This window comes from Xenopus laevis, chromosome 6S, assembly GCF_017654675.1.
Source record: "Xenopus laevis strain J_2021 chromosome 6S, Xenopus_laevis_v10.1, whole genome shotgun sequence".
Lineage (NCBI taxonomy): Eukaryota > Metazoa > Chordata > Amphibia > Anura > Pipidae > Xenopus > Xenopus laevis.
The window spans coordinates 119,660,110-119,948,467 of NC_054382.1; the positions used below are offsets into that span (position 1 = coordinate 119,660,110).

Consider the following 288,358-nt stretch of genomic DNA (forward strand, 5'->3'; position numbering starts at 1 on the left):
AAGGGAAGAATTTTTTACTTCCTTGTTTTGTGACAAAAAGTCATGTGATTTCATATGCAAATTAGGATCCGGATTCGGTTCAGCCAGGCAGAAGGATTCGGCCGAATCCTGCTGAAAAAGGCCGAATCCTGGATTCAGTGCATCCCTAGAAAATAGCTCATAGTCATGTCTTTTTTCAACCTAACTTACTATGTTAGTATGTTTCTTACAAGTCTAATCATTATAGCAACCAATGCGTAGCATTTTTACTTAAAAACAAGAATTTTACTGGATGCTCCGGTTACATAAAAATCCCAATATTTGTATAGAGGAAGTAAAATTAAGTTTGGACCGGACTTTAAAAACATTGCTTACATTTGTATGTTTCTGTTTGGATAATTTCATAACAACTTAAAAGAAGAATATAAACCTAGATAACAAAAATAAATCTTAATTTAATGTGTGAAGAACAAGCTTTAACATTGTGTAAAAGAATACATTTAATAGCTGTGTGTTGTTAAACGAGGGTATCAAGAATGGTACTCATTTGCTCACAAATTATACTTCATATACATTGCTCTGGCAAAAAGTATAGGTGAGTAACAAACTAAGTGAAAATGTAGGTACTGACGTCTACTCATCTACTACAGCTTATTAAATGCAAGTGGCTATGCATTTGATACAATTTTCTTTTAACGTAGCCATTCCATATTTGAATAGTACAATGAATATTAATCTTATTAAAGATTTATGATACTTTCACAATAACAAGTTTGCAGATGTTTTCTGTCAATAAGCATTGTCCTCAATATCATTTGTAACTTGTTCTGACGGTATACAGAAAAAATAAGAAACCTTGTGTAAGCGGAAACTAAAAAATCTTCATTGATTCTGAAATCTTCATTGATTCCGAAATCATTATTTCTGAATAGTGAAAGAATGCGGTTGCCCAAGAAATGTAAGAATAAGAATAAGAATAATCTGCAAACAAAATAGTCTTTAAACAAACCTTTGGGTCTTCTGATGAAGAGGCTCTCGGGAGCTGCATCACACTGATATCTTAATATTACTTTGTAACTACTATATTCATATCTACAGAGTTTGTTATTAAAATTGCTCCACTGATATTAGTATCAGGAGAAGTCTGAAAAGTTTGTTTCCGCATCAGCAATCCTAAAAGTGCAGTTTATTTGTCCTCAAAAATTCTTGAAACTATTATTCAGTTGTATTTCTTAAAAATGACGTATACTGATGCCTTGCTCCAAGTCCACAAAATTCATCTGAGAGTAGAAAACAAATGTTTATGTGTTTCTGGTCATCAGTTATAGTGATGTTATAATCAGGAGTGACTGGCTGGTTCTCGCTGAATTAGAACTCCAAGGGCCGGATCATCATTGTTGTTGCACGTAAGGAGTAACTAGGGCCTTTGAAGTAATGCCACTTTATTCCATTCAACTTTCCGTGATTCTGCCCTGCGGTGTAGTACATCCCATTCAGGTTTGAAGGACCACAGGCATCAAACCACCAACCTGCATTGACACAAATGTATTATATTAATAATAATGGTAAACGCTAATAGAAATAAAAGTGTGACATTTACACACAATTTTTAAAGAAAGCAAGTTATTTGTTATTTGTGTCTTTACGCATAACATTTCATAATGCAAAGGTATATATGCAATTTGTAATACTGAAGAATAGTAATATAACACTCATTCAACTGCCCAATTCCCTTTGGTTTTATATTCTTTGTATCCTTTATAGAATTCAAGCTCTTTAGATAGACAACTCATTAGTGCTGTATCATAAATCATCACAAGTAGTGATGGGGGAATTTATTCAGCAGGCGCGGATTCGCCGTGAACTCCCGCGATTCGCTGACGGCGAATAAATTTGCGAAACCGCCGCCAAAATTTTGCCAATTTCGCCAAAAATGGACGCCGGCGTCCAAAAAAATGGACGCCGGTGTCAAAAACGTTGTTGTTTCGTGAGTTTTTTGACATTTCGCGGGAAATTCGCAGATTTTTCTATGAAGCGAAACGCCCCAAATTCGCCCATCACTTATCACAAGTTAACTTTTCTTTTTATTGATTTTGAACTCCAGTGCATATAATATCCAATTCCTTTTGTAAAAAAGTGGTTGATTCACTAAACAAAATATCTCCTGTGCTTAAATGGGATTATTGAACTAGAGAGGGCCCAGAGAAGGGCAACTAAGCTGCTAAAAGTTATGGAAAATCTCAGCTATGAGGAAAGACTGGCCAAATTGGGGTTGCTCACAATGGAGAAGAGGCGCTTAAGGGGGTTATGATAACTATGTATAAATATATAAGGGGATCATATAATAACCTCTCTTATGCTTTATTTACCAGTAGGTCTTTCCAGCTGACACAAGGTCACCCATTCCGATTAGAAGAAAAGAGGTTCCACCTAAATATTGGGAAGGGGTTTGTTACAGTGAGAGCTGTAAAGATGTGGAATTGTCTCCCTGAATCAGTGGTACAGGCTGATACATTAGATAGCTTTAAGAAGGGGTTGGATGGTGTTTAGCAAGTGAGGGAATACAGGGTTATGGGAGATAGTTCATAGTACAAGTTGATCCAGGGACTAGTCCCATTGCCATTTTGGAGTCAGGAAGGAATTTTTTCCCCCTCTGAAGCAAATTGGAGAGTCTTCAGAAGGGGGGTTTGCCTTCCTAAAGGAGTGCAAAAATGCAAAGAGGCAAATACTTCCTCAGTAAACTAGAAGTTAATTGGACATATGGCATCTGTGACTAAATGAGTGGCATGTGGGTGGGAAATGAATGCATGCTTATGTGACCTTCCGTTCTTTAGAATTGTAGATCATTGTTGTGTGTAGCTATTATAACAAGCCTACACTGTGTCGCGTCCATCAGTTATTCTTTAATGGATTTATATTTTGCCACTCACAATAGTACCCACACATATTAAACTCATCATTAAAGTTTAATATGTTTGATAATACTTTTACAGCAAACTAAATATTAATTTGTTTATGGTTTTGTGTTTAATATATTTTATGTTATAACATTTGGAAAAAAAAGTATAATGCCTATATTTTAGCAAATACAACAATAACATGGAAGAAAAACATTATGCAACATTCTACTTTAAAGCTACCCCTTAAATGATGTTCCATACTATGTTAAACCAAATAGTTACTATTATGAACTTAAGTACCAAACCTCAGTTCACAGCTACTTCTCCTGGATTAGTGTTTCTATGCAATTTATTTAAAGTGACAGCCTATTATTCATCTCCTGGGAGACCGAGAAAAACATTTTGAAACACAACAGGATGCTATTGAAATGAAATAATACGCTTATTGAATGGTAACACTGTCCACTTTATGCTGTAAAAATAATTCTGACATTATTTCATAGATATTTTGGATAATCCACTTTGTGTTCTATTTATCCAAAGCAACATTTTACAAAACAGGAAAAAATGATGGCAGAGATTTTTGTCTTGTTACTTTAATTGATAAGCCTGTAAAAAAATTGGACCAATAATCAGTGAAATACACTAGAGGGCACATTTACTATGGGTCGAATATCAAGGGTTAATTAACCCTCGATATTCGACCATCAAAGTAAAATCCTTCGACTTCGAATATGGAAGTCGAAGGATTTACCGCATTTAGTTTGATCGAACGATCGAAGGAAAAATCGTTCGATCGAACGATTAAATCCTTCGAATCAAACTATTCGAAAGATGTTAATCCATCGATCGAACGATTTTCCTTCGATCAGAAATTACTTAGAAAGCCTATGGGGAAGGTCCCCATAGGCTAACATTGGTGCTCGGTACGTTTTAGGTGGCGAAGTAGGTAGTCAAAGTCTTTTTTAGAGACAGTACTTCGACTATCGAATGGTCAAATAGTCGAACGATTTTTAGTTCGAATCGTTCGATTCGAAGTCGTAGTCGAAGGTCGAAGTAGCCAATTCGATGGTCGAAGTAGCCAATTATTTCATAAATGGCATTGATTCATACAATGACTGTGGAAAAAAATGCACACATTGTCACCATTCAATAAAGGCACTCGCATCTTGCAAATGCACCTCATAAATAAGTCCAAAAGTATATAGTCCAAAATACTAAATAAAATATGCCTTCTGTGTCTTTGCCAGAAATATGTGGATCTCCCAATATCCTAAACGTTACACCAATGATAGAAAATCCTAGTGCTCTTAGCTGCAAGAGAGCAATACAAGTATATTGTGCAGTATTTAGTGTTTCCATTATACACCATATATATGCAGGGCAGCTAGTTCTAGGAACACAGACAATATACAGTACATACAGTACAAACAGCAGGAGAAGCTTAGAAATTCACAGGAGCATATGGAAAAAAAACCATGGGGCAGATTTACTAAAGAGAGAAGTGGCCGTCGCTAGAGAAACTTCGCCAGAAATCTCATCTGCACGGACATCTTCAATTTACTAACAGGCGTAGACGACAATTTTCTAGTGAAAGAGATTGTCATTAGTGCACTTTCATGTCGCCAGGCACATTTTCAATCATGAGAACGATCGTTACACCACAAATTCACTAAAGTGCGAATTTTACAGATCGTTACCTTTGCAACCTTAGACCTAGTGAACTGATAAGCTGAAGCTTAAAAGCTTAAAAGTCAAATGCTGGCATTTTTTCATTCATTTTAAAGCTGGATTGCCTTCAAAAGTCCTAACTATTAAAGATTTTTGTGTTAAAATTTTTTTAAAAATTTGAGGGGCAAGCTACATTTATTTTAGGGTGGGCTCATGTCTAGGGGATTAGATGATCTCTTTTGTCTTTTTTTTGCTTCCTTGGACATTTGTAATAAAAAGTGGCCACTTCAAAGATTTGCACCAACATCTCTATTAAAGACGTCCCTACTACATATATGTACCCGCCCTATTCAAATTGACCTAAGCATAAGAGTAGTGATTTCTCCCAAAATTTGCGAAAAATTCACGAAAAAATCAATAAGCGACATGAAAAAAATGTGAAAATCGGAAATTTTCATGGAAAAATCGTGAAAATTGGAAATTGACGAAAAAGTCATTTTTTCAAATTGAAAAAACTTAGACATTCAAACTCAAAAAGACCAACCTAAATGAAGTTTAAGTTTTTTTTGGTCGAATAGGTCAGTTCTCGATCAAACAGGTCTGTATTCGGCCGAATTCGAATACTACGAATCGAAGGAATAGCACATTCAATCAAATTCGATTCAAAGTTTTTGCCAAAAAAACCTTTGATATTTCAAAGTCCACCAATTGACTCCAAATATGTTCTAGGAGGTCCCCCATAGGCTAAAACAGCAATTCGGCAGGTTTTAGATGGCGAATGGTCGAAGTCGAATTTTTAAAGAGACAGTACATGATAAATTTTGATATTCTAATTTTTGCATCTTTTTCAAATTTGAATCGAATTTGGACTATTTCCTAGTCGAAGTACACAAAAAATAGCTCTAAATTATATTTTTTTCATTCAAAAATTTACCTTGACCTTTGATAAATCTGCCCCTTAGTGTGGCAAATTGTTTGTTGGTAAAAATTCGCCCTTTAGTGAATTTGCCCCTATGAGTTTTGTTTAAAAAGTTTGTGTGTCAAAAAAAAAAAATTAGTCATCGAGTCTCAGCTTCAAATATATAACAAATAATGTCTACCGCCAATCAGGGTTATTTTGACCTCCAACATTTTTCTTTCCATGAAATTTCTATTACTACATTTAAAAAAAAATTACTTAGATAAAAATACTGCTAAGCTGCTAAAAACTCAACATTTATACAATTCTATATGTGCTTGTTTAGTTCAAATATTTGATTGCCAAAATGTGACTCAATAATTATATCTACAAAAGTAACATATTACATCATTACAGCCATTTTATTCTTTTGAGGTTAAAATACATGAAAGGGATTTCTGGTGAGTGTCATTATATTCCTTAATGTGAAATGACAGCCCTGTAGTCTATCCTTCAGTAACTTCACTGATATTTTTTGTTTTGCTTATGGAAAAAATTCCATGTTGTACAGTAATTGCAAGTCGTTGTTCAATGTAATGTAACAATGCAAGTAATAACTAACTCATAATGAAGCTACATAACATTTAAAATGAAAAAAACTCACTAACCCTTCCATTTTTTTAAGCCCTGGTGATTTTTTTTTTAAATAACATTCATCCAAGACATAATTGACCCTAACTCCCAACCTTTATGTAATGTCTTCTAATTTTTAAAGCTAGTGGGAGAACAAAAAGTGGATGCACTCAGTGGGCTAATTTATCAGAAGCTGAGACAAAATGTAGTTAAATCTTTTTTCCTTTTGTCTTCTTAAAAACCAAACAATGGCACTTCAGCATTTGTTTGAATGGAAATCTAGTTTTGTATCTTCTCAAGAAAATGATTTAATAAAATGTCATATTTTATGCACAATGCATGAAGCTTTAAAAATTATTTTAAAACTTTGATAAATGTGCTCTTTAGTGTTTTTATTGATGAAAACTAATTAACAGATTTATTTTTCTAACTACTGCTATAAGTATGGGACCTGTTCTCCAAAATGTTCAGGATCTGGAGTTTTCTAGATAAGGGGCCTTTCCAAAATTAAACTAAAAATCTTTTAAACATATGTTAAACCTAATAAGATTGTCTCCAATAAGGATAAATTTTAAGTTAGTTGGTAAAGGTATGTGATCCGTTATCCGGAAAACCCGTTATATAAAAAAAACTCCAAGTTACGGAAAATAAAACAGTACATTGCACTTGATCCAAACTAAGATATAATTAATCCTTATTGGAAGCAAAACCAGCCTATTGGGTTTATTTCATGTTTACATGATTTTCTAGTAGGCTTAAAGTGGACCTGTCACCCAGACATAAAAATCTGTATAATAAAAGTCCTTTTCAAATTAAACATGAAAAACAATTTCTATTTTTTATTAAAGCATTCATAGCTGCTGTAAGCTCATTTAAAAATCTCAGCTGTCAATCAAATATTGTCTGCCCCTCCTCTATGCCTGTGGCATAGAGGCGTGGCAGACAATTACTTTCACTTTCCATTCAGCACTTCCTAGATGTCACTGCTCTCTACATATTCCCCTGTTCTCTTCACCATTTAATTGTGTAGCCAGTGCATGGGGATGGACATCAGGTCCCCCATTCTGGTGCACAAACAAGATTCGGAGATGATGCAGGGCTTGTCTTAATAACAGTGTCCACAAAATGGCTCCTGCCTGCTTGCCATAATTATGAATTCCCAGACTGAAGGAAACATTATTCAAATAATTTATATAGTTTAATTAAAGTTCATTTTGCTTGACTAATGTGATAAAATAGGATTTTGAATAATTTTTTTGGGTGACGGGTCCCATTTAAGGTACAAATATCCAAATTATGGATCTTTGTACCTTTATGGATCCAGGTCCTGGGCATTCTGGATAACAGGTCCCATACCTATTCCATTTTACTACAGAGAAAAAGAAAATAATTTTTAAAAACTACAATTATTTGATTAAAGTGGAGTCCATGGAGTTTTCTGGATAACAGGTTACCAGATAATAGATCACATACCTGTACAGATTATCAACCAACTCATAGCGTCCAGTCTTGCACCATCTCATTTTGTATGGGGCCTTTACAAAATATATATTTCCAAACTTTAAGAAGCTTGAAATTATAGGATAAGCTTAGCGCTTTCCATGGTGGGTCCAGGAGGAGTACGTCACAGAAATGTAATTTTAGGCAGGCACTAATCTGGAACACCATACAGTAGAATCCAAAATTTAGATAATACAAAAAGTTTTTATTTTACTTTATGTTGAAAAAGCCTTAAGCATTTCGTGTCACCCAAGGGCACTTAATTATAGGCCTATGAATAAGTGTCCTTGGGTGACAAAAAACGTGTAAGGCTTTTTTAACATAATGTAAAATAAAACCTTTTTGTATTATCTAAACTTTGGATTCTACTGTATGGTGTTCCAGATTAGTGCCTGCCCACAATTCAATATCCTTTACAAGATAACTCCGTGTTCTTTTCACTTTAAAAACAAAATAGCCAGATTTTAAGAAATTTCCTAAAGACTTTGATAATATTTGTAATATTTTCTGGAACACAATGAAAGGATATTGGAGTTATTTAAGTACCTGTTTTTAAAAGGATTTATAAGAAAATCTATTTAGTTGAGTGCTATTTTCAGATCTAAGAAGCTTTGTTGGTTGACAGAGTGTTACGCTCTCTGAGCTGCATGTTTATGTGAATACTATAAAATGTCTTAGAGTAGAGCTTCATTAGAATTAGCTTTATTGATAACAGGGAAGATGTTTCATTGCCGTGGTTAAATTTTCTGTCTTTTTTATCATTCCAGCAGCAAGTGCGTGTTTCAGTTGATGGTAATTAGGCAGGGATGTGGAAACTGTGGAAATGCTTCTCAGATAAGGGTGATGGTGTTTTAAATTACATTTATTTATATACTGTAGTAAGTAGGTGCCACTTGCCATGTGTTTCACAAAAACAGATGTCTTATGCAAGTAAAAATATGACAATATCTTGGTCACATGTACTTGTGGCAAACAGTATATGGGCAGAACTTACAGATCCCTCAAAGAACGCGCAAGAGAACATCTTACACCAATTGAAATGGAAAAATTGGAGCAGGACAACCTAAGAAATAATAGAAAAATTTCTACTATTGGGAAACACGTTATGTATGAACATGGTGGAGACGTTAACTCAAGGCACTGAAAGTGTTAAAGTGGGAGTAAGGGGAGGAGATATACATAGACACACTGACCAAAGGGAGGTTTTTTGGATATTTACCCTTAAAAGCATGGTATCCACAAGGATTAAACAGTGATTGGGAAGTATCCTGCTTTTTTTAACAAATATTTATAACAATTATAATGTAAAGTATAGATTATATTATCTATCCCATGAAAAAATGCCTTGGGAAATATAATATAGTATTGCTTGTCACAATATGACCTGTTTGTATGCAAATTTGATTTTAAGGAACTGCTGCATGGACATACTCCTTAACAAACTTAGCTAAACCTTTATGCAGACTAATTACAGCAAAAAGATAAATATTATTGTGTTTGGGGGAAAAAACTGCATACAAAAAGTAGAGTTGCAGTTTTTTGCTGAAATTAAAACAAATCGTCAAAACGAATGACTGCTTTATAACAACACTAACAAATAAAATAAAAAAAAACTTCTTCACCAAAATCTTGCATATTGTATATCTCTCTAAATTGTGCGATGGGAACATACACTTTTATAGGCCTTTCACTACAGCCATCTGCAACATATCAAACCATAGCTATATTTTATCTTGTAAAGTAAAAACCATACACTTCAACTCAAACAAATATTGTTTGCAGCTTAATGCTTTATGGTTCGGGGAGGTCTGTTGTTCAGTTAGGGCTGAAATGTATAGAGCATGCCTAGTTGGTGTCCTAGATGCACCTGGAATTCCAGCCTTATAATCAAAAATGGTGGACATTTGGGGGCAGATTTAAATAAACCCTCGAATTCAACCCTCGAAGTTAAATCCTTCGAGGGAATATCGAATTCCAAGGATTTAGTGCCAATGCTTCGATCAAACGATTGAATAAAAATCATTTGGTCGAACGATAAAATTCTTTAAATCAAAAGATTTGAACAATTTTAAGCGATCGATCGAAGGATTTTTATTCGATTATAAAAAGCTTAAGGTCCCCATAGGCTAACATTACACCTCGGTAGTTTTAAAGCGGCAAAGTATGAAATCAAAGTATTTTTTAAAAAGACAGTATCAAATGGTTGAATAGTCGAACGATTTTTACTTCAAATCGTTCGAATCGATCGATTCGATCGAATTTAACCAATTCGATGGTCAAAGTACCCAAAAAAATACTTAGAAATTCGAATTTTTTACCATTCAAATTCTTCACTCGAGTTTAGTAATTCTGCCCCTTAGTGTAGTCCTAGATATTCTTGGAGGTAGTTGTTTGATCCCTTATTCGGAAACCCATTATATAGAAAGCTCTAGATAACAGAAAGACCAATTTCCATGGAGTCCATTTTAAGCAAATAATTGCAATATTAAAAAAATTTCTCTCTAATAATAAAACAATAGCTTGAACTTGGTCCTAACTAAGCTGAATAAATCCATACTAGTGGCAAAACAATCCATTTGCTTTATTTAATGTGTTAAAACAGATTAATCAGAATACAGAATACAGAATAACCCAGGTCCCAAGCATTATTGATAAAATATCCTATACCTGTAATGTCTATAATTTCTTGTGAGCTAAAAAGAGGTCCTACTCCCGACCAAATACTGGACCAGAAGAAAAACTTGAAAGTTCAGCAACAGAACACAGAAAAATGCTCAGGGCTTGTGTACTTTGACCTTGCTGCTGTTCTTCTTTCATAAATCCAAACAAGTTGCAAACAAGTTCATAAAGAACCAAGAAAAATTACTATTGCCATATTTTTACTTGCACAAGACAAAAACCTGTTATTTCTCCATCTGTTTTTGTACTTTATTGGTGAAACACATCACAAGTGGCACCTACTTACTACAGTATATAAATAAATGTAATTTAAAACACCATCACCCTTATCTGAGAAGCATGTCCACAGTTTCCACATCCCTGCCTAATTACCATCAACTGAAACACCTATTTGCTGCTGGAATGATAAAAAAGACTTTTGACCACAGCAATGAAACATCTTCCCTGTTATCAATAAAGCTAATACTAATGAAGCTCTACTCTAAGATATTTTATAGCATTCACATAAACATGCAGCTCAGAGAGCGTAACACTCTGTCAACCAACAAAGCTTCTTAGATCTGAAAATAGCACTCAACTAAATAGATTTTCTAATAATTCCTTTTAAAAGCAGATACTTAAATAACTCCAATATCCTTTCATTTTGTTCCAGAAAATATTACACTATCAAAGTCTTTAGGAAATTCCTTAAAATCAGGCTATTTTGTTTTTAAAGAGAAAAGAACACAGAGCTATCTTGTAAAGGAATTAGAATTGTGGGCAGGCACTAATCTGGAACACCATACAGTAGAATCCAAAGTTTAGATAATACAAAAAGTTTTTATTTTACATTATGTTAAAAAAGCCTTATGCGTTTTGTGTCACCCAAGGACACTTATTCATAGGCCTATGATTAAGTGTCCTTGGGTGACACGAAACTCTTAAGGCTTTTTCAACATAATGTAAAATAAAAACTGTTTGTATTATCTAAACTTTGGGCTCCTGGATTCTACTGTATGGTGTTACGGATTAGTGCCTGCCTAAAATTACATTTCTGTGACGTACTCCCCCTTGCTGAAGGTCTGGGGCATGAGCACCCAGACCCACCATGGTAAGCGCTAAGCTTATCCTATAATTTCAAAGAATCAAGCTTCTTATAGTTTGGAAATATATATATTTTGTAAAGGCCCTAACTCATAATGAGATGTGCATGGTGCAAGACTGGACGCTATGAGTTGGTCCAATAGAATGACATGAGAGGGTAATGGATAATCTGAAAACAGAAAAATGTTTTTTAAAACCTGTGAGCAATTTCTTACTGAAAATCAGAGAGCTACTAATAAAATAAATATATATGCTACAGCTTGGTTATTATGGGACCTGTAAATGATATCCTTATAAATGGCATCTTCTGAATTTCTCTAGTAGTTATGTGGCTGTACTATATGGCCACATAAATCCTCTGTGACCTCTATCTATATAAATACAGTTGGTGGTACAGTATTTTATTATTATTGTTATTATTTGGTTATTTTGGTCACTACATTTTGCCCTTTCTGTAGTTACTAAGACATTGAACTTTGCATATGATTAAATAAATATTTTTAATTTATTTTCCAAAGACCCGTGAGCACAGAAACCTATTTTTCTTGCACCATGGCAGCTGGTTTTTTTTAGAGTGCACCTCCGAATATAAAAGACAAGAGCGAATAAAAATGTGGAACAAATCCAAATAAGAATGCAAAAACTTCAAAATCCTCTTTTATTCTTTGTGCATTTAAAAGCAAAGAAGACCTTTTGAAAAAACTAAAATGCTGATATAACAAAATATTTAACAATTGGCTAAGGACAGCTCCTATTGGCTCCAATATGAAGTTTTACATTAGTGTTTTTGTGGTTTTTACACTAATAAATATCAAAAATTTCATATCTTAAAACCATTCTTCACATGTACGATTTTTAGCGCTAAATAATTTGAATTGTGAAAAAAAAACAAGGCTTATAAATAAAGATTGATATGATGTCACTGTTGATACCATGCTCACTGTTCCTTTCATTTATACTGTATGTGGGGCAATTTATATTCTAAAAGCACCCTGCCTGGAAGACAAAAAGTCTGGAGGAAAAACACTGCAGAATTGAAAACAAACTAAAAGATGGAGAAACTTTATATAGGTATTTGGCTAGAAATCAAAGGTATCTTAGTTATCTGAGATTTGCATTTTGTGGACTTTCTTTTGTCAGTTTCAATTATTTTTGCTTATTTTATTAAATGCAATGCAGTCCACGTATGATCTTTATTTTGCAGTTCTAGGTTTTTATTTCGATGAATTCTGAAAAATTAACTAAACGTACCTCCCGTCAGCATGAGAGCACATTTGCACATACAGTTGTCATTGTCTGCATCTTTTGTACTGAAGTCTGCACCATGCAAGATTAGGCTGCTTTGCTTCCCTGCTGTCCCACTGTGACCCTTTAAATACAATCTGCAAAAAGATAACAAACATGAATCAGTTATTATGAACCTGTAATGGAAATAATCCTTTGCAAATATTTGACAAGTAACATTCTAGATGTCTCTTGAGCATTCAAAATAAAATTACTATTACATAGTAAGTGGCCTTAAAACTAAAGCTTTGTCAGACTAAAATATGTTAAGGCTTTATGATGGTATTTGAAATTTTTGCCTTCAACTAGTGATGGGCAAATGTGTTCCATTTCGCGTCCATTTCACGTTCTGTGGTTAAACCCTAAAAATTAATATAGTTAATATGCCATATTTTATATACTGAATTTATTGCATCAGCCTAAAGTTTCAGCTTGTCAATAGCAGCAATGATCCAGGACTTCAAACTTGTCACAGGGGGTCACCATCTTGGAAAGTGTCTGCGACACTCACATGCTCAGTGGGCTCTGAGCAGCTGTTGAGAAGCTAAGCTTAGGGGTCATTGCAAATTTACAAGCAGAAAATTTATTTTTACTTTTATATAAGCTGATGCTACAAGGTTGATGCTAACTGCACTGGTTTCTGTGCTGCCTTGTACTAATTATGTGTATTAATTACTAATCAGCCTTATATTGCAACATTTCTATTCTAGGGGGCACATTTACTAAGCTCGAGTGAAGGAATAGAATAAAAAATACTTCGAATTTCAAAGTATTTTTTTGGCTATTTCGACCATCGAATTGGCTACTTTGACCTTCGACTAAGACTTCGACTTAGAATCAACCGATTCGAGCTAAAAATTGTTCGACTATTCAACCATTCGATAGTCGAAGTACTGTCTCTTTAAAAAAAACTTTGACTACCTACTTCGCCACCTAATTAACCCTCGATATTCGACCAATAATAAATGCGCCCGAAGTGTACTGTATATTGTTAAATTGGTCCCTAAGCTCACTGTTAATTACACATGTCCAGGGACCCTTAATAAAGACAACAGAGTTGTTATAATGCCCTACACATGAGCCCACTGTATAGTTAATGTTCCATATGTTAGAAATATATGGAGGAAACCGGTTACCCAAAAAAAACTTTTAAGGACTTTTGCAGGCTATCTCTCTGAAAAAAGGTAAAGGAAGGAAGAGTTTTTTGAACTTTGATCCTTTTTCCACTACAGAATATGATGTAAGTAACAGAAGAATAATGAAGTCCTATGCACTCCAGTGCACTTCACCTGGTCTGAGCTGGTCTTTAGTCTGGCTAAAGAGGTAACGTTCAGTAAAATCCGCATTTTAGTGAATTTGCAGAGTAACGTCCATTCATTAGAGCAAATTGTCACCTGTCGATAGAGTGCGAATGAAAGCTAGCGCCTATCTCTTTCACTAGCGAATTGGCAATGATCCGAAAAATCTGCGATGTCCCTGTGGCCGGTAACACTGGAGAATTGTCGTCAGCGTTTGCCACTTCGCCATTTAGTAAATATGCCCCTTATAGTTTTACTGCCTTTATTATGTAATGGCATATTTTATGGAAATATATTCAGTATGTTTATCTACATTGATCACGGATAGTGATGGGAGAATTTATTCGACAGGCGCAAATTCACAGCGAATTCCCATGATTTGCCGCCGGCGAATAAATTCGCAAAAAACGCCATGAAAATTCGCCAGAGAAAATTTGCGGGCGTCATTGCCTGTTTTTTTGGACGCCGGCGAAATTTTGTCAAATACGGATACCGGCGTCATTTCGAAAAATTTTCGCCGTTTCGTGAATTTTTCGCTGGAAATTCACAAATTTTTCGGAGAAGTGAAAACACCCCAAATTCGCCCATCACTAATCACGGAAATAGCAGTGGTTAATGTAACATTGTGTTTTCAGTACAGATATAGCTCAGCATAAATCTGTTAAAAGGGATTATAACTAGGAACAAGGCAGAATATTTTTGTAGCCAGGGGAGAAAAACATCCTCCTCAGAGAGCTGAAAGCTCGCTTTACTTTCTATAAAGTTATTATATATTTTATTAATTACGATAATAAATTTATAATTAGATAATGGTTATGATTATAATTATACTGCACTAATATGTTTCATAAGAAATATAGTTGCTGATTGTGCAAACAAATGATCTATGTATACTTATGTTGTGGTTTATTAGAAACTCCAATGAAAATGGTAAAAAAGAAAGAAATATGAAAAAATAATTGTTAATGGTAAAAGTCATACTGATAGAATCAGAGATTGTGATTGGAAATTGGGATTTTTTTTCTTTTAAATGTTCACAAAAACACAGTAAAAACCCCAAATTGTGAGACGTCTTATTCAATATTAGTCACAATTTTATTTAAACAATGTACCACAATTTTTATAAAACCCTTCGTGCAAGATGTTGTCTAGTATTATGGAAATATTTATATCTGAAGAATTAAGTTGTTTCCTTCCTTGTGTCACTGGATGCAGCACAGTAATGACTGATATCAGTTTCATTTGCTAAGTTGTAAAATAACAGCTTAGGAACTGTCATTTCTAACTGAGGACAAAATAAACATTTTTCATTGGTGTTGATGGAAATAAGATTTTCTTTAAATACTAGATTTAAACAGCAAAATCCCATAGTGCTATATCATCAATCCAGCTATAAATGTAACATACGGTAGAAAATTACTGTGAATTCTTTGCAGTTTGAATATTTCATTTGTTTCTTAAATTAAATGTATTTCCATAATACTGTCTCTCTATCTTTTGCTATGCACTTAACACTAAGGGGGTTATTTAATAAACTCCGAATGCAAAAATCATGAAAAATTCATGATTTTTTTATATAAAATCTGACTTTTAAAAAATCACACATTTTTCAGAATTTATTAAACCCCAAGGATGGAAAAGTCAGAATCTGAAAATCCGGCATCTCCGACCTGTCAAGGTTGCATATAAGTCAATGGGAGAAGTCCCAATGATTTTTTGATGTGCGCTGGGTTTCGTGCAATACCCCAAGTTTTTGGAGTTTTTGGTTAAAATTCTGAAAAAATTGAGAAAATCAGATGGAAAAATTCAAAAAAGTCATGAAAATCGTATTTGTTTCCGCAAAGAAATTTTTGGGAAAATGTAATAAATAAGAGTAAAAAACCAGAGCAGATTTGATCGTTTGTTTGTAGCAGAAAATATTGAGATACATTGTACTTTGATAAATAACCCCCTAAGGTCACAAAGCAGAGTCTTATTGTTAGTAGAAAGTATTAAGTCCCACAACTTTTGAGAAGCAATTTAATTTAAATGTCCTAGGGAATAAGAAAAAGATCTGAAAAATATTTTAGTTCCTTTAAAGTTTTTATACTTAAAGTGCATGTAAAGTCTAAAATAGAATAAGGCCAGAAATGCTGTATTTTGTATACTAAATATGAAACTTTATGCCTATTGGGCACTTACTCATAGGCTAATGAGCCTATGAGTAAGTGCCCCTATAGGCACGAAATGTGTAAGGCCTTTACCTGTATGTCCTAATAAATCGTTTGAACTTTTTATAATATTTTGGTTATTATTTTTGAAGAGATACTCACAACCTTTTTGGTTTTGCTTTAGTAAATGTTCCCTTAGTATCTAACTATCCACTATGGTTTATTGAAGGTGTTTACTATTATGACATTTCCTCTTTTAGCAAAATATACAGACAGGTTAATTGACTTCAGATAAAAATGTACCTTAAGGTGGCCATACACGGGCCGATAAAAGCTGCCGACAGACCGTGTCGGCAGCTTATTGGCCCGTGTATGGGGGCCCCCGACGGGCTTCCCCGATCGAGATCTGGCCGAAAGTCGGCCAGATCTCGATCGGATGGGATTAAAAATCCCGTTGGATCGTGGCCGCATCTGTTCGTTGATGCGGTCCCGCGATCCGACCGCCCGTTTGGCGAACGCTAGGATCCGATCGTTGGGCCCTAGGGCCCACGATCGGATCAGCCCGATATTGCCCACCTCAAGGTGGGCATATCGGAGGGAGATCCGCTCGTTTGGCGACATCGCCAAACGAGCGGATCTATCCGTGTATGGCCACCTTTAAGGTGTTTAAATATAATAGGCACCTTAGATTGTAAGCTCCACTGGGGCAGGGACTGATGAGCAATCTCTGTAAAGGGCTACATAAAAACCCACATGGAGAGCAACAATATATTCAGAGATTAAACATATACATCACAATTACTGGAATCTACAACATGGTTGATGCTAATACTGATGAAGCTAATATTGAGCAAAACATTTGGGAAAGAGAATATTAGGCTACTTAGTAAAATCAAAATCTACAAAGTGGTGAAAAATGATGGGTAAAGTGAGGGGAGTGCTGACATGGCTATTAGCGGAGATTTGGGTTGATAGGTAACATACCATGTTTTGACATGAGCAGTAAGATGCTAATCATATGTATTACAGAAGTGTTGGCTAATCCCAAATGTTTACGGAAGACTGTGCAGTAGTAGGTTGAAGGGAACATGTTTTTACTGCCTTTCATTTGAAACTATCAATTTATTTTTACAGACATAGGCAGTAATACAATTTCAGCTATAAATGAGCCATGTATTAAGTCCTTGGTTACAACAAAAATAATCATCAGCTCATGAACCTCCTAGACAAAATAATTCACACTGTCAGTTCGATAATAAGCACTCTCGGTTATTATTAGCCTTCCTTTTTAATTTTCTAAATTTTGCTTTTATGTTGAAATATACCAGCTCCGTATTTTAAATAGTAACATTATACCTTATATATTGGAAATCATTCTGTCTTATTTATTAAGACAAATAATTACCTATAACTATAACTAATGGGGATGAGTGATTTTATTTAGCTGATACAGATTAAGGCTCAATTCACTTTGAGCCTCAATGGAGACATTTGCTCTAGAAATTAAGGAAAATAATTATAGTGCCAGCGTAATGTCCTGATAAGGTTCCCATTTCATAATAAAAAATGTAAACACTTTAAAAAACTACAAAAAAATTATAAGCTACCATGTCTTATCATATTGCATCTGCTTCACTTGAATAAAAAATAAGTGAATAAGAAAATAAATCTGCTATTTTTGGTTTATAAAAACTGAATTTGTCTGACAATCCAGGTCATATACATTATGGGAGTTATTTACTAAAGTTTGATTTTTTTTTCTGGTCGGAGTTTTAAAGGGGAAAATCATTTTTTTTAGAGGAAAAAAGCTAGATGGTATTAGAAATCTGAATAAAAAAGTACTCCAACTCAGATCTGACAAGGTCATGTACAATAATCCGAAGATTTTGTGGTTTTCTTGCAATAATCCAAAACAGTCTTAGTTTTCAGGCGTAAAATCTGAAAACAATTGTACAATTCAGATTTTTAGGATTTCATAAAGTATTTTTTTTTTTTGTGATTGATAGTGTAAGATGTGCCGGGAGATTCCGGCGTTCTATTACCTCCCGTCTCTTCAAAGAACTCTGTGCGCAGGCGTGCACTTCTGGGTTTGCCGGCACTTTCACGTCAAGCGGCATGACGCACGTGTCACAGCGCCAAGATTTGATTTTTGGTGCCAAATCAGCTTTAAAGTGCCAAGCTAGGCTTCAGTTTATCTGTTCCTGCTCAAGCTTTTTCCTTTTTATTAACTTCCTGATTTTGACTTTTGCCTGATCTTTTGACTATGACTATTGCCGTCTGACTTGAAGTCATCGTCTGACCCCGACTATGCTTTCTCATGATCCCTGCCGGTACCTCGTTTACGTTGTTGCTACGCACTTCCTTGTTGGCTTCCGCAGCAGAAAGCCCGGGCCCCAAAAGGTGTCGGTGAACACTGGAACCCACAGGGTTCCCCTGTGCACCCAAAGGTACCGTTCACTACACTAGGTTCCTAATAACGAGCTCATTACGGATAGATACGGTAAAAAAAAGTCTGCGGGAATTAGGTCAGAGAGGTTTTAACGAAATAGTGAGAAGTTTTTGGACTTTGATTAATAATCCCCCTATGTGTTTGTCTGAACTACATTACCATTAAGCATGCAAAACTTCCCATACCAGAAAACTCTTTAACTGCGTAAATCTTGAACTTTCTGATTTATTTTTGTGTAATTATATTTTTTTGCATTTCTCCAGTGTATTTTGGCTGCTGTGCAGATTCCAAACCATTTATAAGAGTTTTGAATCAGTATCCATATATTTTGAAGATGATTTAAACAATAATTGAGCAATCGGGTCTTGATAAGGAGTGTGTATACAATTCTTGTTGAAACACTGGAAATCTGTTCCAGAAATGTATTTTTCTTATAATATATCTGTCAGTTGCCTTCCAAAGTCTGCAAAGTTGCAGGCCAATGTCTTAGTTTACAAAAATACACTGAATTCATTTACTGTAGCAATAAAGTGTCCATCTTTGCACTTTCCAGTGCTACTGGGGGCTGTTGAGATGATACTTGGAAGGGTATCGGCTGGCCAATTATTCTCTACTATAGATTCCAACATTTTATGACCATGATATGTTGCCATCTGTTATTTCTACTCTACTTTGTAGTTACAATAGTTTTTTAATCATATGATTGTATGCCTTTCGGGTTCGTTTATTTAACCAAATTAAGAGAAGTGCAATTATTTTGGAAAGTTTAGTGACTATAATAAAATTATATTGTTTTCAACAAATCCATTCAAATGCCTATCCAATGCTTTCATTTGCATTTCTTTTCCAGGCTCTACCTCCTTCCCATTAATTCATGTCATTGGCATCTATAAACAGCACCTCAGGTAGCTGTCAATTTATAAAGATGACAGTTAGCAATTCTCTTTGTTAACCAGCCCATTCATGTGTGCACCCACATTTCCATAACATTGGTCTTCAAAACAGTAAGGTGCAATTTCCGTGGCTTGTATAAAAAGATAATCGTCTTACTCGTGCAATGCAGTAGCCATGATATAAGGCACAGATTCTATTTTTATCTCAGTGCACAGTCCTCGTAGATCTATCTCTAACCAATAGAGATGTCGCGAACTGTTCGCCGGCGAACTTGTTCGCGCGAACATCGGGTGTTCGCGCTCGCCGGAAGTTCGCGAACGTCGCGCGACGTTCGCCATTTTGGGTTCGCCATTGTTGGCGCTTTTTTTTGCCCTCTCACCCCAGACCAGCAGGTACATGGCAGCCAATCAGGAAGCTCTCCCCTGGACCACTCCCCTTCCCTATAAAAACCGAAGCCCTGCAGCGTTTTTTCACTCTGCCTGTGTGTGCTGAAGAGATAGTGTAGGGAGAGAGCTGCTGCCTGTTAGTGATTTCAGGGACAGTTGAAAGTTTGCTGGCTAGTAATCGTTTTGATACTGCTCTGTTATTGGAGGGACAGAAGTCTGCAGGGGTTTGAGGGACATTTAAGCTTAGGTAGCTTTGCTGGCTAGTAATCTACCTTCTACTGCAGTGCTCTGTATGTAGCTGCAGTGGGCAGCTGTCCTGCTTCTGATCTCATCTGCTGACTGCTGCAATAACAGTAGTCCTTGTAAGGACTGCTTTTATTTATTTTTTTGTTGTTTTACTACTACTACTACTACTACTACTACTATAAGAGCCCAGTGCTATTAGTCTAGCAGTGTTGGGGAGTGGGACTGGTGTGCTAATCTGCTGCTCCTAGTAGTTCAGCAGCACCAACTTTAATTTTTTTTTTAATATTCATTTTTTTTTTATTTTACTTTTTTTTATTTTACTACCGCTGTAGTAGTGTATAAGTTGACCTTTTAGGCATTATTTGCCCTGTAGGCATTATTTGCACACTGTTTTCTTCAACCCGCCATCGAGCTGTGTGACCTTGTTCACATTCTGTCTAAATATCCATAATATTACCGTCTCCAGAAAAAACACCGGAGTCACTTTTTTCAAGCAGCCATAATATATTTTACGTAATCCGTATCCACCGCTGTAGTAGTGTATACGTTGGCCTTGTAGGCATTATTTGCACACTGTTTTCTTCAACCCGCCATCGAGCTGTGTGACCTTGTTCACATTCTGTCTAAATATCCATAATATTACCGTCTCCAGAAAAAACACCGGAGTCACTTTTTTCAAGCAGCCATAATATATTTTACGTAATTCGTATCCACCGCTGTAGTAGTGTATACGTTGGCCTTGTAGGCATTATTTGCACACTGTTTTCTTCAACCGCCATCGAGCTGTGTGACCTTGTTCCCATTCTGTCTAAATATCCATAATATTACCGTCTCCAGAAAAAAACACCGGAGTCACTTTTTTCAAGCAGCATTCATATATTTTACGTAATCCGTATCCACCGCTGTAGTAGTGTATACGTTGGCCTTGTAGGCATTATTTGCACACTGTTTTCTTCAACCCGCCATCGAGCTGTGTGACCTTGTTCACATTCTGTCTAAATATCCATAATATTACCGTCTCCAGAAAAAACACCGGAGTCACTTTTTTCAAGCAGCCATAATATATTTTACGTAATCCGTATCCACCGCTGTAGTAGTGTATACGTTGGCCTTGTAGGCATTATTTGCACACTGTTTTCTTCAACCCGCCATCGAGCTGTGTGACCTTGTTCCCATTCTGTCTAAATATCCATAATATTACCGTCTCCAGAAAAAACACCGGAGTCACTTTTTTCAAGCAGCATTCATATATTTTACGTAATCCGTATCCACCGCTGTAGTAGTGTATACGTTGGCCTTGTAGGCATTATTTGCACACTGTTTTCTTCAACCCGCCATCGAGCTGTGTGACCTTGTTCACATTCTGTCTAAATATCCATAATATTACCGTCTCCAGAAAAAACACCGGAGTCACTTTTTTCAAGCAGCATTCATATATTTTACGTAATCCGTATCCACCGCTGTAGTAGTGTATACGTTGGCCTTGTAGGCATTATTTGCACACTGTTTTCTTCAACCCGCCATCGAGCTGTGTGACCTTGTTCACATTCTGTCTAAATATCCATAATATTACCGTCTCCAGAAAAAACACCGGAGTCACTTTTTTCAAGCAGCCATAATATATTTTACGTAATCCGTATCCACCGCTGTAGTAGTGTATACGTTGACCTTGTAGGCATTATTTGCACACTGTTTTCTTCAACCCGCCATCGAGCTGTGTGACCTTGTTCACATTTTGTCTAAATATTGATAATATTATCGTCTCTAGAAAAACCACTTGAGTTACTTTTTTTCAAGCAGCATTCATATATTTTACGTAATCCGTATCCACCGCTGTAGTAGTGTATACGTTGGCCTTGTAGGCATTATTTGCACACTGTTTTCTTCAACCCGCCATCGAGCTGTGTGACCTTGTTCACATTCTGTCTAAATATCCATAATATTACCGTCTCCAGAAAAAACACCGGAGTCACTTTTTTCAAGCAGCATTCATATATTTTACGTAATCCGTATCCACCGCTGTAGTAGTGTATACGTTGGCCTTGTAGGCATTATTTGCACACTGTTTTCTTCAACCCGCCATCGAGCTGTGTGACCTTGTTCACATTCTGTCTAAATATCCATAATATTACCGTCTCCAGAAAAAACACCGGAGTCACTTTTTTCAAGCAGCCATAATATATTTTACGTAATCCGTATCCACCGCTGTAGTAGTGTATACGTTGACCTTGTAGGCATTATTTGCACACTGTTTTCTTCAACCCGCCATCGAGCTGTGTGACCTTGTTCACATTTTGTCTAAATATTGATAATATTATCGTCTCTAGAAAAACCACTTGAGTTACTTTTTTTCAAGCAGCATTCATATATTTTACGTAATCCGTATCCACCGCTGTAGTAGTGTATACGTTGACCTTGTAGGCATTATTTGCACAGTGTTTTCTTCAACCCGCCATCGAGCTGTGTGAGCTTGTTCACATTTTGTCTAAATATTGATAATATTATCGTCTCTAGAAAAACCACTTGAGTTACTTTTTTCAAGCAGCATTCATATATTTTACGTAATCCGTATCCACCGCTGTAGTAGTGTATACGTTGACCTTGTAGGCATTATTTGCACACTGTTTTCTTCAACCCGCCATCGAGCTGTGTGAGCTTGTTCACATTTTGTCTAAATATTGATAATATTATCGTCTCTAGAAAAACCACTTGAGTTACTTTTTTTCAAGCAGCATTCATATATTTTACGTAATCCGTATCCACCGCTGTAGTAGTGTATACGTTGACCTTGTAGGCATTATTTGCACAGTGTTTTCTTCAACCCGCCATCGAGCTGTGTGAGCTTGTTCACATTTTGTCTAAATATTGATAATATTATCGTCTCTAGAAAAACCACTTGAGTTACTTTTTTTCAAGCAGCATTCATATATTTTACGTAATCCGTATCCACCGCTGTAGTAGTGTATACGTTGACCTTGTAGGCATTATTTGCACAGTGTTTTCTTCAACCCGCCATCGAGCTGTGTGACCTTGTTCACATTTTGTCTAAATATTGATAATATTATCGTCTCTAGAAAAACCACTTGAGTTACTTTTTTTCAAGCAGCATTCATATATTTTACGTAATCCGTATCCACCGCTGTAGTAGTGTATACGTTGACTTTGTAGGCATTATTTGCACAGTGTTTTCTTCAACCCGCCATCTAGCTGTGTGTATTATCGTTTCCAGAAAAACCAACTGAGTTTTTGTTGTTGTTGTTGTTTTTTTAAAAATAATGCCAGGCAAAGGCAGGCCGCCACGCAGAGGCCGTGCTAGGGGCCGTGCTGCTATGCAATCCTGTGGCCCTAGCAAATTGCCCAGTTTTAAAAAGCCAATGACCCTGAACTCCCAAAATGCTGAAGAGGTAGTTGACTGGCTTACACAGCACACCCCATCCTCTACCGTTTCTAACTTTACCACAACATCCTCCTCATCCTCCACTGCTATGGCCACCCCACGTAACACTTCCTCCACCACCGGTGCCCCTTCTTCACTGGGGTCAGAGGAGTTATTTTCCCATGAGTTTCTTGAACTGAGTAATGCGCAACCATTATTGCCAGAAGAAGATGAAGGAGATGAGGACCTTACACCAGATTTAATTCTGGCAGAGAACACGATAGAGATGGACATAATGAGTGATGAGGAGGAGGTCCCCGCTGCTGCTTCCTTCTGTGATGTGTCAGAAGAAATTGATGCATCTGAGGAGAATGATGATGAGGAGATTGATGTTTTGTGGGTGCCTAGTAGAAGAGAGCAAGAGGAGGGTAGTTCAGATGGAGAGACGGAGAGTCAGAGAGGCAGTAGGAGAATAAGACTTAGAAGAAGCAGGGAGGACAGCCCGCAGGGATCAGTAGGGCAACAACATGTATCGGCACCTGTGTTCAGCCGGCCAACGCACCCGCCATTGCCGCCAATACCGCCAACTCCGCCAACTTCTACTGTTACCGCCAGATCGCACACTTCCAAAAAGTCAGCAGTGTGGGATTTTTTTAATGTGTGTGCCTCTGACAAAAGCATTGTAATTTGCAATGAGTGCAGTCAGAAACTGAGCCTTGGTAAGCCCAACAGCCACATAGGTACAACTTCTATGCGAAGGCACATGAGCGGCAAGCACAAAGCACTTTGGGAGCAACACCTCAAAGGCAACAGGCAAACTAAAAGCCACACTCCTTCTGGTCCAGCATCTTACTGCTCTACCTCTGCTCTCCTTGACCCGTCTGAACCACCCTCCACTCCGCCTTCCACCTTGACCACCTGTTCCCATTCCCAGTCATCTGCCACCAGCCAAGTTTCTGTGAAGGCCATGTTTGAGCGTAAGAAGCCAATGTCTGACTGTCACCCCCTTGCCCGGCGTCCGACAGCTGGCTTGTCTGCACTCTTAGCCCGCCAGCTTTTACCATACCAGCTGGTGGACTCTGAGGCCTTCCGCAAATTTGTAGCAATTGGGACACCGCAGTGGAAGGTACCCAGCCGCAATTTTTTTTCTAAAAAGGGAATACCACACCTGTACCAACATGTGCAGAGCCAAGTTACCGCATCTCTGTCACTTAGTGTTGGGCCAAAGGTCCATATGACTACTGACGCATGGTCCTCCAAGCATGGTCAGGGCAGGTATGTCACCTACACTGCCCACTGGGTGAACTTGGTAATGGCTGGGAAGCAGGGAATGGGTAGCTCAACAACAACAGTGGAGTTGGTGTCACCGCCACGGATTGCACGCGGTTCTGCCACCACCTCTACTCCTCCATCGCTCTCTACCTCGTCTTCTTCTTCTTCTTACTCTGCTGCTGGGTCCTCCTTCTCCTCCTCCACACCTGTGCACCCCCAGCTCCCCCTAGGCTATTCGACGTGCCAGGTACGCCGTTGTCACGCTGTCTTGGGGATGACGTGCCTGGAAAGCAAAAACCATACCGGATCTGTACTCCTGTCATCTCTGCAGTCACAGGCCGATCGGTGGCTGACCCCACACCAACTGCAGATCGGAAAAGTGGTGTGTGACAATGGAAGCAATCTGTTGGCAGCGTTGAGACTAGGCAATTTAACACATGTGCCCTGCATGGCACATGTGTTAAATTTAATAGTCCAACGTTTTGTCTCCAAGTACCCAGGATTCCAGGACGTTCTCACCCAGTCCAGAAAGGTGTCGGCCCATTTCAGACGTTCCTACACAGCCATGGCACGCCTTGCTGACATTCAGCAGCGCTACAACATGCCAGTCAGGCGTTTGATTTCTGACAGCCAGACTCGCTGGAATTCAACGCTCCTTATGTTGGAACGTCTGCTGCAACAACAAAGGGCCGTCAACGAGTACCTTTTTGAACTGGGTGGTAGGACTGGATCTGCACAGCTGGGGATTTTTTTCCCCCGTTACTGGGTGCTTATGCGCGATGCCTGCAGGCTCATGCGACCTTTTGAAGAGGTGACAAATATGGTCAGTCGCACCGAAGGCACCATCAGCGACCTAATACCCTTCGCTTTATTCCTGGAGCGTGCCGTGCGACGAGTGACAGATGAGGCTGTAGACCAGCGTGACGAGGAGCTGGAAGCGCACGATTTCTGGTCGGAATCACCAGAACGAACCCAGGCACATGCTGCAACGCAGGGAGAGGTGCCAGAAGTGGAGTCAGAGGAGGAAGGTGGCTTTGTGGAGGAGGAGGAGGAGGACCAACAGGAGCAGGCTTCCCAGGGGGCTAGTGGTGACCTTTTGGGGACCCCTGGTCTTGTACGTGGCTGGGGGGAGGAGACCGTGGATGATGCAGTCCTTGATAATGAGGAAGCGGAGATGGATAGCTCTGCATCCAACCTTGTGAGAATGGGGTCTTTCATGCTGTCATGCCTGTTGAAGGACCCCCGTATCAAGAGGCTTAAGGAGAAGGACCTGTACTGGGTCGCAACGCTACTAGACCCTCGGTACAAGCATAAAGTGTCAGAAATGTTACCAACATACCACAAGTCCGAAAAGATGCGGCATTTACAAACCAGCCTGCAAAACATGTTGTACAATGCTTTTAAGGGTGATGTCACTTCAGGAACTCATCAACATTCCAGGGGCAGAGGTGCCAGTAATCCTGCCACGAGCACACCTGCAAGGACAAAGCCCTTTGGCCAGTCTGTAACGTCAGACATGCAAATGTTTTTCTGTCCAAGGCAGCGCCACAACCCTTCTGGATCCACCCTCAAAGAACGCCTCGACCGGCAGGTAGCGGACTACCTGGCATTAACTGCAGATATCGACACTCTGAGGAGCGATGAACCCCTGGACTACTGGGTGCGCAGGCTTGATCTGTGGCCAGAGCTGTCACAATTTGCCATGAACCTCTTGTCTTGCCCAGCCTCAAGTGTGCTCTCAGAAAGGACCTTCAGTGCAGCAGGAGGGATTGTAACTGAGAAGAGAACTCGCCTAGGTCACAAAAGTGTCGATTACCTGACCTTTATTAAAATGAATGAGGGGTGGATCTCGGAGGGTTACTGCACGCCGGAAGACTTGTTCTGACTTCTATGCAGCTGTCCTTCTCTTCAAGCCTCATGACTCCACACACAGCTGTCCTTTAGCGTCCTCCTCCTCCCTCCGCCACCGTTACAAACTAGGGTGCAAACCCTACTGGTTTAATTTTTTCTGGCCTCTGTGCTTCAGTGGCTGCGACCAAAAAAATGCCTATTTTCTGCATTTATATGACATAATTTTTCTGGCCTCTGTGCTTCAGTGGCTGCAACCAAAAAAATTTATATTTTCAGCATTTATATGGCATAATTTTTCTGTCAACTGTGCTTCAGTGGCTGCGATCAAAAAATGCATATTTTCTGCATTTATATGGCATAATTTTTCTGGCCTCTGTGCTTCAGTGGCTGCAACCAAAAAAATTACTATTTTCAGCATTTATATGGCATAATTTTTCTGGCAACTGTGCTTCAGTGGCTGCGACCAAAAAAATGCATATTTTCTGCATTTATATGGCATAATTTTTCTGGCCTCTGTGCTTCAGTGGCTGCAACCAAAAAAATTTATATTTTCAGCATTTATATGGCATAATTTTTCTGTCAACTGTGCTTCAGTGGCTGCGACCAAAAAAATGCATATTTTCTGCATTTATATGGCATAATTTTTCTGGCCTCTGTGCTTCAGTGGCTGCAACCAAAAAAATTTATATTTTCAGCATTTATATGGCATAATTTTTCTGGCAACTGTGCTTCAGTGGCTGCGACCAAAAAAATGACTATTTTCAGCATTTATATGGCATATTTTTTCTGGCCTCTGTGCTTCAGTGGCTGTGGCCAAAAAAACTGGGCAAACAATGCCTACAAGGTCAACGACGTTGACCTTGTAGGCATTGTTTGCCCAGTTTTTTTGGCCACAGCCACTGAAGCACAGAGGCCAGAAAAAATATGCCATATAAATGCTGAAAATAGTCATTTTTTGCCATACGTTGACTCAACGTATATGGCAAAAAATGACTATTTTCAGCATTTATGTGGCATATTTTTTCTGGCAACTGTGCTTCAGTGGCTGCAACCAAAAAAACTGGGCAAACAATGTCTACAAGGTCAACGTATGGCGAAAAATTACTATTTTCAGCATTTATATGGCATATTTTTTCTGGCAACTGTGCTTCAGTGGCTGCGTCCAAAAAAACTGGGCAAACAATGTCTACAAGGTCAACGTATGGCGAAAAATGACTATTTTCAGCATTTATATGGCATATTTTTTCTGGCAACTGTGCTTCAGTGGCTGCGTCCAAAAAAACTGGGCAAACAATGCCTACAAGGTCAACGTATGGCAGTTGTTTAAAGAGAACAGTAGATTACTAGCCAGCAAAGCTACCTAAGCTAAAATGTCCCTCAAATCCCTGCAGACTTCTGTCCCTTCAATACAGAGCAGTATCAAGCAGATTACTAGCCAGCAAACTTACTATCATCTGTCCCTGAAATCACTAACAGCTCTCCCCCTACACTATCTCTTCCAAGCACACACAGGCAGATTTTTCAGATACATTTTTGCCCTTGATCCCCCTCTGGCATGCCACTGTCCAGGTCGTTGCACCCTTTAAACAACTTTAAAATCATTTTTCTGGCCAGAAATGTCTTTTCTAGATGTTAAAGTTCGCCTTCCCATTGAAGTCTATGGGGTTCGCGAACCGTTCGCGAACCGCTCGCATTTTTGCGCAAGTTCGCGAATATGTTCGCGAACTTTTTTTCCGACGTTCGCTACATCCCTACTAACCAATTATGTACATCATTGCAAAATGTAGAGCCCTTAACAAGGTGATAGCTACGTATAGTATATTTAAGAAAGAAAGCAATGCTACAGAATAAGGCTACAGATTTTTCTAGCAATAGAAAACTGCAAAATACTAATTTGAAGAGCATGAAAATGTAATATGTATTATAAAAAAGGAATAGTTATAGGATGATGGCATCTCTTTAAATCACTAAAACATTGTTTTCCAGCCCTTTCTTATTTCTTGTGGTCAAGAACATGTGCAGTACATACAGTCCATTTCTACTAAAATAACCTTTTGTTAACATGTCATCCATGAAATAAGAAACACATCAAGTAGTTATTTGTCTTTGGTGGATTTATATAATACTTGAGAAGAAAAACATTAAAGCAAAAATAATAAAATAAATCTATGTAACCAGGGTTCATATTCTGGCAGTTTAGGGATGTATTATTTTCACCTTATTCTGTACCTCTCCAGAGTGCCTAGATATTCTAAATACATATATATGATAACATTAAATTGAGAGTGATGTGATCCACTGTTCCCTGCAATGAAATAATTAATCTTATTCTGGATTGTAACACTGAAATGAGAGCATAGTCCTAAAATATATTTCTCATATCCATTGCTGGATACTGTATTAGGGGATATTCTGGAGTGCACAGTAGGGCAATGACAGGTCAGTACAGTTGCACAGTGGTTTGCACCACTGCCTTAGGCCACTTGCATCTTGATTTCATCACAACCCAAAATGCTGTCTGTGTGGTTTTAGACTGTCTTACCCATATCTGAATTAGTTTCCACTGGGGAATTGTAACCTTCACTCCAACAGGCCCTCTGTGGTTACCAAAAAATCCTCTATGGTTGCCCTCTTAAAGTGTAGGTGGTTATATTACTTGCTAGAAGGCTTTCCCAAGGAAGTCTATGGTGGCATCAGCCCATGCTTTCCTAGGTTTTCCTATAAAGTATGTTTTATGTAGAGTATAATGGATTCAAACTAACCTATTTTGTAAAGCTGTACATTGGAAAGAACAATTAATGCACAATTTGGATTGACGATCAATTTTGTCTTGACTTTTTATCAAACCAATATTTTTGAGAAGTTTTAATGGCAAATTAAGGGGATTCAGGTTTGGGAGTTTGGTTGAAGTTTGAGTTTTAGTAAATAACCCCATTATTGTAGTTATAATTTGGAATCTATTGTAGGCTAATCCAAAACAAAAAACCCTGCATCTTTTGGTTAAAGGAGTTGTTCATCTTCAAACACTTTTTCCAGTTTAGTTGTTTTCAGATAGTTGACCAGAAAAATAAGACATTTTCCAGTTACTTTCTATTTTCTATTTGTGATCGTTTTTCTAATACGGGAGCGTACATTTTAATTTTTCACCATCTAAATCAGCTCTGTGAGGGGAGGGTCTCCGATTCTTTAACTGTTTTAAATGAATACATTTAGTTGATACCTTTTTGTATCTTTGTCCCTGCTGAACAGAATCCCTGAGTTTCATTAAAGGCAGCCTTTAGAATTGATACAATTGATGCTGCTGATAAATGTATCAGCTCATGTAGTCACGAAGGGGGTAATTAATCAAAATCCCAAAAAAAAAATGTATTTCTGAAATATACTCCGACCAAATCCGCAAGGGTTATTTCCCCAGGTTAAAAACTCAAAAAATCGTGAAAAATTTGGATTGTACAAGATTCTTTTTGATTTTTGCCTGAAAACCACAAAATCTTTAGATTATTGCATGAAACCTGCATAGATCAGGATATTTTTGGGACTTCTCCCATTGACTTATATACAACCTTGGTAGGTATTTTCCCATCCTTGGGGTATAATAAATCCCAAAAATGTTTTGTTTTTGCTATTTGGACTTTAATAAATAACCCCCTAAATGTATCCAATTGTAACAGTTTAGAATCTGCACCTGGATCACTGAGCTGCCAGATTGAAACATCAGAGACACAAACATTGAATTTTAGACTTCAGTTTTGGAAAAATTATAAAAAATACAAAATGGGAAGCGATTGAAAAAAGTCTTTATTTCTGGTGAACAATCTGAAAACAACTGAACAGAAAAAGTGTTTGGAAGGTGAACAACTACTTTAAGATTTCAATCTGATATACAGGTTTCCCTCTCATTCATCTTAGTATAATGATACACCACTGAAATGTCGGAAAAGTAATTTCTGTTTGGCTCTGTCTTGGTTTTCCTTGTTTTTATTTAAAGGCATCCATCTGTTATTCGATATTTCCTTAGATAGCTGCTAGGAAATTGTGGCTTGTTGTGAATTTTATTCTAAGATAACATAACAGCTACTATCACTGTATATCAGGATCTTTCTTATGTTCATGGTTTATGTATGTGGTTCCACTTATAGTTAACTTTATTGTGTGAGTCCCCAGCAGGTGGTCATGGGGTTTAGTAACAGGATTTTTAGAATGGCAGCATATACTATTGGATTCCTTTATAAACCATGACAGTTTGAGGTGGATTATACTCTTTCAGATTGTAAAATTGTCTTGTGGTTAAAGTAAAGTTGTCTTGAAATTGTAGCAATTACCTACATAGTTGGTGTTTTACTGAATTTGCAAGTACATTTATCTCACATCTGCACGTCAGCTAAAATGTTATTTTTAGAGTTCTGTAGCTTCACTATACACAGACTAGTTGTTTTGCAGTCATTTGATCACAGTACACATACTGTATATCGTACACTGTTGAGACACACAAAAATGGATAAATGTAAGATATTGCTTAAAGATTCACTGAAACACACTAGGCACATGGATCACACTATAGAAAATGCCATAGAAGGGGTGTTTGACTGCCTCAGCTGGATCATACATGACAAAAAAAAAAATCAAACTGACTGATTAACTTTTCCTGTTCAAACTTGTTTTTACTTTCCCCTTTAGGGTCCATCACAGGGGCACCACAGCCATGTTTGCTGACACATTTAGATTTATTTCATACAATGGCATCCTTGACATTTCTGTGCTTTCTACTTACTGGTAGCAGCATATGGAATGAATTTGCTAAGATAAGAGTGGAAGGGCTTGACTAAATTGCACATCAACCCAACCGAACAACTTTCAGATGAAATAATATTACAATACAAAAAAACCATGCCTGATTCTCAACTTTAGTGCTCAACCTCACTTAAGCTCTTGTGGCTGAATGGAAGAAAATCCCCCCCCCCAAAAAAATTCCAAGACCGAGAACAAAGCTTTTCCAGAAGATTAAAGGATGTAATACCAGCAAACGGACAGTTCCATATTAATACCCTTCCTTTGGGAATGGGATGTTGGAGAGGCAGATTTCCACATTTTTTTGCCTCACAGGGTATAAGTAACAACAGGGGAAGACCAAGCCGACCGGGCGTCCAAGGCAACCCGGGAGGCCATCTTGCTCCCTCGGGTGACGAGCAGAATAGACTGAGAGTGGCGAACCTTAGCACCAGCACGTAAACCTTGACTAATGGTAGGCAGAGGCTCTTCAACTGCCCAGCACCCCCTCATTGTGGTGTGCTAGGCAGGTGCCTCTTGTTTCTATTAGTGATGAGCGAATATATCTCATTTCGCTTCACCGACAAATTCGTAAAATGTCGAAAAAGTAGCCAAACGCATTGAAGTCAATTGGTGCCAATTTTTTAGGCGCGCTGCAATTTTTTCTCACTCCAAATGCATTAAAGTCAATGGGCATTTTTTTCTCATGGCGACCTTTTTGTCAAAGCATCGATTTTGTCACGGCAATTGTTTTGTTGTGCTGAAATAAAGTGCAGAATTTCAAAGTGAATCCATGCTTGGGGAATAAATTCGCTCATCACTACAGCCTATTCCTAGTTTAGGCCCTGAGTAACAGTCACCTTACAGAGCTTCAGGAATATACACTATATGAAATTATCATCTGCCTCCTTAAAGAGTGACAAATTATAACAACGATTTGGGTACCGGCCTGTTACCCAGTTCTCATTAGCTGTATGAACACTGTGTGCATAAAAATATGCTAAATATTGCTTGGCCTGCTATACTTTTGTTATTCATTGTCTTTTTCTACTAATGTTACTTAAGTGATCAATAAACCAAGCCATTTGCTAGTGTGTGTTTAGTAATGATGAATGAATTTTATTGCTAGGCATGGATGTGCAGTGAAATTCTGCATTTCACTATCTGAGATTTTTTTGCAAAACTGCTACAAAAGTCTGCTGCAAAAATCATTGCAGCAACCATAAAGTTGCCAAGACAAAAAGTATTCTTAATAATAAGAAAAAACTCCCATTTGACTTTAATATATTTGAACAAAAAAGTTGTGGAGACAAAAAAGTCGCCACAAGAAAAACGGCCATTGGACTTTAATACATTGCGAATCTGTCCCAGCAAAGAATTTGCAAAACGCGTTGAAGACAATAGGCATCAAAACTTTTTTTTACGCACAACAATTTTTTTACGCTCAACAATTTTTCTCACTCCAAGTATATTACAATTATATTACATATAATGCCAGCAACTGCCAATTTCCCTTACAATATCATTGTCTACATTATGCGTTAATTGTATTTAGGTGATGTTAAGGTTGGCACAAATGAATTTAACAGTAAACTGTGTATCCAGATATAATCAGTAAATCGCATGGAACTCTAGTGCTTAAAGGGCATGTAAAGTGTAAAATAGAATAAGGCTAGAAATGCTGTATTTTGTATACTAAATATAAACATGAACTTACTGCATCACAAGCCTAATCAAACAAATAATTTATGCTTTCAAAGTTGGCTACAGGGGTTCACCATCTTGTAACTTTGTTAAACATCTTTGCAAGACTAAGACTGTGCACATGCTCAGTGTGGTCTGGGCTGCTTAGGGATCGTCATAAACAAAGCTGCTTGAGTTCTGCATGGCTGGGAAGTAAGGCGGGGGCTCCCCCTGCTGTTCATAAGTATGATTGTTTCCCTGCTCAGCAGTTAGGGACCATCTGACAATTCCTATCCACAGCAGTAAATGAAGGGAGAATTTCACAGCATACAGTCAGGTTTCTTATAAAAACAGTACATATTTTTTAATTAAAGCATATTGGAGATAGGTTTCTTTTTCTTTAAAGAAAGTAAAAATGGGATTTTATTATTTTGGCTTTTACGTATATGCCCTTTAAACTGAACAACATTTCAGTTCCAATCCCAGTAGCAAACTGTGACTATTTCCTCTGCTTATGAACATCTTGGGAGAGGGATCTGTTTCAAATGACTGAAATTTCAGTCCTCCCTTGAGTACTCTAACCATTTGCCTTGATACTGTTGTGTATTTCCTCTTTTACTGTAAATGTGTTTACTGTTTACCACAGGGGAGTTGTGATGCCATAACATTTATTTGCAGCTGATTTAAAAGGAGAGCAAAGAATAAAAATCTAGAAATTCCAGTTTTCCTAGGGCTTCAGGCTATCCTTGTACAATGCATAAGCCGTTACTTCCTTGAATTTGTGGATACTTTGCAATACGATCTTTTGAAGACATTCCCCCATATGTAATAAAAGGCATTAAGTTTGCCCAGGAGCAGTAACCCATAGCAACCAATAAGATGTTAGCTTTTAAACAGGTGACCAGTAAACGCTACCTGCTGATTGGTTGCTATGAGTTATTGCCCTTGGGCAAACTTAGTGCCATTTATTGCATAACCCCAATTATGTATTTAAGCATAGCTCCTGCTTAATATGTTTGGTGACAAGTGGAATAATCTGTTAGTTTTGCAGAAGATATTAAAAATGTTTTTGCTCCCATCTGCCTTTTCTAAACCTCACTGTATGCCGGTCATTCTGAGAAAGAAACTTCAGTTCTGTCAACTTAATATCCAGAAGAAATTGTTTTAATTCATTAACACCAACTCTTGAGTTTAGCAAATGGTTATAGCAGTTTCCTATCTCACTGTGTCAACGTTTCATTCTACACGGTAGCAAAAACATAGTAGACTGGAAAATGAAGCCTTTTGGGCTTTTTGAAGGAATCTAGGGTGTTTATACTAAAACCCTAGGCATACCAAATGGGTGCTAATCCGTTTATAACACAAGTTGGTTTTATTGCAGCCACAGTAATTGAGTTTTTCTTATATATCAAATTTTACACTACGGGGCAGATTTATCAAGGGTTGAATTTCGAAGTTGAAAATACTTCGAAATTTGACCATATAATTTAAATACTTCGATTTCGAATATCGAATTCGAAGTTTTTTCAGCAAATTTAGCAATCGATCTATCGAATTAAAATCATTAGATCGAATGATTAAATCCTTCAAATCAAACGATTAGAACGATTTCAGCGGTTGATCAAAGGATTTTAATTCGATGTGTACAAAAGTTTGTAGAAGGTCCCCATAGGCTAACATAGCAATTTGGCAGGTTTAATTTCTCGAAGTATTGAAGTCGAAGTTTTTTTAAATAGACAGTACTTCGAATATTCAAACTATTTTACTTCTAATCGAATTCGAAGTAAATTCGAAGTCATAGTATCCTATTCGATGGTTGAAGTATCCAAAAAATTACTTTGAATTTCTTTATTCCCTTGAATTCACTTCGACCCTTGATAAATCTGCCCCTATGGGTATCAGGTAAGACATGAAGGAAAGAAGTACAAAAGCACTAAGGGGGGCAAGAATGTACTTCTCAGTGATGATACATGGAGCACATCTTCTGGTACATCTGTGGTCTGCACCTCAAACTGAATTAAAAAAAATCTGGTGTGGGGTGTAGTGATGAACAATATATTTTTACAAAATTTTGCTGCAAAAAAACATCCATAGACTACAATGTATTGTGTGCTGAAAAAATCACAGCAGAAAAGTTTGTCACACATTAGAAAAAGTTGCTGTGAAAAAAAATGCTTTAACTTCTATGCAGTTTGTAAATATTGTCTGTTTCACGAATGTTTCAGTGAAAGGGGACAGATTTGCCCACCACTGGTGAGGTGTGAAGTGCTGGGCTGGTGGTAATGAAAAGGTTCTTTGCAGACTGCGGCTTCTGCCATTACTAACTTGTGTATCTGAATGATTCACAAGATAGCTGCAGGTAGCGGGCAAGAGGGAGATGGCTACTCCCCAACCCAACACTCTTGAACAGAGTGCTTTCAAATCCAGACAGATCCCAATTCCATGAGCCACATGTAACTAGATAAATAAATAGAGAAGCAGCAATGCAGACAGCCCAAAACACCAGGTCTCTGGTTCAAATCTGAGCAGAATATTACACCATGGGCCTTTCTGCTCCAAAACAAAGTGCAAAGACCTGCAATAGCACAGCAGTGTTTGAAAGTGCAAAAAAATGGGAAATTGTAGGCTTTTTTTCAGTTTTGCACACTGCCTTCTCTGCTGTAAATTACCCATTATGGTTACGAAAATAAATATTGAAATGAACATTACGATATACTATGTGGAAATGTATGTGTTTTGCCTTTTATATTGTAAGCCAATTGCACTGGTTGTTCATAATGAGCAAGACTTTTAGCAATCAGATTAAAAAATCAATACTCTCTAGTTATTAGGACAAAATTTGTTATAGTTGCACTAAATTCAATTTACATTTCTTTAAAGGGTATATCAAAATAATTTTAGTTATATGAAAAAAAATATTTTGTTTTCTATATCAGTTTCTATAAACAGCACTAGGGGGCAGATTTACTAAGGGTCGAAGTGAATTTGAGGGAATTTCTGAAGTAAAAAAATTCAAAGTAATTTTTTGGATACTTTGACCATCAAATAGGGCCCATTTACTTAGCTCAAGTGAAGGAATAGAGTAAAAAAACTTCAAATTTCGAATGTTTTTTTTGGCTACTTCGACCATCGAATGGGCTACTTCAACCTTCGAATTCGACCTTCGACTTCGAATCGAACGATTCGAACTAAAAATCATTTGACTATTCGTCCATTCGATAGTCGAAGTACTGTCTCTTTAAGAAAAAACTTCAACCCCCTAGTTCGCCACCTAAAAGCTACCGAAGTCAATGTTAGCCTATGGGGAAGGTCCCCATGGCTTTGCTATCTTTTTTTGGTCAAACAAAAATCGTTCGATCGATGGATTAAAATCCTTCGAATCGAAGGATTTAATCGTTCAATCGATATTCGAAGTCAAAGGATTTAACTTCGACAGTCGAATATTGAGGGTTAATTAACCCTTGATATTCGACCTTAAGTAAATTTGCCACTACGACTTTGAATTTACTTCGACCTTGATTCGAAGTAAAAATCGTTTGAATATTTGACCATTCGATAATCGAAGTACTGTCTCTTTAAAAAAACTTTGACTTCAATACTTCGCCAAAGTAAACCTGCCAAAGTGCTATATTAGCCTATGGGGACCTTCTACAACATTTTTCTAAGTCTTTACACATCGAATAAAAATCCTTTGATCAATCGCTAAAATCTTTCGAATCGAATCGATTCAAACGATTTTTATTCTAAATTTGTTGAAAAAACTTAGAATTCGATATTGAATTCGACGTTTTTTACTTCGATGGTCGAATTTCGAAGTTTTTTGTACTTCGAAATTGGACCCTTGATAAATCTGCCCCTAGGTGTCTCTGGTATGTCGGAAACAGCATATAAACAACTGAGCTGCCAGCTACATTAGTAAGCACCCTTTGAATATGCCTGTGTTTAGATTTGGCAAAAACATTGTAAGTGCCACCTGGGAATTCACTGCATAAATTATAGAGCCCAGACTGAGAGGGTTCCAACCGGCATTGAGTATACAATTGGCAAGGACTCAATTCAGAGAACAGTTATTAAAGATGAATTCTACAGCTGGATAATAGCTGTAAGTAGATTACTCCTGGGTTATGCTCATTAAAGCGCTGGAACCTGGTTCTGATAATCAAACACTACTTACGTTATTTTGGTTATTCTGGAGTTTATTCACTAGAACAGCCAAATCATTTATAATTCATTTTGATCTGGACAAATGTTACCTTTGAAACCATTAAATCCTAATGAAGCACAGATGAAAATGAAAAAGAATAGGAGCTTTAGTAACCAAGATGGGCTCATTATGCCTTGAAAGAAGCCAACAGGCCCTTTGGCCATTAATACCTGAAATCATTTTTGCACCACTATTTTGTTGCAGACCTCTGTATTAAATATATTACAAGCTAAGAATATTAGTTCACTGATTCTCTTTAAGTGTAAATATAAATAAACCTTCTACTTTGAGAAGGAGTGCTTGGTAACTACATCACAAATAGAACATAGTCCAAAAGCCAAAACTTGCAGAAGGCAACCGTGCCAAGAAAGACAAGTGTATAACATTATAACGATACACCAGTTTCTTTTCTAACTTTGAACTCCTTCCAAAATAGCCATCAGGAAACCTAGGCACATTTATTTAGGTTCTGAATAGGTATATCCATATAAGCAAAATACCAGCCATATACTGTAGAAACAAATAACGTCCAGATGCTGAGACGTGATTAATACAGTGAATTAATGCACATGATGTGATTGAATTTTCTTAATCTTGTCAGACGTTTTGTGAAGACATTTTGATCTTTTAGTTACAGTCTAAAGGTGGCCATACACAATAAGATCTGCTCGTTTGGCAAGGTCGTTTGTTTGATCGATCGGATTACAACGAGGCGAATGGGCGCCGATGGGTTGTAGGACCGCATCAACTAGCTGATGCGGTCATCGATCGCAAGAAAAATCAGACCTGCCCGGTCAATATCAGCCTGATTTTTGGCCAGATATCGATCGGATAGAAAAAAGAAAGATCCATTCTTTACATCTATGGCCAGCTTTAGTCTTGCAAAGATGTATAACAAAGTTACAAGATGGTGACCCCCTGTAGCCAACTTTGAAAGCATAAATCATTTGTTTGATTAGGCTTGTGGTGCAGTAAGTTCATGTTTATATTTAGTATACAAAATACAGCATTTCTAGCCTTATTCTATTTTAGACTTCACATGCCATTTAAGGTATAAAGTTCCAAATTACAGAAAGATCCATTATCTGGAAAACCACAGGCCCCGAGTATTCTGGATAGTATTCACTTGTGATTCACAAGCTTTGTCTTTATTGTTAGTATTATTGTTTTTGTCTTACATGCAAGTGAAACCTCACTCCTACAAACTTATGCAAACTCAATCATGATCTGTATAAAGCCAAATGCCAGGCCAGACTCATAATCAGAAAGTGTGAGCAGCTATTAAGGCAAATACAAACAGCACTGAACGTCCACTTTAATACTGTCGCATTCTGGACATATTCAAACATATAGCTCTGAGTGTCACAAACTATTCTTCCAAGTAAAAGCAAATTATATTTCAGAGGTTGTGGGAAAGTCCACAAAGAAACTCTGACATGATACAGAGGAAGTAATGAGCCAGGATTAGGGGTGTAGGTCATGAATGGTAGGGGCTAAATGGAGAGGGTGTTTTGACAGTGTTTGAAACAAAATCTGCTTTCAAATGTGCTTCAGATTAAATCAGAATTGCTTCTAAGCACATGACAAGCAGAAATCACATCAGTACAACACTCCACCCCCCCAATAATATATCTTCAAAAACCCTGAATAATATGAAATAAATACTTTTGTTTATACCTTAGGTTTTCTTTATTCAAACTTGCTCACGTCGGTAACTGAAAAACTTTGGCGCTGGCTACATATGAGTAAAGATGAAACCGTATCCATGAAAATAGCATCCAAGATACTATATGCCTACACAGAGATTCAATTTATATTGCCCTTGTAACCAAATAGCTTGTTACATAATTTCTCAGTGCCCTTGAGATAGCTGACAGTTGTGAATGTGCCAGCCCTTGACCATAAATGCCCCCTGCAAGGTCTTCCAAGTCTAGTGTACGCTTGATTTCAATTCCGTACTTCAGTTCTATTTATTTGCAAACAGAGTGGGTGTTTATTTGTTCCATCAAACTGTTTATCTATATTCCGAAATGTTTTTAAAACGACGAGAATGGAAGATTTCGGGGCTAGTGCCGCTTTGACTCTATTTTAGAATACATATGCTTTCATGCAATCTCTTTCTGCTAAAGCACATGCCAAAATGAATTATGTGGAACTTAGTTCTACAAAATAAAACACAAACAGACTGTTAAGCATATTTCAACTCCCCCGGCATCACTTGTTACTGATAAACAAATAATCTAATTGAGTGATTTGCTATTTGCCACCCATTTTGCAAGCCAGGTGGTTTCTTTTTTCTTCAATTCTAGACGAAATTCTAGACGAAATTCTAGACGAAATTCTAGACGAAAAATGAAGGTTTCTCTTTTCTGAAACCACACAGTATTATATACCATGTGTATTTAAACCTTGATGGAATCTCAGGCTCTTGTATGAAATCTTAGGGACTTGATTGATAAAAAAAACCCCAGAATTTCCATGATATTTTTGATTTTTCATGCTGCCAGCTGATAATAAAGGCAGCACAGAATGAACGTGAGGGATTTATAGGACATGGGAAGATAATACAACTTAGCAAAGAATCTTTTCGGTAAAACCTATGACTTTGCAGGTTTTGCCATAATTTTGCTAAACATTTTGTTTTGCAAAAAATAATTGAGGTTTTTTAGCTGGAGAAAAATTATTTGGCATGTGAAAAAAACACCCATTGACTCAATGCATTTGGCAAGAATAAATGTGACAAAAATATTGTTGATGAATCCAATGCATTTGGCATGATAGAAAATGCATGAAAAAACACCCAATGACTCCAATGCATTTGGCCTAAGAGAAAAAAAAATCCATTGACAATGCACTTGGCGAATTTGATGATTTTTTTCAAAGTTTCGCTCACCCCTGGACTTTGATTTTAAGCATTATGCCATTATGCCATTCAATCATTTGAAAATGGTTCAAATGTATTTATTATTATTTTCCAACATCAAATATTTTTATCCTTTGCAAACGATAACTGACTTCCTTATTCTAAACTCAATAACCCATTCAAAAGCAATTTTCTTTTGCTATATGCTACTGGAGCAGGACAAACTGGGCCATTATACTACAGAATCACAATAAAAATCATGAATTTGTTAATGATTGTAGTGATGGGCGAATTTATTCGGCAGGCGCAAATTCGCGGGGAATTTGCGCGATTCGCGAAACGCCCGCAAAAATTCGGCGGCAAAAAATCACAGGCGTCAAAAAAAAAATTCCGCAGGCGTTGAAAAAAAACTCCCGCTGTTTCGCAAATTTTTTGCCGTTTCGAAAATTTGGCGCGAAATTCGCCCATCGCTATTAATGATCTTAGAATTACAGCCTACATTTACAAGCATGTTAGATTGCAGTCACTTGTGTTCAGGCATGCACTTGTACAGTATATGTGCACGTAAATGTAGTAACAGAGTATAGACACACTGTATAGCTACATAAAGTTTATAATTTAGAACAAAGCTATATGCAAAGTATCTCTGGGGACTAATATACTTACAAATGTACTACATTTCACAAATGCAGTTGGGCACAGCAACTAGTAAGGTATTTTCTTTAAAGGAGAATTAAAGCTTAACTAAAGAAGTAGCTAGAAATGTTGTACATTATGTTTTGTGCTTCTGTACCAGCCCAAGGCAACCACAGCCCTTTAGCAATAAATATCTGTGTATCCAAAGATGCCCCAGTAGCTCCCCATCTTCTTTTCTGCTGATTCACTGCACATGCTCTGTGCTGCTGTCACTTACTGAGCTTAGGGACCCACTCACAATATACAGTACACATAGAATAGAAATGTCACAATATAAGGCTGATTACTAATTAATACAGATAATTACTACATGGCAGCACAGAAACCAGTACAATTAGCATCAGAATTTAATAATCAGCCCTGTAGCATCAGCTTATATTACAGACCAACCTCATTTTCTGATGGATAATTAGTGACAAGCCCTAAGCTTAGCTTCTCAACAGCTGCTCAGAGCCCACTGAGCATGTGAGTGTCACAGACACTTTCCAAGATGGTGACCCCTGTGACAAGTTTGAAGTCCTGGATCATTGCTGCTATTGACAAGCTGAAACTTTAAACTGTCATAAGTTCAGTATATAAATTATGGCATTTTTAACCATATTCATTTTTAGGGTTTAGTTCTCCTTTGTGCAACTGCAGATGCACCTATAGGCAGTCTTTAACATGCCCTTCAATAATGTCTGCTTTGGTCAGTCCATTCCTGCTCTAATCAATTAAGAAAATCAGGTATTTATGTTTGCAGGTATAAAGAACCAGAGGTTTCCTCTAGTAAATATGGAGTAAATATGGAGTTTGTGTAGTACAGTACAACAAAGCAACAGTGGAAAAGGTTTCTTCTTCTTAAACAGTGGTTCCAAAATGCATCACCGTACACCATTGGTTACAACTAGTGATGGGCGAATTTATTCGCCAGGCGCGAATTCGCGGCGAATTTGCGCGCCGAGCGAATAAATTCGCGAAACGCCCGCGAAAATTCGTGGTAAAAATTCGCCGGCGTCAAAAAAAACGGGCGCCGGCGTCAAAAACGGGTGCCGGCGTCAAAAACTAGACGCCGGCGCCGTTTCGCGAATTTTTCGCCGTTTCGCGAATTTCGCAAATTTTTCGGCGAAGCGAAACGGCGCAAATTCGCCCATCACTAGTTACAACTCATATTATATAAATGGGATATCTACTCGAGACCCAGGGGCTGGATCAGAACAAATCTTAGGGGCCCATGTCAAGTAATAACATGTTGTACATTGTATACTGAAAATCCAGCCTACTGTGTGAGTATATCCATGAGAACAAATGGAGCAATCTTTATCCAGACAGTTCAGATGGCTCACCATGTCCCATTAACATGCCCTTTCCATTTAAATAAATGATGTAACTTGCTGATTCACGTGTCATGGTGCATTGTGGGAGCTATGTCATTTTTGCTCTGTCCTAAGCTTTATAATTAATTGATGCTTAAAACCATATTTTATCCACTGTTAGATATATGTAAAATGTTAAAATATGTATTTTGTGTTTTATTTGCTTCCATTGCTCATAGTAACATAGTAAGTTAGGTTGAAAAAAGACACACATCCATCAAGTTCAACTTTTCAACTCTATTTTAACCTGCCTAACTGCCAGTTGATCCAGAGGAAGGCAAAAAAAACCCCATCTGAAGCCTCTCCAATTTGCCTCAGAGGGGGAAAAAATTCCTTCCTGGCTCCAAAATGGCAATCGGACTAGTCCCTGGATTGAGTGAAGACAGTGGATTTCATCTCCTGACCATATACATCTGGCTCACGTGCATACATATTGTTGTGTTTATCAAAGTCACTTTAAGTTATTATTATTAAGTCAGATTTGGTGCCTAGACACTGATTAGCCATTCAGACTCTACATGACTTTTAACAGAGAAAGCTCCATTGACTGTCACATCAATTAATGATTGATCCAAGGAGTACAAGCTAATCAAAAGCCTTTGGCAGTGCAGTTTCTCCCTAGAGTAATTTAGCCCTTCCATTTAACTGTCACATCCAACTCAAAAGACAGAGTTCAGAATTATGTCACATTTACCTTTTTTCAGAAGTTTTGTCCTTAAAATTGTTAGTTTTCTGACATATTCTGGGAAGAAGACAGTCATCAATGTTTTTCTACAGAACTATCTACAGAACTGAATTAACCTCTGTAATCACTGTGTAGCAATTTTATCTATTTATATTTTCAAGCGTGGTGTGCAGCCTAATACAAACAAGTACTATTTATTCTTCCACTGTACAGGACACTGGTAAGGCCCTATCTAGGATATACCACACAGTTTTGGTCTCCAGTGCTCATCCTGGACATTATTGAATTAGAAAGGGTCCAGAGAAGGGCAACTAATCTGAGAAAAGTTATTGAAAATCTAGGACAGGTTGGGGTTGTTTACGCTGGAGAAGAGACACTTAAAGGGATACTGTCATGGGAAAACATGTTTTTTTTCAAAACGTATCAGTTAATAGTGCTGCTCCAGCAGAATTCTGTGCTGAAATCCGTTTTTCAAAAGAGCAAACAGATTTTTTCATATTCAATTTTGAAATCTGACATGGGGCTAGACATATTGTCAGTTTTTCAGCTGCCCCCAGTCATGTGCTCTGATAAACTTCAATCACTCTTTACTGCTGTACTGCAAGTTGGAGTGATATCACCCCCTCCCCCCCAGCAGCCAAACAAAAGAACAATGGGAAGGCAACCAGATAGCAGCTCCCTAACACAAGCTGCTGCCTGGTAGATCTAAAAACCATAGTAGCACTATTAACTGATGCGTTTTGAATAAAACATGTTTTCCTATGACAGTATCCCTTTAAGGGGTGATATAATAACTATTTAGAAACTATTTAGAAATATATAAAGGCATCAAACAATAACCTCTATAATGCTTTATTTACTAGTAGGTCTTTCCAGCTGACACAAGGTCATCCATTCTGATTAAAAAAACGGAAGTTCAGACGAAAGAAAGGATTTTCCATCTATAGTGAAAGCGCATTGTACAAGTTGATCCAGGAACTAGTTCGCCATCAAGAAGTCAGGAAGGATTTTTTTTTTAGCAGATAAGCAGGTTACACTGTATATAGATATAAACGGTTCATGGACTTGATGGATCTAACTTACTATGTTACTAACTTACTATGTTACTATGTAGCACTTTTCCAAGCTAGACCAAAAGCCTGTTCCAAATCTCCTTACATGGACTGTGTTATAAAGTTGTTTTTTTTTGGGGGGGGGTTTGTAACATACAATCAAATACAAGAGTCCTCTGCACTCAACCCATTATCAATATATTTAAGACAGCGACATTTTGTGCATACTGCTACTAAAAAATGCCTTACCCTTTAAACAAAACAGGGATTGTTTGTCCATATATTGCAATATATTTTAAAAAATAGTGGTGAGCACAACTTTCCCTTGTTTGTTATAGTTTATACAGGAGCAGTGACCAGCTCTATGTTGTAGCTCCCACCCTTCCCAGCTATAGTCAGGTGATCCCACTGGTGTCTAATAAAAGGGCAGCCAAGTATGGAGGTTTACTTTGAAAGCAGCAAGTTAAGTTGCAGGTAATACCTAGTCCCTTTGTAAAATGTATAATGAAGCAATAGAATTCTTAATGAATCAGATAAAATTGAGCATAGGACTGGCCAGATATGGGATGACTTTGACGTAGTTGGCCAGCTTAAATATATTGCAATATATGGACAAACAATCCCTGTTTTGTTTAAAGGGTAAGGCATTTTTTAGTAGCAGTATGCACAAAATGTCGCTGTCTTAAATATATTGATAATGGGTTGAGTGCAGAGGACTCTTGTATTTGACTATATGTATTTTGTGGTCACAGCCTCATTGCACCCCCGCCTAATGGTTTTAAAAAATAGTGGTGAGCACAACTTTCCCTTGTTTGTTATAGTTTGTAACATACAAGCCATACCTTTATGTTCAGCCATAGTGTACACTGAATATATAAGAGCAAGGACATGCCCTTCTCTGTCTCAAGGGTCCCAAAAAGGCCAGTTCTAGTTTCATTTGTGTTTAAAATTGGCCTCAAACTGACAAATACTGATTGTTAAGTTTTGCCAATTGTAGGCGAACTGACTGGAAATTAAGGAACTTCCCTAATGGAAATTAGTCATGTTGGTAAATCCATTTAAATGACAGATGAGCCTCTCTGTGTCAATCAGTTGACTAAACAGACCTCCACACACAAACATGTGGAGTCATCAAATGATCCAGGCTTTGATAACCCAGTTAACTATGATAAGGATATATATTTGAGTCTCAATACTGATATGATGGTATATTGCTACTACTAATGTTATAGAAGGTAACACATCTCCAACTGGAAATTACATATTGAATAATGTAGTCCCTATTGTATAATGTATGGATATTATAAGCCACTGAGGAGTTTCAAGACCATTTAAAGGAACTTGGCCTGAAGACCCAAAGCTTTAATACAGGTCATGAAACTCTGAGGTTAGATCCCAAAGCAGCACTGATTACTACGGATGACATCACTAAACATCATTTATAAGGATACAATTGGCATGATATTTGTGACTCATGTGGATTAATAAGTTATAATTGGGCAAAAAAGGTTATACATTAGCTTTGTGCCTTTATATGGTCATGAAACTACATTATCTTTATAATGTACAGTAGATTGTGCATTATCCTATATGTTCTAGGACTAATTTATATTACAACTAAAATATTTTAAAAGACTGGGTTCATGAAGAAACTTTTTGAAATAGTTTATACATATTTTTGTTATAATGTAGCCTTAATTTTGTATTGTAAATGACCAAAACAGAGAGAGAGAGTCACTGGAAGTGCTTTGGCAGTATGTCCAAAATAAACAGACTTCTGCGTCATAATTTACATTATTGCACATGGTGGAATGATAGTTGCTGGCAGTGAAAGTTATAATTTTATGTTATTCATCAATTACTATGTGTGTAAATCCTATATTGTCTCTATAATGTGGAGGTCTGAACAACTGTATGTATTTATCAGTGTAAGCATTTTTTTGTCAAACATATTTAACCTCAGGACAATGACACATTGCTTGATTTTAGAGCCATTTTAGTAGCCTAAACACACGGGGCCCAAGTGTTCAAAATGGCCTTCAAAAAATGTCTGAATGTGCTAGCAATAACATTTTCAGTAAAGTGTTGATAAATGGTAAAAAGATCAAACTGCTGGGAATTCTTCTGATATATCTGTCTTTTTCTTTGTTTTAGCATCTTTTTTTCCATATTCTATAGGTTAGCTTTTGTTTCTGTTTTTGCGTGTAAATTTACATTACATGAAAATATCCTTTCACAATTTTAAAACTGCTTAATAAATATATGATTTTAATTGAGTTTCCCAAGTATCACCACTTACAGAGGCACAGAATAAAGTGCAATAATTAAAAGCAATTGGCATTTCATTGTCTATTAAGTTCCAAATAAACAGAAAGGTTAAACATAAAAGACAGTCTGGAGTGGGCACATATTCAGAAATGCTTCAGCTTTTCAACTCTCTTTGCACCATTTTCAGATTCTTTAAAAGTTTCTTAGATACCAGCTTGGAAAAAAATCTAGTTCAAGGGCAAAAGGCTTTTTCTTCAATTTTACATCCCAGTCTTCTAGTCCATGTTTTCTCAAGCTATTTCTGTAAGCATTAGCAATTCTGACATGAGAAAAAGACAAGATCTGCTTGTTCTTTGAGGCTTGAGACTTTGGTTCCCTATAGTAACCTCTCATGGTGCAAAGTAATTTTTTAGTAATAGAAAAGGGGTTTAAAATGCATGTTCTTTAAACAGAACTTTATTAAAAGCAAGATGTGAAGCGTTAAACCTGAAAGTGGCTTATTGAGTTTCTAAAAAATACTACTCGATACCATGGAGAGAGGAAGAGCATAGCATTAGATTAAAGAGGTTACATTAAAGAAAGACTGGTAAACATGACTGCTGGGCTATTTCAAGTTTTGATTGATTTAGAGGTTGCAGACACCACGAGGAAGCTTTGCAAAGTGATAATATAAAGAGGAGTCCGGTCAGGTATCATGAATGTTCTAATGGATTTTTGTATCTGTTTCTAACTTTAAACTTTGCCTTGAACATTTCAAACTCTGCTGATTAATATTGAGCCATATGATGTGTGGCCTACACACTGTTTCCTTTTCTTAAACCAGTTGATGAATTTAGATTTATTTACTAATGATTCATTTAAGTTGCATGAATGGTCAGTTAAATGGACTTGTAAATGAACGGGTGGTCTGCAATGAAACTAGTAAAGTAAAATCTGGACTAAAATCAAAGTAGGCCTTATAAGTAAAAATTATGATTTTCAACAGGGCACATTAAAACATGACCCCCAGTATGATGGCAAGTAATATATTCAGTAGTTTGCTTTGTAAAATTATAGCAACCTATTTATTTATAAATACTGTGCATTTACTATTAATTATTAAATGACCAAGGAGTGTCCATGACCATGTAAAGTACAAAAAGGATAGACTTTTTAGGTCTGTTTCTGTTGACATATTATTCTTTATAATTACTGAAAGGGGGAATGTTTTATTTCATGATACACAAAACTGTTATCATTATTATCTGACATTTATGCACCACTTTACAGAGATTATGCATCATTCACATGACTCCCTGTCCCAGCTGAGTGTACAATCTAAGGCATGATTAGTGATGAGCAAACTTTTTTGTTCCAGGTTTATCCCCTAAAAGACTTCCATAGGCTCCAATGGGTAAAGAAAATTGTTGCACCTCAAAAACAAATTGTCACGCTTCAAGAAGAATTTGTCACACTTTTTAGCAAAATTTTGTCATCCATAGACTTCAATCATTTGGCAAATCTTTTGCCTTTTCACAAATTTTCAGAGAAAATAAATGTCCCTTTAATGAGGTAAAATATAGTATATTACACTTGTCGTAACAGACATGTTTATTGAATGACAGACAAAGATTCATCATCCGCAGTGATGGGTAAATTTTGCAAATTATCTGACATTTATGCACCCCTTTACAGAGACTATGCATCATCAAGTCCCTGTCCCTGCTGAATGTACAATCGAAGGCATGATTAGAGATGAGCGAAATTTTTTGCCAAGTTTCTCCACCAAAAATTACTACATTGCAAGGTATATCTAATCAATTTGCCTTCTCCCACAATTACTCCAAGAGGTAGGATCATATGTAAATATCAGTTATCTTTAGTTTGTTGATAGTCTATATAATAAAACCCTTTTTTTAATTAAACAATTGACAATATACAGTATTTCCAACACCGTTTCTGTTTCTATCTGGCTCTTGTTTAAGATATTCATTTTGCACCATAATGGTATTAAAGTATTTAACTCGAGAAAATAGTTTTAAAATATATTATTTTGAAAACAATTATCTCCAATTCTTCTGTACAGTTGTGCTGTAAGATGATATTCTGAACTCATTTTATGAACACTTTTCCTTTTTTTTATAATTTGGTTAGTACTTTATTTTAAAGCTACTATAATTAGGGATGTAGCGAACTGTTCGCCGGCGAACTAGTTCGCGCGAACTTCGACTGTTCGCGTCCGCCGAATGTTCGCGAACGTCGCGCGACGTTCGCCAATAGGCGTTCGCGTCAAAAATCGTTCGACCATTCGACCATTCGATTCCTTCGATCGCTAAAATCGAAGGATTTTCGTTCGAATCGAACGATCGAAGCCATTGGATTGAATGAAATCATTCGATCGAATGGCTTCGATCGTTCGATTCGAACAAAAATCCTTCGATCGAACGATTAAAATCCTTCGATCGTTCGAATCGAACGATTTTCGGATGTTCGAAGTTCGAGAACAGTTCGCGAACTGTTCGCATTTTTTGCCGGTGTTCGCGAACGGCGTTCGCGAACACATAAACGGCAGTTCGCTACATCCCTAACTATAATTATGTTTGAGCTTGGATACTAGCAGGAGGATCTTCTGTATATAAAAGACATACTTTGGGAAGATGTTGAAAATACATTATTGTTTCACTCAGATACAGCCCCTTGTGTTTCTTTCTGTTGTTAGAAGCCCTCCTGTGTCAATTTCCTCTATAAATTAAACCATCCAATCCTTTGGGATGACATGAAAGGCTTATGTACTTCTGAAACACTGATCTTATATCTGGAATGTGACTGCAGGTTGTAGCAGCTGCTCCTTTCTTTTGCTGGATATATACGGCTTCCTTACAGCCTATAAAAGATAACTAAGTACATGAGCAGAAGTTTAGAAACCTTAAAATGCATCACAGATTGAAACCTGGACTATTCTGTAACCAACATATTAGATTAGGCTCCTTTCTACAAGTGCAAAGAGCTTCACTTCAGGGCACAACCAGTGTTGCAAAAAAAAACCAGTAGAAATGTTTTCTGTATATAAATCAATGCTAAATAAATTGTCACATTTGCTATTTTATAATATGAGGTTGTGGAATGCACTGCCGGGTGATGTTGTGATGCTGATTCAGTTAATGACTATAAGAATGACTTGGATGATTTCTTGGACAGACATAATGTCAAAGGCTATTGTGATACTAAACTCTATAGTTAGTATAGGTATGGGTATATAGAATTTAATTAAAAGTAGGGAGGGGTGTATGTATGGATGCTGGGTTTTCATTTGGAGGGGTTGAACTTGATGCACTTTGTCTTTTTTCAACCCAATTTAACTATGTAACATTTTAACTGAGGATGAGTAAATATGAGTGACCACAAATGTCTTTTAAATATTTATACTATAGTTGAATTTGAGTTTAAAATCCAGATGCATTTCATTCAATGAGGTTTGGAACATTCACTTGCCCCAACTATAAACTGTTGGAAGGATGGGTGTATTTTCAATGGATAGATAAGATGACAGTGTCCCTTTATGTATGTGTAACATAAGCATGTGTGCTTCATTACTGACTACAAACAGGTTCAAACTGCCAAAGCTGATTAAATACACAACATATTTTGAGAGTTTGTCAAAATTAGACTATGACTTCATATATCTTACCTGTAGTTCTGCTTTTCATTTCCTATGTGAAACCGGTCATACTGGGAATGTGCATGATTTCCTTCCCAGTCCGTTAAATCAATTCTCAGAGTGTACTGCCTTTGGCTGGTTAGTGCAAAAATAAACTCATTCCCCAGCCAAAATTCACCAGATGGGCTCCCAAACCCCTAGGGGAAAGTCAGCAGAACAAAATATATTTAGCATTGTTACAGACTCTAATCATTTTACAGGGTCATTCTGATTTCTTAGATTCATATAAATAGAAAAGTGATTGTTCATTAAATCATATAGGTATAGCTAATTCTGTACATGGGAGTCTGGTTCATATTTGTATGTATTTATCCAAAGACACAAATGAAACAGCAGCCTCCTGGTGCAAAACTGTCAAGAAAATTGGTTGAATTCTTTTTGGCCAAGTTGAGTAATACAAGCTTTTTTATGTACATTTTCAATTGTATGATATGGAGCAGGACATCGAAAGTGTGTCTTAAAAAGCTATTTTTTTCATGGCCAATGCCCTGAATATACATAAACTATACAAAGAAAACTGTGTAGACAAAGAAATAGTTAAGGGCCAAAGTGGAGACTATAGGACAAGATAGAGACAGAAACACAGTGTTGGTTGATGAGTGATATTCCTGCAGGTAACAAAACCATGAACAATATTATGTTTATTTTACAGTTTATATGCAGATCACCATTGGGGCTCATCAGCCCTGTTATTGCTCAATAAGTCACAGGAGGTTCTAAATATCCAAAAACAGTGGTCTTGTGGTTTCCCTATATATATATATATATGGATAGTAACATTATTTAATCCTTTATGAGATCCAACCAATTGGCCTATAGTCTCCCAGTATGTTAAGTGATTAATACTAGCAGCCAATTATAAAAAAGTAAGTGTGTCTATCTATTCACACAGTGCTGCCTTAGACCTTTCATCATAGTGGAACTTAAAGCACTTTATCCTCCCCTGAGTTACTTGTATAGATACTTGAATGGTGACTAAATTAGCTCTATGTTTCACTCACTATGACAGCTGTAAAATACTAATAAAGATTATGATAGGTAAGCTCAAGATGGTTTCACGGCTCCTGATAGATACAAGCTTTTGTTTTTAGAACATTTTTTAATAACCGTAAAAACAATAGTGCATATGACTATCCCTTAAAAGAATGAGGACTCCCGAGTTTCATTAGAATTTCTTTATTTGTATTAGGCCAAAAATTGTGACGTCTGCCACCTGTTCCTGACAAGTAATATTTTCATTAAGCAAAACTAAGTCCGGGTTCTCAGAAGAGGGAGGAACAGAATATTCCTTTGTATATTTTTATATAATGAATTTTAAATGAATTCTGGAAAACGAAGAAGATCTGGCATCTGCTGTAGTTAAGTTAGAAAAAAACAGAAAATGGAGTATAATAAAGAGACAAGAAGTGGTAACAACATTTCTATGGTGCTAGAGGTGAAAACTAGTGTAACTAAAGAGATCGAAAGCAACAATACATTCCGGGGCAAATTTACTCAAGGTTGAATATCGAGGGTTAATTAACCCTTGATATTCGACTGACGAATTGAAATCCTTCGACTTCGAATTTCAAAGTCGAAGGATTTACCGCAATTCGTTCAATCGAACGATTAAATCCTTCGAATCGTTCGATTCGAAGGATTTTAATCCATCGATCTAATGATTTTTCTTCGAGCTAAAAAAGATAGCAAAGCCTATGGGGACCTTCCCAGTAGGCTAACATTGACTTCGGTAGCTTTTAGGTGGCGAACAAGGGGGTCGAAGTTTATTTTGAAAGAGACAGTACTTCGACTATCGAATGGTCGAATAGTCGAACGATTTTTAGTTTGAATCGTTCTATTCGAAGTCGAAGGTTGAAGTAGCCCATTCAATGGTCGAAGTAGTCAAAAAACCATTCGAAATGCGAAGTTTTTTTTCCCCTCTATTCCTTCACTCGAGCTACGTAAATGGGCCCCTCCATGTTAATTTAAGTAGTGTAATATTTTCTTATAAAACAGAAGAGTTCTGGATATTCATTAAAGGAAAGCCTTTTATTCAATCACTTCTCAACTAATAGTGTGTCTACCTGATCGCTGAAAAAACTTTTTAAAAAATGCTCCACTCTCCCATAGTGCTGTCTTGACATTGCCAATATCTTTCTATATTTGCAGCTGCCACGTTCTTATCAATGACACAATAAAGATGGTGCAGGTAAACGAAGCGGTCATTCGGCAAAGTCAGTTTATTATTGGATTAGTGGAATTTCTATTCTAGAAGTTAGCGGGGTTTTTTTGTTTTTTTTTTAAACGCTTCTGATCACACAAACGGCAGAAAAATTAGCAGCCTCAAATGACAGTATCATATGAGCCGAGGTATCTCTTATAGAAGTTATATTCTTAATTGCACTTTTCTTTTACTTTAATCATATCCTTATAATCAGTGCTTAGTGGCGTAATTTGTGTCACCTGATCATCTGAAACTTGTGTGTTATAGAACAAAAATGTGCCCCCTGATGGAAATAGTTCTATACGGTTATAAAGCTCCGTAGTGGCTTCTAACAGCCATATAGATAAGGCCATATAAAAGCCTTATATTTTACAGTAGTGGTGCCATTCCCAATATAGAAGGGGCTTAGTGAAGCCACATAACTCACTAAGGCTGAGTTGTCTAAATCTATTCAGATGGTAAAACACTTTTTTTAATGTTTAATGTTTTTAGTAGCCTTGTGCCATGGTGTTCCTCAGTATAGAAGGATGTGGGAAACCCTAGATCCCATACCTGTAACAGGAATTTCAGTATTCATGGTATATACCTGTACATACATCTCCATCTGAGGAGTGAGCCATGATGGGAACCATCTAATGTTTTGAAGAAAGTGACCTCAGAAAAAATTCAATGAAAGCTTAAAGTTTGGTATGTAAAGACAGTCCGTTCAGGAAAGCCCTGGAACTTTAATCATCACAAGGAATCCAAATGACCAGCAGCCAGATCATACTGGTCTAGGTTAGAGATGGGCAGAATCACATGTAGCTGTGTTTAGGTGAGAATGAATGAATTAAGGCAGGAGATAGCCAAGCCTAGTGGAGGAGAAAGAGATGAATGTGATGACAGTGGAAAAAGCAGTTCCCTTCCTCATAGTCTGCACATGTGGGAACATCCCACCTACCCTCCGCCAGTATGTATATTGTTTTGTGAACTGTCAGGAGTTTTCTTCTTCATGTTTTCATATTATCTATAAATAACTCTTGTGGATATTTCCTTGAATGTGCTGTTACATTGTGATTTCTGTATCTTTTTACAGTATAATTGTGAGAGTCTGCATTGTATTAATTTAGGTTAAATGAATGCCAAATGCGTGATCCAGGAAAAGTTTGGAATTGGGCTCAGGAAGGAATTTTTTTTATCTCTTGAGGCATAATTGGCACTGGCTTCAGGCTGGGTTTTTTTTGCCTTCCTCTGGATCAAAACATATCAGTGCACATATGATATTATATTTTAAGTTTTATTTGTCCCAGCAGCAGCAGGGCCTTGCCAGAGTACTGCACAGGTAAGAAGAGAAGAGGGAGAAAGGAGGTTCTCTCCTGGGACCACGTCGTGATTGATACAGATGCTACTACTTCTTGTTAGTGATGGGCAAATTTATTCGCCAGGCGCGAATTCTCTGCGAATTTGCACGATTCGCCGCTGGTGACTAAATTCATGAAACGTGCGCAAAAATTCGTTGGCGTCAAAAAAAAATTGACGCCGCCATCAAAAACGGATGACAGTGTAAAAACCGATATGCTGGCACCGTTTTGCAAATTTTTCGCCGTTTCGCGAATTTGCGAAATTCACCCATCACTACTGCTTGTGCTAGGTGACAGCCTGCTTGGATTTCCTATCTTTGAGACACTGCAGATGCAGGTCTGGCAGCAGGGCTGCTGAACTTCTCTCATGCTGGCGGCAGAGCAGAATAATGATCTTGTTAAATTTTGGCTTCTGCTCGGGTTAGGCTGGCAAGGTCCTACTTATTTTATAAAATGTGAATATGTGCTGTGGCAATTTTACACACGTCTCTGTTTCCTGGATTCACTAAGGTATATAATAATGGGGTTCAGTGAGATGGCTCAAGGCGAATGGTCAAATTGAGGCGTCCCCTTGTTATGTTTGCTCCTATACACTAGGTCAGCCTTTCACTGGATTAAGAACAATACTTATCAGCTTAAACTTCTATCTCTTATCAAAGTCTGAATATCATCCCCTACTAATAACCCCTTTCCCAGCACTAATTGACTTTTAAGCACACAGAAACGCTTAACGTGTTTACTCAGGCAATTACTTTTTGTGTTTTATCATGTTCAAGGCAGATGCAATCCAGACTTCTCGGATTATAGCACTTTAGATAAGGAGACCTCCTATTAACTGGACTTAGCACATTACTGGAAATCAATGGTTGTGATCAAATATTCCCGTAAAAAAATCCCACCATTCCAAAAAAAGCTAAAAACAAAGTAGTTCACTATGCCAACTCCTAAGGGATGCGTACAACTAATTTACAGGAACATTATACTGTCCAACTCTGCTTTTAGAATAGGACACAGTATAGTCTGTCTCTGTAAAAATGCAACTTAGCCTATGGGGGACCTTCTAGAACCTATTTGGAGTCAACTGGTGGACTTTGCAAAATCGAATTTTTTTTGGAAAATGCTTCGATTGGAATACAGACCTATTCGATTGAAAACTGACCTATTCGGCCAAAAAAAACTTTGACTTAATTTCGGTTGGTCTTTTTGAGTTCGAATTTCTAACCTGTGGTGATCAATAATGTGAAATATACTCCTGTATAGAACAAATATCGATGGGGCCTATTAATTAAGATTTGGGTTACCTTTTTTTTAATTTAGCATTTTTTCTCTAAAAATTTTTTTTTTATTTCTCTGAAATGCAAAAGTCTTTAGATTTATTTAATGTAAACACCATGAAAAATTCTAATATAAAACTTCTCCAGAAGTCAGTGGAAGCTGTGATGATCCTATTGGATCTTTTCTAGCCATAGACTTCAGACTTTTAGAGGTTTTTGGATTTTTTTTGATTGCAAGTCTGAAAAACTTGAATTTTTAGAGGTTTTAGCGATATTTGAGCTTATTGTATTCCATTTGAGCGTATACGAGTATACACACACAAATGTATCTCTGAAGAAGTAGAGGAGAAGTCCAAGACTGTGTGTACCGTGGCATTCTAGCAAATTAAATGCTGTACAAAAAGTAATAGCGGCTCACAATGCAAATAGTTTTTCTCAATGACAACTTTTATTGGGTGCCTCCATTTGTACTTTAGGTTTAGTGTTGCTCTAAAGGTTTTACCAATTGGCCACACATGGTATGACTACAGTAAGTTGGACCATTCATGTTGCTGACCTTTTGTTAGTCCCATTTTGCAGTTATGACCCAGTTAGTGCAACTATAAAATAACTTGATGACTTGATGACTTGGATGCAGATAGCAACAAAGTTTTGTAGTGTCCCATTTAATCAGCCCATGGAAAAGCTGAGAATTGCTACCACATTTGGGTAAAACAGGGGTTTATATTTAAGGGTAAATATAAATGTTTATACACAATTACTTTGGTAATTTATATCCAGAATTTGGACCTATATAAAGACTGTTACCTGGATCCAAATATTTATTAGGGCTGTTTAGTATAGGTGGTCCCAATACTATGGCAGATGACACTATTAGTGTATTTTGGATTTCTTACATGTACAGTCCTAGGTGGAGGTTGATTTTGGGTAGACAGGGGGTCCAAGAGACAGAATCACAGGGTTGGTGAAGAAAAAATGTAATTACAAGTAAGAAATTACAAGTAATATTACAAAATGCCCTCCTTAAAATTGAGGCTTGTGTTGCTTTCATTTAAATAACTGGAAATTATAATTAAAAAAAAAGACTTTCAAAATCTGTTTCACAGAAGAAAACCAGACCAAATAAAATTGAATTGACGACAATTAATCAGAGAGAGATGCAGCACTTTGAGCAGACATTGCATGATAACTTACAATGAATTTAAAGGGAGTTACTGTGCAATGTATGGAATGCAATGTATGCTTTACAGAGGCAGTTAAAAGTCACATAAATAAGAGTATAGAATGGGGAATAGAGACTCAGCATAGAAAAGTGTGCAATTTGTGAAACAAAGTATGTTTACAAAGTAGCATAAATTGTTGTTTAAATAGGAACAGGACATATATTATAACGTATATGGAGCAACTACATGTGATGCAAAAGAAGGATGTCAGAAGCTTTAAAAGGTATTAGTCAGTAGATGTAACAGTTCTTTTCGTTGTCACTAGATCAACTTACAGGTGATCATTTCTTAAATCATGTATGTCACAGTCAGGACGACATGAACAATACATTGACCAATACAATTGGGTCAAAGGGTGGTGGCACAAGGGGAGATTTAATCACCTGTGATAAATCTTCGCTACTACGGCACCAAATCTCCCCAAAATGCCTTCCCATCTGCAAGAATGTAAATCGCTGGTGGGATAGCATAATCGTTGATGCTGTTTTCCGAAGTCGTCCGAAGTTGCCTCACAAGGAAACTTTGAGCTATTTCGGAAAATGAAGCAATGCGCATGCCATTCCACCGGAGAAGCATATTCTCGTTACTGCTTAGTAAAATTAACCAATCTATAACAAATGTAACATTTGAGATAAGTACTTCTATATTTTTACAGTAACAAGTGTCACCAGTAAATTACAAATGGCTCATGGCACAACAACCATTGGAGGTTCAACCAAGTATTCTAACAAACTTCTTGTAGCACCAAAATTTTAGTCCCAACAAAGGGCAGTGACATGCGGTATGATTCAGGGAGAATTAGTCGCCTAACGACAAATCGCCTCTACTTCGTGCGACTAATCTCCCTGAAAAGCCTTCCAGCCGGCTAGAATCTAAATCGTTGGCAGGATGGCACTTGGGAGGCTTTTCGGAGAGATTAGTCGCCCGAAGAATAGGCGATTTGTCACCAGATGACTAAATCTCCACGAATCCTAGCGTGTGTCACCACCATAAAGAGTCAGTAACAATAAAAAGACTAGCATTGATATATACAATTTTATTTGCATCAGTGGAGGGTGCAATGTAGGGTGCTGTATGGATATAAGGTCTACAGGTTATATAGCATATAACAAACACTTTAGAATTGATGATAATAGTGTCAAGTATATTTTAAGACTTAAATGGAGGCTTGTAATAGAAGTTGGTAAAGGAAAAACTATTTGCAATGTGAAAATTGTTGCCTTTGCGCCAACAAATTTTCTTCTGCTTGAATTTTATATAGCTTTTGTGAACCCAGAAACTGTTTAGCGACCACTTAAAACAGTGGAAGGACGATTACAAATTTTATAGTTTGCGGGGTGCACAATTTGGTGACACCTTCAAGCACTTTTTAATATGCAATTAAAATTCTCAGGAAGAATATTACATTGCAAAATTTTATTCTTATTTCTCTTTGTGACTTTTATTACATTTTCCCTAATATATATTCATGGCAACATTTTATTAGAAACTCTTTTATTTGCAAAGACTTGTATGATTCACAACTGTTTAGGTTAGTGGCAATTACTAGGGGATAGGTTTGCAATAGAAGGTGTCCATTTTCATCAAGAAATTTTGGAGGAATTGGAGCAGCTTGTAAAAAAAATCAAAAGCCATGTTACAAGAAATTGTTCTGCCAGTACCTGAATAATTTACATAATTTGCCCTCGTATGCTACCCTGCTGCTAATACAGAATGCATTAAAATGAAAAAAACTAAACACACCAGTGTACAATACGTAATTTTTGCAAAGAAATAATAAATAGGGATTTTGTTTTATCATCTAACTGGTGCATCAGAAAATGATTGTTTAATGGCTTGGCTAGCATTCATCTTCGGTGCAAGCTGAACTTGACATTATCAGAAAAGATCATTGCTAAAGTTAAGTCATCTTTCACCCTATCTTTGGCCAGATTCTTGACAGAAATCATAAAGCACTTCACTGATTGGTAAAATCAGCTGACATTATTAATTTATCTCATACAAGTGACCTTAATGCAATATAGAATTTCTGTATTTGGTTCAAGTAACAAACACTGATAAGAGCTGCAAAGTGCCAAGATCCACACACGATTTTCTTGTGATTACTTTTTGTTTATGGCTTCTCTCCAAAATTTTGTGTTGCCAAAATAATGTCATTTGTAGTTGTCTCAAAACAAAAGGTCTCTTTTGTACTTACCATTTTGTAATCCTTCCAGCCTCTCTGAAAATCAACACTCCCATCTTCTCTATGCTGAATTACTGTCCAGCCACCACCTGCAGTGTCCATATTGCAGTAAACCTTGAGTGAATGTAAATAATTTATGAATTCACAAGGAAAAAGTAATGTCTCACATTGATGATCAGTATTGAAATTAAGGTTTATAAATCTTTAGCCTAGGCTCACCATTCTAAGAGTGTTCAATGGGTTATTGCACATCAAGTATTTACTGATTGAAACTCAAGATTCTGGACATCTTTGGTGCTATAAGGCCTTTCCTCATTGTCATGTTTTTCCTTAGAAGGAAAGTTGTGTTTGGTGTCCCAGGATTTCTAAGTTGATGTCTAGGCATGCTTATTACTGTTGTGTCTTATAGACAGTGCTGCATTGCTTTAGCCTTGACCATCAGTAGTCTTGGTTCCTTAACTTTAAGATGACCTTCTAGTACTTAAAGGACATGTAAAGTCTAAAATAGAATAAGGCTAGAAATGCTGTATTTTGTATACTAAATATAAACATGAACTTACTGCACCACAAGCCTAATCAAACAAATACTTTATGCTTTCAAAGTTGGCAACAGGGGGTCACCATCTTGTAACTTTGTTATACATCTTTGCAAGACTAAGACTGTGCACATGCTCAGTGTGGTCTGAGCTGCTTAGGGATCGTCATAAACAAAGCTGCTTGAGTTCTGCATGACTTGGAAGTAAGGCGGGGGCTCCCCCTGCTGTTCATAAGTATGATTGTTTCCCTGCTCAGCAGTTAGGGACCATCTGACAATTCCTATCCACAGCAGTAAATGAAGGGAGAATTTCACTGCATACAGTCAGGTTTCTTATAAAAACGGTGCACATTTTTTAATTAAAGTATATTGGAGATAGGTTTCTTTTTCATTAAAGAAAGTAAAAATGAGATTTTATTTTTTTGCCTTTACATGCCCTTTAAGGATTGCTTACTATCACTGTATAGACTTGCTACAGTCTTGGAGGTGTGGGCCATACTATACCTAGAGTTGATATACAGTATGATGACTAAGGGTCAGAGCTATCTAATATCTGCAGTTTGTATTTTATCTTGGGAATTTATAAAACAGTTGAAAGCTCATTTAATGGGTTTGATAAATTATACTAAGCTGGATGTTCCTTAATTCTGGCAACTTTCAAGATGTGATTTGAGATATTTAACCTTATATCAACCTCAGTAATAAGATGAGGTTCTGATATTATTTCATGGCTAAAGTACATTGATCAAAATTGGTCTTTGTGTTAATCAGCTGGATCATTACTTAGTTTGGGTGTATGCAGCTCCAGGCTGATTGCTGATCACATCCATCTGCTTAAGTAGCTCATTGGTCCACTTGCATTTTGATTTTGGCAACTTATTGGTTCATCTGATGATTCAAGAGCCCTACACAGGCACATCTTTGCAGTTTTCTGTGCATATGGCAATCTTATTGAAAATCAATAATCAATTTTTTTTTAATTTACATTTACATTCCCTGTTTACCAATACCATTCTTCTAACTTTCCCATAATTTTGACAAAGTCACATAATTCCTTTTTTTAAAACAGTTTCCGAAACTTTTAGACATGATTTTTCTGGTTTATAATAAAAGTCAATTTGGGCTGATCTACAAAACATAGATTCATGCAGAATTTTTGGATTGTGTGTACTAAACCGTTAAGTAGCTACTGTATACATTTTACACACAACAGTTTTTTAAGTTCTGGATACTTTCCAACTGAAAAAGAAGTTGACATCAGCGGTTGCTCATAAATAAGGAGAAGAACTGACAGAGTTGGACGTTCTGTAGGATGACTTTTAGGCTTTTTTTTTCCCTAGTAGAAATGCATTCAACACATCTGTAATTGTATAATTTGGTGTGATTTACAATCTGTGCAAAACATGACTATTAAGCATTTTACATTAAATGCAGCTGCAGACAAAATTTAAATGCGAGCATCCACCATGCATACATTTACCTTGAACTTTGTGGTCAAGGACACATTCTCAGGTTCTTCTAAATAAGTCTTAAATGTGCAATAAAACATAGTTTCTCAGGAGGTGGTGCACAGAAATCTCAATAGTAACAGGGAATCTGGCTCACCAACTATTTATTAAAAGCAGCTTAAACTCTATACTTCAAGGTTATAAATCTGCCAATCATACAAATAACACGTTGTTTGTGGAACATAAATGAGACTGATTTGGAAATAGGTCAAAGAGCACTCAGGGGCAAATATGTGTCTGCTATTGATGAATTTAATTGCCAGAAAGTACAGTATTCATATTTTAAACATTGCTATGGCTAAAGTACTATAAAATTCGTAAAAATGTTCGCTTTGTCGAATAAATAGAAGATATAAATATATTCCTTTTCCACCTAGTTTCTTTTAAGTGTTAAGCGACTGTCACTCACACTGACTAGAAACAACCATCATATAAATTCCTACAGGCCTCCTATTGTATTATCATTCGCTTTCAAAGAGCCAGGAGATGGCTTGGTCTATAAAACCTTGTGTAGCACCAGTACCAGTATGCTGGAAAGACAAATGGCTACAAATGAACGTTTTAGGGCTCTTACATTTTTTCCAATGGGGCTGTACTCACACAGGCGCGTGTAGGCGCCGAATGCAGGAAAAATGCAGCATGTTGCGTCTCAACCTGCATTCGGCGCCTACACGCATCTGTGTGAGTACAGCCCCATTGGAAAAAATGTAATGCGTCTATTCCTGCGCTCCCCTGCGGCTGAAGGCAGAAAAACGGAACGCAGGGGAGCGCAGGTAAAAACGCTTGTCTGTAAGAGCCCTCATACCAGCATCATCTTATATAATATGCTTCAGGCAGCAATATAGAAATCCAGTGAATTAACAGCAGGATGATAGTTTTATGGTTTTCAGAAGGAAAGTGAAAATTGAATATTTACAGCTAAAGTCTCCTTAGGAAGACACAACTGCTAAAGAGCAATTTGCTTTTCTTTTTAGAACTGATTAGTTGTTATTGAAGGAAGTGCACTTTAAATGTGGCCATACAAGCCCGATGTGGTCTAGAAGTTTGCAACATTTTGAGTCTTCTACACAGTCATCAGGGACAGGACTGCCATCAGAAATCAAAGACCCCCATACTATTAGGTTATAAGGGCCCTCACCCAATCAGGGGGCTCCAATTATTAACCCATTGGTCACTAAGGCCTATGGGCAAAGAGTCCTGCCAGCAAGAAGAATGGGGATGGTGTAAAAAGCAATACCAGTGCACTAATGTTGTTCATGATCCACCCCTTCATTGCCCATACATCACATTTTTAAATCTCTTGGGACCCCTTCTGCCATTGGGTCCCTGACTGCAATATCCCTTGTACCCCCATGGTGGCAGATGTAAGTCACATTGAAAGGGTCTTTATCACTTACATCTGCTTATTTGGGCCTAATAAATAGACCATAAGCAATCGGACATTAAACAATAACAAGGCGTCTACATGTAAAGCCTTTTGTTCTGCTGAATTTTTTAGATGAGCAATATTAACCCAATCCCAATAAGATATATAAAGTTACTCCTTACCTTTTTAGATTCTGATACATTATTTATGTATACGGTGTATACGCCACTCTTGTTAAATCCAGCGTGGAAGAGATCCGAGCAGTCTCTGAATGGCTTCTCCTCTTCCTTTTTAACATTCTTTACGGTTACTGCAAAACAGTTAAATACCAGTTTCACTAATAAATATATTACGGGTATAAGAACCTAATGCAAAGATATCTTTTGTGCATGTGTATGGCATGCTAAAAGTTTGAGATTCTAAAAGCCTGAGAATGCATCAGTTTGGCTTGCCTCTCAATTGTTAGTATATATTGATATGTTAATCAGGCCCTTTCTTAGCAGCACAATAAATCTTTATTCTTCAAGCGCAATGCTAATTTTACACAGACGTTTTGTGACACAGCAAACCTCTGCTATGCAGTACTCAGAATCTATTTGTAGCTCTTGAAGTACAAGATGACTTGCTCAAGATGCCAAGGAACTGACACGGGAATAAAACCCATGCTTTCCAGAATTCTATTCTAAGGCAACACACTCAAAAGGGCCAAGCAAAGCCTGACAAAGGATTAGGCCAAAGATGCAGAATTGGTGGATCAGAAACTATAATGCAAACACATAGCTGCACGTCAAACATCCAGATTGCATACAAATACAGACAAATACAGAAGGTAAAGAGGGTCTTGCTCTTTAGAACTACTGAGGCACCACTAAGTAAATTGGTAAACAAGTTAAAAGATGTTGGGTTGTTCCATAAATGAATATCTTAAAATGAGATGTTCAGATGGTTGCATGGTCTAAAATCGGAACTTCCAGGCAAAAACACATAGGCTGTGAGCTTGACCTACCCTTCAGAATTCTTAGTATTTATTATATGCAAATGTATGCATACCTCTCTTTTAGATCATCTTTGCAGTGTGCTAAGCTATTCCATAAATATGACTAACTTGAGAAGCAGTTTTAATCACTGGGTCTTTAATTACTGGGTCTCAATACTATGAATAAAGATTGGCTTCTGTAAGAGAATGCTGCTGACCAATGTATGGCGTCTTTTTTTCAGTTTAATAAAGACAGAAAATGGTGGTCAACTGATATCAATGTGTTATAGTGTTATCTTCTGATGCACCATGTAGGCCAGTGCACTGGAAGATAAGGGAGCTGAAACTTCTCTTCACTTCCGCTCGTTCAAGCACATGAAACCAATGGCTGCACAAATGCACTTCCATGTAGTTTTTTGCTTCTCCGAAAAAATTACGAAACTGATAAAAATGTTGAGAAACAAAGAAAGAAAAATTCTAACTCAATGCATTAATAATAAGGGGAAGATTTATCAAGGGTCAAAGTGAATTCGAGGGAATTTTCAAAGTAAACAAATTTGAAATTCGAAGTAATTTTTTGGATACTTCGACCATCGAATAGGATACTATGACGAATATTCGATAATCGCAGTACTGTCTCTTTAAAAAAACTTTGACTTCAATAGTTCGCCAAATTAATCCTTTCAAATTGCTATGTTAGCCTATGGGGACCTTCTACAAACTTTTTCCAAGTCTTTACACATCGAATAAAAATTCTTCGATAGATCACTGAAATCCTTCGAATCGATCGAACGATTTTTATTCGATCTCAGGATTGCCAAATTTGTTGAAAAAACTTTGAATTCGATATTTGAATTCGAAGTATTTAAATTCGATGGTCGAATTTCGAAGTATTTTCAACTTTGAAATTCGACCCTTGATAAATCTGCCCTAAATGTATAAATTTGAATTTTCAAATTTTTTGGTCAAGACTCACAAATTTTAATTTAAAACTAGCAACTCAAATTCGAATGTGAGATTTATCACATCTCGACCCTGGAAACAGGGTTGACTTTTGAAGCTCAAAAGTCAAGGGTTTTTTTGGAGGAAAAATTGATTCAAATTCGATTTTAGACGTTCAGATTTTTTCATAAATAACATACCATCGAATTGTGAATAAAATCTAATTGAATTGTGAATAAAATCTAATTGGAGTTTAAAAAAAATTCACATTACTCTAAAATTCGACCTTTAATCAATAACCCCAAATTTTTCCCAAATTGGGTTAACTCATTGTAACTTGACAACATGACTTGCACTGAATTTCCATTTCTAATCAAATAAGGAGCACTCCTGGTGATTTCCTATCCTGTGGTCAAGGGGATTATTTTGAATAAGTTCACTTCCTACATTTAATGCCTACTTATTACTGCCTAACACATTATGGTAATTATGGTGGAACTGCAAATTTATTTGGTAAAATACGCCACATATGGTATTCTAAAGCTTTTACAGGATACAATTGAAATATCTGTGCAGCTAAACCTGTAATAAGAAATGCACATGGCCATTTAAATTGCAGAGAAAAGAAAATATCCACAAGAGGAGTTCGGAATATATGGCAGGCGGTGGATTTTCTTTATTATAGGGTAACCCTATACCTTATGTTACTGCCATTATGTGTTATTTTATGCGTGCACATGCACAATACATATTTTGGCCCAATTTACTTAAAGTAAAAATAGTCATTGAGTAGCTAAGAAGTCTGTTTATCTCACTGCTGAACACGAACAATCATTTTAAAGGGGAAGTGAAGTCTAAAATAGAATAAGGCTAGAAATGCTGTATTTTGTATACTAAATATAAACATGAACTTACTGCACCACAAGCCTAATCAAACAAATGATTTATGCTTTCAAAGTTGGTCACAGGGGGTCACCATCTTGTAACTTTGTTAAACATCTTTGCAAGACCAAGACTGTGCACATGCTCAGTGTAGTCTGGGCTTTTTAGGGATCATCATAAATTATCAAAAGAGCACAAAGACTGGTTAATAATCAGAATATACAGACTGCACTGGGTCCTGTGTTGTCATGTAATCTAATGAGGATTTTATAGTTTTTGTATTGTTTAATACAAACTTTCTCCAACTCTGCAGAACCAGTGGCTGCAGCAAATGAATCCCCCAAATAGAATTCCAGTTCATCTGTTTAAATCTGGTTTAAATCTTGATAGATCTAATTTTCAACTTATTTCATATAATTAGTGAGGCGCGAATTCACGTTGAATTAGTGCGATTCACCGCCAGCGAATAAATTCTCTAAACCCCCGTGAAAATTCGCCGGCGTCAAAAAATTTTTTTGCGGGCGTCGAAAAAACAGACGGCATCAAAAACGGCCACTGGCGTCAAAAACAAGACGCCAGCGCCGTTTCGTGAATTTTTCGCCGTTTCACGAATTTCGCAAATTTTTCAGCGAAGTGAAATGGCGCAAATTCGCCCATCACTACATATAATTGAACTTTGCTGACTGTATGAAGGTCTCAATGTTATAGTTTCCTATTGGTCAGCATCTGTGGTACCAAAGGGATTACTTTAACCCACCCCCACCTTCAACATGTGGTTTGAGAAAGTATGTCAGTAAAGGTATAGGATACATTATCCAGAAACGCTTTATCCAAAAAGCTCCAAATTATGGAAAGGTCATCTCCTATAGACTCCATTATATGCAAATAATCATAATTTTTAAAAATGATTTCCTTTTTCCCTGAACTGCCTCCCCGCCTGCTAGAATCTAAATCAATGATGCGGAGCGATTCATTTTCCGAAGTCGCCTAAAGTTTCCTCGTGAGGCAACTTCGGCGACTTAGGAAAACTAAGCGCTCTAAGTGCCATCCCGCCAGCTATTTAGATTCTAGCCGACGGGAAGGCAGTTTGTGGATATTTGTAGCCTGAAGAAGAGGCGATTTGTCACCGGCAACTAATGTCCCTGCATCTCTACGTGTTTCTGCCCTTAAGAGTCAGAGTCAGCAGAGCAGACTAACAACAAACAAACACTACTTTAAATTGCAACTACATTCATAAATAACAATTTTTTGTATACATAAAATGAACTAATGGTTTATGTTACTAATAGGCTGATGGGACCATTATTCTGTTGCATGAGTAAAGCACAACATGTAGAAACCAATAATGCAAAGTGCATTGACCACAAACCATACAGCAATAGCAGGTTCTGGCTCATTTCAGATGAAGCAGTAATTGAAAGAAAATACCTTTGTAATAAGGAGCAGATTTCTGAAAATCTCCAGAAGAATGTTGGTTAAAAAAAATTCATTGTTTACAAAAACAGAATGTGCTGACAAAGCTCAAGATGTCATTCATTTAGGCTAATGCTATTTAATGGCTGCAAAGTCTCTGTCTCCAGCTGTGCTTACAGGTATTTTCGTCAAGCCTAAGATCTGTGCCAGATGGAAATAATGCAGATACTTAGAGGCATTCTATCAACCTAAGACAAAATGCACAAATAAACATGCTATGGTACCTATAGCTGTTAAATAGGTGCAAATATTACAGTATAATAATCATATTTAACCACTATTATTTTGAATAGAAAAATGTGTTCCCCACCCCCCAAATCTAATTTGAATCGAAATTGATTCAACTCCAAATTGATCACAGGAGGTCCCCCAAAGGCTAAAACAGCAATTCGGCAGGTTAAAGGTGGCAAATAGTCAAATTCAAATTTTTAGATGGCCTGTGTATGATAAATTTCGAAAATCAAATTCAAGTTTTTTTAAAAACTCGAATCAAATCTTAATTATTATCTAGTCGAATTTCACAAAAAACTTAAAAAAGTCAAAATTCAAATTTTCACTTTGACCCTTGATAAATCTGCCCTTAAAAAAAATTCTATTATTCTGATTGTGTATTAAGCTACTCATGCTTTGGGGACCAGATATTAGGACTTCAGGTTGGGCATTCTAATGTTCAGGGTTTTTGAAAAAAAGAGTGGGCTGCCAAATTCAAAAAAATTTTATTATTCCATAATCATAACATTTATTTATAGAGTGCTAAAATATTTTATAGACGCCAACATATAGTGAAAACATAGAGTTCTAACATTTTAGGACAAATGATCACCATGACAGTTATTTGTGAAGTGCCAACATATTTTATAGATGCCAACTTATACTGGAAATATATTGCTAGAGTTCCAACAAATCAGGATAAATTATAAGTATATTTATTTATAAACGGCCAATATATTCTGTATTTCAGGGCTACAAGGCTGCCAGAACCAGGAACTGAAAACTTTGGAGGAAACTGAGTGCTGGGGAATGCAAATTGTCCAATTTTGTGGAACGTAAAGGTCAGGGCAGGCAGTGATAAAGAGAAGTCAGGAAGTCAATAAAAGTAGACCAACAGTCTAGTAAGACACTGTCAGAAAAGTGATGTTTAAATTCATAATAAGGACCTGGACATTGGGGTCACTGAATAATAACAGCTCAGGCACCAAAATATAGGGGTAATGAGGTAATTTACACAGCAGTACAAGATAGTTACATAGTTAGATTGGGTTGGACCATAGTCCATCATGTTCATCCCCTCCAAATGAAACCCAGCAGAATCACCATGACCTGAGGTAATCTTGGATAAATGAGACAAAAGTATGTAACTATGTTGGAAGATTTATAATGTACTATAGATATAGTCAAAGGGCCAGTTTAAGTCAACCAGAGGAAATAACAGAATTACAGGTTGCATTAAATTGCTGAATGTTTATAAGGAAAATGCTTATGCTAATAAACAATACTATTATATTTAAATTAAAGAGCAATGCAGGTATAGAATCTGGAATGCTTGGGACTTGGGGTTTCCAGATAAGGGATCTTTCCATAACTTGGATCACCATACCTTAAATCTGCTAAAACATTTAAACATTAAATAAATCAAAAATAATTATATTGCCATAAATATGGATTTGTGCAGCTTAGTTGGGATCAAGTAGAAAGTTCTGTTTTATTATTACTGAGAAAAAGGAAACATATTTTTTTACATTTTAATTGTGTTTCTCTGGATTTCGGGTAAACCAGAGCTTTGTAGATGATGGGTTTCTAGATAGATCTCATACCCATAGTAGAATCTAATCAACAATGAAGCATAGTTTCAAATCTGCCGCCATTTGGAATGTTCACTCACCAGAAACCACCAAAAGGCATCTACATGCCATTGCTTACCTCCCATGTAAGGGATAGGTGGACAAGCAAGAGCAGGCAACCAGAATACATACCTACGGAGACCCTTGGCTGAGGACATTATCCTTGAAACATTAGTGCTTAGGTCATAGACCACACCATAACTTATTATTTCGCTCAAGCTGGGACAAATAGCTCTGACTTCAACTGGGCCCAGTCACCACCCATTCTGGGCAGCTGTGATACTGCTCATTCCCTGGTTTTACCACCAAAAGAGCCTGCTATTTCCTTTCCAACACTCCTTATCCCTTATTGACACCTTGTCTTGACCTTGACTTTTTTCACCCCTGCCACACTAGCTGTTAACCCTGCATTAACCTTCCTCTGACCAGTTCCTCGCAGAACTCTTCCCTTGAATTCCTTTAGTTAGAGCCCCATTCAAGTTGCTCAGGTGTACATTTTCAAATTCAGAATGACTCAAAGTGATTTCCATTGATGTCAAGACTTGGTTATCCAAATATACAACGTGACATAGCTTTAAAGAGGTTGAGTGCATAGACCTGCCCTCAAAGACCAGAATTAGTTTCTGGGAGGGCTTAAAACTATGCAAGTTCAGTTGCTTAGGGGTATGAGTTCAGCAGCTCTTTCCTAATGTCTGACAAGTCAGTGTAACAAAGAGTTGCTGTAGATAAAATATGACACTGACATTTGCCTCAGAATAAATTTCAGGGGAGAAACTGAACACAGTGCTAATTTATGACAGTTTCTGAGGACACACCGCTATGCCCCCTCCATTTGAGAATGGTTCAGTAATTGAATCAGTCTATACATTTTGTCCTCGCAGTCTCCAAACATCTGGTTTATATTGATATATTTTTAAACACATGTCCTATCTCATTTGTATCTTCCTATGGGGATTTAACATCTATCTGTTACTCACTTGGAAATGATAACCAGGTGTCAGTAGATCATTGCGAACACACAGACGGCACCTACAGCCAAGCAGTTTTATGTCCAGACACATTACCTACCACATGCTAAGTCATTTTATAGATCTGCACAAAGCTATATTTAATGAACTCCTGTAAAACGAGACTACCCCTTCATTTATGCAGCATTGTTTCGGTTCCAGCTTTGGCATTAGAACACAAGATGTTGAAAAGCAATATGAATGTATGTACAGGTGGGGTTTAAAAGATGTGTTGATTTAATGGATTTATTATACTCTTACAATGTTTACAGTAAGGGAATACCAGATTTATATTATATGACTATATGACTCTTCAAAAAGACCTTCTGTATGAGAAAATTAAGAAAATGTACCGATGACACAAAGCTCTGAAGAGCAATTCATTTTCATGATGTGTCATCCTTGTAGAAAGATCGGGATATAATGGAGATCTGGTCAGCCAAGAGGCAGGTAAAGATATATACTTGGGATGTAAAGCAAGCCTTGAGGAGCGATTCTGGGATCTGCCTCCTGAAGCTGCAGCCCCAATGCCACCAAAACATCAGCATCGGAGCAGGTCAAAGGGTGGCGGCATCTCTAATGCAATTAGCGCAATAGCTCTTTCTACACTAGCAGAGCCAAATTTCTGGGTTAAAACACGTTACAAGAGGCCTCTTTTTGCCACCTCTTGAGGCAAGATTCTCACCTGGGGGTACTAGTGGATAATATAGCTAGCTGTAGCAACCAATGCCAGTCAGTGATAGGAAGAGCCAACAAGTTATTGTCTTTTATTAAATAGGGCATCGATGCACTGGAGGAGTGGGTCATTCTTCTCTTTTGCTAAGCACAGTTAAAGACCCTTCAAGAATATCCAGAGCAGTTTTGGTCTGCATTTCTCAAAAACATTTAAGTTATGAAGAAAGGCTAGATGGGATTGTTTACACTAGAGAAGAGGTGTTTAAGGATAACCTACAATAACATCTCTCATGCTTAATTCAAAAAGTGATAATGTAATCCATTTATACAACAAGAAATGCTACCAGTATATTTTAAGGTACGGGTATGGGACCTGTTATCCAAAATGCTCAGGACCTGGTATTTACTGGATAAGGGCTCTGAAGACTCAGAGGGGTTCTAGGAGGTCCCCCATAGGCTGAACAGCAATTCGGCAGGTTTAAGGTGGCGAAGTGTCGAAGTCGAAGTTTTTTTAAAGAGACAGTACTTCGATTTTTTTGGTCGAATTTGTGAATTTTTTTTCAATTCAAATTGAATTTTGGCCTATTCGATGGTCGTACCCAAAAATTACTTTGAAATTTGAAGTTTTTGAATTCGAAAATTCACTTTGACCCTTAGTAAATGGGCCCCTTAGTCTACTAGAAAATCATGGAAACATTAAATAAACCCAATAGGCTGGTTTTGTTTCCAATAAGGATTAATTATATCATAGTTGGAATAAAGTACAAGGCACTGTTTTATGATTACAGCAAAAATAAGAATCATTTTAAAAAATATGGATAAAATTAAGTCTACTTTCCATAATTTCGAGCTTTCTGGACAACAGGTTTCCAGATAATAAAACCCATACCTGTATATTTAAAACATTATTTAAAATATCTTACACCAGCAAACTATGGGAAAATGTTATTGTATCTACACTGTACCATTATTTTACTTGTAACCCACTGATACCAATGGGAAAATTCTGAGTAAAAAGTGATGCTTAAAAAGTGTAAAATATACCTTAAAGGAGAAGGAAACCCCCTGGGTGCAAAACCCCTCCCCACTCCCCTGTGTTGCCCCCCCTCCCTCCTCCCCCCTGGCCTACCTGTCCCCCTGGACAAATGCCCCTAACTTGTTACTCACCCCTCTGCGCAGGTCCTGTCCACGGAGTTCACAGGCGCCATCTTCTTCCACGCGATCTTCTTCCTGCTTTGACCGGCGTCTTCTGGCACATGCGCAGTAGGAACATTTACAGGTACGGATCTACTGCGCATGCGCCGAATGTCACAAAGTTTTCCGATTTCACTTTGTGACATTCGGCGCATGCACAGTAGATCCGTACTTGTAAATGTTCCTACTGCACATGTGCCAGAAGACGCCGGTCAAAGCAGGAAGAAGACTGTGTGGAAGAAGATGGCGCCTGTGAACTCCGTGGACAGGACCTGCGCAGAGGGGTGAGTAACAAGTTAGGGTCATTTGCCCAGGGGGAAAGGTAGGCCAGGGGGGAGGAGGGAGGGGGGCAACACAGGGGAGGGGTTTTGCGCCCAGGGGGTTTCCTTCTCCTTTAACATGTTTTCTATTGTTTTTTTTCCGGGGCAACAAATGTTTATGCCACAGAGTGTTTCACCCATATATTGTGAAAGATTTACAATACAATTATTATGTTGATTATTATTATGATATTAAAATTAAAATATTAAAATTATCTTTTATGTTCCTATGCCACAAATCTGGTTCTTATTTTGCATTTTATGCTATGTGAAAGCAAATCTAAAGATGGGTAAACTAAAGATGGGTGTATTTTTTTACATTGTGCTCAAAGTACTCAAATCTTCTGTGATTATCCTAAGTATTCAACATGCCAGTACTTATTAGAAACAGTGCATTCTTTACTGCATCTTTCTTTTGTGTTGCTTATTTATTTCTGTTTTTGAAGATCTGGGGAATGTCCACACACTTCTCCTGAGAGAGAAACTAACATAGGCCAAATGGGATATCATTATTGTTAGCATCAGTCCTTTAATAGATTATTCACGGGTCTGGTGGGGGATAAGAGAGACAACACCTGAAAAACAACCAATAAGCAGAGAATTACACTTGTTCTTTCATGGCTGCAATGACTGCCCACACGTGACACTTGCTATTATAGTTTGTCCTGAAATGGCCTTTGCTTTCAGGCATTATTTTCACACCACTTCAACTGTATTTAGCAACTAACAATGGGTGGCGTTTCTCCCATTTTATCATTTTTTCAAGGAAAATCCACCAGGGCCTTTTAATTTGTGTTTCTTTTTTATTGTTTTTACTTGTCTTGAGCTGTCATTCCTTTGTTTAGTGTTATGAAGTGTTATTCTATAAAATCATATATTTTTTCTTTTTATTAAAACACTGAAAATCTCACATTTTGTTGTGCAACGTTAAAACATATTTGTGGTAACAAGTCTATCTAGCTAAGGGTTATTCCTTTTCCAGCTTTCCAGCATCTAAGCAATTGCAGCTCACAGCATCTAAGCATTAGACAAAGTCAGAGTGATACAGTAGAGTAAGTGACAGTGATTATAGGCAAACAAAGGGATGTCCAGCCTATAAGTCATCTGATTTTTCCCAAGAGCTGTTGGCTATATATATCAAGAGCTGGGCTATGCTTTAGGTAATACTTGTTGGATTGTTTCCATGTAGTAGACTGATTACCTGATACACAAGAACACATGTTCCTGGCCCAAATTATATTAAAATGTTGATGTCATACATGGAAGACCATGGGAAGCCAAAAACACAACACCAGTTGGACAATCTTGCTTCGTATTTCAAATGGATGTATTGCGAACATTTCAAACCTGCACCTGTTTATGATCCTCAATTCCTGGTACATCCCAGAGGCAAAATAAAACGTATAATGTACAAGTAGCAGGGCTACCTCAACAAAGCTTGTTCTATTCTATAGATCAGAGCTTTTCATATTATTTTGTTAAAGCCCTACATTGTATTTCAATAAACCCTCATGTAAGACTACACGTGTATTATAACCACACACATACACACACACACACTTCAATTACCACAATTCAATAGAGGAAAAATAGTTAGAATTTAGAATGTTTTTTTTGGCTACTTCGACCATCGAATGGGCTACTTCGACCTTCGACTACGACCTTTGACTTCGAATCGAACGATTCAAACTAAAAATCATTTGACTATTAGACCATTCGATTGTCGAAGTAGTGTCTCTTTAAAAAATTCTTCGACCCCCTAGTTCCACCTAAAACCTACCGAGGCCAATGTTAGCCTATGGGGAAGGTCCCCATAGGCTTCCTAACAATTTTCTGATCGAAGGAATATCCTTCAATCGATGGATTAAAATCGTTCGATATTCAAAGTCGAAGGATTTTACTTTGACGGTCGAATATCGAGGGTTAATTAACCCTCGGTATTCGACCCTAGGTAAATCTGCCCCATACTGTCTGCTCAAACCCAGCTAAATGCAGTCAGATTGATTGGGAGGCATTTCATAATACAGATGGACAATGACCCAAAACATACAGCCAAAGCAACCCAGGAGTTTATTAAACCATATAAGTGGAATATTCTTGAATGGCCAAGTCAGTCACCTGATCTGAACCCAATTGAGCTGCATTTCACTTGTTATAGACTAAATTTGGGACAGAAAGGCCCACAAACAAACAGCAACTGAAAGCCGCTGCAGTAAAGGCATTAATGACAGAGCATTAAAAAGGAGGAAACCCAGAATCTGGTGATGTCCATGAGTTCAACACTTCAGGCTGTCACTGCCAGCACAGGGTTTTCAGCCAAGTATTAGAAATGAACATTTTATTTTTGAGCCCATGAAATGAAGTGATTGTGTTACAAAAAGGCTTTAGGTCCTGCAATCTTTTTGTTTAACCCACTGAATAAAAGATGAAAGTCTGCAGTTCAACTTGCATCTGAGTTGTTTCATTTAAAATTCATTGTGGTCATGTACAGAACCAAAATAAGAAAAAAAGTTGTCTCTGTCCAAATTTTTATGGACCTAACTGTATATATACTGTGTATATATATATATATATATATATATATATATATATATATATATATATATATATATATATATATATATATATATATATATATATATATTTTTTTTTTTTTTCTGTTACCTATGGGTGATAAAGTTTACAGTTTAATCTACCAACAAAGCAGGATATGGATTCACTTACACTTTAAGAGCAATTCTCGCTGCTTCCGTCCGGTGAAGATATATAATGGAGTCCAAGTAATTGTCAAATTCAATATTAATTCTGTAAATTCAGGGTGTTTTTATTTCCACACTACATGTTTTGAGCAACAGCTCTTTTTCAAGTCTAACAACAATTACTTGGACTGAAAGCCTACAGTATGTAAATGTCACACTAAACACATACAGTATTTTACTTTGGTTCAGCAATACTGTGAAACCTAGCTCTCTAAATGATTTGCTGAGGTGAATTGGAGTTGTAAAAGTGATGCCCCATAAATACTTGTGGGGTGTTAGGGCCTTTTCTTGATTGAATAAATGCATTACAGTGAGAGAATGAATTGAGCTCTTCGCTTTTATCAAGCGCAATGCAAACCACATAAAAATCCTTCCATAAGCACTTTGGACTTTTTCTTGGAACAAAAGATGTCAATGAATGAGCTAGGCGGTGACCCAGGAATTTATTTTTAACATATAAAGCAGGAAAATATACTTATACTTATGTTTCTTTTAGATAAGAATAAATACAGATTTGTGATTTTTACCTTAAAGGGCATGTAAAGTCTAAAATAGAATAAGGCTAAAAATGCTGTATTTTGTATACTAAATATAAACATGAACTTACTGCACCACAAGCCTAATCAAACAAATAATTTATGCTTTCAAAGTTGGCTACAGGGGGTCACCATCTTGTAACTTTGTTATACATCTTTGCAAGACTAAGACTGTGCACATGCTCAGTGTGGTCTGGGCTGCTTAGGGATCATCATAAACAAAACTGCTTGAGTTCTGCATGGCTGGGAAGTAAGGCGGGGGCTCCCCCTGCTGTTCATAAGTATGATTGTTTCCCTGCTCAGCAGTTAGGGACCATCTGACAATTCCTATCCACAGCAGTAAATGAAGGGAGAATTTCACTGCATACAGTCAGGTTTCTTATAAAAACAGTAAACATTTTTTAATTAAAGTATATTGGAGATAGGTTTCTTTTTCATTAAAGAAAGTAAAAATGGGATTTTATTTTTTTTGCCTTTACATGCCCTTTAATTTGTTCCAATGTGTTAAACATCTAAACTCAAATGAGCAGAATTAATGTATACTGACTAAAACAGATGGGGTACAGTGATTTGCAAGGTGTACAAAAATACAACGAGGGTCATTTATGACAACAGGGTTGGACTGGATTGGGAGGACACAGAGAAAAACCCAGACCTGATCCACATGGCATGGGCCCCATAGGGGATGTGGGGGCCTTGGTGGACCTTGCCCACCCAAGTCCTACCCTGTATAACAGTGCAATAATGGGCACTAGCTATAATTTGTTTTTGCACTTTGCGCACTACCTTCCAACATAAATTAATTGCTCCAGGTCTCCGTTTTAGAGCAAAGAAACCTGCAGTTGCCCCCATGGAAACAACAGTGATTGGATTCAACAACACTTTACTCATGACAGACAGAAGGGGGGGGGCAAATGGAAATGTCCTATACTGCCAACGTCTGTATGTCTCTTGTCTCACACAGTATGAACTGAATGAATGTTTGCAATTCTGTAGTATTTAGTAGTATAGTAACTGTAAATGTAATAATTGCAAAGCAAAATCTAAGATTTACAGAGCAGCTACTAGGACCCAAGTCTAGACAATTCTTTCCATTAAACAGTTACAACTATTTCCATTTAACAAGTATTTTCCCAGGTATGGTGCAATTTTATTTCTGAGTATTCAATCACCAGTAATCAGTGTTTGAAGTTACAGGTCATTACAAATAATCCTATGAGGTGTTGCAGGTAAGAACCAGACCAAGCAGCCTGTGTGTTCTTTCTCTGAGCAAATAAAAACTATCCTTCTATTTCTCACTTGCTTCCTACAATGAAAACACTCTGCTTGATGAAAGATCTTCCAATGCATGGGAACAGGGACTTAAGTTTGCCTTTAGTTTTCTCTGCACACCAGAATTTATGGTAATCTCTACTTTGGCAAGTAGCAAGCTCTTAAATGCAAGTAAGAAACCAAACTATGGTCCTTGGCTAGTGGCACAAATAAATATTTGATTCACTTATCGGAGTGCTGCTGGATTTTATGTTATACAAAGTATGGTCCTTGATACCTCAATTACAAGTGAAAAAATTTTAATTACTGCAGGATTGGGAGAGAAGCCACTTACAGGCAAATCTGTACTATTGGCTATTGAACTATTTGGCTGCTCAGACAGTGGGAAAAAAAGGGTTTGTGAAAACCCAAATCTGGACCCATATCATCCATAGGAATCAGGGGCTCCCTTTGGCAAATGATCATATACACATGCAAGTTACTGACATATCTGAGAACATTCTAAATTCCTAGCAGACTCCGATTTCAATGCAAACCACATGGGCAGATGTTGCCTAGTTTGGTTAAAAACAGATACATTATTAGACCAATTTATCTGCACATTGGTACATGATGGGTGCAGATAATTATGGCTATAGCTGCATAATCAGGGGGCTTAATAGGAATAGGTCAGTTTGGGACCCTATCAAATATACCAATAGATCATTAAGGGGCAAATTCACCAAGGGTCAAATATCGAGGGTTAATTAACCCTTGATATTCGACTGGGAATTAAAATCCTTCAACTTAGAATATCGAAGTCGAAGGATTTTAGCGCAAATCGTTCGATCGAACGATTCGAAGGATTTTAATCCAACGATCGAAGGATTATCCTTTGACCAAAAAAATGTAGGCAAGCCTATGGGGACCTTCCCCATAGGCTAACATTGATTTCGGTAGATTTTAGATGGCGAACTAGGGGGGGTCAAAGTTTTTCTTAAAGAGACAGTACTTCGACTATCGAATGGTCGAATAGTCGAACGATTTTTAGTTTGAATCCTTCGATTCGAAGTCGTAGTCGAAGGTCGAAGTAGCCCATTCGATGGTCAAAGTAGCCCAAAAAACACTTCGAAATTCGAAGTTTTTTTACTTCGAATCCTTCACTCGAGCTTGGTGAATTGGCCCCTTTATGTGCAATTTCTTTTTGAGTTCTTATTTAGTTTGAATTATATTGAGGTTGGCGAAGGAAAGGTCAGGTTTGCTAATAATTAAATATTTTAATGTATTTAGTAGCAATTTATTTTAGTAAACAATACTTTAGTCAAAATTAAAAAGGCCTTGTTGATGGAAACGTGAACAAGCCTGAGTATGGGAGCTATGTAGGAGTCTGAGCTTTCTGTAACCCTCCTACCACCTACACACAGACCCTCTCACATTAACCTTAATGACAATATCATGCTTGATTTAAAGCCACCACTTTCTCCCAATTTGGAGCTTGGAAATCAGAGGCATTCGATGACATGCTAGATCCCTATCAAGGTTTGAATAGACTGCAGTTACAATGAGTGACAATGATAAATTATGGTGCTCCAGAAAGGTTCACTGCATGTTTATAATTATCCATTTCAAAGAAACACTTACCCACCGTCATATATTCACTCACTTTAGTAAAGGAACATCTTTAGGTTTAACATGTTAATGATTAATCTCTCTTCCCTAATGAAATATCCAACAGAGTGAGAAAGGGGAAAAAAATGCATTAATGCTTTAAAAATGATTCAAATAAGAAAAAAATCTTAAACTCAAAAATCTCAAATGCTTATTTAAGAACTCAAAACTCGAAAACTCATCGAGAAAAACAACTAGAATGCAGTAAAATCCCAATCTAACCTTCACTGACTTAATATTGAAAACTCCAATTGAAATATAGTTTGACATTTCAAAATAAAACTCCTACTGACTCCCAATGGACTTGCTAGCTTTTGAATGCTGAATTATTTCTTTATTTTTGAGTTTTTCGATTCTTTCGTGCTTAATAAATAGTCAAAATCAAGTTTTTGAAATCTTGAATCACGGTAAAAACTCAAATTTGAATTTTGATAAATCTGTCCAATAGAAAGATATGTTTTTTTAAGCAGATCTAGATTGTAAAGTTGCGCAATGGACATTGCACTTCACCTCCAGCTACGAGTTTAGGGAGATGCACCCGGGCCACTCAATGTAATCCGTGAGTGCGCTCCCTTTTTCAAGATACAGGTATGGGACCTGTTATCCAGAATGCTTGGGACCTGGGGTTTTCCGGATAATGGATCTTTCCGTAATTTGTGTCTTCATGGCTTTAGTCTACTAGAAATTATTTAAACATTAAATAAACTCAATAGGCTGGTTTTGGTTTCAATAAGGATTAATTATATCTTAGTTTGGCTCAAGTACAAGCTACTGTTTTATTATTAATGAGAAAAAGGATATCATTTTTAAAAATTTGGATTATTTGGATAAAATGGAGTCTATGGGAGACAGCCATTCCGTAATTTGGAGCTTTCTGGATATCGGGTTTCTGGATAAGGGATAGTATACCTGTATATTGAACTTTTTAAACCTCTGCAAACACACAAGCGTGGGGCCTTGGGTATATACAGCCAGGTCAGAAAGTCCATAGGGTGAGCGATTTATATTATTAAGGAGATTATTGATACATAAATGGAATTGAAAGTTTTACATACTTGAGTTTAGAAGTGATCCATGAGTTATAGACATTTGTTTTGAACTTAGCCATATTCATTGTTATAATATATGACAGAGATAAGAGACAGAGAGAGAAAGAGAGACAGACAGAAATGAGAGAGAGAGATAGAGAGAGATCCATAGCCATACAAAGAGGATATAGACATAACTTGACTTTGAATTAGGCTGGTTCCCTAGTGAAAGTGCATTACAGCATTTTCTCTATTTCCTGAGCTGCACTGAGCAATAAAATAAATGGAAACCAAAGAGAAAGTGCTAAAGGAATTTAACCATTTTCAGGAACAGATTTATTTTGGATGAATGAAAGTTAAATTAATGTAACCGTGATTTTTACTTTGTGTGAGAGTTGCCTTGCATTTGACATTTCCTAACTTTTCCTAACAATCATGAGAAGTGTTTAAGTAGAGTATATTCTTTCCAACCTGTCAAGTCTTGTCTGGGCATTCCTTAAAACATTCCATAGGGATTTAAAAGCTAAAGAGAGATCAACTTGAAATATTTGTTCACAGTTATTTTCATACAATTTTAAAACTGTTTCTTGGTGCTCCAGTGCAGGTATACTATGCATAGTGGTGAACACTAGGGGAACTCAGATAAGCAGTTTTATCCTTGTATGTTTTCTTACTAAACTTGCCTTGAATTCCTGCTATCAAATGGAGCAAAGAAGTGTTGCTGACAGAATTGTAACAATATGCCCAGAGCAGCATTATATGTGAGAGATTACACGTCAAGACCCTTTCCCATGGACACATTGAAAGAAATCTGCTTAGTGATCAGTCACCTCAAAGACAATAGCCAGTTAAAGTTGCCTCTTAAGCTAATGAACTTAACTGGTAGCCTTGTTCTAATGATTAGTTGTTCAATGAGATTTTTTAACCTCCTAGAAAATAAGTACTGATGTCCACCCAGGGCAGCCATCAGGGGGGGGACAGGGGGGAGAGTTGTAGGGGGGCCCGGCCATGTCACACTTACTTGATTATCCGGGCCCCCCATCTTTCTGAGAGCTGCTGACTTTGGGATGGCATGGACGTTTAAGGGGCCCTGGCCACCAATTTTCTCATAATGTCGAGGGGGGGCGGGGGCCCTGGCCACCAATTTTTTTTCTCATGTGGGGTCCTAGCCACTAATATTTTTTAATGGGGGACCCTGGCCACAAATGTTTTTTTATGGGGGGCCCTGACCACCAATATCTTATTTTTTATTAACATGTGGGAACCCTAGCCACCAATATTTTTTTGTTTTTATACTGTGTGGTGGGGGGGGCGGACCTGTGGGGAGGGGAGGGCAGACCTGTAGGTGGGGCTTGCGGTGGGTGCAGCCCAGGGGGGCCCAGGAAATTTTGTCGTATGGGGCCCTGCGATTTCTGATGGCGGTTCTGTGTCCACCGTTAGTTAGGTCTCAAATCTATTGCCTAATTTTTTTTTTCTTTATTGCAGTAGCTGTGGCATTTATACTAAAGCCCCTCAAAAAAAACTAAAGCCCAAATCTATCTACTTATCTATATAAGACTAGGACTATCCTTATAGGTTATTTGATGTGCTAACATTTGGTGGATGTCAGCCATCTAAAAGAAGTTACAATAATAAATACTACTTCAGTCTTTCTTTCTTGTTGAAGGGTAAAGTCACTCACATGCAAATCTGTTTTTTTGGCAGTCACCCAAAAGATTCATGGCAACCAAGGGCTCCCTTTGGCTAATGATCATATACACGTGCAAGTAACTGACATATCTGTATCTGAGAGCTTAAAATGCATAGCAGATTCTGATTTCACTGCAAACGCATGGACATATATTGCCTAGTTTACCTAATTTGATGTGCCAACATTTTGTGGATGTCAGATGTATCAAATGCCACTACTAAGAGAACTTAAAGGGCATGTAAAGGCAAAAAAATGAAATCCCATATTTACTTTCTTTAATGAAAAAGAAACCTATCTCCAATATACTTTGATTAAAGAATGTGTACCGTTTTTATAAGAAACCTGACTGTATGCAGTGATATTCTCCCTTCATTTACTGCTGTGGATAGGAATTGTCAGATGGTCCCTAACTGCTGAGCAGGGAAACAATCATACTTATGTACAGCAGGGGGAGCCCCCGCCTTACTTCCCAGCCATGCAGAACTCAAGCAGCTTTGTTTATGACGATCCCTAAGCAGCCCAGACCACACTGAGCATGTGCACAGTTTTAGGGGCACATTTACTAAGGGTCGAATATCGAGGGTTAATTAACCCTCAATATTCGACCATCGAAGTACAATCCTTCGACTTCAAATATCGAAGTCAAAGGATTTGCCGCATTTACTTCGATCGAACAATCGAAGGAAAAATCGTTCGTTTGATCGAATGATAAATCCTTCAAATCGAACGATTCGAAGGATTTTAATCCATTGATCGAACGATTTTCCTTCGATCAGAAATTGCTTAGAAAGCTTATGGGGAAGGTCTCCATAGGCTAACGTTGGTACTCGGTAGGTTTTAAGTGGCAAAGTAGGTAGTCTAAGTTTTTTTTTTTAAGAGACAGTACTTCGACTATCGAATGGTCGAATAGTCGAGCGATTTTTAGTTTGAATCGTTTGATCTGAAGTTGAAGTCGTAGTCGAAGGTCGAAGTAGCCTATTCGATGGTCGAAGTACCCACAAAAAAACTTAAAAATTCAACATTTTTTTACTTCGAAACCTTCACTCGAGCTAAGTAAATGTGCCCCTTAGTCTTGCAAAGGTGTTTAACAAAGTTACAAGATGGTGACCCCCTGTAGACAACTTTGAAAGCATAAATTATTAGTTGGATTAGGCTTGTGGTGCAGTAAGTTCATGTTTATATTTAGTATACAAAATATTTTAGACTTTACATGCCTTTTAACAGCACTACTGAACATAGAACATTAGTGTTATGAAAATCTTATAACAAGAGACATGGTAGATGTTTAATGACAAAATGTAATTTCTAAGGAGTTTCCTTTTCCTCTTAAATGACACCATGTGTATTAAATCTGCATGCTTAGTACATTTAATAATTTTCAAAATATAAGGCCAAATTCAATTAGACGAGAAAATCTGCTAATTTGATTGCAGATTTTCTCATTATGCCCAATACTGTACAATTCAATGAGGAAAAATTAACTCACTGTTTATCACATGAAAACTCTATTTAAGTCTATGGGGGAAACTGGAAATGAATAAAGAGAATTGAATCTCAGACATATGTTTTTACTGGGTACACAACAAAATAGCTTAACTGAGCATTGCAAACACCTGCCTGAATGTTTTTAAGCGAACGTAAAAACCTTTTTATTGAGAAGTTTTATTACATACACTGTGCAAACTATAAAATTCTAAATCGCTACCCTACTGTTGCGTGAGGGACAAAGTGTTTGTAAAGGCAAAATTCACATTAATTGTGATGATTTTTACATTAGCGACCAATATTACATTCCCACCCCAGCATCATCCCCAAAAGCATTGGAATAACGTTACCCTCTAGTCAAACCAGTCAGATTTCTAAACTTACTTACCTCCTTCCTTGGAACAGAGCTTAACAAGGTTATGCACTGTATCCATGAGCTCAAGCTGCTGTTTCTGCAAGATGCTGTTGTTACTTGTTGCCTTATTCAATTGCTTCTCCAGCTCCTGGATTATGTAAATCTGACGGGACACTAGATTTTGCAAAGATTCCTTTTCTGTTTTTAGGGTATTCAGTTCATCCTTGTGTCTTTCTTCCATCTCCACCATTTTGTTTTCTAGTAAACTGTGCATAATGAGAAATATGAAAATGATAGTTTAGCACTAAGACAGAGTGCTAATTTTTCAGAGATTTTATGGGCATTGTTTGAATTTAATCAAAGATTCTAAATATAAATCTGTTTAACTGCCATTCATATTTGCTGAATTGTATTGGTCCCTGATGTTGCAGAATAGTTTAAAGGGATACTGTCATGGGAAAAAAATTCTTTTTCAAAATGAATCAGTTAATAGTGCTGCTCCAGCAGAATTCTGCACTGAAATCCATTTCTCAAAAGAGCAAACAGATTTTTTTTATATTCAATTTTTAAATCTGACACGGGGTTAGACATATTGTCAATTTCCCAGCTGCCCCAAGTCATGTGACTTGTGCTCTGATAAACTTCAATCACTCTTTACTGCTGTACTGCAAGTTGGAGTGATATCACCCCCTCCCTTTTTCCCCCCAGCAGCCAAACAAAAGAACAATGGGAAGGTAACCAGATAGCAGCTCCCTAACACAAGATAACAGCTGCCTGGTAGATCTAAGAACAACACTCAATTGTAAAAACCGATGTCTCACTGAGACACATTCAGTTACATTGAGAAGGAAAAACAGCAGCCTGCCAGAAAGCATTTCTCTCCTAAAGTGCAGGCACAAATCACATGACCAGGGGCAGCTGGGAAATTGACAAAATGTCTAGCCCCATGTCAGATTTCAAAATTGAATATAAAAAAATCTGTTTGCACTTTTGAGAAATGGATTTCAGTGCAGAATTCTGCTGGAGCAGCACTATTAACTGATTAATTTTGAAAAATGTTTTTTTCCCATAACAGTATCCCTTTAAGGTACACTAGAGGGCAGATTTACTATATGGTGTAAAAAAATGGCAGAATAATTCACCACACATCACCAGGTATCACCATATAAAACAGCGTAAATATGGCATCATGTCCACACGTGTCATGGTATATACAGTATAGAATATGATAATAATATATAACATCCTAACTGCAAAAGACTTTACTGGAAACACTGATAACACCAATAGATAGCTAGATGCAGACTAATCAGCATGTTGAACCATCACTAGCTGATGGCTTGCATTTTAGTCTTTCAGTGCTGGAGAACTTATGGTGTCTGTCCACTGACAATATTGTATTTATGCTCTTCAGGGCCTAATTCATAACATTCTTTGTGTTCTTGGGCTTACTCCTACTATCCCTTTTATAAACATATAGATATATACATATATTACCGGAATGTAACTCTGACTTGTTTCAAAAGAATTCTTGGCCGGCTTATTGAAATTGGAGCTAAAATTGCTTCTATAGGTTTCTTACAAAAAAAAATGAATAAATAAAAGAAACACAGTTGGTAATCGGCGAGACACAATACTATTTCGATCACCTTCCAGGATGTGGCATCCTTGCAACATGATCTTGACAAACTGGCAATCTGGGCAGCTAAGTGGCAAATGAGATTCAATGTTGATAAATGTAAAGTCATGCACCTGGGATGTAAAAATATCCAAGCCACTTATACCCTTAATGGGACTGCACTAGGCAAATCCATTATGGAAAAGGACCTTGGAGTCCTTGTAGATGATAAACTTGGCTGTAGCAAGCAATGCCAGTCAGCAGCATCAAGGGCAAATAAGGTCTTGAGCTGTATTAAAAGGGGCATAGATTTACGGGGAGGAGGGGGTCATTGTTCCACTGTATAGAGCACTTGTAAGGCCCCATCTAGAATATGCCGTACAGTTTTGGTCTCCATCACTCAAACAGGACATTATTGTATTAGAGAGCGTATAGAGAAGGGCAACTAAGCTGGTAAAAGGTATTGAAAATCTTAGCTACTGTATGAGGAAAGACTGGCCAAATTGGAGATGTTTCCGCTGGAGAAGAGGCGCTTAAGGGGTGATATGATGACTATGTTTAAATATATAAGGGGATCATATAATAATCTCTCTAATGCTTTATTTACCAGTAGGTCTTTCCAGCTGACACGAGGTCACCCATTCCGATTAGAAGAAAAGAGGTTCCGCCTAAATATTCGGAAGGGGTTTTTTACAGTGAGAGCTGTGAAGATGTGGAATTCTCTCCCTGAATCAGTGGTACAGGCTGATACATTAGATAGCTTTAAGAAGGGGTTGGATGGTGTTTAGCAAGTGAGGGAATACAGGGTTGTGGGAAATAGCTCATAGTCCAAGTTGATCCAGGGACTAGTCCGATTGCCATTTTGGAGTCAGGAAGGAATTTTTCCCCCTCTAAGGCAAATTGGAGAGGCTTCAGATGGGTTTTTGCCTTCCTCTGGATCAACTGGCAGATAGGTAGTTAAAAAAAAAAAAAAGTTGAACTCGATGGACGTGTCTTTTTTCTACCTTACTTACTATGTTACTATGTTACCTTTGCTCCTGTTTCTTTACATACCAGCTATACCACTGACTGTGCTAACTGGTTTCCCATACATTACGAATCATCTCTTTGCATGAATTTCCCAGACCAATTTCTTTTAATTAGATGAAGTCACTATAAATCATAATCGTCATGATACCTTTAAGTTTCTTTATGCCCTTAATTAAATCCATCTCCACAATTCAAAATCACATGTAGGACTCAGCTATGAAGGACAAGGGTTGTGTCTCAAAACAATCCCAGTTTTGTTCAAAGGGGAGAGCTTTTGTAGTAGCTTAAAGGAAAACTATACTGCCTGAACAATGTAGGTCTCTATAAAAATATATTGCATAAAACAGCTTATATGAAAAACCCTGCTTCATGTAAATAATCCGTTTTCAAAATAATATACTTTTATAGTAGTATGTGTCATTGGGTAATCATAAAAAAAGTAAAAAATGCCCTTTTAAATAATAAGGGCCGCCCCTGGGATCCTAGGATTCACGGTGCACACAAACAAGCCATACATGTTAGGTCACATGAGCCAATTAACAGACAGAGTTGTGTCTTTTGCTTCCACACTTCTTCCTGTTACAGTTAGAGCTGCAGTATTTCTGGTCAGGTGATCTCTGAGGCAGCACACAGACCATCACTAAATGGTGGGTCAAGGCAAGAGATGTAAAAGGGAAATATTTACTTAAATATATACACCAGTTTGTGAAGATTCTTTAATATGCCAATTAATTTGATATAAACTATCTTAGGTATTCATTTTGGGGGTATATTTTTCCTTTAAGGCACAATGTCCGAATAAATTTGTGAAACTGCTGCGAAAATTCATCGGCGTCGCCGGCATCCAAAACGAGACACTGGTGGTGTTTCGCAAATCTTTCGCTTTTCCGCGAATTTCCTGTGAATTTTGCGGTGAAACGGGACAAATTCGCCTATCCCTAGAGATGAATTCACTGACCTTTTTTTCTGTACATTTACAACTGTATAACTATTTATAACTATGAATGAATGAAAACACTCATGAAGACCACAATGGTTTACGCATGTTCTACGGACAGCTATAGCAACAACACTTTTTGTTTAGGACTTCAGCTGAGCGATAGCTATTTTAAAAATCATCCAAAACCACCTTATTGTTTTTCTTTACGGAGATCACAATGAATCTATTTTATGGGCACCTTGGGAAGCTTTGGCTGCTCACTAATTTTTCTTGGTGTCTAAAATAGATAAACGATAAGAGATATGTTCTAAAGTTTCAGCCACATATCGTATCATACTAGCGTAATTTGTTATTATACCTGTAAATGGGACATCAATGTCCTGGAAGCTGACAACACAATCCCCCATTTGGCCAAGACCTTCACCTTAAGGGGCTGATTCACTAAGGGTCGAATATCGAGGGTTAATGAACCCTCGATATTCAACTAGGAATTGAAATCCTTCGACTTCGAATATCGAAGTCGAAGGATTTAGCGCAGATAGTTTGATCGAAGGATTATTCCTTCGATCGAACGATTAAATACTTCGAATCGAACGATTCGAAGGATTTTAATCCAACGATTGAAAGAATATCCTTCGATCAAAAAAAGTTAGCCAGGCCTATGGGGACCTTCCCCATAGGCTAACATTGACTTCGGTAGCTTTTAGATGCCGAACTAGGGGGTCGAAGTTTTTTTAAAGAGACAGTACTTCGACTATCGAATGGTCGAATAGTCGAACGATTTTTACTACAAATCCTTCGATTCGAAGTCATAGTCGTAGTCGAAGGTCGAAGTAGCCCATTCGATGGTCGAAGTAGCCCAAAAAAACCTTCGAAATTCAAAGTTTTTTTACTTCGAATCCTTCACTCGAAGTTAGTGAATCGGCCCCTAATTGCAAAGATTCTAATTTAGGAGATGACAAATTATTAACACACACACATATATAATTTTTTTACTCTACAAATTGCAAATTGTTGTGTGTTATATTTTAGAGCCCCAAAATCGTTGTACATTTAATATATTTTACCATAATTTCTTTAAATAAACCACTTGGAAAATTATATTTTCTTAGTCCCTTAATACACTTTCAGCCAAATTGCTGTCTATATTATTGCCTTGTTGCTGGAAGCAGATGAAAGCTGTTCATTCAAGTAATTTGTGATAATCGGAATGCATATTGCTCATAAGAAAACCACTGTGTTTGTATTGGCTCCATGGTTCAAACTCCTTTAAAGATGAGTTGCAACAAATGAGGGTATTCTATGAAATGATGATATAATCGTAAGGCAGTAAAACTAACTGTGGTTGTAATAAAAAGTGTATACAGATATTTCAAAAACAGACTACAGTATTTTAGTGATGTACTATATATCTAGATTCATATTATGTTCCCTCTACATGCAATTTGACCTAGTCATTAATTTTCCATATATTTTCTCATTGTAAACTAACTACTTTTGTGCCTGGCACAGTTTAGGAAATGCTCCCACCAATGTGGACTTTGACTTTATTCCCATAAACCCCTTTGACCCAGGCAGCTATTTCATATCACTAACAAGTGGAGAATGACACAGAGAAAGACTTATTTACTGAATTCTGAGGCAATGCAATTAATCTCTGCATTCTGATTCTTTATTTGGTATTTTCAAAATATTATTATTGATCAATACTTTTCCCAAAAGATAAAGGTGGTTACTGCTCAATAAAAAATACTAAGGATTTCAGATTTAACAAATCCTTCTAGCATGAACAAAAACTAAAATTCTAACTATAAAATTAAAATGTCCACATGAAATTTGTATTGGGGTTTAACTATTCAGAGACATAGAGCAAAATGGTGACAGCAAATTTATAAATATATTAAATTTGTCAGATTGATTTTTTTAAACAATATTATAAACTGTTATCCACAATAAACTACTGACATGTGATACATCATTTTGCTCATCTCTCTTTTATACATTATGGGGCAGATTTATCAAGGCTTGAATAGTAAATTCCAAATTCAAATTTTCTAGGGGCACATTTACCTAGGGTCGAATATCGAGGGTTAATTAACCCTCGATATTCGACCGTCGAAGTAAAATCCTTCATCTTCGAATATCAAAGTCGAAGGATTTAGCGAAATTTGTTCGATCGAACGATCGAAGGAATAATCATTCGATCGAACGATTAAGTCCTTCGAATCGAACGATTCGAAAGATTTTAATCTATCGATCGAAGGACATTCCTTCGATCAGAAAATTGTTAGGAAGACTATGGGGACCTTCCCCATAGGCTAACATTGGCCCCGGTAGGTTTTAGGTGGCAGACTAGGGGGTCAAAGTATTTTTTAAAGAGACAGTACTTCGAATATCGAATGGTCAAATAGTCGAACGATTTTTACTTCGAATTGTTCGATTCGAAGTCGAAGGTCGTAGTCAAAGGTCGAAGTAGCCCATTCGATGGTCGAAGTAGCCAAAAAATAACATTCGAAATTCAAACTATTTTTCCTCTATTCCTTCACTCGAGCTAAGTAAATGGGCCCCCAAGTGTTAGAATCCACACATTCAAATTTACTCCCCTATTCAAATGTTAATTCGAATGTAAGATGTAACAGACCTTGACCATGGAAACAGTCCTAATTTGAATATTTGCAACCTAAAACCTGTACAAGTAAAGGGAAGAGGTCTGTTGAGCCATTTGAGATGTTAATAGCCTTCCTGACATTCAAGTTTTGATTTGTGCGAATTGAATACGATTCAAATACAATTCGAATTTTCGGGCCACAACTATTCAATTGAATATTTAAGATTCATATTTTTTTCTTAAATAACCTCCCAGTCAAATTGTGAGTATATTAGAGTTAAAAAATTCACATGAATTAGAAAATGTTGTCAAGGCTTTTTCTCCGAATTCGAGTTTGGTTGAATTTTTTTTTATAATAGAGTGAGAAAACGTCAATTTTAATAGACCTCAAAGTATAGAAACAAGACATATTTTTTCTTATAGAAGTTCCAGTCATAGCCAGATTGGAAAATTCAATAGGCCTGAATAAATGTATCACTGGACATTTTGGGGCCGATTCACTAAGGGTCGAATATCGAGGGTTAATTAACCCTCGATATTCGACTAGGAATTAAAATCCTTCGACTTCGAATATCGAAGTCGAAGGATTTAGAGCAGATAGTACGATCGAACGATCGAAGGATTATTCCTTCGATCGAACGATTAAATCCTTCGAATCGAACGATTCAAAGGATTTTAATCCAACGATCGAAGGAATATCCTTCGATCAAAAAAAGTTAGCCAAGCCTATGGGGACCTTCCCCATAGGCTAACATTGACTTTGGTAGCTTTTAGATGCCGAACTAGGGGGTCGAAGTTTTTTTTAAAGAGACAGTACTTCGACTAGCGAATGGTCGAATAGTCGAGCGATTTTTACTTCGAATCCTTCTATTCAAAGTCGTAGTCGTAGTCGAAGGTCGAAATAGCCCATTCGATGGTCGAAGTAGCCCAAAAAAACTTCGAAATTCGAAGTTTTTTAACTTCGAATCCTTCACTCGAAGTTAGTGAATCGGCCCCTTATTGTAATGTGTATAGAATCTCATGGGTATTGATTGCTATTAAAACATAAGTGCCTATTTGTTGGGAATATATCCTTACAGCTCATTATTTTATCTGGGTGCTTTCTGACTAATTAACTGGTTCTACAAAGCAAGAAAATAAAAGGCATAGGGGATGAAGTGCCACATTTTCATGTGAGGAATAGTGAATTTATTCCTTTGATCATTTTCCCTTAGATTTTCAGCCTGCAAACGTGGGGCTGAAACAAAACACCCAATGTGTCCAGCTGTCAACTCTGCATTTCCTTTCGTTTTCCCTGACAGAGTGCTAGTCGTGCTCGGTCTGACAGTAAGCCTTTTGATATTTATGGGACATGCAAAATATGATTTCAACTAAGAAAAACATTTTGATGATGAATAATAGAATTATAATAAATATCGCTTGACTCACAGGGGAAGCAACAAATATTTTAGTTTTGACAGAAGCAAAAAAGGACAAATCTCCCAAGATGCTGAATTATTCAAAATAATTTAAAGTGATGGACAAAGTGAGAAATAAAACATATTTCTCAATATTTTGACCACAATGCACCTTATATCTCTATCATTTTACCTTAATTGAGCCACAATCTAGAGACTCAAGGATTTGTGCATGAAACTAAGTAAAGCAAATTGTGTTTATTTGTTGTAAAAGAGCTTATATGTGCAACATGCTAAGATAGCACTCACACACGGGCAAGCCCATTTGTAAACATTTTAATTTTACTGGTTTTATAGTTTTTTTTTTTAAATTACAACTAAACTCTATTTCTCTAAAATCACAAATGTCCTGTAATTTAATTAAGTATCCAAACATCATAAACCTCTAAAATTCTGCATGGCTAAAAAAAGGTCCAATAGGATCAGTGTAGTGCCCAATGACTTCTATAGGACCTTAAATGCTTTTACTTACCAAAATTGTGTATTAGAGTTTTTGCTTGTTTTTTACACTTAAAGGGCATGTAAAGTCTAAAATAGAATAAGGCTAGAAATTCTGTATTTTGTATACTAAATATAAACATTAAATTACTGCACCACAAGCCTAATCAAACAAATAGTGTATGCTTTCAAAGTTGGCTACAGGGGGTCACCATCTTGTAACTTTGTTAAACATCTTTGCAAGACTAAGACTGTGCACATGCTCAGTGTGGTCTGGGCTGCTTAGGGATCATCATAAACAAAGCTGCTTGAGTTCTGCATGGCTGGGAAGTAAGGCGGGGGCTCCCCCTGCTGTTCATAAGTATGATTGTTTCCCTGCTCAGCAGTTAGGGACCGTCTGACAATTCCCATCCACAGCAGTAAATGAAGGGAGAATTTCACTGCATACAGTCAGGTTTCTTATTAAAACTGTACACATTTTTTAATTAAAGTATATTGGAGATAGGTTTCTTTTTCATTAATGAAAGTAAAAATTAGATTTAATTTTTTTGCCTTTACATGCCCTTTAACCTGCATCCGGCCCTAATTTGCATTGCAGGATCTGAACCTCACCCATACTCACATCTTCTAGTTCTCTATAGTAATGGGTGAATGTATTTGCCAGGCATGGATTTGCAGCAAATTTTCTCGCTTCGCCACCCGTGAATGCTAAATAGAAAAATATGGGGCAAGATATTTTTTAAGCTAAACTCCACTTAAAATTAGCTGCGGAAATTTTGCTGAAACAAAAAACATTGGTGAGCATAAAAAGTGGCAAAAAGCAAAATTATTAGGACACCCATTGACTTTAATGCATTTGGACAAAATAGTCTTGCGGATAAAAATTGTCGCTCGCATCAAAATTGTAATAAAAGTAGCAACAAGCAAATCAGAATTGGGCAAACTTAAAAAATATCTTGCCCCATATTTTTCTATTTAGACATTTGATAGGCTTTAGACCTACATTACAATGTTAGCTTCATGACAAACCTCCCAGTAGATAAGTAAGACTCATTGCTATGCATTGATTTATGAACAGCTTGCCATGATAATGAAGAAGATCTAGATTTCCGATGAAAGAAGAGTCCCACTACACAATCCTTGAAATGGACTTACTATGGAAAAAAAAACTATTTACTGTATTTTTAACCACATTCTTAATTTGATCCTTATTGTCTTAAAATACATATGTTGTTAGTATTAGATTTTGGTTTGATAGAACAGCGCAGGCATCATCATTATAATCTTTCATTCAATTAGTATGTGGTTTCTCATAACATTGTTTCCTCATAAGAAATATTTTCAAAATACATTATTACTTCCATTAACCTAGAAATAGGACTATATATCATAACAGTTATATTTATTGAGCGAATCCTGCATTTGTCTTTCTCAGTAAGCTGTGTTGTTTTAAAATAATGGGTTTTCTTTTGGGAGCATAAAGTTAAGTGTCTGTGAGATATCTATGGATTTATTCCAAACTAAGTAACCAGAAAAAAAAAGTAGCTAAAATAAAACAATGTTTATTTAAAAATTCCTCTTTAGATGCTGGGGGCAACTGTTAACTTTCAAACTAGACAGCACATATATAGTATGAGTTGATAAGGCTAGTGATGGGGGAATTTGCGCTGTTTCGCTTCGCCGAAAAATTCGCGAATTTCACGCGAAATTCGCGAAACGGCGAGAAATTCGCGAAACGGCGCTGGCGTCCGTTTTTGACGCCGGCGTCCGTTTTTTTCGGAAAAAAAAATTTTGACGCCGGCAAATTTTTTACGCGATTTTCGCGGGCGTTTCACGAATTTATTTGCCTGCCACAAATCGCGCAAATTCGCCGCGAATTTGCGCCTGGCAAATAAATTCGCCCATCACTAGTTAAGGCTATTCTCTCTCTATGAGAGCAAAAAAAAAAACAGGTGCAAAGATAGCACTATATTTTTTGCTCACTATGCACTAGTCCCCAACTTGCACCTACTATTAAGGGGTGCAAAAAGTTGCCCCAAACTCCCTATAAAGTATTGCTTGCATAGTTGAGGCATAGCTCATGAGCAAAAGGTGGAGGTCTCTTTGCATGATTCTTCCTTAAATGCTTTAGTTGCATTGGCCTCTCTTTCTGTGCTGCGTTGTTTGTTTGGTCATTGATTGGCCAGATGTAACAAAAAACTTAGGGGCAGATTTATCAAGGGTTGAAGTGAATTCGAGGCAATTTTCAAAGTAAAAAAATTTGAATTAATTTCGACCAACTAATAGGATACAACAACTTCGAATTTACTTCGACTTCGATTTGAAGTAAAATCGTTCGAATATTTGACCATTCGATAATCGAAGTACTTTCTCTTTAAAAAAAACTTCGACTTCAATAGTTCGCCAAATTAAACCTTCCAAAGTGCTATGTTAGCCTATGGGGACCTTCTAATGCATTTTTCTAAATTTTTTGTTGTCAAAGTAAAATCGTTCGGTCAATCACTGAAATGGTTCGAATCGATTGATCAGAACGATTTAATCGTACGATTTTACTTCGACCACAAAACTGTCAAATTCGATTTAATAGAACGATTTTACTTAGACCGCAAAACGGTCAAATTCGTTAAAAAAAACTTCAACTTCGATATTCGAAGTCGAAGTATAGCCATTCGATGGACGAATTTCGAGGTATATTTCACTTCGCAATACGACCTATGATAAATCTGCCCCTTAGTCTTTTCCTGTTGTGAAAGCAAATGTATGTATCAAATATGAGTAACCTTGAATTATGTGGCCTAAAATCCATTTCAAAAAACATGCATTCATTTTCCCTGATGTTTAGTTATCAGAGATGAAACACTCTCCGTTAATTGAGTTAACTGTGAGCACATTCCCTGCTGGGCTAAAGCTTAGTGCAAGTTTTAGGGATCACAGAATTTGTCAGCACCTTGTTTTAACACCATCAGAAATCTTCATCGGGAGGCTGAAAATTCGTTTTCTTTAACATCTCAACTGTTATGGTTTACATTAACTTACCAGTGAATTTATAAAGGTTCTTAGAAAGTTCTGTTTTTCCAAGTACAATACTTAACATTCCGTTTAAAAAATATATATATATACTAAAATGTAAGCAGTTTCCAGATAAAAAAACACAGAATACATATATTCTCATTTACAAAGAATGGAATAGAAATAATATTTTTTTTTATCAAATCATAACATAAAAATAAAATAAAAATGAGATTGTAAAAGAAATAATACATTTTACAAAATAAACAAAATACATTTAAAAAAGAATACATAGAAGAGATTGTAATGCCATACATTGTTCATTTATGTTTAAATTTATGTCGTCCTTACCTGTTTTTTTCTTGGATTTTTACAATTTCATTTGTTTGTTGAATGAGCTGTTTTTCCAATTTGTAAGTGGACAGTGAGTTTTCCAGCAGCTGAATTTCAAGTCGTGACGTCTGATTAAGAACCTAGTGAGGAATAGAGACATCAGTGATAGCAGAATAAGATAACACCGAGTAGTCTGTTTCCCTGGTCATTGCAAAAAAGTCTAAACAGAAGAGTGTATCGTTATTCTGAGATGATTAATGAATTACCCCCACCTTAATGAGTTACCAAGTCATGGCAATGGTGATCAGTCACTGTCACAGAAGGCAAACAGTAATGTACATTCTATACCAGTATGATGAGCTATAGAATTACTTAAAAAAGACAATGGAAGACACTCTTGATAGGTCTTTAAAGTTATTTTATTCTTTTGGTTGTGGCAAAGGTCTGACCAAAGGTCAGTATAGTAAGTTTCACAAGATAAAAAGAGAAGACAAAGAACCCTGCCTAATTGGATTGGGCAGGGTTCTTTGTCTTCTTTTTTTATCGAGTTATAGAATGAAATGATGAAAATGTATATCTCAAGCCCCATGACACACACATGTAGGTACTGCAATGGGTCACCACCCTTAAGAACCAGTTATTTTTTTTATTTCTGGGCTATTGTGGCAGAAGAATAAAATAAATTCACTGTTTGTATTCCCCTTAGCAGAATCTGGTTTTACACATAACAGTCGGTGAGACCACATTGTGCACGTCAGCTGACACATGCTGTTTTACTGGTGTCATTATGTGCAGCCACACATTGATAGATCCTAATATTTTATACAAGAAAAACACACAAAGATCAGACATTTTTTTTTTATAACAGCCTGAGATGTTTTAGGTACATAGGAATGTTAAGGTTTATGCATGATATTGGCTCCACCCCTGGGCTCCTAGGAAAATGTATGTGGTTCTGATCAGGAGGTGAACTGCCATAATATAATAAAAAAATAATCCTTGGGTGTTATATTTCCTTTACAAAAGCAACTTCTTTTAACAGTACAGCAGTAAAGGCCAGCCAAAAACAATGCATTTAATTCTCTGAACCATAATCAAATATTATTATAGTCCTTTATTTAAATACGACATATACATGGTGGTCTAACATGGAATAAATTTTGATGAGCTGGTAACTTTCTCTTAAATATAAAAACTTGAACAGACATTTTCTTTCACATAAGGAAGCAAGAAGCCCATTGAGTGGTCAATGTCATAAGCTTTAAAGGGCATGTAAAGGCAAAAAAATAAAATCCCATTTTTACTTTCTTTTATGAAAAAGAAACCTATCTCCAATATACTTTAATTAAAAAATGTGTACCGTTTTTATAAGAAACCCGACTGTATGCAGTTAAATTCTCCCTTCATTTACATGCCATGCCATGCAGAACTCAAGCAGCTTTGTTTATGACGATCCCTAAGCAGCCCAGACCACACTGAGCATGTGCACAGCCTTAGTCTTGCAAAGATGTATAACAAAGTTACAAGATGGTGACCCCCTGTAGCCAACTTTGAAAGCATAAATTATTTGTTTGATTAGGCTTGTGGTGCAGTAAGTTCATGTTTATATTTAGTATACAAAATACAGCATTTCTAGCCTTATTCTATTTTAGACTTTACATGCCCTTTAAGAGTGTTTTCATTTGTGGACTATCTCAAGCTTCTCCGGGAACGAAATGAGAGGGTTTTGCTATGTGACCTGTATAAGAGTAGTTAGCTGTAGCCTAATGGAATATCCTTGACAAAGGATTTTATTAGCCACCAGTTTTGTAACTAGGTGGGGCGGGCCCGGGTGCGGGCTGTGCAGCCAAGCCCCCCTCCGTACCCCCTGCTCCCCCAGTAGTTATGCCACTATTAGCCACAACATTACCTGAAGAAGGGGGAGACCCATTTTTTTGTTGCATCATCAATGCAACACACTAAAAAGACTGAGCTGATTGCAAATGAATTTCAATGCAATCAGTGCAGCCCTGCAATATAGATTAATTAGACAGGTTCTTACATATTCCAATGATCTGGTAACGCTTATTTATGGCACCTACGGGAGGTAAAACATTTTCACATAAAACAAGATTGTTGCTGCCAACAAATCTTTAAAATTTGCAAACAGAAAAACTTCCATGCACACACACACATACACACACACACACACACATATTCAGTTTAAAATGTCTGTTTATTCCACTAAGTAAAATAAATGTGAATTATAAAATAAAAATTATGCCACAAGATGTTAGATGGCATGCTGCCTTTAGTAGGCTACTTATTCAATTTTAAGTAATTTCTGAGATTCATCATTGAGATTTCTCAAAAAATAAAAAAAATCTCAAAAAATTCGAATGAAGCTAAAACCTGGTGAGCTCCTGTATAAGTAAATGGGAGATGTAATTTCAGTATTGAAACTATTTTAGTTTTTTTAAACAAACACATTTGTAAAACTGATTAGAATAATTCGATTATTGTTGCAAATTTTTTTTAGGTGGGTCTGTTAATTATCCTCAATATTCCAAAGATTTAGTAACACAGGTATGGGACCTGTTATCCAGAATGCTCAGGACTTTAGGATTTCCGGATTAGAGATTTTGCCGTACATTAAGGGGCACATTTACTAATGGTCGAATATCGAGGGTTAATTAACCCTCGATATTCGACCGTTGAAGTAAAATCCTTCGACTTCGAATATCGAAGTCGAAGGATTTACCGCATTTCTTGCGAACGAACGATCGAAGGAAAAACCCGATTCAAAGGATTTTAATCCATCGATCGAACGATTTTCGTTCAATCAGAAATTTGTTAGAAAGCCTATGGGGACCTTCCCCATAGGCTAACATTGATGTTCGGTAGGTTTTAGGTGGCAAAGTAGTTGGTCAAAGTTTTTTTTAAAGAGACAGTACTTCAACTATTGAATGGTCGAATAGTCGAACGATTTTTAGTTCGAATCGTTCGATTCGAAGTCGTAGTCGAAGGTCGAAGTAGCCAATTCGATGGTCGAAGTAGCCAAAAAAAACATTCGAAATTCGAAGTATTTTTTCTTCTATTCCTTCACTCGAGCTAAGTAAATGTGCCCCTAAGTCTGCTAAAGCTAAAAACCATTTAGACATTAAATTATCTCAATAGTATTGTTTTGCCTGCAGTAAGGATAAATTATATCATAGATGGGAACAAGTACAAGGTACTGTTTCATTGCCATAGATAAAAAGGAATTATTTTTACTAATCTGATTATAATGGAGTATATTGGAGATTGCCATTTTACAATTTGGAACTTTCTGGATAATGTGTTTCTGGATAATGAGTTTCTGGATAATGGAACCTATACCTGTAGTGGTTTCATTTTAACATAGCTATAAACTGACAAGAAAGCTAGATAAATATATGAAAAATAGCAGCGGTACTGATATACTTTATATTTAGATGACAAGCGCTTCCCTTATGAAACTGAGTAATCCAGCAATATTTAAAATTTTAGAAATCCATTAGAAATGCAATTTCTATAGAAAGATACTGTAGATAGATGACAGTATTCATTTAAACTAAGTATAAAAAAGCTCCTGCAGTGAAGTTTGTACTTTTATTCAATCTTTCTGGGTGGTTCCACGTTGGCACTGGGCAGCGCGACTTTGATAGAAGGAGAAGATTTTTGTCAAATTTTCTTTTTTCTCTGCATTTTAGTTAAGTGACCCAGTAAAAGCATTTCTGGAGCATGTCTTTGAGAGATTTTTTTATAGCCTTTTTCTCAGAGTGTCTGTGGTTTCGACCTTGCATAAGCAGACCTGTAGTTTTTCTGATCAGTGTCCAGGAATCTGTCTTTACGTCCTCATTGTGCAAGCATGGTCTGTCAGATGGGGGTGGGATTTGGGAACACAACCTCGCCAAAACTAAAGACTGCACATTCAGAACGTAAGTATAATTTGCTCATACAAAGGGAAGTTTTACCCTGCCAAAAGCTAATAGCACGGCCACGTGGAATCAGCCGAGAGTGGTGCTAGAAACAGCCTTACCTTGCCACAGACAACAACCATGCAAAAGAATTGCTTAATAAAAACCTTGATCAGATTTTGCTAATTGCATTTCCATTCTATGGTTTTTTTTTTTGTTCTCGTGCTTTAGTAACATAATTCTTTCCATTCTGCTTTTGTAGTGTCCACAGCAAGCCCAAGCATACAATTATACAATTCTGTAAATTCCATTTATTTTGTTTCAATTTCATTCTAAGCAACACCTGGGGGTTATTTATCAAGGTCCGAATTTATCTCAATATCGGCTGCTACAAACCCTGATCTAACCCGCTCGGGTTTTTAACACTTATTTATTATTACATTTTCCCAAAAATTTGCTTTGCGGGAGAAGCTCTGATTTTTTCGTGAATATTTCCCGAAACCTTCGAATTTTTCGGAGTTTTCACCCGAAAGCTCCGGAAACATTGTGAAATTGCCCAAAACCCCGACACATCCAAAAATCAATGGAGGGTTATTTACTAAGCTCCCAATACCCGAAATATGAAAAATTCATGATTTGTTTTATATAATCACACTTTTTAAAAAGATCACAATTTTTTCGGAATTTATTAAACCCAGAAGGGCTAAAAAGCCTGAATATAAAAACACGGCATCTCAAACCTGTCGAAGTTGCATAAAAGTCAATGGGAACAGTCCCATTGATTTTTGGTTGTGTCGGGGGTTAAGGGCAATTTCACAATATTTTCAGAGCTTTTGGGTGAAAACTCAGAAAAATTCGGAGGTTTCGGAGAAAATTCACAAAAAAATAGTGAAAATTGGAGCTTTTCCCACAAAGCAAATTTTCGGGAAAATGTAATAATAAATAAGCGTTAAAAACGCTGTTGGACGGAGTTTGTAGCAGCCGATATTGAGATAAATTCAGACCTTGATAAATAACCCCCTGGGACTGTTCCCATTGACTTTTATGCAACCTCGACAGGTTTGAGATGCCGTGTTTTTATATTCTGGCTTTTTAGCCCTCGGGGTTTAATAAATTCCGAAAGATTAGTGATTTTTTTTAAAAGTCCGATTTTATTAAAAAAATCAAGAATTTTTCGGATTTCGGGGGAATTTCGAGTATTCGGAGCTTAGTAAATAACGCCCCTGGAGTTCTAAAAATACAATAATGAGACAGAAAAATAGTTAAGAATTATTGCTAGGAAATTATACTTAATATATATATATATATATATATATACACACACACATACACACACATGCAATCGCACCAAGCAATATAAATGTACAAGTATATATATATCATTCTCTAACATCAGAGAAGAATTACAACCTAAGCTAAATACTTTATAAAATGAAAACACTACAACATGGGACACATTCATGACTGAAGCAGAATGAGGGTGCAAAGCCAGGTAATACCAAATAAAAAATGTGTTGATAAGCCAAAAGAAACTACAGGGTTTAATTCAACATGTCTTTATATGTGTGTATAAGAATATTGGACTATACACTAGACACAGTTATCCAAATGTTTATGATTATACTCTCCATTTACTGGTCACAATGGCCTATTTTCCTGTTTTACTGTTTTACTCATTGGCTTAAACCAGCTGCATGTCTCCAGCCCTCATAACTGTAATGTAATGCTACAATGAACAAGCAATGCTTTTCATTACTGTGAGATCAATACTAATACTCTGAAATATTAAAAGGTTTAGTATGAATTTAAATATAATGCACTATTATCCTGAATTGATTTGCATGTTTGGTTCAGAAACAGTTTACATTTACAGTTTATTTCATAAAGCCACTGTGTAGCCATTGAGGCATTACTCATTGTGATATAAAGCTGTAGGGCACAATTTATAAAACAAATAATAGACAAGCTGTGTCGAATACAAAGGTTTAGCTCTTACAGATTAAGACAAACCTTCGTGAATAGTGATGAGTGAATTTTTTTGCCAGGAATGGATTTGCAAAAGAATTCCACATGTCGGAGAGACAAAAAAGTCACCATAAGAAAAAAGTCATGTGTATAAAAAATTGTTGCAACGAAAAAAATGTTGTCATCTAGTGACATCAATGCATTTTGCAAATGTTTCGCCATTTTGCAAATTTTTTGGCAAATCGATATGGGACAGTTTTGCTCATCACTATTTATGGCTGTCAAATATGGAGGCCCATTTATAAAAGGTCACATTTTTTTGGTATTAGAGCTTTTAGAAACCATGATTAAACTCTATTTCTTTAAAATCTTGAACATTGTGAAAGTCATTAAAAGAAAAAAAAAAAGGTTGATCTTTGCAAGTAAAGAAAAAAACTTTCATTAACTTCTACATGACCTTGACAACTTTTACTTGCCGTACTTTTGTATTCATGGATTTTGTGGCTTTTACACTTGATAAATGATGGAAAAAAAATTGTGGATTGAGTAATTACACAAATAAATTGTTCATTTGCACTAAAAAATAAGATTCAGAGAAGCAAATTCTCTCTGAATTTTCATAAATCAACCCCATGGTGTCTATACAAAAATTGGTCCATAGTAAAAACAGATCACATAAGGCAGGGGTGCCCAGGACATTGATTGTGGTCTACCAGGAGAACCTGGAAATGTTTCTGGTAGACTGCAACCTGGTGCTTGGCGTCGGGAGTGAACGAGGGAGGGCTGGCTGGGCTGGGCAACACAAAGAGTTAACAGAAAACACAAACGAAGGGAGAAACGAAGGGAGCGTGGGACATAGGGCGGGATAAGCAGCAACAGCAAGCACGAAGGAAGGAAGGAAGGGAGAGCAGGCTAAGCAACAGTAAGTACAAACGGAGGGAGAGTACGCTAAGCAGCAACAGCAAATACAAAGGAAGCAAAGGAGAGCGGGTTAAGCAGCAGTAAGCACAAACTAGGGAGGGCAGGCTAAGCAGCAACAGCAAGCACGAAGAGAGGGAGGGATGGAGGGAAGGCTAAGCAGCAAGCAAGCACAAACAGAGGGAGGGAAGGCTAAGCAGCAAGCACAAACAGAGGGAGGGCGCGCTAAGCATCAAGCACAAACAGAAGGATGGAGGGCAGGCTAAGCAGCAGCAAGCACAAACAAATGGATGAAGGACAGGCTAAGCAGCAAGCAAGCACAAACAGAGGGAGGGCAGGCTAAGCAGCAAGCTCAACCAGACAGAGGGCAGGCTAAGCAGCAAGCACAAACAGAGGGAGGACACACTAAGCATCAAGCACAAACAGAGGGATGGAGGGCAGGCTAAGCAGCAGCAAGCACAAACTAAGGGATGAAGGACAGGCTAAGCAGCAAGCAAGCATGAATGAATGAATGAATAAAGGAAGGGAGGGAAGGAAGGAAGGAAGGAAGGAAGGAAGGAAGGAAGGAAGGGAGGGAGGGAAGGAAGGAAGGAAGGAAGGAAGGAAGGAAGGAAGGAAGGAAGGAAGGAAGGAAGGGAGGGAGGGAGGGAGGAAGGAAGGAAGGAAGGAAGGGCTGACAGGGCTGAGCACAGAGGGCAGATCCCCCCAGAAATGATAAGGGCAGCAGTACTACAGTAAGCAGTATATATTACTTGCACTTACCCCCCTACCCCCATTTTTTAAGTTTGAACTTTTTATATTCAGACTTTTTAATCACTTTCATTGCATTCGTGGTTTTAGAGAAATGGGAAAAAATATAATTAAAATCACAAGCGTTACTTGACTTTACATTTTTGTAGATGTTAGTGCTACTTGCAATGAAAAAATTACAAAAAAATTACATTGTGCAGTAGCAATAAGGTTAGCGTTAACACCTGCTCTGGAGTTTTGTTAATTATTTTGTCTCAAAAATGCTTTGTGATTGCAAATGTGAATTACATACAATGCTAATGTTTGCAAAAGTAACTTCCTTTGTGAGGAAGTCGTTGAGGTCTGTATTCACTCACAAAGGATGCAAAAAAGATTGCTAATATTCACAACAGGGTTTGCAAATGTTTTTTGCGCTAATGAAATATATTACATTCCCCCCATGCAAGGACGTAGCCTTCGTTTGGAATTTATCTTACATGTTATTATTAGCAATAAACTTTTAACAAATTAAAATTGATTTTTTTTTCTCTTTATATGGTAAAGTTCTTTAGTTATAGGTAACAGTATGCCAATAAGCATTTTCTGGAATCACCAATTACATGAAATTTATACATTTCTGCTGGGATGCTTCTGCTGGGTTGCTACTCTCTCACACAAATAGAAATAGACTTTCTTAATGTATAAGCTGTAAAAGTGCCCCAGGTATAATTATTTTTCATTAGTAAGAAAATAAATAGTTGGTACTCACTGCATGGGAATCTAATAATGTCGTACAAAGCTGAGCTAATAGACCAAACCTGTTTATTTATACTGACACATTTATCACTTACAGCTAATAGCTACTCTGTTTATTTAAATGTATGTTTTGTTTGGTTTTCTGTCTGACCTTCACCCACAAATGACTGGAGCCTTCAAAATATCCGATAAATAATAACTGGTAGCAAAGAATATTTAGTACCACAATACAGGCCCAACTTATTCTAGAATGGGTATAGTTAGTCCATTAATGCATTTTAAAAACTCTTATTGGACACACCTGGGATCAGCTGAAGTGCACCTTGTGGGTTTGGGTGGAATTTTTTAAATGCATTTATCTCCTGGTGGTCTTGGATATGTAAGACTGAGTGGTTTAGCCCAGCCGTATAGACAAGCACTACAAGTAAATTAATTCAGATCACCTACATCAATGATATTTAAACTTTAGTTTTAAATATAACCTCCTGAGACCACGGCCAGTTCAACCGTCTGCCGTTTGATTTGGGTCTCCAGAATTAAAGAGACTGTAGCAATGTGCATCTACTCTGCAATTCATATGACTTTTTAATGTCAAAAGAACCATACACCAAGGCTTAATGCATCTTTCTTATTTGAAGAAGAAATATAGTTTCCAAATATATACTAAGTATATAGCCAGTCAAATATATTTTTGACAGCCTACAGAAGATAATGTGTGTACTTAAAGAGCATTGATCACCTAAAAGTAGTTTCCTAATTTTCTAATTTTCCTTATTTTCTAGCATAAACATTTTCTGCAAATATATATGCAGAACTATATTCTACTTGATGCATATTCACAGCTTAGATAACTTTCAGGTTTTTCTGTGGAGTACTCTCAGGGACACCATCAGGGGGGGACAGGGGGGAACTGTTGTCCCAGGCCCGGATGGTTTGGGGAGTTAAGGGGGGTCCGGCCGTGCTGCACTTACTTGCGCTTACTTGTACAGCCGGGTCCCTGCATCGGAGCTCCGATGACTGCCTCTTGTGTTCTGATTCGTCATGAAATGTAAGTCCCGGTAAAGCCACATGCGGATTGGTTGGGAGACGTTTGAACCTCCCCTCTACTTTTTCCAATCACCATGTGGCTTTACCGGGACTTACAGTTCACTGACGAATCAGAGCACAGGAAACTGAAGATACCGGCATCTGAACTCCCTGGCTAAGGTACGTGCAGTTTTTTTTTCTTTTAACTTGTGGGAGCCCTGACCAATTGTTTTTTTTTTTAAATGTGTGGGGGCCCTGGCTGATATATATTTTTTTTTAAATGTGTGGGGGCCCTTTGCTAGTTTTTTTTTTTTTTAAAGATGTGTGTGGGCCCTGGCTAATTGTTGTTTTTTTTTTTAAAAAAAGTGTGGTGGCCCTGGGTAATTGTTTTTTTCTAAAAAATGTGTGGGGGCCCTGGCTCATTGTTTTTTTTTTAAATGTGTGGGGGCCCTTTGCTAGTTTTTTTGTTTTTTTAAAAAGATGTGTGGAGGCCCTGGCTAATTGTTGTTTTTTAAAAAAAATGTGTGGTGGCCCTGGCTAATTTTTTTTTTTTTTTAAATGTGTGGGGGCCCTGGCTTTATACTGAGGGAGGGGTGGCGTGCGGGGCCCCGTGATTTCTGATGGCAGCCCTGAGTACACTATACAATCGACCTTTGTGAATTAACTTCAGTGAATACGCTGCACATACCTGCGTTTCAACATCTGTCAGCTTTCTTGTCTGCTCGGCAGTTTGGCTCAGCAAATTTGTCCCTATCTCCAGCATGGTGGCTGTATGGTTCTGAACTGCGTGCTGCTGCATCTGGGCCATCTCATACTTCATGTTATCCACAATGTAGTTCTCCAGCTAATTAATAAAGAGAAAGGGACAGAAGTCAGTGGTAAAAATATATTTTTTAATGATTTTAACATGGGCTAATTTATACATTTTGGGGGTTATTTGCTAAAACTTTACTTTTTCTCACTCTGTTTAAAAAAAAAAAAATCTGACCAAACTTCCAAACCCCAATCCCTTTAATTTTTTAATTTTTACATTTTTTAAAATGTAATATTTTTTTTCGAAAAAAAAACAGTGCAAAAAACGTTGGAGCGTCAATTCGGATCATGCAACTTTTTGGAATTGGTGCTCCAAAAACTTGAATAATTCTCAAATGGCAACCACAGCAAACAGCCATCGAGAAACCTGAAGGTAAAAAAACATGTTTCAATTCAGTTAAAGGGACCATCTGCCATTGTCTTCTACATTATTTTGGCAAGTTTTAGCTGGAGTATTTTTAGATTTGGACTTTTTCAGCTTTGGAGCAGAAAATATTTAGAAAAAAGGAAAAAGGTGGATTTTTCCTCTAGAAATTCAGATTTTTTCCCCTTTGAAACTCTACCAGAACATTTTGAGGCTTCATAAATAGGCCCCAAAGAGTTTGCACTGATATGGTAACATGGAGCAACCAGTCAGCAATTAGTTTTATAGAATATTATAGTTTTAAGACTACAAGTTTGATACTCAAATCAAGTTTGATAAATCAAAACTATTGTGTGACTGACTGCTATGGATTGAAAAATTCTCCAACCATAGTAAATGAGCATACAACAGAGATGACATTCAGAAATGTGACCAAAAAGACAATAATACAAATTTTAAGTGTTTTTTTCTTGATATTGAAGTTGTGAATATCCACAGAGATTGCATTTTAAACATCTTGTTTTCTTGATAACTGGGACTTCATTTTTTTTATTTGGTTTCAACAAATTAATTCTAATCTGTTTATCCTGGAAATGATTAATGTTTGCTGGAGCAATATCTTCTGCTCAGGAATTCATTATGGCAATCTTCATTACTCATCTGCATGAATATGCTGACCTTTTTTGGTTTACTATCTCTTTTCTGATAACACACTGCCCTGCATATTTTCAGGATGATGTTTTCGGCATTTTGAGTACTCTTTAAAAAGATAAATGAGCTAATCTCAAGAGGAGATGATGAAGATGAGTCTCTTTATCATAGGTTTCCAAATGTGGCTATGAATACATTATTGAAAATAGCATTATAGAGGCAATTTAGAAGAGTATTATTCTCTTTTGCCACGTCCCATGTTTCTATAATTGCATAATTTAGACCCAATTAAACTTCTTATTCTTTATCCACACAATACCATTTGATTCAGAAAGTATGTTATTTCCACTTTATTTTCCATGCTTTGTTTGTGTATTAGAGCAAATAATTCCATTATTTTTTGTATAGAACATAGAACATGGTTTTCAAGTGATTAAAACACACAGCATTAACCTCAGGGTGACCTGTATGGCCTGGTTTTACGCAAATCTATCTCCTTCTAAATAACAAGCCTGTATCCATGCTGTGAAGATAGTGGCCACTGTGACACCAAAATGTTTGAAAATAAACAAAAGTCTTTGAAAATAAATCCTGGAATGCCCTGTTTTACGTAGTCCATCACCTCGGTAATAAGAGCTGTATATTGATGGAAAGAGATGAGTGAATGCCGGTCTTGCATGCAAATGTGCTATAATAAATGCAATCTTTAGATAAAGCCTTAAGATACTCAGGCCCGGATTTGTGGAAAGACCACCTAGGGCGGCAGGATTTTAGGGGGGCGGCATGCTGCCCACCCCACATTGGTTCAAAAACACTGAGGATGCGCTGGAGATACATTAATTTTTTTAATTTCCCATGCGCCAATCCCCATTGCTCCAGTCCAGATGATGAAAATTTGCACAAATACAGGGGAGGGGACGGGGAACGTCAGTGGGCCTAGGGGCGACCACTATGTAAATCCATCCCTGAAGATACTGCATATTTCTATAGTTTAAATGAGAACTAAAGCTTAACTATAGAAGTAGCTAGAAATGTTGTATATTATGATTTGGGCTTCTATACTGTACCAGCCCAAGGCAACCATAGCCCTTTAGCAGGGAAGATCTGATGCCCCAGTGGCTCCCCATCTTCTTTTCTGCTGATTCTTTGCACATTCTCTGTACTACTGTCACTTACTGAGCTCCCCATCTTCTTTCTGCTGATTCACTACTTCACTTCACTGAGCTTAGGGACCCGCTCACAATATACAGTACACATAGATATAAATGTCACAATATAAGGCTGATTAGTAATTAATACAGATAATTACTACATGGCAGCACAGAAACCAGTGCAATTAGCATCAGAATTTAATAATCAGCAAACCTGTAGCATCAGCTTATATTACAGCCAGGGAAGCTCATTTTCTGCTGGATAATTAGTGACGAGCCCTAAGCTTAGCTTCTCAACAGCTGCTCAGAGCCCACTGAGCATGTGAGTGTCAGACACTTTCCAAGATGGTGACCCCCTGTGACAAGTTTGAAGTCTTGGATCATTGCTGCAATTTTGAAGCTGAAACTTTAGTTTTATAAACATGCAGTTTGTTTTAGGTCAGTCTTGCACTTTTTGGTATTATTTTCAAAGAATTCTTAAAGAAAAATAAACAAGTATAAACATTACCTATAGCACAGCTGTTAAATTGCATGACATTTCTGAGAAATGTGCTTTAAACTTTCTCAGCAAAGAGTTAAATAATAAGTAAAAGAATCTCTCCTGGGAAATATCAAAAATAATAAAACATTTCCCAAAATCTCCCTTTTGAGGAGACAACGCACCTTTTCATAAATGCAGCACTTCTTATACACTGATTGATATTTTGCGTTGCTTAAATCTTACCTGTCGGCTATTTTTTAACACAATTACCCAACTACAGCATCTCCACATTTGGTATTTCTCTTCTTTGAAAATAAATTGAGGCAATGAAAAACCCACTTACAAAGGTAAAACTTCAAAGCAGAATGTCAAGTGGCTGAACAAGTGGAATGTTTCACATGTCAGATAAGCATCATATAATACTTTGTTCCTGTGTTTTATTAAATATGTAAAAAAATACAGCACTGAATTCATATTGAAGCAATTTTGTCAGGATAAGTAATGCTTTCTTTTTAAATAATTAAATCATCTGAGTTATCAGAGGATTACTCATGATGGGTTTCATGGTAAATGAATATTCATATTATAATGAATTACTAGCTTGATGTTGACAGTAATATTCTAAAATATTGTACTTTTTCGGTTAAATATGTAACATTTTTGTTCATCAAAAATAAAAATAATAATTATATGTGTGGGGCACATTTATCAAGGGTCGAATTTGACCCTCCAATTTAAATCCTTCGAATTCGAAGGATTTAGCGCAAATCCTGCGATTGATCGATCGAAGTAAAAATTGTACGATCGAACGATAAAATCCTTCCAACGATTTTAAGCGATTGATCGAAGGATTTTTCTTTGATCATAAAAAACTGCTGGGGAAGGTCCCCATAGGCTAACATTGAACTCGGTAGGTTTAAACTGCCGAAGTAGGTAGTCAAACAATTTTTTAAAGAGACAGTACTTCGACTATTGAATGGTTGAATAGTCAAACGATTTTTAGTTTGAATCAAAGTCGAAGGTCGTAGTTCCCTATTCGATGGTCGAAGTACCCCAAAAATAACTTCGAAATTCTACGTTTTTTCATTCGAATCCTTCACTCGAGCTTAGTAAATGTGCCCCTGTGTGTGTATACTATATATATATATATATATATATATATATATATATATATATATATATATATATATATATATATTCACCTTTTCTCCAATGTATAAAAATAAATTTCCATTAATGTTTAGGTTTGGTCCAACATTCATAGTGCGCACATTTTCTAAGTAAATATTTTGAACGCAGCCTGCAATTCACACAGCCAGTACATTTGTAGCAACCTAACTTGCGTTGTGAGTTAAGCCAATCAGTCCCCATAGTATTATCGCCCACAAAGTCAGTTTTTACGAACGAGTCTCTTAAACTCTTGTTGTGTCTGTACCAAACATTGGGGTTTGGTATAATGACAAAGTCTCATCCATACGTGATCAATTGCGGTCCACACAATGTTTAAAGTTTTTGGATGCTGGGGTAATTGTGGTGGTAAGAATCAGTGGTGATTGGTTCTGTTGTCGGTTAGGGCTCTCTGCAGCTGTTGTTCTAGATTGGCCTCATTGTACTTTTTTTTTCTCTGGAAGGTCCTCATAGGCCAGGGGTAGGCAACCCGCGGCTCCGGATCCTCATCCGGCTCTTCATCCTGCTTGTTGTGGCTCAGTCTTGCGGCATTGCCTGTCACATCGTCTATAGAGCCCTCGCACCTGCTGGTGGCTTCTTGAGTGTTTGAACAATTAGCAACAATGCCGCCAGCAGGTGCAAGGCCTGTATAGACATCCCTGGCAAGACCGTGCTGCAGCAAGAGGATTCATTATGGTCCTTACCGCGGTCGCACACTCAAAACAAGAGAGAAGCCTCCAGAGTCCAGCTTCAGCAGGTGCGAGGGCTATAGACGTGGATGTGACACATATTTTAATGACGTCTATAGCCCTAATCTTTAAACAGATGAGAACATTAGTATTTAATAGTGTTTAATTTATTTCAAAGTAGGCCTACACATGCACACTGCATATTTGTTTGTTGTATTCTGTTGTTGTAACAGTTACAAAAAAACTTTTAAAAGTTTATAAACTGTGTTATGTTTTGCGGCTCCAGACTATTTTTCTTTAGTGGAAGAAGGGGCAAAATGGCTCTTTTGATAGTAAAGGTTGCTGACCCCTGCCATAGGCTAACATAGCACTTCAGCAGGTTTAAGTTGGCGAAGTATTGAAGTCGAAGTTTTTTAAAGAGACAGTACTTTGATTATCGAATGGTTGAATAGTCGAACGATTTTACTTGGAATCGAAGTCGAAGTAAATTCGAAGTCGTAGTATTCGATGGTCGAAGTATTCAAAAAATTACTTCGAATTTCGTTTTTTTTTTTTTAGAAAATTCCCTCAAATTCACTTCGACCCTTGATAAATCTGCCCCTATGACAATGAAATGCTTGCAATTAATTGCATATGACTTTCGGGAGTGTTAGTTTTGATGTCTGAAGGTCTATATTATTGTAACATCAACCAACATAATTGTTTGAATAATACTGATCACTAGAAAATGTTATAATCTTGTACAACTATACGAATAAATAGAATACAAAGAACATAAAAAGAATATAAATATAATAATGATCTAGTTTAGTTAAACCAGCCTTCATGGACATTGAAAAGGGCATTAAAAAAAACTATGGCAAGGAAATCTTGTTTTAGATGAAGTACGAAAATAGTTTTTTTTTACAAATAACTGTAAAATGGCAAAGTCAAGCTCAATGGAACTGAATGTTCTTATTCATCACACTATCATTACTTATTTCAGAGTTAATTCCAAGTTGCTGTTTTTGTGAGAATGAAAATAACGATGAAACATTTAAAAACATCGGCCCCATGTTAAATAGTAGTTGTAAAATGAGTTACTATTGTATTGTACAGCTGCTTTACTAGGTAACCTTCTCATAAGATTAGGAACATACATGGATTTGGGATAGTAATTCCAAAAGTTTTGTTTATTGAGTACAACTACATTAACATCTTCTAGTCTAAAATTATTGTTAATATATTTGTAATTTTCCCACCTAATTCTAATTTAGGCTTACCAAGAGTTTAAAAATCATGACTGGGCACTTCATTTCCCATTACGATGTGAGTAAAACAAAGGATTTGAGTGAAACACCATCCTAACTGGGAGTACCACATTGATCATCATGCTTGAAATGATTAGCAGCTTCCCATTCTACTTAAAGGGCATGTAAAGTCTAAAATAGAATAAGGCTAGAAATGCTGTATTTTGTATACTAAATATAAACATGAACTTACTGCACCACAAGCCTAATCAAACAAATAATTTATGCTTTCAAAGTTGGCTACAGGGGGTCACCATCTTGTAACTTTGTTAAACATCTTTGCAAGACTAAGACTGTGCACATGCTCAGTGTGGTCTGGGCTGCTTAGGGATCATCATAAACAAAGCTGCTTGAGTTCTGCATGGCTGGGAAGTAAGGCGGGGGCTCCCCCTGCTGTTCATAAGTATGATTGTTTCCCTGCTCAGCAGTTAGGGACCATCTGACAATTCCTATCCACAGCAGTAAATGAAGGGAGAATTTCACTGCATACAGTCAGGTTTCTTAGAAAAACGGTACACATTTTTTAATTAAAGCATATTGGAGATAGGTTTCTTTTTCATTAAAGAAAGTAAAAATGGGATTTTATTTTTTTTTGCTTTTACATTCCTTTTAATGGCAATTAGGCTGCCCATTGAAAATGACATGAAGGTCTCAGTTGGCGATACGGAGTTGCATTGGCAATGTGATTCCCATGCATCGATTCAAAGCATCTTCCAGTGACCTTGGTATTTTCATTACTACATTTCTTTCTGTAACGAACACCAGGGTTTCGTGTGACCTTAAATTATATATATATATATATATATATATATATATATATATATATATATATATATATATATATATATATATATATATATATATGTGAATATCTATTTTTTATTAGATTATTATTCCATTATACTAAATAATTTAAATGTGTCTTTTATCTTTGTCATGCAGATGTTGAAATATTTGGCTTCTCTAGTAGAATTGGGAACAATGATTAATGGCCTCAGCAAAGGTGATTACAAGACTAAGCTCCAGTATTGGTTTCTACGCACCTTTCAGTTTCACATTTAAAAAAAAAAAAAGGAAATCAGCACTTAAAACGTATAGAAAAATAATACATGTTTGGCACGAGACATTTCTCCATGTTACTATTCTATTAATCAGATTTACAGTTGTCTGCCAGGTATGGTCAGAGTAAGCTACATTTTACGATTGTATCTATTTTCACAGGGTTTTATGTTTCGACAATTTTTGAACAATGTCAGCAGCATAGCACATCTCACCCATGAAGTTATAAATGACACATAAAACATTATCTTCAGTAAACTATACTCTTTAGTTTCACGTCCCATTTGTCTTGTTATTCGTTTCTAATGCTTTCAATTATACAGACTCCAGCTAGCAATCATTGTTAAAATTCCTCTGGAGTTTTCAACAGTATTTGATCACACATTATAACCTCTGTGATTAAAGGCCTTACCAAAATATTTCTGTCAAATGTTTCAAAAATATATTTTGAAGGATATTCCCAGGGGCGTAACTACAGAGGAAGCAGACCCTGCGGGTGCAGGGGGGCCCAAGAGGTATAAGGGACCCCATGAGGCCCTAATTAATGAGAAATTTCAACACTAATTGGAAAAACAGGACAACCTCTGAATTTGTTGGGGCCCTAAAATGTTTTTGCTGTGGGGCCCAGAAACATCTAGTTCCGCCACTGGATATTCCATATTTTAGTCTGCTGAAACATTTCCATTCGGGACAAGAGATGTTTACTGGTCGGGTTTTATGGCAAACACTGTGGGGCAGATTTACATAGGGTCGAATATTAACCCTCGATATTCGACTGCCGAATGTAAATCCTTCGAATATCGAAGTCGAAGGATTTAGCGCTAATCCTACGATCGAACGATCGAAAGAATAATCGTTCAATCGAACAATTACATCCTTCGAATCGAACTTTTCGAAGGATTTTAATCCATATATCGAAGGATTTTCCTTCAATCAGAAAATTGATAGGAAGCCTATGGGGACCTTCCCCATAGGCTAACATTGGCCTCGTTAGGTTTTAGGTGGCGAACTAGGGGGTCGAATTATTTTTTAAAGAGACAGTATTTCGACTATCGAATGGTTGAATAGTCGAATGATCTTTAGTTCGAATCGTTCGAAGTCGTAGTCGAAGGTCGAAGTAGCCTATTCGATGTTCGAAGTAGCCATATTCGACCATTCAAAATTCGAAGTAGCTTTTCTTCTATTCCTTCACTCGAGCTAAGTAAATGGGCCCCTCTGCGTACAAATCATTGAATAAATCTGTCATTAAATAATATATAAATAGGTTAAAACTGTGAATCTGTAAATTACGATGCAATATAAATTTTTCAGAAAACAACTTTTTCCTTCTGAAACAAAATGCATGGTGAAAACGTATATTTTGTTGACTTTCTGTATTTGGCAAAAAAATTTGCTGAGACATTTGTTTAGACATTTGTGTGAGATTCCAAGTATAGAATGTTCTGCAGTAAAGAAAAAGCAAGTTTGATTCTAAATTCTGAAGTCTACCGGGGTTATTTACTAAAATGTGAAAATGTCTCAATATTTCAAAACCACTTCAACCAAACTCCCATCCACATTTTTACAATATTTATAAATAAAAAATCTGGTGCGGGAAAAGACTTGATAAAATCGTGAAATATATCAGTATCATTATGATTTCAGATTTGACGCACCAAAAACTATGATTTTTCCGGATTATCACCCTAAAACCAAAAATTGAACAGATTATTATACAAAACCGAGTGTAGATCTTCCAATTGTAAATTGGACATCTGCCATTGGCTTCTACATGACCTTGGCAGGTTTGATATGGAGTACTTTTTTATTTGGACTTTTAACAGCCTTTGGGTTTATTAAATCATGAATCATTTGAGTTTTTTTCTCTCTGATAAAATGGTGTTTTTCCCTTTAAAAGAAAAAAAATTGACTTTAGTAAATAAACCTGAGTAAATATAACTCAAGATTGTACAAAACATTGTAATAATGCAAATTTACAATACATGGAGATGTGTTGTGATAGATTTAAACAACTACTGTTTAAAGTAAAGGTTTAGTCCCCAGAAGAGCTAAAGGATTAGAAAAACAACTCAGAATCACATATATTATTTCCACCTAAAGGAAGCAAAAAGTTTGTATACCGACATGTTCATCTAACAATACAGGCATGTGACCTGTTATTCAGAATGCTCGGGACCTGGGGTTTTCTGGATAATGGATCTTTCTCTAATTTGGATCTTTATATCTTAAGTCTACTAGAAAATCATGTAATCATTAAACAGTGATGTAACTAGGGTGCTTGGTGCCCTGGTGCAGGCCATGCAGCTGGGCCCCCTGCCCCCACTCCAGAAATTTTTTACCGGTGGATTCACATTCACACAAAATGCCGGCAGGCCTGAGGGGGTGCGGACCCTGGTGTGATTGCACCCCCTGACCCCCGGTATTAAATAATTATATATTAGTTTGGATCAAGTACAATGTTCTGTTTTATTATTACAGAGAAAAAAATATTTTTTTAAAATTTTGATTATAAAGGAGTCTATGGGAGATGTATTTTCTGTAATTTGGAGCTTTCTGGATAATGTTTCCAAATAACAGATCCCATACCTGTAAAATCGAAAACCAATACTCATTCGCAAAGAGAATTAGAATACAAATTCAGTCTAAATTAGTGTGAATATTTCGGCTTTAAACTGCTTTTTCACATATCTTGACTAGATAGTACAGACAGTTGTACTTTACCTCCATACAAGCTGCATATAAGAGACAACTTTTACCAAGAAGGGCATAAGTGTAAATTCAGTAAATATAAATAGATGTTGAGTTAATTATTCTTCTGGTGTATTTTTGGATGAGGTCTCTAATTCCAATGATAACTATACCTTAGTAACTTTTAAAGACCAGGGGGCCCATTTACTTAGCTCGAGTGAAGGAATAGAGGAAAAAAAAGGTTTAATTTTGTTGGCTACTTCGAAAATTGATTGGGCTACTTCGACTTTCGACTACGACTTTGAATCGAACGATTCGAACTAAAAATTATTCGACTATTCGACCATTAGTCGAAGTACTGTCTCTTTAAGAAAAAACTTCAACCCCCTAGTTTGCCACCTAAAAGCTACCAAAGTAAATGTTAGCCTATGGGGAAGGTCCCCATAGGTAAAACATGTGTTTTTATTAACTATGTAATTATTTCTTTCTGTAGAAATATGTAAAGGTGTGGGACAAATCCAAGGCAGCAACTGGACTGCAAAACTTCTTTATTGGGGATAGAGGTACACAACATGTTTCGGGCAGCGCCCTTTGTCAAGTGTGAGGTATTTAAGTTTATTGTGGAAATTGCCACATTTCACATCCTGATGACGGTCCCGTGAGGTACCGAAACGCGTAGATGTTCATATGATTAGTAAAGGACTTTCAAGAAAATCTTCCTTTGATTGCTGGACTTTATATTTAATATGGTTAGCACCCGGCTTAATTGGCTAATGGCAGAGGTGAGTTCCGATAATCTATGCCTCTATATATATATATATATATATATATATATATATATATATATATATATATATATATATATATATATATATATCGAGAGAGGGAGCTACATTTTAAAGCTTTCAGTATTTACATTAAAACCAACTGTCCAGCAGATTTCCTTCATGAAATTTTATGATGAGAAAGTTAAGTGTCTTTTTTATAAGTCACAGCAAGCCTCTTGCAATTCGAAGGCGTCCTGTTAACCATGTCATAGGTTAAGCTTTGTGAATGCCAGCATGAAACCTTTCATTAATCTTTGCGTTGCACGAGAGGATGATTATTCTTGTCATTTATAAGAGTCTCGACTTTTTTATTTAGCCGTGGTACCGACATTCTATGGAAATGAGTATCTTTAGATGATCTAAAGTATTTTTTATACCAGTAAAAGCTAATTATTTAATATAAATATAGTTTTTTACAATAAATATATTTAAAATGTATCATTTGTTTTATCACATTTTTCATAAGTATAATTTAGACCAAAATGTTATTTAGAGATAATTATGTGTCTGCATGCAATTTACACTGGTTTGTGCCATGTGGTGTGGCTTATTTTGGCACTGCTTTGGATTTTTTTTGGGCCCTTTAAAATTTGTGATGATGGGATATTTAGGAATGGGAAGACAAGAATAAAGAACTCCCAGAGGGTGGCAAAATGTCCTACTCTCACAATGTAATTAATATTGCAAAATGTATATTTTAAATGATGTGCAAAATTCAAGTGGCTATTATATCGCCTCTGGAAATGTGTATAACAATTGTCTTTTGTCTCCAGAATACCAGATCCATAGCTAATTTGATTCTCACGCCAGCTTAATGCTACTTAACAGTTGTTCGCCTTTACGAGGTGTTCAGTTTACTTGGCAAATAATGTACGCTGCTAAATACATTTGACTTTCAGAAGATTATTCTTGAATGTCTGGAAAGTCTTTTGTAAGTGTTTTGGATATAGAACTGAACATAATCTTTCCTGACGTATGAGTTATGATCCAAAGGAATTATTTGTAAAATGAGCATCTGTAGCTAAAATGGCACAAATATTTACAGATGTTTAAATATACAGCCCTAAAACCTTATCCTTAAGTACCCCCAACAGCCAATGTTTTAATTATATTACTTCCTGTGCAAATTGAATAGCTGTGAAGTTCACCCCGTGCTCAATCTTTAATTTTGGCATGTTCAGGGAAGAATTTATAAATTCTGGATTACATTTTGCAAATGTTAGCATTGGGTGATGTATCTATCAAAGTGCATTTAAATCATAAACTAAAACACTTTAGAAACCAGAGAAGCATGTTACAAACTGGTAGTAAAAGGAGATCAGACCTCAGTGTATATATATATTTTTTTTACATAGCAACTGCAAAAGATGAAAGAGTTGCTGCAAAGGTAAAATTCAGGGGAAGGGGGAATGGTTATATTTTGGTTAAAAAAGTGGCAAGTTATTTTGGGAAGGAAAATCATTTGGAAGTTGTTCTTAAAGAAATATATGACTTTGCAAACAAACATTGTAGATTCACATCAATAAACCTTAAAGACATTTTGGGTTGGGAGAGTCTGATGTTCAATATGTAATTACAGAAAAGTGTGTTTGATACATTTTATTGCAAATACAGTCCAACAGCATAAGGACGTAAGGAAATGAAAAAACATTAAAGGGATACTGTCATGGGAAAAAAAAAAATTTTTTCAAAATTAATCAGTTATTAGTGCTGCTCCAGCAGAATTCTGCATTGAAATCCATTTCTCAAAAGAACAAACAGATTTTTTTATATTCAATTTTGAAATCTGACATGGGCCTAGACATATTGTCAATTTCCCAGCTGCCCCAAGTCATGTGACTTCTGCTCTTTACTGCTGTACTGCAAATTGGAGTGATATCACCCCCTCCTTTTCCCCCCCAGCAGCCAAACAAAAGAACAATGGGAAGGTAACCAGATAGCAGCTCCCAAACACAAGATAACAGCTGCCTGGTAGATCTAAGAACAACACTCAATAGTAAAAACCCATGTCCCACTGAGACACATTCAGTTACATTGAGAAGGAAAAACAGCAGCCTGCCAGAAAGCATTTCTCTCCTAAAGTGCAGGCACAAGTCACATGACCAGGGGCAGCTGGGAAATTGACAAAATGTCTAGCCTCATGTCAGATTTCAAAATTAAATATAAAAAAATCTGTTTGCTCTTTTGAGAAATGGATTTCTGTGCAGAAGTCTGCTGGAGTAGGACTGTTAACTGATGTTTTGAAAAAAACATGTTTTCTGATGACAGTATCCCTTTAAGATTCTTGTAAGGCTTCCAACACAAGAAATACAAGGACTTATAAAATGTTATATTTTATAAATTAGGAAAGTACCCATGGCACACAGGGAAAATAACAGTGTAGGATGGTACACTGTGGAGACTATTTTTTCACATTTTTAGTGAAAACCACAAAAAAACTCTAATACAAAAATTCACCAGGTAAAAGTTGTCAAGGCCCTATAGAAGTCAATGGAAGCTGAGCTGATCCTATTGGACTATTTTAACAATCCAGATTTGTAGAGGTTTCTAGATGTTTTTGCTAGGAATTGTCAGAAAAACTAAAATTTAAAGTTTTTCGAAGTTTTTGTATACTTCAGCACATCGTTCAGCGGGTTTTTTTCACTTTTAAATTTAGATTTTTAAGTAAATTTCATGACTTTTGTGGTTTTAGAGAAAGTGAGTATAGTCAAGTTTCAAAACCACTAAAAATAGATAAATAGATCAGTGCTGTCATTGCCATGTGTGCACAAATAAAATGAATTAAATTGCAAATTAATTTGCTGTTGAAAAAAGTACAAAAAATTCCTAAATTAATTCAAAATTCTGATCCCTTAAGGACTTAAATGCTGTTTTCCTACAACTGCCTCTCATTACTACACTGCTGACAAGTCATAGAAATATCTTAAAGAAAAATAATTTTGTAAAAGGAAAATTACTGATACATTGGTTGGAAAACCTATGGAAAAGATATATTGGAAATAGAAATCCTCAAATTTATAAACATTCTCCATAAAAATTAGCTTTGTATTAATTATCTACAAAAACTCTTTCTTGCTTTTGTCAGCGTGAAAAATGCACAAGTAAAGTCTGGACAGAAAGACAGTTTGGTTGGTGAAAACCCCAGGTTAAAGGTCACTGTGTTGTCTGGGAGTGATATTTGCATCAGAATGTGAGCAGGCACCACTACTAATGTCGTCTTTTAGTTCTTTATTCTTAAGTAACTGGCACTTTGTTAGTGAAAGGACTCTGCTGCATGGCATGGTCAGAATCCAGCACCACTTCTTTCGTTACATTATAATGGCTTATGAGCATGCAGTTAAATAAAACAAGTGGGGTGATGGGACGAGATGTTTCCATTAATTAGCAGTGAATCAACATTAAAATTAAAATAAATGAAGAATCACTTGTAGAGCACTTTCCTGATAGGGGAAAAAGGCTGAATCGATGTCTCTTTTTCCTTTTCCTGCTATCCTATCTCATAGTGTAACTTTTACTACAGACCTCACTAAGACTAACCAAAGTGAGCATATGCTAGTATTCACATTAATGAACAATAATGATCTCGTATATGTTCATTTTCCTGCTAATAACTTTAACACTTATATTATTGGGCTCATTTCTAAATCCATTCACTGCAAATGACTTTGACGTCTTTTGTGCAACAATAGACAGGATTACATGCATTTACCTTGGAACTGAAGGCACAATTACTGAGAGCAGTTTGAGGTCTCAAACACTAAGATCAGTTTGAGGTACATGGTACATTGCTTGGAAGTGAATCCATGTCCTTACTGTCTTCTTTTGGTAATATTGAGAGCTGTTCTTCCTTAATTTGTATGTCTGAACTACACCAAAAGATGGGGGAAGCCTACATGCCTCTACCAGCCTCTACCAGATCACCCCTGCTGAATACAACACTGACAAACTGAGGCAGTGCTGTATTTATGAGATGATGTCTTTGCAGAAAGATCTGTGACTAGGTTCGGACTAGGAGGAAAAAAACAAGTGGGACCCTCGTGGCCCTGCTGGCCTGGACCCACTCCCCATGGCCACCTGAGCAACTGCCTGACCTCACCAATCATGACTACTATGAAGAGATAATCTATGTGCTAGCAGGAGGCTGAGGGAAAGTTGTAACTGGGGCAGCAAACCCCTGGGGTGGGGGTGTGGAGCTGTGATGTGGCTGCTCCAGTGGGCCCAGACCCCCTCAGTCCTATGTTGCCTGTGACAATAATTATACTTTCTGTCTGAAAAGTGCAAAAAACACGGCAGATAGCACCAAGCCCTGTAGGTCATAAATTACCTTTGATGTGCATTAATCAGCATTAGCAAAATCATAGCTCTAGTCTTAAGATGTAGTTAGTAGTGTCTCTTTGATATACAGTATATTCATAGAGCTATTTAAATAACAGAGACAATCACATATCTCCTGCAGATAATCTGGCTCGTGGTAATAACCAGGCACACTTGATATAAGGGCTATGTGAAGGTTCAAGATAAGATGTAGATTACTAACTATGCTGTGTACAAACATGGACTCTCAGTTACTCAGTCCTTCAAAATTAACTTGTTTCTGGGAAATATAATGAAAACATGTCTTTGGAAACTGATTAAAAGAGAAGCAATAACACTTATTTTCTGAGCATTACAGGCCTTCTATAATGAAACAGACAAGATTTCTCAAAGAAGGTTGTACAATGAAAAAAATGTTGTTCTGATAAATAAAAAATGATAAATCTGTCCCAAGAGAGCTAGTTCTTATTGTTAAAATGTTAAATCAACAAGATAACAGCTGAAATGATGATTAAAGTTTGTGGGCTCTTAGCGCTTTCAATAAATCATCAATAAATAGCTAACATTTTAGGCATGGAACACATTTATAGTATTTTTTTATCAAGAAAATCGGTCATTAAAATATGTAATATTTTTTTTCCTTAATTATTCCTTGCGCTTCGTTTAAATGTGAAAAATCTAGCATCGTTCTCCAGATGGTTAACACATGGTCATTTATTTACAATACATAGGTCAACCAAAAACTATGGAAAATTCTGGAGAGCTTCTTTTAATATGTTGAATAAACACTTGTAAACATTACATAAAACAATGCTGAACATTTTTCAATCCATTATTGGCAAATGGTTTCAAATACAGAGTGTAGTCCAATTTTTATGGAATTATTAAGACAAATAAATGAAAGGAGGCATTACATGGTACTCTGAATTTGTAGTTTATTGATTTTTGGAAACACAATTATTGTGTAAAGTGTTTTAATTTCAGTTTTAACAGGAATGTGTACCTATGCCTATTTACAATATACACCCTAGTGTTGCTCATCGAATATGGGTATGTTTTCTCTTTTGCTTAAAACTAGTTAATTGGCGAATTTATTCTCCAGGTGCGAATTCAGGGCAAATTCTTGTGTTTCGCCGCTGGCAAATAAATTGTGTGGCAAAAATTCGCTGGTGTAAAAAAATATTTTGATGCCAAAAGACAATTCTGACGCTGGCGACAATACTATATGCCCATTGACTGTAATGGGCATCAGAATTGTCGCCGGCATCGGAATTGTCGTCGGCGTCAGAATTGTCTTGGGCATCAAAAATATTTCGATGCCGTCGGCAAAATTTCGCGTTTCGCGGAATTTTCGCTGTTTCGCGAATCTCGAGGGAAGTTAGCAAATTTTTTTGTGAAAACGGGAGAAATTCACCCATCACTACTTAAAACCCCAATGCTGGAAAGCTGAAAAAAAGAGCTGGAAAACCCCAATGGCATTATTAGAATTTCTCTATTTTGTTTTGCCAGGAAAAAAACATGTTTTAACAAATGCATTGGCAATTTAATGTAAAGGCATTTGGCAAAATGTATCCATTTGCAATTTTTACAAGTGTTTTTGTGAATTTTTGTCAAAGCATAATGGGCCAGTTTTGCTCATCACTATTCGTGTTTTCTAGTGGAAGTGCCTGCTGTCTCCCCATGGCTCACCATCACTTAATAACCTGTTTCAATCTTTGACCCAGATTGAAGGAAAGTAGCTTCCTGAGTTACATTTTTGGCAATGTTCTCATAGGTCAGGTACTGTTTACATTCATCTTCAAGCCTAACCCCCAAGCACACTGTCACTCATAAGGCTGCTCTCCTTCAGACTGTGTCAGAGAGCAACACAAGTTAGTTAGTGGTGAGCTGTGAGGAGATCGTAGAGGTAGGGAGGCACGTCCAAGAGAAAACATGAGCAGCACTTGAGGTTTATGTAGGTACATTGAACCATTCATGTTAAATTATAAAACATGTCACTATCTCTTTAATATAAAAATCATAATTATGATATCCTTTAGTGTCATTAATAGTGATGAGCGAAATTTTTCGCCAGGTTTCCTGTGAAAAAGACACCCGTAGAAAAAATTTTTTGCTCATGGACTTTAATGTATTTGGCAAATTCGCAAATTTTTAACAAAGAAAAACAGGTCAGATTCAGGCAATATCTTTCTTGTCAGAATTAATTAAGGTAGACAGTGGTTTCTTTATGACCAATATATATATAAAAAAATTGTGGTTAGATCTCAGAAGTTTATGGCTTCAAATACCGTGTCTAGACTCTAGAACAGAGCTAAGTTTCAGTAAAAATGTGACACTGAGTTATTTTTTATCAGAAAATAGAACCTGAGTGGACATTTTTTCTGAAGTTTGTATATTGTATAGCAAAAAAAAAAAAAAACTTACCGAAAGGTGTATAAAGGCAGAAACAGATGATGCATTTCTGTACTCCTTGTATAATGAGTAAATTGCAATAACTGTATTGCTTAATGGTATCAATTTAATTAAAGAGATAAAATCTAAAGAACTTAATCCAGCATTGCATTTTAAAAATCTGGTCTATGATTCAGTTCACTTAGGTTTAAAAATATTTTGAAAACAATGTCTTAATCTGTTGATTCAGGGAAACTAAACGTAGGGCATATGATATTAACTAAGCATGTAATCAGAGCATAATCTGTTTCGCAGGGCTCATTAGTTCTCTGACATAAAGGGAGGCTGTATACTTTCAATTTATGTCATAAAGTTATAATTTTTACATACAAAATGATTTGTTCCTGGAAGTTTTGTGCAATATAGATTAAAGGACAAAGGAAGGTTAAAATTTGGTATTTGCACCTCTATAATAAAATCACACCAGGCTGGTAAGGGGTAACTACAGAGGAAGCACACTCTGCAGCTACAGGGGGAGCCCAAGAGGTATAGAGGCCTGTGAGGCCCTAAATAATGAGCAATTTCAACACATATTGGTAAAAAAAAGGACAACCTCTGGTTATTTTGGGGACTCTAAAATTCATTTGCTGTGGTGCCCAGTAACATCTTGTTGCTCCACTGCATTTTTGGGGTATATTTTTGTGATGTATGGCCATGTTTTGCCTTTTTCCAAAAATTCTCATATGCTGCACTTGGCAGGACAAAGTAGTGGAGAAGTTTACTGTAAAGCACACAAATAAACATGGCAACACTCTAGTGCCATAGCTGATGATATTTGTAGACATATTTCTATATTTCTAGAAATGTTTGTACCAATGAATGAGTGGCAAAGGCCTCATCATTGATTTACTCTCTATTTGAAAGATCATGCTTTTCATTATTTACACCAATGTACCCTTAGAATATGATCACACATGTATCCTCCCATCAAGCAACTTTCCTATCTTTCTTAATTAATTAGATAAATTACAACACTTGAATCCTTCTGTAAGAAGTTATAGGGTGGTGCTGCTTCAACCCGGCCAAGAAATACAGTTAATGACTATGGTTGACAGTTGATAGCATAGTAATTTCATGCTTTACATTTGAATGCTGCATGCTTAACGTTTGATAACATTTAGGGGCCGATTCACTATGGTTCGAATATCGAGGGTTAATTAACCCTCGATATTCGACTAGGAATTAAAATCCTTCGACTTCGAATATCGAAGTCGAAGGATTTAGCGCAGATAGTTCGAACGATTCGAAGGATTTTAATCCAACGATCGAAGGAATATCCTTCGATCAAAAAAAGTTAGCCAAGCCTATGGGGACCTTCCCCATAGGCTAACATTGACTTCGGTAGCTTTTAGATGGCGAACTAGGGGGTCAAAGTTTTTTTTAAAGAGACAGTACTCCGACTATCGAATGGTCGAATAGTTGAACGATTTTTACTACGAATCCTTCGATTTGAAGTCGTAGTCGAAGGTCGAAGTAGCCCAAAAAAAACTTCGAAATTCGAAGTTTTTTACCTTTGAATCCTTCACTCGAAGTTAGTGAATCGGCCCTTTAGAAAATGACCTAATGTAAAGTGACACTCCGTTAATTCCCCCTTTCTCATGGCAGTCATAATGAAAATGGTATTTCTCCATACATTTGCTCTTCAACATTTTTATAACTTCAATGTACAGCATATCTTTGATAAACATACATCTTTGATATATTTATAAAACTATCCTGAGTATTTTATTTGCCCTAGTAAAGTAACCAATAGCAATAAACCAGCTATTTGCTATGGTACTAGGTTAGTCGAAGCTGACGGTCAGTTTCTCCATGCAGATCTTGGTATATCCTCATTTAGCTTTAAACACCAGATTTAAAAAAGAACTAGAGCAGGTTTGTCTAAGCAGCAGTCCTGTATCTCTTGTTGATCTACAAGATTTATCATGGCAATGAGAAATTCTTTCATGCTGGAAGTTAAAAAACAAGAGCAGCTAGAAGTATTAGATAGTGAACAATTTCATCCTTACCTGTTGCTAATGTTCAAATTAAATAAACGTTTCCAACTCAGTTTGCACATGTATGTATTGGAGGTTAATTGAATCACAGCACATTACTGAATCTTAATGTCAGGGAGCCGGGAGCTCCCTCCAGGGAGGTTGTCTGGATCAAGGAGGAAGCCCTCTTGAGGGAACAAGGTCGCGGTATCCAAAGGGTTAAACGGAGAATAGTCAGGATCAGGCAAGAGTTCACAGGCAGGCAGAATACAATCAAAGTCCAAAGTCCAGGCAAAGGGTCAGGATACAAGGCAGGAACAATATTAGGCAATAAGGCACACAGGAAACCCAGGATATACTTCAGGAAAGTAATCCTATTCTTGGGCGCCATTCTGGCGTCTAGTTGGAGTTTTTATATTCAAATTTGGCGCCATTCTGACGTCATTGACGCTCTTGCGCCGACGTCGGCGCGCTGACGTCATCGCCCGGCGCCGCTACCCACGTGGCGGCCATGGGCGCCGCCATTTTGGGAGCGACGCCGGCGAAGATGGACGCGCCGCCCGGAGCTCCTGGGCCTGCTCCGGGCGGCGATCGTTACAGTACCCCCCCCCCTCACGGGGGGCCTCTGGACCACCAGGACTTGGCTTCTGGGGAAACTTGGAATGGAACTCCCTCACCAGACGAGGAGCGTGAACATCACGGTGTCCTTCCCAGGAGCATTCTTCAGGGCCAAAGCCCTTCCACTGAATGAGGTACTGAAGGGACCCTCTGGAGATTCTGGAGTCTAGGATTTTCTCCACCTCGTACTCGAGTTGACCCTCCACTGAGATGGCAGGAGGAGGAGACTGACCGCCAGAGAACCGGTTGGTGATGGCGGGTTTCACCAGAGACACGTGGAACACGTTGGGGATTCTCATCTCTGGTGGAAGCTGGAGTCTGACAGCCACAGGGTTGATTATCTCCAAGATGGGAAATGGTCCCACGAATTTTGGACCCAACTTGGGAGATGGTATCTTCAACCGGATATTCCTGGAAGAGAGCCAGACATTATCACCCACCTTGTAGAGAGGAGAGGATCTTCGACGACGATCCGCGAAAGTCTTATGAACAAGAGCACTCTTCTCTAGGTTCAACTTGGTCGCAGCCCAAATAGCAGACATATGGGCTGCGGAGTCGTCAGCAGCCGGGACGTCAGATAGCACAAAGTCTTGGGGAAAAGCTTGAGGATGCTGACCATACACCGACATGAACGGAGACCTTCCTGTAGAGGAATGACAAGCATTATTATGAGCGAATTCCGCCCATGGGAGGAGATCAGACCAGTCATCCTGGCAGAGGGATACGTGGTTCCTCAGGAACTGCTCCAGGGCTTGGTTGACACGTTCAGCTGCCCCATTCGTTTGCGGGTGGTATGCAGATGAAAACTGAAGAACAATTCCCAGGTCTTTGCATAAGGAACGCCAGAACTTGGCAGTAAACTGGGTGCCTCTATCGGAGACGATCTCCACCGGGAAACCATGCAGGCGGAAGATGTACTGGATAAAAAGCTGGGACAACTCCACCGCAGAGGGCAACTTCTTCAGAGGGATGAAATGGGCCATTTTGGAGAAGCGATCAATAACAACCCAGATCACAGTATTCCCACCGGAGGGAGGAAGTTCGACAATAAAGTCCATAGAGAGGTGCGTCCATGGACGAGAGGGTACCGGCAAAGGCTGTAACAACCCACTGGGGCGGGAATGGCTAGGCTTAGAAGTGGCGCAGACATTACAAGCAGCCACAAAGTCCTTTACATCCTTGTGGATATCAGGCCACCAGACTAGGCGCCTCAAGAGTTCAAGGGTCTTAGCCGAACCAGGATGTCCAGCTTGCCTGGAGCAGTGGGTTTGTTGCAGGATGGCCAGGCGAAGTTCTGGAGGGACGAAGGCCATGCCAATCGGAGTATCTTGAGGAGCCGAGGACTGCCCAGCCAGAATCTGGTTGGCAAATTGGGGATACAGAGAGGCAATGATCTTGACTGGTGGAATGATTGGTTCCTGTCTCTCAGGGTCACGGTCCACCGGAGTGAAGCTACGAGACAAGGCGTCGGCCTTCAGATTTTTGGAACCTGGGCGATAAGTCAAAACAAAGTTAAATCGGGAAAAGAAAAGGGCCCACCTGGCTTGTCTGGGATTTAGCCTCTTGAGGGACTGTATGAACTCCAGATTCTTGTGATCAGTGAAAATCTGGACAGGAATTTCAGAACCCTCCAGGAGGTGACGCCATTCTTCAAGGGCAAGCTTGACTGCCAAGAGTTCTCGATTCCCGACGTCATAGTTCTGCTCTGCGGATGAGAACTTCTTGGAGAAAAACGCACAGGGGTGCAATTTTCCATCAGAGGAATGTCTCTGAGACAGGATAGCTCCGGCTCCGACTTCAGAAGCATCAACTTCGATGCAGAAGGGTAGTGCAGGATTGGGATGTCGAAGAACAGGAGCGGACGTGAAGGCCTCTTTCAAGGACTGAAAGGCTTCTATAGCAGATGGAGGCCACAGGCTGGGTTTACCCCCTTTTCGGATGAGGGCCAGGATAGGTGCAATGCGGGAAGAGAACCCCCGGATGAACTGTCGATAATAATTAGCAAATCCGATGATTCTCTGGATTGCTTTGGTACTCAGTGGGAGAGGCCACTCCTGGATGGCCGACACTTTCACGGGGTCCATCTCAAATCCCTCTGGAGAGATAATGTATCCTAGGAAGGGGATCTTGGATACCTCGAAAACACACTTCTCCAACTTGGCGAAGAGAGAGTTCTTCCTCAGACGAGAGAGTACCTCCTTCACCTGGGAGCGATGACTTTCAAGGTCCTTGGAAAAGATCAGGATGTCGTCCAAGTATACGACTACGAACCTTCCTAGGAGATCTCGGAACACATCATTCACAAACTCCTGGAAGACGGCAGGGGCATTGCATAGGCCGAAGGGCATAACGAGATATTCATAGTGCCCATCCCGAGTGTTGAATGCCGTCTTCCATTCGTCACCCTCCCGGATGCGAATGAGGTTGTAGGCCCCCCGGAGATCCAACTTGGAGAAAACCTTGGCCCCTTTCAGCTGGTCAAAGAGCTCGGCAATCAGGGGCAGAGGGTATCTGTTTTTCACGGTGATCTTATTCAGACCCCGATAGTCTATACAAGGCCGAAGGCCTCCGTCCTTCTTCTCCACGAAGAAGAACCCAGCCCCTGCAGGAGAGGTAGAAGGGCGGATAAACCCCCGCTGGAGATTTTCTTGGATGTACTCCTTCATAGCGGTAGTCTCTGCAGGAGAGAGAGGGTAGGTACGCCCTCTGGGGGGCATAGCTCCAGGCAGGAGTTCAACCGGACAGTCGTAGGAGCGATGTGGGGGAAGGAACTCTGCAGACTTTTTACAAAACACATCGGAAAATCCCTTGTAAGTGGAGGGCAAAGTCTTCAATTCCGCAGAGGAGACATTCACCTTCTCGAGGGGTTTTGGCGGAAGGCAATGTTGCAGGCAAAATAAACTCCAACGAGAGATCTGCCCAGTGGACCAGTCTATGGTGGGGTTATGCAGACGTAACCATGGAAGACCCAATATCACTGGAGTAGAAGGACAGGGGATGATGAAGAATGAAAGTTTTTCTTGATGCAGCGCCCCAACTTGTACAGATAGTTCCGCCGTGAACTTTGTGACGAATTCAAACTCCAGGGGTTTGTCATCTATGGCAGTAATTCGCAGGGGAGAAGACAATGGAAGCAGAGGAATCTTCATGCATTCGGCAAAAAAGGCATCCATGAAATTGCCATCCGCTCCGGAGTCGAGGAAGGCCCTTTCGAAGATAGACTTACTTGCCAGGTGAATCTGCAAAGGAAGGAGAAGCCTGCGTGAATTTTCTTGATACTTCTCCAGAGAACCTCGAGTGATGCCCCCTACATAAGAAACCTGAGACATACCTCGGGGTACAAAACTCTTGGCTTTGGCAGGACAGGCGTTGGCAAAATGGGAATGCCCACCACAGTATAAACAGAGACCTGCCATACGTCTTCGGAGTCTTTCCTGCTCGGAGAGGCGAGTCTTTCCTACTTGCATGGGTTCCTCCAAGGGAGACGTCGACACATGGGTCACAGGAACAGCGGGAGTTTGCAGAATCGGCCTTTGAAAGCGAGGGGCCAACATGGGAGAAAATCGTCTACTGCGCTCTCTCTCCACCTGGTGCTCTCTGAGACGAGTGTCCACCTTAATGGATAGAGCGATCAACCCTTCCAGGGTGTCAGGAGTCTCTCTGGAGACGAGATCATCTTTGATGCGGATGGATAGGCCTTGGTAGTATACAGCATTGTAAGCGTCATCACACCAGGAAGTCTCCGCCATCAGTGTTCGGAAGTCTATAGCATACTCATTGACACTGCGGCTTCCTTGCCGGAGCTGCAAGAGACGGGCAGGGGCGTTCGTAACCCGACCTGGAGCATCAAAGACTATACGAAAAGCTTGGAGAAAGTCTTTAACATCGAAAGTCAGCGGGGAATTCTTCTCCCAAAGAGACGTTGCCCACTCCAGTGGTTTGCCTTCCAATCGAGACATCACATACCCCACCTTGGAACGCTCGCTTGGAAACTGTGTGGGTTGGAACTCAAATTGAATTTGGCATTGCGTGGCAAATCCCCTGCAGGCTTGTGGGTCCCCACTGAAACGAGGGGGAGGAGGAATGCGAGGCTCACCTGTCGGGTAGCTTGTGTTCGTGGGGGCTGCCGCCATGGGGGGATCCCCAGTAGGTGGAGCAGTGGAGGACGCAGAAGGCACTTGAGCCAGCAGGACATCGAGTGCTTGCCCAATGCGAACCTGCTGGTTTTCGTAGTCCTCCATGCGGGATGCCAGTCCGCGGAGCGCTCGTCCGACATGAGGTGTGGCTTCCTCAGAAGGATCCATGGCCCAAGAATAATGTCAGGGAGCCGGGAGCTCCCTCCAGGGAGGTTGTCTGGATCAAGGAGGAAGCCCTCTTGAGGGAACAAGGTCGCGGTATCCAAAGGGTTAAACGGAGAATAGTCAGGATCAGGCAAGAGTTCACAGGCAGGCAGAATACAATCAAAGTCCAAAGTCCAGGCAAAGGGTCAGGATACAAGGCAGGAACAATATTAGGCAATAAGGCACACAGGAAACCCAGGATATACTTCAGGAAAGTAATCCTATTCTTGGGCGCCATTCTGGCGTCTAGTTGGAGTTTTTATATTCAAATTTGGCGCCATTCTGACGTCATTGACGCTCTTGCGCCGACGTCGGCGCGCTGACGTCATCGCCCGGCGCCGCTACCCACGTGGCGGCCATGGGCGCCGCCATTTTGGGAGCGACGCCGGCGAAGATGGACGCGCCGCCCGGAGCTCCTGGGCCTGCTCCGGGCGGCGATCGTTACACTTAATTAAGTTGAAACAGATTAAAATTATAATTAAAACATACCTATAGCGCCAGTAACTTCACACCAATAACTCAAGGCTTGAACAGCTAAAGTGATGCAACTGGAAATGTTGTCTACTATCCATCACAGAAATGTAAATCATTAAGGTCCAATCATCAAGTTGTGGTTAATTGAGCAAGATTCCCATGTCAATCTAATTTTAGAATAAAAAAATCAACACAGCTGCTGGAGAGGATTGTTTTAGTCTTCAACACTTATCAAGGATACCAGTTAATGACACATTGGCACAACAAGAAAATCATCTAAATATTCTTCCATTGCATATGGAACAAATATTGTGGTTTAACATAATCAGATTCAAAGGGAACATTTGCACATGAAAATGACTGAAAATGTAACGTTTGTATCATATGAGCTGTTATGTGTTGTCTTGAAGCTGTTTTGGAAGATATTTCTTTTATTAAAAAGACAGTATTTAGTCTACACATTTTTAGCTAAACTCTTGAGGGTTCTACTTGTTTATGAAGCAAAATGCATAACCACAGCAATAAAAGTAAATAAAATACAGAAGAAAAGATGTGTCCTTGAATGGAGAGTTTAAAGAATGACATGTTCTGTTTTAATTCAGTAGAAATAAGATTATTCAACAGTTCAGATAATAAGAGCATTTTTGTTACTGAACTGCCATTTAACTTTGAGCTTATGTCTGGTATTTTGTTTTGATATTTTATAATCATTAATCTCCCAAATAAAGAGCTGATATTGAAAAAAAATTAGTGGCTTGAGTTATCAACCAAAAAAACTACATCAGCAGCCCTGATCTTTATGTTATGCTTGTTGGGTTTTGGATACAATATTGATCCTGATTGTGTTGGCTTGATAGAGAAACACTCAGGGAAGAGAACCTAGAGAATGACAGAGAAGCATAAGAAAGCAGGAAGAAACCAAAGAGAAACAGATACTGCAGTAGATGGGCAGCTGGTTAGAAGTAGCTGGAAATGCTTCAAAATGTAGCCCCACTGTTGCAGTCATCTGAGAGAGACATGGACAAGTGTTACTAGATTTTTTTTTTAGTTGTTCTAGTAAAATGTGCTTTTGTTGATAAAACACATTTATACAGACTATATCCATTGAGGGTTACAGGCCAGCATTGGAGATTGGAGTCCAGATGAGTAAAAACAGTATGAAGCCTACAAATAATCACAGAAGGCACAAGAGGAGAAAATAAAATTGTTTGTTTCCACAAATTAGCCAAAGAACGTCCTTACTGTTGTTTATAAGAGAGGGTTCATAAATGCTTTAGAAGTGAGGTGGTTAATGGTGATGAAAATTTTTTTTGCAGAAGGCATGGATTTGTGGCAAAATTCCGTATCTTCATCTGGTAGAGAGATGTAAGTTATTAAGCAGTAGATTAGCATGGGCAGAGACAAAAACATATGAGGGCTCGTTTGCTACCTCAACTGCAGATGCAATGACACAAAAATGAATGCAGTAATTCAGGTATTGGCATCCAAAGATGCTCACTGAACTTGCCTATAGTTGCACTCGAATCTGGTGTATCTGTCCACTCCTGGTTTAACTTGGTGATAATTCCAGGGTTCCCTATCCATGCTGTGTCAATAGGTGCTCCAGACTTGTGCACAGTGAACTATGAGCTTACATTATATCATGTTAACAAGTACTGAAACTGATACAATCTTCACTGCAAGCTCTAGATACAATTTCATCCAATTTGCCAAAATGTGCACCCTCACGTGAGTTCATTCTGAATTATCAGATGCAGCTGCTGTGACCACCATACTGAGCTTGACTGCTATGACACGTTAGATTGTTGGGATAAAAATACTGCAATGGCATCTGCAATTGCACTTTGTACAATTCAAATAAGGACAGGTCTTTGGAGCAGCTTTGACTTAATAAAAGAAGAGAAACCACCAGTGGAGTCATTGGGTACGATTGCACTGGGCCAGACTTTTATGAAACACAATATATAGTTTAGTTATTTGTGTGCGGGGGAAGGTGAGGCAAATATCCTTTCCATGAAGGGACCTTGGGGGACAGCTGGGTTTTTAATATCAGCCCTGACTCTCTTTCTGTAGTGAATAATTCTGCTGTTAAACTTACTTTCCATAAAAAAAACCTTTAAACTATTCAACTAATTGGGGGTGCTGGGACTGATAGCTGACAACTGCAAGGGGTGGGGTGACATGTTTCATTTCCCTATGCTGTTAATATATAGAGTTTGCAGGAGCTCTTCAAACTTTATCTTGGCATGTAACAACACTTTTTTCATTCTGAAATCGTACTTGGCTCACGGCTAATGCCATATAGCCAATAATATTATGTGTGGGTGGAAGCTCTGCTTGCCTTTCAAGTTCTCTTTCCCAAAACTCATGAAATAAAATGTGAAGTCAGAATACAGAATGCTAGATCTACTGACATGAAAAAAATGTTCTTCTCAAGCCCAATAATTAACTGGTCAATTACTGAACAAGTACTAACTATCTAGTCAGCTATTCTGTCCAACAGTTGGTGAATGTGGCACCAAATGACCATGGAGATGACTATAAAACCTTTTCTTGTCTCAAATGTATGACATATATGTTATTTTACCCTTGAGTAGTAAATAATCTTTATAGTGCAGAGTAACACATGCAGGTTTGAAGCAGAAGTTTGGTGACCAAGTTTCAAACTAAATAGTTGGCACTTGTATCCCAACTCTTTGACAGCACTGATGGGACAGTGAGTGCTCCTAATCTGGTCATTTAGAATGGCAGTGGTAGTAGAAATGCAAATAAACATGTGGTCTGCTCCTATGCCATATTTTGCAGACTTAGGTAATTCGAAAGGAGTAGGTTATTATTTTGCAAATAATTCATACTTAATGGGTCTTTTAATAAGAACTTAAAAAACAAGGTTTTCTGAGCTCTGATTCCCAATATTCCCGAACAGTGCACATTTTATTGCATCTCAGTGGTTGTCTCATAGGAAGAGCCTGCAGAATGCATTTTATTATTATTTTTAGTAGTAGTAGTGGTGGTATTATATTTTATTAAACATATTTTCTTTATTGTAAAATGCTCTAGATCAGGGTGTCTAGTAGTGATGTGAGTTAAACTGTCCTGTTTAGCTTTACCAAAATTTTTGCAAAACCATAGACCAGTCACAAGCCGGCTTGGCACCCTAGACCTGGCAAGTGACATCACCTCCCTCCCCTGATGCACGTGCGAAGGAGTGCACCAGAGAAACTACACCAATATTAAATGCTAGAAAAAACATGCAATAAAACACCCATTAACTCCAGCGCATTTGCTAAAATTTTAAATTTGATTATCTAAGGCAGGGCAGGAACTAGAGTTAGGCAGAATGCCTTGGGTCACAGGCACATACTTTTTCTGCCGACTTCTACTTTTTCTTTCTCCATTCCCCTCATTTGTGCCGCCGTGTGTGCGCACAAGTAAATAGACACAGACTGTCTCTGTCTACAGGGCACAAATGTGGGGAATTGAGACAGACAAAGTAGATGGTGGCAGAAAAAGTACCGCACGTGCCTATTCTGCCTCCCCCTAGTTCTGGCCATGCCATAGAATTTGACATTTTAGCAAATGCACTGGAGTTATTGGGCATTTTTTTTTTCACTTTTTTCTTGTGGCAAATGCATTGGAGTCAATGGGTGTTTTATTGCATTTTTTTCTAGCATTTAATTCTGGCATAGGTTCTCAAACTTTTAGTGAAAATGTGAATTTTGCCATATCAGACACACCCATTTACTTAGCTCGAGTGAAGGAATAGAGGAAAAATAGTTCAAATTTCAAATGTTTTTTTGGCTACTTCGACCATCGAATGGGCTACTTCGACCTTCGACTTCGAATCAAACGATTTGAACTAAAAATCGTTTGACTATTCGACTATTCGATAGTCGAAGTACTGTCTCTTTAAAAAATTCTTGACCCCCTAGTTCGCTACCTAAAACCTACCGAGGCCAATGTTAGCCTATGGGGAAGGTCCCCATAGGCTTTCCAAAGTTTTTTTGATCGAAGTAATTTCGTTCGATCGATGGATTAAAATCCTTCGAACGATTATTCCTTCAATCGTTCAATCAAACGAATTGTGCTAAATCCTTTGACTTCCATATTCGAAGTCGAAGGATTTCAATTCGGCAGTCGAATATCCTCGATATTCGACCCTTGGTAAATTTGCCCCACAATATAAAAAAGAGGTTTTGTGTGAGGCAGCCAAGCCATGTTTTCTCATGTTTTATTTCAAGCCAAATGCGTTGGAGTCAATGGACTTTGCTTCTTGAGTTTTTTTTTCCTGTGCAAATAATTGCATTTTTTTTTGTGAAACAAAATGCATGGTGAAATACATACACAGCTTATATATATGTTTGCCACTTGAAAACAATTCTAGATATACAGCAGATGTGCAGCATCATAGTCCATTCTCCTTAGCCACTCACTGACTTTTAATATAGTGATGCAGTAGGTGCCGGGGGAGAAGGGACTGTTTGAGCCGGACACTGTCTGAAGAATTTATTTTGCTTTTTTGCAGGGGGTCCCAGAGCACTGAAATTACAAAGCAAGAGACCTGACAACTGTTGCAATTGATTAAGTGATCAGTATTTTTTCAGCTCACAAACAAAGCGGCAACGTTTCGGGCCTCCACTGGGCCCTTTATCAAGCCTTTATGAGGCTTGATAAAGGGCCAAGTGGAGGCCTGAAATGTTGCCGCTTTGTTTGTGATATACAATTTTGGGCTTTGGGCAGTATTGGGCCCGATACCTGAAGGCACCTGACACCAATCCGGTGATACAGACCTGGAATTGCACTCCAATTTTGGGATCAGAGCACTGCAATTAAGCAGCTGTTTGCCACGAATCTGTATCAGCAACAAAAAAACTCATCCAACTGAGCATGCAATCAAAGCAGGTTAAAATTCTCTATTACTATTTCACTATGAATGTCCCCTGCCATCTGTAATATCCATGTGTATCAGTCAAAGTCACCATTCCAATTACTTTTTATATAGGATATGCTCTGGGTGCATTTGCATCATTTGCCATTGTCAACTGCATTACCCAAGTGCATTAAATTAACTTCTATTCCCCACTATCCATATGGATGACCAGCAGCTCATTTACTACAGCAGATCCTCATAAGCTGCAGTCGCCATCCAATAAACAGCAGCCGTTGTTCCTCACTTCTCTGTCAATAACAGTCTCACTGCACTCAGGATAAGAGCCTGTAACAAGTTATTCCCTTATTCTGTATTAATGGAATGTATATGTCTGAGAAACTGTGCTTAGTCTATATGTTACGGTCCGGATCACCAATTAATATAATCTTCCTTTTATAAACAAAGTCACTTTGTTAATGCATATTTAAAATAACCATTACATCGTAAACATAATAAGATTCTTATGTGTAAAGATTCTTCTGCAGACTTACTTACGTTCTGCACAGTAACCCAAAAGGCTAATTGTCAGGCATATACCTCAATCAAGACGTAGGAAGAATTAAAAAAAAAAAACAGCTAGAATACTTTCTGAATTTCTCAGAGGGAACAAATATCCCAAAGGGCAAAAGCATTACAGTGACAGTGCCTTGAAATGATTTGAAGAATGTCGTTTCTTTATGCTGGCCTTGGCAATACTACATCTGGATTCAAACAGCTCCCTTGGGGGAGAAGCCTTGGGGAAGGAGCCTGCTTGTTTAAAGAAAGATATTAAGTAGTCCATAAACTAAATGATAGTATATAAAGGAAGGCAAAGCAGCACATGAAAGAGCAGCTAGACGTGCTGCACATGTTTCAGGTTTTTAGGATTTTCCTCAACTGAAAGTTTAACAGCATGATAATAATATACTCCTATTGTTCCCTCTGTAAGAGCTGGGCTTCTGCTGCAAAACTGAGTCCTGTAACATAATTTACATCTGCACGTTGTTCTGAGTTTCATAATATTAACATTATTATAAGCAGAAACAGGCAATAACCAAACAAGGGACATTTGAAAAAGATGTGAGTGACATCAGAGTCAAATATCTAGATGACATTTGCTTTAAAAATGGTATAGATCAATGTTTTTCAGCAAATTTTGGTCAGGAAAATACATTTCCTTAAATATGAAAACATTGTTCTATCAGCTAGGATTTTTATAATATCTAGAATAGCAAGGGGCCGATTCACTAACTTCGAGTGAAGGATTCGATGGTAAAAAACTCCGAATTTCGAAGTTTTTTTGGGCTACTTCGACCATCGAATGGGCTACTTCGACCTGCGACTACGACTTCGAATCGAAGGATTCGAACTAAAAATCGTTCGACTATTCGACCATTCGATAGTTGAAGTACTGTCTCTTTAAAAAAAACTTCGACCCCCTAGTTTGCCATCTAAAAGCTACCGAAGTCAATGTTAGCCTATGGGGAAGATCCCCATAGGCTTTCCTAACTTTTTTTGATCAAAGGATATTCCTTCGATCGTTGGATTAAAATCCTTCGAATCGTTCAATTAGAAGGATTTTATCGTTCGATCGAAGGAATTATCCTTCGATCGTTCGATCGAACTATCTGCGCTAAATCCTTCGACTTCGATATTCAAAGTCAAAGGATTTTAATTCCTAGTCGAATATCGAGGGTTAATTAACCCTCGATATTCGACCCTTAGTGAATTGGCCCCCATGTGTCACCAATATCAAGTAGGAATGTCTAAAGCAACTGGACTTGAAATATTCTTGAAACCGTTTTGCATGTCCAAGCAGCTTCTTCTGTTCAATTGAATATGTTTTCAAGGATACTCAGAAAGTCCAATTGCTTTAGACTTATCTCTACTAGACATTGTATAGCATGAACTGGTTTGTCACCAAAAAATATATTTTTAAATAGCCATTTTGCTTTTATTCTAGCATTCACCCAAAATACAACAGCTTTCAACTGTTTTAGCTGAGCTTCTATCCACTTCTTTGGGTATTTTTCAAAGGATAGACAATGCCCACAGCCCCCATAATTTAACAGGATATATAGCGTACTCTGTTTATTTGAATATGGGTTCCAGGGAAAAATATAGATAATACTTGTACAAGGAAGTAAATGCAAACTCTACTTTGACAGAAATTATATTATGGGCTATGCCACATACACAGTATTTGTAGAATAGTACTATGAAGGTCTTTGCTTCTATTTTACAACTAAGGGGCAGATTTCTCAAGGATCGAATTGAAAATTTTAATTTTTAAATTCGAATTTCAAGTTTATTTTAGTGTAATTCGACTAGGGAATAGTCCAAATTCGATTTGAGTTTAAAAAAAATTTAAATTAGAATTTTGAAATTTATCATGTACTGTTCCTTTAAGAATTAAAATGTGACTATTCGCCATCAAAACCTGCCGAATTTGTGTTTTAGCCTATGGGGGACCTCCTACAATCAATTTGGAGTTGTTTGGTGGACATTTGAAAAAAAAACCATTTTTTGAAATTTTTAAAAACAAAATATTTTTTTTGATAAAACAGCTCAATCTAATTTGATTCAAATTAGATTCGAGTTTGCAGGTCAATCCTATTCACCTGAATTTAAAAAATTTTAATAAATTTCGATTGGTCATTTTTTTTCGAATATCGAGTTTATGGAAATTTTTATAAACTCCCATAAACTCTAAATTCGACCCTTGATAAATCTGCCCCTTAGAGTCTGTATAAACACTCTCTTAAATATAACCACCAACTACTCGATGGAGCTAAAGTGACCCAATATAATTTACACTAAGGGGCAGATTTATTAAGATTTGAATGCAGGCACGTTTCAGGGGCTGCTGCCGCCTGAGGCAGCAGCCCCAATGCCGCCCCTCCTCCTGCTCCGCTCTTCTAACTACCAGCGTCGGAGTGGGTGGAGGAGGGGCCGCATCGCTAGTGCAGTGAGCGCTATTGCGCTCGCTGCGCTAGAAGAGCCGAATTTCTGTTTTAAAAAACGGAAATTCGGCTCTTAAAGTTACCAGAGGCGGCATTTTGCCGCCCCTGGTAACTGGCCGCTCCGTGCCGCCTGAGGCAAGATTCTCACCTTGCCTCATGGCCGGAGCGGCCCTGTTTGAATGGTAAATTTGAATTTGAAATTTCTATTTTTTTTGTGTCAAATCTCAGAAATTTAAAAGCACCATTTCAAATGTAAATTAAAATGTGAGATTTATCACACCTCGACTATGTGAATAGTTCTAATTTGAATATTCGTCACCTAAAACCTACACTATCTGGCAGATTTATTAAGATTCAAATGGTAAATTTTAATTAGAATTTTCAATTTTTAAGGATATTTTTAACATTCTTCCTCTGAAAATAAATGTTCTGAATTAAGACATAGGAGAAAAGAACTGAACTCTATGGACATTTTCTAAAGAACGCAACTACTATTCATGTACCTGCTGTGTGAACTCCATAAAGCTAAGAAAGAAGTTCTACATCAATGAAATTCACTGAAAAGCTTCCAAAAACATTTCAATTAAGTAGGGTTCATGACACTGAACAGGAGAAAGAGGGAAAAAAGGAATCACTGGTTCTAAGTAGATGGCTACTTTTAATTCTGGGTTAATTTCAGTGTTATTTCTTATTTAGTATACCTGTATTTGTCAATTCATATTTAACATATAAATTCTGTTATTTCGTTATCACATGGTAACGTTGCATTGTGATGTCCACAAACGTGTTCATCACATAGTCTGTATGTAAAATGTAGAGATACTCTTCTTGAGAGAGAACTAATCAGCTCATGTCTACTTCTTGACCCACATATTTTCTAGATTAGCTGATGTGAAAAGCTGCACTTAATACAAGAACACAAAACCGCAATGTGTGATGAATGGTGAATGGTTTCTCTTTTTAGAGAAGACATGTCTTATGCCATCAGAAATGGTGTTAATCCCTATAGAATACCAGGTCTTTTAATCAAAGTATTAAGGGTTTAGTAAGGGTTAAGTACTGAGTCTTATATGAATACCCGCACTGCATAATTTGATATAGATGCCATGCTTTCTTCGGGGGTCTGTCAAAGAAGCATAAGTGCTTGTTTGCTTAGGCACTTTACATATTTGGAACCTCAAGGTTTAAATCAATAGCAATACCAGACAAAAAAATAAATCAAATGTCTCAAGGCATTTGAAATTCAGTACTTATTTCTTGAAAGATTTTTATTTGAAGTGTACTTTGATAAAAAACAAAAACAAACATTCATTACTTTAAAGTAACATTTTGAATCATATCAATAATATTTTTTTCTTAGTTGTAATGTAATAGATGTTATTTTGGTATTCAGATGATTTCTGTGAAGATGTCTGCAGTTATTTACAACCAGAGAAATATTTACAAAAAGATTTACTCTCACATTAAACCCTTCCAGAATGTCAACCACAACATGATTCAATCAAGCACAGAAAAGGTTAAATGGGTGGATCAACTTTTAATATGTTGTAAAATTGAGAAATTCTAAGCAACTTTACAATAGGCCTTTATTATTTTATTTTTATTTATAGTTTTTGAATTATTTGCCTTCTTTTTCTGATACTTTCCAGATTTCAAATGGGGGTCACTGATCCCATCTAAAAAACAAGGCTACAGATTTAGGGGGTTATTTATCAAAGTCTGAATTTATCGCAATATTTTCTGCTACAAACTCACATCAAATCCGACCGGGTTTTTACTGATTATTTATTATTAGATTTTCCCGAAAAAAAATTTTGCGGTATAAAATACAATTTTCCCAAATTTTCGGACTTTTTCATCTGATTTTCACAATTTTTTCATAATTTTCACACGAAAACTCAAAAAAAATTGGGTTTTGCCTGAAACCCAGCGCACATCAAAAATTATTGGGACTTCTCCCTTTGACTTATATGCAACCTCAACAGGTCTGAGATGCCAGATTTTCAGATTCTGACTTTTACATCCGCGGGGTTTAATAAATTCAGAGAAATTCATGATTTTTTAAAAGTCAGATTTTATAAAAAAAAAATCACGATTTTTTCATGATTTTTGCATTTAGACCCCCTTATTGCTATTGCTACTATTTTTGCTGATCTTTCTATTCAGGCCTCTCCTATTCATATTCCAGTCTCTTATTCAAATCACTGTATGGTTGCTAGCGTAATTTGACCCTATGAACTGAATTCCTGACATTGAAAACTGGAGAGCTGCTGAATAAAAAGCTAAATAACTCAAACCCCACAAATAATAAAAAATGAAAACCAATTGCAAATTATCTCCGCATATCACTTTTCTATATCATACTAAAAGTTAGTGGCTGACTCAGGATATGATTCAAAAAGCTTTAATACAAATTAATGTAAACAAGGCTCCAGGGCCTGATGGCATACACCCCCGGGTTCTAAGAGAGCTTAGTTCAGTTTTAGACCAGCCCTTATTTCTGATTTTCTCAGATTCACTGTCATCTGGTATGGTGCCTATGGATTGGAGAAAAGCTGATGTTATTCCAATATTTAAAAAGGGATTACGATCTCAGCCTGGCAATTATAGGCCAGTAAGCTTGACATCTGTGGTGGGCAAATTATTTGAAGGCTTGTTAAGGGATCACATTCAAAATTTTGTCCTAATGAATGGCATTATGAGCAACAATCAGCATGGCTTTATGAAGGATAGGTCATGTCAGACGAATTTGATTGCATTTTATGATGTGGTAAGTAAGATTCTGGATAGTGGGGGGGCAGTAGATGTGATCTATTTGGATTTTGCCAAAGCGTTTGACACTGTGCCCCACAAACGACTGCTTTTCAAACTAAGGTCTGTTGGGCTTAATGAAGTCGTTTGCACGTGGATAGGAAACTGGCTACAGGATCGGGTACAGAGGGTCGTTGTTAATGGGACATTCTCTACTTGGAGTAAGGTTCTTAGTGGGGTCCCCCAGGGCTCAGTATTGGGTCCACTTTTATTTAACTTGTTCATTAATGACTTGGGGGAGGGTGTTGTAAGTAATGTATCAGTGTTTGCAGATGACACAAAATTATCCAGCCCAATTAATTCCATCCAGGATGTGGCATCCTTGCAACAGGATCTCAACAAACTGGCAATCTGGGCAGCTAAGTGGCAAATGAGATTCAATGTTGATAAATGTAAAGTCATGCACCTGGGATGTAAAAATATCCAAGCCACTTATACCCTTAATGGGACTGCACTAGGCAAATCCATTATGGAAAAGGACCTTGGAGTCCTTGTAGATGATAAACTTGGCTGTAGCAAGCAATGCCAGTCGGCAGCATCAAGGGCAAATAAGGTCTTGAGCTGTATTAAAAGGGGCATAGAGTCAAGGGAGGAGGGGGTCATTCTTCCACTGTATAGAGCACTTGTAAGGCCCCATCTAGAATATGCCGTACAGTTTTGGTCTCCATCACTCAAACAGGACATTATTGTATTAGAGAGGGTACAGAGAAGGGCAACTAAGCTGGTAAAAGGTATTGAAAATCTTAGCTATGAGGAAAGACTGGCCAAATTGGAGATGTTCACGCTGGAGAAGAGGCGCTTAAGGGGTGATATGATGACTATGTATAAATATATAAGGGGATCATATAATAATCTCTCTAATGCTTTATTTACCAGTAGGTCTTTCCAGCTGACACGAGGTCACCCATTCCGATTAGAAGAAAAGAGGTTCCGCCTAAATATTCGGAAGGGGTTTTTTACAGTGAGAGCTGTGAAGATGTGGAATTCTCTCCCTGAATCAGTTGTACAGGCTGATACATTAGATAGCTTTAAGAAGGGGTTGGATGGCTTTTTAGCAAGTAAGGGAATACAGGGTTATGGGAAATAGCTCATAGTCCAAGTTGATCCAGGGACTAGTCCGATTGCCATTTTGGAGTCAGGAAGGAATTTTTCCCCCTCTAAGGCAAATTGGAGAGGCTTCAGATGGGTTTTTTGCCTTCCTCTGGATCAACTGGCAGATAGGTAGTTAATAAAAAAAAAAAAAAAGGTTGAACTCGATGGACATGTGTCTTTTTTCAACCTTACTTACTATGTTACTATGTTACTATGTTACTATGTTAACTCAAAAGTGAACAACCCCTTTAAATAATAATATATATGGGGTAGAACTAAATACTGATGTATTGGCAACAAATCTTTACATTTTTTAAAGTATAGAGTTTATTTATTAGCCATAAAGAAAGGGCTTGCACCCATTATGCCTAAAGTTTGAATTGTTTTTCCTATTAAAGTTTGGTGAAATTTCTGAAAGTAGAATTTGTGTGTTTCACATCTTCTTCACTTTTCTGATTTTGATTTAAAAGAACTGGTTCATAAATAAATTCACAAATACTATAACTGGCTGAAACGGGTCCAAATAACAGGTATTAGGGGCAGATTTATCAAGGGTCGAATTTCGAGGGTTAAAAAACCCTCTAATTCGACCCTCAAAGTAAAATCCTTCAAATTCGAATATCGAATTCAAAGGATTTTAGCGCAAAAGGTTAGATCGAATGATAAAATCGTTTAAATCGAACGATTTGAACGATTTTAAGCGATCGATCGAAGGATTTTTATTAGACCAAAAAAACTTCGAAAAGTGCTGTGGAAGGTCCCCATAGGCTAACATTCGACTTCGATAGCTTTAATTTAATTTGGCGAAGTATGAAGTTGAAGTTTTTTTTAAAGAGACAGTACTTAGATTATCGATTCAAAGTTATTATTAGATTCAATCGAATTTGACCAATTCGATGGTCGAAGTACCCAAAAAATTACTTCGAAATTCGAATATTTTTTGATTCGAACTATTCACTCGAGCTTAGTAAATCTGCCCCTTAGTGTTACAGAAACTGTTGTAATGTTTTCACAATTATTTATTGCTGATTATCACCCTGATAGGAATTAAACTAATAATTATTATATCAGCTAAAACATGAACCAAATCCATCAACTCAAATACAGGTAATGCTGATGGGATTAGGTTTAAACATGGCCACGGTATATTTTTTCTTGAGTTCTGGAAATCCAAATGGCATTCTCAATGCAGCATTGGCTTTAATCTTTTTTAAACGTCTTTGTTTTTTAGCAGTCAATTTTCCTCCGTAACCAAAGAACAGAAGTTCCAAGATGTACATCGGCAATTGCGTTAAATAAGCAAAAGTGATCACTTTACAGTCCTTAAAGTACAGGTATAGGATATTATCAAGAAAGCTCTGAATTACAGAATGGTTGTTCTACAGACTTCATTTTATTCAAATAATCCACATTTTAAAACTGATTTCCTTTTTTTGAATTTTGTGGGTTTTTCAATTTGTGAAATTTAAAGATGCTGTTAATTTTAGATCCAGAAAGTTTTATTAAACTTTATTTTCCTGGATGTTCACACAACGTAAAACAATCCATAAAAAAACACTGTTTGATGTATAGGGCATTAGTGCAAATCCATTGTGAATTCAAGTTCCTACAAGCCTAAAACAACCCCATTGGGGAAAAAGTAATTTGGTTGTGATGAATCACTACCATTTAAGTTCATCAAGATTTGTACCTCTCCAGTTACAGAGTAGAATTATAGAATTCATGCTATTAGGGGTGGTCCTGCCAAATTCAAGATGAATATATCGTCTCTGCAGCACAATCCAGTGATGTCAGACAACTTAACTGATTATAACTGATGACATCACGCAGCACCATTTAATCAATATACTTTAAATGCTATTTTTTTTCCGTCTAGTATATTTATTAACAGTTAAATATTTTGCTTTAATAGACATTACTGATATATTAATGCCAAATGAGTCAATAACAGATGATCTTGGGCTTTTTTGACAGTGACCACGACTGCCTGTACTTGCTAGTATAATAACTGTTAGGGGCAGATTTATCAAGGGTCGAATTTCGAAGTGGAAAATACTTCGAAATTCGAGCATCGAATAGAATCCTCCGACATTCGAATTCAAAGTCAGAGGATTTTATTCATCGTACGATCGTATTCCGATCGTGGTACAATCGTACTATCATACTCCGATTCTACGAATCGTACGATTCGAACGATTTAGATCTTCAAAACCCAAAAACTTAGAAATATGCTCTGGCAGGTCCCCATAGGCTAACATAGCACTTCAGCAGGTTTGAGTTGGCAAAGTATTGAAGTCAAAGTTTTTTTAAAGAGACAGTACTTCAGTTATCGAATGGTCGAATAGTCAAACGATTTTTACTTCGAATCAAAGTCGAAGTAAATTTGAAGTCGTAGTATCCTATTCCATGGTCGAAGTATACAAAAAATTACTTTGAATTTCGAATTTTTTATTCGAAAATTCCCTCGAATTCACTTCGACCCTTGATAAATCTGCCCCTTAGTATTAACTGTGCTCTTTCAAATATGCGTGAAGGCAACCTCCAAGGCAGTTTCACCTTCTAGGCATATAATCAGATTACCATTCTTAGCTAATGCACATTATGAATTTGTAAGTAAGGCTTTAAAGGCCAACTAAAGTTTGCAATGGTAGTGTGTTAAAAGGGTAGTGACCTTGACTTGTGTAACATATTAAAGGTGAACTACCTTTAATGTAAAATAAACATGCAGCTTTATACCAAGGAATTATCTACTTGAATTTTATTTAATCACCACCAAACTCAGGAACAGGACCATGGGATCATATACCTACCTCATATGAGGTCCCAGAGTGATCTTTAATGGGGTTCAAATAAGTACCACATTGGCCCTTTACATAGTGGGGCATTTTATAGCAACAGTAAAAACATGAGGTAGTTGGAAATATTGTAAAATTGTGACAGTAAAATATGGTCAAAGTGAACTTTATATTGGTGTTGCCCAACCAGCGGCTTTTCTTCAGTCCAAAAAAAATTGCAATTTCCACCACCAACTGACACTTGAAGCCAGTAGGGGCTGATGGAAAAAGTCATTTTTTAAAAACTGAAGAGCCATTGGTCAGACTGACCTACAGTCAGTGGCGTAAGTAGATGTTACTGGGCCCCACAGAAGATTAAATTTAGGGCACCAAAATATTGATAAATTGGCCTATTCTACCAAGATATACTGGGGGGCAGATTTATCAAAGGTTGAAGTGAAAATTTGAATTAAAAAAAATCTAATTTCAAGCTTATTTTTTTGTACTTCGACAAGGGAATAGTCCAAATTTGATTTGAACTTGAAAAAAATTTAAAAATTTGATTATCGAAATCTATCATGTACTGTCTCTTTAAAAATTCGACTTCGACTATTCGCCATCTAAAACCTGCTGAATTGCTATTTTAGCCTATGTCGGACCTCCTAGAACCCATTTGGTGGACTTTGAAAAATCAAAGGTTTTGTTTTGGAAAAAAATGAATTCGTACGATCCGAATGTGATACTACTTTGATTCGTAAGATTCGAATTGAATGAATTTGAACAAATATGGGCTATTCACCTCCAAAAAAATCAAAGATTTTTTTTTTTAATAAATTTTGGTTGCTCTTTTTGAGTTTAAGGGGCCGATTCATCAAGGGTCGAATATCGAGGGTTAATTGACCCTCGATATTCGACTAGGAACTAAAATCCTTCGACTTCGAATATCGAAGTCGAAGGATTTAGCGCAAATGCTGCGATCGAACGATCGAAGGATTATTCCTTCGATCGAACGATTAAATCCTTCGAATGGAACGATTCGAAGGATTTTAATCCAACGATCGAAGGAATATCCTTCGATCAAAAAAACTTTTTCCCCTATGGGGACCTTCCCCATAGGCTAACATTGACTTCGGTAGCTTTTAGCTGCCGAAGTAGGGGGTCGAAGTTTTTTTTAAAGAGGCAGTACTTCGACTATTGAATGGTCGAATAGTCGAACGATTTTTAGTTCGAATCCTTCGATTCGTAGTCGTAGTCGTAGTCGAAGATCGAAGTAGCCCATTCGATGGTCGAAGTAGCCCAAAAAACACTTCGAAATTCGAAGTTTTTTTACTTCGAATCCTTCACTCGAGCTTGATGAATCGGCCCCTAAATGTCAACGTTTTTCAAATTCAAAATTTGACCCTTGATAAATCTGCCCTAAATGTGTTCATTAAGTAGGCCTCACTGGGCCCCCTACACTCCTGGGCCCCCCTGCAACTGCAGGGTCTGCTTCTGCTATACGCCCCCTGCCTACAGTACAGTGATCGAGCAAAGTCTACATCCCTTTAATCTTATGCATGCTTGTAACATATAACAGCAGTATGCATATAAACCAGAAATTAAAAAAAAATCTATGTATACAGCTCTGTTATAAGCAACTTGGATAAATATGGTTAATTAGAGCCAGAGAATAAGCTGAACTTCATCTAAGCCTGGAGAGTTAATGATCTAGATTGCTTAGCCCTGATAGAAAGAGCTCAATGAAAACCAATATTCTAATATCTACAAGTTAAACAGTCAATCTAGTTTAAGAAAACACACAAATCACACAACATCAAAACGTGCATCTGAGTTCAGAAGGACAAAGGGCACAACTTTGTCTATTTAGGCCTTTTAATATTCCAGCTTTGAATTTAGACAGAGTATAGGCTTGAATGAAAGCACTGTAGAAATTAAATAGAAAAGCTCAGAAGTGCAACAGCGGTAGAATAATTGGTCAAATGGAACCCAGATGCCAATAAGCACTGTGCATTAAAGTAGTGATGTCATGGCCAACGTGCTGTTGTAAACAGCTACTCTTCATCCCCAACCTACCGGTGCTGTTATATTATTTTGGCTTATTGCTGTATATCCTAAACCCAACTACTTCCTTTATATGTAGGGGAAATGTATAAACCCTTGCGCATGGCAACATACCATTGGCAGCCATTTCTATTTGTAGTACTAATAAAAAAGAAAAGGTTTCCCAATGAACTCAAATCCAAATGAAGGCAGCTCTCAGTAGTGAAGAATCTTCAGCTTCATACACACCAACCAGAAAATGCTTAAAAAGAAAAAGAGAGTGCACAAGGGAAAACTCCCATAGTGTATCACCAATGTTATAGTTACAAGGTTTCAAAATCCTGTTACCGCTTAGGGCAGAAACAGACGAGAAGATTAGGGGAGACTAGTCGCCCGGCGACAAACCACCTCTTCTTCAGGCGACTAATCTCCCAGAACTGCCTCCCCACCGGCTAGAATCTAAATTGCCAGAGGGATGGCACTCGGAGTGCTTTGTTTTCCGAAGTCGCCCGAAGTGCCATCCCGCTGCGATTTAGCTTCTAGCCTGTGGGGAGGCAGTTTAGAGAGATAAGTCGTCTGAAGAAGAGGCGATTTGTCATCGGGCGACTAAATCTCTCCACCTCGTCTGTCACTGCCCTTAGCAGGGAATGTGAGTTATATGTATCAGGTAAGGGTCCACCACAGTGCTCCCCCTTCTCGCCTATATACTCAAAAGCACAATGTTGAGAGTCGCTTTTCAAAATACAATTTGATCCCACAGTGTTTCAGCAATGGCAACCCATTCAGTCGGTGTGTGAGAAAACAATAGAAGATACAATCGTGCATTAAAGCTGTTTAATGATTTATTATCAGTAAACACACATATCTACTCACAAAGCGGATAAAAGTACAAGCAGTAGAAATATCAAAGGAGTAGATGTTGACTGCTACTGACTCCTACTCAAATTCCTTGCTAAGTAGTGATGGGCGAATTTGGAGCGTTTCACTGCGATTCGTCCGTTTTTGACGCCGGGGTCCGTTTTTTGGACGCTGGCGCACATTCGCCGGCGAATTTTCATGGCGGTTTCACAAATTTATTCACCGGCGGCGAATTACGGGAATTTGCCGCAAATTCGCGCCTGCCAAATAAATTCGCCCATCACTACTGCTTAGTGGTAACAGGATTTTGAAACCTTGCAAGTATACCATTGGCAATACACTATGGGAGTTTCCCTTTTTATCTTCAAGCATTTCCTTTATAGTGATGAGGGAAATTTTAAGATGGGTTTCGCATAGACTAGAATGGGAGAAAAAAAATTTGCACATCAAAAAAATTTGTCGCCCATCGACTTCAATACATTTGGCGAATTTTTCACTATTTCACTAATTTTCGGTGAATAAAAAAATTATGAAACCTAAAAGAACATTATTTTGGGCCCTTATTTTCTATAATCAGTCATTTTCAATTTTACACTTGGCTGAAGGGACACAGTTGGATGAAGAGAGACCATTAAACAGTGATCTTTTACCTTGTGTACAAGTATTGCTGTGTCACCCCTTAGTGCTCTTGAAGTTGCATCTGAGGGTGTATGTATATGGGTCCCCCCCTTTGTTTTATAAGTTTATAGATGTGAGTGGTCCTCCATATCTGTGCCTGTAGTCTGTGTACTTTTTTTTTAAGGGGATGATTGGGAATAAATAGTTTATTCAGTGATTATTGCTTGGTCGTTTAATAGTGTAGCACTCATGATTAAAGTAAAATAAATTCCCATTTTTACTTTCTTTAATGAAAAAGAAACCTATCTCCAATATACTTTAATTAAAAAATGTGTACCGTTTTTATAAGAAACCTGACTGTATGCAGTGAAATTCTCCCTTCATTTACTGCTGTGGATAGGAATTGTCAGATGGTCCCTAACTGCTGAGCAGGGAAACAATCATACTTATGAACAGCAGGGGGAGCCCTCGCCTTACTTCCCAGCCATGCAGAACTCAAGCAGCTTTGTTTATGATGATCCCTAAGCAGTCCAGACCACACTGAGCATGTGCACAGTCTTAGTCTTGCAAAGATGTTTAACAAAGTTACAAGATGGTGACCCCCTGTAGCCAACTTTGAAAGCATAAATTATTTGTTTGATTAGGCTTGTGGTGCAGTAAGTTCATGTTTATATTTAGTATACAAAATACAGCATTTCTAGCCTTATTCTATTTAAGACTTTACATGCCCTTTAAGTACAAAGAACAAAGGCATTATCTTGCAGATGTAAATGTTATCATTTGTGCTTATTTAAATGACTACATAAATTCTGCTATGTACATATGGCTTCAGGCCATAGGCCTTTTCCTTGATAAAGACTTCTGATGTCACCATTGCATGCCTAACCTAATCCATCTTCCTCTCCATATATTGCACCATACTATTCACACATTAGGTCATTTTGTGCTGTTGAAATACACACTTGTCACTCCCTCCTTATTTCTGACCCATTTCGAAATAATCGTTTTCTAAAACCTATTTCCATTGGAGTTCTATTAAGTTGCTGCCAATCCCCGGAGCCCTGAAGAGGTTACATTCAAACTTTAGACCACATTTGTGTTCTTGTCAGAACAAAAACAACTGATACAAATATTTTCCTTGGTGACCGCAGAACTGTCTGCAACATTTCAATTGAACCAGAGCTAAAAATAATCCAGTCCTGTGTAATTTGGCTAAATTCGTATCTCATGGTAAGCACCAAGGGAAAACTCGCTTAGGAATATTGATTGTTTTACATGTATCATTTATCATGTTTATTTGGTGTTTATTCTGGTTATTAGATTGTAATTCCCAGCTATTTGTCTAAAATGATTGGCTGCAAATGTACCTGACTTAGGTATGACTCGATGTCAGTCCCAATCCTCACACCCCCAATAAATACTCACAACCATAACGACTTGGGTGGAAAGGGCGCAGCTTGATTTATTACATCACATTACACAAACTTCTTATATGTTATCCACCAAACAGACCAACATTATAATTATAACAAATGAATAGCATGTTGACATATGTAAGAAACTAGATGCTGAAGGCTGGATATAACAATTAACAATAGCTTACAATAAATTACAGTACCCCTCTTAACCAACCTGTTCTCCAGCATTAGGCAAAGCCTCCGCTACCTACTTCCTCAACTACTGTGCCTTCTTGCCCCTAAGTCTTGCCCCGGCCTATCCAACACCAGCCTCACCTTAACCCTACAGCCCCCCTACCCAGTAGGGCAGCACCACTATGCCAAACTCTGCAACTACAGTATATCTTCCAACCAACACTAAGGGGCAGATTTATCAAGGGTCGAATTTCCAAGTTAAAAATACTTCGAAATTCGACCATCAAATTGAAATACTTCGACTTTGAATATTGAAGTCAAAGTTTTTTTCATCGAATTTGGGTATCCTGCGGTCGAAGTAAAATCGTTTGATCGAATGATTAAATCCTTCGAATTGAAAGATAGGCTAACATAGCACTTTGGCAGGTTTAGTTTGGCGAAGTATTGAATTCAAAGTTTTTTTAAAGAGATTATCGAATGGTCGAATATTCGAACGATTTTACTTTGAACCGAATTTGAAGTCGAAGTCGTAGTATACTATTTGATGGTCGAAGTATCCAAAAAATAAATTCGAATTTCGAATTTTTTTACTCTGAAAATTCCCTCGAATTCACTTCGACCCTTAATAAATCTGCCCCTTACAGTCACAATGTAAAAAGGGATTCCCACAATTTCTCCCTCTCAGTTTAAAGCTTAAGCCCTTCCCATTTTCTTTGCTACCTTTTACACTACAACTCCCATAATTTCAACCTGTTACCCCCACTATCTTTCGTACTTGTCCCTCAGTCATGCCCATTTCCGCTCCACCTGTTCTAGGCTCGCTCCATAGGGCTTCTTACTTTCCACTTTCCTCATTGATGGTATGTAAAATGAATATCATTGTGATTTCCAAGTATCATTCAAAAATCCATTGCATACTTCATACACCATCAATCTTAGACACCATACTGGTATCCAAAAAACTGTTATGTAGAATGCTTAGAATTACGTCTTCCATAGACTCCATTTTATCAAAATAATCTATATTATTTAAAATGTTTTTTTTTTCCCAGTAATAATAAAACAGTAGCTTGTACTTGATCCAAAGTAAGATATAATAATCCTTATTGAAAGCAATACCAACCTATTGGGCTTATTTAATGTTTAAATGATTTTCTAGTAGACTTAAGGTATGAAGATCCAAATTACAGAAAGATACGTTATCTGGAAAGCCCCAGGTCCCACGCATCCTGGAAAAAAGGTTCCATACCTGTATTATATAATTCATTCTCACGTTTCTAATGTTGTTCTATGACATTATCTGCCAATAGTGATGAGCAAAATTTTTCTCCAAGTTTTGCCACGAAAATTATGGCCATAGAGTGAAAAAAAAAATGGGTGAAAAAAAACATTTTGTCGCCCATAGACTTCAATGCATTTCTTCGAATTTTTGCCGTTCGCAAATTTTTGGCAGGTGAAACGGATCAGATTCACCCACTTCTGCAAATTCAGTTTTGAATTTGATGAAGCCCATGTAATAAAATTAGAAATTACAGTTTTTGTGCTTTATACATTACTGATCAAATTGCAGACACAAAAGACTGTAAACAGATTCCTATATTAATGTATATAAATGTAATGGCACATGATATGTTTATTTTGCATTACATGTGTGTTATTTTGGTTGTGAATAAATGCTAATATAGTAAGGATCCAAATGGATCTATCTACTTGGCCAGTGATGGACTGGGGTGTCTTCTGTGGCTGCACCCTCAGTTGCAAATTTCTCAAACCCACCACCAGCCTCAAACCCCGTCCCCCCACATGCTCTATCTTTACTTTCATACTTGCAGGTGTGACTGGGGGGTTGAGCGCCCAAAGTTCCTGTCATACATCAGGTAGCAGGGAGCATCTCTGGATTGGTGTGGACTACAGGACCTGGTTTTTTTCCCAGTGTCCTGCTGGCCAAGGCTGACCTTGTACTGGGTCATTTCTTTGAAATATGTTATATCTACTCATCACTAGCATGCTCCAATATGCACAATGTACTTATACTAAACAGAGGATTAATAATATAAATATCCTTATTTCTTCATCAGGCTACAAATTGTTATAGTAGACACATTTTTGTTTATGCTAACCCTCTACTGATACAATAATTGACGTTTGTTTCCTGAGGCATAGGGTATAAGCTAATTTATGCACGATCCTTAGACAGGAATTGAATCCAAGTCTCCATTAAGTCTTGCACTCAACAAAAAAGTAACAACTATGTGATTTAAAGTTTAGCTTGTAAATCAGATGAACTTCTTGCCAAGTAATTTCAGATCTACAGGGCCCAAGTGTTTTTACAATAATATGGAAAAAAATTAACAAGTCACTGCTAAAGCAGAATCAACGTTGAGAAGTAAATTATTTCATATAATCACATTGATTCTCTACCTGCCTTGTAGTATCATCACAGATACAATTGTGTTTGTTGTTACTCGACTTGAACCTGATGGCCTTACTAACTGATTACTAATAGGGGCATGGTCACATATGAGCTGTTAAAGATACAAAATCACATTGGTCAAGGACAACATAAGGATGTGAATGTATTCCTCTCTCAAACGATCTATAAGGGCTCAAAACTTTATGATTTGTAGACTGGGAAAATTTGGCTTAACACGAGTATGGTAACCATTGAGCAGATCTACCCTGGTCTGGCCATGTTAACCAAACCAAAAGTCCTCTTTTGAGATATATACTTATATATTCTTTGCATCTGAAGACTATGTTAATAGTAACATTTTAAAATGTTTTTCCCTGTTTTTCCCTGGTGCATTGGTTTTGTTTCTTTGTCCAGACATAGCCATCCACCATGCTTTGCTCATACATAAAATGGTGTTTTCAGGTTATTGTTTAATTTAACAGATAGTCTTCCAATTATTAATTGTTTACATCAGCGGTCTTTGCTTTAGCACACTGTTTGCTTTTTCAGTTTTAACATATTGGGCAATGTTTCCACTCTGTAACCTTGTTCTGCTGAGGCTCACACATTAGTATCTGGTTTCATCCCCCAAGTTCCAGGACATTTTAACACTCACATGCCACAATTATTACTTTAGATTTCAGCTACTTGCACTAGCAGATGACATGTCTACCTGTATATGAGAATTAGTGATGGGCGAATAAATTCGCCAGGCACGAATTTGAGGCAAATTCCTGTGTTTCGCTGCCGGCTAATAAATTCGCAAATCTCTCTTGAAAATTCGACGGTGAAAATTCGCCTGTGGCAATTTCCGATTTTCATGATTTTTTCAGGAAAACGTTCAAAATGCTTGATTTTCTCGTGAAAAGATTCGAATTACTAGATTTTGAGTGAAAATGCCGAATTTCACAATTTTTTTAAGTAAAAACGGCCGAATTTCACAAATTTTTCATTTACTTCCGTTTCCACAATTTTTCTAAATTTTTTCGGTGTTTCGTGAATTTTGCGAGAAATTACGAATTTTTCAGCGAAATGGGAGAGATTCGCCCATCACTAATGAGAATAGATTTGAAAGATAAAGCATTTGTGTGTTATTTATACTGTAGGTTTCTTGGGGAATCTCATCTATTGAAATAGTCAAGAATATAGTCAACTTAGTATGTAAATAAAAATTATTCTACAGAGTAAGAAAAAGTGAAGAGAAGTATTTCATTCCAAAAAATCATGAGTGTAACTGTGATTGCTAGGTGACCCATTAGTAGAAAGGGTGTGGCAGGGGATTGACTGATGCACTTTTAATATACACAGAGAAAGTGATTTTTCTGAAGTTTTAAGTGAGCCCAGTAACCTCTACTGCAAAACCTATAATCAAAGGATAACTAAAGATGACAATACATGGGCTGATATTGGCTGCCAACTAGGCCAGTCTTTACCAGACTGAGAAAAAAATGGCACTACTGGTATAGTTGAACTGGTGATGTTTATTCACTCATAAAGTGGTGGCAACATTTCAGGTCTACACAGAGGCTTCACAAAGGGTCCTGTGTAGGCCAAATGTCACCACCACTTTATGAGCGAATAAACATCCATAACCAGTTAAATTTTACCACTAGTGCCACTGGTGTTTCTGTTTTCTTGGGTTATTTATTTTAGCCCTTGGCAGTTTGGGACCCTACACCTGGAGGCATCTGACACCAAACAGATGTTGCATACTGCTAAAGGATCCTTTGCATACTGCTAAAGGATGACAAGATTGACAGTTTATTCACCAGTATATTGGACAATGGTAAGGTATCTAATGGAATGTCTAAAAAATACCCATCAAGGAAAAGACTTTATTTGGCTCTGCTTTTGGTCTTAGCTCAGTAAGACTTCCATGTAACAGGGTAAAACAATTGGATCAGTTGGATTATAGATTGGCTATAGTGCTGCTCCAGCAGAATTCTGCACTGAAATCCATTTCTCAAAAGAGCAAACAGATTTTTTTATATTCAATTTTGAAATCTGACATGGGGCTAGACATTTTGTCAATTTCCCAGCTGCCCCAAGTCATGTGACTTGTGCTCTGATAAACTTCAATCACTCTTTACTGCTGTACTGCAAGTTGGAGTGATATCACCCCCCTCCCTTCACCACCCCCAGCAGCCAAACAAAATAACAATGGGAAGGTAACCAGATAGCAGCTCCCTAACACAAGATAACAGCTGCCTGGTAGATCTAAGAACAACACTCAATAGTAAAAACCCATGTCCCACTGAGACACATTCAGTTACATTAAGAAGGAAAAACAGCAGCCTGCCAGAAAGCATTTCTCTCCTAAAGTGCAGGTACAAGTCACATGGTCAGGGGCAGCTGGGAAATTGACAAAATGTCTAGCCCCATGTCAGATTTCAAAATTGAATATAAAAAAAACTGTTTGCTCTTTTGAGAAATGGATTTCTGTGCAGAAGTCTGCTGGAGTAGCACTATTAACTGATGCGTTTAAAAGAAACGTTTTTTAAAAAATGTTTTCTGATGAAAGGATCCCTTTAAAAAACATAAATATATATGTACGATGATGGATTTTTTTCTCTCTCTGTGGATTTAGATTAGAGAAGATGCTTCAGTCCTAGAAAACTGATTTTTTCAAAAATGTGTTCACTTGTGATCATCCCAAAAGTTACAAGAGAGATTACAAGGCAGAAGCTTATGTCAAAGGCAAGGGCAGATGGTGACACTGTGAAAAAAATAAAGAAAACATTGCAAAGGAAGGGGTGTGAGAGTGAGATTCATAAGCAGAGTATTGTGAATCAGCTCCCCGGCACTGAAACTAGAGAAGAGGGTGCCTAGCCAAAAAAACTATTAAGAAAATATTACACTTATTAATAGACTGAGAAATGATAATTACAATAACATACTAAACAGAATATCTGGTTCCATGGAAAGTGAATAAGAATGAAAGTTTATAGCTTTGGATTTTATAAAATATAACTCCACATTACTGGGACCTACAGTATAGTGATATTTTTCTCAGGGTCACACCATCAGGAAAACCATTCCAAATATATTGTATTTTAAGCACCCCTATCCACTATTCTACATATCTGCCCAACAGCCACCAAGTTTGCTCTCAGAAGTGTAAAAATTACAATATAAAAGATAAACCATGTTAAGGGAAAGCTTTAGGCAAGCGAAAGGTTTTGACAAGCCCAATTAAATGGGCTGGCTATAAGCAGCACTGTAGGGGTAATCATAGTGATGAGCAAACCTGTCCCATTTCATTTCGCCGAAAACCTGCGACAAAGTTAACGGAACACCAAAAAATGTGGTCAATGGGCGTCCAAAATTTTTATACATGCAACAATATATTAGGAAACTTTTTTGTCTCAGCAACAATTTAGTCTTGGCTACTTCTTTGTCTCTGGGACTGTTTTGTCAAAATGCATTAACGTCAATGCCCGTTTTTTCTTATGGCGACTTTTTGGTCTCAGCGATAAATTTGTCTTGGCGAATTTTTAGTTTCATGCGACTTTTTTGTCTCTGGGACTTTTTTGTCCAAATGCATTAAAGTCAATGGGCGTTTTTTTCTTATGGTGACTTTTTTTTGTCTCGGGACAGTTTAGTCTTGGTGACTTTTTTTTGTTGGGGCAAAATTTCCATGGAGAATTTCAGCTGCAGTTTCTCAAAAAAAAAATTCTGGCAAAAAAATTCACTCATAACAATTTTTCCAAGTTGCTTGCAGTCTCATCCCTAGGTCACTTCCAAAAACTTTGTAGTGCTTAAGCTCTGCAGGCAAGTCTCTCTCCTGGTGTCAGCTTAAAGAACAAAGAAAATAGCTTATGCTTTGATTAAAACTCAAAACCATTCTAAATTATGGTGAAATCACTCAGCATTTCTTGAATAAACAAAAATTGTTTTATTTAAAAAATACATCTGAGTCAATTATTGGTCAGATAAAGCTCTCTGAACTGTAATGTTGGGATGTCTCCTAGTTTCATGCATAGTATACTTACCTTGAACCCCACTACATCAGGATCTCTTTTCTCTAATTGTTATTAACATACTAATGTTAAAGTGTTAGTGATAAATAACTTTAAGACAAGTTCCATGCAACCTACATGGTATATCAGAAAAGCTTCATGTTGATCTTTCCCTCGCCCCAACATCCAGCCATTCAGATAACTGCAGTGCAATCATTGGAACATGGACATTAGCTATAACTTTATTACATGTGTCTAAGCTATCAGGTCATAGTGACTTTACATTGGAACTAGAACATTATCTTCATGTCTTCAAATTACTCCATCAAAATGCCTAGTCTGCTCTGAATTATAAACCACAAAGAATGATTGGTTTATCATTAGCAGGCAAGAAAATGAGAGAACCAGCAAGATGCACAAAAGAAAGGTGATTGCATTTCACTAGATATCTCTCTACAAGGCTTCTCTTGTGAAATGAAATTTAAGGACAAAGAGCCCAGCAAAAAAACTCACAGACTGCGGCATATGATGAAATTATCAGTCCGTGTTTGTAATTTGTCATTGTGCAGACATTTGACAGGCTACACTATCTAACCTTTTGCTCTTATCTACAATTAAACACATTAATCAAGATAAGTGCCAAAATGTCTCTCTTTTAATTGCTTCCACTTACACCAAGCATTTGAGAGGCAAAATTAAGTAGCAATACACCTACAGCAGTCATTGTACAAAATTTTGACTACCTAGTTTTTAGGTTTTACTCTGATTGAATTGTAGTGTGATATCAGACGCACCTCTAATACTGTAGGTGTGTGGGGCTGATGGACACAGCTTGAACTTGCAATGTAAGGGTAAGGTCACACTGGGTGATTTGGGGAGATTTAGTCACACGGCGACTAATCGCCTCGTCTCTGCGGGGACCAATCTCCCCAAATGCCTTACCTCTGACTTGCGCCACCTAAAATGAAAAATCGCTGCGGCATGGCACACGCGTCGCTTTGTATTCTGAAGTTGCCTCGCGAGGAAACTTCAGGCGACTTCGGAATATGAAGCAATGTGTGTGCCGCGCCACAAGTGATTTTTCATTTTAGCCGTTGCAAGACAGAGGTAAGGCATTTGGGGAGTTTGGTCGCTGCAAAGACGAAGCGATTAGTCGCCAGGTGACTAAATCTTCCCAAATCGCCCAGTGTGACCTTACCCTAAGGGGTCACGCAAGGGCATCTCATCTGCATCTTACAAAAACATGTGGGTGCCATGCACTTCAGAAGCTCCTTAGTCACAGGCAATAATACAGGGCTCCCCTGCTCCTATGCACTGAACTTTCTGCCAGATTTGCCAACAAAGGTTCAACCGAAGCAGAGACTGTTAACTGAATTTTGCTCTAAAGTCTCAAATTTTGTTTCAAATTATCAAAGATACAACACTAATATGGGTAACGTAGACATGATTTATACAGATAAACATCCCCTAATTAAGAGTTTGGAAAAATAACAACTTTCCTTCTTACTTATGAGATTAAATTGAACAGCTTTTATCTTCCAGTTTGTATGCAGATTCACAATGTTATTCAGAAAACTAATCGGAGCTTTTCCATACAGAGAAAACGAGCTCTTGGAAATTTCAAGATTAGATCTTTCGGGTGAGAATATTCTCTAACGGGATTTCCCTGTGTTTCCAGAGAAAGAATTATTGCACTAATCATTAGATGCCAAGGCCATGTTACCATGGAATATGGATGACTGTAGCCATTATAAGCTTTCTTTTTTTTACTCAGTTATTTCAGTGTAAACATTTGGAGTTATATTTTAAAAAAATCAAGTTCTGATTTTATTTTAACATCACATTTATGATTGGTTTGATATATTAAATACCATTCATAAGGGGTTGGATGGCTTTTTAAGGGAAGGGAGGAAATACAGGGTTATAAAAGACAACTCATAGTACAAGCTGATCCAGGGAATGGTCTGATCTTGGAATCAGGAAGGAATTTTTCCCCCTCTGAGGCAAATTGGAGAGGATTCACATGGGGTTTCACCTTCCCCTTGATCAACTGACAGTTAGGCAGGTTATATATAGACTTAAAAGGTTGAGCTTGATGGACGTGTTTTTTTTAATGTTAAAAATTTTTTTTACTAGTAGACTCGTAAATTTGATTTTATTCACAATTTGAATGGTATGTTATTAATGAAAAAATGTGAACGTCTAAAATTTGATCAAATAGTCCCGACCTGAAAGCTCAAATCAAATTCCAATTGATTTTTCCTCCAAAAAAACCCTCGATTTTTCTGCATCAAATTTTTTTTGACACGCAAATTTTTTTTTTGATGCATAACATTTTTTCCTCCAATTGCAGTCTATGAGGTGTCATTTTCACAGAGAAACTTGGCAAGAATTTGGCTCATCACTACTATTAACATCTTCATATAGTTCAAGGGACCTCTGCCATTGACTTCAACATGGATGTGGCAGGTTTTAGGTGGTGAATATTCAAATCAGAGTTGGTGCTTTTAAATTTGAAATTGTGAGTTTTGAACAAAATTTTTTTTTGAACATTTTAATTCAAATTTAACATTCAACCTTATGTTTGTGAAGATTCTTATTCATCCAGGTGCTGACTGTACTAGTGTTTGCTTCCTTGACTAAAGTGCTCACCCTTGGGGGCTTATCATTATCTGGGCTGAAATATTGTCTTATCTTTACATGTCACAATTCCTAGTTGCAGTTTATTTGTTACAGTCTGGTATTGAAATGTGAAGTGGATAAGTTCTGGTTCCATATGTTATTCCACCCAGTGGAATCCTTACCTGTATCTTCACTTTTTTCTTGTCCAATTCCTAATTGTGCACTATTATGTCTTGGTCTAGTTCAAACTATATGACCTGACTGAATCCAGACCCCTGGACTATTTACAACCCACCCTAATTACTTTTATTATCTCTACAATTTATCTTTGTCTATCCGTAACTTTCTAATTTATTGCCCATAAACCCTTTTTCAGTGATCTAACAGTATATATAATGTGCCTTTTCAGCTTTCATTTGTTTTTTGCCTAAGGAAGTGTGCTCCGAAAGCTTGCAATCCTTACTTATTCAGTTAGCCAATAAAACTTTACATTTTCTGCATTTATTCATCCAGGTCATGGTATATGTGTAGAAATAAGTCAGATCAACTGGACTTGTGCTTTCTCAAGAGAGAGAAACTCAGTCGGATGACGGGTGAAATGTCTTCAAGAAAAACACAGCAAGTCCAGTTGACTTATTTCTACAGACATTTGCCCCTTATGTATAATGCATTCTGGATAAAAGGTCCCATACCTGTAGTAACAATACCAGTAACCTTTTAACAGATTTAATAGAAGTTACTGTACATACACACTATGCAGAAGCTCTAAAATGGGGATACAATGCAGAGTTTATATTGATACAATTCACTTGTGTTTGTACACAAGACTTGGGTGCAAACTCACTTCTGTACTTCCAAATGGTTTCCAATGTATCCATCAAGCCTCTTCTGATGAATGGTATGCAAGTGCCACTATTGATGTTGGGGAACCCAGGAACTGCTGCCACCCTGGACCTGATGATAGTTACAGGATTCCCACAGTGGGTTGCATTAGTGTGTGTGTATGGGTGTAACTGGCTGACATTTTACTGGAATTATACCAAAAAAAACATCATTATGGTTAAAAAAACATGGTGATTTGCATCAGAAATTGTGCTTTTCACACTTCCTTTGCTTCCTTAAATGACATCTGATTCGTCTTACCAGTCATTCTTTAACGGTCCAATATATCATATATCTGGAAGGCTTGGTTAATTTTAAGGGGCAGATGTATTAAGGGTCGAATATCGAGGGTTAATTAACCCTCGATATTCGACTGCCGAATTAAAATCCTTCGACTTCGAATATCGAAGACGAAGGATTTTGCGCAATTCGTTCGATCGAACGATCGAAGGAATAATCTTTCGATCGAACTATTAAATCCTTCAAATCGAACGATTCGAAGGATTTTAATCCATCGATCGAAGGATTATCCTTCAATCAGAAAATGCCTAACATTGGCCTCGGTAGGTTTTAGGTGGCTAACTAGGGGGTCGAAGAAATTTTTAAAGAGACAGTACTTCGACTATCGAATGGTCGAATAGCCGAACGATTTTTAGTTCGAATCGTTTGATTCGAAGTCGCAGGTCGTAGTCGAAGGTCGAAGCAGCTAATTCGATGGTCGAAGTAGCCAAAAAAAAACATTCAAAATTCGAACTATTTTTCCTCTATTTCTTCACCCGAACTTAGTGAATGGGCCCCCCTGTATCAATTTGATTTGATCAAAATTCTATTAAAGATCTAAAGGCTAGGAATCCATACCTCATTGGACCGTTGATAAAATGTTTCCCATTTAACAACGGTTTCAGGTTGAATTCAAAGTTAAGCTTATAGCTTTTATTTGTGTCCATAAAACTGATTAGCAGGCATTCTTCATTTCTTCTGCTTCTGCTAAACATCCTATACTCTCAGTCCAGCAAAATGCTGTAACATCAATAGCTTGTCGGAAAGCAATTTTTACAACACACATACAAGGTTTTACGAGGGCAAAAAAATAAACATTTGTTCTTGTTAGTGTCCTTGTAACTTTATACTGCTTTACCCTTCTCTGCTGTTTGAGTAATTTAAGTCTTAAATCAACCCTAACTAATACCCCTGGGAATGGGACATATGATCTTGATGCCTCATGTGTGACAAACAAACAAAACATCTAAGGCAAAATGGAAGTATTTCCTTGCAGTTTTCATAGTGACCAATTCCAGTGACAGAGGAACTTAAAGGGGGTTATTTATTAACACCGAATGCCTACAACTCAAAAAATTCTAGGTTTTTTTACTATAAATTTCGGGAAAAAGCCAGAAATAATAAAGCAATTCGGGGAAAAAACATACGATTCAGGTTTTCGATCTATTTTATCGAGTTTTTCCCCAATCCGATTAAATTGAGCTTTTTTAATAATAAAAAAGTTCAAATGATGGATTCTAGTTTGGTTGGACTTTTTTATTTACAGTAAATACTCAGATTTTGAAATATAACCCACAAAGTGTAAAGATATTAAAACAGACTACTAATTAAAGGAAAACTGTGTGTGTGTCTTTTTACCAGGGCTATGGGATAATGTGTAGAACCTGTTTAACGCCTTTACTGGACACTGAATTGTCACTTTTCATTTTGCAGATGATGAAAAGGATCTCGCCATTTACAAGAGTCATGGAATCTGAAACATTTCACTTTCTCGGATGGTTATGCACCAAGAGATATTTCTTTAGGATATAAATTGGGGAAGGATTAGCAGGCGGACACAATATGTTAAAGAAATGTCTTTTTAAAATAGCATACTGACAGGACTGGAATAAGTCAGTGAAATATCATTTCTATTCCCCTCTCTTGTCTGCTGGAGGCTATGCTGGAGGTCAGATTCATATTTCCCCAAATAAATCATATTCGAATATCGAAGTCGAAGGATTTAGCGCAGATAGTTCGATCGATTTTAATCCAACGATCGAAGGAATATCCTTCAATCAAAAAAAGTTAGTCAAGCCTATGGGGACCTTCCTCATAGGCTAACATTGACTTCGGTAGCTTTTAGATGGCGAACTAGGGGGGTCGAAGTTTTTTTTAAAGAGACAGTACTTCGACTATCGAATGGTCAAATAGTCGAACGATTTTTACTTCGATTCGATAATAGTTCGATAAGAAGTCGTAGTCGAAGGTCGAAGTAGCCCATTCGATGGTCGAAGCCCAAAAAAACGTCGAAATTCGAAGTTTTTTACCTTCGAATCCTTCACTCGAAGTTAGTGAATCGGCCCCTTGGTGTTTGATTTGTTGGATGAAGTAGGCCACAGCCACCTAATGGTTTTTCTCTAGAATTCCTTCATTCCAAATGTAAAGAAAGATCTTCGAATAAAGCAGATTTTTTTTAATGCTATTGCCCCCTTTTTCATTCAATTTACATTTTTAAAACTTCACAATGAATTCCATAAATGCAATGCCCTTGATTTTCAAATCTGATTTCTAGGTGCAGGTTCTCTTGAAAAATCCTAGTCTTCCACCTTAAGAGCAATGAATAATAAATACCACTATTAAAAACTGGTCAGCCAGATTAAATAAATAACAAAAAAATAGATACAGAGTGAAACACCTTTACAACTGAATATATGTTTTTGAATAATATTGAATAATAAATTGGTTCATGTGATTAGTCAAATACACGCAGGACTATCAATAGCAGATGGTTGGCATAATCACACTGAAAAGAAATATCATTCTGTTTACAGGTCACACCATACAGTCACATCAGTGGTGCCCTGTTGATGACTAGTGGTGCCTTGTTGCCTGACTAGACTACAGTTCTTGGTGCTTGCCCCAACCTCTAACATACTTAATAGATTCTGAAGATAGAAGAAGTAGTGATGAGTGTCATTTTTTGCGAAGTTTCACCGCAAAAAAGACACCTATAGACTCCAATGGGTGGAAAAAATGGTCACACGTCAAAAAAAATTGTCGCACATAGACTTCAATGCATTTGGCGAATTTTTCAACGTTTTCTGAATTTTTGGTGAAGTGAAACAAGTCAAATCACTATGAAGATAGCTGCCTTATCTTTGGCTAGACTTAATATAATTTGCTGCCTGCCCTGACCTTCTTCCTAGCCTTGTCTACACCTTTAGGTTTATCTCTGCATCGCTGAATTCCGGCACCAGCACTTGTCTGCCAGTGTCAGAGAAACAGCACAGTCTCACCTCTGGCTCCTATTCTATCAAGTGATTTCCATCCACTTGTGATAACAGCTGGTAAGGACAGGACACAGGATCAACAGCATACATACATGCAGAATTCAGGAGCAACTATCTAAATGCATCGTTTTTCAGCAATACTCCATATATATACAGTATATATATACAGTATATATACATATATATATATATATATATATATATATATATATATATATATATATATATATATGTGTATATGTATATATACACAGCTGCACTGGATTTCGAAATATTTTGTGGCATTTATCTATGCCCCACGTGTGTTCAAAGCTAACAGAATATCCTGTGTCCATTGCATTGATACAATGGGGACTGAGCTGATCTATAACTTTTATTAGTTGGGGTGTTCCTAACAGCCAGTCAGCTAAGCCTTAGATTTAAAATGCACGAGTAGCAATAGATTCTTCTCTCAGGAATACAGCTTTCAGCATGTGTATAGGGGACTTTGTCTACATTACTGTAGGTAGGGAACAAAAAAAGTCTGTTAGAGCTTTTATTTGACTTTTTATTGTCTTAGTTAAATATACAAAGCTGTCAGTTAAAGGCAGGGACCAATCAAACACAGCACTATAAACCCCTTAGGAAGGCCATGGCCCTATTAGTATAATTCAAAGTGAATCATGGACCAAACCCACGTCCTGTACATATTATTTAATGATGACATGATCCTTGGGCAGCTTCCTGTACACAGAAAGGGCTTTATCTCTTACACATGACCCACCTAACATTTCAGAAACTGTTGTTAGCTGGAGCCTCTACACTGGTCCCCAACCAGTAGCCCATAAGCAACATATTGCTCACCAACCCCTTGGATATTGCTCCCAGTGGCCTCAAAGCAGATGCTTTTTTTTTAAATTCCTGGCTTGAAGGTAATTTTTGGTTTCATAAAAACCAGGTGTACTGTCAAACATAGCCTGCCGAAGGCTGCAAGTTCACATAGGGGCTACCAAATAGCCAATATGAGCCCTTATTTGGCACCCCAGAAAGTTTTTTTGTGCTTGTGTTGTTCCCTAACTCTTTTTCTGAATGTTGCTCATGGGTAAAAAAAGGTTGGGATCCCTACTCTACAGGAAGAGTAAAGTGGGCCTAGATTACATTACATTCCTACAGAAAGGATTTGTAATATCCTGCCTGGAGTCGAACCAGTGACCTGGTGTTTCTATAATGTCTGCATTACCTCTGCCCTATGTTCCAGCATTTTGCCATCCTTGTATTTGCAAGTAGGCTTGGCTTGTTTCACCTGTTACCAGTCTGCCCATGTGTGATTGGTGTAAGCCATTAGGCTGCCTATAAAACCCCCTGCTCTGCACTGACCCATTGCCCAAGGTAGGCCTATTTCCCTTGCCTGTTTGACCACTCTTCTGGATACTGTGTTACCGCTTGGTTTTGACCCCAGCCTGTTTATCATGACTATGCTCCTGGCTCATTATTCTGTGCTGCGCTGTGTGATTGGAACTGTTCTGGCCTGTTCATCCTGACTATGCTCCTGGCTCCTGATCCTGGTTGGTACTGTCACAGCCTATATACTCCTGTATATGTTACGATTCCCTTGCCTGCCCAGAATGTTCTCCATGGTCTTCTCACTTTAAGACCTAGACTGCATCTGAGTAGAGAAGGGCTCCTCCCGAAGCCAAAAAAGGGTGCTATAGGCATGGAGTGAGCCAAGACCAGGATCTTCGGGTTTGTTCTGGGTTTTGTGATTCCATATGTTACAGGATTGATCTGTCATTTGAAAGGTCCCACAGATATGTCTATTCCCTGTGTCTTATTCTATACACGTGCCATGGGTTTGAACAACTTGGCAAATGTGCCTTCTTGGACTGTTGTATGAAGATTACATTGGACTAATCTAGCCATGAACTTCCAATGATACCAATATTTAGTGTTGACAAAAGGATTAAACTGTAAGCATTGGCTGTTTCTCAAGATATCTATAATTTGAAGGGCATGCCTGCTCTGTGTGTATTTGGATTTGTGGTGAGATATTAACTATTATGCAGGCTACCAGGAGTTATCTCAGGATAACAAGACACAAGAATAAACTTGTACCAAAAAGCATAAATATCCAGCAATAGTTCCATGGAATGTGCTATTGAACTGATCTTTTCTATCACAGAGAATGCACTTGCAATTCTTATCAGAGAATAAAGAACAGATGCTCGGCATGTGTCTGCACACACTGATACCTAGTTGGAGAATCAAAACGGCACGCTCAAAGGTTTGCTTTACTGAAAACCTCAAGAGCGTATGTATTATTGTTTAGAGAGCACACATTCTAAATCATGGTATGCCCCACTTTCAATGGAATACCAACATTTATTACAGTACAAGTTACAGACAGAGCACACACAGTATTCACTCACTAAAATTTATGATATCCTCTGCTTAACCCTTACTCAAACTTTGTTACAGGGAAAGGGGATTTTAGGTACAGATATAGGATCCGTTATCCACCACCTGCTATACAGGAAGCTCTGAATTACAGGATAGACTCCAATTCATCCAAATAATCCATGTTTTTTTTAAAAAAAAAAAAAAAATTCTCTGTAATAATAAAACTGTACCATGTACTTGATCCAAACTAAGATATAATTAATTCTTATTGGAAGCAAAACCATCTTATTGGGTTTATTATTTAAATTATTTTCTCATAAACTTAAGGTATGGAGATCCAAATTTCAGAAAGATCCCATATCCAGAAAACCCTAGGTCCCAAGCATTCTGTATAACAGGTCCCATAGATAATAAAATAATATATAATATACAACCAAGTAAGTAGGTGCCCATTTCATATTTCTTTTGTATCTATCTAGCCCACCCATCTCAATCCCTTTAAGATATGTGGCCATAATTATCATTATAATTATTATATTAAAAGCTCTTCATTACTAATTTGTTTTAAAATGAGAAGGCAATTGACTGATTCCAAAGCAAAGTACCAGTTTCTCACTTATCAATATTTCAATTGTGTTTTAATTAGTTTCTCCAACTCTAAATTCCTTTTTTTGAAATCACTGAAAAATTTCTTTTAAAATTCAAATTCCCAATACAACAGAGAATTTCATAATGTAACCGTTTTCATCACGAAGAACTTTCCAACTTGTTGAATATGAAATCTCTTGTCATACAACATTAAACTTATACTGCCATGTTCCTATTCAATGAAGGAACTTACAAACTAATCCACCTTACGTTGACCTTAAAAGTCCAGTTCTCTAACACCTGCTGCAAGTGACAAATATATTCTAGAGAATGGTTGGGCATTCTGCCAGTGTTGAGTAGATGGACTTAGACAGATTATCTACAACCCTAAAGGTATTTCTAAACATTTTACAACATGTGCTAAGGGACTTGCATTTCATAATTGGTGTATAGATTACATTTAGAAACATCTGGGCAACATACTGTATTATAATTACAAAGACTACATTCGGGAAGAAATGAATATAATATTGCTACCTGTAGTGATGGGCGAATTTATTCGGCAGGCGTGAATTTGAGGTGAATTGGGGAAATAAAGTTTGCAAAACTGCCGAGAAAATTTGCCAGGCATCAAAAAAAATGGACGCCGGCATCCATTTTTTTGGACGCTGACGCATTTTCGCCTGTGAATTTGCGCCGGTGTCAAAAATGCGCAAAACGGCGCCCACGTCTCGTTTTTGACGCCGGTATCAAAAACAAGACGTGGGCGCCGATTTGCACATTTTTTGCTGTTTCGTGAATTTCGCTGGAAAAAAAAAACATTTTTTGGCGAAGCCCATCACTGGCTACCAGCTTTACATCATATCTTGCAGGCTAAGCAGACTAGCCACTCAGTTTGTAAATGACCTCCAGGTCTTTGACCAACTGGACCCAACACATGAAGGTCCAAACTGCCAATTATTTGCAATTATCTGGATTTTAGTAGCTGATCCGATTACTAGTGGAACACCAGCAGGCAGTTGATAGCATGTCTAATTACAATTGTACTATGGGGTCAGTTTCAACCCATGCATAAGATTGTCAACTGAGCATTCCTTATCAATTTAGAATTTAGAGCAACACTACTACTACTACTACAGGCAACATACAACATTTCTCTTGCATTCTATATTGGTCATTGCGCCATGCAAGTATTTATCACAACTGTATAAGGGACCCTGTCTATTACCCAACATGGATTTGGGGTTGATATTAGGGATATTGTGTAATCTTAGAAAAAATGTCAAATATGTAAACAACACACAGTATTTGGGAAGTCGTGGTTTCAAAATATAATGTGACCAGCAAAAGAAAGTGTTTTGATGCAGTCGTGGGGTTCACGGCACAAAATGTGCAAGTAATTATGAACTTGGCACAGTAGCACTATTTATTTTAAGCTCTCTCTAGCTGATTTGTTTAAGGATGTTTACTTAGCCAGGCTCTATAAAACATGCTGAAGAATATCACTGGGGCTTTGGGCTGTGAGACAGTTTCAATTATCAAAACACAGGAGCAATGAATTAAAGACAGCGCATAGCTGATATGTTGTCTGAGAAGAGGAGCGAAGGTGCCTTATCTATTTTAACATTAGAGATGCTTTAAGTGTTATTTTAAAGCAGTGATATCCATGGAGACAGGATTCTATTATCTTAAATGGGAGACATGTTGGTGGGAACCATTCAGGGGACCATATTATATTTTCATGAATGTCCTGACCTAAAGACCCTAAAGAGTTTTACTTTCTTTTTTGAAGGAAATTTCATGCTGAGGTTGTCTAAAAAATTAAATCTCTGCTTTCGGCTTAAAGATATCTGTGGGTTATACAACGGCCTGGGCCTATTTACACCATACACTTTAATCTAGTTGAATAGTATGGTTAAATGAATCCATCTTTCCAATTTAAGTGATTATGTTCCCTTAAATTCCCGCTAGGGGGGAATAAGAATTTAAAGGGCAGAAATTCTGAGTTAAAACCAATATAATGGCACAGAACACGGTTGAACAGCATGGGATTTTGCTCATGTTTCAATGAGATCAGAGCCTCTGATATCACATGGGGTTATGGTCTAATTCCATAAAATGTATATGTTAAAATAAATAATATGATAGAACACAAATGTACATTATTCTATATTCAAACCAGAAGAGCAAAACAATTTGTTCTTACACCCAACTCCAAATTCCCCTGGAGTATAAAAAAAATGAACTGTTCAATATAAAGGGTAAATCAAATGGAAGGAGAACAGAACAAATATTTTCCCGTTTCCTCTAACCAAGATTCTTCATAACTTAGGGATAATGAGTTGCTAAGTTTTATATGTCCATTATTTAATATAAAATAAACATAAACAAAACAGATCATCCCAAATTAAGTGCATTCCAAATATCCCTACTTAGACAGAATAGTTCATAGCCTGAAAATGTGATGGGTCTTTTAAGAAACTGGGTAAAGAGGGGATTTACAGAACATAACTGAGCATGGCCTCAAATGCTCCAGGTTTCTGAGAATATTGGCAAAGGAAAGTCCATGACAAATGTTGTTCTATCTTTTAAGATATTAAACTGAAAATTACATTTCAATGCATGCTGTCTGGGTTTATATATAAATATACCCATAAATGTGATGTAGAGTATCCCAAACCCAGAACTAACTCTAAGGTTCAGGTCTCAGCCCACTCTTCCTCCTATAGAGGCCGCCATTGGCTTCGGGTGGATCCCTTCGCCACTCAGATGCCGCCAAGTATTATTGTGGGAATCCAGGGAGAAAGTTCTGGGAGAGCATGGGAACCGAATGTGAATGGGGACGGCGAATCAGGCAACAAGGATGAAATCCAGGCTCAATTCAATCAGGCAATGCAGTATCAAATCAGAAGGAAGAGGCAAGGTCAAGGTCATCATTGATCACTCTATTTGAATCTCAGTTCGTTACTAATAAACGCTCTTCTTGCACTCATTAATGAAACAGTCTAACAAAGCAGCTGAATGTTGTCTAATAAAACAGTGGCTTCTTAGATGTAACCGCCACCAGCCTCTGTTTAATCCTTTGCTATCAATGTACTTTAGCAGTTAGATTGTAACAAAAGATGAGTTTTAATTCACTTCATTAAAAAAAATCTCCTACAGTGAAATCCCGCGCAGCAGTCGGACATTAGTGTTGTGCTTAAGGCAGATGTTTTGCTTTTGGCTACTTCCAAAGTAACTTCACTGTGCATGAAATTAAGCTTACAGTAAAGATTTGGGAAAAACTAATAAAAAGAGATGCGCTTTTATGACATGCCGATGGCCAAGAATTATGGCCACATCTGTACTGGAGAATCTTTTGGAAAGGAACAGATGGCATTAAGTAAAGTTATCCTAAGCTCTTAAAACGAGAGGTCTCAGTAATTATTGACAAAGCATTCGGATCTCTAAAGCTGCTGTTAGCTTTTTGCAGTGGTTTTTCTCTCTTGGAATGACTAAAATGTAAATATTTAAACATTTCACAATATGGGATACCTGAAAGGCACATGAAAGGATATCCTGAAACCTGTCCTGTTCTTTCATGCGTTGTTCCACTTAACACTGTGGAACATTTCACAATTATTTTAAATTGTCTAAAAGCAGATAACATATCTTATAGAGGCTGAACAGGCTAATTTAAGTACACACCTATTATATTTCAGTGGGTATTAAAGAAGGAACTGTTAGTTAATGTTTAGTGTGAATTAAAATATGGCCTATTCCCTTCACTCAGCGAATCACTTTGCTGCTTGTGTAAATATCATACATTTGGGCCATATGATAACAATTTCCTCTGCACAGATGAAAGATACCTTTACATTGTCTCTAAATGACTTTGTTAGACTTTCAGTTGCATTATTCTACGAGCACATCATGTGGAAAATTACGCTTACCAGTACCAAAACTGTTTTTGTCAAGGAGAAGTTCATCCATTGGTATTTTGGAACAAGGATTGGGGCCTACAGATGTCATAGACTTGGCCATGTACTTGCAATCTGTATTATTATTACTCTATTGAGGTTCAGCCAGCGCATTATACAGCACCTCACACCGAATGTGTTTATCATTATCACCTATGACTGTTTAGTGGAGCTTACAATCTAATTTTCCCACCACAAACACATATTAGAAGCTTGCCAACGGACTGATATACTTTTGAATAATGTGATGAAATGTGAGGAAATCAAATTCTCCAAAAAGAGTCAATACAGAGTGAACATCAGTCTGAGATTGTATTCAGATCATGTACAACTAGGAAGGCAAAAACAAACACAATATTGCCATTTTTTCAATTGTGTACATTGCTTTCCAGGTGATAAGAATTTAAAGCTCTGATATGAAGCACAGAGACCTGCAACTGCCCCCAAATCAAAGCACTAGCCAGGATTGAAGAAGTGCTTCCTTGGAATAAGGCGTGCTCATTTCAACCCTGGGTTTGTGTAAATGAATCATCTTGTATTTGTCATTTAAAACTGGCCACATTAGAATTCTCATGCAGCATGCCAAACATTGCAGTCAATGTAGATATATATACTGCACCTGCTATCTGTGACATGTATCTAAAAATATTGCAAACTAGCTTTGCAAAGAGGCCAATGTTTATAAGGTGACTGAGGGCTCCAGTCAGGGTCCAAGGCTTTAGAAGGATCCCAGCCAAGCAGTTAGTCAGTCTGCAAAGACCCACGCGTCATAATTTGCTGCATTTTATATGGTGCTACTATTCATAATAACAGGTTCGGGTCATCAGCCTATCATGATAGAGGCCAACTTTGTTAGATGTAGGATCATGACTTAGGGACAGAAGTGCTCACAAATGACTCGTGTTATTTATTTATTTTTAGCATATCTGCAGTAAAATTGATTTGGAAAAACTTTAATGCACATTAATGCATGAAAAAGACTCAATCATCCCAAATCACATTTGTTGTATTTTTAAAACGTGGATTATATAATAGACTGAAAGTCGAAAACACACCTCCCATTGACAAAATCATTTAGCCAAATATTCTTATTCACATTTTTGAGATTCTTATGATTTGGAGAATTTGAAAATATCAAAATTCAATTTTTGCTGCAATTTTCTCAAAACATAAATTCTAGTTGTAAAAAAATTAGGTATAGGATCCCTTATCCGGAAACCCGATATCCAGAAAGCTCCAAATTACGGAATGCCTGTCCCCCATAGACTCCATTTTATCCAAATAATCCAAGTTTTAAAAAATGATTTCTTTTTTCTCTGTAATAATAAAACAGTACCTTGTACTTGATCCCAACTAAGATATAATTAATCCTTATTGGAAGCAAAACCAGCCTATTGGGTTTATTTAATGTTTAAATGAATTTCTAGTAGACTTAAGGCATGAAGACCCAAATTACAGAAAGATCCGTTATCCGGAAAACACCAGGTCCCGAGCATTCTGGATAACAGGTCCCATACCTGTACCTTAAAATCAAGCACAGTACAGGTATGGGACCAGTTATCCAGAATGCTCAAGACCTAGGGCTTTCCAGATAATGGATCTTTTTGTAACTTGGATCTGCATACATTAAGACAATTATTTATTAAGGTCCGAATATTCGAACCTCGAATAATTCGTAGTTTTCAGAGATAAAATTTTTTCGGGATTTATTAAAGTCTGATGGACCAAAAACTCAGAATCTGAAACCCCAGCATCTAAAAGCTCTCGAGGTCCTGTATAAGTCAATGGGGAAGGTCCCAGTGTCTGCACTGATGTATGTACCGATATGTAATGATTTCGGGGGTTTTGATGCAAAAAAACTCAGAAAAGTTTGCAAAAAATCTCAGTTGCAGAAAACTCAGAACAATTCAGAGTTTTTGGGGAAAGCTCTAAAGTTTGCCTAACCCTATTTTTTCAGGGCTTTTTCTTCATAAATAAGGTCCATTCGGGAATTTGGAGTTGCTTGAAGTTTGATATTAGAAATACTGAGATAAATCCTGACCTTGATAAATAACCCCCTAAGACTAGTATAAAATCTTGTAAACACTTCATAAACTCAATAAACTGGTTCTGCTTCCAAAAAGGATTAATTTTATCTTAGTTGGGATCAAGTACAAGGTATTGCTTTATTATTACAGAGAAAAAGGAAAATTTGGATTATTTGGGTAAAATAAAGACTATGGGAGATGGCCGAATAACGTATCCAATACTTGTATATGCAAAACATTTTAAAAAGGAAAAGTACTAAGTCAATTATAATTATTTAACAAACACTTTCATGCTTTTTGGAAGAGGAGTAGCTATAATACTGTATGTGGCTACAATTAGCTAATACAGGTATAGGATCCCTTATCCGGAAACCCGATATCCAGAAAGCTCTGAATTACAGAATGGCCTCCCATAGACTCCATTTTATCCAAATAATCCAAATTTTTAAAAATGATTTCCTTTTTCTCTGTAATAATAAAACAGTAGCTTGTACTTGATCCCAACTAAGATATAATTAATCCTTATTGGAAGCAAAACCAGTCTATTGGGTTTATTTAATGTTTAAATGAATTTCTAGTAGATTTAAGGCATGAAGACCCAAATTATGGAAAGATCTGTTATCCGGAAAACCCCAGGTCCCGAGCATTCTGGATAACAGGTCCCATACCTGTACATAAAAAATACTTATCCCTTTAGTAACATACCTACTACTACTAAATTCACGAAATCATTCTTGACGCCGAAGTTTCGCGGCGGTTTCGTGAATTTATTCGGAAGCGGCGAATCGCGGGAATTCGGCGTGAATTTGCGCCTGCAGAATAAATTCGCCCATCACTAATACCTACTATATCTCTTTAACTTCGAGACTTTATGCTTTTATTTTAAAGTTTCCATGAAACTGCACATTGATCAATAAAAATAATGTGCCCAGGTATGTACTGTAGGCTTTATTTAAACCCTGGATTGTATTAAACCCATGGAAATGCAGAGTTCTAATCCAACTGCTAAATTAATATTTCATGAACAGGAAAATAAGATATCACTTAGCAAAGGCTATTACGTTTCTATTATATCAGATCACAGATCTATTTGGAATGGTTCTAACTATACAAAAAATAAAATCATTACAGACATAAAAGTTGACCAGAAACCAAATTAAACAGCCATTTTAATATGGATTGACGTCTATATTTTCTTAGTGGATGGATGTCTTTTCCTTTTGGACAAGTAAATGAAGTACTAAACAAGAGTAAGGAGCTGTAACAAAAACAGAGTAGATGCAAAGGGAAAGAACAATTATGTCAAATTTGAAATCTCAAGGGTGATTTGTTGGCATGAAACATAAATGTTACATTCTGTTTTGTCTTGAAATTAATGGAGAATATATGGGAGCCATAACCACGTCTATATTACTTAGCACCTTCAACTCTCAACCCACAAAACCACACAGCTTGAGCTAATAAATGAATATAAAAATTGCACTGTAGGCTTGCCAACCAGCCTCAACTTCTGCACATTTCCCACTGAGATCTGAGAGGTCAAACACAGAATTGGAGTGGAGATTAAGATAAGGATTTTTTTTTTTAATCTAGATAATTTTGTTTTAACAAGGATACAATTTGTCAGGGAAAACGTAATTCAACCTTATTCATGAAGTAGAGAAGAGATAGAGAGTAGAGAATTTCAGGCAAATATTGAATAACTTTTTCTTAGGGGGATTCTGGGTAACATAATTCTTGCAAGTCTCTTGTTCCATTTCAACCTTCTGAGGGCAGCTGGATGGTATTTTCTTCATTAAAGTATAGATTGTCACTGACGATTTTGGATTTAAAAGTGTCTTTTGAATTTTTGAGGAGGCACTTTAAGAAATTAGATATTTGGGACAATCGAATCATAGTTTATTTTCACGCACTTAACTTCTGTGCTCTTTAGGATTATTTAGTTCAAGAAGCAAGATGCAATCTGCCCTTTATTTTGTACCAGGAATGCAGCATTATTTTCCAGTTTTCCATTATATCGGTGTCCAAAAAGTGGAGTACAGAGAAGCCTGCACAGGATTTACCAGTGTGGATGTAAAGCTAAATCCTAATTGGTTAACTGAATACAAGTTCCATTCACATACTTACAATATATTATCGAGGCTGCGTCAGTGTGAATTATTTCCTATAGGACAATGGCAACCTATTAGATGAACACTCTCGATAAAACAGCCCACCGGGCGCTGTTAAGATTAGGGAAATTTCTACCATTCCAGTAGAAGCCTCTGGAAAGGACATGTATTTCCCTAATCCACAGGGAGGTAAAATATAAAATATTCCACACTGCTGTAGGTTCCAAATTCATATGAAACCAAGTGTCAATTGCACACAGTAGCCAATAAAACAATGGTTTTGCAGCTATAGTAAATGTTAAGACAGTTTGTCAGAAAGCAAGGGATCTGTATTGCGTCAGTGAGAGGTATGGCATATTCTGTAGGATTAGAGGAGACCTGCAGCCACCAATTTATCTGTCAGATACTTTCTGCAAGGTGATAAATTCTTCTCAGCTTTCACAAGATTAACACTTTAAATACCACAGATGGTGCATTCAGGCAAGTCCAAGCAATTCCCTGCCCTTTTTTATTTCTGTTCCTGACACATTCTATTCAGCATTCTTTAAATCTGGATGGGTAATAAAATAGAGACTCTAAGAGGAGTTTGAGATATTGTCCAACCATTATGATATACAAATTAATGTAACCCAATAAGGGTTTTATTTATAATGCTAAAAGTTTTAAGGTTATTGAATTTAGAACCTGCAAAATTCTTTATTGCAGTCATAATAGCGTTGTAGTGTTGCCTTTGGGAAATGCTCAATGAGTTTTAGTCACCCTGGAAACCACTTATGTTAAAGTTCTCGTTTTATTTTGATACTCATAATAGATCATATCTATGTATCACTATTTTATACATGATTTATATGTAATGTGTATATTATATTATAATGTGTATAATGTGTGTCTGTCTTCTAAGTAGGGATGCATCAAATCCATCGAATTTGGTATTCGGCCGAATCCCCGAATCCTTGGTGAAAGATTTGGCTGAAAACCGAACCAAATCCAAATCCTAGTTTGCATACGCAAATTAGGGCCAGGAAAGGAAAAAGTGGGAAAACAACCTTCTTTTGTGATAAAAAGTCATGTGATTTCCCTACCCGCCCCTAATTTACATATGCAAATTAGGGTTCGGATTCGGTTTGGCCAGGCACAAGGATTCGGCCGAATCCAAGTCCTGCTGAAAAAGGCCGAATCCTGGCCGAATATCGAAATGAATCCTGGATTCAATGCATCCCTACTTCTAAAAACCAAATGCTACCAGTAGTTCTGAATTCTTGATTAGCACCTAAAACCAAGACAGTGTGCTCATGCCATAGCAATTGTGCCTTCTTATTTCATCTAATGGAAAGTGACCTGCATGTCACAGACCTAAACCTCTTTTCCTTTCACCAAAGTCTAAACCTTCACCCTGTTAGACATGCATTTTGCAACTCTTTTAGTTGTCCTTGTGCACCCCATGTAATAAATGTTTGTACAAATTCCCTGAAAGAAGTGGCACAACACGTTATAACTTGTAATGGAAGTGGGGTGGCTTCCATGTGTTCATTCATTTATCCAACTGGGTATCAAAAATGCAAGGAAACAGCAACATTCTAATGGTAGTGAGTAATTAATTCCCACTATTCTGGAACAAAAGGGCAGTCAACTCTGAAGAGTAAAGGTGGCCAACTACAAAAACAGATATTACTTTGTTTTATACAATATCCGTTGCATGTACGGTGGGAGAAAAGGTGACCAATACTGGCAAAACACTTCAATATGAATTGTGTTGTTGATCAGCCAAGATGAAAGATTTTGATTGGGAGCCTTTAAAGGGCATGTAAAGGCAAAAAAATAAAATCCCATTTTTACTTTCTTTAATGAAAAAGAAACCTATCTCCAATATACTTTAATTAAAAAATGTGTACCGTTTTTATAAGAAACCTGACTGTATGCAGTGAAATTCTCCCTTCATTTACTGCTGTGGATAGGAATTGTCAGATGGTCCCTAACTGCTGAGCAGGGAAACAATCATACTTATGAACAGCAGGGGGAGCCCCCGCCTTACTTCCCAGCCATGCAGAACTCAAGCAGCTTTGTTTATGACAATCCCTAAGCAGCCCAGACCACACTGAGCATGTGCACAGTCTTAGTCTTGCAAAGATGTTTAACAAAGATGGTGACCCCCTGTAGCCAACTTTGAAAGCATAAATTATTTGTTTGATTAGGCTTGTGGTGCAGTAAGTTCATGTTTATATTTAGTATACAAAATACAGTATTTCTAGCCTTATTCTATTTTAGACTTTACATGCCCTTTAAAGACAAAGGGATACTGCTGACTTGTTGGATGGAGATCTGTTGTTTCTACCTATATAACTGATGATTCAGGTCTTTGTAGTGAAAATTAATACTGATGGACGAATAAATTCGTCAGACATGAATTTGCGTTAAATGTCCGAGTTTCGCCGGAAGCAAATTTAATCGTGAAACAGCGGCGTCAATTCGCCAGCGAAAAATTGGATGCGTCAAAAAAAATTGACATGCGTCAAAATAGTCGCGTGCATAAAAATTGTTGCGCATCAAAATTATTCGGACACTCATTGAGTTTAATGCATTTGGACCAAATAGTCGCATGTATAAAAATTGTCACTCACGTCAAAATTATTTTGATTCCCATTGACCTGAATGTGCTTCGCAAATTTTTCATCATTTCAGGAATGATCTTGAGGGTGCAAATAAGTCACAAATAAGCCTTTAGTGACAATCAGCTATTCCCCAAACTGAATCGCCTAAGGAAACAGAACAGTCTGCCATGAACTTTAGATTTATATGACACTTTGGAACATAAGTGTATATTTTATGGTTCCAGTCATCTACATTAACAAGTCTTTCAGTAGGTATAATTATTTAAATGTAATTCATAAAAAGATTTACTGCGGCTTATTATATAGGAAAGAGGGCAATAAAAGAGGAGAAATAAACATGGACACAAAGCTCTAAAAAAGTGTTTTCTAGTTTTCTAGAAATCTGAACATGCTTAAAAGGCACAATATATCCATAAAATGTATCAAATGCATAACATATGTTTAACATGGTCATTAAAACTATAAATAATTAACATGCTGTAAGTAAAACTCTGGCCCACTGTAGAGACTGACTGTATCATAAAAGGGAGAGAATTGTTTCAAATGTTTGGCAACTGGCTTAATATGTTGTTTTGAAATGTTCCAAATTAGAAAATGTTTTTGTAAATAAATGAGAAAAGCAGAAGATCCAGCCAGAGGCTGTGATGCGACATCATGTAAGATGTGGTAACATTATGAGTTCAGATCCCATGTGGTTACCATACATGATAAAATCAAAATATTTAGCATTTTGTGCTTGCCACGATTTTATTGATTGAAAAAAAAAATCAAACCCAAATTTAAATAAATCAGTCCCATAATCTACAACTGTTCTATGGCAGATTCTGTTTCCATTTAAATAGGTCCGATATAGGTCCTCCATTGTTTATTGGAGGCAAATCTAGTCTATTGGGTTTAACTAATGTGTCAATGTTTTTTCAATTATGAGTCTCCATATATAATGTGCTGCATCCATAGATGACCAAATTACAGTAGGGAAAAGCTGCAACCTTAAAGGGATACTGTCATGGGAAAAAAATATTTCAAAATGAATCAGTTAATAGTGCTACTCCAGCAGAATTCTGCACTGAAATCCATTTCTCAAAAGAGCAAACAGATTTTTTTATATTCAATTTTGAAATCTGACATGGGGCTAGACATTTTGTCAATTTCCCAGTCATGTGACTTGTGCCTGCACTTTAGGAGAGAAATGCTTTCTGGCAGGCTGCTGTTTTTCCTTCTCAATGTAACTGAATATGTCTCAGTGGGACATGGGTTTTTACTATTGAGTGTTGTTCTTATATCTACCAGGCAGCTGTTATCTTGTGTTAAGGTGGCCATACATGGAGAGATCCGCACGTTTGGCTATGTCGCCAAACGAGCGGATCTCTCCCCGATATGCCCACCTTGAGATGGGCAATATCAGGCTGATCCGATCGTGGGCCCTAGGCACAACGATCGGATCCTAATGAACTGTAATGGCCGGTCGGATTGCGGGACCGCGTCAACGAATAGATGTGGCCGCGATCCGACTGGATTTTTCGTCCCATCCGATCGAGATCTGGCCAACTTTTGGCCAGATCTCGATCGGGGAAGCCCATCGGGGGGGCCCCATACAAGGTGCCAATAAGCTCCCGTGTATGGCCACCTTTAGGGAGCTATCTGGTTACCTTCCCATTGTTCTTTTGTTTGGCTGCTGGGGGGGGAAGGGAGGGGGTGATATCACTCCAACTTGCAGTAAAGCAGTAAAGAGTGATTGAAGTTTATCAGAGCACAAGTCACATGACTTGGGGCAGCTGGGAAATTGACAAAATGTCTAGCTCCATGTCAGATTCAAAATTGAATTTAAAAAAAATCAGTTTGCTCTTTTGAGAAATTGATTTCAGTGCAGAATTCTGCTGGAGCAGCACTATTAACTGATTCATTTTGAAGAAAATCCCTCCCTTTAAAGGAGAAGGAAAGTGCAGTTTTCTGCTGATAGGAGCACCGGCCCGGGGTTTCTGGTAAGTAAATACATTCACTTGGGGATGCCTAACATGTAGCACCCCCAAGTGAATCTATTACCCAAGTGGTTAACAACTTTCCTTCTCCTTTTAAGGGACAGTAATGGCCAGGGGTCCTAGAGACTGCAGAGTAAGGCAACACAAATAGCATATGACCTCCAAGTATTACCTCTAAATCCTGAAAGCAGGAATGAAGCAGGCGTTAGTCTAGTGATATTGGTGCAGGCCATTTCAAAAATACAAGCAGTACAAAATGACCTTATTTGATCCTCATGCTAAACTACAACCCCCATACATCATCAAATTTCATGGGGTGTTTGTTAATTTGCACATTCATGACAATATCCTGTACTTGATTCTCAAATATTTGTCTTCATTAATGCCATACAAATGGGGAATTAATTGTTTAAAGTGGTTTTATATATTTAAATTGTAGAATATCACGGTTCTTGATGTAGTGTGTTACTGCCTGTTAACCGTTGACTCGTCTTGCAAATAGTGATGAGTGAATCTGTCAAGTTGTGATAAAGGAATTCGCAAAACATGCGGCAATTTTTTATACGCTCTACAAATTTTCTCGCTCTAAATGCATAATAGTCAATGGGTATTTTTTCTTATGACGACTTTTTTTCCTAATGCATTAAAGTCAATGGGCGTTTTTTCGTTTTCCACTGAGATTTTTTGCCACAGTTTTGTAAAAAGATTTGTACATGGTGAAATACAGACTTTAGCCGCAAATCCATGGCTGGCGAATAAATTTGCTCCTTACTATTTGCAAGTCTATGAACAGTAAATAAAAATAAACAGAAATATATCTTCCTCTTTGACCCACATACAACAACCAAAATGAGTTACTGAGCCCTGCTTGCTAGAAAGTGAAACTTAAAGTGACATTGCCTGTTAATTTCTCAACTAAAGTCCATATTTTTCTCCCATTATTAGGATAATTGACCAATTGAAACAACAATTCTCTCTGGCACAATACACAGGAAACTCTTGACTCTACAGGGGTTAAATGTCCCGAGGCATGAAAAACACAACACATTGAATATGTCACATTTAAATGTGACATATTGTTTATTATTTGTTTGTAGATTTGTCAATACAGCCATGCCCTTTACAAATATCATTAACTTAAAAAAAAATTAAGATTTGTAAAGCATATTAAATCGTTTGATTCGAAGTCGAAGGTCGTAGTTGAAGGTCGAAGTAGCCAATTCGATGGTCGAAGTAGCCAAAAAAAAAATTCAAAAATCTAACTATTTTTCCTCTATTTTCCTCTATTCCTTCACTCGAGCTTGGTGAATGGGCCCCGTAATGTTCAGTAAAATCCGCATTCTAGTGAATTTGATGAGTAACGTCCATTCGCCAGAGCGAATTGTCGCCTGCCAATAGAGTGTGAATGAATGCTAGTGCCTATCTCTTTTGCTAGCGAATTAGTGCCTGCGTCCATTAGTAAATTCCCGATGTCCCTGCAGGCGGTAATGCTGGCTAATTGTCACCAGCGTTTGCCACTTTGCCCTTTAGTAAATCTGCCCCTAATTGCATACCTATATTTTTTTCAGTTCTTTTGGTGTAGACACTTGAAAAGCAATAACAAAACTAGAACTTGCAATATGGATTAATTTCAATAGAAACTAATTTAGGGTATAATCTAGCAGAAAGATGAAGAAGTCAATCAAGAGCAGAAAAGGGAACCCAGCAGTCCTCATTTAGCATGTAACAACATTTTGACCATGAATCAGTTGATCTATCATAGTCCCACTGTTCTAATGACTTGATCTAATGATCTTGGCATGTATGTTTATATAATACAATCATCTTTAAGTTTGTAGAGCTCCTAGGAGTGCTTATATGGTTGTATTTTGGATTTCTTGGAGACAAAAAAAGAACTTCCCTAGGGGGAAGTGAAAAAGCAGAGCTATTAAGTCTCTCAAGTTATTATATGCATATGTTTCTGGATATCTAAATATAAATTGAACATTTTGGTAGCACAAAGCTGCTTTAATCATACGATTTCCCATTGACTCTTTAATTCCTGTTCATGGCAGCCCTCATTAATCACGGTCACTAAGAAGGAAGTAGCAGAGAGCAAATCCGTAGGTGCTAAGCAGCCTTCAAGCTGTCTTTGTGATTCACGTGGGAAACTTGTCTCATTCAATGGCATTCAAATAGTCTTGTTTAAAGTCAGATAATAGCAATATTCTATGGCAAAATTAAGACAGTTAAAATTTGCACATTTTCTCATTTTTTTCCAACCTTTTTTATAATAAACCCTCAGTTTTGATGCTTCAGATTCTACTTTGCTTTTCTTCATTTTGCCCAGTTTATAAAGTTTATAAAGGAATTTAATGTCCACTTCAACCAAAATATTGTAAAATGTGTTTGCCATCACAGACCTGGCGCTACCCTATCATATTCATGAATGCATATTATACAAGTGATACTGACACCAAAAAAATGACTTTTCCAAATATCAAATCATGTTGATCATTTTTCACTTATAGATTTGCTGTAGTGAGCAAAATCATTTGGAAAGTTTCGCAGCAAAAATAAAGACAATAGGCTCAGCAAAAAATTGCTGTGCATCAAAAATTTGTTACACATTGGGGCTGATTCACTATGGGTCGAATATCGAGGGTTAATTAACCCTCGATATTCGACTAGGAATTGAAATCCTTCGACTTCGAATATCGAAGTCAAGGATTTAGCGCAAATGCTACGATCGTACGATCAAAGGATTATTCCTTCGATCGAATGATTAAATCCTTCGAATCGAACGATTCGAAGGATTTAAATCCAACGATCGAAGGAATATCCTTCGATCAAAAAAACTTAGGCAAGCCTATGGGGACCTTCCCCATAGGCTAACATTGACTTCGGTAGCTTTTAGCTGCCGAAGTAGGGGGTCGAAGTTTTTTTTAAAGAGACAGTACTTCGACTATCGAATGGTCAAATAGTCGAACGATTTTTACTTCGAATCCTTCGATTCATAGTCGTAGTCGAAGGTCGAAGTAGCCCATTCGATGGTCGAAGTAGCCCAAAAAATACTTCGAAATTCTTAGTTTTTTTACTTCGAATCCTTCACTCGAATTTAGTGAATCGGCCCCATTGTGTCGTGTGTCAAAAAAAATTGTAGCCCTTAGACTTCAATGCAAAAAAGACATCTGTCCAACCAGTTCCCCCCAACCTCCATGTGATCCCCCACATAAAGAAGAAGAAGGAAAATGTGCATCATTTCCAATGTGGAAGGATGAAGATGAAAAGTCATCTTGAATGCTATTAAATAATAGAAATAGTAACATTTTTACTATTTGGAAAACAGTTTCATTTCAGTGGAAGCTCTTTAAAGCTGTTTAATTAGGTAATTAAATGAAAGTGCACTGAAGTGGTAAACACTTTGACTTTGACAATATATAAATAGGGTGCTAATACTTATTTTAGAAAAATGAGCATCTGGTTTCAGTTCCTATAAAATTTATTACACTTTTTCCCACATTGAACAACCCAAAACTCTAAGTAGATAATCTGAATAGATGTGGGAGGCCGACACAATCAGAATTCTTTATATATAAATATAAAGTATAAATACACAAAAACACATGCATTTACCAATATGAGCATTTTTGTAGAAGTGCCATAAAAACAATAATCAAATAATAGTAGGAAGCATCCTCTACTCAAAGATGTGAAATCGCACCTATGATTTTTGAGATCTTGAGAAGCATGGAATAAATACACAGTGATGAAGCCAACCCCAAATTTTCAAGTTTCACTTGTGCGTGAGTTCTTACTTTGTGGGCATCTGTCCTGGCAGCAAACTAGAACAAACACGTGGCCAACATGAGCAAATAAATGTTCAAAGGGCTTGAACAAGCAGAGAATTTGAGAATTTGTAAATCATATTTTAGGAGCTCAAACTGCCAACGTTAACAAGAAAAACAGCAAATTTGTGAACCAACATTAATTTCTGGATAACCGTTTAAGAATGAAACCTCTGACCATATTAACCTGAAACAGCTTGATGTCATTTTCGCACTTCGCCGATTTCCTAACGGTTGCTGCCATAATTTCACTGGCAAGGAGATAGACTCTGGTGCAACTTCGCACTCTAACGCCAGGCGAACTTTCGCTCTGGCGAAAGAGAATTACTATGCAAATTCACAAAGTTTTTGATTTTACTGATCGTTACCTCTATCGCCAGACTTGCCTTCACCACCTCAGACCAGATGAAGTGCAATAGAGTAGATAGGAGTTCCTTAAAAAAAAATTGAAAATTTTTCGAAGTCCCAAAAAACGCTGGCGTCTTTTCCTTTTTACAGGGTGATAGGCTGAAAAAGATCAAATTTGTTTTTTGGGGTACCCTCCTTCCCCCGTACATTTGATAACATATGGCACCTAAACTAAACAGTGGGCACATTTGTAGGGCAATATAACACCTCTATATAATTTTATTAAGGTTCCCTGGCCTTGTGTAGTGTAATGTATTTGCTGCAGCTTATACGGCCATTGTACTTTAACTGTACGCCATATGCAAATTAGCCAATGCTGGCGTAACTTTGAACTGCTGAGCGTATTTTCGCTAGTGCAACTTTTCTTCAGTATCCTGTGTGCAACTTCGGTTCTTCGTAAATTAGCGTTATTGCTGGCAAATTTTCGCCCGGTTAGTGAATTTGCCCCTTAGTTGTAAGAGAAATGCCTGCAAAGTCATAAAAACTATCCTTTGCAAGGAAACTCCTGCCATGAATTAAGGGGAGAACCTGTGCAGTGGTGAGTGGCAATTAACCAGAGCGGCACCTCTGGTAACTTCAATAGCCAAATTTTATTATTTGAAATGGAAATTCTGCTCTTCTGGCAGCCCCCCGTGAGTTACTGCATCCACAATGAGGTTACCATGGAGTGGATGGAGGGGTGGCATCAGAATCTGAACTTCTGATCCTTTGTCGTGTTAAATAAGAACTGGGCTACATGTATAAAGTGGTTCCAATAAAGAAAATATCTCTAGTATCCAGTAATTTTTCTAAGAAACAAAGCAATATTAAGAATAAAAATTGACTAATTAAAAAACATTCTATAAATGGTTAATCATGAGAAGGGATGAGCAGTTCAGTTTCACAACAAAATTAGCTTTTAGTTAACAGTATGTTTAACAAAAAAAAAAAAAAAAAAGAATTACACCCTGTAAAAAATGCATACGCCATTATTATTCTCCTCTTGCCTTCCACATCAACCATTGGGCACCCCCAGTAATTATAATGGCTAACCTGATACCCCTGGCTAGTGTTCTTCCTTGCTTAAAAAGCGAAGCCGAAGATGGCACCCAATTGCTCCGCTACTGTGCATGTATATGTCGGTGGTACAGCCAGGGATATTTTTTTCAAGTAACGTCCCATGGGTGGCGGTAGCTTGGTGGGAGGCCAATGAAGGGAAAGGGCCTTTCTTTTAATGGGGGGGTTGGTTCTCCTTTAAAACTGTGTCAGTATTTAGCCAAAGATGGCACCCATGAGCCCCACTGCGCTACTCTGCATGGATATGTCAGTGGTACAGCCAGGGACATTTTTTTCAAGTAATGTACCATGCGTGGCGGTAGCTGGGTGGGAGGCCAATGGAGGGAAGGGGAAGGGGTATTTCTGTAGCAGCTCATTTACCAAGATCTTTTTTTTTATAAGAAAAAAACCCTAAGTTAAATCATAATGTTTTTAGTCACAATTGTCCTATAATATTAGGCTTATTTATAAAGCACTCGTTCTTGCAATGTCACTGTTCTACAGAAGGTTTAATTGTGCTTCTATGATGTGTTGCTGAATATCTACAGAGATCTCTGCTTCATTCCCACGAACAAACATGCAGCTTTCAGATCATCTAATAACCAAACAGAAAATACGCCTGGACTTTAAGCTTTTATTTCCTCATGTCACGAAACTCTCAAGAAAGGAAGTCTCTGAAAATGATTTTCATAGTTGAAAAGCAATTATTTGTGTTTGTTTTCTCAGAGTTTAGCTTAGTAACAGAATAATCCTTCAGTCAATAGAAGTCTTAAACCAAACCGGAATGTTATCAGTGGCCGATTTAATCCATTGTGTTGTTTCCTTAGTGCTAGAAAAGGGCCAATATCCTTACAATGAAAGCCTCGCTCTGTCTATGAACTTACTCTAGGCAGGGCAATATTTAGTGATGAGATAGTATCTTTAAGAAAAAACAAAAATACTCAAGGAGTATCAGACCTGAAGAAGGCCTAAGCATGTGTTACAAGAACAAAGGTTCTTTATGTTGAGCACAATTAGATCTTATACAGCACAAAACTATGGTAATTTTGGTGGTAATGTTCATTATCACATCCTTTTTTTTTATGTCTGTAGACCACAGATGGAAGCTACCTGTGGGTAGCATTATAAGCATTTGAAGAAATGAACAGAACAGACACTGCTAGATCCTTATAATAGTTAACATACAACATTCTGTATGGAAACTCCAAAGACATTGTGATTCATAGAAAGAGATCAAAATGTTGAGGATCCCAATGAACAGATTTTCCAGGTTATTTATTATTATTATTATTAACATGTATTTATATAGCGCCAACATATTGTGTAGCACTGTAAAGTAAATGTGATTATACAACTACATCACATGAATTACATATATAGAATATATGGAGTAACAAACATCACAATCAATACAGGTACAAAGAGGTGAGGAAGGCCCTATGCATAGGCATACAGTCTAAAGGGAAGGGAGTAATACACAAGGTGTGGGAGTGGGCAAGATCGAAGTAAGTTGGTGAGAAATGTGGTGTTGCGTTTGGTAGTTAAGCAGAGTGAGGGTAGGCTTCTCGAAAGAAGTGCGTTTTCAGAGATTTTTTGAAAGCAGAAAGGTTGGGAGAAAGTCGGACAGACCGTGGGAGAGCGTTCCAGAGGAGGGGTGCAGCCCTTCCAAAGTCTTGAATGCGAGCATGTGAGGAGGTAATGAGAGAAGAGTTGAGTAGCAGGTCAGTAGAGGAGCGTAGTAAGCGAGTGGGTGAGTATATAGAGATGAGTTCAGAGATGTAGGGTGGAGCAGAGTTGTGAAGTGCTTTGAAAGTCAGTGTCATTAATTTGAATTTGATTCTGAAAGGTAACGGAAGCCAGTGCAGGGATTGACAGAATGGCTTGGCAGAGGAGGAGCGGTTGCTGAGGTGTATGAGCCTCGCAGCAGTGTTCATTATGGACTGGAGAGGTGACAGTCTCTGGAGAGGGAGGCCAGTTAAAAGAGAGTTGCAGTAGTCTAGACGCGATATGATGAGAGAGTGAATAAGAATTTTGGCAGCATCTTGGGTGATAAATGATCGTATTTTGGATATGTTCCTTAGGTGGAAGTGACATGATTTAATAAGTGACTGGATATGAGGAGTGAATGACAGGGCAGAATCTAGGATAACCCCAAGGCACCGGGCCTGGGGAGAGGGGGTGATAGTGGAATTGTTAACTATGATGGATACTTCGGGGATGTTACTGGTGTTAATTGGAGGAAAGAGAACCATTTCAGTTTTAGAGAGGTTGAATTTAAGGTAGCGTTGCGACATCCAGGTAGAGATAGCAGACAGGCAGGAGGAGACGCGAGTTAGGAGTTCTGGGTTGAGATCAGTAGATGAGAGATAGATCTGAGTATCGTCAGCATAGAGGTGGTAGTGGAAACCATACGAATTTATTAATTTGCCAAGGGAGGAAGTATAGAGGGAGAATAGTAATGGTCCCAGGACAGAGCCTTGAGGAACTCCAACAGAAAGAGGTAGGGGAGAAGATGATACTCCATTGTAGGAGACACTGAAGGAACGATTGGTGATGTAAGAAGAGAACCAGGACAGGGCTGTGTCACGAAGGCCAAGCGACTGGAGGGACTGGAGGAGGAGAGGGTGATCTACAGTGTCAAATGCGGCTGAGAGGTCAAGCAGTATTAGTAGTGAGAAATGATTGTTGGCTTTAGCGGTTAAAAGGTCATTAGTTAGTCGAGTCAGGGCAGTTTCCGTGGAGTGTTGTGGCTTAAAACCAGATTGTAGGGGGTCCAGCAGGTTATTGTCAGAGAGGAATGAGGTAAGTCGGTTGTAGACTAGGCGCTCAAGTAGTTTAGAGATGAAAGGTAGCAGAGAGATAGGTCGGAGGTTGTCAAGATTGGTTATGACCAATGTAAACACAATAGGGGTCATTTATTAGATTACTGCTCACATGCATAATCACATCCCTGTGTGCCCCTGTGAACCCTCTGTATATAGGAAGCAGATCCTGGATCTATTCCCCCTTCAGCTACAGGTCTGCTTCCTCCATAGATACACCATTGATGCAAGGCAGGATGCAGAAAAAGGGCACCATTGGCAATGGGTTTCTTTTGCATGCTCCAAAATGGAGCACAGATCCTGTGTCCTCCCCATGAATAAAGTGCAGCCTGCATTTGGGAGCATTGTATTCATGAAGTGCAGGCGTGAGGATGCATGTATGTTTATCCTCCTCCACCCCTGAACTGTCCCATACCGTGCATGCTATTCAGATTTACAGGTTTGGAAGTGCTGCTGGGCACAGGCTATAGGACTAATGGTAAGGAAAAAGCTGCCCTTTGCCAGTTGGCATTGTACTCTACACCTCAACTGTACTCAACAGACAGTAAATCCACCATTAGGAGCAGAACACAGCCCAATAGCAAGCACGTTTTAATAGATCAATTCCCCATTTATCCGAACAACTCATTAACATTAAATAAATTGCTGCTTGACCTATGAGAAAAGAAAGTCTGGCTGAAGCAAAAGGGACCCATTCAAATTTAATGAAATCTGAACCCCTGATGTGACAAAAAAACAACATCACTATAAAATAGTGTTTCAAATGGCATAAAAAGCAAGATATTTATAATCAGTAATTTTTCTCTTGCAGCTTGCATGGATTTAAGATGTTTAATGTTTCAGCACTTTCCTCTCTCAGCCTAAGCATCAACCAGATGACTCATGCTGTCTGGACGCTGGCCAATTCCGATTGTTGGCTCATGCTGGACTTTGTTGGAAATGACTGAATCACGCCGCCTCAACCAAACTATCATATTAAAATATAATATGCATTAAACAATGCAATGAGCCAATTCTGGTCTTATCCAGCAAGCTGCAGCAACCAATCAGCAGTTAGCGTTTCACTGGTCTACTGCAGCTGGATTAATAAAAACAAGAATCGGATTCATCTGGTTGCTGTGGTTACTAAACTGGGCAAAAACCTACATTATTATGATTCTACATGGTACATAAGTTGTTATTCAATGAATTTTCACAAGTAAAGTGAGTGAAAAGAATCACACGGCTCTCAGTTTATTCCATCAATGGTGACTTTAAATAAATATATGCGAATGAGGAATTCCATTTACTTACAGCTTTTAGGGTACAGAGACCTTTCCTTGTCTGAAGTTAAAAGCTCTTTCTAATTTTAGATGATGTCTTTCGTTACTAAACGAGACAAACTGTTCCCTTGATCAATTTAATATAAATATATTTATATATATATATAAACCTGTCCTTGTAAATTTCTCATTGTCTAACGTAAACAGACCCAGCCTTCCACATAATGTAACTTTTCCATATATTTTATATTTACGGTATAGTTAAATGAATTCCAGACTGAACATTATTATAGTATCTGTATTACATTTAGATGCTATTTGACATTTTATCTGCTCTATAAAGGTAGAGGGTAACGCAAATGAGAACTGTTAACTTGAAAAATGACATTGCAGTAAAAGTTCAGGGCCAATGTTAGGGAAGGGCAAGAGGGCATTTACACTTAGCGCCTTAGAAATTACTTTTGGGGTTAGATAAACGCACAAAGGACATTATGTAAAAACTGTAAGATAGTTCAGTATGTTGAAGGTGTAAAGTGCAAAGGTGGCCATACATGGACCAGTTAAAGTTGACAACTCAGTCCCTCCAGGCCAGCTCAGCATCTTATTGGCTCATGTATTGGGCGCAACATCAGGTCTGCCCAACTGCACCAATGACTCAGGTGGCTCCTGCATTAGAAATGGTGCTGGTCAAACTATAATCGTCATGTTGATGTGGCCTTCACCCGACAAGCTTTAATAAGCCCCAATGTGTGATCTAGCCAGCCCAATTCAACACTGAATATAGATGACCAAATCATGCCCAGGTCTACTTGTCTGGCAGCCTCGACAAACAATAATATGACAGTGTATGGTCACCTTTATTCCCCATACCCCAACAGTAAATAGGGCCTAAAGTAACCAATTAGATGTTTTCTTTAGTGATGGGCGAATTTGTGGCGTTTTGCTTCACCTAAAAATTCGCAAAATGGTGCCGGCTCGTTTTTGATGCCGGCGTCTCGTTTTTGAAGCTGGCGTCCATTTTTTTTTTACGCCGGGGTGCATTTTTTTGTATGCCAGCGTCCATTTTTTTTGACGCTGGAGAATTTTCGCGCCAAATAATTTCGCCCATCACTAGTTTTCTTTCAATTTACAGATTATATTAGGAAATCAACTTATAGTATGTTATAGGAAAATTTCCTTTAGTTTTCATTTTTTATTTGGTGTGTATTATTATAACAATTATTAGCCTTCCTACTCTGCCTATTTCTAGCCTGCAACTGAAACTGTTGTCTGGTTGTCAGGGGCAAGGCCACTAAAAACAGAGTGACTGTCGTGTTGCTAAGGTACTTACAGAGGCATGTTTACCATATAGGCATTTGAGGGCTCTGGCCTAGGGTGACAACTTTAGGGGGATGGCCTTGAATTGCCTATATAGTAAATAAAATAGAAAAAATATTCCCCCCCACTGCCGCTGGACATGTCTTTCATACATCCAGTGGTGAAAGAGGGCGGGTGGGGAGGAGTGGGCACTAATGGAAGTGACATAATTCTTACATGTATGATGTCACTTCCCCACATTTGCATGATGTCACTTTTTCAATGTTAATGTGCCAACAGGCTGTCCCATACCTAGATCTCCACTGAACCAAAATACAGCCCTGGGTACGTAAATATTAACAACCGGCTAGCACTTGGAATTCCAAGCCTTGGAGTTTCAGAATGTAAAAGATAAACACTAATTAGAAAGTGTCTTAGAATTCTGTATACTACAACATTTTGCATTTTCATTTTAAGGTCAACTACTCCTATAATTTCAATACAGCAGGTACATTGTAAGGCCATAAAATACTCTTTATTGTCGGGAAACAAAACAGTAACGTTATATTTTCAAACAAGATTGTGCTTCTGAGGAATAAGAGGCCATGTGCGTTTATTCTTACTAAAAAGTGTCTAAACACAAGTGATTAAACAAGCGTTTTATCATAGTAAAGTTACTATTTCATTCCCTGATAACAAAGTAAATATTATTGAATATGGCCTTTGGAGATATGAAGACATATTCTGCTGTACTTATAACAGATTATATCATTTAGCTGCCATTAATCATTTTGCTCTTATGATAATTCTGCTTATCTTTTCTCAGTAACAGCAAAATAATTGGCTGTGTGTCTGTAAGGCGGCAGAAAGATAGTCACAATCACAAGCAAAAATATTGCAAGGCTCTTTTAAAATAGAATTTTTTTTTTTTTTTTGTAATCAAGTTTTGTTTATTAAGCAAAAATACAATACAATACGTAACATTGGTCATTCAAGTGACATCATGAATTGCAAAGAAAATTAAGCAAAGAGATAGCATATGCACAGACATCATAATGACAATAAACCTCGACCGCTATCACTAGTACGTTTAAATAGGGTTGAACTGGGCTGGTGGGACACCAAGAAAAACCCTGGTGGACCTCGATGACCCAGACCCACTACCCTATATGATCTTGAATGTTGTGCACTCCTCCTCCCACACCCAATTGCAAGCAGAAAAGTGAGACACATATGCGTAAAAGAAAGGGGGGTAAGTGTAGGCAAGATGCGAGTTACACTACTTTTTTTTGACAGCCCTGGTAGGCCCTTCACATCCCATGTGACTTGTACAGAAGTATGGCAAGTTTTAGTTGCTGAATTTTCTTATTTGAATTTTCAAGATTTTTTTCGATAGCTAGATGTTGAAAGTTTGAATTTGGAAAATAACGAAGAACTTCACGCAAGGCAGAATGATTCACACAGTGAACATATTTGTCCTGTGCATGGTTACATTTATAAAGTTGGATAAGAATGGTGTATTTAGGGGCAGATTTATCAAATATTTATTCGAATTAAAAAACTTCGAATTTCAAAGTAATTTTTGGGTACTTCGACCATTGAATAGGCCAAATTCAAAAACTTCGACTTCGATTCGAATTGAAAATACTTCACAAATTCGACCATTTGAAAATCGAAGTACTGTCTCTTTTCAAAAAATTCGACTTCGACAATTCGCCAGCTTAAACCTGCCGAATTGCTATGTAAGCCTATGGGGACCTCCTAGAACCAGTATAGCCAGTATTTGGCTAAGTTTTGAGAAGTCAAAAGATTTTTTTGTAAAATCGGACGATCGGACGATCGGACAATTAAATCGTATGATTCGAAGTACGATCGTACGATCTTAAAAATCCTTTGACTTCGAATGTTGGACTACCCTATTTGATGATCGAATTTCAACATTTTTTTCACTTCGAAATTCGACCCTTGATAAATCTGCCCCCAAATGTGCAAACAGAATTGCAATTTTTTTGTCCATATGAGCTGTTTAAATATGACAAATATTGCAAATTGCAAATATTTATGCACACACTTTGTGTTTGAATTACGCCACAACTTTGGTGGCTGAGAAAATATTTGCAAAACAGTTTCGCAAATTGCGAATTCAAGTTACTTTAAATGCTATTTTCGTGCACAACAGCCTCGGACAGTGGGCGACTTACGCAAACACCCGTCTCATGTGTGAGCCATTTGCTAAATTTATACAAATTCGAAAAAAGACAAAGATGGGCACAGCAGTGCAATATTTTAGAATTCAGGAATAAGCATGGGCAATACAACCATTTACAAATAAAAATGCAATGTGCAAAGTTTTTAAATGACCCCCCACTATCTTGAATTTGAGAAATGGGTTCCTATTGGCATATGGGCATAGCTAATTCTGTATGCTGAGTAGTGTTGAGTGAATCGGTGTCATTTCCCTTCGCTTAAAAAATTGTGAAACAGCAAAAAAATTGTGAAAAACTGAAAATTTAGAGAAATGCTTTGGAGTCAATGGGTAGTTTTTTTTTTTACACGCAAAAATTTTTACGTGTGGGGTAATTTTTCCTCACTCCAAATGCATTAAAGTCAATGGAAGTTTTTTCTTATGGCAACTTTTTTTGTCTTGGCGACAATTTCGCCTTGTCTGAAATGTTATTGATATTTAGTCCAAATTTAGCTCAAAAGTGTGCAAAATGGACATGGTCAAGTTCGTTTCAAAGTTGTATCAAAATAAATCACTTCTGTTGATGAAGACATTTTAAGTCTGAAAATAAAATCAACAAAATCTTTTTACTTCTTAGGTTTGTGTATTCCAAACTGGCGGGCAGAGAAGTTATAGAGACTTACAATTCATTCATAGGCTCATCTGTTAACATAGGTGCAAATTTGCATCAGTTCAGATTCCAGACATTTGGCTTCATTATTCTAACTGCACTAGACTGATCAAAGCTAACTGCCAACCAGTTGCTCTGGGTTACTACACTTTTGTTCCTAATGAAATCCTGATGAATCGCTGAGAATGCTAAATCTTTATAGCCCCTTCTCTGTCTCTTTTTTAATTGTCTGGAACAACAGCATTTCTTATGTGTGTACTCAAGAATTGAGAAAATACTCAAACCATAATTGACAAAGAACTTATTTTCTGTAGCATTGTGGTTAATAATAATTGTATAGTAAAAGTACAAGTAAAACCCCATTTAAGCTTTTTCAGGGGACCAGAAAAAAACGAATGATATAAAATCCGTGAAAATTTAGAATTAGGGAAATTCTTTATGCATTATATATTAGTGGGACAGCAAAAAAATGGTGTAAAATAAAGAAGCACTTGAAAATGGGAATGTAAAATTTAGGTTTCACTGTAGGTGATAAAACCAACTTTCTGCAATATGTTGTGTATGCTCTAAAGCCCAACCCCCAACAGGTCAACTGTCAGTTAAGCCTTGCAGGGGAAATTTTGCTATTTTAAACATGTCCAATGAATAACTCATCACCTGGTCCTTAAGTACAGCATTGTATGTTCTTACAGTAAAGAATTCCTCCTATGCTGATTGTCCCTCTTGTGTCAATGAAGGTTCTCTTGTCAACTGTACAGTACATCTAATAAAAAGTTAATTAGAAGAATGTGAAAGAGAGCTCTACACTGACCTTGCATTGATATGGACTGGTTTAAAGCCTTGTAGCTTCTTTTTAGTAAAACGCCATTATGCCTTGATGGTCGTATTAATTATTATTGTGAGCAGAAGGTATCATTATTTAATTTTTGTTTTGTTACAGTAAATCATAGCTTAGTCAACTACAGTTGGTGGCAGATTTATCAACAGTCGAAGTGAATTTTCGAATTAAAAAACTTCAAATTTCGAAGTAATTTTTGGGTACTTCGACCATCGAATAGGCCAAATTCGACTTTCATTCGAACTGAAAATACTTCGCAAATTCGACCATTCGAAAATCAAAGTCTCTTTAGAAAACTTCAACTTCAACACTTCGCCACCTTAAACCTGCTGAATTGCTATGTTAGTTTTGAGAAGTCGAAGGCTTTTTTTGTAAAATCGTACAATCGTACGATTAAATCGTAGGATCGTACGATTAAATCGTACGATCGTACGATTCAAAGTACGATCGTACGATCTTGAAAATCCTTCAACTTCGACTTTGAATGTCGGATTATCCTATTCGATGGTCGAATCTCGAAGTTTTTTTCACTTCAAAATTCGACCCTTGATATATCTGCCCTCAAGTGTAATAATTATTATAGTTTCCCATAATACAAGTGTGACTTGTATACTTCCTGCACAGATTCTTGCCATTCAGTCCAGCTCTGTATGGGATAGATGTATTTGTGAATAGTGATGGGCGAATTCATTTGGCAGGCACAAATTCACAGAGAATTCCCGCGATTCGCCGCTAGCAAATAAATTCGAGAAACCGCAGCGAGAATTTGCAAGCGAAAATTCAGAAATTTTTCGCCATTTCTCGGGAAATGCCCCAAATTCGCCCATCACTGTTTGTAAAGGCAAGTGGAAATAAAATGGGATTGGGAAGAGAAGGCAGAGAGTGACAGTATATGATAGAAAGGAGAAGAGAAAGGAGGAAGAGATGGTAAAGGGGAAAAGATGAGGTTATCAGACAAATAGTATGTAGAGAAAAGGAGAAGAAAAGACAGGAAATGTGCAAGAGAAGAGAAAGGAAGGAAAATGAAAGCATTGTTGGTTGGAGAAGAATATTTGGCATGAGAAAAGTTTGTTATGACCAAAGAGTTTGAAGGGGATACAGAAATGGCAGGGGGTACAAGAGAGGAAGACACAAGGAAAAATGAAAAAAAGAACACTAGCTAGAAGAGAGAGAAAGAAAAAGGAAACAAGGTAGACCAATGAATGGAAGAGATGAATAGCAGAAAGTGAAAGTATCAGGGAAAGTGTGTGCCATATGTTAAAAACATGTACCTTTTACTGTTATGGACAGAAATATGTCCCGAGAGTATCTGTCCCTTCCAAATTGTGGTGAATAAGTTCAGCTAGCTGATAAGCAGGAATGACACTGACACAGACAGTTCAGTATACAAAATGCTTCTTCACACTTTATTGTAAGGTACAAAAGGTTATATAGGCTAGGTGGGGGTTGTTATGACACCCTCCTAAGCTTGCGGTTTCGCTATGTGGCTTCAAATGGAAAAGTACAAACTTCATAGATATAAAAATAGATATCAAACTTCGTAGATATATATCTTGAAATGGGAGGAAATACAACGAAATATTAAGTACAAAGTTCTTATGCGGTTTTAATTTAGCAGTCATCTTCCAGGAACAGCTGCATAGGGGCATGACCACAAGCTGGCGTGACCTTTTAGACCGAGTCTGTTTCTGTGAAGAGGTTTATCTTGGTTTCATCCTAGCTAGTATTGATATATGTTTTGCAAATAGCTGAGTAAGGAAATATAGCAGACACACAGTATAACAGTAAAATAGACTTTTTAAATGAGAGCACACAGAATAAACTGACCAGTCCACCACATTACTTGCCTATAATATTTCTCATAAAACTTGATTTCTGTCTGTTATAAATCAAAAACTAGGGAACTATTTAAGTGGATCTTGGTCATCTTCACTAAGTTCCAACACTGAATGCAAAATCCATGTGTCTGAAACCATTATGGGAGCTATGCTTTATTAATAATTTGTTTCCCATCCATGAATCCAGCAGTAATGAAACAGCTTTGTTCTGAATCCAGTCTACAATTTAACATGCAGCATTGCTTGAAATCCATAACATAACTACCAGTACATCAAACCATTTGGCACGTGTGTATGTGAGCATAGGAGGTTTGCAGCTGCTTCTCAACTAAATGTAAACATGACAACACCATCAATCCAAAGGCTAGTATACTGTATCACACACTATGGGAAGTATTACATGTCACTTTCTAGGCTTCAAATTGGACTTTCATATCCTGCAACATCAGCACATCTAGGGGCAGATTTATCAAGGGTCGAATTTCGAAGTAGAAAACGCTTCGAAATTTGACCATCGAATTGTAATACTTGACTTTGAATATAGAAGTCAAAGTTTTTTTACATCAAAGTTGGCCATTTGCGGTCTAAGTAAAATCGTTCGATCGAACAATGAAATCATTCGAATTGAACGATTTTTCTTCTACTTCAAAAAACTTCGAAAAATGCTCTAGAAGGCCCCCATAGGCTAACATAGCACTTCAGCAGGTTTAATTTGGAGAAGTATTGAAATTGAAGTTTTATTAAAGAGACTTCGATTATCCAATGGTCGAATATTCTAACTATTTTACTTTGAATCGAATTCGAAGTCGTAGTATCCTATTTAAGTATCCAAAAAATTACTTTGAATTTCAATTTTTTTTACTTTGAAAATTCACTCGAATTCACTTCGACCCTTGATAAATTTGCCCCCTAATGAAGCAAGTAAACTCTTAGCTATTTGTGATTGATTCGTACAGCAGGAACAGCCATTAAAAACCTCACACTGAGGGTGCGGTAACATTAAAAAAAAATGGGCAGCAAAACAAAATTGAAAATGTGTTGGCAGGGCTTATCTATGCTATTCAGATATGAATTTTTGTGGCTACAATATAATTGGATGCTCTTTAAAAAGAGAGAGATAAACATTTTCATTGTTATTATTTTTACCTTTCAAGACTTGTGCTTGAATGGAAATGAACCCAAAATGCATAACTGATAAAGCTTAGTAATGCCATTGTTACACTTGATTAGGGTTGGTCTCTTAGAGAACATGACCCTTCAACTGTACCATTGTTCAATAGTAAACATCTCAAGACATTCTAACCCCACCCGAGGCCCAAATCTATTTGCATTTTGGAGAAATGACACAATGAAGCTGGTTTTAGTAAATGGAAGAGTCTCCATCCTTAAAATCTAACCAGTTACGCTCTTCATTTATTTCAGCAGTCCATTATTGGAGTAGGCCTGGGATCAGTTGTTTTACCATTTAACCCACCAGCCTTTACATGAAGTAGAAAAATAATGCTCTCCAGAGCTGTTGTTGGTTGCTAATGTTTCGATATCAGAAACACATTAGGTAACCAACACTGTACTGCCCGTGCAATGGTACTTGCTTTTAATGAAGGATCTTTGGCTTACTTTCAATGGCCTACTGGGTATATTTTGACATCTGTATTTTAATTGTATGTATTATCATCTTTTGGATGTAAATCCTCCACATGCAAAAGACTGAATGTCAAGGGTTTAAATACATAATCTCCCAAGCTATTCTCCCATGTCCATCTCCCTGGTTATTGGATTAGGCCTGGGATCAGTTGTTTTTACCCCTTAACCCACCAGCCTTGAGATGAAGTAGAAAATCATGTTCTCCAGAGATGTGGTTGCTAATGTTTCTATATCAGAAGCCCATTAGGTACCCAAAACTGTACTGCCAGTGCAATGGTACTTGCTTTTAATGAAGATCTTTGACTTACTTTTAATGGCCTACCGGGTATAATAAAGGGCCTAGAGGGGCCCGAAACATTGCCCTTTTTGTGGATACACATGGGCTTAATAAAACACAGACTTCTCTGAGCAATTCAATGGTGTGCTTCTACATGTATCCATGACCCCTTGCAAGGGAGGGGTCTTCCAGTAGAGCACCCAGCACTTTCAACAAGTGATTACTAATCAGGTAGAGCAATCCACTATCATGCAGTACTGGGTATATTTTGACATCTCTAATTTAATTTTATGTGTTAGTATTAGGGCATAAAGCAAACTTAAAGAAATTCCAAGACTATGGCTAGGACCGATGGTTTAAGCTCTCCCATGCTGAATTCCAGCACAAATTAGCTTTTCATTTAATTGAATTTACCATCATTAATGGACAAAGGATCTCTAAATTCCTTTCTTTACTATAAATACAAATATCCTAGGATTGGCTTCTTTATGTGTGATAAATCCGTTTAAGGAGAATAAAAGTGCTGAGATAAGTAGGTTACTGAAAGTAAATTAGAATAAGCAGTTAAAAGTTGTAAATTCACAGCCTACTGGAAATTTGCCATACAACAAATCTAAATCCAAATGAGTTCATTGGAACGGCGGTGACAATCAGATCTTGTGCAGAATTCATCCTGTGCTGGAAGAAAGGAAAATGTAATCTCATTCAGCTAACTTTGAAATAAGGTTCGGCATACTTTGCATGCTTGGGAGCATTTTTTGCTAAGGTAACTGGATTAACAGTGTAAATTGATTGTAGGGCTGTCAGCAGGAGGGTCCGGGCGGGCAAATGTGAAGTTAAACCATCCATAGTAGACATCCTACTCTTGGCCAACCGGCCTTAGTTATGTAACACTTGTGACAAGCTGAAAATAATGGCTTTCCCACACCCTCTCCCAGTACAAATGGGCTGCTTACAGTATTCTCTGTGTTTCATTGACATTTTAGACACTTCTTAAAGAACTGACATAATGAGCCAAGAGACACAGGTCAGAGCTTTCACAGCCAAACAAAGGAACCCTTGAGGTGAGGAAAGCTGTTTAGTTAGCATATGCAGAGGCACTACTTTAAAGTACGGCAAAATGGTTTTCTTTGGTCAGAAAATGTTTTAAAATTACTAATTTTATCACAGAGATAGTATTATTTAAATGGCAATATACTGTAATTACCCCCCAGCTTTTACTGAACTATAGCAACCCCTGTGTCGGCCCTCTCTTGTAAACCTTACCATAATATTTTTTATATGTGTTAAATGTGTCAAACTTTGACTTTTAGTGGAAGCAGAGACAATATGGTTCTTTTATGAGAGCAGGAACTTGTATCCAAAGACTCCTTGCATTTCCCTATAGTTACACGTGACACCACTGCATCTGTCCCACCTCTTGTTCTGAATCACATAAAAAAATTTGCCTATTGGAGAAGTAGAACTCTGGCATTATTGCTACTTTAATGTTGGGGGTAACTCCAGGGTTCCTTCTGTGGGCTGCATCAATAGGTTCAGAAGACTCCCAGTGAATGACGCAAAAGCTTTATGCTAATGCTGACAGCCTCTTTGAGTTATGTGCCCCTAGTATATCTTTCTGTGGATGATGATGTAGTTCAGATACTCGAGTGGGAGAACTCAGTGAAGAAGCTCTGGGGCAGAAGGCCACCAAGAAAGCCCAAGATAAGACAAGAAAGTTCTTAAAATAGAGGCTAGCAAGACAAAAGTTAGAAAAGTTTGTGTTCCAGGAGCATGAGATAGGAAGGACTATTTAATAAGCAACTTTGGCTCCACCGTAGAATGTGAGTTGTTTTAGTGTTTTGATGTGTTATCTAGTGTGTAGGTAGATTTTAGTTTTCCTGGAAAAAGCTAAACACAAGGGCAAGTATTGTCACATTATTGTGTGTTGTTGCTATTAATCCTCAATACTGTTACTACCGGGGCCCTTGAACTTGCCTGTTGCCTGTTCTTATTATTAATTGTTTAAGAACTGCTAGTGCCCATCTGAGAAATGTTAAAACACAATGAGGAGAATGTCATCCATTTCATAGAGTGTAATGAAAGAGCTTTACAAATAATCATAATTCTTGAAAAAAATCCACGCAGCTATATCCAATTATGCTGATCCATGCAGCTCAGTCTAGTCCCTAACGTTATTTCGATTCTGAAAACCAAAAAGGCACCATCTTAATAAAGACATTATATTTCATTTTAAATAATCAACGTGGAAAAGCAGCTTTTGGTTATTGTCACATCATCACTGTAAATGTCTGTAACCTGACATACAAGCAAAGATATTCTGCATTTGCGTATCCAGTCATTAGATGAGGTAATGGATAGAGCTATGATGTGTTTAGCATATGCAGACAAGGCAGTTCCTTTTTCTGTTCATTAACCTCATATATTGCTTATTACAACATACATGCTGATTATAATTTCAAGCAATTTGCCATGTTCTTAAGACTTGATAGAATCTAGCTGGGATTATAGCATGCCCTGCATATTTGTTATATGTTGAGTTTCCTTTCTTGCAAAGGCACAAGGATTTAAAGTGCAAAAACCATTCCTACTTACTTCAAGCATTTTGAAAAATATGTGTTTTTACCCAGTATGTAATAGTAAAGTGGCATCAGTGTGAGAGTGTCATCATGGGTAAATAGGAGCACCAACTGTGTTTGGATCTTAGCCCATAAATGGGGGTGCAAATGCTACAAATAACTTGCATTTTGTGTTACATCACAAACTACAGATACTAGGGATGCACCAAATCCAGGATTCGGTTCGGGATTCAGCCAGGAATCTGACTTTTTCAGCAGGATTCAGATTCAGCTGAATCCTTTTGCCTGGCCGAACCGAATCCAAATCCTAATTTGCATATGCAATTTAGGGACGGGGAGGGAAATCGCATGACTTTTTGTCATAAAACAAGGAAGTAATACATGTTTTCTCCTTCCCACCCCTAATTTGCATATGTAAATTAGGATTCGGTTCGGTATTCGGCAAAATCTTTCGTAAAGGATTCGGGGGTTCGGCCGATTCCAAAATAGTGGATTTGGTGCATCCCTAACAGATACAAACAATATGGAGTCCATGTGTATGCTAAACAGTCTGAAGCTTGAACCAACATGGCTTACAGAATACAGGATAATGTAGAAGACAGTACTAATTAAGCTTGTAAAAGTAGGCCATTTCAAAAAGAATCATGACTTATGGCATGGTACCTTGACCTCCTCCAAATTCTGGTTGACCCTGAAGATGTATGATAATGTAAGCCAAGCCAAAAGGAAACATATAACCCATTGCCCTTATCATAACAAATTAGGTTGTTCCTTAGGGTTCCTCAACTGGGGCATACCACTAATGTCAATACATGCAACTCAAAACATTGTTCTTACAAACACTGAGCTTGTGATTCTTAAAAATGTTCAGATCTGCACACTTTATCGATGTTTTCATTAGGAAATTAAACAGACATCAAAATATCCTGTTCATTGGCTGCCACCCCCTCCCCCCATTATGAATTCTGAGCAATCATTTATGCAAAAATAGATGGTACCTCAGCTGTTTACTTAAATGATTCCAAATAAATGTGCTCATCCCATTGTGATAACATGGGTTACGTCTTGAGGTCGGTTCCAGCCAGCCAGTTTTATATGGAAAAAAAAATAACATCTGCATTTGTAAGAACAATATTTTGCATCTTACCCTTTGTTTGGCTGCTTAAACGAAACATAAGGAATGCAATCTCTAAAAGATGTGATGTCTGCACTCTGTGCTGTATATGAAGCATCTCCTATTATGGTTTGTGGTGAGACTACATGATGTCTCTCTGAGAATGCTCTTTCAAGTCTCTGTGCCTGATGACAGCCAGATCTGGCAATGGAGAACGTCTTATCTATGACAAAGATTATACCTCACGATAAATCACAACAGAGATCTGCAGTAAGGATATTTGACTCTATTAAAGTATTTCCAATTTGTTCCTGCTTTCATCCACTTTTCTATAAGAACTGCAAGATATGGGTTTTATTTTGGCAAACCTTAGTATTCAATAAGTTCCAGATTACACTGGAACATATTCAATCAAACAGTCAAACTAATAGCCTCCATCTAAGATACCGAGGTGGGACTTTATCTTTTGGGGAACTAGAAATAAGCAGCAGTGGTTTCAGAGTTCTAGGGTCTCAAGATACAGGTGCTTTATTGCAATGGTCTACATATTTTCTTACCCCGATTCTCATTCTCTATCACTTTTGTGGGATATGTTTTACTTTGGAACAACCTGAAGACTACTTGTATGTACTGACCTGTTTCTGCATAGGTTTAAGAACAGGACCTGTTGGGTTGTTGACCCAACGTGATGAATAATTATGGTTGGGGTCTAGAGGCAAGTATTGTTTCTTATATGAGTAATGTTCATCATTTAATTGTTTCTCACCCAAAGCCAATAAGATGGAGAAGCACATCCTACAGAACACCTTTAGCAGCACTAAACTTCCATTCAAATAAAAAAGAAAAATGGCAGCAATCACCATGCTTGTGTCTACCGGTAGCAAGAGTGTCATGATGCTCAACATGGACTACCTTCATTAGAATGCCCCCTTTCTCTTGACCCTTGGCCTGTGTCTTGATTTCCTCAAACCCTGACCTATACCAACCATGGATGCTGCTATGTATGTGTCAAGGAGTAAGAGACACTAAGCTCCTCCTCTGAGCTTATTTACAACCATGACAATTTGATGTTCCGCCCACCCATTTATATATGTAGTGCCGGCAAAGCACTAATTTACCACCCATTGATATTTGCTGAAGTAAAGAGCTTCTTACAAAGAGTAGCACTTCCTAGCTAAGAGTTTTCTTAGGACACATTTCTGCCATGTCATGTGTTTTATTAGGACGCCGGCACTTCTCTTGCAGCTGAAATTGAGCAGTAAAGAAGTCCTGCTTCATTGCTCTGCGCCACTGACAGTGATAAAATGCATCCTGTGCATAAAAAAATGAGTGGAGAAAATATGAATTGTGTGTGTAATATGAAAAGTGTGACTGTAAATCAATCCAGTATGTTCTGCATTGGGGAAATGGGTTTCTCTCTCCGGCTGGTCGGCTGGTGCTGAACTACAATTCCGGCATCCTCAGCAATGGATTCCAAGGAGGGGAGGGGTTGCAGCTGTTTCGAATTTGAAGTTTGTCATATGTAATAAGGTTTGCATAAGTAAAAGTGTTTTTATAGTGAAAGCTAATAATTACTCCATTGTGGGATATTCGCTTTGTTGGTCTCATGTTTTTATGGTCTTGCTCACACTGGGAACTTGTGTCACTAAATCACATACAAAGATGATTGAAGGTAATATAATGGATTAATGTTAGTTCTCAAACAGTTTAGCAAGTTAAACATCACATTTCCTGAGATGAAATTCTGCCCTACAGTACTTGCAGTGACAAATAAGAGTGTGAAGCATTTGTCATCCATAGCAGCTTTTACTGTACCTACTGGTCCCAAGGACCATTGCCCTAAACTCAATACATTACTGAATATAATGGTGTAAGAAAACACACAGATGCATAAATACCCACACATATAGGGGCAAATTCACTAAGATGCCAGGCGCAACTTCGCCGCACTTCGCCAGGCGTAGTTTCGCCAGCGCTTCGCAAATTCACTAAAATCCGAAGTTGCGCACAGGGGTAGCGTAAGGTTGCGGAGTTGTGCTAGCGTTGTTTCGCTATATAAAGCGAAGTTGCGCTAGCGAAGGCTAATTTGCATACGGCGCGAAATTCAAATTTCAATGGAGGAACACATATCTGCACTACAAATGCCTAGAAAACCTTCAAATCTGCAAATAAGAATTTTATTTTGCCCTACACATGTGCCCACTGTCTAGGTAAGTTGCCATGAGTCAGGAAATGTAGGGGGGAGGAAGGGGAGCCCCAAAAAATTTTCGATCTTTTTCAGCCTATCAGCCATCATGTAGAAAACACGCCAGCGTTTTTTGGGACTTAGAAAAAATTTTGACTTTTTTTGAAACAATCCCTATCTACTCTATTGCGCTTTGCCAGGTCTGAGGTGGCGAAGGAAGTCTAGCATAAAAGGTAGCGTTCGCTACATTGCGCAAGTTAGTGAATTTGCGTAGTTTCGTCGCTAGCGAAGATTCGCCTGGCGTAAGGTTGCGAAGTAACACTAGTGAAACTATGCCAGCGTTCGTTAGTGAATTTGCGCAGTATCGAAAATGCCAAACGCTAGCGAATTAACGCTAGCGTTCGGCGCTTCGCGCCTTAGTGAATTTGCCCCATAGTCTATCAGCCTCATTCCTCTGTGTTCTCTAATACAGGTATTGGACCTGTTATTCAAACTACTCTGGGTCTTCATACCTTAAAACGAAATGCTAAAAATCATTTAAATGTTAATTAAACCGAATAGGCTGGTTTTGTCTGTGATAAGGACTGACTATACCTTAGTTGGGATCAAGTACCAGCTACTGTTTTATTAAAACAGAGAAAAAGGAAATATTTTTAAAAATCTGAATTATTTTGAGAAAATGGCAGAAGGTCTTCCCGTAATTCTGAGCTTTCTAGATATTGTGTTTCTGGATAACAGAGCCCATACAAATTATTTCTCATCACCGCACCTTTGGGAGCACTGGTTGCATCAAAATTCGCCTTCCCATGTATTCTCCATATCATGACATGCCACTCAAAGATGGCAATTTTGGAGAATGCTTTTACTGTCTTTTAAAGCCATTGGCAATGTTCTTTTTTATCAAATAGCTGGATTTAGTCCTATTTCTAGGCAATAAATATTGTTGTTTTAGGGTGACTTGGACCCCCAGAAAGAGACCAACTGGCATGTATAATCTCTCCAATGAAGAGCCCTAGTCACATATGTCACTTACAATATCTCTCCTGGTCTTTCTCAGATTACTGACATAGGCCAAGGCCATAGCTCCCTCGGCACTACCTTTGACAGAATCCTAAACTTGTATTGCCTGTAAGGTCCTCACAATTTCTACCACCCAAACCCAAGTATCAGCAGGCAGACCAACAGAGATGCCAACCTGGATGCAAAGAGATTCAGGAGAATAATGGCCACGCCTGTCACTCCTCTGGTCTTGGTTGTCCTCCCTTCTCTACTTTTTATTGAAGATATCGGAGGACTTCCTGCATGAAGTGGATTTGTTAGGTTTTAGTGCAATTACTAGACTGGAAGAGAAGGACTTAAAGCATGGAGACTCCCAACAAATAGGGGGTAGTGGACATGTCTGGACCAACTGCAATATAATGGGATCACAGGTCAAAATTGCCTGCTGTAATGAGGCACAACTAAAGCAGTGATTATTAGGCAATGTCAGGAAACCACCTAAGTTGACCTTAGTTATGTATAGCACTTGTTTCCTATAGCAACCAGACAGCACAACTAAACCAGATATCTGATTGCCTGCTGTTTGACTTTACCACTGACCAAACATATTAAAATGCCCATTAGAGTCAATTTAACCAAATAATAGGTAACATTACACTGCCGTGATTAAGACACTGTATTTTGACTGTATATTCCAATTAAGTAATGTCATATAAAACTGAACTCAATGACATGTAATCCTATTAAATATTGTGCTGGCAAATCTTCCTTCTTGCATTATTCTTGCTATAAAAATAACAGCATTATCCCAACATTTCCCTGCGGATCCTCCGTATTTTACTGTTCTGAAACACGTTGTATAGCAGAGTTTCAGTTTGCATTCGGGTCAAAGCCCAGCAGCCCAGTAACCATACAGATCATTTTCACTTATTCATAACATTTTTTAAAGGGGAAAAAATAAAGTGACTGCTTGCTACAAATCAAAGAATTCCCAGACCAATAAACTCTGTATTAGCAACTTGCCTGCTGGGGGTCAAACTCCTGCCAGTGAAGAGCAAATATTTGCACTGTAGCGGAAAACGACACATTTAAATTCCTGGGGACATGCACAGTATTAATAAGGGGAATAGAAACACAGCACTTTACTTGCAGTTTCTTCACTGTTGGCTTTTGTGGTGGGTTGTGCTGTGCAAGCACTTGTATGCAGACCTATAGCACTACATTTAATCCCAGAGAACTGACCCCAGTAACACAGCACTAACCACACTGTTTATAGTTGCCATGGATTGGAAGGACAGAGCGTCAATAACACTTTAGGGTTCATTTGCAACATGGACAGGCACAATCTGCCTTTTTTGCACCCTGCTTTCTGATACACCGCAGGGCTCCCTGTGACTAGCCTCATGAATACAGGAGTGCCTGCTTTCTGAAGCAATATATTCATAAGGGGTGGGTGAGTGATATAGTAACCCTAGATACCCACCTCCCATCCCCTACCACCCCATTACTTATTCATCTTTCCAAGTTATAGTGAGGTGGAGGACACTGGCCACAACAGGTCCTGTCCTTACCACCTGCCCAATGGACAGGGACCCTACCGACAGGGTTTAGGGGGTGAGGTACAAAGTGCATTCAGACCCAGGGACCCAGAAAGAAATGTTGCACTTGTTCCCAAGGTCTCCAAAATGACCATTTTTATATTTGGGAAGTCTACTTGCAGCCTCCAGCTCCAGCTGTTGCATTATAACTGGCAGCAGGGAATTCTGGGAGTTGGAGGTCAATGAATGCTGCAGGTTTAATTGAAAGATCCACCAACATTAAATTGATCCTTAAATTCAATGAACAGTGGATTCATGGTTACCTTCCTAGCATAGCCTTTTGGTCTTAATGCCAAATTGGGGTCTAACAATTGAGAATGACAGTGGGTGGCCCAGCACTGGATTCAGAATGAACTATTTATGGACTTCTCTGTGAACATAGGGCCCCCCCTCTTCGAATTGGTTGCCCTAAGCCCCTCAACCTTACTGGGGGTGGGAGGAGAGACTGATCACCTTTTATAACATTCAGGCACTCTCCTAGGCACCTTCAAAATTGTCTTTCAAACCAAAGCCAGGTGGCTGGAGTTGAAGATCCTACCAATCAGTTAGCAGCAGAAAATTCATTTTGGAGAGCAAAAATATTAAATACGTCACAAAGTAAAAAATCTGTTTCACGTTGTCTTATAATATTTGTTAGATGATGCTTGCACAGTAATAATGACTTGCAACAACTCCAGTGATAACATAGCAAGTACAGTATGAGAGAGACAGGCGATATTATTAGTTATTATTATTTGGATCCATTCAGCAGTTACTACATAACCATAAGAACATTGTGTATAGAAATCTATTTCTCTTACAAGATCATTCAACTTCCACCTCCATAACTGATCTCAGCACAGTCCCTAGTGGCCACGGGCAGCAATAGCAGCCACAAACATTTATCTGCTTCATTTGAACCTTTTCAGGCAGAGAATTACTAAAGCTTCCTGCTAATTATTATTATTATTATCAAGTACAGTATTTTTAGAACCTATTGCAGATTAACTGGTATGAGCGGAAGGCTCGTTGTTAATTGTGTCATTTGGGTGTTAGAGAATGGGACAAGCGGGTACTTACAGGGGCTCCTCTTCTCCAGTCTGTAGGCAGCAGTGGCAGCACAACAAATAAAATATATCAAGTCAGTTGGACTGAGACATAACAGCAGCAAACAAATGACAGCAGATTATGAAACATATTTTATGATGACTATTTTTAGATCATGGCATTCCAAATATTATACACAGGAAATATTGCAAAAGCCACTTACCAACACTGAATGAACACTCTGTCTTACAGCTTAGCCTTTAATCTCCATTGAGCTACAAGTATTAATAGTGTATATAGTTCTGGACTCATAGTACCACTTTATTGGAACTGTCTAACCGGCAGCTGTTGTACGTCGACAACTGCCCGCAGGGAATCCTGGGAATTGTAGTCCAACAGCAGCTGCAGGTTGGCTTTTAATCCTCACTGTGCTGCAAATTGATGTGTTTAAGTAATGCATTAACGTCTGCTGTGGGCTTTGGGTATGAATTAGAAATACAGGAGCCCATTGTCACACAGGATTAAAGCCTCTCATTTCTGCTGCCTGGTGTTTCCAGGGTAAGGAATGTGTTTCAGTAGTGATGGGTGAATTCCATTTCGATTCAACGAAAAATTAGCAAAATTTTCGAAACGACGGAGAATTCACGAATCGTGAATTCTGACGCTCGCGTCAATTTTGATGCTGGCGTTAAAGTCAATGGGCGTCCAAATAATGTTGCCGCACAATGGTTTTGACGCAAGCAATTTTTTCGCCGCGCGTTTTTGATGCCAGTGAATTTGCACAGCAGTTTCGCAAATTTATTCACTGGCGGTGAAAAGCGGAAATTCGCCGAGAATTCGCGCCTGACAAATTTAATTGGCCCATCACTATGTTTCAGTGATTTAAAGACACTTCCCAAGCAGTTAATAAAGAACTTTCCTTGAAAGGTGAGATCAGTGACTGATTATATGAGCCAGGTATGGCGAGTGATATTTACCCCTCAATAGCTATCTGCAAATAGATGTTAATAATAATCTGCCGGGCTCTGTGTGTGCACTGGGAGAACAAGATACATTGGAACCTTCTGCAGAGAAACTTTATACCAGAACAGCAAAAGAACAAGGGCTGCCCCGGTGATTGCAATTAGATTTTCTGTCTGTTCAGGTTTTGCATTCGAAATAATGAGATGAAGTTTCTCCTCCGGGGCATGATACATGGCAGTTTGCAAATAAGACTATTAATACATACGGGCTCATAAAGTTGCTCCTGATTACAGTCCTCTTCTGGCTTTAGGGATTTAAAGTCATTTAGAGTAGAAAATAACAATATGCTATTTTTTTATCTCCCAGGATGAAAAACAAAGTAATCTCTAACAGCACTGGGCTTTGCTTAGTTTACATGCAGTTACTTGTGATTTCTTATCCTTTATTTATATAGCTCTAACATATAGCATATAGGTTATCACTTACAACAGTCCCTGCTCCAGTGGAGCTTACAATCTACATCAGGAGTCAGATTACCTATATGGTTTTCGATGGGTGGAGGGGATACAGGAAAATTAAGAAGACGCCTATACGGCCACAGGGTAAACATGGTGCCAAGGTCAAACTCAAACTCTGGACCCCAGAGCTACCCATTAAGCAAATGACTATACCCAAGACTAAGGTACAAATAAACCTCCTATGGAGACTCACAGAGCACTTTCTGTCTTTAATTAGCACAGACTGTACATGCAGTTGCTAGTGACAGAGACTGGCTTTTTAGAGGTTTGACTTTTTACATAGAAATAATTCCATGCTGCCCACTATCGGGGTTAGATACAAAGTACTGTATCTCATAACTGACCAGTGCAGCAGCACTCAGCACTTTCTCTATTTCCATGACATATACTGTACATACAGTCACTTCCCTTGCAACTGTCACTTCTGCTCGCATGCTGCTCACTAACTGCTCATAGTACCCATACTGAGTTATATAAAGCAGTGACATTGCATGACTGTACATTTACTCTACATGCAGTTTATTGCAACTATCTCTTTTGGATATTGGAGTTTAACACTGAAAATAAGAACATGCTGATACCCCCCCAACCCCAGGATAATATACAAAAAATCTCTCAGTTGCCCCATTGCTGAGACTTATTTACACAATCACCGCAGAGCAATCAGCACTTACTTTCTGCAGCCACTGAGTGTAATTTTCCATCACCAGCTCCAGATGTTGGAGTTTCTGGGAAGAGAAATCCTGATCCATTTGCGGAGCATCCCTCTGCAGAGCATTGCTGTTGTACTTCTCAGTGGTGCTGCTGCTGCTGCTGCCGCTCTCCCTGCAGTTGCCCTCTTGCTCCGGCAGAATGAATGTATAAGTGCACTGGCCATGCTGGATCCGGCTGTACTTTCTCCCATTGCTGTCTGTGCCTTTCTTCTGCACGCTACATCCAACGTTTGCCATCAGCGCAGCCCAGCACAGGATCAAAGCCACATATACCATATTTGCAGAATTAAAATCCTAATGGAATGATGTTGTTTCTTGAGAAAAAAAAAATCAGAAGTGTCCAGTTGAATTTCACCCCTCTGTGATAGGTCTCTTTGTATCCCCAATAGATAGACTTAGTGCATGGCAGCCTCTATTGTTTGCTCTCATTGGCAGCCCAGAGATTAGCCAGTCCACTGCACATGCACAGCCTGGTCCCTCTCTCCTCTGCACTCACTGCTGGAGAACTGCTATTTTCTCCCAGACCCCAGTGAGTTTTATTAAGACTGCACATTCAAGCCAAGCTGGAAGCAGCCTGCAGGATGACTTGACAGGAATGTGTGTGTATAGGAGTGCTACCCGTATGCTACACTGAGCATGGCTGCTGGTGGCTTGGCCAGGGAAGGGATCATTTTACAAAGTGGCTGCATGTTTGACCTCAATCAAGGATGGCTATTCTGCATAACAACTAACAGGCCGGCACAGGCTTCAAGCAGCAGTTTTGTCCTTGTCAGTTATCAGGATTTTGCCTACTTTTTTTTCTTCTTCTTTATTTTCTCAGCAGAGCAAATGAATGCAGGGGAAAAAAGAATGGGAACTAATAACCGTTTATTTGGCAAGCTGTGTGAAAGAGTGACAATGACATGTCAATTTCACCTTTAGTAGCAGGCATTGGTGTGTATTTGACACTAGCTGGGGGTACAATACAATACAATACATAAAACTGCTGGATTTAGATAGAAATTGAATATTTTGCAAAAAGGAACCATTGTGGCTCATATTTTCTCCATTAATGATTTCTATTATATTTTTCCATAATAGATTAGGGGAGTATTTGCCACTACCAATGACCGATTAACATTTCATTCAACAGCATTAGTGATCGCTTGGCCGGAACAAAATTCACGAACATGGCAAATAAATTGCGAAACGCACTGAAGTCAATGGGCGTCAAAATAATGTTGACGCGTGACAATTTTGACATGAGCGATAATTTTTATACGCACGACTCTTTTGTCCAAATGCATTAAAGTTAATGGGTGTCAGAATAATTTTTTGTCGCAGCCAATATTCCACGGCAAATTTTCAACGCAGTTTCACGAAAACATTCCCCGGCAGCGTAATGCAGAAATTCATCGTGAATCCATACCTCGCGAATAAATTTGCCCATCACTAAACTGCATTCCTCATAGCAGTATTTATTTCTCTGCTGTCGGCAGCAGGCATCTAAATGTATATGCGTATAGGCGCTCTTTTGTATTGAAAATTCATGCTGAACCCAGAGAAATTTGCGAAACGGCGAAAAATTCACGAAACGACGCCCGCATCTCATTTTTGACGCCGGTGCCCATTTTTTTCGACTCCGGTGGCAATTTTTTTGACGCAAATTTGTCGCAAATTTGCGCCTGGCGAATAAATTCGCCCATCACTAGTTTCAGAACTTCACAATTCATTTTAGCCAAGTATTGTCCATGACATTGTTATAATTTATAATTTGCTTCCATAGGCAACATGAATTTTATCTTCAATAAGCAAACAGGTTGCGGTAACAGTAGTCGAATTGGCTGAATTAGATCTTGAAGGTAAAAAAATAAAAACACTAAACTGAGCAGAAAGCGAGTCATACGGGTTGGTTCCAGAACACTTCCTGGTTCTATACAATATCTAAGCCACAATCTTAAAGAAAGTTTAAAACATCTTGACAGATGTTAAGCCCTTTCAGCTGCTGGCTGGTCAGGCATGGTGGGATCTGCATTACATAATAGATGGGTTTTAACAAATGTGACATCCTTGTTGCTTCCTCATCCCGTTAAACCCAGACAGACATAAAGACCACCGTCTGATCGGCACAAAGCTGCATAGAAATCATTGCAGTAAATGAATTGCCAATTGACCTTGAAGGCTGTACATGATTGTATTTAAATGGGTGAGGTAGCAACTGTATCTCCAGAAGATCCAGATGGCATCAGCATCTGTGAGCAATTTTTCTAAGAAGATGCATGGAGTATGTATGTTACATTTAGAAAGGGAGCTGGTGATTAACAGTGCCATTAGATTTGAATTGTGATATCTGTATACAGTATGTGAATGCTCAATATAGACAGACCCACTCAATGTGGGACATTCACTAAGATTCGTAGTTGCGCCAGGCGTAAATATGGCTCACTTCGCCGCACTTCGCCAGGCGTAGTTTCGCCAGCGCTCCGCAAATTCACTAAACTCCGAAGTTGTGTTCAGGGGTAGCGTAAGGTTGCGAAGTTGCGCTAGCGTTGATTCGCTAAGCAAAGTTACGCTAGCGATGGTTAATTTGCATACGGCGCCAAATTAAAATTTCAATGGAGGAATATGTAGCAGCACTACAAATGCCTGGGAAACCTTTAAAACATCAAATAAAATTTTTATTTTGCCCTACACATGTGCCCACTGTATAGTTAAGTTGCCATGAGTTAGGAAATGTAGGGGGGAAGGAGCCCCAAAATTTTTTTCGATCTTTTTCAGCCTATCACCCATAATATAGAAAAAACGCCAGCGTTTTTTGGGACTTAGAAAATTTTTTAACTTTTTTTGAAGAAATCCCTATCTACTCTATTGCGCTTTGCCTGGTCTGAGGTGGCGAAGGAAGTCTAGCGTAAAAGGTAGCGTTCAGAACAATGCGCGCTAGTGAATTTGCGTAGTTACGTCCGTTGCGCAAATTCACCAGGCGTAAGGGTGCGAAGTTACACTAGCGAAGTTACGCCATCGTTCGTTAGCTTTGCGAAGTAACGAAAATGCCCAACGCTAGCGAATTGATGCTAGCGTTAGGCGCTTCGGCGCATAGTGAATTTGCCCCAATGTTTGCCATTTCCAGGCATGTGGAATCTACTGATTTTATTACTGTATAATTGTAATTAAACATAGAGCTGTGCAGAGTTACTCAGGTACTGTGGGACCCTGGCTCACAGAGCTTACAGTCAGGGTAATCGGTGGGTTCTGGCAAATGCCTAAGAGGCTGCTGTAAGTTGCCACAGACAGTCACTATTTATTGGACTGGTAGGGGGCTGTTTGTGGCTTTTTAAACCTCTGTGTACCTGAAATGCCAGGGCCTATTTTTGATTCTCAGTCCAGACTTGCTAACAGTGCCATAGGTGCAGACCCCCATATAAAATACAAGGCACAAAGTTTGTCCACGTGTAGCAGCCCATTGTAATCAATAAGATGGGTGCGTTTAGGTAACCAGTAAATTTGAACTTGTGATTGGTTGCTATAGGTGATCTGTAGCAGACTTTGCACATTTAATTAAAAAACCTAACTTACTACTGGTATCAAACCAAAAGAACAACTAGAAGGCAGCAGACTGGGCAAGCCTAATTTGTACAGAGAAAAAAACCACGGAGCAATATAAAATCTCCACTCTACAGTAAACAATGGTAACCCTAATTTGGTTACTGACTCTTTAAATTGAAATAAACCCTTGGCAATCCAGGGGCTCTGAGTCCCTTTTGCAAATGAAAAGTACTTGGAACTGGGATTTAAAGCACAGTGCCTCCACCTATGGAACCCCCGAGATGCATCACCTCAGGAGGGTTCCACTAGGAAAAATAAAACACACAGTTTGCAAAAAAAACAAATATGAACTTTATATAAAACAGTAGTGAAAGAACTTGGGCAATCTAATACACAATGCAATCCTGCACTGGGGACACATGGGACCTACCTATCTCATTATTAGGTAACTGACTGTTTCTCCAACACAGTCCTTTTTATTATCAAAGTCCCAATTCTCTGGAAGGGGTTAATAACCATACAGTTCAGTTCAAATAGAATGTCCCTTACCCAGAGCTCTTATACACCACATAGTACTACCTTTCCCAAAAGTACCACTCCTTTTGGAATATAGAGGCCGCTCCCACGTAGCAGGTAAATACACAAGACCTGTCCTCAAATTTGGGCCCTACGCTTGTGTCTTGCCAGTATACTGCCTTGGGTGGCTCACTCACTGGGGTGCTCTCAGAGACAATCACACGGGAGATTACAGGCAGCTCTGCAGCAGGATCAATCTCACCAGTGGCACCTTTCACCTCGTGAGTCTCTGGCAGCTTGGCAGGGAACAGGATGGGCTCTCTCTGTACTTCTACAGATGCAATAGCTTTGACAGTCTCACAAGGACTGGTTCTGGCTGGAGCAGCATACAACCACTGTTAAGCTCTGTTGGACACCGTGTACAAATGACTCCCAAAGTCAGGCACTCCCTTTCTCCCATGGATGTACTGGGGTGCCCAGCCAATTGAATGGCTCTCCAGCCTGTAACTGGGCTTGATGAGGTCACAGACAGAAAAACAGGGGAAGGATTTCCCTACACTATGTTTTCCATACCAAGGATCATTATGACACTGGGGGCCAAGGTCAATTGCCTTCAATTGTTCTAACCTAAAATCAACCCTGCTACCAACCTGTCAAGAGGTAGTTTCATGCATATCATGATTATTTTATAGTCCTCTGCAGGCATAATGATGAAATATGATGGGTTATTTGAACTTTGCCTTGGTCAATAGATAACTCCTTTAGGTCATCGCTGCGCAATATGTTGGCACTCTAAAAACACATGTTGATAATAATAATAATAGGTGACTTTATCAAGGCTACCTTGTCCAAACATATCTCATATATGAAATCCAAAGGATGAATGAACAATCATATTATCATGTAGATGCATCTCCTATGGCTTCTCAAAAACCAGTTAAAGAGGTGAAGTGGGCGCTTATTTGTATGCTTGATTTTCGATAAAATAATGGAGTATAAGCCATCATCCTCCAGTTTTATAAAACCTCCTATTCCCATGATCTCACTTATACCTTAAACCAGCTGGGAGTTAAAGGCAAACACTAACTAGGGTTCAGCAAGTTGGATAGTCACTCTGTACATATGAATTGCATATCAAATCCATGTGGAAAATATTAAGGGATTGCATGTTATTAGGACTTGATGTTACACCCATTTAGTAGATCCCCCTTAACTGTGCCATTTATTTGCAGTTCAGGCCCTGGCAATTAGGATTTTTCTTCCACCAAAAATGAAAATGAAGAGAAACATGAATCCTACCCCCCATCTCTCAAATTGTTATTAAATGATTGGTATTGTTTTTGCTATTAATGGGGCCCTGCCATTTGGGGCAAATACAGAAACTAGTGTGCTCATGAAGGAATAGATTTATGTCCAGTGTAGTAAAAGGGAAATACCTATTTGAGTGCTGAAATCCTTCTCAGGCCAAAGAGAACTGTGCAATAATGTTCATTTCTCTTACGATATATTATAGTTTGTTAATGAGCTCCACATTTCCCCATGCTACAGATGCCACTGTGTGTCATTTATATACAAATATATAATGGAATATAAATGTAAAATTATAATGAAGAAATTAGATTCTCCCCTAATTAACTGATTAGAGCACCCAGAAATGTCAATAATGTAGGTATCAGCTAAAGTATATTCCATGAATCATGTAGACGCATCTCTTATGGCCTCTCAGAAACTAGTGCAGTTAAAGAGGTGAAGTAGCTCCTTACCTGTATATTTTTCGATAAAATAGTGGAACCTAAGCTATCATCCTCCAGTTTTATAAAACCTCCTGTTCCCATGATCTCAATGGGGCCCAGGCATTTCAATATTGCAGTTATCAGCTGAAGTATATTCCATGAATGTTGACAGTAACGTGTATATCTATGGTTTCCTTCAACAGAAGTCTGTGAACTCTGTCTGTGAACAGAAGTCTGTGAAGTCTGTAAAAAAGTGTCAAACACCAACCAGAGGCCCCCAAGCTGGATATGCACTCTATAAATATGAATGACATGTCAAATAGTGATGGATGAATAAATTTGCCAGGCGTGAATTTACAGCAAATTTCCACCGGCGAATAAATTTGCAAAACTGCGAAGAAAAAATAAATCTGCCACATAAACGAAAATTTAGGTGCGCGTCAGGATAGTCATGCACAAAAAAAATTTTGCCTGTCAAAATGATTCGGCCGCCCATTGACTTTAATGCATTTGGACAAAATAGACATGCGTATAAAAATTGTCGCGGCCATCAAAATTGATGCGTGTCAAAACATTTTGACACCCATTGGAATTTTGCAAATTTTTCGACGTTTCGCGAATTTTGCTGGAATTTCACTAATTTTTTGGTCGATTGAAATGGTACAAATTCATCCATCACTAATGTCAAAGTCATATGGAAAAGATCTGCTTGTTTGACTTGTCTAATTTGGACACACAAGCTTTGGGCCAAAATTCATACTGCAGCTCTTATCAGCTCATGTATGGTCAGCTAGAGACCAGAGTTGGGCTATGAACTATTGTTGCAAAAGACAATACTGTGGGGCCCAACACCCAACTTGTTTCTTCACCCATCCTGTGTCTGCTCAGTTCACTTTCTTCTAACTGCCCTTTGTTTAACATGCCCCTCCATCACTGGCATCCAAGTCACATGACTCTCTTGGTAGACAAGGGTACCCCAACCTCTCTGCTCTGCTGTCGTAAGTATCCAGTGGCACCTTGACATTTTTAATGTTTTTTAAAAGCATTTTTGTCTCAAAGGCCGCCCAGTTAATTTAGTCACCCTAGGCACAGGCCCTCAGGTGCCTCTATATAAATACAGTCCTTATTATCTTTCTTTATAACTATATACAACCAATGGCAGATTATGTCCCTGTATTCTATCCATATTCCAATTTTTAATGTATATCTGACTATGCCTAATTTTTAAGGCAAGGTGGCAACTAATTTGTCTCCCAATATAGAGAATAGCCAATCTAGCCAGACACTGTGGCACTCATTTATTAACATAAGTTCAAACATATCCCAACGCAGTAACCCATATCAACAAATCAGAGGCTCCTCACTGGTTGCTGTGGGTTAACATGCAGATATGTCCTGTGTTAACAGAGAATATATATGCTATGGCATTTTTAAAATATATTTAAGGACAACATCTGTTAAGGAATGAATTGTATTTTATTTTTAAATTTTACAGTAAAGTTATATTTTGTAATTTGAAACTTAAATATGTTTATAAATACACTGAATAAATAATTTCCCATTCTACAGCCTTATCTAATGTGTTCACCAAGATTTCCAGCTAAAATACTGAGCAAAGAAAAGGACATAGGACCCCTTGTGGTTTCTGAAGATAAAACAGTCTAGGATTCGCCTGCTTTTTGTTGATGCTCATGTTAACTCTGACACATCCCATGCATCTTGTCTTTCCAGGGAAACTAAAGATTGCTTTTGTTTTGGAACCTTAAGCTCCTCCAGTCATTCATCACTGGCCTAGGAACTGACAGGACAGCTCTAGGTTATCCATCAGTCCAATGAAAGGAATGTCACTTGAGTTAGAACTATACCAGGAACTTTCTACTAAAAACAGTTGAAAGAAATGTACTTAATGATGCTCCAACGCCATGTATTTCAGCCTTGGTCACATATATTCCTATATCATGACCACTTCATCCAAGAAACAGAGCACAACACAGATCTTGGGTTCTAGACAGAAGTAAAGATTGGTCATCCTTGAGAATAAAATTCTTTGGAGAGTGCAATGATGGAAAAAATCCAGGTTGAGGCCTTTCTGTATGACTGAGTAACAAAGAGTTCATTTTAAAGAGACACCGCATGAATGATTTCCAGGAAATAAGATTCTCCAGGTGTGTAGAAAGACCAGATGTGGTTCATTGAAAAAAATACTTATCTCATGGTTTCTCCTGTGGAGAAAATAATTTCTCATGGAATTTAATCTGGGCCTATCTATCTATCTATCTATCTATCTATCTATCTATCTATCTATCTATCTATCTACAGTATCTATCATCTATCTATCTATCTATCTATCTATCTATCTATCTATCTATCTATCTATCTATCTATCTATCTATCATCTATCTATCTATCTATCTATCTATCTATCATCTATCTACATCTATCTAGCTATTGATCTATCTATCATCTATCAATCTAAACAGATTATTTTAACCCATCTCATTAAATGCATCAAAGTTTTATGTAAAGAGCAAATGAGACTTTGCAAAAAGTTGGGGTATAAGTAAAATATCTCTATTATTCAGGTGCATCTAAGAATACACCAGCACTATAAAACAGAAACAATGTAGATTACAGGGAACACTACCTTTCATGGAGTCCAAAAGAACCAACCCCTCTCTCTGCTTAAAAAAGCGACTTTTTTAATTCAAAGTTTTTCCATTTTCATGGGTCATTGTTAATAAAGTGATCAATAAACCGGAAAATAACAGGTTCAAACCAAGGCAAAAGTAGCACCCTCTAATAAATATATTGTATTCAACTGACATTGAAAATCGGACTCCAAACTCCTGCATGAAGAGAGAATGAAGAGAAACAGCTGCTAGTGAAAAGTTTATTTTAATTAATTGTATTTAGAAAATGTCTTATTTTAGTATGACAAAATTATGTGCCTGGCACCCCCACATGAGTATCTTCTGCCTACCCCTAGTTCTGGCCCTGGGCCAGTTTATGGTGCATCAGCAGATGAGGAGCTCTTTGTTTTACCAAATGGAACAAAACTAAGGCAGTTATACTATGTGTTACCTCACCCATTCATTCACCCAGGTGCCAGTCAGGTGCAGGCCAGACTGTGGGTCAGCCCAAGACCAGTAAGATATGTGGCTTTACCTGTGGAAAATGGCAAATTGCACCAAGTGACCAGTTGCATGTGGATGGGGGTCTGATTCCAGCACCAGCACTGACGTAATATTTGCTCTGTCTGCAGGGTGGTTGACTAACTGTCAACCCACATATCACTACCATGTATGGGACATGGTTCGTCCATGTATGGCTGCTTAAAGATCAATGGCACATGTAGTATCTTGCCTGTGGAAAATCACCAGTCCCATGGTAGACAAATCATTGCCATTTGAATCAGCGAGAATCACAGCCTGGAAACGCATACAGAAAATGTATAAATATGCATTTTCCTGTGATTAAAATGTTTTTACACTGTTTTTTTCGCTCGTGGGTAGCACAGATCTCATTCTGTCCTATATGGTTGATTCATAATGCCTGTCTGGCTTTGAAACTGTTCAGGTGCCAGAGACACTTCCTAATATTGTACATACCTATGAAGACAGGGTGTCAGATATTGCATGCCATCCCCTACATAGTATAAATGTAAAAATATTTTATTAAAACACATATCATTAAATATAATAATAAATGTGATAAAAAATGTACCCTTACCGTGCAAATAAAATGTCTTCTCTGATTCTACTTTCTCATCTCAGTTTCAGCAAGTAAAAGTGCAAGCCTGGGGATTGCCTGGAAATCATTGTTTGCATTGGATTTCAGAAAGTCTGATCTTATCAGATGGTCAGAGAGTCAGAGAGACTTGTAGGAGAATAGAGGGAGTCGATGAAAAGCTACCCATACATGGAATGAATCTGCATCTGACAGTATTTTTCTTCATCATTTTTTATGACCTGGTGATATTATATTATCCATATCTGCATTCCTTACACTCTAAGTCTGATCTGTTTGCATTTCTCTGGCACTAATCTCTAGGTCAGGGATCTGCGACCTGTGACAGTGCAGCTGCGACTAATCCTTATGTTTGGTGCTCACCCACATTTATTTATGTGACGGGAAAAATATTATACTGTCATTAATGTTTAATCTCCTTCGCTACTAGGTTAGTGGCCTGTAGGTTTTCAGATTGTAGATTGAAGAGGCTGGGCTGAATTAAGAGATCACAGGAGTTTGCAGGAAGGCTAAGGCCCTAATATGATGATAAAATCATTTAGGGGGTTATTTATCAAAGGTCGAATTTTAGAGTAATGTGATTTTTTTTAAACTGTATTAAATTTGATGTTATTCACAATTGAATGGTATGTTATTTATGAAAAAATTAGAAAGTTTAAAATTCGACCGAATAGTCCCAACCCGAAAACTCAAATCTCATTTGAATCAAATTCGAATGGGGTTTTCATCCGAAAAATAAATTCGAGTTTTGCGCTGCATTTTTTTTTTTACACGCGTCAAATTCTTTTCTCCCATTGAAGTCTATGGAGCATCATTTTCTAAGCGAAACTTGGCAAAAATTTGGCTCGTCACTACTATTAACATCTTCAAATAGTTAAAGGGACTTCTGCCATTGACTTCTACATGAACTAAGCAGGTTTTAGGTGGAGAATAGTCTAAATTAGAACGGTTTCCATGGTTTGAGGTGTGATTAATCGCAAATCAAATTCAAATACGTGTTGGTGGTTTTAAATTTGAATTTGTGAATTTTGACCAAAAAAAAAAATTCGAAATTTGAATTTACCATTCGAACCTTAGTAAATCTGTCCCTTATTGTCCAACCTGACTCACTCTCCCAGCTGTTGCTGGGCTATTTCATCTCAACAAAAGCTAAAGGTAACTGTACATTGAGTCACTAAATATGGGTGCAAATAGGGCGGAAGTTGAAATGCAAGGGGTTGGGTTGTCTCTGCTGCAGCTTCTTCAACATCTATTTCTCTTCAATCCTTCATTCATTCCTTGTGGGTTTTTTTTTGGTTTCCTTTCTATATATTTATTCATGACTTTGAGGTTTATATTGTAGGTGCTGTTTCTATTTTTTTTTTTTGGTAATACTAAATTATGAAAAACTATAAGTTCCATGCAGAATGCTGCCGCTTTGCAGAGTGATTAGGTTAAATAGGAGAACTGAGCAGCAATCTGGCAAATGAGCTTCAATGATGATACTGTAAATGCAAGGTTATGTACTTTGGTAGAAATAACAAATGCGACAAGTAAAAGTGTGTTGAGGACATCTTTCATTGCAAAGGATTTGGGGATTTGTTTTTGGACAATAATAAAAAGGCAGGTGAAAAAATAATCTCACCTCTTTAGCGGTCCCTTGTAAGGCCTCACCTTGTGTATAGAGTGCAATTATGGACTCCAATCCTTTAAGGGCAACTGTTGGGCAAAAATATTATCCCCCAACCAAAGCCTTTACTCTGGATGGAGATGGAGATAAAATTGCTCCCACTATCACTAGGACATACCAGGGGGGAGCTCCACATGGCAAGCATGGCATAATGCATGCACATAATGCACTTCTGACGTCACACGCATGTGTGTGCCCCATCATTACCACTCATACCGGGAGCTCCCTCTCGATGCGGCTAGCCTAGGGTGGGGAGCAATTTAAAAAACAAAAAACTACTGTTACCTGAAGTACAGGCTCTATTAGCCTGCACCTTTAGTTGGGGAAAATGTTTTTTGCCAAGAGGTGCCCTTTAAGAAGGATATTAATGAGCTATAGAGAGCGCAGAGCTGTGCAACTAAACTAGTAAGAGGAATGAAATAATTAAATTATGAGGAAAGATTGTCAATGTTAGGGTTGTTCTCTGTGGAGAAAGGGTGCTTGAGAGGGGTGACAGTGTCTTGACACAGTCAGAACTTTTCTTGTTTTCAGTGGTAGTTGTTAACATTTTCAGTCCAAATCTCATTTCTTTCCTCCATGCTCACCTGCTTCTGTTAGTGTTAAGAGAACTGAGCCGTAAAAAAGATTTTGTTTTACATGTTCCAATATCGCTTCATCATCAAGAGGGAGAGCTTCTGTCTTGGCTTAATGTCCTCCTCACAGGTGTCCAAATACTGGAGTACGATTAGGCTTGAACATTTAAAGGAAACAGATGTGCTGAACTTTCTATCCCAATTGCCGGAGTTACGGAGATAGTAAGATAAAAAAAGATCTGGCAATAAGGTGACAAGATAATAAGGGTACATTTTTTAATATATAAAATGTGGATCATTCTTTATAGAACATATTTTTCTTTGCCTCTGTGCTTTCATACGTATAGAGGCCTATTAATAAAAAGTTTATTTTGTGAATTTTAGGGGCTGATTTACCAACATTCTAATTTTTATGGTTTTAGAGGTTTTAAAAACAATGAAACTTATATTTCTCTAAAATCATGAATACCTTGTAATTTATTTAAAGCTCTGAAAAAAAAGTATGAACAAAAACAGCTGGCGAATAATTCTGAAAGTCCTGATTTTTTTTGAATGAACTAAAAATTTGCAAGACAATGAATGTTTTAAACTTCGAAAAACTTCTAAAACCACAAACAAAAATCTGATCTTTGCAAGAAATAAAAGGGAACTTCTGCATGACGTTGACAGCTTTTACATGCTGTACCTTTGTATTCTTTTATTATTCGAACTTCAGTAAATCTGCCCCATAATAAATATTAAATATTTGAATTAATGAATTTCTAATCATTGCACTTTACTTTAGAAACATATTTCAGCTACAAGTAAAACCGATTATTAGCTGATCAGGTGAGGTTATTAGTCTTTGTTGTACAGTCAGCAACCTAATGTAGAAATTGCACGGTTAATATAATTAAATAGAAAGATAATAGTTTGAAAGTGACCAATTGGAAGCGATATCTTGATGCAAGTGTGGTACTTTTCCCTTTATTTTTTTAATTTAGTTATTAAATATTGATAATTCGAGTTTTGGAGACCCTTATTTGAACTGAGTTTTAGGGCAAAAAAATAAATAAAATTGCTGTAAAAAATTGTATCCAAACATTGATAAATCAGTCCCATAGAGTAGGATGTCATCTCATTGCTTTTGTGGTAAAAGTCACATTTAAAATGACATAACAAAGGCAACATAGGTCATAGCAATTCATTAAAAAATTATTACTAAAGAGTTTTTTTCATTTACTAATGCACATCGTGGGGAGGGGGGCAATGCCAGGAAGTTCAGGAGGGCTTTTGCTGTGGGGGGGTTTACTTCTCCTTTAAGGGGTGTGAGTGTGCCAGACATAATTTTAAAGTATAGTGACACATTAAAGGTGCATTATCTATAGCACATGTCTCTAGATAAAAAAGAATAATTAAAATGTTATTCCTTCATTAAGCAAAACCAGCTTCTTAGAAAAAAAGTCTATCAATAGTGATGGGCGAATTTGTGCCGAAAAATTTGCAAAACGGCACTGGCATCTCGTTTTTGATGACGGCGTCCGTTTTTTGGACGCCGGCGACATTTTTTTTTTGACGTCGGAGAATTTTCACTGCCATTTCGAGAATTTATTCGCTGGCGGTGAATCACGCAAATTCGCCGCAAATTCGCACCTGGCAAATAAATTCGCCCATCACTATCAACTGTGGTCCCTGGGCCATTGTTTAGTAGCAATGATATTACTATCCCAGTACTTACTGTGTATCATCTTAATACAAGAACAATATTTATTCTAATGCAGAAAGTACTGACCTGACATCACAGAGGTTTTATCATGGTCCTTCTTAAATACTTATGCTTTCCATGACATTAAAGGGCATTTAAAAAGAAATCCAAGTGCTCCATTTTTTTCCCTGGCCTAAAATGACATTTTCCTTGGGTTACTTATCTCATGTCCGTATCCGAAACTCATTATGACTTTTTTTTAATACATTTAAATTATCTTTTTTAAACTTGGACAGTTTGTTCTTTGCCACATCAACCCCTATGGCCCAAGTTCATGTGATAAAGAAGGAAATTAGATTTATTTCTAATCTTCCCTTGTATATATTAATGTGGGCCAGCCTGGATCTTTCTTACACAACGAAAGAAAGGGTTATAGAATATTGCATAGAAGTTTCTGAATTTACTATGATTCCCCTTTGATATGACAATCAATAACCTCTATAAATATGCACTGAGTGTGTTATAACATGTATTATGTGGTTATTACTGTAATGGCGCATGTGTTTTGAATATATTGTAGTGATAAATCTATTGCAGTTATTCTGATTTCTTATAGACTCTAACATGTGACTGTGGGAGGATATAAGAACTAAGCAAAATATCAACATCTGGTATTATTATCATTTATTTATGTAGTATCAACATTTCCCATGGAAGAACATAGAGCTTTGTGGTAGATAAATAATGAACAAAAGCAATTATAACTTAAAGCTGTAAACATTGTCCAAAATATCTGCATTTTTGAATGTACTGGAAACTACAATGTATCCTAGCTCAAATAAACCATATACTCTGCATTTCTGTGAGTGTGCTTTTTATTAACTGAAGAATGTCTAGGGTCAATAATTAAATTGAATTGGCACTTCTTGTTACTTAGGAATAAAGAATATTGTTAAATACCCTGAAAACACCAACCAACATACAATTCACTCAGGAAAAAATGTTTTTTTTTCACTAACAGCTAAATTTTCCCCCTGCTAAGAAGAAGAGAATTTTTTCTTATAGTGGTCATACACAGTGAAATCCACTTGTTTGATGAGAATACCAAATGAGCAACGCTATTCTCGATGTAATTACCTGCACGCTGGTCCAAATGAGACTGATCCAATCATACAGCAGGTCTATGAAGACCTCTTGGGTGAGGATGTCATCATTATGCCAATGTAGAGGTTTTTTTTTAAAATCTATCACTAAGATATCAAGTTGGGGAGACCCTCCAGAGCACCCCCAAACATGAGACAAATAAGCTACAGACTAGGTCTGAACAAGCTGATGCAGGTGCTGTACTTACAATGCCAGTGAGTCATTTCTACTCTACTGTGCAACCTTCTGATATGAACGGCTTTATATATTCAGTGTATTAATAGCAGGTGGCTTGGTAATATTATATAAAGAAAAATAAACCAAATGTATTGCTTGAAGGACAAGCAATATCAATTTATTATATATATGCAAGGGTCGAGTGCTGGAAATTCAACCATCTAAACTCTAGAGTTTTGTAGGTTGGACATCCATAAATTACATTTATTCTTCTTCCTTTCTATTTAGGGCCTCAGCCCTCTGATCTTTAACTCTGGCACTGGTTATAGAACTTTTTCAGATTTGTGTGATCCTTCTATGTATCACTGGTTTAACAAGTCCCATTTTATTCTTATACAGAGATGTAAAATGTGTGGGGGGTGAATTTATCAGCCTATTCATGCTCTGAAGTCAATACTTTTAGAACCGACGTTGAGTTCATTGGTCATGGTCTATGCCTACAGCTGTTTTGTCTATATCAGCACTCCACTCCACTCTCAAATAAAGTCTTGTATTTGTCTTTTCTTCACTTGTGCTTGCACGTCTAGAGCTCCAGTACAACCCTTCTTCTGTAGATTAGTCATACCTTTCCCCAGTGTGTCTGCAAAATTATCCCTACACCTCCAAAATTCTTTGCTACCTTTCCCATTTTTCCCTCTCAGGGGTTAAATTCCAAGGTATCTTTTGGGCCATTTGTGTCATTCACTTTAGTTTTGTATATGGCCCTTCAGTTTTAATGACTGATTTTTTTTTTTGTTACAGCTGTTTCTGTTAAAGTTATGTTATCCTCATAGGCTGTCATCAGCTCTTCATAATGGGATTTCAGCATAATCCCTTGCTATCTTTCCTTCTAGTGAAGCAAGAGCCTGTTTTCCTTCTGACTGCATAAGAACACAGCATTGTCAGTATCATTTGTGGATTTAAGTACAGTAGTACGCATGTTCCCTGCATTTCCATTAAATGCAGGGGAGTAACTAAAGATGAAGCAGACCTTGTGGCTGCAAGGGGAGGCAAGTGTTATAGGAGCCCCATGAGGCTCTAATTCATATAAAGTTAGAATAAAAATATATAAAACAGGTCAACCTCTAGACATTTTAGTGGCCTGAAAAATCATTTGCTGTGGGACCTAGTAATATCTACAGTAGCGATGGGCGGATTTATTCGCCAGGCGCGAATCCGCCGCAAATTCCCGTGATTCACTGCTGGTGAATAAATTCACAAAACTGCAAATTCGCAAATTGTTTGGCGAAATGCCCCATCTCTAAAGCTAAATGTATCAGTCTCTATTAACTCTCAAGAAGTGATTCAATTGGGTACATCATCCCTATTTTATCCAATTGTAGGTACTGTTCTGTTGGTTTTAAGCCAGACATTCCATAAGAACTAATGTTTTTCATTTTTAACTTGTAATTTATCTGTAATTTTCCATTCTGAAAATATAACACATCTGTATCTAAGATTGATGTAGACGACACTTGCTTCTGTGTGGTTTGAAATGCAGCATGTGTATTTTTCCAGGTGTCTAAATCATGATACATCAGTGATGTATTTATATACATATATGTAAAGTAATTAATACAGATAATTACTACATGGAAGTTTAGAACCAAGTGCATCACCATTGTAGCATCAGCTTATATTACAGACCAACCTCATTTTCTGCTGGATAATTAGTGACGAGCCCTAAGCTTAGCTTCTCAACAGCTGCTCAGAGCCCACTGAGCATGTGAGTGTCACAGACACTTTCCAAGATGGTGACCCCCTGTGACAAGTTTGAAGTCCTGGATCATTGCTGCTATTGACAAGCTGAAACTTTAGCCTCGTGCAATAAGTTCTCTATATAAAATATACAATTTTAAGCATATTTTTAGGGTTTAGTTCTCCTTTAATCATTTTTAAACTAGTGCTGAGTAAGACTTTCTGCAGTTAGAAGACCACAATTGAGCTTAGGTTACCTAAGAAGGATCTTTGGGTGGGAGTTTGCAAAAATGCACTGCAGTAAAAACTGTAGGATTGTATTTTACATCACAATTAGTATTGATAAAAACACATTTAAGATCTACACTTCACAAACAGTCATTTACATCTCAATGTGAAAAAAAGATTGCATTATTTCTCCATTTTTTTCTATTTCACATAAATATATATTTTGCAGCAAACTGTTTTTTTGCTGTCTCACTTGTACTTTCAGAAGTAGGCGCCAGTGAATGAGCCAGAGTAGCCTTCCATATTACTTCCATATTACTTCCATATTACTTCCATATTACTTCCATATTACTTCCATATTCCAAGGCCACATATTTGTACTACAGGTATGGGACCTGTTATCCAGAATGCTCTGCACCTGGAGTTTTCCGGTTAATGGATCTTTCCACAATTTGGATCTTCATACCTACTATGAAATCATGTACATTTTAAATAAACCCAATAGACTAGTTTTGCTTCCAATAAGGATTAATTATATCTTAGTTGGGATCAAGTACAAGCTACTGTTTCTGAGAAAAAGGAAATTATTTTAAAAAATTTGAATTATTTGGATAAAATAGAATCTATGGGAGATGGCCTTTCTGGATAACGGGTTTCCAGATAACGGATCCCATACCTGTACTAGTATATAGTGTATAACCTGGTCATATAAATATGATAAATATATCTGCTGGACATCCCTGGGCCTCATGCTCTTTCTCTGCGTGTCCTAATAAAACACCTGTTCTGTTTCCCAGACCAATTATAAATGTTTCTTTATTTTTCTTTCCCAGACGCTTCACTAGACAAGCAATGTAATAAATGTTTCCTCTTTATTTGGAGGCCAAAATTCTTTCAGCAACAACAGTTTTATCCACAACAATTTTACATTTTTTTTAAAACTTGCAAGGAAGAAAGCAAATGCTCTCGCTAAAGATGTAAAATAATAATTTATCCTTAGAGAGCCTGCCAGCTATTGGCCCTGCATTTACAAGCAAACTTGCACTCTCCCCCAGCTTTAGCAGTTTTAACCCCTTGGTATGCAACAGAAAATCTGTGCTCAGGTTTGTACCATCATTTCTTATTTTACCAATATATACAGTAAATACATTATGTGCATGCTTTGTTTTCTCTAGCTCAACTGCTTACTGAGTTTGTGGCCACAATCTGAAACACACCTGGAGTATCCTAATCCCCAGTTAAGAAACCAGCATGGCGGCATGGCTTCACATCAGTGATTGTATTGTAACCCATTTTTGGCCACCCCCTGTGCCAAAGGTTATTGATCATACCAGTTCTTACCAGTTACCATTTACAGGTCCTGAGTTCCCTTTGCTAGGTGAAAGGGTCCTGGGAAAACTCTTCTCTGTCTCCACCTAATGGGATCCGGGAATACACCTGCGGGTGGCCCCATTAGAAAAACATTCAATACAAACACTTGTACGGTGTAACAAATAACTTTATACAAGATAAATGCAGATTTAAAAGATTTAGTATTGGCTCCCTCATGGCAGGCACTCAGCCCATGTCACAAATGGAAATATGCTGGATCCTTTCTTTTTCTACCCTCCCCTGGACATCACTCACCCTGGGGATTCACTCAGATGGGTAGGCTCAGCCAGAGCTGGGGCAGGTGTCCACAGCGATGAATCCATTCCATGAACATATGCAGCTTGTGTTATCCTCCAGGGTATTGCTCCCAACACTCTCCATAGTGCGACACTATAACCCTTTTCCTCCTCACATCCTATAGTCTATAGCGCGGGCACTTAAGACTTCCTGAACTACAGCTCTCAACACCCTCCATAGTGTGAGCACACAAACCAGCATTTCCAAGTTCGTAACATGGAAGGTTGAACTTCCAGACATTGGAGCATCCTGCCTCAGCCTTGGCAGGCCTAGCGAACTCCACTTTAGCCTACATTTTGCCATGTTTAGATTTACTTTCTCCTCAGTGAAATAACAGTAAGACCAAATCTCAATGATGAAAAAAAATGAGCACATGGCTCTCCTTTTTATAGTAAAGTGGTGCAGCAGGGACACCTTGTGGCATCCTCCAGTCTTTGCCCTGCTGCACCACCACAAGGGCTCTGGCTCCTTGTCCAGCCCCTCGGAAACGCTGTAGCTAAATCTCCACAGGGGTTTCCAAACCATGTGGATAAGAACCCTACGGGTCCCTACAGTATCATTAGACTTAAAACAGTTAATGATTCCAGATACCAACCAGTAAATTAAGTTTGGTCAAGACCTACTTAGAAAGACATTATAGCACAGTCAAACAGTGTTCCTCTGTATTAATAAATGTAGCAGGAACAAAAAAAAGTCTATACTGGCAATTAATATTTTTTTTCCAACAGCATATTTACATCATTTATACAGAAAAGTGTGTGCAATGGTATGTGAGTTATTTGTCATTTTGATAGTTTTTAATAGCATCAAGTGCAATAATGTATCATAGTAAACAGAACCTTTCATGATAATCTTTACTAGCAGTTGAACTGAGAGTTAGTTTTCCAAGATAAACAATAGAATGGTAAACACTTAAATGTGTTACATCTCTTCTACTTTCTCCACAAAGGGAATCCTCAACTGACCCCTCGCCTTGAGCCATCCCACTGAACCCCATTGTTACATGCCTTAATGAAACACCAGGAGCTTGGGGTAACAGGGATAAAATGGCCACAGCATGTTTTCATATTTTCAAATAAATTGGACCGTGCCAGCCTAACCCAAGGCAATATTCCAAAGCCAGAATTGTACAAGTGATTGCTAATCTGCTCTACCTTTCCTCACAGAAGACTTGAGATCAGAACTATGGCTTTATATCCACTGCTGAGTGCTAGGCTGCCTCTCCTTACACAAAGGATGGCCCCAAACTCTGCTATCAACCGGAGCTGCATTTCCCACCATGAGAGAAGTTCAGCAGCTCTGCTGCCAATTCTGAGTCTGCAGTGTCTCGATGATAGGAAATCCAAGCAGGCTGTGATCTAGCACAAGCAGTAGTAGCGTCTGTATCAATCAACCCACCATGCCAGTGATCCCAAACCTGTACCTTACAAGCAACATGTTGCTCACAAACCCTTTGGATGTTGCTCCAAGTGGCCTCAAATCAGGTGCTTATTTTTGAATTCCAGTCAAGTTATGGTTGTATAAAAAGCAGGTGTCCTGCCAAACAGAGCCTCTGTAGGCTGCCAGTCCACATAGTGGCTACCAAATAGCTAATCACAGCACTTATTGGCAACTCCAATGTTTGTGTTGCTCCCCAACTATTTTTACCTTTGAATGTTCCTCACCAGTGAAAAAGATTGGGGACCTCTGCAATGTGCAGTCACAGGAGAGAACCTCCTTTCTCCCAATCTAAAATTTCCTGTGCAGTACTCTGACAAGGTCCTACCGCTGCTCTGACAATTAAACTTAAAATACATTCTCTTATACTAGCCTCAAGAGGGGAAAAATATTTTTCTGACCTCAATAGCGATCAGAAACGTTCCCAGGATCAAGTATTTGACATTCATTTAACATGAATTAATGAAATGCAGAGACAACAGCAGTGCATTCAGGAAAACATCTACATTCGGTTATTAAAGGGGTGGTTCACGTTTCAGTTAAGTATTAGTATGTTATAGCATAGCTGATTCAAATCAACTTTCCTATTGGTTTTCATTATTTATTTTTTATAATTCTTTGTTCTTCTGACTTTATCCATCTTTCAAATGGGGGTCACTGACCCCATCTATAGAACAAATGCTCTGTAAGGCTACAAATGTATTTTTATTGCTACTTTTTATTACTCATTTTTCTATTCAGGCCTCTCCTAATCATATTGGTGTCTCTTAATCAAATCATTGCACGGTGGCTAGGGTTATTTGAACCCTTGCGACTAAATCAAAATCTATGTAACTGAAAGCCACAATTAACAAAATGAAAACCAACTACAAATTGTCTCAGAATTTCACTTTCTACATCATACTATAAGTTAATTCAAAGGTGCACAATCCCTTTAATTCCTGGAGATACTATTGCTCAAACAATTCCTCCCTTCCCACACTTCTTTCTAAATCTTACATATAAATTTTAGTCACATATACTTGAGCATACTTTCTTCTTTTTCAATTTTTGTTGATTTCTCAAAAAAAGCCAAAAAAAGGTACAGTTTGAAACCATAGCCTCAAACAGCAATAAGAAAGGTTGATGTGTTGCCAGATATGGTTACAGAATGTTTTTTACTGTATTTTTCTCACATACATTAAAGTTGTTGATAAAGAAACCCAGATGATCGGTTTAATTCTTTTCTGATTCCATCCTAAGATAAGTTCTCGACTTTAAAAGTCCTGTAAAATGAATGTATTGAGCATGATACAAAGGTATCAGATTTCTAAGACGGACATTTCATAACTAAAAGTGTTTTCAATAATTTGCAAAAAAATATATAAATAAAAGATAATAAATGTGATTGGAAAATTAGCTGTCATATTGTAGAATAACGCAAGAACATTTGGGAAATTGAATGATTCCCAATTCACCAATCACTCGCACCTTGTAGTGTATCAGTTACTGTAGTTAAACGTGTTATAAAGTTATTTCATTTCAAAGAAAAATGTCTATGATTAACAGATGTCTTGTTTTTTTTTTGTTATGGCCGGATGGTTCTCAGTCTTCTGACATGGAACACTGTATACACTGCATACAGATAGATAGAGAGAAATATACTTTCTTGCATTGTTTGATTGAAAGATAAAGGACCATTTCATTTGATGAGAAACAAGGGGTGCATTCACTTACAGAGACGCATTGACCAAATTGCAATATCTAGCAAAATAACAATGGTTTATTCCCAAGATGCACCATTTTTTTCAATGTCATTTTAGGTGAAAAGAGAAGTTTAATCTGAGGCAATTGCGCTGCACCTACGGCAATGGTGTCCACATTCACCAAAATGGATGCAACTGTGCCTATGTCAATAGGCATTGCACATTTAGATGCAAGTACCTAGAGGGTAGAGGGTGATTTTAGGGGCAGCTCACTGCAAACAAAATTGTTAGTAGCCCATTACATAAATGACATATATGAGCCCTATTATTCACTTGCCCAACATTGGAAGTGGTTATTGAATGCTTCTTAACAAGTGGGCAAAAAATAAAGTAAATGAATGGTCATTGTCAAGACCGCCGGGAGCGCGAGGAGTCGCGTCCGCTCCCGGCGGCGAAGAATCCAAAATGGCGGCGCCCAGGCAACCCACGTGGGTTCCGACGCCGGCGTTGTGACGCCAGCACGGCGCGACGGGCGCAGGCGCGCTGACGCTGGCGAAAGGGCGCCAAATTCAAAGATAAAAGGACGCCTGAGGCGCCAAGATGGCGCCCGAAAATAGGATCCTGTTCCCTAAGTGATTCCTGGGTTCCCTTGCTGTTTTCCCTGCTATTTCTGCCTGATTCCTTGGAGTGACCCCTTGCCTGGATCTGGACTTCGCTGTTACTCTGCCTGCCTTTGACCCCCTGCCTTGCCCTGGACTTTGTTTGTATTCCGCCTGCCTTCTGACCTGTGCTTGGACTTAGATTATTCTCTTGCCTAACCCCTGGATACCTCGACCCTGATCCCTCCTGAGGGGCTTCCTCCTAGATCCGGACTACTCCCCAGAGGGGGCTCCCGGCTCCCTGACATTATTTTCGGGCCATGGATCCTTCTGAGGAAGCCACACCTGATGTCGGACGAGCACTCCGCGGACTGGAATCCCGCATGGAGGACTACGAAAAACCAGCAGGTTCGCATTGGGCAAGCACTCGATGTCCTGCTTGCTCGAGTGCCTTCTGCGCCCTCCGCTGCTCCACCTACTGGAGATCCCCCCATGGCGGCAGCCTCTATGAACGCAAGCTACCCGACAGGTGAGCCTCGCATTCCACCTCCCCTTCGCTTTAGTGGGGATCCACAAGCCTGCAGGGGATTTGCCACACAGTGCCAAATTCAATTTGAGTTCCAACCCACACAGTTTCCAAGTGAGCGTTCCAAGGTGGGGTATGTGATGTCTCGATTGGAAGGCAAGCCACTGGAGTGGGCAACGTCTCTTTGGGAGAAGAATTCCCCGGTGACTTATGATGTTAAAGACTTTCTCCAAGCTTTTCGCATAGTCTTTGATGCTCCAGGTCGGGTCACGAACGCCCCTGCCCGTCTCTTGCAGCTCCGGCAGGGAAGCCGCAGTGTCAATGAGTACGCTATAGACTTCCGAACACTGATGGCGGAGACTTCCTGGTGTGATGACGCTTACAAGGCCGTATACTACCAAGGCCTATCCTTCCGCATCAAAGATGATCTCGTCTCCAGAGAGACTCCTGACACCCTGGAAGGACTGATCGCTCTATCTATTAAGGTGGACACCCGCCTCAGAGAACACCAGGTGGAGAGAGAGCGCAGCAGACGATTTTCTCCCATGTTGGCCCCTCGCTTTCAAAGGCCGATTCTGCAAGCACCCGCTGTCCCTGTGACTCATGTGTCCACGTCTCCCCTGGAGGAACCTATGCAAGTAGGAAAAGCTCGCCTCTCCGAGCAGGAAAGACTCCGAAGACGTGTGGCAGGGCTCTGTTTGTACTGTGGTGGACATTCCCATTTTGCCAACGCCTGTCCTGCCAAAGCCAAGAGTTTTGTACCCCGAGGTATGTCTCAGGTTTCTCATGTAGGGGGCATTGCTCGAGGGCCTCAGGAGAAGTATCAAGAAAATTCACGCAGACTTCTCCTTCCTTTGCAGATTCACCTGGCAAGTAAGTCTATCTTCGAAAGGGCCTTCCTCGACTCCGGAGCGGATGGCAATTTCATGGACGCCTTCTTTGCCGAACGCATGAAGATTCCTCTGCTTCCATTGTCTTCACCCCTGCGAATTACCGCCATAGATGACAAACCCCTGGAGTTTGAATTCGTCACTATGTTCACGGCGGAACTATCTGTACAAGTTGGGGCGCTGCATCAAGAAAAACTTTCATTCTTCATCATCCCCTGTCCTTCTACTCCAGTAATATTGGGTCTTCCATGGTTACGTCTGCATAACCCCACCATAGACTGGTCCACTGGGCAGATCTCTCGTTGGAGTTTATTTTGCCTGCAACATTGCCTTCCGCCAAAACCCCTCGAGAAGGTGAATGTCTCCACTGCGGAACTAAAGACTTTGCCCTCCTCTTACAAGGGATTTTCCGATGTGTTTTGTAAAAAGTCTGCAGAGTTCCTTCCCCCACATCGCTCCTATGACTGTCCGGTTGAACTCCTGCCAGGAGCCATGCCCCCCAGAGGGCGCATTTACCCTCTCTCTCCTGCAGAGACTACCGCTATGAAGGAGTACATCCAAGAAAATCTCCAGCGGGGGTTTATCCGCCCTTCTACCTCTCCTGCAGGGGCTGGGTTCTTCTTCGTGGAGAAGAAGGACGGAGGCCTTCGGCCTTGTATAGACTATCGGGGCCTGAATAAGATCACCGTGAAAAACAGGTACCCCCTGCCCCTGATTGCCGAGCTCTTTGACCAGCTGAAAGGGGCAAAGATTTTCTCCAAGTTGGATCTCCGGGGGGCCTACAACCTCATTCGCATCCGGGAGGGTGGCGAATGGAAGACGGCATTCAACACTCGGGATGGGCACTATGAATATCTTGTTATGCCCTTCGGCCTATGCAATGCTCCTGCCGTCTTCCAGGAGTTTGTTAATGATGTGTTCCGAGATCTCCTAGGAAGGTTCGTAGTCGTATACTTGGACGACATCCTGATCTTCTCCAAGGACCTTGAAAGTCATCGCTCCCAGGTGAAGGAGGTACTCTCTCGTCTGAGGAAGAACTCTCTCTTCGCCAAGTTGGAGAAGTGTGTCTTCGAGGTATCCAAGATCCCCTTCCTAGGGTACATTATCTCTCCAGAGGGATTTGAGATGGACCCCGTGAAAGTGTCGGCCATCCAGGAGTGGCCTCTCCCACTGAGTACCAAGGCAATCCAGAGATTCATCGGATTTGCTAATTATTATCGACAGTTCATCCGGGGGTTCTCTTCCCGCATTGCACCTATCCTGGCCCTCATCCGGAAAGGGGGTAAACCCAGCCTGTGGCCTCCATCTGCCATAGAAGCCTTTCAGTCTTTGAAAGAGGCCTTCATGTCCGCTCCTGTTCTCCGACATCCCAATCCTGCACTACCCTTCTGCATCGAGGTTGATGCTTCAGAAGTCGGAGCCGGAGCTATCCTTTCTCAGAGACACTCCACTGATGGAAAATTGCACCCCTGTGCGTATTTCTCCAAGAAGTTCTCATCCGCAGAGCAGAACTATGATGTCGGAAATCGAGAACTCTTGGCAGTCAAGCTTGCCCTTGAAGAATGGCGTCACCTCCTGGAGGGCTCTGAAATTCCTGTCCAGATTTACACAGATCACAAGAATCTGGAGTTTATACAGTCCTTCAAGAGGCTAAATCCCAGACAAGCCAGGTGGGCCCTTTTCTTTTCTCGATTTAACTTTGTTTTGACTTATCGCCCAGGTTCCAAGAATCTGAAGGCCGACGCCTTGTCTCGTAGCTTCACTCCGGTGGACCGTGACCCTGAGAGGCAGGAACCAATCATTCCACCAGTCAAGATCATTGCCTCTCTGTATCCCCAATTTGCCGACCAGATCCTGGCTGGGCAGTCCTCGGCTCCTCAAGATACTCCGATTGGCATGGCCTTCGTCCCTCCAGAACTTCGCCTGGCCATCCTGCAACAAACCCACTGCTCCAGGCAAGCTGGACATCCTGGTCCGGCCAAGACCCTTGAACTCTTGAGGCGCCTAGTCTGGTGGCCTGATATCCGCAAGGATGTAAAGGACTTTGTGGCTGCTTGTAATGTCTGTGCCACTTCTAAGCCTAGCCATTCCCGCCCCAGCGGGTTGTTACAGCCTTTGCCGGTTCCCTCTCGTCCGTGGACGCACCTCTCTATGGACTTTATTGTCGAACTTCCTCCCTCCGGTGGGAATACTGTGATCTGGGTTTTCATTGACCGCTTCAGCAAAATGGCCCATTTCATCCCTTGAAGAAGTTACCCTCTGCGGTGGAATTATCCCAACTCTTTATTAAGTACATCTTCCGCCTGCATGGTTTCCCGGTGGAGATCGTCTCCGACAGAGGCACCCAGTTTACCGCCAAGTTCTGGCGTTCCCTATGTAAAGACTTGGGAATAACACTTCAATTTTCGTCTGCCTACCACCCGCAGACGAATGGGGCAGCTGAACGTGTGAACCAAGCCTTAGAACAGTTCCTGAGGAACCACGTGTCTCTTTGCCAGGACGATTGGTCTGACCTCCTCCCGTGGGCGGAGTTTGCTCATAATAATGCATGTCATTCCTCCACAGGAAGGTCTCCATTTATGGTGGTGTATGGACAGCACCCTCAAGCCTTTCCTCAGGACTTCGTGTTGTCGGACGTCCCGGCTGCAGATGATCTGGCAGCTCCTATGCTTGCTATTTGGGCCGCAACCAAGTCTAATCTGGAGAAGAGTGCTCTAGTCCACAAGACTTTCGCGGATCGCCGTAGAAGGCCCTCTCCTCCCTACAAGGTGGGTGATAGTGTCTGGCTCTCTTCCAGGAATATTCGCTTGAAGGTGCCATCTCCCAAGTTGGGTCCGAAGTTCCTGGGTCCGTTCCCCATCTTGGAGATAATTAACCCTGTAGCCGTCAGACTTCAACTCCCACCAGAGATGAGAATCCCCAACGTGTTCCACGTCTCCCTGGTGAAGCCCACCGTCTCCTACCGTTTCTCTGGTGTCCAATCTCCTCCTCCTGCCGTCTCTGTGGAGGGTCAACAAGAATTCGAGGTGGAGAGAATTCTTGATTCCAGAATCTCCAGAGGGTCCCTTCAATACCTCATCCATTGGAAGGGCTTTGGCCCCGAAGAATGCTCTTGGGAGGGACACCGTGATGTGCATGCTCCTCGTTTGGTAAGAGACTTCCACTCCAAGTTTCCCCAGAAACCAAGTCCCGGTGGTCCTGAGGCCCCCCGTGAGGGGCGGGGGGTACTGTCAAGACCGCCGGGAGCGAGAGGAGTCGCGTCCGCTCCCGGCAGCGAAGAATCCAAAATGGCGGCGCCCAGGCAACCCACGTGGGTTCCGAAGCCGGCGTTGTGACGCCAGCACGGCGCGACGGTCGCAGGCGCGCTGGCGCAAGGGCGCCAAATTCAAAGATAAAAGGACGCCTGAGGCGCCCGAAAATAGGATCCTGTTCCCTAAGTGATTCCTGGGTTCCCTTGCTGTTTTCCCTGCTATTTCTGCCTGATTCCTTGGAGTGACCCCTTGCCTGGATCTGGACTTCGCTGTTACTCTGCCTGCCTTTGACCCCCTGCCTTGCCCTGGACTTTGTTTGTATTCCGCCTGCCTTCTGACCTGTGCTTGGACTTAGATTATTCTCTTGCCTAACCCCTGGATACCTCGACCCTGATCCCTCCTGAGGGGCTTCCTCCTAGATCCGGACTACTCCCCAGAGGGGGCTCCCGGCTCCCTGACAGTCATGAACCAATTCTTATTCCTTGAATGTGGAAAGATCCAACAACACTTAAGCTTGACATAGACGCAAAGATCCGATCGTACAAATCAACTTACGATCGGACTTTCCCATCTCCCGACTCTCCACTAACCATTCAGATCAAAGTCTTACCATTCCGATCAAATAAAGTAGCAAAAGAACAGATCAGCCAATGTTCTACCTCTGACAGCAATCGTACGAAAGTTATGTCTGATAAAGCTTGTGACAATCTCCCACTGAAAATCATACGATCAGCAATACACGCAGAGATATTATCGGCAGGCGATAACCTGTCCGATCGACCAAATGACGATCTCCGCTGGGCGAAAAATGTCGGGACTCTCCACACACGTTCCGAAAATCGTACGAATCCTCGATTCGTTTGATCAGATCTTTGCGGCTATGGCCAGCTATATAGGGCTATAGCTGATCCTTCTTGATCTTTAATATATTAATGATATGGTGGATGTTGAGCAATTTAATTTTAATCTAAAGTGTAGTCTAAAGATATAAGTGAGGATAAAAATAAAAGGAATATTGCAAGGCACTCATTACGCATGAGAACATTTATATTGGAGAGAAAAAAGAGCAAATTCAATTATTTTGAAATAATGTGTATTTACAGTATGTGTGAAGTGCACATCTGGTGTTGATATCAAGAATAGAATGTTAAAGCCTGGAACATGTTGGTTGGCAGAAGAAACCCAAAGTGGCACATCATACAAGCTTGAGGTTAGAACCACATAAACCATCAAAAAATAGAAATGAAAAATTAATAGTAATACAGAAACTGATGCACAGCACCAGGAATGCTGAGGAGCATTTTCAGGCATTGAACCCGTGTCTTGGTGTTCCTTTGATTTAGAATTGTTGCTCCATTTTGGCGTGATGACGTTACACACACAGCACTGCACAATGACATCAGTGCATGCCCATGGGAGCGATGACATCAGAGCACAACACTGGGTGTTGCTATCTTGGAGTGCTCCGTGGGATAGCAGAACCTTTTATGAAGTAAAGGTGCAAAGTAATTATATAAAATACAATCACTAAAGAAGAGGACTAACTGTAAAGATACCCAGTGGGCCAGTGTGGTGGAGGGGATGCCTATCCCGCTTCCTGTGGGGACACCTGCAACCTTCATCCTGTTCTTTGTTTTGTTTTGGTGTTATGTCATCATGCTTGGCTTCCATCGCCCAACGTAGGTCTATTGTTAGATAGTTCCTGGGTGCACTGGTTTCCTGTTCTTGACCCTTGTCTATCGCTGACATCAGCTGATGTGTTGCCTGCACCAAACTTTGACTATTACTTATCATTCTTCTATATCCTGACTTTATACTGCTTTACTCACTGGTTTGACCCGGGCCTGTGTCCTCGACTATGCTTCCGGTTCTTGATTTCCTATTGTCTGTTTGGTATTGACCCCAGCCTGTCCCATGACTACATTTACTCTTTTCTCATACTTCATGTCACATGTTATGGTTCCCTTGTCTGCCCAGAACTCTAGCCTTGGTTTTCTCACTTTAAGACAAGGCAGCATATGAGATGGGGAGTGAAAGACGGCTGTTATAGGCAGAAATGTGAGCTGTGACCAGAACCTTGGCCTAGGTTTTAAGATACCAACCTTGTTCTAGGTTTTAAGATACCAAACGTGACACCAACATATTTACAGAACCTCTTGTGACATCGCGTGGAAGGCAGATTGCTTTTAACATGACATGGTCCAATATTCAAACATTTGCATCGCTTGAAATGCAGATATTTAATTATGAAAGGAGAGTCTCTTATATCCTTAAAGAGCATGTAACGTCTAAAATAGAATAAGGCTAGAAATGCTGTATTTTGTATACTAAATATAAACATGAACTTACTGCACCACAAGCCTAATCAAACAAATAATTTATGCTTTCAAAATTGGCTACAGGGGGTCACCATCTTGTAACTTTGTTATACATCTTTGCAAGACTAAGACTGTGCACATGCTCAGTGTGGTCTGGGCTGCGTAGGGATCGTCATAAACAAAGCTGCTTGAGTTCTGCATGGCTGGGAAGTAAGGCGGGGCTCCCCCTGCTGTTCATAAGTATGATTGTTTCCCTGCTCAGCAATTAGGGACCATCTGACAATTCCTATCCACAGCAGTAAATGAAGGGAGAATTTCACTGCATACAGTCAGGTTTCTTATAAAAACGGTACACATTTTTAAATCAAAGTATTTTGGAGATAGGATACTTTTTCATTAAAGAAAGTAAAAATGGGATTTTATTTTTTTGCCTTTACATGCCCTTTAAATGTAAAGTATGGACACTTTGGTCACCTAGAAATTTTCTAGGAATATAGTAGATGTGGTTGGTTTAAGAATTTAGATGTTTTTTAATGGACCAATGTATGAACCATATTTTTAGAATGTACAAACACTTAAGCCTGTGATTATCTGACCATCCTGAACATTACAGTAACTCTTTATTGCCTTCTGTATCTGTATTACATTGAATGACCCCAAAGGTTTCTAGATAACAGAATGTGGTCACGCCCTACTTTGCAATATCCTGCTGCTCTTGGATGACTAATAACCTGCAAATGAATGGGCCATTTACACAAAGCTCACTTGATCCTCAATATCAAACACCTATCCCTATGGGCAACACAGCTAGTAGTTTATTTCCACCCAGCCTGAAAGTATTTGCAGACGAGTCCTTGAGGACCAGTGGAAGAGTACAATCCATAGTCTTGAAATTGTGGAAACAATATATATATCATTTCAGGAAAAGAGGATTAAGTGACACCAGTTGAAATTTCCTGTGTTTATTTTAAAAGTGTCCATTTAGGATGACTGACTCTTCTTAGTAAATTAATTCCCAGTGTTGTAGCAGAGGTTCAAAGCTGATTATAAAATATTCAGCTCCGTGTTTTGGTAAGAGTATGCAGTTACTGTAAAAATATGGATCATAAGCGTACTTGTCTGGTGTAAAACAAACAAATAATTCACATTGCATTAAATCTAACAAGGTTTAATGTAAAGAGAAAAGGTGATGACTTTCCCCCACTGATTTTACACATAACTGGTGAGATTGAAGAGCCCACCTTCAGAAATCCCATTGTTTTCAAATAGTAGAAAACAAATAAGGAGTGTTATCCAAATGCTTTCTATTTTTTTTTTTTTTTTTTAGAGTTTATAGCTAAGGCATAGAGGAGGGGCAGACAATATTTGATTAACAGCTGACATTTTTAGATGAGCTATGAATGCTTTAATAAAAAATAGAAATTGGATTTCATGTTTAATTTGTAAAGCACTTTTATTATACAGTGACAGAAATAACACAATTTAACACAAATTCTAATGGAATGGATGGCATTACTAAGCACCATTTAAATGGCTATAATCGAAAGCATTACATTATTTGTTATAATATGTTTTAGTGAGTCGTGACAAAAATGACATCACTAAGCACCAATTGTAACTGACGACATCACTAAGCACCATTTATATAGTGAATAAAGTACCCCCTCTTGTAAAATATAAGGATATTATAATTTACCGAGGAGTTTCATGACCAGTGTTTCTCCGTTTATAACTGATGACATCAGAACTCACCGTTTATAAGGATATACAGTAATTTACAAGATATTCATGGCTTTTGTGTATTATATAGTGAATTAAGTACCCCCTCTTGTAAATTGTAAGGATATTATAAGTTACCGGGAGTTCTATAACCATTAGAATTTTATACAGGTCATAGAACTCCAAGGTAACTTCTAATATCCTCATATTTTACAACTGGGGGTACTTTATTTATTATAATACACACGTTTCAGTGAGTCATGTGACAGAAATGACATCAGAACTCACCGTTTATAACTGATGACATCAGAGCTCACCATTTATAAGGAAATCATTTACAAGATATTCATGGCTTTTGTGTATTATAAGAATATAATCTACAGTATATTAATGGATCTTGTGTATTATAAGAATATATTTAGTGGGTATTCATGACTTTTGTGTATTATGATTATATAATAAACACACAATCCCTTTGTGGCCCCTGACTGTGTATTTATCCAAGATTTTCCCTTGACTGTAGTTTATGTTATTGATATTAAAATTTAGGTCATGCTTACTTTGTTGCCAAATAACTTTATTTTTAGTTTTTTTCTTTGGCAAACACAATTACAAGCACAAACTTATTTCACATCTTAAACCTCTCCTAATGGATTTTTTTGGTATTTTATTGATTGTTTTGTTGGATATAACTTTCTTCTTATAACCTACCCAAAGTTTCAGAGTAAATCCCAATACATAAGAAATGTGATGCAGAACTGAAATATATCCATTTCATAGACTCTTGCTATTAGCAGTTTGCTGCAATGAATAAAAAAATAATTTAGACTTTGCTGTTTTTAATTAGATTTATATGTTTTATATTATAGTGTTTCCCATTAAAATGTTTCTAATATTGTCTATTTCCATAATGCCTTTTAACTATGTATAAAATGTAGAAAATGCCTGTTATTTTTGGGCATATTTCAGTATCTTATATCCTTGAAATATTCGTGTTGTTTATTGCCAGGGATTGTTTGTTCCTAAATACCCACCAACATAAACTTAAAGGTTGAATATGTACTTTAATTATGGTAGTAAAACAAAACAGAGGCGCCAAAAGGATAAAAATAGCTAAAAGCACTTAAAAACCCAATGGGTAATTCAGAGGAGGTAGTAATAAACTTACCTCCTCCAAGCAGACACCAACAAAAGTGGTAATTTTCAATAGTAGTTTATTCACAAAACTGTATTGCAACGCGTTTCGCAGGCATTTCCTGCTTCATCAGGCAATATGGAGCGGGAGCAAAAACCAACTAAAAAAATACAGAGACAGGCAAATTTATAAAATATTATTATATACAGCTGTTCAGATTATGGGTAAGTGTGCATACTAAGTGATGCCCTTGGGCCAAGGATATGGGAGGGAGGGGAAACAAGGGGAGGAGAAATAGTTCACAGCATGGGAAAACAAGTGCTGATGGACATGGGGGATAGGCTACTAGTATATATTATCTAAATTGGGAACCAAGTATCTTGGTGGGAGACATAATAGGGGACATACAATAGTAACATAATAAAGAATGTAACCTAAGGTATATTTAAAACCAGGGGATGTAGCACAGATGACTAAACCAACAAAAGAAATCAATGAAATTAAGATAAAGTGAAAAAAACTTACCAGTGTCTTTATATAAACACGCCAGGCGCCTCTGTGCTGCTTGAGGACGCCTGAGCGTGTTATATAGTGTGACTAATTAATGGGAAGTATGTGGGGGAAGGGAAAACAAGGGAAAGAGGAAAAATTCACAGCATGGGGAAGCAAATGCTGATGGATATGGGGAATAGGCTGCTGGTATATATTAGTCAGCCTAATATATACCAGCAGCCTATTCCCCATATCCATCAGCATTTGCTTCCCCATGCTGTGAATTTTTCCTCTTTCCCTTGTTTTCCCTTCCCCCACATACTTCCCATTAATTAGTCACACTATATAACACGCTCAGGCGTCCTCAAGCAGCACAGAGGCGCCTGGCGTGTTTATATAAAGACACTGGTAAGTTTTTTTCACTTTATCTTAATTTCATTGATTTCTTTTGTTGGTTTAGTCATCTGTGCTACATCCCCTGGTTTTAAATATACCTTAGGTTACATTCTTTATTATGTTACTATTGTATGTCCCCTATTATGTCTCCCACCAAGATACTTGGTTCCCAATTTAGATAATATATACTAGTAGCCTATCCCCCATGTCCATCAGCACTTGTTTTCCCATGCTGTGAACTATTTCTCCTCCCCTTGTTTCCCCTCCCTCCCATATCCTTGGCCCAAGGGCATCACTTAGTATGCACACTTACCCATAATCTGAACAGCTGTATATAATAATATTTTATAAATTTGCCTGTCTCTGTATTTTTTTAGTTGGTTTTTGCTCCCGCTCCATATTGCCTGATGAAGCAGGAAATGCCTGCGAAACGCGTTGCAATACAGTTTTGTGAATAAACTACTATTGAAAATTACCACTTTTGTTGGTGTCTGCTTGGAGGAGGTAAGTTTATTACTACCTCCTCTGAATTACCCATTGGGTTTTTAAGTGCTTTTAGCTATTTTTATCCTTTTGGCGCCTCTGTTTTGTTTTACTACCATATCGAGTCCACCCCGAGTGGAGGGGTATCATCCCCACTTTCTTCTTTTACAGAGAGCGACTTCTTATTCCTGAGTGGGGTCAGGATAATTTCCCCACCTGCCTATACAGTGGTTGCCTAGCGGTAACCCTGGTTTGTGAGTATTAACTTGTTTACTCTACCATTACTCCTTGTTAAAACATATTACACTATTGGGGCTCTTGGTGTTCCTTTTTGTCTCCATGTACTTTAATTATGACTGTTTATCCGAATCTCATAATGACCCAGAGTTATCAATTAGAATAAGCAAAATAAATTAAAATAAACAATCTTATCTTAATAGTTTAATTATGCACATTGAACAAATTAAAAAAAAATCAAACTAAGATTTTAATGATTAACATCAATCTTCAGCAGTGCATTTTTTTTTTGGAAAAAATGTAGAAGAGAAGAAAATTACACTTAATCACCTGTGACTATCATTTGCTATAATTATTTGCTCGCAAGTGATTTTTGTTTAAAAGCAGCATTATTTAGCAAAATATCAACTGGTAAAATAATTAGCGAAGCACTTTAATTTAAAATAATTGCTCCTAGTTAAGAAAGACATTTTGGTGCTGGAACATTGTTTTTCCATTATTTCAGCTTTGTTTTCATTGTCATAAAAGTACAGCAGAACAACAATTCTCTGTTTTCCTTTTTTTGAAGTGGTACAGCTCAAGAATGAATTTCATTTAGAATTTGTTTCTTATTTAGTTACGAGAAATTTTAATTCAGACAAAAAACATCTTCTAAGATCTGTTGCTTTTATAAGTAAAGGGCACTATTTACTGGATCATTTTTGGAAATTGTTTCAGAATAACAATGAATATATGAATGTGCATAATATCAGCATGAATATAAGCAACATACAGTACAGTAATAAATGCAAACTTTTGCAAATAGAATTTGGTTACTGCTAATTTCTCTAAAAAAAACATCAACCTGCAAAATCTAACACTGTAAAGTTATAGCAGTAGAAACAGGGAATAACGTAACATAACTATTGACTTCTAATACCTGTATATTTATTTTGCATTATATCTTATAATACTCCAGTGACAAAACGTACCACCGGTTTTTGATAATGAACTATGTGCTTTTCCCAAATATTGTGGGTATTTGATCAAACTGCTATTGATAGAGTCAAGGCAGATGGGAGACACTGGTTTTCAGTTGAATGCAGTTTGAAGCCCAAAAGTGTAGGAGCCCATCCCTTTTATTTGCAATAGCAGCTCTAACCTTTAGCTGCCATTTAATTAATTACCTGGCGGAGAAAAAAAGATAACATTTTTCCTTTGGATCTCACTCAGCAGCCCATACAAATGCCTAAATTGAACATTTTTAAAGCAGAATGGTGTATTTAGAAACCCCATTGTTACAACATGTATACATAAACATATAGTCTAAACATTAAAAAGCAATTATATCCACAGCTTCACTGTGTCCCTCTTAAAATGTTTAGAGCTTAATGGTCACTGCCAAAATCTTTTTGGAGAGCCAGCAAGTCAACACTGATACATTGAAATTACCTTGAAGATATATGTATGAGTGTAACCTCATCTAGACTTTGCTACACCTTGTCCGGCTAGGAAACTGGCAGAGCATCAGTTACATTTGACCCTGTCTCCGCAGGTTGGGCTTTTGCTACATGTAAGGTGAAGGAATGGTGTTGTGCAACTACAGCTCACTTGTGCTGCATGACTAAATAAAAGAATTGGATGCCAAAAGGTTCTTGAACAAAGCAAATAGCAACAGGCTTTATTCTCTGAAAGCGCAAATCAGGTTTATCAAATATATGTCAGGTAACATCACAGCATTTCAGAGCCAGCACTTTGTGACATCCCTATGGAGTTAGTGTACATAGATGCATACACTGGATCAGGGAATCAGGGAATCCCTATCAGGCTGTGATCCCTACACTACAGGTCAGTGTTGCCTGATGAGAGAGTTACCCTGTTGCTGTCCCTCTTAGTCGGAGTACAGGCTGCTCTTGCTCACTAGTTTGATCTGCCTCACTTTCCTAGAAAGTGCTGTTACAGAGAACTACCCTGTCCTATACCTCATTCCTGGGGTCCCTGTGTCCCCAAAATCACCAAGGGCCTCACCAACCTTGGGGCCTTTCCTTACTAGGGCCTTTAAGCTGACCATAGTTGCAAAGATCCAACATTTTTAGTCCCATGGAGATCGGTCGTTTGGACAATCGGCCAGATTAAAAGATTTCTGTCAGCTGACAAATAATATCTCTGCATGTATTGCCAATCTGACGATATTGCTGTGAGCTTCACAGAAGAACTTGTCGGCCATACTTTCGCACGATTGCTGTGACGGGCAGGACATTGGCTGGTTTGTTCTCTTTGTTGCTTTATTCTATCCGAATGGTTAGTGGCAGGTCGGGAAAGGGCAGCAAACAATTGTTCATCCGATATTCTGCTTTTCTATGGCCAGCTTTATCCAGGCTCCCAGCACATCCACTCCCTCCTGAAGTGGAAGGTACAAGAGAATGACCAAACTTCTGCACAGCACTATACTGAAGTGTGACAGAAAGTTGTTACCAACTTCTGGGCCAATCATACATTGTACACATTATGCTTATAAGCAAAGGTAGATTCATGGACATTTGCCCAGCAACTAGAGAACTAGGGAAGTGTAGGCATTTAAAGCCATAGGGAAGTATTAACCCTATGAGTCCATATATGACTTGCTATGAACAACAATAGGACACCTTTTTGTCATAAGTCTATGGGACTCTTACTTTACTCTCTACTATATATACACAGTATATTATTTTCAGTTAAAAGGGGAGCAATATGCATCATAAGATGTAAGATTAGTGCCATTTGCAAACTGTTCAACAGCTTATTAAGGTGGAAATACAGGGCTGGTCCTGCCATGAGGCAAGGTGAGAACCTTGCCTCAGACGGCAACGAGCGGCCGGCTACAAAAATAGCATAATTTTTCTACAAATTTTTTTCTTTGAGCAGCTATTTAGTCCCTTTTTCAGTGAATTTCATTTTACACACCATAATAAATAGGCCCCGAAGAATGGACTTGGGGGGGGGGGGTCAATATACACCAATCCATACCCTTGCTTACCAAATGAACTCAGTATATTTAATACATGCAAAGCTCCCAAAATGTCTCAAGCTGGGTCTAGAGACTTCCACACAGACCTTAAGTACCTTGTCAGAGTCTTTTATGTGCCCTGTAGCATTCCCATATGGCTGCAGCAATGACCACTATCTGCTTGACCGATGCTGATTCTTAAAGTACAGTGCAAACCCATTCTTACAATCAGAACAATTAAATCATTGGCCAAATTATAATGAAAAGTTCTTGGTTTACTTGTTAAAAGGATACATTTTGGACTGTCAATGTTTATGGTGTGAGGGTACCCAGAATAAAGAACTATAGTATCATTCATTCATTTCATCTTCCTTTAAAACCGCCTTGATATAAAGCATGACTATAAGTATTGACTGACTTCAGCTATAAAGTATAATTATTATTAGGACAATATTAGTCCAACTGATAAACCATCAGCATTAATAAAGATCCTTAGCTTGTCTTAACTCTTAAAATGTTTTTTGGCACATTTTTCAAAAGGTGAAATTGAAAGGGAGACATTTTACCACTCTCTATTCATTAGATTATTTTACCAGAAGGTAAACTCTGACTTTCACCTATTGATAAACATGAACCCAAAATACCATACAAATGGATAGAGATTGGTGATGGTTATCAAAACAAATCCTCATGAGTTTTTGGTGAATGGGTTTTAACCTGAATGTGGCATTCTGCATAGAAAGACCTTAGACTGTAAACTCCACTGGGGCAGGGACTGATGTAAATTATGTATGATCTCTGTAAAGGCCTGCGGCAATGTGTTGACGCTATAAAAATAACAGGAAATAAATACCAGAAAATAAAGTTGGATTGTGGTTATCAAAGTAAGAAAGCATATTAGCAGAGAAGAAACTTGTAAGTATCATTCATAATTTCTGAAACTTTTCTGTGTTTCCTTTTAATGTTTCTCTATCCAAAATGTGCCTTTGTCCGCATATGTGCCTATAGTTAACTAAATAGGAGTCCAGGAGACAATTATGATTAAGGAGACCCTTAAGCATTGTTAACCTATTTACTTTAGCTGTAACTGCATAATTCCTGCGCATTACACCATTTTAAATATTTAACTTTCCCTTTGGGCTTAGAGCACTATAGGTTGTCCAGAATCTGATAACCTAGCCCACCATGCTAATGTGCTAAACATAGCCAAGCCATACATTTTTTAAATTAAATATGACATCATGTGTTGGTACATAGGGAGAATTTGCATCTCATTTATGTTGTTAAACAGAAAATAAAGCCCTGCTGGAGCAACAATCTCTAATGGATTACTTGGCAATGAGAATTAAGAAAGTTCAAACCAAAGAAAATTGACCACATAATGTCAAACAAAAAAAGGCAGTTCTAAGTTTATTGACGTGAATACCCATTTAGATGAGACTTGCTATGTTTTGAATCAAAATGTAATTTATAATTATATTTAATAAAAAATAACACAATTTTCCTCATTTCAAACCTGCCTCGGTCATGTAAAAGTCAACGGCAGATGTCCCATTTACAATCGGAAGATATATGATCTACGCTGGGTTTTGCACAATCATCTGAACAATTTGTGGTTTTTGGGTGTCAAATACGAAAAAAAAATTACAATTCGGATTTTCTTACGATTTTATACAGTCTTTTCCCGCACCAATTTTTCGAGAAAATGTATTGATAAATACGGAAAAATGTGCACAGGAGTTTGGTCGAAGCAGTTTTAAGAAAATAGTGAGAAATTTTTGGATTTTAGTAAATAACCCCCCTAAGAGACCTTAGTGTAGGAGACAATCAGTGCAGGGCACTCTATTAAATGCTTTAGCAAAACCCAAATTAGTCACACCAACTGTATTCCCACTGTTCAATTTCTTATTAAACTCATCTTAAAAAGCTTTGTCTGACAGGACCTGTCCCTCGTAAAGCCATGCTTATTACTACCAATAATGCCATTCTACAGAACATAATCTTGCATGTGAACCATAAATAAACATCCAAATTACTTGCCCACAACAGATGTCAAACTTACAGTCGTGATGTTGCCAGGCTGAGATTGTATTGTAAAAAATAAAAAAAGTGGCCAGGCTAAAAATGTAACTATGCGCACATAGTACCCAAGGATGTACTCCATCTGACCCTGGTGCCATGTTCGCAATAAGCATTGGCAAATATTGACGTGCCATATCTAGTGTCAGATACTAACTTGATTGAGCAGAACGATCTGTAACCCTATCAAGTGGTTCTTTAAATCCTGACTCTTCTGTTGCAACAAAAGAGGAAAATAACTGCTTCAGCCTTTTTGCTTTATTCTCAATACTTTACTGTATAACCAAAATATTTCCATTATTTAATGGAGCCACACTCGCAACCTGCATATTTTTTCTAATAAAGGTATTGTTTACTTTCCAAAAAAGTAAATTTCTCCTAACAGGTATTGTGATTTAATGTAAATGTGTAATGATGTACAATACATGAAAAATCTCAAGCTCTGGACAAATAATTACTTCTCATGACACCTTTGGGTATAGGTACCTGGATTAGGGGGCTGACGACCCTTTGTTAGACTGGAGTGCATGGGTGTGCTGAGAATTTATGTAGCATAGAGTTTGAACAACCAAACTTCACTGTGCAAGCCCATATGGTCTCAGGTAATTTTCTTCTCTCTCTCCTACCCTTCACTAATGAATGTGAAAGGAATTAGCAAGAGCTATGTGACATCATCACACAACTATGTAATTGGCACTGGAAATGCAAATGATACTCATCCACAGTGAAGGGATCTACCAGGGGAGCAGGGGGTGCCATTGTACCAGGGTCACAGTGCGCTTGAGTGTGTAGATGCTTTAAAAATTGCTTCCGGAGGGGGGGTGGGGGGTCTGCACCGGGCCGACACTCCATAGTTACGTTACTGCTCATCTATCTCTTCATTTTCTACCAATTCCTGCATATGAACTAGAAGCTGGCAGACTTAAACATGCACTTTAATTTAATTAGGTGTTAAGTTATTTTGACTACAGTGATTTGTGCCTAGGAAAGGTGAACAACCCCTTTAATATACTTAAAACATTTTTGGGGTTAGACTTTGCCTGCAAAGCAATCAGTTCCTCCTTTTATATATTCGCCTCTCTGATTTTTGTCATTTTACAACACTTAGGGGCAGATTTACTAAGGGTCGAAGTGAATTTTCGAAGTTAAAAACTATTTTTTGGGTACTGTCTCTTTAAAAAAGTTAGACTTTGACACTTCGCCATCTTAAACCTGCCGAATTGCTATGTTAGCCTATGGGGACCTCCTAGAACCCCTAGCCAACATTTGGCTAAGTCTTTAGAAGTCAAAGGAAAATTGTTTGATCGATCAATGAAATCGTTCGAATCGTCAGATTCGAACGATTTCATTGTATGATCAAACGATCATTGTATGATCAAACGGGCAAATTCGATATAAAAAAACTTCGAATTCAACATTCAAAGTCGAAGTAATCCAATTCGATGGTCGAATTTCGAAGTATTTTCCACTTCGAAATTCGACCCTTGATTAATCTGCCCCTTGTTGTTAACACTTGTTGTTGTATATTTATTCTTTAAAATGCTTTCCTCTTCATTCCTATTCATTGGCTTACTTTCAAGTAAAGCCACTAAGAAGTAAGGGGGTCCTTCATGCTTTTATTTTTCTTTTGTATGGGGAATACACTGAAAACAGTAACAATTTATTAGTGGAAACTTAATGTCCCAATCTATGCTCTGAAGTAACAATCTTAAAATCTGCTTTCCTAGTCTTAGTTGCTTTTAAAATCAAATATTAAATGGAATAATATTATGGTCACTATTCACCAAGGCTTATTGAACAAATTTTTAATATGTTCTGGTTTGTTAGAGATCACTAGATCCAGTATAGCATGATTTCTGGTTGGTTCCTCAACACACTGTGACATACCTGTGTCACGTTAATTTTTATAAGATTGTTTCCATTACCTGCCCCGGCAATACTGTTGCTCCTCTAAATCTGGGTAATTCAAATTCCCCACAAAAAATATTTTAACTTTCATTATTTGCAACATGTGCTATGCTTTTCTTCTTACCAATTATTTTTACAGAGATTATAATGCCAGTACCTGCAATGAGTCACTAACCACTGGCACCACTGAGAAGCACTTTGAATCGCCCTGCATGGAGAATTAATGGCCAGAAATACATTATCATATAAGACCACCACGGATGAAGGAGTTTAGTCAAAATGCTCTGTGTGAAATTTATTTTTGCCTCATCAGTGGCTACATTTCCACCTTAACATATACTTATCTAAGCTCCTGGTCTGTGTGACCTTTGTTGTGTACTTACTTGATTCTCTGGCTCTGAGCCTGGTTTGTCTGAGAACATAAGGAAAAGGCAGTTAATTGAACCTAAACATTTCAGCAAATGTAAGAAATGATGATGATGAAAACGAGTTGCAATGGAGAAATCACTCTACTCATCTATTCTTTGTTCTGAATGAATATTAAAATAAAGCGAAATCATTTATTCTTCCTCGATGGGGTTTATTATATTTTGACAATCGGAGGAAATATGGAATACTCTAGTGACATCAAGGCAATTTATGCATTCTCAAGTGATACTTGAATTCCACTGAATGTATGCTTGTAAGGTGTTTGAGTGTGACATTTCTACTTGAGTTGGCCATGCTGATTTTTGAAGGCAAGGAACATTCCATTAAATTAACACAATGACTATACAGTAGTTAGACAAATACATGGTGAGCACAACTTTCCCTTGTTTGTTATAGTTTATACAGGAGCAGTGACCAGCTCCATGTTGTAGCTCCCACCCCTCCCAGCTATAGTCAGGTGATCCCACTGGTGTCTAATAAAAGGGCAGCCAAGTTTGGGAGTTTTACTTTGAAAGCAGCAAGTAAGTTGCAGGTAAAACTTAGTCCCTGTGTAAAATGTTTAATGAAGCAAGATACTTCTTAATGAATCAGATAAAAATTGAGCATAGGACTGGCCAGATATGGGATGACTTTGACATAGTTGGCCAGCTTAAATATATTGCAATATATGGACAAACAATCCATGTTTTGTTTAAAGGGTAAGGCATTTTTCAGTAGCAGTATGCACAAAATGTCTCAATGTCTTAAATATACTGATAATGGGTTGAGTGCAGAGGACTCTTGTATTTGTCTATATGAATTTTGTGCTTAATAGTTTAAAAATTAATGGTGAGCACAGCTTTCCCTTGTTTGTTATAGTTTATACATTAATTAATCATCAATTCAGCCTGATCCTCAAACCAACATGAGCTCATGGCCTGTGTGATTCTTATTGGCCACCTAATCGATTCGATGGATCCAAGCCTGGTTCCTCCATGGGACTTGCGATATACAGTATGAGAATTGGAGGAAATATACAGTGGCATCTATGCAATTTATGCATTCTTAAGCTCTACTTGGTGAGTGGCACCAGACTGTCATTTTGTTTTTCATTGTACTGAATACACAATTGTAAGTAGTTTGATTGTGACAATTCTACTTGAGTAAATCATGCTAATTTTTTAAGGCAAATATAACATAATTTTAAGTTGAACATTTCATTAAATTGACAAAATAAACATTCATTAATTGATCCTCAAACCAGCCTGGATGTTTACATACTTTCCAATAATTCAAAATTACAGATATTACCAATTTGGATGGAAAAACTTGGTGTCATGTAGACATATTTAACACAGTTTATTTTATTTCCAACCAGATATTTTGCCATTGATTTATCATCAGAAGACAGATATGTTTTATTGCATACACATAGACAGACGGATGGAAAGGGTCAATTATAGAGAGAAAGAAGAAACATTGGTTTGGTAAGGCTCCATGTTCATGTTTTGCCTATGACTTTCTCGTGTTTAAGCTGGTTTTCCTTTTGCAGAGAAAGGCATGTTACCTATGAGTGTGTATGATTTCAACCATGCAGAACCATTTAAGAGGCCCTGATACAGGTGCAAAGCGTCAGTGGCTGTGTTTTCACTGTTATCACATTCAGCAGCTAGGAGCATGTAACAGCTCATAAGCTGAAAATAGCTTTGACACATTGGCTAGATATATCATTCTTGGGAAGGAACATGAAGTGCTCTTTGTCGGCTTCACCCAACAAGTGAGACATGACATAGAGCATACAGCCTTGACAACTTACTGAAAGGGGAGGTTTAAGCAATTACAACTTTCACAATTTATATTATGACTGTGCGTATGAAAATCACTTAAGCTAAATATTGAGAGAGCTGTGGGGAGTTAGGGGACTGTTTTTTACCTTGTTTGTTTTTCAGAAGGAACTAGGGGTAGGCAGAAGAGGCCGTTGCCTAGAGCGAGTGCCTGGCTGATCCCTCATAGTGAGATGGTTTGTTCGCGCATGTGCGCCTATTCACATGCGTGTGTCAGTGGGTGGGAGGCGACGCAACCTAGGTCATCTGGCCGGCCTGGCCCGGTGCTGCATGTCACATTCAGCCTCCTGGGATGCTTTAGAAAAAGGGTTACACAAGCCTTTTCCATCATTATGCACTAGAATGTGATAACACAAAGGGGCACATTTACTAAGCTCGAGTGAAGGATTCGAAGTAAAAAACACTTAAAGTACTTCGACCTTCAAATAGGCTACTTCGACCTTCGACTAGGACTTCGAAACAAACGATTCGAACTAAAAATCGTTCAACTATTCGACCATTTGATAGTCAAAGTACTGTCTCTTTAAAAAAAAAACTTTGACTACCTACTTCAGCACTTTAAACCAAGCTACAATGTTAGCCTATGGGGACCTTCCCCATAAGCTTTCGAACCTTTTTTTGATCGAAGGAAAATCGTTCGATCGATGGATTTAAATCTTTCGAATAGTTTGATTCGAAGGATTTAATCGTTCGATCGAACGATTTTTCCTTAGATCATTCAATCTAAGTATATGCGGTAAATCCTTTGACTTCGATATTCGTAGTCAAAGGATTTTACTTCGATGGTCGAATATCGAGGGTTAATTAACCATCGATATTCGACCCTTAGTAAATGTGCCTCTAAGTGTATCCCAGATCTAGTAATCCATAGCAATACACATAAACAATATATAGTTATATATTTAGTTTGGAGAGACACATTTTTTCCTATGGAATCAGTTATTATTTCTAGCCATTTTCCTTGAACTTTAATTGTCTTTATATACTGTATATTCTAGAAGGTCAATAAATAGAGTGTTCACTTGTATAATTACAGATAATCCACAGATTATAGAGTTTGCTCATAACTTCATTTGCAGGAACTAAAAATCGGTTCCAATATAACAATGTAATTTACTGCACAAGTGAAAAAAACAGAACATCCCTATTTTATGTTAAATCAAATTATGCCTAGTATTATTCCACAAGCATAAATCACCAGTAAATTAAGAACAGAGTAAAAATGTCACTAAAACACATCAGTAGTTTATTAGCTGTTGGGAGAGGATGAGAGAAAACGTTTTTTTTATGGGATAATATACAGGAAAGGAGGCAGAGCAGAGATTATTAACCACATTTAATAAATTGCCCTCAAATGGCTATGAGCTCATACATGGCATAATTGCTTAATATTATATAACTACACAGTAGTAAACTGTTCCTCTCATCTTTCTTGGTCTTTGGGACAGAAGACTGTCCACCACTTAAAGGGACATAAACTTTCCATAAAAGTCTTCTATTGCATTCCTAGGTGGCTCAGACTTAATAACTAGTGATGGGCAAATCTGTGTCCTTTTGGTTCGCTGAAAAATTCACAATTTTACTGCAAAATTTGAGAAACAGTGGGAAATGTGTGAAACATTGAAGTCAATGGGCGTCAAAATAATTTTGACTCATGACAATTATGACACGAGGGACAATTTTTACACGCTCAACTATTTTGTCCAAATGCATTAAAGGGCATGTAAAGGCAAAAAAATAAAATACCATTTTTACTTTGTTTAATGAAAAAGAAACCTATCTCCAATATACTCTAATTAAAAAATGTGTACAGTATTTATAAGAAACTGGACTGTATGCAGTGAAATTCTCCCTTCATTTACTGCTGTGGATAGGAATTGTCAGATGGTCCCTTCATGTTTATGTTTAGTATACAAAATGCAACATTTTAGCCTTATTCTATTTTAGACTTTACATGCCGTTTAAAGTCAATGTGCGTCCGAATTATTTTATGAGTGCGACAATTCTAACATGCAGCAATTTTTTATTGTCACAACTAATTTTTAGCCAGCAAATTTTTGCTGCAGTTTCGCAAATTTATTCGCTGGCAGAGAAACGTGGAAATTCACAGTGAATCCATGCCAGGCGAATTTATTTGATCATCACTATTAATAAAATATATCAAGTAATGCTCCAATGAGACTCATGCCTATTACCACTAGTATGAGTACTAATATAGGGAGATTACTGTTAATTTTTTGTTTACCATAAAGAGGGAAGAGTGTCAGAGCACATAGAACAAATGGCATTTGTAGTAACCTCATTGTGTGAACATTTTGGTTAAGGGCATTCCTGCTGTTTGGAAATAGCCCTATGATTCATATTCCTGTTCCTGTTTTCCCTCTTCCTGTCTAAGCTAAGAGCAGCCTGGAGCAGGCCAACCTTATCTGCCATGTTGTAATAAATGTACCAGAAGTTCCTGTGGTTGTCTGACTGCTTCACCTGAACTAACACAGCAGAATCATTTAACCTCAAGGGAAGAATCTACAGTGAGGGCACTAATGTTCTTTAGAACAAGCTCAGTAGATCCTGTGATCCAATGGCACCTAAAGAGTTCAACAAATCACCACTTTTTAATATATATATATATATATATATATATATATATATATATATATATATATATATATATATATATATATATATATATATTTATATATATGTGGTTCTTTATTTTTTTTCTTTACTTTATTTAGGCTGGCCACCTCTGTCAAAGCCATAGCCACTTAGCCTTCTGGAAGTTGGGACTAGGAGGAACTAGTCCAGCAACAAGGTATCCTATTTAGGGCAAATAGTTAGGGCAGGCAACAATCAGCATGGTCAGGAAGAAATCAAGAACCTGAAAATCCCTTACACAAGCAGTAAGGACAGCTTGGCAAAGTGAGGGTGCATTGATGATGTGACCACATAGTTAAAAAAGATAAAAAATATTGACCAGAAGATAATCACCTTGAACTTGGAATTCTTTATCCATTTAGATCTGACAAACGTTCAGAGGCCTTCATTGTACAGGTGGCTGAGAAACTGTCAAAATTAATTTTATAACACACATACACCAGGATGAAATGTGCTATCTAGACTATGCTTGTATAAACATAAGTAGTCTACCAGACTACCAATCATAAATTTATGTCTAAAGAACCACCGTGAATAAAGGAATTAATAAAAGTGATAAGTGAGAACTTGAACTGAAACCAGGAAAGAGATCTTCAAAAAGATTGCTTAACAGATCAACTCTTATTTGCCCAATATTCAATGTATATAAAACACAAACATTTCAAGCAGACATTCCGAAGGAACCTTTCCAAGATACCACGTTAACGTTATATCCAAAGTGATGGATTTCAGCAACAGACGTCCCAACAACTGTAAGAAAGCACAGATTCTATGAGAAGCAATGCTCTGTTCCACAACAGCAAATAAAAATCTAAGATGAAACGCAAAAATATATAAATATATTCTTTGTTGTTAAAATGATAAATGTATGAAATAGTAAACATAATTAAATGTGTTGGGAATGGCATGATTTCAAAGAGGAAACATTTTAATACATATAATGGTATGTCTGGGAAGACTCAATGTTACTTCCCAGTGTTCTTGAAAATCCCCCCCTCCATCACCTTTCTGCAGTAAGAATTATGTGCCAAGAAAGCTCTCAGCAGATGGGATATAGCACAAAAGAATTCTCTGCTTCTCACAGGATTCACAGCTGTATCTGACACATATTTTACACCAAGGCTAGTAAATCCATCTCAGGCTTAGTGGGAGAGAGAAAAGATGGCGGCATGAACAAGTGCACCTAACAGTGCATGGAGCTAAATAAATAGTTCTTTACGGAAGGAATATTCCTTTTCCAAAGAACTATAATATCTTTGCAGAAACATTATGGAATTTGCCAATGAGCTTAACTTGTCTCTTACCAACTCTTCAGCCAACCTCATTGTTCTTGAAATGTTTTCTGGAATTCCTCGACTCACCAACACTGCCTACTATCCTACATCAACTGGGAAGCTCAGCTGCTCTACTAATTATCCTGTCACTATTTCTTGTTTAGCAAGTTGTCCCCTAAATGAATAATTGAATATTAGTTAACTGTAAATAATACAATATATCATTGCATTCCTGAAAACTGACTAATCCCCTCCCACCTTTTATTTGTATTTATCTCCAGGGACAGGCAAGCTATTATCTTGAGAAGCTGTATGAATATGGTTTCTCTTCTAATGCAACAGGCAAAGGTGTGGTGCATTGGGTTCTTTTAAGCCAAAAAGTTGAAGAGTTTTTTAGGTATGGAAAGTGCCAGTAGTGGTCAATAGCAGGAGAGATTTTGGTCACAGTTAAGCCATATCAAAATACCATGTGTGCCATGAGCCATAAGCTCCTACATTTCAATCTGTTGCTCATCCATTTGTCTTGACCAAAGGCCAGAACTGGAATTGCCACTTTGGTGTTCTCTATGCACCTAAGAGATGATATCTACATTACAGCTCTGTAGCCTCAAGACCCTTAACTGAAAGTCCGTTCATCTGGCCACAGATAGTGGGGACCCTATAGGGGACTTTAAAATACTTTATACTGGTTTCTATAAGCTGTAAGGTAGATTTTTATTCTTGCAATGGCTCACACCAGTAATCAAGCGAAAAAAAAAAATTAGAGGCACTCCGGACAAAGCCCTGCATGTTTATTGCAAAGTAATACTTCGGGACATGCCCCTTCATCAAACGCAGGGTTTTGTGCCAGTACTTTTTGTATCTTGTACTTTGGAGGGTGCCGATCCCTCTTGCTGTGCATTGGACTAATTCTGATTGAGAGACCAGGGTGTGCTGGTGGGTTACCAATGTCACACCAGTAATCCCCAACCAATGGCTCGGATCCCTGCTCTACACAATTTTAAGAAAGTCTCAAGTTATATACATATTTTTGTAAAGGAATACAAATTATGTACTTATTTTGTCCCCCCAAAAAAACTAAATGGTTTTGTAGTATAATCAAGTCATTTGAAACAGTACCAGTTCTGCTTTTATACCTTTTATACAGCCAAATGTGTTATTAATGTGCCCGTATGCTATACTAATGTGCATACTGTTTCATATCTAGTGTTGTGTTGCCCTTTTGTTCCTCGTGTTTTCAGTGTATGATTAAGAAATGCAGAATATTACAGTATTTTATATTCATCATTTTGATTTGTAAGGTTTGGGGAACAAATCTGAAAATATCATCCAATAATATTGCCTGAATTACAAAAGGCAAATTTAAAAACAATAAAAATATTTAAAAATGTAATTGTGTAACAAGGAAGCTTTCTTTAATTAAGAAAAATGACAAATATCCTATATCCAGTTCCACTGTGTTCATGAACTTTTTCAGGGCTGATGTATTAAGCATAATGATGCTTACAGCTCAGTCAAAAAAAATACTCACCCAGATGTAATCTTTTCCACATTGGAATGATTTGTTCTAAAGCGGTAAGTTTTGTTTGAATCATTAATTCCCGCTTGCAAACTCAAAGCAGCTGAACACATTCTGACAAATTGACACATTCATCAGCTGTGATAAATCTGTCAGTTCGTTCACTTTCCCAGCAGTCAGGATAACCCTATGGATCAGCCACTTCAATAATTAATAAATCAGCCCCTTTGTCAGGATCAGGAACACGTAGCCATTGAATAGAGGAAATAGAGTAAACATGTGGCAATAAAACACAGAACAAAAAGCCATTTTTCTATATACACAGGAAAAGTAACCGAGCATTGTTGTGTGTTTGTGTGTATTTGGTTTATTTAGACCATTCTGATCACTAGGTAAATAAGATGCCTAATTTAATTCCTCATTTACAAACATGCTATTAAACTGATTTGGCGTTGATGGAAGGGCCATGCTATACAAGTAATGGAACCGAGCAGGGCTTTATGCCATTTGCAGAGGTAAACACATTTATAACTTCCCTGACACCATCATTACAGGTGGGGAAATGAGACGAGCTTCCAAAATAATCAGTGATGTCATTGCTGAGTAATGTTAAAAAAAGCAAACACAACAATAAACCAAGCCCATCAGGGTGAACTATTACAAACCCCTGTCCCGCTTCATCAACTGTAAGTTTGTTTCATGTTAAACCAGGCTTCACATACATTTCAGATTCATTTTAAGCTCTAAGGGCAATTGGTGGAAGGAGCAAGAAAAGCAAACTACAAAAAAAACACAGTGTAAATATATATATACAAATATTTTCACCTATGCTTAAAATTTAGAATGTGCTAAATTGTAGCAGCCAATAAGCCATCTGTTTTAAACAGATGACTGAGGGGGTTATTCATCAAAATCTGAAAAGTTCTCACTATTTTGGGAAAACAACTCCAACCAAATCAGCACTGAATTTTCCACCACTATTTCACGAAAATTTCTTGTGCGGGAAAAAGACTCAATAGATTCTTGAAAAAAAACAGAATCGTACATTTTTTTTTTTTTATTTGTCACTGAAAACTGCAACTTTTTCGGATTTGAAGCCCGAAAACCTACGACTTTTTCGGATTTGATACCTGAAACCACAAAATCTTCAGATGTTGAATGAAACTCAGTGCAGATCATCATATAACAAGACATGTGCCAGTGACTTCTACATGAATCGGCAGAAGATGGAGTACTTTTTTATTCAGACTTTTAACACTGTTGATGTTTAATAAATCTTCATGAAAAAATTGTAGTTTTCCCCAACTTGAACAAATCTAAATAAATCCCTAGGTGTACAATAATGAAATCAAAAACTTGATTGCTATCAGGCAACTGCACATATGCAAGTAATTTAGTTCTTATCCTTATGCCAAAAAACCCACCACAGGCTGATTTTTCTTAGTGATCACAACGCTGGTATATATCTAAAATATGCAGACTATATTAATTAAAAAGTCAAGACATTGTACCGTCTTAGGGGCAAATTCACTAAGCGTCGAAAATGCACTAGCGACGCCTTCGCCGCACTTCGCCGCACTTCGCCGCACTTCGCCGGGTGAAGTTTTACCAGGGTGCCGCTAATTCACTAAAATCCAAAGTTGCGCTCATGGAGGCAAAAGGTAGCGAAGCTGCGCTAGCGTTAATTCGTCAAGCAAAGCGAAGTTACACTAGAGATGCCTAATTTGCATACGGCGCCAAGTTCAAATACAATGGATGTATATGAGTTGTTCTATTGTCCTACACATGTGCCCACTGTATAGGTTCCATATGTTAGGAAATGTAAGGGGGAAGGAGGATACCCCAAAAAAATGTTATGATCTTTTTCAGCCTATCACCCTCTAAAAAGTAAAAGACGCCAGCATTTTTTGGGACTTAGAAAAAATTTCATCTTTTTTAGAAGAAACTCCTATCTACTCTATTGCACTTTGAATGAACTGAGGTGGCGAACGCAAGTCTTGCGCAAGAGGTGACGTTCAGTAAAATGCGCAAGTTAGTGAATTTGCGTAGTTACGTCCCTTCACCATAGCGCAACTTCGCCTGGATTAAGGGTGCAAAGTAGCGCTAGAGTAGGTCCACTCTGGCGAATTTTCACTTCGCACTTTAGTAAATCTGCCCCTTAGATGGTACGCAAACCTCCCTAACATCAATGGGAGATAACTTCCTGCTTTTTTTTCTAAACCTACGGTACCCCACGCAACTCATTCCTGACATACAATGGCACATGGGGCATGTTTCCTGAGACTTTTACCAAGGAGAACTTGTCAAGAGAAATGGCAGGTCATATGAATGGAAAATGTATGGTAAACTCTGTTATGGCACATAAGTGAGATTATTGTGAAGGCACTGGTGATTCCATTAATCTCAGCATGTGCCATAACTTTGGGTCTTGTGAATTTTGCCTGGGAAATTACTCAGGAATAATATATTACTCTTGGGGGTTTATTCATCAAAATCCGAATTTATCTCACTAATTTTGGAAAGCCACTCTGACCAAATCCACACAGACTTTTCCCCCTTAATTTATCATTAAATTTTCCCAAAAAATGAATCTGTGGGAAAAGTCTTGATAAGATCGTAAAAAAAAATAAGAATACAACAACTTTTTCGGATTTGACGGCCGAATACTGCAACTTTTTTGGGTTTTACACACGAATACCGTGACTGTTTCGGAAACCCAGGGCAAATCAGGATATATTCGGGACATCTTCCATTGACTTCTACATTATTTCTTCAAGTCTAAGTTGGCTAACTTTTTTATTCTGCCTTTAAACACCATAGGACTTTTAAATCATGAAAAAAAATCACGTTTTTTTTTCCCTACGAAAAAGATTGTTTTCCCTCTAAAAGCCAGACTAGAACAAAATGGACTTTAATAAATAACCCCCTAAAGATTAATTTTTATTTGTTTTAAGTCTTATTCACCTACCATAGAAATGTTTACACCACTTTATAAATGCACAAAAAAATGTACATGGCAAGCTTAAACATTTTATTGCCTCTTTTTTCACACTTTTATGCATCCTCCCCAGTTTTCAATATTCTTTTACACAGTACCTTTTATAATATTTAACATTAAAAATAATAAAACTGTAACAACACCTTGTTTTAAGATAAAAAATATACAGCTGCTATGAAAATGTTTAGATCCTGTGCATTGTAAGGTTTTTTTAAAGACAGCAAGTTTGCAGAATCTTAGGCAGGCTAGTTATAGAAGAAATCATTTTTCGTTATGCACATTGATTGAATAAATGACATAAGGAAGGTAAAACAAAAGTAGGGCCCCAAACTGCTTTGTTGAGACTATTTTTATGGGTCTTTTGAGACTCTCACCGGAATAAGAGCATTTACATTAAATGAGGCAACAACCATTTTTACCGTTATTATGTTTTTCCACCAGAGCATAACTGGATTCCCCTCTTTGGAAAGACATCATGAAAGCACATAGACATAAAAAATGTAATATCCTTAACTAAGGGAAGAAAGACAAACCATTAGTGGTGTATGTCACACACAGTTCTTGGAGTCTGGCCCAATAAACAAAAGGTTTACAATTTCCCTTAAGGTAAGAACTTACACAATGCATTAGTTATGCCAAAAGGCAACATTTTTTATATTGGGATTTATGGTAAAGGGGAATTAAATAAATCAACAGTAACTAGTGATCAACAGTGATACAAAACAGTTGATATTATTGTGATAAGGAATATCTGTAATACATTGTAAACTCTTTATCAGCCTACTCCTATGATAATAAATAAATAATAATAAATACTACCATTGGGTTTTAAGCTATTTTTGTAGAAAATCAGAGGGAACCTGCATATAAGGATGAGCAATGCAGTCGGCAGCTATCAGACCTCAATAGTTGGAATTGGCTTATGTTACATAATTAATTTGGTTTGAAAAAAGACAAAAGTTCATCAAGTTCAACCCCCCCAAGTCTCCAAACGACCCCCACTGTGTATGTACATATATATATATATATATATATAGATATATATATATATATATATATATATATATATGTACATACATATATGCATGGAATGTCCCATTTTGGCATTTTTTTATATAACCCTGGAAGTATAGCAGCTTTTTTCATTTTTACATGCTTCGATTGCTGTGGAACCCAGGTATTTATGTAGTACATCTTTGAGAGAAGACTATATATATCCAATCAACATGTTTATGGGTCACATTTAAGGGGATATTTATCGAAATCCAAAAGGTTCTTACAATTCCCAGAAAACTACTTTGACTAAATTCGTACTGACTTTTCCCCCCTATGTATCAACCCATTTTTCAAAAATTCCTTGTAAGGGAAAGGGAAAACTCGACAAAATTGTGAAAAAAAAATCTGAATCGTATACGTTTTTTTAGATTTTCGCCCAAAACCTGCAACTTTTTTGGATTTAATGCCCGAAGCCATGAAATCTTTGGATTATTGAACAAACCCAGCTTAGATCAGGATATCAACAGCACATCTGCCATTGACTTCTACATGTACTCAGCAGGTTTGAGTTGGAGTACTTTTTTTATTTGGACTTTTAACACCATCAGGTTTAATAAATCATGAAAAATGTAAAGTTTTTTTTTCTACGAAAATTTTTTTTTCCCCTTTAAAAGTCTGACCTGAAAAAATTGGACTTTAATAAATAACCCCCGTAATGTGTTTATGCTTTGAGAATTAAATATCTTATAATTTGTTATGTGGATGCTAATATAATATCTAGGGTACAGGTATGGGATCCCTTATCAGGAAATCCATTATCCAGAAAGCTCCAAATTACAGAAAGGCCGTCTCCCATAGATTTCATTTTATCCAAATAATCCAAATTTTTAAAAATGATTTTGTTTTTCTCTGTAATAATAAAACAGTACCTTGAACTTGATCCAAACTAAGATATCATGAATCCTTATTGGAAGGAAAACCAACCTATTGGGTTTATTTATTGTTTACATGATTTTCTAGTAGACTTAAGGGATAAAGATCCAAATTATGGAAAGATCCATTATCTGGTAACCCCCAGGTCCAGAGCATTCTGGATAACAGGTCCCATACCTGTATTAGCTTTTACATATTACATTTATGATGTTTTAGGTTTTTTTGCCTAATAGTTATCAATGGTTGTGCATTACTCACACATGATTCTATTTAAAATAAATAAATTTAATTTTGATGTAATGATGAGAATTTATTTGCTGTTTCATGTAATAGGAAATTACTATGGGGCTCGGTGATGCCATGTTGTGATTGATCAATGAATATAGGTTGATGTGATTAACGTTGATTATGCAATACATTTGGGTATATTTGCACCCTGTGTAGGCACAACACTGGGCTATTAATTAGGGTCTTAGGCTGAGTTTTACGGTGATTATATTTTGACTCATTCTCAATTTTTTAAAGTATGGGTGTAATGTTATATATAGTTATATTTGTGTAATAAATATGTACAGTGTATACATCCATTTATTGTACAACAATGTAGACTATGTTTTTGATATATAATACATATATACTGTAACTGCTGCTACTACTACAGGTAATACTAATACAGGAATGGGATAAGTTATCCGAAAGCCTGTTATCCAGAATTTTTTTTTGAATGATTTCCTTTTACTCTATAATAATATAACAGTAACGTGTACTTGATCCAAACTAAGATATAATTAATCCTTATTGGAAGCAAAACCAGCCTATTGAGTTTATTTAATGTTAAATGATTTTCTAGCAGAATTTCCTTAGGAAAACATTCTTTATATGCTCAATACAATGCTGTGCAATGTGTTAAATGTCTTAAACCTTACTTGAAGCGAAGGACGGATTAAATAATGTGGTCTTCATCAGAAATAATTTAAGAAGACAGCATTATCTTTAAATGTAGAACAAGTTTATGACTCGTATCTCAAAGGTGCTGCCTAGTACTTAATAATAAATGACATGACATGCTGTAATCCGCTTTTATAAAACACATGGATTCCATACATTGAAATATTACTATCAATGTAAATTCTTTAAATCACCAACTTGCAAATTCATTTATCTTTTGAAAAAATATGTTTTTGCCTACATAGTTCCATGGCTGCTGGGACTAAAGTGAAAAACTTATATCAGATTTATCTTCTACTGAGTGACGGTAAGAAAAATTGCACCCATTCTTAAATAGAAAATGTATTTTGATATCACATTTTTGTGTATTGTAGAGAGAATTATACAAAGGAAGATTGCAATTGGTCTCCATTATTTTTTTGTGTTTTTTTGCGTTTCTATATTAGCATCCTCCATGCTGTGACTGGACTTAAACCCTATCATGAAAAGTCCAAGCTTCCAAACTTCACCAAAAAAGGCAAACATGGCACCTCGGTAGGTTTTAGGGGGCGAAGTAGGGGGTCAAAGTTTTATCTAAAAAGACAGACCTTTGACTATCGAATGGTCGAATAGTCAAACGATTTTTAGTTCGAAACGTTCGATTCGAAGTTGTAGTCGAAGATCGAAGTAGCCAATTCGATGGTCGAAGTAGCCAAAAAAATCATTCGAATTTCGAAGTTTTTTTTATTCTATTCCTTCACTCGAGCTAAGTAATGTGCCCCTTAATGTGCCATTTCAATATATAGTGGTAAAAACCTCTGGATATTTAGGGGAGCCCTAAGATTAATTTGCTGTTCGGGCCCAATAACATCTAGTTACGCCACTGTTTTGCAGCATTGTATAAAGGAATAGTTAGAGCACACAGAATGTTACAGAGCTGAAGCCATTAATCAGAATTATTTTAGTCATCTTCTGTTCTCTCTGATCTGATTTAGTTCTTTCTTAGTAGTCCCCGTATATCCCAGCAGCAATGTTCCTCGGAATAATTTTTCCACATGTTCTTCATCATCTTCCTCATTAAAGAAATCCCAAAGGATGTATAAAACCAAAATAGGTATCCTGTGTGCCTAAACCCCATTTCCTTTTCAGAAGCAGATCGTTTGCTTCCATTTGTGTTTTAAAGCTAAAATTTCGCAGTTACAATGTGAAAGAGCACTTTTAACATAAACAAATATGTAAACTGATTTCTTCCTATGTTAATAGAACATTAGATTCCCTATTAAATTGCAGTTGCTGTATTTATACAAAGTCCCACCTTATCAAACAATACTGCTCTACTGCATAGTGAAGCAATGAGAGGCAATAGTTAACATTATCAGACGACAAGTCATCCCTTAGAAACAGCATGGACTCTTTCTTTGCTTGCCCCAGTACGCTCCTATTCCCATACCACCACTACCGCACAACAGCAGAATCCCTTCAAATAGCTTTTATTTTGGCATTTGCTTCTGCTCTTAAATTTTAATTGGCACAAAGGGAAAATGTAGAGTTCTTGGTATAAGAAGCACAAATAAAACTTATAATACACTTACAAATAGCTCCACTAGCAATGGGTAGAAAGTAGAAAACGTCTGTCCCCTGAGGAACAATGTTCCAAACCCATGTAAAGAAAAATTGTGATCATTTGGAATGATCTTAGCATGGGGGATAAGGCAATATAGGAGGGAACTGCATCAAAATAACACAAAATAGCATGTTGACTGTATGAAAGATACAAGTAATAGTTCAATATAAGCTCCCCAAGCTCACACCAAATGTACTGAATGGTTCTAAGTTGCTAAGCTTGAGCTTGACATGGGTGCAAGTTTAGAGATTTGTGGCTAACCACTGCTTATGCAAGTGGCAGTTTTGGACACCCTTGTGTACTGAGCTTGCAGAACAGATTCAGGTTTCATCTTTAAAATAGTGAGTTTGCAATAAGTGCAACTGTGAAATGTTAGGCAATGGCAATTTTCTTGCAACTCTATACGGTACCTAATGAAAAATTTTGCTCATCATTACCTACATATTATCTAGTTCTTATCACCTGGTGTACTGGGTACCAAATATGTATCATGATTGAAGAAAAAACAGCATTTAAAGAAGAATTGTGCAAATGGGACCTCTCATCCAGAAATCCATTATCTAGAAAACTTTGAATTATGTGAAGGCTATCTCCCATAGATTGTGGAGCCTGGGGCTCCTTAAATCCATAACTAAATATTGCCCCAGATGGGACCCTTGGTTCCCAGGCGTGAGCCCTTGCAAGTAGTGGAGACAGGTGTTGTGCAACTACATCTGGTAGTACACAGAAATGGGTGCCGGTAATTCTTATAACTTAAGAACAATACATAAAGGAGATTACAGAGGCACATAAATGTCAATATTATAAATCATGACATACTCACAATACAACACTGAGAAAAAAGCATTCACTTTGACAAAACACTTAGAGAAGGCTCAACCAATTCACTAAGAGTTCTCTTCTCTTGGAACTGCTGTTTGAGTCAGACCCAGGTAGAACTATGTAGCCCCGAAGGCCTACCACTGGTTACTTTTCAGGGCAAAAATGTCACCAGCAACCTAGTCCCTCTAATACTCCTTGGTGGAGCCCACAACTGCCCAGATAAATAGCCCTGGGCAAACTCTTTCTCCAAGAGAGAGGTATAACATGAAATAACTGAGTACTAGATCCTGCACTTAGCTGGGGTTCCAAACTTGACTCCCTTCCCCAATCAGGGAGTCCCTAGCAAAAGCCTTGAAACCTAGTTGATTCCAATATATATATATTCCAAAACACAGCTACCTTGTCGCTAAACTAGGGAACTCTAGAGGTCATTATTTGACCAAGAAAGAAGAGACTATTGCCTCCACAACTATGGGACCCCTTAGTGGCCAATTCTTAGATATACCCTATGAAAGGGTGAACAATTTACCAGTCCCTACATAAGTAAATAAAACTGATTTCCCTCTGTAAAAAAAAAACGTACCTTGTACTTTCCTACATTCCAATTGGGTTTTTTTTTAAAGTTAAAATTATTTTAGGCAGATTTACAGTAGGAAGATCCAAATTACACAAATTCTGGATAAAAGATGCTCTACCTAAAAGTCCAGCAGTATCTGCTATCTATGAAAATATTATATATTAAGGGTATTGCATAGGTATGTATCATGTTGCAATATTTGAAACAAATACAGTAGAACCCCCCATTTTATGTTTTTGAGGGGACCAAAAGTTATGGTGTAAAATACTAAAAAGTGTTAAAATAGGAACATGCGAGGAAACTTAAAATCAGGGGATTTGAAATTGAGGTTTAACTGTACAAAATAAGTATATAGTATCAAAAAAATCACAAACAGGACCTTTGCACTGAAGGAAAACATAATGTGATCTTTATAAAGTATCCGGTTTCCATTAAAAAAAATAATCAAACTCTAATTCTAAGTAAATAACCAACTACGGAAGTATTTTGTAAAATACATATTTGCAAGACAAATAAATATAATAATAAAAATACACACAAGGAAATAGAGCCATCTTTTATAACATTTTTGTTATGACTATAATAAAACGAGAAGATTAAAAGAATTAATAGAGAATATTTATTAGATCAAAAGCTAAATTGCACCGTACACTATAGATCTAAAACTGGTTTGGTTTCATTTGTTTTTGTACAATGGGGTTTCATGATTACATCTGCACAGACCAAAAGTTCTATCACTCAGCTTTGATCGCTATCAGCCAAAACACTGCACCATTTACAAAAAGTTCTTTGACTTTTTGATTGCTCTTATAAGGGCAGTCCCATGAAAAGGAGACAGACAGGAGGTAAGCTCTTGTGAGAATTATTCTCTGGGCTGTATTATTTTTATAGCATACCTCTTTAAGGTAGACTAACTATGTATGAAGCCAGTACTCTTAAATTTACACCCATCTGTGCCACACCCAGGGTTACACTCATGTACAACTTTTTGTGGTTATTATATGAATGGGTGCTGCAAGACTCACTCTGGGGAGGAGTTCAGGGTTGGACTGGTCAGCGTGACACTGGGAAAAAACCTGGTAGGCTGTAGCCCTTGTGGGCCCCACCAACCGATATCCGCTATGGCACTGCTCCCTGACCATGCATACTGCCCCAACTGTGTTGCACCAAGAAGATGTTGCACCTGGGATGGAGAGACAGGGTGTTTGGGAGCCTCTAATGTGGCAACCCTGGTGGGCCCCAGACCCCCAGTCTGACCATGGATGAGGTTACAGGACTATACTGTCCTCTTCGCCTAAGTATGGTGAAACAGACTATACATGGGTGTTGTGCATACTACTCCTTGCACTTACAAATGGTGGTCTAGCTATGATGAAATTCAAGGACTTGTGCTACTCCAGTCCAAGTTCTTATTTTTTAGACCATTACTCATGGTGCCTCTTTGAGGATTCTGGCCACCCTTGGGTCTTCTCAGAAAGTGAGATTTAATAATAATTAGAGATGTCGCGAACTGTTCGCCGGCGAACTTGTTCGCGCGAACATCGGGTGTTCGCGCTCGCCGGAAGTTCGCGAACGTCGCGCGACGTTCGCCATTTTGGGTTCGCCATTGTTGGCGCTTTTTTTTGCCCTCTCACCCCAGACCAGCAGGTACATGGCAGCCAATCAGGAAGCTCTCCCCTGGACCACTCCCCTTCCCTATAAAAACCGAAGCCCTGCAGCGTTTTTTCACTCTGCCTGTGTGTGCTGAAGAGATAGTGTAGGGAGAGAGCTGCTGCCTGTTAGTGATTTCAGGGACAGTTGAAAGTTTGCTGGCTAGTAATCGTTTTGATACTGCTCTGTTATTGGAGGGACAGAAGTCTGCAGGGGTTTGAGGGACATTTAAGCTTAGGTAGCTTTGCTGGCTAGTAATCTACCTTCTACTGCAGTGCTCTGTATGTAGCTGCAGTGGGCAGCTGTCCTGCTTCTGATCTCATCTGCTGACTGCTGCAATAACAGTAGTCCTTGTAAGGACTGCTTTTATTTATTTTTTTGTTGTTTTACTACTACTACTACTACTACTACTATAAGAGCCCAGTGCTATTAGTCTAGCAGTGTTGGGGAGTGGGACTGGTGTGCTAATCTGCTGCTCCTAGTAGTTCAGCAGCACCAACTTTAATTTTTTTTTTAATATTCATTTTTTTTTATTTTACTTTTTTTTATTTTACTACCGCTGTAGTAGTGTATAAGTTGACCTTTTAGGCATTGTTTGCCCAGTTTTTTTGGCCGCAGCCACTGAAGCACAGAGGCCAGAAAAAATATGCCATATAAATGCTGAAAATAGTCATTTTTTGCCATACGTTGACTCAACGTATATGGCAAAAAATGACTATTTTCAGCATTTATATGGCATATTTTTTCTGGCAACTGTGCTTCAGTGGCTGCGACCAAAAAAATGCATATTTTCTGCATTTATATGGCATAATTTTTCTGGCCTCTGTGCTTCAGTGGCTGCAACCAAAAAAATTTATATTTTCAGCATTTATATGGCATAATTTTTCTGGCAACTGTGCTTCAGTGGCTGCGACCAAAAAAATGCATATTTTCTGCATTTATATGGCATAATTTTTCTGGCCTCTGTGCTTCAGTGGCTGCAACCAAAAAAATTTATATTTTCAGCATTTATATGGCATAATTTTTCTGGCAACTGTGCTTCAGTGGCTGCGTCCAAAAAAACTGGGCAAACAATGTCTACAAGGTCAACGTATGGCGAAAAATTACTATTTTCAGCATTTATATGGCATATTTTTTCTGGCAACTGTGCTTCAGTGGCTGCGTCCAAAAAAACTGGGCAAACAATGCCTACAAGGTCAACGTATGGCAGTTGTTTAAAGAGAACAGTAGATTACTAGCCAGCAAAGCTACCTAAGCTAAAATGTCCCTCAAATCCCTGCAGACTTCTGTCCCTCCAATACAGAGCAGTATCAAGCAGATTACTAGCCAGCAAGCTTACTATCATCTGTCCCTGAAATCACTAACAGCTCTCCCCCTACACTATCTCTTCCAAGCACACACAGGCAGATTTTTCAGATACATTTTTGCCCTTGATCCCCCTCTGGCATGCCACTGTCCAGGTCGTTGCACCCTTTAAACAACTTTAAAATCATTTTTCTGGCCAGAAATGTCTTTTCTAGATGTTAAAGTTCGCCTTCCCATTGAAGTCTATGGGGTTCGCGAACCGTTCGCGAACCGCTCGCATTTTTGCGCAAGTTCGCGAATATGTTCGCGAACTTTTTTTCCGACGTTCGCTACATCCCTAATAATAATGTTAGTAGACAAGTTGCTAATGGAGTTTCTGTCAGCAATGGGGAGGATGAGTACAGGGGACACCCCATAAATACAGTAGACATAAAGTGAATATTCTTACAATAGACTAACCATGAGCATAAAAATTAACATGTACCTCACATATATGATAAAAAAAGCAAATACAAATATAATCTCCATTATTACATCCGGAGAATGTTCAGCTTGGTCATGTGAGACCACAAATGATAACATGGAAAATCTTTATGTGTTGAATATTTGCTCAAAATAGAATTCACAAATTGTTATACTGGACTATAATAAGGGCCTTCATTTAAGAGACCATACCAAGGCATTTTATCATGACTTTGCAAATGTAAAACCTACTCATTTTATTCAGGTCACAGTCATAGAGCCAAACCCAAAATAGCATGGTGCTCTGTAAATGAAGGCAAACTGTAAACCCAAGTGTTTGTACTGGGATACCACTAATGTACATCTTATTGTATATATTGTTCTAATATTATAAACCATGTGGAGTCACGTAAATTATCCAGGAAATTCTATGCAGTCTCATTCAGTTCTCTGTTTACAGTTCTAGAAAGTGCTAGAAACTAAAACTAAGTTGGTGCAGTAAGCACATATGCATTTTTAGTCATACAGGTATGGGATTTGTAATCCAGAATGTATAATGGATCTTTGGATCTTCATATTTTAGGGGGCAGATTTAGCAAAGGTAGAGGTGAATTTTCAAGCTATTTTTTGTGTATCTCAACTAGGGAATAGTCCAAATTCGATTCGAATTTGAAAAAAATTCAACAATTCGAATATCAAAATTTATTATTTATTGTCTCTTTAAAAATTCAACTTCAACCATTCACCATCTAAAACCTGCCGAATTGCTGTTTTAGCCTATGGGGGACCTCTTCGAACCTATTTGGAGGTGGACTTTGACTTAATTTCGGTTGGTCTTTTTGAAATCGAATTTAAACATTTTTCAAATTCGACCCTTGATAAATATGCCCCCTAGGTGTACTAGAAAATATGTAAGTATTAAATGACCCCAGTAGGCTGGTTCCATTTCCAAGAAGGATTAATTAGATATTAATTTGAAGCAAGTCTAAGGTTCTGTTTTTACAAATACATTTTTTAAAAAATTATTTGGATAAAATGGATTCAATAGAAGATGGCCTTTCTGTAATTTGGAGCTTTCTGGATAACTGGTTTCCTGTTCATGGATCCCATACTTGTATTGATTAAGGTTTAGTGCAGCATTACCCAGTAGGTCAAATTAAAAAGATACGATTTTACATTGAGAATTAAATTATGATGCTTTATTTGATGTTTTTATGGAATATACTGGAGATATATAAATGAAAGAATGATAATAATAACAACATTGTGTATCTTATCTGCAGCCAAATTAAACAGGAAAAATCTCTATATAACCTTGAGAACAGTATTTATTTTTTAAAGCTGAATATGATAATGATGATGCTTAAATAATAGTTATATCCCATTAATGTCTCTCCAGCAGAGACTTCTCCATGTTTTGCCATGTTCAGTTGCCTTATCCAAATTCTGCTCCCCCAGCATTCCATGCCATTTTAGGTCCTGGTTGTCAGATCTAACTTCTTTACTTAAGCCTGGGTGAAGAATCTATAGTACAGAACCTGGAAGAACAGGTCCCTATTGTGACTTGTCATTGGGGTGAGGGTACCAGATTAGTTGGAACTAGTGATGGGCGAATTTGCGCCGTTTTGCTTCGCGGAAAAATTTGCCGGCACCCGTTTTTGACGCCAGCGTCCGTTTTTCCAAAAAAATTTTTTGACGCCGGCGAATTTTTGCCGCGAATTTTCACGCCCGTTTTGCGAATTTATTCGCTGACGGCGAATCGCGCAAATTCGCCACGAATTAGCGCCTGGCGAATAAATTCGCCCATCACTAGTTGGAACCCAAAAAGCAAGCATGGACGGATCATTGCGTGGGGATGACATATATTGTAAACGGAACAGCAGAATTTAATGTCAGTTGTGAAAGTGGTAAGAATTTACAGGTTTATCAAATCTGATAGTTGTGTCAATCCTTAAGTGAAAAAACTGCATCACCAATGTAACAAATAGTATAAGCTAGGTATGTTCCGCAAGGTTGTAAACAATAAACAATTAAATGGAAAACAATAGGAGTGGAGTCGTGCCCCCCAGCTACTTCAGGAGCATCAGGCCCCGCCCCTCTGCAACCCAGTTCAGAACTCCTGCTCCAGTCATCAGTACTAGTGAAGCTTGCTAAAATTTAACTTTTAATTATACCATTAAAATTGTAAACTCATAACACGTGAATCACGTAACACCCCACAACCACACTGACAAATTCACTGCATGTAATCATGCAGTGCCGGACCATGTCCTTAAAAAACAATCAATTAAAACGTCGCAAAGGTGGATGGATGGTAGGACCTACATCCAATTCCAAAACAGTGGCTGAATTGGCTCCATAGTTAATAATTAAGAGAGTAGCTATTCACAATGGATGCCCCCCTCCCTTCCAGTCCCACACAGAACACCTGCCTGTCTACGTTGGGAGTATTAGGAGCTTGTCTCACCATCCTCCACCTATGCCGCCCAGCCCTACGCGTTTCGCCGCGTGAACGGCTTCCTCAGGGGCATAAGTTGTGTCAATCCGTTTTACCACCAATGTTCCCTCTAATTCCTTCTTGGCTGTGTGCACAAAAAAATTCTTTATGCACATATTTGAAACTTCTGTGCGCATTTTTCAAAATTATGTGCTCGGGTCAGAATAAATACAAAATATTGTATTGTCATAAAAAAATCTTTGTGCCACCACAATTTGGTGTATCCAATGAAAACAGCAGCACTCCAGTATTAATGAAAAGGGTGAAAAACTTTACTAGCCTAACGCATTTTGAGTAAAGTTTTTCACCCTTTTCAATAATACTGGAGTGCTGCTGTTTTCAGTAAAATTTGCCCTGGCAGGGGGTACAGCTTGCACCCGGGGCTGCAAAGAGCTTGGTCCGCTTTTGAAGCAGGGGTATCTGCTTTTTATGGCCCAGTATACCAATGTGGGATCTGCAAAACAAATATTCAAATCATAAACATTTCCCGTGCTATCATTTGTGGTCTCCCACTAACATGACTGGGTGCAGTGTTACATTTTATACTGTTTAGTTTTTTATATACATATATCATTATATCTGAACAGTGACCATGACCAAGAATGAAGGGAATTCTACAGTGTGTTTATTATTATTCTAAACATATTTAGGCCATCTTGTACTGATAAATAATAACAGGGCTACATTATTAAATGGGAAAAGGGGGAATTGCATATGCAATTGGTAGAGTCTGACTCTCTAAGGTGACATATTTAATAAGTAATATTATTTCATGCCGGTTATAGGTCTATATCTATAACAAACAATACTCCCTGTAGAGATAAGCAGGATATATAATTCAATCTACCCAATTTATTCTTTTAAAGAATAAATAGATACATGCAATTAGATGCACACAATCATGTGCTACAGGTACAGAATCCCTTATCTGAAAACTCATTGTCCAGAATGTCCTGAATTACCAAAAGTCCATCTCTTCTAGACTCCATTTTAACCAAATAATTTAAAATCTTAAAAAATATTTCCTTTTTCTCTGTAATAATAAAAAAGTACCTTGTACTTGATCGCAACTAAGATGTAATTAAACCTCACTGGAGGCAAAACAATCGTTTTGGGTTTAATAATGTTTAAATTATTATTTTGTTGAATAGAACCTCGAATAATTCATAAGTTTCGGAGCAAAAAAAAATGAATTTTTAGAGATTTATTAAAGTCTGATGGTCTAAAAACTCTGAATCCGAAACCCCGGCATCTAAAAGCTCTCGAGGTCCTGTATAAGTCAATGGGGAAGGTCCCAGTGTCTGCGCTGATGTCCAAACCCATATCTGATGATTTTGGGGTTTTCGGCACAAAAAACTCTGAAAACGCCGAAAAAATCATAGAACAATTCAGAGTTTTCGGGGAAAGTTTTCAGAGTTTTGCCCGACCCTATTTTTTCGGGTTTTTTTCTTCATAAATAAGGTCCATTCAGGAATTCGGAGTTGCTCAGAGTTGGATATTAGAAATATTGAGATAAATTCGGACCTTGATAAATAACCCCCTTAAAGTATGGATATCCAAATTACAGGAAAATCCCTTATCCGAAAAACACCAGGTCCCGAGCATTCTGGGTAAGAGCTCCCATATCTGTACCAATATTTACATATAAAGGGTTTATCTCATCAAGAGGTCTATGGGTAAATTGGGAATTGAATTAGAAGATACGTTTTTCATGTAGAATTGAATAGAGGCCAATATTTCCAAAATGTTTCAAAGGAGAATGATTAACATTTTTAAAGTTTTTTTTTTTTTTAACTTTTTTTTTCAGGAAAATTTCATAATAAATAAGCATAAAAAACCTGAGCGGATTTGATCATAGTTTGTAGCAGAAAATATTGAGATAAATTCGGACTTTGATAAATAACCCTCTTAGTGTTTGGAGAAGATTACACATTCACATCTGGATAAAATACATAATAATAATGTAACTGATGCTTTATCCCATTCATGAAACTGCAGCCACCATCGTTTGCAGCCATCACAATGATTTTAGTATTGCCTGAAATTTTGAGATCATTTAATGTACATTTTATCTGGGAGTCACGACACACAAGGAGACAAGTCTTTGATGTGTTTGACAAATCCAGTAGCACTGCTTAAACACAGGGATGTGTATTTTTATTTCCTAACAACCTTATATCAGGCCCAGTTAGATAAATATTCTCTACACACTCAGAGCTTGCTGGAGTTATATGACCGCAATCAGTTGAAATGCTTCCAGACGGTGGGGTCATTCAGTATGTTATCTGCTTTATGGAGGCTGCTCTAAAGGCAGAAATAAAGTTAAATGCTTGAGGGATGCTCTCTCCTGCGTTGTCATTGAAATCTATCTCCTTAAGTTATTAGCCCTGATAAGTTAGTAGGGAAAAGCGTTTGAAAAATTAGCCCTTTTGCCTTCTTGAACGAGAGAAGCAATACAAGGTCAAGTTTTGGAGAGGAGTTTGATGAGCACCATAATGCAAAGCCAGCCATAATTGTAATTTATGGAGATAGTCGTATGGGGAAGAAGAGGACTGAGTATTTCACTAAAGAAATGTCAAGTAAGAAGGAATGCTGGGATTCGACTGCTCCAGGTCTGGAACCAGCTATGTGTTATCTGACAAAACCCTGTGAGATGTATACAGGAGCAGGAAAGGGGGCAAACTGCCAAGCAGAAAGGGTGTGACTGGAAATGAAAAGTCTGCCCGTTGCTGTCACCGAAATAACCCCATGCACAACTTGGAAAACTGTTAAAGTGTGAAGAAGGTGATGATATCAGCCATTTAATTTTAGGCTGAGTCCATTTTAAACGTGCCAAATTTTATCTCCTTCTACTGTATTTTTAATTATATATATAGATATAAATATATACTGGCAGCCTGTGAAACTAACATGCCTGCAAACTCGACCGCACACAACCTTGGTCAGACCACCAAGCAAAGTATTTCATAAATGTTTCTTTTTCTGGAACTGCAAATCTTTTGAGAAATAATCCGAGATGTGAACCTGATATGGTAATTAGTGTTAAATGTGACCAGCAGGACTTGTAGCCTACCACTAAATTCTCCTTTTTCTGCTGGAAGTGATACAATTAAAGGGACATGGATAGTTTTGAGAAGAGTGGGCAGGACCCCATGTCCAGTTTGCTCTGAAGACATGTGTAAGTGCATACAAAAGAGAACTGTAACACCTGCCACTGGTTTTGAGGGCCGGCGCATAAGCGCAGGCCCGCGTCAACTTGGGCGCCGGCGTCGAGGCGCCCGCGCACGTCAAATCAGATGCCTGCGCAGGAATGGACGCTCGCATACTTAGGAGCAATGACCTCTAATTTGGGCGCCTGGCTTCCTATTGGTCCCTGATGTGTCTGTCTTCCTCAGCCTGCTCCTGATTGGTTCCTGTTCCCTTAAGTACCTTCCTCTTCCTCCTCACATTGCCCAAGCTGGCTTCAGTTCCTACTGTTCCTGCTAAAGCCCTGGTTGTTCGAGTTTCCTGGTTTTGACCCTCTGCCTGTTTTCCTGACCTCTGAACCATCGCTGCCTGAATCCGACCTCTGCCTGCATTTAACTACGCCTTAGCCTGACCCCTTGGTACTTCGCTTCTCTGAAACCCGTCTTCTGGAAACGACCTTTGCCTGCACTTGACTACACCTTGCCTGATCCCTTGTTACTTCGCTCCTGGTAACTCGCCTGGCTACCACTTCCGCAGCAGAAAGCCCGGGGCCCCAAAAGGGCGTCGGTGAATACCGGAGCCATAGAGAGGTTCCATCAGTTCTCCTGGATCAGCTACTTTCCTCCGGGATCCGAGGTAAACAGATCTTTATAAGAACCTTGGAATTATGGCCAACTTGTGGTGGTAGCTCCAGAGTGTGAGACCACACTTACCTCTTTCAGTGCTGTTCCCCAGGTCCAGTCGACATGCACTTCATGTTCTGGACATGGATTTGGACACACATGTGCCTTGACCTCAATGTGCTACACTGTTGTGCCACATTGTCGACAGTTTTTTATTTTAATGTTTTATGTTATTTTATGTTTTCAAAGTCATCCTGAAAGGTCTTGTAACACTAAGGCAGGATGGAAAAATCTTGGGCATCTGAGGAACCTGGCAGATGTAGAACAGGAGCTGAGAGACAGCTGGAGTGACAGGAAGAGCCCCAAGCACATAGTTGTCATGGGGCCCAATTTTTTTGCGAAATTGAGCTGTCTCACTCAATAAACCCCTCAGCTGAATGGTAGGACTGTAGGAACACAGAACCAGCTTAGCCAAAGAATACAGGTAGTAAGGACCATTCAAATTCAAATTTGGTGCCAATGAGATGTGATGCCCAGAAGCATATCCGTGTCAGGACACAAGCAGATGTGTGCACATGTCCAAATGCACCAAGGAATGGTGTGCCGAGAGGTAGGGGGTTATTTACTAAAATCCAAAAATTTCTCATTATTTTAAAGCTGTTGCTGGAAAAGATTCAGTAAACTCATGAAAAAATTTGAATTGTACATTTTTTTCACATTATCACCGAAAATCATAATTTTTACAGATTCTCAAATGAAACCCAGCACAGATAATTATATCTTTCAATTGTAAAAGGGACATCTGCCCTGTGGATAACTTCACATTCTACTAATGTCTTGGGTATTTGCAAAAATCCTAAGCTTAATGTTTCAACAGTAACAAGTGCAGGGAAGTCTGGACCAAGGAGGAAGCTTTAGGACAAGGTACAAGTTTGAGATAACCAGAGGGATCAAGAGTATTCGTCGTTCAGGCAGTAGTTCAGTAAGCAGACGGCAAGGATCAAGGTCAGAAGGTTCAGGCTGGGTCAAAAGTCCAGGAGAGTATTAATAATCAATTTAGGAACACCCTATAATTGGGCATTGAACCTGTCATCTCAGCGTCTTCTTATTTTAAATTTTCGAGCCAAGCGCATGACGTCCTCGCGCCGGCATCAGTATGCCGGCATCTTCCCACGTGGGTCCTGGTCGCCACCATCTTGGACACCATTGAGCGCTCCTGACAGGCTGAAACCCCATATAAGCCATCCCTGTTAGCACATGCAAATTTAAGGACTTAAAGAAGCATGCCATCTGAGGTCTAGCAGGTCCCTGGAGAGAATGATGTGTATCTGTACTTACTTGTTTCTCTGGGGTAGTAATCTTATGGTCTTCACACCTTAATGTCTCTTCTTTCATCATGTCCCCTTGACTTTGGACATGTTAACAGAACAACATGTTATTAAAGTACTAATTATCAGTTTGCAAACCCATGAACAATGCACCAAAGCTTTTTATAGTGCTTGAACTGGTAACACAAAACAATCAGATGCTCAAGTTCTTTGTGTCCATTTGCACTCCTGGACTTGAGACGGGGTTAATTGGAGATGACCATATAGTTTTCACCATACAGGAGAAGAACAGGGCAACAGAATGTGAGCCACATAATTGCTATATTTTTTTTCACAATTTTTAATATATATTAGGTTCCGCATTGTGCGTTGGTGGGAAATGTTCACGATAATGTGAAATATAGCTTTTGACACAATATTGATGCCATCTATGTCCATAGAGCACAATCCTGCAAATTCTTGCATATGTGGTTATGTTTTTTGGCAGTTGTCCCTGAAGTAAATGAAGCTGCTTTCTCATGTTTATTATATACAATAATTTTCTCCAACAACAACAAAAAATAGCATATTTTTAACGTTGTGGAAATACACTTTCTGTAAATTTGCAGGGGTGAATTACTGTCACATGTAATAGTCTTTCTCATCCCTTTAGTAAATTGTCATCTTATGTTCTACCAAGGCCAAACCAAGTTGAAAGGTCAAAAGAACACTGCTAATTACAAAATCTGAGCATCCATCTTTAAGCGACTCAGCATATGTCTGGGTTCCAAAAAGGAAGCTGAGCTTTGGGATCAATTAATTAGCGATAGTGAAACTTTGTAGGAGTAAATAAATGAGTTTAAGTTCAAGGGAAATACTGATAAATAAAAGTTTATTAAAGAAGAATGCAGCAAAAACACGCTGGCCCTGTATCTTTTTTAATTAAACACATGCAATCTTTGTCAGGCCTCTTGAACTAGAATTAATTGAATCTTCAAATCCTTAAAAAATGCTGTTTAACGACAAACTAAAGCCTGATAAAGGATTAAGGTAAAAAAGAATGGCTATAGGGCTTAGTGTATCAGCCTAGTGCTACAGCAGCCCTATTACTGGCCACATCACTTCTCAACATTGTACATATTCCGTAGCTCCAAGTTGCTTACTGACAGCACAGAAAAACAAGTGGGTATGTAGAAAAGAAGGTTACAGCTGTAAAACCAAAAGAAATCTTTGTCTGCTGGATTTCCCTTATTTCCCAGGCTTTAAGGACAGAGACAGATGAGAAGATTCTGGGAAATTAGTCGCCCGGTGACAAATCGACTATTTTTTGGGGCGACTAATCTCCCCGAACTGCCTCCCTGCCAGCTAGAATCTAAATCGCTGGCGGCATCAGTGTTGGACTGGCCCACCGGAATACCAGGAAAAGTTCCGGTGGGCCCAGGTGTCAGTGGGCCCTCATGCTTCTAAACATTTGGCCTATTTCATGGCCATTCCCTATTTTCTATGAGAACATAGAGGCTAAATAGATGGAATAAAAGAGTATAGTATGTAAAGAAAAGAGACTAGGAAAATAGAGGTTGAGTGAGGAGAGGAAGAAAAATAGTACTGAGAGTGAGCCCCTGGTCTAAGATTAATTGGTGGGGCCCTGATCAAAGGTTTTTGGGTGAGCCCCTGGTTTTCCAGACCGACACTAGACGGGATGGCACTCAGAGCGCTTTGTTTTCCAAAGTTGCACGAAGTTTCCTTGTGAGTCTCCCCGAATCTTCACGTCTTTCTCTGCCCTAAAAAGTATTTTTGTCATAGGTCTTGTACATATATATTCTCATATATGTAAATATTCAGAAGATACATTTAGACCACATGGATTGGCGTTTGAACAAAATTCTCTGCCTTAAGTCTTATCTGAACACAAAACTTGCTTTATGACAAACTCGGCACATATTTCTCAACTATTTAATTGATGCTTTGTTTTGTGCCACCATCCTGTAGAAGAAAGTTTTATGCAGAGCTTCTGACATGGTTGACCTGTGTCTACAGTAAATTCTGGCAGTAGTTTTGTGTTGTAGGGGGGCTGCTTTTCATCGGGTGAGACTTCAATTGAGAAAAATTGAGAATAAAATAAACATTAACTTTAATGCAATTGGAATATAATATATTTTGCTTGCGACAGAAAAGTCACAGTGACAAAAGAATTGCTGAAACAAAAAAAGTTGCCCATCGATTTGAATGCATTTTGCAAATTTTCTCGCTCATCATTACTGCCCAACGTGTAATCAAGTCAGTGAATACTCTTATACGCCCAATAAAAATGTGCATAGATCAGTGTGATAAACACTTTGCTGACACACAATACACACTTTTAGATTGTGTCTAAAATATCAATATATTTGATGAGTACTATTTATTTCCTTACAGTACATTCTCATTAAAAATAGAGTTAAAAAAACTTGAACAGTATGTTTTTAAAGCAAAATTAAAACCAGATCTCATTGGGAAAGACTGATCTATTTTCATACAAGGCTTTGGGATGCTGGATTGGCATAAGTAATCCCACAGTCATAATTATCTGTATACTGCATTGAATTATAATCCAAATCATAAATCATTGTTTTAAGTGATTCCAGAATGATCAGATGTTGCCAGTAAGGCTAGGTACTTACACCTAACAAGAGTTTGCAGAAAAGTTGTCTAACCCTAATTTGGTTACTGTCTCTTTAAAAAGCATTTAACCCGTTGCAATCCAGGGACCTAAATCCCTTTTGCATATGAAACGTACTGGGAACTGGGATTAACAGTGCAGTGCCTCCACCTAGGGAACACTAAGGAGCATACCTCAGGGGGTTTCCACTAGGAAAAATAAAACACACAGTTTGCAGTAAAACAAATATAAGTTTTATGTAAAACTGTATTTAATACATGTAAATGCAAATCACACAATATAACTTTACTCTGGAGAACCTGTGTGGACTATCAACCCCTGGCACAGTCTCTCAATGCCACAGTCCCACACTCCACTCCAGGTGGTTAAATGCAGAATTACTCTGGTCAGTTTAATGTTCCTTCCCCAAGAGCTCTTATGTCCCCAGGTAGTGCTACCTGCCCCAAGGTACCTTTCCCTTTGGAGTTAGTAACCACTCCCAAGTGGCAGGTACACGAGAAAGACCTGTCCTCACCCTGGGGAATCACACAGTGGCCAAAGTATCCACAGGCAAGACATAGAAATGGGCTCTCCCTGAAGCTCAAAATGCTTTCTCAAAGCAGAGCAAAAAAAATCTCTCTGCTGGCTGCTGCAGTAGGAGTTTCTTTATAAACTCTGTCTGTTACCCTGTACATTTGGCTTTAAAGCCAGGCACTCCCCCACTCCCTGGGACGCACTGGGGCGCCCAGCTTATCGGATGGCTTATTTGGGGAATTTAATATACCATATATATACAACAGCCTAAAACATAGAAAACATATTTTAATCCCTACAAAATCTATCCTCCTGTAGAATGCATCATAACACAGATTTTTAGGGGACACATTTAAATATCTTAATCTTACATTAACTTGCCACCATGGATTTCTAAAGATATGAAGCAGGAGAATACAACAATACTCAACTGCTGTCTTTTCTTGCACATTACTCAATTCACTTCCAAGGTTGAGTTCTGCAGGGTTACCCGCAAAAAAAGCTGGTTGTGGGTAGAATTTTTGGTTCACTGGTTGCAGGTCGGGTTGCGGGTATCACCTATATTTCTTATATTGTTATATTATCTATATTTTACTACTTTTAAAAAATGTTTAAAACTTTTTTGTGTAGCCAGCCACTTCTGATGATGTACAGTAATTTCCAGTTTGCACTTCCTGTTTAATGGGGGTCAATGGGTTGCGGCTTGAGTTGCAGATCAGGCATTTGTGGGTCCAAGTGGGTAAATCTGCAGGTTGCAGTCTGGGTCGCGAGCTGCGGGTCCATGTCTCAAAAACTGGTTCAACGCAAGACGCTTTTCCAAGACATATTCAAAAAGATGCTACTATCCCAAGCTGCCGATTGTTTTGTTGGACTACTTACTCAAGTCTCCATTCTTATTCTATTAGATTTATTGGTTTTGCTCTTTGTCTCCTGCCTTGGGCTCTGTCCGGACTAAATTACCTCCATGGATTTCTGAAGGCAGCAATCAGGAGAATACAGCAATACGCAACAGATTTTAATTCCTCAACATGACTTGTTTCACTTTTAAGGCACATTCAAGTCTCCAGTCTTATTCTGGAAGATTTTTTGGTTTTGACCATTCCCACATTCTGCTGTTTGTTGCCTGCCCTGACCCCCTGGCTATTTGTAATAATATTGATCATTTCTGTCTGCTTTGACCCCTGATTTAAACATCAGTTACACTTCTTATTTATTATAGCTGATTTTTGCTCATTTGGTACCCTGTAGGATTTGCATATATGTAGTTAATGCTACATAAAGCCTGAAACCCCAAAAGGGAATCACAGTATTCCAGTACCAGTGAAGTTATGTAGCCTTGCAAAGGAACTAGACCAAGAATTTGTTATTTTACACTAGATCTGAATTGGACAATAACTTGGCTACTGCCTAGGCAAGCAGAACTCCCCCAAGCAATAACAATAAAACCTTTTTCTCATAATTAAAGAGATTTTATGTAAGTAAATACTTTTTATTTATGTTAAATAAAGGACAAAACAGCACTTAAAATAGTTAGTGTTCCTTTAATGATGTAAAATAAAAATACGTATCTTTTTTCAATGTGTGACCTGAATGAGAATGTGAAGTTTTTTCCAAGGATTCATAACATATTGTGTTGTCATTCTAATTATAAAACTAACACTGGCATGTTGCAACAACTCTATAACCAGTAACACTGATCCTTCTAATCGTTCCCTTGGACTGTCATCAAAATACAGCTCTCATGGAAATCACCTAATATTTCCTAATTCATGTTTTTGCTCATGCTTTCAACAGAAATAGCTGGAACTGGCAATAATTCTTAGATTACATACCAAAAATCCTAAATATAAAAAATGAATCAGGAAAGCAACCATACACTGGACCAGTACAGACTGGCCCTGTCTATGATACTAAAATATGCAATGTTTTAGTCTGAAAAACTATAGTGAAGATAAACATGGGTACAACATAGAGGTAAAGATGTTTAAATTTACGAATTATAGGGAAAAAGGAGAGATAGTGAAACCCATTTTGTTAATGAATACTTGGTTAATTAATTTGATTACTTAGGGGCACATTTATCTAGGGTCGAATATCGAGGGTTAATTAACCCTCAATATTCGACCGCCAAAGTAAAATCCTTTGACTTCGAATATCGGAGTCGAAGAATTTTGCGCTATTCTTACCAGCGATCGAAGGAATAATCGTTCGATTCGTTCGAAACGTTTCGAAGGATTTTAATCAATCGATCGAAGGATATTTGTTAGGATGCCTATGGGGACCTTCCCCATAAGCTAACATTGGCCTTGGTAGGTTTTAGGTGGCGAACTAGGGGGTTGAAGAAATTTTTAAAGAGACAGTACTTCGACTATCGAATGGTCGAATAGTCTAACGATTTTTAGTTCGAATCGTTCGTTTCGAAGTCGAAGGTCGTAGTCGAAGGTCGAAGAAGTCCATTCGATGGTCGAAGTAGCCATATTCGACCATTCGAAATTAGAACTATTTTCTCTCTATTCCTTCACTCGAACTAAGTAAATGGGCCCCTTACTGTATACTATCCCAGTTTAAAGGAATAGTAGCACCAAAAAATAAAAGCTTTTACAAGTAATTCAAATAAAATGTACTGTTGCTATGCATTGGTAAAAGTTATGTGTCTGCTTTAGAAAGACTGCTACATTTTATGTAAATAGGCTGTTGTGTAGCCATAGGAGCAGCCATTCAAAGAAAAAAAAGGAGAAAAGGCACTGGCTACTTAGCAGATAACAGATAAGCTCTTTAATAAAATACAATGCATTCTATAGAGTGCATCTTGTATCTGCTATGCAACCTGAGCTTTAAATGGCTGCCCGCACGGCTATATAGTAGTTTGTTTATATAAATTATAGTAGTATATCTAAAGCAAACCAGTTGTACCAGTGCAGGGAAATGGTACATTATATTAACTACTTTAGAACACTTTAATTTGGTGTTACTGTTCCTTTAAAGTCATCTTACAGACATGTAAAGAAGTAAAATATATTTTGTGTATAGTTAAGTGTAATGTGGCCAGTAGATAGCTATAGAAACATAAGAGGTACCAAACAGGGGATAACCCCTTGTGTGTTTATTACATCACAACGTTTCGGGGGTGTTCCCCCTTTGTCAGGTGACGAAGGGGGAATGCCCCCGAAACGTTGTGACGTTATAAACACACAAGGGGTTATCCCCTGTTTGAATTGCCTCAAGTGCCGGTACCTCTTTTGTTTTTATATCCAGTTTGGAAGTGTCGTCTTCCTATGGTCTACTAGAGAACGACCTCAGGTGTGCACGTGAATCCCTGTCTACAGTAGATAGCTATAACCTTCTAAAACTGGCCTTTGTTTAGACAAAAAAGAAGAATCTAATAGCCTGTATAAAGGAAATTGTACACACTATGTAACTAGACATCTGCTGTAGGCCTAGTCAGTGGCCTCAGAGATTTAGCTAGGCTAGTGAGCAGATCCATCCTTGGTCCCAATGAGATGGATAATCACCATGTGGTTAAACTACATGGTGCAGAACATGAGGTGCTACTAGTACAGGCACTGTGTTTGATGATATACAGCTGAAGGCAATTGGGATCCTGTAACTGAAAACAGGATGACCTCCTCTATTACTCACCAGCTACTCTGCCTTGTGGTTGTTTGATAAGGTGGACAAGTCTTACTGGGATTGGAAAGACACTGTGAGGAGTCATGAGAAAGAGGGGAGAGGGGGGACATAATGGGGAAAGTTTGCTTTGCATTCATCAAAGTGCTGCAAAAGAGATCAACGTTTGCTTCACTGAAAAGTAAGTCCTACTGATTTTTTGGACAGTAAAGGCCTGAAACAACTTTATTATAGGTAGGTTTCATGGCTTAGGGAAGACTCAGTTGCAGGCAAAAGCAAGTGGTTACTCCACACTCCACACATGCAATGGTTAGGACTTGTCTTAACGAGGAAGGTAAGTGCAAGAATTTTTTAATGCAATCACAATTTATTAGGATGGGCCCTGATATTGTGTGTTAGTTGTTGACAATGGGGCGTAAAGTTTTGATAATGGACATCACCGTTTTTATGAATAAAAAGCATTTATTGTTACTTGGCTATGACCAAAAGATGTATCTTTTGGTCGCAGCCAAGTAACAATAAAGGCTTTTTATTCATAAAAACGGTGCTGTCCATTATCGAAACTTTGCTGTATCAGGTGGATTGTGGCCACTATAGGAACGTGCACCGGAAAACCCAAAGGAGTGTGTGCTGACTCAAACACTTTGCGACAATGGGGCATACAGTATGCATACATATAATAGTTAAAGAGGAACTCCGGTTTCCAAACCAAAATTTGATAAAGAGGTAAACCCCTAATTTACCCATCACAGTTACCTGTTTCTTTAAAAAGTATGAATAAATGCCATTTTCAATGCTGAAATCCAGTTGTTTAACAGTTCTTCTCTTTCTGCATCATTTGAAATCCTGGCAGGGAAGAAGGGACTAAACACTGAAATTGTAACAACTTCTCCACATCGTACAGACAGCATGCAGGAACTACATAACCCACAATGCATTGCACTGTGATTAGGGATGCACCGAATCCACTATTTTGGATTCGGCCGAACCCCCGAATCCTATGTGAAAGATTCGGCTGAATACCAAACCGAACCCGAACCCTAATTTGCATATGCAAATTAGGGGTGGGAAGGGTTATACAATGTTTACTTCCCTGTTTTGTGACAAAAAGTCACGTGATTTCCCTCCCCACCCCTAATTTGCATATGCAAATTAGGATTCGGTTCGGCCGGCCAGAAGGATTCGATAATCCTGGATTTGGCGCATCCCTAACTGTGATGTTCCTTTACTTAATGAAATCATGTGTGCAGGGAATTGTGGGGTTTGGAGGATGCAGGCTAAGGACAGATGGCTGCTGATACAAAGTAACAGTAGTCAGACCAGCTCAGTAAAGTAGTCAGACAGATCAGGTTTAGGGAACTGTCAGAAACCATTAAAAACCATGAAAAGTCTGCATATTTTTTAAACCATGTATATTACAAAGTTGCTTGAAATTATGTTTACTTTTCAAAAAGCTTAAGTTATGTTTTTGTGTAGTTCCCCTCTAATGAGTTGCAAGTTATGAATCATCAAGATGGATGTGCAGTATGCGGTACTTTGGCTAAATGTGTTCGAAATTATCAAAACTTACTATACAAGCCTAGGTATCCTCATTTATTAACAACTATTTAACAGATACATTTTGGAATTTAGATGTAATTTTTTGACATTGTAGAGGTTATCTGTGATATTTTTATTTGGAGCACAATGCCTTAAAGTAAGTATAAAAAAAAAACAATAGGATTGGAAAATTCAATTTGAAACAGGAAAACAAGCCATAAATAACATCACAGCATCTTCATTAACTTATTTATTGTGTATTTTCATGTAAGATAAACTATGATGGGTGGTCTGAACTTGAGCACTGAGAATTCAGAACAAATCATACAGAAATACATGTTAGCATCACCAAATATATCAATTGTATAAAACCAAGCATTATTGTGTTGCTACTCCTGATGGAATTGAGATATTCTCTCTGAGATAATATGAACGTACTGAATGTTAGATTCATTGGTCTGTTCGCAGCTCTACATTTAGGACACTTTTAGAGAAATATTGTCCAGTCTGGAGTCATTTGGGCTTTTCCTTAATCTCATACTGAAGACTATGGAGGTTTTAACAGATAAACATCTGGTGCATTTCTTTGGCCACCCAGAAAAAACACAGTAGCAAATCATTCTATAACTTATAAGTTGACCTGCAAGGCTTTCCCAGGAGACAGGAGCACTGTTCTCTGCTATATTAATTATTACACTCTAATACAAAAAAAGTATTGCAGTAACAGTCTTACTCCAAATATATTCACAGATCTTTATTAGCTCTGCTGTGTGTGGCCTTCCAAGGTATCACTGTAATTATAGATTAAAAGTAAGTTGCTAGTATGCTAAGGCTATGGACATCATTAGAGCATTTTTGTACAGCCATAATAATGCCATTATAATACAGATGGTGCAATTGGTACATTAAAAAAAGCTTGTGTCTAGTGATGGGCGAATTTATTCGGCAGGCGCGAATTCATGGCGAATTTGCGCGATTCGCCGTCAGCGAATAAATTCGAAACCCCCGAGAAAATTTGCGTCAAAAATTCGCCCGCGTCAAAAAAAAAATTCCGAAAAAACGGACGCCAGCGTAAAAAACGGGCGCCGGCGTCAAAAAAACGGGCGCCGGCGTCAAAAAATGGGCACCGGCGTCAAAAACGAGACGCCGGCGCCATTTCGCGAATTTTTCACTGTTTATTTTTCGGCGAAGCGAAACGGAGCAAATTCGCCCATCACTACTGTGTCTGTAAAATGTATAACTTTTTAAACTGCTCAAAAATCACTTATTTAATTTTACACATTAGTGGGTATCTGAGCCTATTATAGGAGCTGTAGTCACTGGGGCAGCTGTGTGGGATGTTATGAACATTCTGTATTTTTCCATGTAATTATTTAGAAGATTTGTTATACAGTGGCAGTTACTCCTTCATGTTGGCTTCTGATGAAGTGACCCATGCAGTCACGAAACGCGAAGAGCCATGCACTCCCCTGCCCAGCTCATCCACTTTTTGCAATACTCAATGTTTTTAAAGTATATTCAATAAATATGGACTTTTAACTGGCATCCTGTGTGCGAGATTACCCTGCATTTATGATCCAGATACACGTTGAATGCGCCTTCCCTATTTCAGATGCTTTGTAGTCCACGTGACCCGAGTGAAATTTGTTTGCTGGATCAATTGCACTGTGTCCTTCTCGTTGGATTTCGGATGCGTGTGCGTTCATTCTAGTTATTCCTTCATACAAAGGGTGGTGCCCAAAGCAAAGATCAAACATGACATCTATAAATAAAAGGGTGTTGTAATAAGGTGATGTCTAATTAGATTTCTCTTATTCTTTGCATGTTTGACCAGAGAATGCACATTTCTGCAGATAAGGCTGACGCTGTTAAAAAATTGTAGCTTTATCAAAGGTCGAGGTGAATTTTCGAATGAAAAAAAAATGAATTTCGAGCTATTTTTTGTGTACTTCCACTAGGGAATAGTCCAAATTCGATTTGAAAAAAACTAAAAATCAGAATATTGAAATTATCATGTACTGTCTCTTTAAAAATTCGACTTCAACCATTTGCCATCTAAAACCTGACAGATTGCTGCTTTAGCCTAAGGGGGACCTCTTAGACCCTATCCTATTCAATCGAAAACTGACCTATTCTGCCAAAACACAACTTTTTTTTGTAATTTCGGTTGGTCTGTTTGAATTTTGAATTTCAACGTTTTATTTCAATTCGACCCTTGATAAATATGCCCCTTAGGGTCTCTATGTTATTAAATACAAAACCCTTGAATATAAAAAGTCTGCATATAAGAGCTGGTGAGATTGTGCAGAAATCAGTGGGAGATTTAACATTTGTAAAAAGTGATTTTTTTAATTCAGTGTTTTTTATTTTTTGTAATTTTTTTTTTCACTTTAAGTTTATATAATCATTAAAAATTTGAGTAGCATTTGATTTTACTTCATTTTTTCAAGATTTTTTTAATAAATACAGGCAAATTCTTGACTTGTTTCTAATAAAAGAAAACTCTAAAATCCACAAATTTGATAAACACATTCAATATTTATGCATATGTGATTCCTTTACCAAACAGCAAGTTCATGAGAGGTTATTATCAATAGACTAAAATCCATTCAAAATCAAACATATACCATTCTAGAGGATGTTGCCTTACAGTAATACACTGACCTGCTAACTGTAGGATTCTGAAATGAATATAAAAATGTAATATGACTATGAAGATTTTCATTCACCTGGTTATGGTATATATAATATAAGTAATAGTTAGTGATGGGCGAATTTATTCGCCAGGCGCGAATTCGTGGCGAATTTGAGCGATTCGCCGCCAGCGAATAAATTTGCAAAACGCCCGCGAAAATTAGCGGCAAAAACGGGAATTTTTCGCCGTTTCCCGAATTTCGCAAATTGGAAAATTCGCCCATCACTAGTAATAGTGACAAAAAAAAAAGCAATATGGTATACACAGTCCAGTGTAGCGAGGAGTGCACTGATCTATATATTAGGGAGACAAAACAACTACTCACCAAGCGAATGGCTCAACAAAGGAGAGCAAACTCTACAGGGCAAGACTCGGCTGTCTTTCTACACCTAAAAGACAAGGGACACTCCTTTGAAGATATCAATTTTCAAATCTTTGATAAAGAAGATCGCTGGTTTGATAGAGGCGTGAAAGAGGACGATTCATGTCAAGGTGGAGAAACCATCCCTGAAAAGAGGTGGGGGCTTTCGACACCACTGCTACATACAATGCTGTTCTAACATCTACACCCCGATGGTTTCAGAACACTTCACACGTCGATTCATGTAACTCTCACAAGTAACACCTGTTTCTAGGAGTTGCACAAAACATTGGATAATCCCATCACAGTAACTACACAGAATCAACACCTCTGTGAATTTCTTCAAATGTCACCTCTTTGAAGAGTTACAATGTGCCATTGTGATTGGATTAGTGGAAGAGTTTATATGACGAGAACTTCCCACATCAGTTAAACTGAAGAAGCTGCTCGGATGAGTAGTGAAAAGTCTTCAATAATTACTCTGCAAGTCCAGTTGTTTCTTTTTAATTACTTATATTAGATATAAACATTTAATGTTACCCAATTTCTCAAAAGATGAAATATTCAAGTGCATAATCACAGTTCTCATTGATGCACAATCTTATTTATGGAATGTTTCATTATCAACAGCATTGGTTGTGGTTTAGAAGTACCCAGCATTAACATGCTTTTCAGAGATAGTGGTACTGGCCAGACAAAAAGGGAGAAAATATCATATTATTTGGATTTAGATGAAAAAATATCCTGTATTCTCTTACTGTAAATTAGTCATTGAATGTATTGTGCCAGCAAATGACTTCATCGGCTTCCGAGCATGTGATTAAGAAATAAATATGTGATTTCACTATGACCTTTGAAATAAAAAAAAATGATGACTAGAAATCTTAAACGGTTAACCCCTTTTTATATAATCACTGCCTCATTTCTATATTAAAAATAGATCTAATAAAGATGTATCTCATTCAAACCAATAACAAAAAACTCACGATTTCCTGAAAATTTATAAATTTGCTGGAGTGTGGGTTTCTATAATGGCAAATACCATGTGAGATGGGTGTATGCACACAAATTCATGCCCAGTGCCCAGCAACAAAGAAGCTCTTTGAATTTTTAAACATATTTTTGTTGACTCATGCATACATCAGTGGTGTCATATCTTGCTGTAATCTGTAGTATCTTGACCCAGGCGATGCTGACACAAACAGCTCTGCCTACAAAGGTATCTGCATACAGCGTTTCACCTTGCTCCTGGCTTCTGATTATTTTGACTTTGGCTAGACCTTTGTTTCAGAACCTGTGCCACCGGGCTTGACACGAACCTGTTCACAACACTGATTTTGACTCAACCTTGATAGTCAATGGCTACTCTCCAATGCTGTGTTTCCTGTCTCCATCTCCAGTCAAAATTCCAGCTTGAGTGAGGTGCTTGTTGGCTTTTATCTTTATCCTAGGCTTTTATAGCTACCTTCAAGTGAGGCTTGAAATACCACTGGTCTCATCTGTATGTTTTATATACCAAAATTTCCTCCCAGAGTCAGAGTCAATAATACTATTTGTGTGCTAAAATCCCTCATTGTCTCAACCCACTTGAGACAACCATGGCTCAAATCACAAGAGATCTAAACAGATGGAATCAGTTAATGTTTTCCTTAGTTTCCCAGAATAAATATTGTGAAAGTGAAAGTCATTCCAAGCCTTCTGTATTTATATCACACTCTACCCTTCTTAAACCCAAGGTTCACACTCTGTTAGATTTATGTGAACCAATTAAACCAGATCAAACATCTAACAGTTCATACGAACAAATACGTTCTGGTATTCCTAACACTGGATACTATGAATGGGCTGCATTACTGAATCATATACTAGAATAGCAAATGCAAATATTCAGTTACCTTGCCATATGGCTAGGCTCTTGTACCAGAAAATGTTCCATAACCCACTATTATTGAGAGAAAACATATTAACAACAGTTCATGTATGTTAAGTTAAATTTAAAGTTGATGGCGTCATATGCAACATTATCCTTATATATTGTAAAACTGCTTTAACATGCATGTACAATAACCCTCTATGGGGGTTCAAAGACTGCAAAGTCATTGGAAGGTGTTGATGAGCAATTGCAGATACCCAACGTGCTCTTGTTGGAGGGGGGGGGGGACTAAATTGTGGGAATAAAACATGGTGAATGGACTAAAAATTGCACTTGTCCTGTCTCATTTATCAATGCTATGAGCTCAACTGATCACCAAGAGTCTGGGGCCCATACAAGCAGTATTTTCATCTGTAGGAATGGAGCTCCAGTTCCTTGCATCCCTTGGTGCTCCCCAACTTACATGATCCAAAAGAGTGCCTTCATGCCACCACCCCTCTCAGTACTGTAGTGTACTCAGCAATGACATTTAAAGGCATTCTAGGAGCTTGAAGAGTAGACAAGGAGCTTGTTGCAGATAAGAATGCCCTTTGCACCTTTCCCATTGTTTGTAAATCAGTCCCGTCATGTTTTGACATTTCTCATAATGTGTTGCATCTGTTCAAATCCAGCTTTTGGCTTGTACAATAATCTCTAAAAGAAAAGAACCTTGTGTTCTGCTCTAATAATAATGCTTTTGCTCTCATTCATTAAAAGATGTCGCTGTCTCCTACTGTGTATATGATAATGAAAAGATTATTATCAGGTTAAAGTGAATACAGTTAAGGCACGGTGCAGCAATGTGCTCAGGCTTGTCCTGCAAATCCACTATAACTACCACACTACAGCAGGTTTTCATCTTTCAGAGAAATTAATGTGCCAACTGAGAATGATTATTATTTTCTTCTTGACATCTGTGCGCTGAAATCGCATAAAATTTTACCTTCCTGAAACACATTTATTGAAATGCGCTGGCACAAACTTCAGCAGCCAGAATGACATTCCCATC

At 37.9% G+C, this 288,358-nt stretch overlaps 1 protein-coding gene across 1 annotated transcript; it reads right to left on the reverse strand.

The window, feature by feature from the left end:
- Nucleotides 1–466: 466 nt before the first annotated feature.
- On the reverse strand, nt 467–206,410 carry angpt1.S (angiopoietin 1 S homeolog). Its single transcript, NM_001092334.1, is given in 9 exon segments — nt 467–1,508; nt 12,595–12,725; nt 49,790–49,956; nt 58,057–58,158; nt 61,636–61,763; nt 81,569–81,801; nt 92,986–93,107; nt 102,967–103,122; nt 205,882–206,410. Coding segments are annotated over 9 exon segments (1,515 nt in total). The 5' UTR covers nt 206,197–206,410; the 3' UTR covers nt 467–1,347.
- Between the last annotated feature and the right edge of the window lie 81,948 nt (nt 206,411–288,358).